This window comes from Molothrus ater, chromosome Z, assembly GCF_012460135.2.
Source record: "Molothrus ater isolate BHLD 08-10-18 breed brown headed cowbird chromosome Z, BPBGC_Mater_1.1, whole genome shotgun sequence".
Classification (NCBI taxonomy): Eukaryota; Metazoa; Chordata; class Aves; order Passeriformes; family Icteridae; genus Molothrus; species Molothrus ater.
The window spans coordinates 20,927,090-21,215,447 of NC_050511.2; the positions used below are offsets into that span (position 1 = coordinate 20,927,090).

The 288,358-nt window shown below is 37.6% G+C and overlaps 8 protein-coding genes across 27 annotated transcripts in view; 5 read left to right on the forward strand and 3 right to left on the reverse strand.

Annotated features, from left to right (window-relative positions):
- Window positions 1-22,597: 22,597 nt before the first annotated feature.
- CENPK (centromere protein K) lies at window positions 22,598-44,977 on the reverse strand. Of its 7 annotated transcripts, XM_036403899.2 has the most exons (11): window positions 44,946-44,977; window positions 44,382-44,574; window positions 42,094-42,192; window positions 41,077-41,133; window positions 37,969-38,041; window positions 33,769-33,815; window positions 30,891-30,973; window positions 30,684-30,782; window positions 30,268-30,409; window positions 26,722-26,775; window positions 22,598-23,817 (listed from the first exon to the last, which is right to left on the reverse strand). In XM_036403899.2, exons 2-11 carry the CDS (start codon window positions 44,427-44,429, stop codon window positions 23,659-23,661), a joined length of 861 nt encoding a protein of 286 aa, XP_036259792.1. In that variant the 5' UTR covers window positions 44,430-44,574; window positions 44,946-44,977; the 3' UTR covers window positions 22,598-23,658. The 7 variants fall into 7 exon arrangements, with proteins under 7 accessions (XP_036259792.1, XP_036259793.1, XP_054373974.1 ...); XM_036403900.2 differs by lacking the exon at window positions 44,382-44,574 and having other exon boundaries at window positions 44,946-44,969; XM_054517999.1 differs by lacking the exon at window positions 44,946-44,977 and having other exon boundaries at window positions 44,382-44,582.
- A 48-nt stretch (window positions 44,978-45,025) lies between these two features.
- On the forward strand, window positions 45,026-58,039 carry PPWD1 (peptidylprolyl isomerase domain and WD repeat containing 1). Its single transcript, XM_036403684.2, has 11 exons — window positions 45,026-45,173; window positions 46,598-46,700; window positions 47,357-47,457; window positions 48,670-48,790; window positions 50,624-51,071; window positions 51,667-51,857; window positions 52,342-52,531; window positions 53,526-53,707; window positions 55,885-55,966; window positions 56,544-56,726; window positions 57,671-58,039. The coding sequence occupies exons 1-11, from the start codon at window positions 45,026-45,028 to the stop codon at window positions 57,812-57,814; spliced, it is 1,893 nt and encodes a 630-aa protein (XP_036259577.1). The 3' UTR covers window positions 57,815-58,039.
- Window positions 58,040-60,860: 2,821 nt separating this feature from the next.
- On the reverse strand, window positions 60,861-83,694 carry TRIM23 (tripartite motif containing 23). 2 transcript variants are annotated; one of them, XM_036403088.2, is made up of 11 exons: window positions 83,579-83,694; window positions 82,746-82,908; window positions 74,807-74,928; window positions 73,680-73,958; window positions 72,880-73,062; window positions 72,134-72,349; window positions 71,004-71,138; window positions 66,047-66,176; window positions 65,821-65,931; window positions 64,291-64,415; window positions 60,861-63,946 (listed from the first exon to the last, which is right to left on the reverse strand). In XM_036403088.2, exons 1-11 carry the CDS (start codon window positions 83,666-83,668, stop codon window positions 63,767-63,769), a joined length of 1,734 nt encoding a protein of 577 aa, XP_036258981.1. In that variant the 5' UTR covers window positions 83,669-83,694; the 3' UTR covers window positions 60,861-63,766. The 2 variants fall into 2 exon arrangements, with proteins under 2 accessions (XP_036258981.1, XP_036258982.1); XM_036403089.2 differs by lacking the exon at window positions 73,680-73,958 and having other exon boundaries at window positions 83,579-83,693.
- A 226-nt stretch (window positions 83,695-83,920) lies between these two features.
- Window positions 83,921-115,863, forward strand: TRAPPC13 (trafficking protein particle complex subunit 13). Of its 4 annotated transcripts, none has more exons than XM_036402824.2 (13): window positions 83,921-84,030; window positions 90,413-90,481; window positions 91,357-91,456; window positions 92,019-92,103; window positions 93,393-93,520; window positions 93,649-93,721; window positions 96,890-96,934; window positions 99,329-99,346; window positions 101,467-101,600; window positions 102,727-102,925; window positions 106,185-106,285; window positions 106,938-107,088; window positions 107,181-115,863. In XM_036402824.2, exons 1-13 carry the CDS (start codon window positions 83,985-83,987, stop codon window positions 107,283-107,285), a joined length of 1,254 nt encoding a protein of 417 aa, XP_036258717.1. In that variant the 5' UTR covers window positions 83,921-83,984; the 3' UTR covers window positions 107,286-115,863. The 4 variants fall into 4 exon arrangements, with proteins under 4 accessions (XP_036258717.1, XP_036258718.1, XP_036258719.1 ...); XM_036402825.2 differs by having other exon boundaries at window positions 106,941-107,088; XM_036402826.2 differs by lacking the exon at window positions 99,329-99,346.
- SHLD3 (shieldin complex subunit 3) lies at window positions 86,106-88,769 on the forward strand. The gene has a single exon (XM_036402828.1). The coding sequence runs from the start codon at window positions 86,299-86,301 to the stop codon at window positions 87,046-87,048; it is 750 nt and encodes a 249-aa protein (XP_036258721.1). The 5' UTR covers window positions 86,106-86,298; the 3' UTR covers window positions 87,049-88,769.
- On the reverse strand, window positions 108,684-133,255 carry SGTB (small glutamine rich tetratricopeptide repeat co-chaperone beta). The gene is given in 13 exon segments (XM_036402823.2): window positions 108,684-112,069; window positions 113,539-113,622; window positions 113,882-113,919; window positions 115,955-116,017; window positions 116,104-116,242; window positions 119,213-119,317; window positions 121,634-121,733; window positions 125,395-125,464; window positions 125,888-125,991; window positions 131,056-131,178; window positions 132,917-133,067; window positions 133,069-133,119; window positions 133,122-133,255. Coding segments are annotated over 13 exon segments (1,266 nt in total). The 5' UTR covers window positions 133,248-133,255; the 3' UTR covers window positions 108,684-111,957.
- On the forward strand, window positions 133,196-169,482 carry NLN (neurolysin). Of its 5 annotated transcripts, XM_036402822.2 has the most exons (14): window positions 135,576-135,628; window positions 136,402-136,474; window positions 144,482-144,738; window positions 146,997-147,145; window positions 150,343-150,450; window positions 152,638-152,740; window positions 153,422-153,582; window positions 154,823-154,958; window positions 156,984-157,350; window positions 158,741-158,942; window positions 162,718-162,904; window positions 163,931-164,059; window positions 164,544-164,680; window positions 168,949-169,482. In XM_036402822.2, exons 2-14 carry the CDS (start codon window positions 136,446-136,448, stop codon window positions 169,081-169,083), a joined length of 2,100 nt encoding a protein of 699 aa, XP_036258715.1. In that variant the 5' UTR covers window positions 135,576-135,628; window positions 136,402-136,445; the 3' UTR covers window positions 169,084-169,482. The 5 variants fall into 5 exon arrangements, with proteins under 5 accessions (XP_036258714.1, XP_036258711.1, XP_036258710.1 ...); XM_036402821.2 differs by lacking the exons at window positions 135,576-135,628; window positions 136,402-136,474 and adding an exon at window positions 133,196-133,277; XM_036402818.2 differs by lacking the exon at window positions 136,402-136,474 and having other exon boundaries at window positions 134,687-135,628; window positions 150,343-150,441.
- A 39,296-nt stretch (window positions 169,483-208,778) lies between these two features.
- Window positions 208,779-288,358, forward strand: part of ERBIN (erbb2 interacting protein) — a 121,313-nt gene continuing 41,733 nt past the window's right edge. For 2 of the 6 annotated variants that reach the window (XM_054517806.1, XM_036402605.2), the window contains exons 1-8: window positions 209,329-209,506; window positions 228,969-229,080; window positions 250,810-250,866; window positions 260,979-261,068; window positions 263,248-263,445; window positions 266,310-266,427; window positions 283,186-283,264; window positions 283,980-284,069. In XM_054517806.1, coding sequence (XP_054373781.1) covers window positions 260,994-261,068; window positions 263,248-263,445; window positions 266,310-266,427; window positions 283,186-283,264; window positions 283,980-284,069 — 560 coding nt within the window. In that variant the 5' untranslated portion in view covers window positions 209,329-209,506; window positions 228,969-229,080; window positions 250,810-250,866; window positions 260,979-260,993. Of the gene's footprint in view, window positions 209,050-209,328; window positions 209,507-228,968; window positions 229,081-250,809; window positions 250,867-260,978; window positions 261,069-263,247; window positions 263,446-266,309; window positions 266,428-283,185; window positions 283,265-283,979; window positions 284,070-288,358 lie in introns of those variants that run through there. The other 4 variants (XM_036402601.2, XM_036402606.2, XM_054517807.1 and 1 more) reach the window with 3 other exon arrangements.

A 288,358-nucleotide genomic window follows, 5' to 3' on the forward strand; every position in this document is an offset into this window, starting at 1 on the left:
AAAAGAAAAAAAGAGTTACCATTAACCTTGAAAAGCAGATTCATACAGCCTATGATGCACTTATTAACTTCATGTTATTTTTATGAATTCTTACACCTATTTAGTGTTTCTCATAGCTCAAATATTGTGTTCAGACTTGTTCCATCTATAACCACTGCTACACACTCATTTATTTCAACTGTTAATAACACATCCCAATATACTAGTAGATAAAGGAAGAACCTGGAAAGGAATCCAGAGTAGTTATCTGATCTTTCTGAAGCATGTATTTTGTTACTACTAGGGCCAGGGTTCTGCTTATGCAGGCAGAATTCACATTCACTTAGATAGGAATGCTGCGTGTTAGAATACTAAAGAACAAATTTCAGTATCTAAAGCTATTCATCATACACATTCTAATATATCAAATATTTGTTGTCAGGTTTGTTTTTTTTTTTTTCATTTACAACACTATTGCAATTTAGTCTTTATTTTACTAGAGCTACAGCTCTAGGTGCAGCCAGAGATTAAATGGAAGATCCGTGCAGTCAACTAACAATCCAGTACCATGGGATACCAAACTATGTGTTGTATCAGCTGATACTCATCAGTCCACTTAAACACTCTCAGCACACCTGTGCACAAACTCTGCTGAAGCAGACAATGGAGAAACAGAACACCTAAGAAGGGGAGCTTGTTTAAAAACCAATTTCCACAAGCATACAGAGTCACTTATACATCCACCAGATAAATCTGCCTTTCTAAAATTCTGGGAATGATTTACAACATTCATTCAGACATGTAATAGAGCTGGAGCTAATGGATTATTTATGAAGGCTTTATAAAGAGCTGTAACATAAAAAATTAAGAAAAATCATCACCCAAATCCTATTTACCAACATTGCAATGAATATTTAGATAACATCTTAGCCAGTTTCAAACCCATCTAATTGCTGATGGGCAAATGAGGTTAATCTGACCTTTTAAAAATATTTGAAGGCAGCACACAGGGTTTATTCAGGTTTGTAAAGAGACTAAAAGATACTTTGCAAACATGTTTTGTGCTTAGTAGTATTTTTTTCCTTGGGAAGCATAAACACTTTGTGATGCCATTTACATGTGGCAAGGCCTCAAAGCACATTAATAAAAAAGTTCTCTGCTTGCATTGCTATGTAAAACCTTTATTTCCGAGCTAATATTTAGTTACATTTCTTAGAATTTTAGAATTCTTAGAATTTTGCAAGTTTTGAAGATACGTAATTAACCCATAATTAATACTCTTTCAACTACATTAGTACAATAAATAATGTGCCTTATTTCTAATCTGAGAATGTACAGTTTCAAATTCTTGTCGCTGAATCTTGCTTTATCCCCGTTTGCCAATGAGCTGGTTTCTTTTCCTTGTGTGCACAGTTATAATCTGATACAAGCATCTCTGGACACTTCCTGATAAGCAGCTCAACCTATTTGGTTTATCTCATTCTGTATAATCCAGTTTCCAGATGACTGAATACTTCTGCAGTTTTTCTCTGAATCGCTTCCAATTTGCCAGCATCCCTTTTTATCTGCAGGCACTGGAACTGGGAACTGTAGTCCAGTAATGGCTTGTTACCACCATATATAGAGGTAATATTGTCTTACAGCTTCTACTTAGCCAAAATATCCTAACAGGGAGCTCATGTTCAGACTGTTAGGCTGATAAAAAATTTATCCTAAAATTAGGATCTCCTGAAACTGCAGTACCTAAGGAGCTAGATAGCTCAGAATACTGGACATAAATTAACAGTACCCATTATTTAGTATCATTATTTATTATTTACCCACCAATGGCCCACATGATGGATCATAACCATATGTTAGCCAACAGTATCAAACAGTCACTCATGTCTAGTGTTCTTGCAGAGGTCTCTGAAGTGGTCTCCCTCATTTCAAGCTTCACACAAGACCAATCTCCTTTCATATCAAGCATTCTGAAAGTTTCAGCAGAATTTTTTACCTCTTCTTCATAAATATTTATTGCCAGCTTGACCACGGATACAGGCTGACCATATAAAGCTATATTAATGTTTCCAATTAAAGAGTGGTAATGGATGTGAATGATAAAGCACTCAGGTAACTTCAAGATAAAATACTCTAAGTATGACGTTTGGTAGGAACATCAAAGTCTGGACTCTATGCCCTTTTTGTTTTATTTGCACCTTCTTTGGCAGCCTATTTTCATGGCAGCCTGTAGATTGTTAACATGCAAGATTTGGTCAATACTAAGCTTACAACAAGAAACTTCTAGTGTATCATGTGGTGAACTACACATTCACCCACTGGTTAACATAGGTGTGGCTCCGTGCCCTCAAGCACCACCTAAAACCACAGATCCCATCTAACTATAAGAGCTCTGCCAAACAGGAAAGGAATAGTACAAGATGTTTTCTGATGACAATGATGAAACAGCTGCATGGCACTAGCATTTCTGTGAAGGCACAGGTAACCATGGAAGTCCTGTCAGTGGTGTCATGAGGTTCCCACCCAGTGACACTCAGTGAGGAAAAAAAAGGTCACAGTTATTGTGAGGTGGAAGTCCTATGTGAGGTGTCTGAGGGAGCTGGGGGTGTTTAACCTGGAGAAAAGGTGGCTCAGGGATGACCTTATAATTCTTTACAACTGAAAGCATAGCCAGGTGGGGGTCAGTCTCTTCTCCCAAGCAACAAGTGACAGGAGAAAACACAGCCTCAAGCTGTAGCAGGGTTAGTTTAGGTTGGACATAAGGAATAGTATCTTCACGGAAAGGGTGATTAGACACTGGAACAGGGTGCTCAGAAAGGTGGTGGTCACAGTCCCTGGAGGTGTTTACGGAAAGCCTGGATGGCACTGGTTTAGTGCCATGGTCTAGTTGACAGGGTAGTGTTCGGTCATAGGTTGGACTCAATGACCTTAGAAGTCCTCTTCAACCTATATGATTCCATGATAAAGTGGACTGTGAAGAGGCGACTAGCCAAACTGCTCAGAGCAGCCACTATGGGAGCCTCCATCTAAACAAATGCCTTGGGCAACTAAGGCATCACTTAACCTGAAGGTAGCTCAAGATTTACGACAGGGCAGCATGTGAGACCGATGTCCCAGGACAACCGGCACACCAGGGGCGTCCACCGCAGAACCGAGGGGTTCCGGCGCGCTCGGCGGCAGCAGCGCCAAGCTTTCCCGTTAGCGGCCGCGGTGCCAGAAAACCCACGGCACCGCACCGCACCGCCGGACCGCACCGCACCGCAGCTCCCGCACCGCAGCTACGCTTCGGGGCGGGGTCGAAGAGAGCGACGACTGGGAAAGGGACCCGCCGGCGCGGCGGGCGGGACAGGGGGCTGTCCTCCAGGCCCCCGCCCCGGCGGCTCTGCCCCCGCCGCCTTCCCGCCCTCAGTGGCCGGGCCGAGCGGGCGGCGGGAGCCCGCGGTGAGGCGCGGGCAGGGGCGGCCGTGCGCCCGCCCGGCACTACGAGTGGTTGCTAAGGAAATGGGGAGGGCGGCGGGAGGGGACGGGCATCAATCACACAAATTCAATTACAGGTATCGCGGCTGGCCGTGAAAAACTTCGCAGGGCTTCAAAAGCCGGGGATTAGCCGTGCCCCCGGGAGCTTCCCCGGGCGAGAACTGCGACGCGCAGACCGCGCCGGGAAGAGCTCGGTGAAAAAGAAGGGGGGGGCCGGGAGTGGCGGGGAGAGGGACACGTACAAAGGGAAAAGATCGAACCCTCCACCCCGGGAATTAACCAGAAGCCGAGGCGTGAGGAGTAAAATTACTGCTGTGCGGGCCTCCGGTACTACGGGGCCGCCACCGTATGACCCCCCCCGCCAGCCCCCAGGCTCCCCGCCGGCCGTGCCGAGGGGGCAGCTGTCACTGCATCTACCGAAAAAGCAACACCCAGCCCCCCAAAACGAAAAGTCAACAGGCTAGGAAAATACATGGCTACACACACAGTTAAACACGTACACACATGCACATTATCTGTACACGTCTGCACACACAGAGAGTTAAAAACACTGGTACTGAAGAAAATTGGAAGTCACCAGACACACATCCCTCAAAAAAAAATTCAGAAGGAAAAAACAAAAAAAATCGTCCTCCCTAGAGAGGCTGAAGGGGAGAGTCTGGTTGCTGTGGTGGAGTTGATCCTAAAGTTAACTTTCAGCAGCCCATTTCCAGACAGCAGCGCTGAATCTATTTGGATAAAACGCGTGTGACCCAGACACTTGGCGTTTGGCCCAAACGCGTTGCACCGGCAGCCCAAATAAAAACAAGAGTCTTGACTCTCTCCCTCTCTCTCCCTTCTCTCTTGTACAACAATGAAAGAAAGTAGCGAAGACAAAATACGCACACACATCGCCGGGGAGCGAGAGCCCACTTACCTCCTCCCACCAAACAAAGTCCCTTTGAACCCTGGGCGACTGCGGAGACAGACATACACCGACAAACACGAGTCCGCGGGGTTAAGAGTCTGGCAAATCCCAAGCGGCTCGAAGTAAATCAAAACCACACGCTTCCATCTTCCTGATGAGCCCAGCGAGAGCCCGACATCCCCGCCAGCATCGCTGCGGGACGGCGGCCGCTCCGACCCTCCAAGCCCCGGTACAAAGTGTGCACTTGTCTGACCGCGGCAGCGGACACGGCACGGCCGAGAGCGGGGCGTCCTCGACTCAGCAGCAATCCAGAATAGCCCTGGGTTGTCGCTGGGGTATGGGGGCTGCTTTGGTTTTCATCTGTTGTTTGGTTTTGGTTTGGTTTTGTTTTTCTTTTTCTGCTTCTACCAACGACTGAGTATTCAAAGTATAAGAAATTTTTTTAAAAGTGCACTATTCGAGATGGTACTTCATCAATCATCTCTCTTATCGGTTGAAAAATCCTCGCACCCCCTTCCCCCATCTCAAGGTTTCTCTCTGAAATTACTCCAAATGCACCTCGCCTAATGCAATATAAATCTCCCCCCGCTCCCCAAAGCCCTGCACGCACCATTATTCGGGACACGAGAAAAGCAAAAAGTTTCATTGAATAGCGTGAAATCTTCCTTACCGTTTTCATCTTCAATTTCTGATATAAAGTAAGTTTCAAACAATAGAGATTGCACAGGACGATTCCCGTATTCCTCTCTGCTTTTCCCCTCTGTGCAAGCAACCATCAGGGTTCTATTCTCCAACAGAATAGAATTCTCTAGCCTTCCTAAAGGGGTTTTTAGAAAACGGGTTGGCTTGGCAGGAGGAAGGATGCCATCAATTCACCGAAGCTATCACCCTGCACATTTTGTCTTTCCAACAAAAAAGGGGGGGAGAGGAGGAAGGAGGGAAAAACAGGCTTATATTGGGGTGGGGGTGGGTGCCCTCCTCTTGAGCAGCCTCCTCTGTGCAAAATACCATGTGAATATCATCTGAGTTGGGGGGGGAGGGGGGACCGGGAGACAGAAAGGGGGGAAAGAGAGGGGGAGCAGAGGGGAGGCAGGCAGAGCAGGAAGGACTCAGGAAAGTTTGGTTGAAGTAGCCCCAGACCTCCTCTGGCTGCCGGCGCCGGGCCAAGCCGAGCGCGGCGGCAGCGGGGGAGCCTTGGCAGCCTCGCCCGGGGGACGGCGCGGGGCCCGCTGACGTCAGCCTGCAGATGTGCCCCGCACCGCCGCGCATGCGCGCCCGTCACGTGGCGGCGGGGGGGCAGGGGCGCAGCCGGGGGCGCGGGCGGGGCGGCGGGACCCTCGCGCGGAGCCGCCTGAGGGGAGCCCGGCCCGGCCCGGCCCGCCCGGGGGAGCGCCCCCGCAGCCTCGGGGTGCCTGCGGCAGGCGCCGGGCACGGGCGCTGCCGGTGGGCGGCGAGCTGGGGCGACCCCCTGCTGCCATGGCCCTGCTACCGTCGCGCTGCTCGTCCCGCTGCTCGTCCCGCGCCCCGTTAGAGGCGTTAATAAAAGGAAAGCTCTTAAACGCCATCCCCAGCGGAGCGGAGGCGGTGTCTGAAGCCCGCGCGGCCAGCGGCAGCCGGGCCAGCGTCGCGCCGAGGCCGGGGGTCCCGGGCCTGCTCGCACAGGGCTTTCAGTTTCATTTGCGGCGGGGGTCGGTGTCGCCTCCCCGCCCGGCAGGGCAGGAGGGTGCGCATGGAGCGGGCAGCTGACGGCCTGCGAACCGCCCTTGCTCCGGGAAGCCAGCGCTGCCGGAGAGAGGGTCACACGGAGAGAGTGGGCTGCAACTCCCACTCGCCCTCTAAGTTAATTTCCGATTGCTGAAAAAAGAGAAAAAGGGGGAGAAAAAATACATCCTTCCTAAACCTAGGTTCTAAGGTTTCAAGCTTCTGCTAACTGTATTTCCCAAACGGTGCGAGTGCGGGTTTTCCTCCCCAGCCGGAGGTAGTAGGTGTAATTGCAACTTCTGGTGAATCTCTAATAACTGGCTGGACTGTGAAATGATTGCAGAGAAAAGTCCAAGAGCACAGCTACTCCGGGACTCCTCCGAGCATCGAAACAGCAGGATCGGCCTGCAAAGTCAAGCAGTCAGCAGGAGTCTGATGGTCAGCAGGGGCTGGCTTTGTGCCCTGAGAGATGGTGAAATCAGAGCCGTGGCTGGCATTCATCGTTTCAAATAAACTCTACACAATTACATTTGAACATGAAGCAATACTATAGGTAAATTACATTTTGTATACAAGTATGTGAAAATTCTTTTAACTGCAGCTCTAACAAAATAAGCACAACGTCCTAAATAGTTAGTCATCTTTGTCACTATTCATTCTGAAACAGCACAGTGAACACTTACTTGAGAGATCCTTTTACCGTCGCCGGGCAAATTAATGTAACAGTGGTTAGGGGAGGGGAGTAGTAGAATGTATCCCTGCATTGAAAACCGGAGCTATGAAATCAATGCTCTTTGGAAATAGGGGCATTCGGAAAGAAACGCTTTATTCTGGAAATGCATCTCCAACCTGCTCCCCCCGGGTTAATTGCTCATACGGAGAGCGCCATCCTGCGTCGGCGAGCGGGGGGAGCGCCCGGGGCGTGCAGGGATGCTGGCTGCGCCCGGGGAGGCAGTTCCGCCCTTCTTCCTCCTCATCCTGTACGTGCGGGAGCAGCTGCCCTTTGATGGGTGCATCTGGGTACATCCACTTCATTAAAACAGCTATTTCCAACGTTGAGAAGAGTATTTTTTGTTAGCATTCCACAGTTCCTTCTCCTGCAGCAAATCATTGTATGCGATGTCCGCATGGAAAAGCCGCAGGGCACGACCTGCTCAGATGTAGCCAGGTGTACCTGAGTCACATCACCTGTCCATGGGCAGGCATTGTAACAGGTTCTGCTCAACCTTTTCTGCAAACTCAGTGGTTCGTACAGAGAACTGGGACAGTCTATCCCATTGAAAGGACAGACCGTGAAGAAACTTTTTTTTACACATTCTTCATCAGAACCAAATAACCTTTTGAACAGACAGACACGCATCACAGCCAATTGCCTCATGGCTATGGTATCCTCGGGGGATTTGGGAGACCTGCCTTCAAATCAGACCCTGCCTGAATCAGACTCAGGAATGTTCACGTTGCTGTCTGACGGCTGAGCTGGGGACTATTCTGGTGTTAAAGACTGGCCTCTTCGTGGTTGGATCTGCTCCATTGTGTATAGCTGAATAAATACTCATCAAGCTAAAAAGAAAGACAGCTTATCACTGTCTGGTTAGGGTCCTCACATGGATTCAGCTCCCTGCTCTAAATCCAGCAAAGCAAGGAAGAGATATATGGACTTCACAAAACCCAGCTGCTTGCTCAGACCAACAAGTTATTTATTCCCCGTTCCAGACAACTACATTTTCTTGCCTAAGCCCACTGGTGTATATATACCAGTCAAAACTGGTCTATTACCAGGAAAAGCTTTGGCTCATCTTTAAAAATTCCTGTCTGTGATTAGAATTTCTGACAGAACTACCATTGTAGTTTGACTTAACTGCTTTGCTTTATTGTATAAAACAATATTTCAGAGTGAACCTCATTCAGATAAAAATAGTGAGCCCATTTGGTGACTTTTTTTAGTGTCCTCGCCCCAAATATTATCCATATATATACATTTTTATGAACTGCAACTTTTTAGAAAAGAAACTTACACAGGAAGTCTTACACAGATTCTTAGTATAAATTTTTCTTTGCTGCAATTAGAAGTGCTTCTATGAGCAATAGTAATTTTACTCTGAATTCTAGTACTATGTATAAACCATTTGGGCAACTGGCAACTCTCAGGAGCTCTGGCAGGATTAGAAACTTACTGAGCACAAAGCATATTACTCTATGTCTTAACCAGTTTCTTAGTGTTTGCGGACCATGGACGTAAGTAGCTAAAGCAGTCTTGGCTTCAGGCCTTTGAATCCTTTAAGATGTTAGCCAATAACTTTTAAGATTGGGAAGCACTCTCTTTTGTTTAAAGAAATATTCATATTGAACTTGAATTTAGAATTGTGAGATGTATTTGGAGGTATTTGGGGTTAATTCCAGAAATCTTGCTTTTTACTGAAATACATATAGAAGACAAAGCAAGAAGTTACTAGTTTTTCTGTAATATGAGCTTTTTATTACCTAAACATTTGGATGTATATGCTTGAAAGTGTGTTTGTTTTGGTTTGGTGGGTTTTTTCCAAATAGTTTTACCTGATCAGTGAAGACCTGAAGACTGTAACCTATCTTACTTAGAAATATCCAAGCAGGGTTTGTGGAGAGAATAAACCTGTTTAAGAATTATATATAATCATGTTATAAATCACATAAATACTGTAAAATTTAAATTTAAAATACTTCAATTGACCATAGAGTTGAAAAAACAGTAATGATGAACTGTTGTATTGCTATACTAATAGCAATAGCAATATACAAATTGAACATTTGTATGTGCTATACTTTCTGTGCTTGTACAGAGAAAAGTGCATAAGGGCTTCTTCATTTTTAGTCCCCTGAAATAAAAGATTCTAGGGGTACTTAAAGGTAATGGTGCTATTGGGATCCAGTGTCTTTCACTGACTTTTCCTTGTAAATAGTCCGAATTCAGACTGCTTACAAATCTCACCTTCCCCTGCAGGAGATCTAACAGCATCTCTAGAAACGACCCCAGGCTATGTATGTTCAATTGTGCCTGGTACATTGCATTTCAGAGGGAGAATGCATATCAAAGTGTACTTTCAGTTGGAAAATGCATCCCTTTTGAGTTGAGCTCTTCTTGATGACCCTCTAAAACAAAATTCACAGTGATGCATTTGGCTTCAAGTAGGGCTTTGAGGCTACTTCTGCCCAGCAAAGCAATATTGCCAGGAATGTCTTCATTTAAATAAGAAGAGCCTTGCCAAACACAGCACCCCCACAAGCAGCTCTGTGTGTTGTACTGATGTGGGGCTTATATACTCACACAAGCCCCTTTATGTCTCCAAGACCCTGTGAAACTGACTACCCAATTATTTTAGTTTTAGATTTAGAAATAAAACTAGAAAACTTAATGGTGAGCTTGACATCCTCCATAATGTCCAGGCCAGTTTCGTCCCTGGTAAACGCAGATGAGGCAGAGAGAGAGAGATCAGAGAATATGAAGGCAGTGAGAGTAACACCCCAAACTTGCTCAAAACTTGGGAGGGATGGACAGTGAGAAGGGTATATCTATTAAACCTGAGATAAGGAATCTTAGACTCATCAAATTGATTGGGGAAATGCTATAGCAGAATGGATGACCTCAAATTTTGCAGGCAAATAAGATGAAACAGATGCTATCCTCATTAAAATTAACATAGAAGATAAAGAATGCGAATCCAATAAAGTTCCACACAAGAACAGGAACAATAGTAAACAGAAAAAAATAGATAAAGCAGATGAGGGAGTTGGGGTTTTTTCTGAGTTTTTCCTGCTTTGTCTATTTCCAACTTTCCAAGTCAAGAGAGAGATACCAGAAAGATTAGGTCAGTAGGCATGTTTAAAGGGAGCATTTCCCAGCTATATGTATTATAGTTTTTCTGTGTATTCTCATTTTGCTATTTTTCTATTTCCAGAGAAAGTTGTTCTTAAGATCTGAACAATCTGTGAGACTTAGAGAGAGCAAAGCTGAGACAAATTATACAATATGTGGAAAATGTGTATGTGGAAAATCTCTATGAAAAAAATTGGCAAATGGTATTCCTCAAAGATTAGTGTACACAGAAACATATAAAAGCTGTGCAGAAAATCTTAGGAAATACATAAGAATTCAGTTATTTTGGTTTTAGAATGAAAAATCTGGAATTAACTCACAGGAAAACCTGGCTATTAACGTGCAACATTTTGCAGTCTGGCACTCAGCTCCAGGAATGACACTCCTAGTGCAGAATTAGACATCTTGGTCTCTGGTGCCTGAGTGACTTGTTTAGTTTCTGAATTGAAGGAGAGCGCTGATGAGCATCACAAACTGCTCATTTAGTATCTGCTGAACCATGTGGTGATTCCCCTTTTCTTGATATGCTTCATATAAAAATGTGGACACATACACCAATGTCAGAGATGGTAAAACTGGATCATGAAATGAGCACAGATTTATTTTGAATGGAAAAATTTTGGACTTTCCATATTCCTGGACTGTATAGGTGGAAAAGATTTATTAAAGATTCTGGAGCATACTGTGCATACTGGTTTGGACACAGCTTACAACTTTGTCTAATTTAGGTGGTTTTCTGGCATTCTTTCTATCATACTGTCTTGCAATAGTTTATAAATGGAAATATCTTTCATACATTCTGTTAAGACAATGGCTTGAGAAAAAAATTGAAAAAAATCCCAGTACTCACTTCTTCCCTTGAAACTTTTCTGTGTCACTCCAAAATGCAAAAACTTATTTTGAATACTGTAAGGTATTATGTTAATGTGGTTAGTAAATGTGTTTCTTTCCTCTTACCTCACAAGTAATTTCATTTTTCATTTTTACAGGATTATTACAGCACCAACATCTCGTGTTTATGGAAAATAGTGTTCTGCTTTGAAGGAGTTTATTAAAGCCTCTTCAAAAAGTCTGGCATTTCCCTTTTGTGACTTATTTAGGATTGGCTGGTTTTGCATAAGCTGGTCTGTGCAGTAGTAAGTGCTCTGACCCTCATCTATGTGTCTAACCTGGAAGTGATTAGACACTGGAGATTGGTGAGTAGAAAGGAGAACTGCCATATATGCTTGTCCCATTTTTTGTCTAGATAACTCAAGTTATCTCCTTGTAGGTGTTCTTGGACTCAAAATCCAGGGCCAGATGAATCTTTTGGTAGGACCCAGCAGTTGGTCTTACTTTCAAAGCAATCCTCAACTCCTTCAGTACGGGTGTAAGAGCAATAGCGTAAAACCACCTAGCACTTCCCACTAGTTCCCGCTGCAATCCACTGGCATTCACACACAGAGAAAAGAATCCACTGTGCTGTTGACTTTCATACTGGAGCAGCTCAGGAGTGTGCATATATTGTATTTAGCTGCTCTGCTGTGACACCAGTGATCTCCCATGAGAGAACAGCTATAAAAAGTAGTTGTAGAAAAGGACAGTTACTGGTCCTCCAGTAATGACCACAGCTATTTGTCAAATGAACCTCTCAAAGACCTCTGACATTTATATGAAGCTTGAGAGAAAGAGCAAATACCACGATGCTTGAGATTTATTTAACACCTTCATAGTAATTAGTGCTATAATTTTGTTATTCCTCTAAGTATTCTTGAAGTACACTCAGTGTTGCATAATTTCTCTTTGCTATTTGGTAAAAGGATACAGCTACAGTCTAAATATAAAACTAAAAGACTTGAAATAAAAGATCCAAGGTCACAATGTAAGTTTTTCAGCATCAAAAGTATCTCTTTCACATTTACTGAAAACTCAGCTGTACATTAAAATCACAAATAAAATTTTATTTCTAAGGAGTCAAAAGATTATCTTTCTTAGCTATGGGTTTATATTCTGGGCACAATCTGTGAAGTGAAATATGAACTGGGTTTGGCATACTTCTTTTCCTGCTAGAGCCATCGGGGGATTATTAACATCAATATGCAAATTATACTGCAAAAGGATAATATTTAATTTTTCTCAAAAGTTTTCAAGATGCCTAATATTGTGATTAAAGTGATTTGTAGAGTCTATGCTATCAGTTTGGTATTTTAACATGAAATAACCATAAAACCATTCAGAGATATGAAAATGATGGTGTGGGACTGTTCAAAGATGCTTGGGGGCAAAGGAAGAGCAACTTGATCCTGTGTTTGTACATACACATACTTACATGATTAATCCAAATTAAAAGAGGCCTCATCCTCTATGTGGTCATCACTGCAAACTCTGGAATGGATTCACATGGTTCTTGCATCAACCTTCTGAGTTCTTGGAAGATTAGCTTCTTCTAACTTCAGTTTTTCTTTTATTCAAAACAAAACAAACAAACAAACAAAAAATCTACCAACACCCCCTCTCTGTATTTCCACCATGCCTGAAACTCAATCAATGGTAATAACTTCTCTGTATTATTTTTGTAAACTTTCAAATTTATATTATATCAGGAGATATCTCAGCCATAAAAGTACTCAAATAAAATGGAGTAACAGCTAAAGAAATCTACGAGTGTGGAGAAAATTCTGCACGTTTATTTTTAGCTCATTGCATCCACAGTTGCATCTCCACAATTTCACTCACAGATTATGTTATCTGACAATAAATAGAATAAACTTCTGTGTTAATTATTGCAAGAACAGTTTTCTGCATAGATTTAATTATACACTTTACACAACTCTTCCCAGACTGATCTTCTGTATAAAGTTTGGCTATTTCGCCAACTTAACATTGTATTTACAAAAAAATTCAGGTAAACACATAAAGAGCACAAATACAGAGATATCCCACCTGCAGCTGTGTATCTATGATGAATTTTTTCCTGCTGTCTTTAAAAGCAGATCTTAAAGTTTGCCTATTTCCCATGCCAACTAGTGTTTGAGTAGTGCAGAAATGAAAGTTTAGTTTGTGCTTTACCAGATATCATTGGTGTTTCGTAGCAGATCAAGGGAGGTGTAATTAAGCTTTTTTTTTCATAATTCAAGGATCTGCATAACTCAGTTTAAATTCATGCAAGAACCCATCTTCACTACAGGTGGTACAAATTTTAAGGCCAAAGTATCTTTTGATAAATTTACAAAAATGTTGTATAATTTGTAAAAATATATTTTACAGCTATTTTCTCCAGTGCAGGGCTGCTTATTCCCTTAACAATGGCTCATACTTCTTCTGAAGTATTATTTTTAAGCATCACCTGTGGGTATAGCCTGTCCTTTCTATATAAAGTCTAGACACAGGATGTTTCTATTTCTTATCCACCAAAGCTGTCCCTGGGCCATTCTCTTTCTCTGTCCCCAGATAGTATATCTGACTTTCAGAGGTGAGAATTGGGATTCTCTCTGAATAGGCTTGGGGGAGGGTAAAGGGGTAACCTTTGCTCTTGCTTTGCCCCAGAATCTCGGCTTTGCACATGAATGAATACTTTTCTATTGGGATCTTTCTTTTGGGGGATGAAACAAAAGAAAGAATACCAGGGATTTCACTTTGTGCACTGTCTCTGCAAAGGTTTTCTCTGAGACTTCATGAAAAAAAGAAATTCAGAAGCTTGAAATGCCCATGTAAAAATTTTGAACAAACAGGTTTTCAGCCCAACATTCATCATACTGTGCTCTACATTAAATCAAAAAATAATTTCCAAACGAAAATTACTTACTAGCTACATGGTTTCTTACCAAAGATGGATGTAATGTGCGTTAGTGTAATTCTTTTGAAGTACAACCATAGTTTTGAATATTAAAAGTTATCTGTTGGTTGCTGCTCTCTAAGAAGGATGGAACCAGGTGGGGGGTGGGGTTTTTTGTTGTTTTGGGTTTGTTTTTGTTGTAGTCTTGTTTGTTTGGTTGGTTGGTTTTGGGTTTTTTTTTTCAAATCAAGAATTTGGGGAATTGACTGAACTATGATGTGCAGAAAAGAATACTTTTGTCTTGAGAACAGGACTCTGGATGACTAAATGAACATTGTGTTAAGTATAATTAGATACTATGATTGTTTTAATCAAAAAAATCCTCCTTGTGCTTGTGCTATAAACATGACATATGCCCTAGTAAATGTGCCTGGATGCATGCATTGCTACTGAAGTGTCTTCTGCCCCCTGCTAACATTTAGGCCTCTAAGCCTCAGAAGCTCCTCCAATTTTTTCATTACATATTTTACGTGAAAGACAGGAATTAATCTTGTATGACTCAATATGGAGAAGCTGTAGAAAAGGGATACCATTTTGTTTGTATTTTCTTGGCTATAAAGTATTTAATACTATACTTATGAAATCTTACAGTATTCTCAGGTGAGCCAGTGACACTGTTCAGCAATACCAACAATAAACAGCCATCAGCTGTGGGATCAGCAATATATCATGGCTATTCTCATTCTGGCTCTCTCTCTGATCCTGGTTGAGGAGAAGGTGAATTCTTCCCCAGACCTCTGAGACATATTAAGAATATGAATGGTAAATACGTGCATTACTAGTGGTACGTGTATCTAATCCCGCTCTCAACTTGTTAAAAAACTTTGCACACACAAAAAATCACTTTGCTGTAGATGAGCTGGCAAGATCTTGTGGGCTTAATGACTTCAATATAATAAACTCATATATTAAAAGAATTATACTATTTTAATCAGGTCTACTTACACAGATTTAAATATAGATTTTTTTAGTGAAATGATATATAGGTAAAAATGTAATCTGTACTGATGCTGGTATTGGAAAGGTAAGCAAGGCTACTGTTTAATTATTTTATTTTCTATAAAATAGTGCTTTGCTATATTAAAAAACCCACTAAACCTGATCCTATTTTATGGCTAAAGCACTGTCTTAAAATTCAGATTCCTAGCCTTTCTCATCTTTGTTTTTGGACAGGCTTTTTCCAAAACATTCAGATGGTTTGATAGTAGTGAATTTCTAAGCAGTATGTATTTGCAATTGAGAAGTTCTTAAATTAGAGCTGAGAATGGGGAAAGGGCTCTCCTCTTGCTGCTTATGCATTAAGATTCAGCTTTTTTGACAGGTACACAGGACTTTGAGATCTAGATTACCCAAATTATTTTTTTAACCCAAATTATTTTTTTTTAACACAGTCAAATTTAACTTGAACTAATTAACTGTGTGGTTGGATACTGCTTTTTACCCATTTTGGAAAATATAACAGTAATTAAAAGCAATTACCTTTTAAAATACAGGAAGGGTGTGTGATGTACTTCTTATCCATCTTTATTCCTGTTATTTTACTAAATTAGACATACCTGACTGTCTTTTTCATAATACTGGTAACAAGATCAGAATCTCTGTACAAATATTACTACTTAGTCAGAATAGGTAATTTTTATTTCCCAACTTCACACTTGGTCATCAGGCAATCATCCCACATCAAGCAGCATAATATTTTAAACCTCTGAGCTATAAAGTCATAAACTAGCCAGCTGGAAGCAAAATAGGTTTCCCCTTACCCATTGCCAATGCTTCTGGACTCAACCAATTCCCTGAAGAAAAATGACTATATACTTGGCACAGAGCAGCTGCTAAATTTAAATTCCTCCTGCCTCTATATACTAAGTTTTCTATCTGATTAAACACCAAACTCCTATGATTTGGCCAGCTTTTATTCAGAAAGGGATCATAGCCATAAATAAATTTACCGAAAATGATTCTTTGCTTTTCTTTCCTTCATAGGACTAAAAAGAAGTTTCAGTGAAATAGAAAAAGTGGCAGATGCAACCAACCTAACATCATGCCATCAAGAAAAATTTTGGCTGTTACCTGTACCACTCCACATCTGATTGCACTGCTTCATTTCTCTTATGAATTACAGGTGTCTGTAGCAGTGTGCATATTTAACCAGCAAATCTGAACTGAATGCAATTTTTATAGAAAGGTTTGGAAGAGGAAAGTAGTCTGACTAGTCACTTTTATTAAATGAAAACAATTTTATTGAGGGCCTCAGCTATTTCTGGGACTACATAAGATCCATCCAATATCTTATGAAAGAACATTGTACCTTTCTCTTGTGATTCTTTAAAGTGCCACTAAAATTAGGAAATATTGTCTGTGTGATTCAGTAGACATTTATTTAACCCACATGTTTAAGATTTCTCTGAGATCCACACTCCAGAGAAAATTTAGAGTTGCAGGAATGGTATCTTTATCTCAGATTATGTTATAAACTAGCCATGCGTGTTGCAAGCCTGATGGAAACTGGATAGCAGGTGAATAAATATCAGTAACTTTGGCGGAAGAAATCAATACTAAAATGCAACTCTTATAGAAGCAGAAGTATATTTCTCTGATATTGTACACAATGAGTTCTTACTCTATTAATTACTGTATGTGGAATACACGGACTGAGATTTTAACATCATAGAAACATAATTAAAAAAAAAATAATCTACTAAAAGATATGGAAGTGCTTCTGTGTATTGAGTAACATATAAAAACAGTATCATGCTATTTGTATTTCATTGTGTATCACCATGCCAAAAAGGAGAAAACAACTTTCTAAAAATGATCACATCCTGTCTTATCCTTTGTTGATTTTTATTAAAAAAATAGTGAATATAATAAAAAACAATCTACTTTAATATCTACTTGTCATATATAACATTAATAAATAATTGTGATTATTACTTACTGTTTAAGTTTAGTTGAAAAAACCTCCATAAAAAATAAAATCAAATTTGAACTCTTTTACTGTTCTCAGGAAATCAAAGGATTGCCTTAGCTATGCAAAAAGCAGGCATAGATCTCTGAAACAAAATTATTTTGTGGGAAAATATATCACTCTCATTAATATATTAAAAATATTCTCTTTGGTCTGAATAAGCTGAGTTTTGTCTTACAGGCACCTGTGTAGTTTGCTGATAATTTGCCAAACACCCATATCTGAAAATGTTTTTTCCTATAGCCTAATCCCTGTCATACATATGCATGTTCACTGGAAAGCCTCACATTCATATTATTAATTTTTGCTTCTTGAGTTCTGAACTGCAACCACATGTCAGTTGTTGGAGATGGTAACACATCAACTTGAGTTCAATTATTTCAGTGTCTATTTTTTTCCTAGGCACTCTTGCTTTTTAGAATTGGCACTGGGTTTGTGTTCTCTTGAGGAATTATGTGCATGTTGGCAACCATCCAGATTTTATTTTTTTAATAGAAGCAGCTTGAAAACAACCTTGCTAAAATGTTGCAAAGATAACTTTGTTCAGCAGTTCTGATAATGCTTCTTTGATGCTGCAGTAGTACAGTGGGATGGTTTCATCCCTGGTATAGCCCCACAGACAGTCTTATCTCCAGTGGAAAAGAACTTCAGCAGGAATTAATTTGTCTTGAGAAAAATAACTCTCTCTTGATTTAAGGTGAAGGCATACATCTAATTCCTGGTAGTTCTACATGGAGTTAACTGATTTGGTTTAGGACGTTTTTGGCACAGTATAGGAGATTTCTTCTTTAAGCTCAATTCCTATTGTACATCATTCTGGGGCTCTGTCTGTCCTCCCCCAGTTTATTTTGGTTTATGTGGCTTGGCTTTCTGAGAAGTGCTGCTTCTCTCACAGTAACTCACAGTTGATGTAGTGATGTAATATTTCATGAAATTAATATCTGTGTTACATTATAAAATTTGAATGCTGCTGCAGCTACACTCCTCTTGATGTAGAGCAGACACTGTTTGACTAACAGTCAAGACACAGTTGTTGTTCTCAGCTTCAGTGTTCTTGAACTGTAAACCATACATGAGAGCTTGCTTTCTTAGTTAATCATCTCTTAAATTAGCAGTCCAGAGACTTGAAAATGTTTTTTAAATCAGCTTTGTTGTTACTGCCCACATCAGTTCTAGCTGTAAAGGGAAATTTACATTCAAATTTGTGTTGTTCTTAGCAGAATTCTGCTGGGACCTTCACATATGCAATTATGGTATTATTTTTATACTTTTGCCAGTTCTTCAATATTTTGTCTTCCCAAATAATAGATTACATGCAATGTTGCCAGAACCCTGTCATATACAAGGAACTTTGATCCAGTTACAGAATTTTTGTCAAGCTTGCACTCAGTCAAAGAATGTATTGACTGTGCAGCCTTAGCCTTCATAAGCAAAAAGCATTAAAACTAAACTCCTGTTTGCAATCAGGGCTTCTCCTGCATTTAGAGCCATCTGGCAACTACCTGATAAAGTCTAGGTGAATTTTTAATTTGCAAAACAGGTAGGAGAACTATTTGAATAGACTAACTAACTTTAAATTCAGCTCAGCTGAAGAGTTTCACCTCTCCATTATGAAACACACATTTGCTCCCTTTCTGTTAAGCAGCTTAATTCACATCAACCCAGTCTTTGGATTCTTCTTTTAAATGCAACAAAACATTCATCTTGTTTTCTAGTGTTGCAGTTCACTTTTGTAGAACTAGAAGTAACATGTTCCCAAATCTAACAATACTTTCATTGCAATGAGTTGGACAAAACAAAACCTTTTAAAAGTTCAATAGACACAAATTCAGAAAGAATTATACTGAAATAGAAGCATGCTGCCCATTCAAATAAAAACTTACACATCACTGCAACTGGTTAAACATACAGAGTAGCATTGTAAGCTTGTTCTTTTACAAAATTTAATTTAAACTGATAACTGTAAGAGTTTTATAGTCAGTGTAAATAGTAAAAAAATTAATCAGTCTGTTAAATAAAAGCAATAGAAGTAGCAAAGAATAACCTTTATGACAGTTGTCAGCTTTGAGCATTGTAATTTGTTTCTGTGGATAAGTTGGTGTTCTAGTAAAGATGTGTTTAGATCATGTCACCAAGAATAATTGCTTGCCTCATCACCAATCAAAATGGCCCAGTGTTCTATTAAAGGAAATCAAACACAACCACTGTATAATCTTAAGGAAACTTGACCAAACAATTGTCAAGGAAATGAATGGACTAGTTATTTATCAAGTAAACTGAAACACTAACGCTGTTTAGTTTGTATTTTAAGTTTTTCTGCTTGAAACTATCTCAAGTAACTAATTTAATGCAAGCTAAATTAAAACTAGAATAGGAATACCACCAAAATTACATTTGTCTTGGCTAGCTATAATCAAAAGCTCATTTGCAAGCACCTGCAAAAGCATCTGTTGCCAAATAGAGAAGGCAATATTATGTTTCATTTGACACAATAAATTTTCTGAAGTACAGAATTTGAAACGTTTGCAGAACAAAGAACTTCTTGTAACCATGACTGATTATAATTATGAGTAGTTCGGCACTGCTGAGGTACCTTGGAATGCTCATTGTTTAACCTGGAAACAATCTACTAAAACATGGTGTATTACCTGACAATATGCACAAAATAAAGAGTCTCATTGTCTTAATCACTAGAATGTCTTGCTTGGAAATAAGTAGAAGTATTGTGATCAAACTATTTTGTGCTAAAACAGTTTGAAGCAAAATAAATAAATAAGCAAATAAAGTAAAAATGCAACAAGAACAAAATTACCTCCCCTGGAAAAAAACCAAAAAACAAACAAACAAACAAACAAACAAACAAACAAAAACCAAACAAAAAACCCCAGAAAACCAAAGACCCAACTCACCCAAAACAGCAAATAAAAAAAAACAAAACCAAAACAAACACAAACAGGAAATCCCCACAACCCTCTCTCCCAAAAACCATACACCAAACCAACAACAAAAAAACCAACCAACCAACAAACCAACCAACCAACCAACCAAACAAAAAACACAAAAACCCACCCCAGAGTAAATCCAGTAAACTAAACTGAAACACTGAAACCAATAACTTTCTCTCAGAAAATACATGGACTGGCTATCTCTTGTGAATATGTAACTATAGAAGATGACTTCAAGATTTAAACAGCTACAAGACTGCTATCACATGCTTTCATTGGGCTTTTTTTAAAAAAGCTTCAAATACAATCTAGGTACAGAAAATATAGCATCATTTTACCAAAATACTAACAAACATTCAGGAATTCAATATAGGCTTACTTTTCCAAGGTTATCTGTCTGTAACTAGCTACAGCAGTCTTCATTAGTATCACCTGCACTCTCAAACCCCAAACAAATCTCATGTATATTTCTGCCAAAACTTTGCATCCAGAAACTTTTATGCCAAACTCTCAAAATCAGATTTTTTTTTCAATGCAGCAAAATGCAGATAAATATAGCATTTGCATTTAATGCCACAATCAAAAGTTGAAAATCTGCAGAACAATTTAGTTATTTCACTAGAAAATCACATCAGTAAGTTTGACCCAACAGTCCTTTGCAGAGTTTGTGAAGGCAGGTGTGGTCTGCTCTTCCTTAACCTCTTAATACTATGAGGAAGAAGGTCTTCCTGTTGCTATATCAATTTCCTCGTAATAAGAAGTTTGCTGTACTGATGTATTCCAAAAAGCAAGAAGAGATGGGGGCTCTGCACAGCATGCACATTCCAGAAGAATCGTTACTATATAATGAGTCATTTTTTTCCTCTTCATGTAAATGCACGTCTGATGTCTAGACTACATCAAATCTGAGTGGCAAGTAATGCTTCCATGGGGTGAGATTTTCTACTGAAACAGTCACAGAGGAAAGCACCAGTCCCCAAGGTTTGGCCTCTGATTCAGCAGGTGACTGCTGGTCCGTGAATTATGCCTTGACACAGTTGTGACTGACATCTTACTCTTAACCATACCAAAACCACCAGCTCTATACTGGGAGAATATGGCATGTGGTAGATGGAGAAGCTGCCTGCTTATCTGGTGCAGAGGCAGAGCTGTGAGAGGCAGTGCCAATATTCCAGAGATATGGGCCTAATCAAACAGACCCAGCCAAGTACAATACTTCCATACTGAGCAATGACTGAAACCAAAGACATCTGTCCTTTTGCAGGTTGTTATCACGACATCTGTCTTGACCTGCATGGGTTAACACACAGATTTATGTTTACCTGATTCTCTCTAGACAGGCATGACTGAGTAGGGAACCGCTGGTCAACTAAAGGGAAAGAAGCAAAGGCACAGGCAGACTGGCATTGATCTTCCTATTTGCACCCGGGATATCACTGGCCTTCTTGGCCAAAAGGACACACTGCCAGCTCATAGATCAGTTTGTCATCTTACTCAGGCTTGGTAGCTCCAAATGTTCATTTAACATGCTGGCTATTTTTTTACATTACCTTTGTAGAGTTAAAGATTGACAGTACGCTAAACAATTTCACGGAACGCACATGGAGTCACAATATTAGCATTTAATAGAGGTGTTAATTCCAAACAAGCATCTGTTACTTAGACATGCAAGAAGACAAAAAATGAAGAAATTATCCTACTCTTTCGACATACGCCCCAACGTTCCTGATTGTTGAAAGTACTGATGAAAGAGCTTACTCCTAGCTTTTTTTCATAAGGAAGATCTGTTCTTCATCACTGCTCTGATTTGCTTCAATTTACTTGTCAAGATTTTTCTAAGAGCTACAGCTTTCGGCTAGCTCTGTTTCAGTCTAAACCAGCTTCTCTTAAAAACTGGCAATGCATTTTAGGCCATGAGAGAAAAGGGATTATCTCTTTCTACAGCTTTTCTTCTGCTGTACTGATTCAATCCCTCCTTAGGAAAAAGCTTTACACTGAACCTTTGGGTTCTGAGCATATCCAGGGCCTAAGCAGAAAGGCTTCAGAGAATGCTGAAGATACTGTGGAGCCGCAGGAGGATCTCAGGGAATATCTATGTGTATCTCCTCAGGGTCCAATAATTAGTAGGATAGAGATTTCTGAACCTGCTGACTGCCAATTTTCTTACATAATCACAAATCTGAATTCAGTAATGGTTTTTTGCAAGTTCATATATAATCTTACAACATATTTTATGGCAGTGAGTTCAATAATTGAATGTAAAGCTTTATGTGAAGTACTTTCATTTAAATCTGTTCTGGTATTTTACTTGGATGAGATTTGATTTTGGTATGAAGAATAAAAAAATGAATATTGCATCTTCTTTAGAGCACTTGTTTATAGACTGTCCTATCTCCTCAATTCTTTGGTTTGGGTTTGGATTTGGGAAGTGGGTGGTATGGGTTGGTATTCTTCTTCTTTTTAAACACAAGAGGCTACTGAGTGTTAAACATTTCTTCTTCTACTTATAATGTCAAGACAGAAGCAGTCATCCAGTGTCAATGAAGTATTTGAGCAGTGTTAATAAATAAGGTGAAAGGATAGCAGAATACAAAGCATTTAAGCACAAAGAAAGGAAAAAACCCTAAAGAGATGCTATAAATGTAAACAAAAAAATGTAGTTATTCAAATTCTTAATTAAAAATACTGTAAGGTAAATGTGTATAGATTACTCAGACTCTAGAGCTCATAAGAAAAGATAAACCACAACAGAAGGGTAGTTACACAAGCAATATGAACCAAAAAGAAGTCAATGCTCATGCACAACACCACGCACCACATTCTATACTCACGCTTAATCACCAGTTAGAAGGTTAATATGAACAGCATTCACTCAAAACTACACAAGATGATTTTTTTTGCTTAACTTTTAATTGGTCTAAAAAGCGCAATTATACTGGAACTTAGATTGGTCCCCCTTACCTCTCCCGTGTATCCTTACATCATCTTTACAAGTCATCACACCAAATCACATGAACACCATTCTAAAAACCATCACACAAAGACATTCTGTGATAGTATACAACTCTTTATTTTTCCATCAATTAAAAAAATCACCCAAGCTCCTCCCTCAATAAACTAAAATCTGGTTAATAAAAGATAGTTTAGTCACTACAGATAAGCAAGAGTAGAATTTTGTACTCAATACAATAAAATAAAAATGGCTACAAAAAAGACTGAGATTGCAAAGAATGCCAGCATTGAGTCAGAAGATAACTCTCAACTGACATAACGTAGAAGCTGTAGAGATCAACACAACAGAGATCCATTAAAAGCCTTGATAAGCTAGGTCTAAAAACATGAAGACAGATACTGTAAGGCAATATAGTATAACACAAAGTAGGCCATTTGGGAAGCGTGCAGTGAAAGGCATAGACTCAACATCTGCTGCACCTTGCACAGAAAGATGTGTCAGCTTTCCTACATGCTTATTGTCGGGCCAGTAAAATTGTTTGCAAGGGCTCTGAGAAACAAACAAGGCATAACACATTCTTGAGAGGATACCTCTCTGTTAGTTCCAAATGTTTGCAAGGCCATGTACAGGAGTGGTCTTATTCTGAATTTTGCCTCTACAGAATACAAGAAAATACTAAAGGAAATAGAGACAACTTCAGGCAATCTAAGAAATCTAATCTATAGAAGTAATGTATAAAGTATGGTTTTTAAAGTAAAAAGGACTGTTAAACATATTTGTCTATTACATGAATTGGCATCTTACAGAAGCAGTGATAAAAACCTTCCATAATGCAAATCTTGATATAACACTGAAGGCCAACTGTAAGCAGTTAAAATAGATTATTATTTTTGCTTTTTCTATGTTTTATGCTCTTAAATATCCATTTTAATATAAAAGAAAAAAATCATCCAACAAGAAGTGATGTTTGATACTAAGAAAGCTTAGTAGGAAACCTAAGTATGTCCTAGCCCTGAATTAAGAGACTGGTGTTGTTTTGTTTTCAAGTGCACATGTAGGTCACACTATTTGTGATAAGCTTGGAGGCGCATTCTGTTTGGATCCTCTGGATGTCTCAGGGCCATTCCACATCGCAGCAGCAGCTCAATATAAGGTGGCCAAAATGACTCATTAATTGTTATATAAGGTTCATGTGGTGTGGTCAATAATGTGTTCATCAGCATCTGGAAGACCAAAAGGATAGATTTAGGAAATTAACAAACCAGCTAGATTTTATCTCCTTTAACCAAATTTTTACAAATTACTGTGATGTAGGCAATAGAAGATAAAAAGGACTATACAGAAGAAATATGAGACCTGTACAAAGTAGAAGTAAAGCAAAGGACTTCCAATTAGCTACATAACATCTTTTTTGACATAAAAATTAGAACCAGAATCCTCTTTTATTCCAGAATAAATGTAGATTAAATGCTGTATCTAGATACAGAATTAGTTAATGGAGTTAAAAACAAAATCAGTTTTGTCATTCTGTTTCCGTTCATATTCATGCCCTCACGATATTGCTCATGGAGACTACTGCACACATTACAGATTAAATAACCTTACCCATCCCAGGGTGCTCTTTCTATTTAACCTAGATATTTAATCTTTCTTCTCAGAGCTTTTGAATGTTATACTGTCCCAATTTCAGTAAGTACAAAATATTTTTTGCCCTTTAGTGCTAAAGTCAAATTCAAAATACTTGCTACCAGATTTTATATTTTTGCATCCAGTGCTGCTAATAAAAGACCCAAATGAACGACTACTCTTTTTTTTCAGAACATTCTGAAGAATTGTTCCAGTTAATATATTTTGTACTTCCAATTATGAGAATTTACTCCAAATGCATTATTCTAGACAAATTTTTACTTGTTTTTTTCTGACATCTGATACTCCAAAATAGCCTTCATGGCTGTAATAACTTATGTGTACCTCAGAAAACATTTTTCACATTTAACAGGTCTCGGGTTGGCTGTTGATGTTCTCTGCCCCGAGATGCGTAGGATGTCTCTGCTTCAGCCCGCGCAACTGAAGAATGAGTCTGGACTCTTCACTTTTCGGTCTTGAGGTTGTTTATTAAATTCTTATCTATAAAATTTTCTTTCTGCCCAGCCAAGATCTGCTCAGCAAGGCAGCCACAAGCACTCTGACCACCCCGAGGCGGTACTGTCTTTTTATACTACAAACTACGTATATCATATTTGCTCTTAATTCCCAATACCTATCACCTATGTTAGACAGTGCACTTCTACTCTAAACCAATCCCAAAGAGCCAACATCACTGCAGAAAATGGAGAACAAGAAGAAGAAAGAAGAAGGACCAGACACACCCTGATTCCTCCATCTTGTCCCCATAACCCCCATACCAAAAATCCTAAAATCTACATTTTCACCCTGTGAATATTTTATTATTACACTATTCAAACCTGTGTGACTTTCACGTCCTCATACAAAGCTGGTAACTTGCTCCAAGGGTCAAAATTAAACCCCCAGGTGCCCTGGGCTAAATGCCAGGGTCTCCGAGCCCCCTGACGGGGTCCTCGGCAACTCTGGACATCCAGAGGGATGTACTGAGTTCCAACAAACAGGGACTTGAAGCTAGAACAACACGAGTCAACAAAGAAAAACCTTCCTATACTACTGAATACAAAGATAAGGGACATTGGCAATTTAGGTCACAATGTTGAAATTCAAAATGAATTTTTGAATTTTTCAAATAGTGTGTTCTTCCAAACATGAATATGTTCCCATTTTTAGGAGATTAACAATATCAGAAAAATATGAAGAGCAATTTTAAAGCATTAAAAGAACTTGAAAATTCTTTTTCCACAAGGGCTGTGGCCACTCTGAATTCTGATCTGTTTTCAAGCTCTGCCTAATTTGGCATTAAAAGGTATGCTGAGATATTTGAAGCATGTAAAATGATTTTGATGATAAAAGCCCAAAGCCTGGGCTTTAAACGGTAGTACACAGTGATTAGATAATAGCATCTTAATACCAGCAAGTTTTTATACATCACATTTTGCATCAAGAAAAAAAATTTTCCCCAGGGACACCTTACATATAGAACTTAGAACTGTCTAAGGAGGGGGAACAGAAAATTTCACTTCATATGCTACATTTAAGACAAGAAGAAAAATTATGCTTCGCAGTTCACATTCATAAACTGCACTGTAATTAAAAATTTGCACTAAGCAATGCTTCTATACTTATAAAATCAATCAGAAATGCATGAATCGGATGAACTGATTTCCTTGTATGAGTTAATAATCCAGTTAATGCACAAGACTATTGGTCCTGCTGAGGCTACATATTTAGTCCTTCTGTTAATGTATATTTCAGAAATATTTTTCTTGAAACAGTATAAAATAGAGCATGAAATGGACCTTTTTGTTTTGTTAAACACAGTATTTGTCTCTCCCAACATGAGCCACTAAGGCACATAAAACGTCTTTGAACCAAGTATTGTAAAATCAAGAAATAAGAGACAGCCATTCTCCAGTCTAAGCTGAACCAGTTAATTATTGCCACACCTCTTGTGATAGTGTGGGGTTTACTTTGATAGGAATTAAAATAGAAAACTGACCTATATTCACAGAATGGTTTGGGTTGGAATGTACTTTAATGATCATCTCATTCCAAGCACCCGCCATGGGCAGGTGCACCTTGCACTAGATCAGATTGCTCCAAGCCCCATCCAACCCAGCCTTGAACACTGCCAGGGATGGAGTATCCACAGCTTCTCTGGACAGCCTGTTCCACTGCCTCACCACCCTCACAGTAAAGAATTTATTCTTGAAAGCTAATCTAAATATCTATTCTTGTAATTTAAAACTATTCCCCCATGCAAAAAGTTGCTCTGCATCTTTTTATAAGCCCCCTTTTAGAACCAGAAGGCCACAATGAGGTCTCCCTGCACTCTTCTTGTAGACACAACATTCTTAATCATTCTAGGTTAACTGTCTTAACTAAATACCACATACTGTTATTTATATTAGTAATAAACACTTTATCATCATCATCATCACCATCATTACACCTGAATATTTAAAAATTCCTCAAATCTCTACATAGTGAAAACATCTTACCTCTAAAATTTCTTGCAATGTTATCAGTTCTACAACTGGCTCTGCCAAAGAGTTCTGGAAAGATAAACATCCCCCAGCCAAATTAACAAAACCCCAAACCAGTTAAGAAAAATTTTAATTGACAAAGTAAAATAATTACACAATTATTTGATTGCATAGTACACAAAAGATGAAAACTTTTAGTTAGACTTAGTCCTGAGAGAAATAGAGGTAGCATTTAAATCTACCAGTTCAAAATCCTACACTTCAAATGTAACATTTTTTGAATTATCAAGAGAGATTTATCTAAAGTGATCATAATGTTTTCATCTGTGTTTACATTTTAATAAAACCAAGTACATCAAATTTATAATGTAGTACAGAACATTCTGTGAACAAATTTGTTGGAGGAAAAAATATTTTTCATGAGCTTTAAATAAATGTTTATAATAGAAATTTCACACAACTCAAGACTTAATTTCATAGTGCCTCAATATTTTTTTCATAATTTGACAATGAATACTTACTTGCTTTGAATTCAACTAAAACATTTATCTTACCAAGGCTGAGAAATAGAATAATTAAAAATTTTGGTGGAATAAAAGGCAATGATAAAATATCACTAAAAGATCACTTCTTTTCCTTTGTAGCAAGCAAATCAAGCCATTTGTCTATAGAGATTCCTTTGGCAGCAATGTCAATGGATCTGCTTGTACTGTTGCAGGGTAAACCTGATTCTTTAATTTTCCAGTTTTATTCTTTTTCCCCATGCACTTCAGTTTCAACAAAATAAAAGGAGATAATATTCCACTAACTTTCTCAGCATTGCTGTTGAATGCATGAATTTAAGACCTAAGATATTACCAGCTGTGCAGCACCTTAGACAAGCTTCACTTCTGGAACAGAGGAAGAATACAAGCAAGAAAGAAGAATATTCTGAAAGGCAAGTTCTGGATCCTTTTTCCCAGTCACAGTTTGTAATAGTCTCACCTGCAGAAGTTTCACTTTCCAGGGAGAGCCTGCTCCATGGAAGCTCTGCAAATCCTGGTGTTATGACCCAATAACATCTATCTATATGCCCTTATCTTGATATTTGGCTGAGGAAATAGAATCGACATTACCTATCAGCAAAAAGCTCCTTAGAGCAAACAGGAAGGTACTTCACAACCTTTGCTGATATATTTCCCTGGTCAAGATTATAACTAATACAATTAAGTACCACTAATCACTTAATGCTTATAAAGTCATTAAGCAGGATGCTCAGCATTTCATTATTTAGCCTGAAAGGCACCTTCTTCACCCTTCCGATCAGACAGATTTGCATAAAGAATATTCCTCAGCCTCTGATTTTTCACATTATTATCTTGAAAAAAATAAAGTAGATTTTTATCCTAGATTTAAAATGCAAGACCATCGTTACTACAGTCACTACCTATATTAAAGGTGTTGGGCCATGGCAATGGAAGCCAACATGAGCTGTTATGATGCAGTCTTCACTCCCATTCTCACTCCCAATCCCACATGCATGTCGCCAGGTGAAAGGAGGGTGGAACCAGACCAGTGAGGCTTGGAGCAGTTCAAACTATACTGCAGCCATGTCCTACAGACATCAACCCTGCACATTTGCCCTCACACAGAACCACTGTGAACACAACATGCTTCCACAAAGTGAAGCAAAATTGCTGATGTGCAGAGTTTGGTGCTGCTAGACTGCTGAACCAAGCTGATAGGAGAAGTGAATAAAGTGTTCTCATGAACAAACGTAGCAGCTAATTTCATTGCTAATTCATTTCAGTGATTACAATTTGTATTTCTTACACTCAATAAATGTAGGCAAAAATGGCTTGCTGTCCTGCCTTCCCAGTCAATTACTTAGATGCAGATTAAGAGGTACCTGTAGTTAAGCCAAGTGATCCAAGTGAGTCAAAAGGTATAGAAAAGCTATGAATTCACAAAGAATGAAAAGAAAGAAAAAGACTGTCAGAAAACAGACTCTGTTTAAGAGTTCAGAAATGTATAAATAAAATTTAAGCTAAGAAAAGATAAAACCTTGTGTTGAAATTAATCAAAGTAGTTTTTTTGTTTAAGTAAAGTGATAGGTAACAGCTAACATGGCTTCACTATAGACCATTTACACCCAACAAATTTGGTGGCCTTCTACAAGAGTTACAGTATTTGTGGAAAAGGAAGAACAACTGATGGCATCTACTTGGACTTTTGCAAATCATTTGACACTGTCCTACATGCAACTGTTTCTAAAATGGAGAGAGTTATACCAAAATATGTCACATTTACTAACAACAGGAAAGGAAAGCATTGGTATGAAGAAAAACTAAGATTCAACAAAATAAGATATTTGAATAATACTTTGAAAATAAACACCATGTCTTGACAAATCCACTGGTATTTTTATATGCAAAATATGTGCTTATGTGCAAAACATTTTTTTTTAATTAAAAGATCAGGATTCATTAGCTGCAAATTACAGACAGAAAAAGACAAGGGTGTACTTTGTTGCTTTGGTTATGGGTGTGAGCTAGTAGTTTTATTTATAATATTGTTTCTTAGCAGGTTGTAAAAAAGATGAATCCAAGTGAAAACAAACATAGACAATGGTTATTACTAGGATAAGCTAGAGAATTGAAAAATATTATCTTGCAGGAGAACATAAAGGTGTTGCTAGTTCAATTAGCAAAACAAAGAAAGAGAGGATATGAGATTGCTGCTGTAAATATATCAGGAGGAATAAACACAAGAAGGAAAAAGAGCTATTCTGGGGTGCTAGAAGAAAAAACACAGGAGAAACAGTAGTAAAAAAAATTATTTGTTCTAAAATGGAACTCAATTATAATATTGAAGAAATTATATTATGTAGTTACCCGAAATAACAGGGAACTGGATTAAAGAAATAATTTCAACTTCTGTAATGTTAAGTGTTCCTGAAATCAAAATCAAACCCTGCATTTTTTCATAGCTTTTTTTTATCTATCAAATACTAATGGTAATAGTTTTATTTTTACTGCACACTTTGAATTTATTATGCAAAATACTCCCTGGCTGCCTATTCTCCCTGAGGTCTTACGATAATTTTTGACCCAGTTTGTCTGAACAAAATCTGATGGTTAACGTTCCAAACTACTCTGTAATTATAAACACTTTTCCTTATTGTTCCAAAAACATTGTTAGACAATTAAAATTTGCTTTGCCAAGGAAAATAGGAATCTACTTGCCCAGTCAAGTAAAAAAAAAAAAAGAGTCAATTTGGACTGAACCCCACACCATTTCCAAATGTGGCATAGCTTGCAGTTCAGTAAGAAATACAATATATTCCTATGCATTTCATTGGGTAAGGGATATATGCATTAAGAAAAGAAAATACCCAGCTGGAAACAGCCTTAAACAATATAAAACAACCTGAAAAATATAAATTAAACCTAGAGGATCAGCTGTAAAAATTATGCTTATTTCAAAATACAACTGCAGGTTCAATGCTAGTGACTTCAGATACTGCATCTAATTAAATATAAACTCAACATTTCAAATTTAATAGGTAAAGAAAAGTCTTACCTTTTCTTTAATATTTTCATCTTCCTCTGGAGGGGGAAAATGTTCATCCAGGAATTCACCCAAAGCACTCAGGAGTTCTTCCTTATAGGTCTTTAATTTCAGTACTTTATTTTTCAGTTCATTGAGTTCTCTAGTTTTCAAACTAACAGTAAAAACATAGCAACAAAACAAGGGATCAAATCGAGTAACTAAAAAGTCCCTCCTAAGTAAAAAAACCCCTTATTATCTATTGTTAGAAATTCATTGTCTCTAATCAAAGGATATAGTAGCATTACTTTCATGTTTCAAATATGGATTACTGAGCAATTATTTGATCCATTAAATAAAACAAAGAATAAATTTTAAGAGTTTACTTGCTCATTTGCTCCTGTTGATATTTAAATTCTTGAATTTGTAACTCAAAAATGTAGAAATACCTTTTTGTGGAAGGATGTTCAACTTCGGTATTTGCCTCATCTTCCATTTTATTAAGAGTCTCTAGCGTCTGTTTCTGTTCCTCATACCACTGCTGTTCTCTTTGAAACATGAAAGGTAGGAAATGGCACAACAGATAAATAGTTTCCCTGGACAGTCAAAAAAAGAAGAAAGCTTACAGCATTCCAAAGTTCAAATTACTGTATTACCTTTTCAGATCTTCTTCCAGTTGTTCATTCTTTAACTGAACTGTTGACAGCACCATTTCAAGATCATTTTTTACTTTCTGCAACTATAAAAGAATAGAAATTAAACTGTTTGCAGGTAGCCCAGACAGTAGTATTTGTTCTATGTAAGACTACATTTGTAAATCTGATAAAGAGGAACAAAATCATCTGCAATTCCTTAATAAACATTAAAATCCAGTTTAAAATGCAGAAGCTATTCAAAACATCACTGTGACCAGTTGCTCATTGTCTTCTTGAAACTCACAGAGCTTAACAAAATACTTAATTTTACCTGAAGTACACACATGAACTGCTCAGCTGATGAATGGCTGAGGAGAAAACATCTACAGCACCAGGGCTCTATTGTCTAAACTATTGCAGCTGCTGGCAAGAATGAATCCATGCTACTTGCACCACATAAAATGTACAGAAAATGAAGATGCATCAAAGAAAGACTAACTGCATCCATTAATTAAATGATCCTCAGTGCTATGACACATCTGGGACAGGAAAAACAGAGAAATAAAACGACTGCAGTCAGAAGCTATAGGCATTGCTGAATGTAGGGAACAGTGGACTCTCAGTGGGCCGGGTCTTCCATTATAGAAATCACAGAATACGTAAGGTTGTGTTGAGGAACACATTCAGTGCAGGTGGCTCAGGGTGCAGCTGCAGCAGAGCTGCAGGTTGAGCTCTGGGCTGAGCTCTGGCAAGAGCCCCAGGCAAGAGGCCATGAACTGCCAACTCTGGACAACAGGGGCCTGGGGGCCTGTGGCCCTGCCAGGGGAGGGGACATTGAGACATGGCAGAAGCTGATGACACCTGGACTTTTCTGTGTTTACACTGTGAGGGCATAAAAGCCTTTTGGCTTTGAGGGTATTAAATTCCTTTTTTCTGGGTCCTTCCTCAGAGGCACCCAGCTCAAGCTGTTATTCTGTTATTATGCCATGATTAAATTATTTTAAGGATCAGGATGTGTGAACCTAAGGTAAGAAGGAAACCTAGGATTGAGCGGGTAAGGACACCTGATCTGTGTGAGTGTGGGTAGCTGTGAATGGGCTTAGTGACTGACACCACAGCTCCTGGACTGTTGGATGGGGAAGTTTCTTTAACCATTGTGACAGGCCACAGTGGGTCACGTGGACCAACCTCCCTGGTCAGGCAGGGGTCATCCAAGAGCACATGGCACGGGTTGCATCCAGACAGGTCTTGACAAACTCCAGCAAGGGAGACTACACAATCTCTCTGGGCAATCTCTTCCAGTGCACAGTAAAGAAGCTCTTCCTTGTGTTCTTGTGCATCCCATGGCCTCTTGTCCTACTGCTTGGCATCAATGAGAAGAGTCTGGCTCCATTCTCTTCAGACACTTGTATAAATTTATGAGATCCCCTGTTTTAGAGCACTATGGTCGTGTACAAAATAATGTTTCTTATATAAGCCTATGATTTGGATGTATTTTTTCTGCTTCCATACAAAATAAGAGCACCTAGGAATTTAGCTCAAAGAAATACACATTCTGAAAATATGCTACAGAAACAAATATGCTCGATATATATAACATCTGGAAAAAACGCTGTAATCCTCAAATATCAGATCAACATGCCAATCAAAGTGTGTAACCTAACAACTTTTTGATAGTGACTCTTAACAGCAGTCAGATTTGCTGTTGTGAGTGATACTAGAAGGCATTAGACCCTTGAATTCTCAAGTCACATAGCATTCCTATGTCCCATCAATATAGTATAATGTTACCCACAAGACATTATTGATTTGCTCTTTCTTCCAATGGAGGAACTCAACAAAATATTTGCAAATTATTGCCACAGAACTCAATGTCCAAGATAACTGACTCTTCCAAACACATAACATTACATCATTTTCTATTAAGTACGAAATGCAATATATTATAACATTTTGTTTAAAAAAACACACACAAATATCTTAAAGGCAGGTGTCTTTTCAGTGGTACAAAGTGATAACAACAAGGAGCAAGAGGCCCAAACTCAAATACAGGAATTTCCGTCTGAAAATTAGGAAAAACTGCTTTACTGGAGGGTGACTGAGCACTGAAACAGGCTGCCCAGAGAGGCTGTGGAGAGTCCTTCTTCAAAGATATTCAAAAGCCACCTCGACACAATCCTGTGAGGCACTTAGGGGCAGGGTTTAGTGGTGGATTTGGATTGTTGGACTCGATCATCTTAGAGGCCTTTTCCAATCTAAACTATCCTATGATTCTATCTCCAGAGGTCCCTTCTAACTCCAGCCATTCTGTGACAAATTAGCAATTAAAATTCAGCCACAGATCAACTTGAAAACAGAATTCTGAGTGGATCTTCTTGCCCTTGAGCAATGTTAACTGAAAGTAATCTTGAAAAGTACAGTGTGTAGGCTTCAGGTCTAGAAATGGACCCTGCTGCACAATGTTACAGATGATGATGAAGTCTGCAAGGCATGGTCATCAGTCAAGATTTGTCTCCTGGTGGCATCCAGCGCCACCAGGATTCCAATCTTAAGTGAGGCCTTGGAGCATTAATGTAGCAGGGATGTCGATTGTCACATCATTTTCATTGCATGCAGATAAGTTTGCTGAGCTACTGTGATTAGATGGTGTCTCCAGAGGCAAAATACTGTTTATTGTACACTACTAAGTGACTTGTGCAATAAGTCAGTTTAAAACCTCACTCATCACAACTAGGAAATTTTACTAGTTATACTAGAGGGGGAAAGAAAGCATCAGAACAACATAAATGGCTGAAGGAAAATACACAGCATTTTAGCAGTCCACCCTAGGAACAGTCATAGGAAAATGCAGCAATTGCATGTATTGGTTTTTTTCCCAACAAAATTTTATTAAACTTACCTCTTCTTTTCCCAATTCTAACAGTACATCTGGATTGGTAGAAATTACTGAAAAATAAAATTAATTGTTTATTTTTTCCATTGGATGATAAAGATTTATTTATACTGAAAAGCAGAGTGGCTAGAGAGAAATTTGTGTAACTTCTGAAAAACAGTTTGGCTCTCAGCAGCAGTTTAACCACATGCTGTGGTGTCCTGCCGGGTTAACCTACTATCACTATTCAGCAAATTAAATTAGACTGAAAAAAGTGCAGTGTTAATGCTTGTGTGTTATTTTTATACCTGAACTGGCTCCAAATACATTGGTGAGGGTGCATGATGAATAAACAGCGTATGTCTATACATATCAAGACAATCAAGCCTGATTTTTTCAGCAGAAGGCATTCCATTAACATTACAAATGTGGGCAATCAAATTCTTCCAGTCCTCCAATTCCTTGTTAAATAGCCTCCTAAATGCTTGATCAGGACTATAGAACCTAGTTTTATAACTTCAGAAGCATGTCACCATCCTTACTGTTCACAAAAACAGTAGGGAGATGAATGGCCCAGAAGGCCAATACCCTAACTCAAAACACTGAGCGACAGCAATACCTAAGTGAATCCAAAGTACAATTCAAGAAGATGAAAATTTTTCTCCAGAATGCTTCTACAAAATGCAGTGATTTATGACTCATGCATTTTCAGAATGAAAAGTTAAATTCTTGTTTTTTACAGCATTCAACAGACTCCAATCAATTCTCAGATCCATGTCAACTTGCAGCTTCTGCATAAACATATGACTTTTTTGAACTATTTCAATACATTAACAGGAGAAATGAAAGCTATTCTAACAGATTAAAATCTTTATAGGCAGATTTTTTGGTGCAAGTTTGGGCTTGAAATCTCCAATCTTACAAATAATTACTTAAATAAAAATTCCTTAATCAAAAAGGAAATCCTAAACCCTCTCATGACAGCATTAAACATCTCCTAAATACACACAGTCTATTTAATAAATTCAGAAAAGCACTTTCTTTGGTAATGCTATAGTACTTACCTCAAAAATTTTAAGGAGCTTTAGATTAGTAGTTTTAAAAGCACTGTTTGTTCTGAGATGAAAATCAGAAAAACTACTGAAGCATCAAAAAATGCATTAAATTAAATTCTTCAATAAAACTCCTTTTAGTCAAAAAAAATTGGAAAATTACTGTTTCTAAATCTTGACACAAAATTTAAGTACTCTGCTTCCACTCAAACTTAAGAGCTGCAGGAGACATTGGTCTGTTCTTTATTGGAGTAAGATTTCTTTATTTACATGAATCTACTACCTACATGTGATAAAATTAATTGGTGAGCTTTTATTCACATTCACTAGTACATCTGAAAAAAACCCATAGAATTCTTCCTCCTGCTACTTCCTGCTGACATGATCTTTATAAGCCTTCCCTTACCAAATATTACCAATTTTTGCAACTGCCTCATAACGCTTCTTTATTTCTAGACACCTGATCCTGAGTTCATGCTTGCCATTCACTGTTCATACTGTGTGAGTATCAGAATAGAAGGCCCTGTGTTCCTGGGAAAGAAATCACTAGCCATAATTTAGTGAAGGAACAATGCAGATCTAAAACACTGGGACAACACATTTATGCCAGCTGCTGCTGTAAATTCACTGCTTGCTCAATCCACATCAATTAAATCTTTTTCAGTTTTGTTGAATCACTACACTTGCAAAAAAATCAAATGTCAGAGAGAATTGCCTAGTGATAAACAGTACAATTACTAAGAAAAATACTACCAGATGCTAGGAATGTAAAAGCAACTACTATGCACATGTTTATACAGAAACTCATATTAAAATAAAACAAAAAGGTATTTGGCAGAATACTGCTATTTTGCAAAGAAAAACAGAATTTATGCAGAGACCACAACTGTTTGAAATGGTTTAAAATATGGTTGCTTTCACTTCCTGATTTTGCAAAGGTAAAAGTTAAATTTTATTTTTATAAGCCAAAAGCTTTTTTAGAAGTTTTAATTCAGCTGATTTAGCAGATCTAGAGCTACATAAATAATACCAGAAATTGAGAAAGAAAAAGACACTAAAGCAAAAGCTTTGCAAAAATAAAATTTGCATCGTGAATTCAAGTCTGCTTGCCAATATTGTGCTCAAAAAATGTAGAACTGCCAAACTATAACCTCTGAAAATAAGGTTTAAGACTGAAATGCTGACAGGTCCTCATTTACAGGAAATGAACTGGCCACTATTAAAAGCTAAAACCAAAGTTACAAGATGGCCTGACATTCATGCTCTATTAATAAATTGTATTAAATCAGTATTTCTGCTATTTTTATTTAGATATAATCAGATAATGTTTTCAATTAAGTAATTCCTCCTTCAAAACAAATTGTAGGTAGAAAGAAGGCAAGACAGAGAAATAAGAAAAGGGGACTCCTCATTTCCATCCATACAAGCACCATAACTCTATTCAAATTCTTAGCAGGATTTTTTCTTCCACTGGAAAGGGAGCCAAAAAAGGCAGAGATTTGGTTGTAAAGTATTAATTATAGACAATTCTCTATTAAAAAAATAGGATTTCTAATAAGAAATATTATCATCTGGGAAGAAGAAAGCATGGTTGAACAAAGTAAGTCAGCAAGCCAAAAAAATAGGCCAAGGATATTTTTAAGCCAATAGCTTGAAGTTTAATATACATATTTTAGTACGGAAATCTAACAGCCTCAGGTATTTTACCCAGATAAAAACTAAGTTCTTTCAATTAATTTGCTTTAAGCCAGCAACTTATTCATGAACAGCAGCCAGTAACCAGTATGTTCCAAATTCATTCAATGACATGCCTTTGGTCTACATACCTCAGTAGCACTGGAGGCTGACAGTTCTTGGAGTGAGGCTTAAAACACTGAACTATGAATTTATTCTAATACAGCAACAGTATCTGTTTATACAAAAAAAAAATCCCAGCTTCTCTTATTTAGTGATGAGATGCAGCAAATACATAGACTTTGAAAAAAGTTGGAGAACTGCCTCTGATGTTGATCTGAAAAGGCATTTCCATTTGGCTAAATGACAAAACATTGGAAATCACCACATGCTGTCTATAACACATTCCTATAATTTTGCAAATACTATAAAACCAAGCTTTACTGGCATAAAAATATTCAATTGAGTCAATATATTAATTTAAAGATTAACTAGAAGTTTTACTTGTTTGACAGGTGCTAACAGGTCCTTGACAGGAGACATAACCATGAGTACTACCAGAATATTAATGATAGTGTAGTGTGAACTGTTTTAGTAATGTCCATATGGGACATCTGAAAACAAAGATTACTTTACTCACACTTAGATCCTGAATGCTTTTATTTCCAGTGTCTGGCCACATCAGCCTTGCAAGAGGGTAAAATTTATCAGCAGTGGTGCTTATGTACAAAGAGAACTTTGAAGAACTGAGGAATTGATACCTTTTGACTGATAATGCCTAACAAACATAAGAACTACCACTAGTCTCAGTGGTTTGTGCTTCTCAGAATCAGTAAGTGTTCTGGATTCCTGCATTTTTTTAAAATTCTAGTTGCTCTTACCACTTTATCTTGAAATCTCCTAACCCTGTTAAATCAAAATAGGTATTTCACTACAGTGTAAAGGGCTTAGCACTAAAGGTCTATTTCAAAGTTTCAACTGTCACATCATAACACTACACACGTTTAATCAGAAAAACAATCAGAAGATGTATGGTTAATGTATCAGCTTCTTAAAAGACAAAATTATTTGCCAAAATATTTCTGTTCTAAAAACGAAATACAAATAAAAGATAGAGAAAAAACAATCACTCAGAAAACAATATGAAGGAGGGTAACAGGATAATTAACTTTTTTTATTTGGTTAGGAGATCTGCTAATTGTTGTTTTTCCATTTAATTGACTGATAAATTGTGATATGAATCATGCACTTATTTGTCCAGAATCATAGGATTAAGTTATAGTGGAATTCACTTTTAATTTCAAGTTGACTTAGAACTAAAGTGCAAAAATAATGAAGAAATGAAACATACATGCTACTTTTTAAAGTAGCATTATTTTAATTTTTAAGTAGTTATGGAATGAAAATAAAATCAGCAGACATTCAATACACTCATGGCCTAGATGAAAGAAACTTTGCAGTAGGTTATATAAACATTCTTTACAAGAAAACAGTTACTTACCTTCAGGATTTCTTGCTTGCCACCGACGAAAATCTACTGTTAAAGCTTTCCACTGTAGCATTAACAAGGAAAGCTGTGTAACAAGAAAAGAAGGATCTCTTGAAGTGTGTTGAGTTGCATTGGCATAAAATGAGGTGGAACAGGATAGAAATCGAATTGTTAAGTTAATACAGCAGAAAACAAATGAGCATCTATTACAATAGAACACTAGTTTCTTCAAAATATTCTACAGTAATTCACGGGGATCATGGAATGTTTCTATTATTTTTTCAAAAGGGGGAAATGAGAAGGAGTCAGAACTGGCAGAGTTGTGAAGGCCCTACAGAGGAAGGTTCATACAGATAAAGAAATACTTTCTAATGTCATTTCTGATCCACCCTTTGCATATCTTTAAACCATTCCCACATATAATATCAGTAGATATCAGGGAGAAGATATCAGCATCTCCATCTCCACTTCCCTGAGGAAGATGTAGAAAGTAATCAGAAAAAACCCCTCAGCTCCTTCTCTACAAAGTAGAGAAGCCCAGAGTCCTCAGCAGTTCCTCACAGGACATGCCTTCCAGCCTCTCACCAGCTTTGTTGCCCTCCTCTGGATGCACTCAAGGGACCTTCACAACCTTCTCAAACTGTGGGGCGCAGAACTTCACTGAGCACTGCAGGTGAGGCTGCACAGCCCTGAACACAGGGACAATCCCTTCTCCTGGGGCTGGCAGTATCACACTCGAGGCTCCCGGGATGCCGTTTGCCCTCCGGGCTCTGTTCCCTCTCCTGGGGCTGGCAGTGCCACCCTCCAGGCTCCCGGGATGCCGTTTGCCCTCCGGGCTGCCAGGGCACCCTGTGGGCTCTGTCCCCTCTCCTGGGGCTGGCAGTGCCACCCTCCAGGCTCCCGGGATGCCGTTTGCCCTCCGGGCTGCCAGGGCACCCTGTGGGCTCGCCCTGAGCCGCTGTCAGGCAGCGCCCTCAGAGCCCTTCCTGCAGGGCTGCCCAACAGCCACTCCTTTCCTGCTGGCTTGCTGACATTAGATGTCATGCCACTGAGGATTGCCCAATGTTCTAAGCTAGCTCAATCCCTCTGCAAGGCCTCTGGTCCCTCCAGAGTGCCAACCATCATCCCGTTTGGAGTCATCAGCCATTCCAGTCCTTCATCCAGATCACTGATAAACACGTAGAACAGAGCTGAGCTCCACCCTGAGGAACACCACTGGTGGCTGGTCACTAGCCAGATACAGCCCCAGTCACTGCACCCCACTGAGCTCTCTGTTTCAACAGGTCTTTACCCAGCACACTGTGAACCTGCTCATCCCACAGCTGCACAGTCCCCAAGGATACTGTAAGGGATAGCACAACAATGACATTTAACAAGAAAAAATTACATATGCACTGATTAGGGAAAAGTCCAAACAAGTATTGAAGTTACATCCCCTTCTCCTCCCATTTTGTTGCCTATGTTGGTCATTTATTGGTTGCATTTTTCAAACTTAGTAAGAGAAAATCTGTCCTGATCTTGATTCCTGAGGCTTCAGTTATATTTCCTCTCCCCTGTAAAGATGAAGAGGCGAGTGATGAACAGCTAAGCTGGCCAGATAGGATTAAACCCACCACAGGGAACTGGCAGGTGAAGTGGTAAAGCCACTATCCATCACATTTGAAAAGTCATGGCAGTCTGGTGAAGATCCCACCAACTGGAAAAGGAGACACACAACCCATATTATTAAGATGACAAAACCAAAAATCTGTAAAGTACAGATTGATCAGTCTCACCTCTGTGCCCAGCAAGACCAATGAGCAGATCCTCCTTGAAATTACGCTAAGATATGTGGAAAATTAAGAGGCAACTGTTGTTAAGCAACATGAATTTAAAGGCAAATCTCACCTGACAAATTGGGTGGCTTCCTATAACAGGATTAGGGCATTGGTGCATAAGGGAAGAGCTACTGATGTCATCTATTTGGGAGCTGTGCAAAGCATTTGACACGGTTTGGAACAACATGCTTGTCACTAAACTCTTGAGACACAGATGTGACAGACTGCTCAGTGGGTAAGGAATTGGCTGGATGGTGACACTCAGGTACAGTCAACAGTTCAGCATTCAGGTGAAGATCCACGATGAGGGGCATTCCATAGGCCCTGTTTCTGAGACAGGCACTATAAACATCTTTGTCAGGGACGTGGACAGTGGGATCAAGGGCACCCTCAGCAAGTCAGTGACAGCACCAGGCTGTGTGGGACAATTGACACACTGCCAGGAAGGTATGGCATCCAGAGGGACTTGGACAGGCTTGAGAGCTACACTAGTATGAAACTTCTGAAGTTTAACAAGACCAAGCACAAGGTCCTATGCCTGGGTCAGGGCAACCAACCCCCAGTATCAATATAGGCTGAGTGAGAGCAGCCCTGCCAAGAAAGATCTGGGAATCCTGGTGGATGAGAAGTTGGACACATGCACTTGCAGTCCAGAAACCAAATCACAACCCTGCATCAAATACAGCATGGCCAACAGGTAGGTGAAGGTAGGGGACTCTGCCCCTCCACTCTGCTCTGGTGAGACCCCACCTTGAGTGCTGCCTCCAGCTCTGGGGTTCCTAACATAAGAAGGATGTGAACTTGCTCAAGTTAAGTCTGGAGGAGAACCACAAATATGATTGGAGGGGCTGGAATACCTCTCCTATAAAGATAGGTGAGGGGAGTTGAGTTTGTTCAGCCTGGAGAAGGCTCCAGGGAAACACTATAGGACCTTCCAGTACCTGAATGGGGCCTAAAAGAAAGAAGAGAGACTGTTTACAAGTGCATGTAGTGATAGGGTATGGGGAAATGGCCTTAAGATGATAGAGGGCAGGTTTAGATTAGATACTGGGAATAAATTCTTTATTGTGTAAGCACAGAGACACTGGAACTGGTTGCCCAGAGAAGCTGCAGATGCCCCATCCCTAAAAGGGTTCCAGGCCAGGCTGGAAGAGGCTTAAAGCAACCTAATTTAGTTGAAGGCGTCTCTGCCTATGCCTGGGTTAGAACTAGATGATCTTTAAGGGCCTTTCTAAGCCAGGCTATTCTCTGATTCTACGGTCTTAGCAGAAAATGAAATATTTTTAAAAACTCACTGTCTTACCTTGGCATCTGGTGGTAGCAGTGTCTCTGTTCCTAGAAGCATTAGCTTGCTCTGACACTTGGTAGAAACAAAAATAAATAAAACACAAAGAAAGTTGTTTACTCTTCTCTTTTGTAAGAACAAAATGCAATTCTTAGAAATTTAAAAACAACTTTTTAAATATAGAAATAAATGAATTTTAACTTGGATCCTTCCACATCCCCTATACCCTAACCCAGAAGAGCAAATTAAGAAAAGCTTTGAAATCACAGCACAGTAAAGTAGAACTTAATTAACTCTGAAGGAGAGAAGTAGCAGCTAAAGAAAGATGTATTCTTTGAGTGAAAAGACAAGTTATGAGTGAAAAGTTTATATGGGGAAAGGCATTGAACAGATGAAGAAGATGAGAAACTGAGAAGAGAGTCATGGACAAGGCTGAACAGTATTCCCTAAGAACTGACAGAAGTTTATCTTTTCTGGGAATCCAGAAAATAAAAATAACCACCCCATAACTGTTATTTGTTAACATATTGTGCTATGTACAAGAGAGAAGTTTTAACCATGACAATGTAACTGTGAGTTTGCAAGGGAGTAAGCATAGGGAGGCATCACTGTCCTCTGCTGCCTCTCTCTCCTCTAAGATCCAAAGGACGTGTGAAATGGAATCCCATCTTTTGTGAGGCTGAAGAGAGAAGGGTCTCTGTATGCTGGTACTACCACAACACAAATAAATTGTTTCATTTTCCATAATTTTAATATACACTCCCACACTAAATAAATAGTAACAACAGCACATTGACTCTACAAAGCATTCTCCACCCCTCCAAGCACTTCTACATTTGACCTTTCTGAAGATACTATTTCCTTTTTTTTTCTGGTTTTTTTTCTGTTTGTGATTTTTTGCTTGTGTGCGTTTTTTGGTTGGTTGCATGGTTTGGTTTTATGTTTCTTTGGAGAGGGTGGGGCAAGCATGTGGTGAATAAAATAATTCTGAAAAAGCTCTATAATAAACCTCATCTATCATTTATATTTGCATACCTCTTCCATCTGCTTCCAAATACTCTCACATTCATCCAAGAGTTCTTCCCTGGCTTCGACAGGACCAGCTGTGTTACTTATTTCTGATAAACATTCAGCCTATTAACAAGCAAAGAGAACAGTTATCATGTAGATCTACAATAACTGATTACTTAATCATCCTTGCCATTTCAGATCAACTATGCAACAGAATAAACTCCCTTAATCCAAAGCTTTTAGCTAACTCCTCCATAGTTTTAGAAAGCACCCAGCCATTAAGTAAAATCTGCTAACTATATAACTAAGTAGAATCAGTGTCTAAGAAGACACTAATAATTTACTTTTAAAATTGAATGACAAAATCCTAAATTTTCATAACTGCTTTGATTATTTGCAATGGCTTCTTTATTTTCCAACAACTTTATTGTAGAAATAATAAGAGTTACAAAGCTAACATCTACATGTTACATCTACAAAGCCACACTCTACCTCCATTTATCTGCAATATTTATTATACATTTTATATATATGTTTATATGTTTATTTTTAAGCACTTCTGTTCTGTCAATAAACCTGTAATCTATTTCTCTTTCATTTGAATTCAGAATATTTTTGATTAACAAATTTAGCACCCTCAAAGTTAATAGAGAAACAAACAAAAGAACCTGAAAGAACGTACAGACAACAAAGGAAAGAGAGCACCTGGGGAGCCAAAATAAAAATCAACCCAAGTTAAATTAAAAACTTTGAGAAACTGCTGGGTCAGAAAGAAACAGCTGGAATTAATTTATGAATTTGTATGTTTCTCACTTAAGAGATACCTGAATGACAGCAGCAATTAACAGGGGAAAAATAAGAAGGACTGAATTTTTTTTCCCAGGGAAAACAATCAACAGGCTAGATATACCAAATGCAGGAAGCCTTTAAAAATACCTTAATGGGTCACTAGACCCACCAAACACATAGAGATTAAACAGAAAGGTTAAAAATAGATAGTGATCTAGAGAAGAATTACACTTTTCTACTTCTGATTGAAGCATAAATTACTAACTAAATCTTTTGTTCTTTTTCAGTACAAAAACATAGCATCAGAGAAAATTATTATTATTCTTTAAAAGGAGTGAAATATTCTACTAGTACTTGCAAAGTTCAAGCACCTCATAGCAAAGTGGATGAGGAAAGAGAATCAGAACATCTCACTGAATGCTGGAATTACACTAGAGAACTCATACATAGCCAATACTTCTACTAAGTCTTCCTGGCAAATTTCTTGCATTTAAAACAGAGCTCTACAAAATCTAGGTTACCATGATCTTATAAGAACTAGTGAGCATAGATTTTGGAAAGGAAGATCATTATCTTCTTAAGAGTCTTGGAATGGCTCCATAATATAAAACAGAACCAGTTCCCATAATTTATTAAGACGTCTGAAATGCCTCCAGCAAAGACTGCCCAGAAGGAAGAAACTAAGAAAGAAACTAAGCAGTTTTTTCTCAGACAAAAAAAAAAAAAGACAAAGGGAGTTTGGGAGGATAGTGGGGAGACAGAAGCATAAAAGGGAGAAAAAGAATCCCATGCTTTGGAAACTCAAAAGGGGTCATGGGGTGGGATAAAAACCTATTCCGCCCATATCCCCTGCATTACTATAATTCATCACTATTAAAGCATTATATGGAATAATAATGCTTTCTCTTCTCTGAAGAGAAAGACAAAAAACCTCCATCACACAAAAATTATGAAATTATTCTATGATAACTTTAAATTTCTGGGTCAATTTCATACAACATTTCAAAATGTGCATATTGTGAAACATGACAGGGCTCTCACAAGCCAAACTGACTTGCCGTCCTTAATGCTGTGCTCTTATCTACCTTACACAGTACACACAATGAAATGTCACTTTCAGATCTTATTTTCTCGTAGCTTGCAGTTTTCCCCAGTTCAGTATGGTTAAATTACATTTCTATTTCCACACCATACCTGAAAACTGAAAGATTTTTAGGCATTAATACTAATGTCTTCCATTTTCAACAAGTTATTCCTTCTTACTTTGTTTTAGGACTATATAATTAGGTAAGAAATACACACATGTCCAAGTGTAGGCTCTATGCTAGCCAAGGCTTTACAAAAAAATCACAGGATGGGTCAGGTTGGAAGGGACCACAGGGGGTCATCTGGTCCAACCTCCCGTTTTAAGCAGGGTCATCCCAGAGGACACGGCACAGGATTGTGTCCAGATGGTGCTCGAGTATCTCCAGTGACGGAGACTCCACAACCGCTCTGGGCAATCTGTTCCAGTGCATGGTCACCTGCACGGTAAAGTTCTTCCTCATGTTCAGGTGAAACTTCTTGTGCATCAGCTTCTGCCCATTGCCTCTCGTCCTATTGCTGGGCACAGCAGAGCAGAACCTGCATCCATTCTCTTGGCACTGTCCCTTTCATACCCGTACACACACATGAAGAAGGCGAAATGCGTCCCGTGACCCAGCACACAACGACCAGCTGCGGGCAGACGGCGAGGGAGGGGAGAGGAAAGCGACAGAAGGTTTGTGAAAGAGATACGAAGGCGCCTTAGGAAGCAAAATATCGGTGGGGTACAAACAACATCGCAAAAGAGGTGAGACGGGAAGCCCCCACCGCCAACCCCCGCAGCACAACGGCGGCAGGACGTTAGGCGGGACATCCCAGCACACAGCCCAGGGATGAACCTCGCCCCTTCCCAGCCGGGAAGACAGCACCCTCCCTGCAAAGCAGCCCCGCGCCCCCAGCAGCCGAGACCGCCTCCCGGCGCCGAGATGTCGGGGCGCCGGGGTGCCCCTGAGCGCCGCGGGCCGCCCGGGGCTCGCCCGCCCCCCACTCCCGCCCGTTACTACCATGGCCGCTTCCCGCCGTCCGAACCGCGCCGTGCACGTCACTTGCATAGCGCCCGGCGCGGGGCAGTGACGTCAGCGCCATGGCGTCCTCTGAGCCGGAGCGCAAGCGAAAGCCACCTGAGGTGGAGGCGGGCGCCGGGGATTCGGCGGCAGCGGACGAGGAGGATGAGGAGGAACGCTGGGTCGGGCCGCTCCCGGGGGAGGCCGCGCAGGCGAAGAAAAGGAGAGGTAAGGGGAGGAGTGAAGCTCTGCCCCCTCTGCGGTCGGGGCGGTGGGATCGCCTCCAGGCCACGCCGGGCGGGAATAGCCACGGGGTGAGGGCAGCTGTCGGGAGCCGGCTCCTGAAGCTGTGTCTCGTATGTAAAATGAGCACACTGGGGGAAACCTTCAGATGCGGAATTACTGGGCGGGGGTGCCTGGTGCTGAGAAACTTGTGGCCGTTCAGCCTGCAGAAGAGGAAGTTACGTGGAGACCTCATAGCAACCTTCCAGTACCTGAAGGGACTTAGAAGGAAGCTGGAGATGGACTCTTCGACAGGAACTGCAGTGATAGCATCAAGACTAGTTGGTGCAAACTGAAAAAAGGAAAATTCAGGTTAGCTATAAGAAAAAAATTCTTTACTGTGAGGTACTGGCACAGGTTGCCCAGTGATTTTTTTGGGTGCTCCAACCCTGGCAGTGTTCAAAACCAGGCTGAATAAGGCTTGGAGCAGCTTCGTCTAGTAGGAGGGGGCTTGGGACTAGATCGTATTTAAGGCTAATTCTAGCCCCTTAACATTCTATGACTCTAAGACCTTTGCTTCCTCTGGAGAACACCTTAAGGCTAAGAGCCCTGCTGCTGTGCAGGCTGAAGCTGTGCTGTTTATTGTTGTAGAGTTAATCCGTCTTTCCGATCACCACCCTAAGCTGCAGCAGCAGGAGAAGCCTCTAGGCTGTGTTTTGGCATGTGGTGTTGATGTGTGCAGCAGCTTCCAGCTCTCTGGGTATCACTTAAAGTTTTCTTTAAGTAAAAAAAACAATGATCATCAGATGAAAACATGAAAGTTCGGTAAAAAATACCGTTGCACAGGTGTTAACATGTAGGATCTAAAGATCAGAAACAAAACTCAAAATCAGATTATTTTAGGTTAGCCAATTAAACAATGAAATAGGTGGATACCAGCACTTAAAATTTAGACTACAGGACCTATGTGGGATCACAAATCTTGTAAAAATACAAGATATTTTTATGTTGATTAAAACAGGGATACGTGTGGTTTTAGAATGAAATGAGGTTCAGATGACCTTCTGTTTTCTGGCAGTAATTTAAAAGCTGTTGTTTGATGTTGTTTCCTTTTGAAACAGTAAAACAGTTACTGTAACAGTTGCTTTAAGAGGGAGGAGCAATATGAGTTAAAGCAGCATATGAGTGGCTTTAGTCCACAGAAAATGTCTAGGTCTGAGTGCAAAGCCAGACCTAAAAGTCCTTTAATTATGTTTGCACAAAATCCTGCATGTTTTGACTAAACATGAATAAGCAATAAAAGAATAAGGAAAAGAGAACAAAATGTAGACTAAACATGAGTAACCAATAAAAGGATAAGTAAAAGAGAATGAAATGTAGATGTAACTTAGTGAAAAAAAAATCCTGACTTTTCTTTCCATTCTGTGTAGTTCTTGAATTCGAACACGTTTATCTTGAAAATCTTCCGTCAGCTTCAATGTATGAACGCAGTTACATGCACAGAGATGTTATTACACACGTGGCATGTACAAAGTAAGTATTTTTGTTCTCCATTGTATTTCTTTGTCTGGGGTGTATTTTTGTGTAGGCTAAAACGTTTTCACTGTAGAAGTTTTATAACAGAAAGTTACAGTGTCCTGAGGTAGTTTTTTAAAGGATGGTGGGTTTTTTTAAAAAAATAAGTTATATCTTGCTTACCTAGAAGCAAGAAACAATTTTTTTATAGGCTAAAGGAAGGTCTTAAAATCCTTGTTAAAATATGCGGGAAATACAGGAGTAAGTAATAACTTACTCCCTCTGAAAAAATACCGTTCGCCAGAATTGCAGAGATCACACACACACACACATTGTAACTACCATGAAACCAGACTTAAAGTAGGAGTTATATTTATATATTCAAAAAGGTTAGTGTTATATTTTGTTTCAGTTTGACTTCTCATAGATTAATCCAGAATGCACTAAAATACCTGTTTTGTTTTTCCAGGAGTACCTGTTTTGTTTTTCCAGGAGTACTCAATAAATTACTGTGACAGTCTATCTGAATAGTACCCATTCAGACAGACAGTCACAGTAATTTATTGAGATTTCATTCTCTGCACAGTGTTAATTCTAGTGAAAATTACTGACCAGTGGGAAGGTGCATAGTGTGTGCATTTGTTTTCTTTATTTTATTTCTTTTCTAATTGTAGGACAGATTTTATCATAACAGCCAGTCATGATGGACATGTAAAATTCTGGAAGAAAATAGAAGAAGGGATTGAGTTTGTTAAGCACTTCCGAAGTCACTTGGGTGAGAAGTTGCTCTTTCTTATCTAAAGGACTTTACTTTTTCCTCTCCCTTTCTCTTTGTTGTTTGAAGAGAGAGTGCAAATAGAGAGAGATTCTGGGGTTCCTTTAGTGCAGTCAGAGATTAAATGATATCTACCAATATTCCTTTTATTCCTCTGTTCCATTACATTTTGCTCCCAAGCTGTAGCAGGGATAGGATGAAAATGAAACATGAAAAATGAAGCCTCTGCATTGCCTTGTGCCTGATTGTGGGAGAATATCTGGGACATAAGTGAACAAGATATACAAAAATGTTCATAAAATCCAGAGAAGTTTAAAAATATGTTGCTTTAAATAAGGATACCTCAGTCTTTTTTGCCCCTTGCAGTGTGGAAAAAAAGCAGTTATTTTCATCTGGAATACTGTAACTGTAGAGTAAATTCTGCCTTATTGTTGTAATTATCAGAAGAATTGCAATTAAGAGAAACTTTAACCCAATTTTCTGAGCTAATAAGTACACAAAGGTTTTCAACACTATGCTAAGCACTAAATAGGCTGGACAGAAAATTATATTCTCAACAGTATTAGAAACTATGATATGCCTGAAGCAAAAAGATGCAGTTTGATAGGCAGAATGTTACAGTAAGAAAAATATTTAATAATAGGCAGTAAAAGCATGGTTTCCTTTTAGAGTGACAAGAAATACTAAAGTCTGGTTTTGATGTTAACTATCGACTTCTTATTATATATAGAAGCAAAAGGTGTGAACAAAACCTACCATGTGAAAAATCAGCATTGTGAGAACTTTGTTGAGAAGGCTCAGTTGCAGAGGAGTTTTGAGTATCATGGGTGCAATAATCTGTAGAGTTCTGCTGCTTTTACCCTGTTGAGAGATGCCAGCTGAGGAGCACATGATATTTACCCCATCATAATGTTCCCAATTTTCTAAAATCAACATTTTAAACTAAACTTACTGCCATTATAATATTTTACTATGTTTTTCGTAAATTGCTGATTATCACATACCTGAGTCTAAATACTGATAGGCCCTCAAGTGTTGTTTTGTGAATTTTATTTTTTTAGATATCTAATTGAATTCAGGTAGAGTTTTAAATGGAAAAGGTGACAAAACAGTTGGGAAACAGGTTTAAGCCTCTGTAGGTTTTCCCTATGTAATACTAGAATGAAGGATGTCCTTTCCTATTTTTTAATAGTATCTTAAATTAATTCACAGGTGTTATTGAGAGTATTGCTGTTAGTTCAGAGGGGGCATTATTCTGTTCTGTTGGAGATGACAAAGCGATGAAGGTGTTTGATGTAGTCAACTTTGACATGATTAACATGCTGAAGCTTGGGTAAGTTACTTATTTCTCAGAAGTGTTCTTTTGAGATTATCAGTGGGGGTTGTTTTGCTAAGAGATAAGTCAGTAATTTGGGGTTCTTGAGTTCTTCCCTTTCCTCCATGCCTCAGTCATATGAAGTTGAGTAAACCTGCATCTGAAATGAATCCAATGGCTGGAAACTGCCTGACTGAATAGAAAAAATTACTACTGCAGCACTTGCAGAGAGGAGTAGAAAAGGAGCTTCCTCAGTGTTACGTATTATGCACAAAGATGTGGGGTTTCTTCAAATATTTAGCTAGGCATAATTTCTTTCTGTTGTTTGGCACTGAGTTTAAAAATTACAGTCTATTAGTAGTTCCATTAGGGAAGGGATTTGGCCTGCCTGTATTGTCTCATTTGTTGTCATAGGGATACAATTTCGTTTTTCTGCTAGAAGCAATATTGTTTTTTTCTTTAGTCTTATAGTTACACAATATGTACCTAAAGGATCTGGGAGAAACAGGAATGGATGTTACTGGAATTATAGCAATACTGGAGAAAAACAAGTCCCACACCATGATGTATTGCTTAGTTTTGAAACTGAATAGAAGTATAAAGTCAGGGAAAGAAGCTTTTACAAAGAACATGTAATAAAAGCATATGCTATCTGCTTTGTTTGTTACAGTTTTAGTGTCATCCTCCAGATAATGTACTTCACCTGTAGGAACTGATTCTCTCTTCTCTGTTCTGGAAAAATTCCAGTTAGGCTTAAGCTTTTTGGTTTTGCTGTTATTTTTGACGTAGTCCTGCACTGTTATTACAAAATTTGTAAAATTATAGAAAAAAGAAAATTATATTCAAAAAAGCGCTCCTATTCTTCAGAGCTTTCCAGTTCTATAACTAATCTATAGACCATGGCTCTCTGCAAATCTTTAGTTCTCTGCTTTATGCTTCCATCTGTCATCTGGAAAACGTTGCCTATTTCTGCAGAGGCTTCATATTTATTTGATCCTGTTCTTCCTAGTGAATTTGAGACAAAGTATTTGTTTTTCTTTACAGACAGAAATTGAAAATCCAAATTACTGGTGTCTTGTCATAGTGTCAGAATATCATCAGTCCATCAGCATCCGTTAGTTCAGTTTGTGAAAGGATACTAAACGTGTTTCCTCTGGAGATTGTATAATTGTTTTGACGTTTGCAATTTAGTTTGAGTTCTAGTTTTCAGAATCTTTGCTTACAGACTTTAAAACAGACATAACTTATATTATTGACTATATCTCTGACTTATCTGATTTGTAGATTTTTGCAAGTTGCAAATGAGTTCCTTCTTAAATGCACTCACAACCCTTATTGAATATAGGGGGATTGTCTTACTTTGGTTTGTATCACTTCTTGGAGATTTTGTGGGTTTGTGTTTTTTTTTCTGGCAAGATCTAGTTAAACTTTTGCAAAAGTGTATGGCAGGGGCGCAGTTGTCTTCAATACTACTGAGTCATTACTCACTTAAAAGATGGAGGAGGAATGGTATTGACTTACATATATTAATGCCATTTGGGCTTTTTATCTGAATTTCTGTCCAAATTAATCCTTTTTACCCACTTTCTACTTGGACTATCACAGCCTCTTTACAAAACAATATGGAAGGAACAGAAATTGGTAGTCTTCCGCTGAATGGTATTTCTTGGTAAAACTTGCCTGTAACATGCTGCATATTAGCAAGATATGTATTAGCAAAACTAGTAAATGAAGTTTAAAATTTGCTTCTGGTGTTTGATTTCAAGTTTACAGCATAATTTGACTCTTACATAATTAAAACCATTCCTACTTTATTTTAAATTTTTTTTTTCTTTCTGCTCTTTGTTGCAGCTACCACCCTGGCCAGTGTGAATGGGTATATTGCCCTGGAGATGCTATATCTTCTGTTGCAACATCTGAGAAAAGCACAGGGAAAATATTCATATATGATGGACGAGGAAATAACCAGCCACTTCACGTTTTTGATAAACTCCACATGTCCCCTCTTACTCAGATACGCCTGAACCCTGTCTACAAAGCAGTTGTGTCTTCGGACAAGTCCGGAATGATCGAGTACTGGACCGGTACTCCTCATGAATATAAATTTCCCAAGAATGTGAACTGGGAGTATAAAACGGATACTGATCTATATGAATTTGCTAAATGCAAGGCTTACCCATCCAGTATAAGTTTTTCACCTGATGGCAAGAAAATGGCCACTCTTGGGTCTGACAGAAAAGTTAGAATTTTTCGTTTTCTGACGGGAAAGCTCATGAGAGTCTTTGATGAATCTCTGAGTGTGAGTTTTGTCTTATTTCTCCTTCTTGAAATGTTTTCTCTATTTACGTGCATTTGTTTGCCAGCACATTCACCTAAGCTATAATTTATTTCTAAAGGCAAGCTTCCTTCCCATATTTTTCTTGCAAAAAAGGCCTTCTCTCACCAAGAGGTGTTCTCTTGCTTGTCTCTTAGATTGCTTTGCCCCAAAATGAATTCTTACTGGTTATGTTACGTACATACTGAAACAGAGTTGTTGATTTTCCTTTCTGTTTTCATGCTGCTAGATTACACTTAACTATAAAGCAATTGTGGAAGATGGTGGAAAAAGCCCATTGGAAGTGACAACATGATAATGAATTAAATTTTTCATCTTCTAAGGAATTTGATAGACAACTGCACACTTTCACATGCTTAAGCCTAGTCCTACAACATGCCTGTTGTATCAGTAAAATAAAGAGAGTATTCCTTGTATTTATCTAAATCATTCAGTTACATTTGAATGGAGTAATCTCACTTGAATTCAGTATTTTCTAATCATGTGAATCAGTGTTTTACTGGAAAAAAAGTTTAAAATATGTTATTATAGTAGTGCTGAGTTGTTTTTTTTTTTGTAGATGTTTACTGAACTTCAACAGATGAGACAACAACTGCCTGACATGGAGTTTGGGCGGCGTATGGCAGTTGAGCGTGAGCTGGAGAAAGTGGATGCAGTAAGATTAATTAATATAATTTTTGATGAAACTGGACACTTCGTTCTCTATGGAACTATGTTAGGCATTAAGGTCATAAATGTAGAGACTAACAGGTAAGTTCCAGTGACACACATAGAGATAAACTTCTGTTTTAAAGTCTTTATTCAGTCAAATTTAGAGTGTATGTAAAACTTGATATGACTATGGAGGTGTCTAATCTTTTTTTGTTGTTATTTGAGAGCCTTACCTTACACTGTAAGGCTCCCATTCTTTGTAAGGAGCCATTGGAGATTACAGCTTAGACAGATAGCAAGCACATGTATTAAAAATGTGTAATTAATTAATCTCTGTCTAACTAGATGGGATAACATAAATGTAAAGTAAAGGTGGATCATTTAGTTGGGATTTTTGTTGCATAAGGAGGCTGACTGGTAAATTAAGATACCAAATTTAAATAGGGAAATATCATAAAAATTATTAGTAAATAATTATTTTGAGAGGATTTTGAAGTTTTGCTCTGAATCTAACAGTCAGAAAGAAGATATTTTCTGACTGTGAGCAGCTGAACATTACACCTCTTTACATCTTGTATTTCAGGTGTATTCGTATCTTGGGAAAACAAGAGAACATCAGAATGATGCAACTAGCTTTGTTCCAAGGAGTAGCAAAGAAACATCGTGCAGCGATCACTATAGAGATGAAGGCATCTGAAAATCCTGTTCTCCAGAATATTCAGGCAGATCCAACAGTAATCTGCACAGCTTTTAAAAAAAACAGGTTTTACATGGTGTGTGGCGTTTCTATTTAAATAGCTCCATTCTTGTATTGATTTCTATACGCTATTTTTTGTTTTTCTCTTTGCACCTTTCTAGTGGTTTCTGTAGTTGTAAATTCAGCTTTTACAAAGGAGTCTCTTTATATTGCAAGTATATTTAGAATTTTTATCTTGAACTATCTGTACATTAACTAGAAACAGCTGTGATTTTTTCATAAATTTTTATTCCCCCCAGAAGATGATATCCTTTTGTTCTTGTTGAAGAACCTAAGTAAGAGCACTTAAAAAACTAACCAGATTTTATAAAGAAACAATAAGCAACTGTATGCATAAAAAAATATAATAGAAAAAAATTTCAGACGAGAATCAGGACTTGGTAACACTAAGGACACTATAAGCAACCAAGAAAGGAGTCATCTTCCTGTTCACAGTTGGGTTTTTAGGTGAGATGGAACCAAACAAACAATTTCAGAGTGGTTAGTAGCTGATTTGAGAGGTCATAGCCATAGAGGTTAGAGTTTGGACTGTCTGTTATGCCTTAAATTTGCTGGGTCTCTATAGCTTTATATTAATGCAGTATTGGAATAGGATGATTTATTTTAACTTTGTAGTGCAACTGCAAAGCACAGCTAATCCTTTTGGCATAAAACCTGCCAATTTCGTTTTAGTATAGCAAAACAGCCTGGTATTCTCCACCTCATTTTAAAGAAAAGATGCTGAACTAGTGCAGACTCTTGTTGTAAAGGGAAAAGTTTAAAGATAACAGATTATTAAAAGTTATTTGGATTTGCATGTAGTTTTACTGGAATTTGTGACTGTGGAAATGCTGGCAACATAACACAGCAGTCCAAGGATAGACTGTTTATGAATTATCTTTGTACATTTCAAATTGAATTGGGTGTTCAGCAGGTTGAATAATGACATTGACGTGTTGGGTGCAGGGCACTGTGTATTTTAAGAGGAAAAAAGAAAAAAGCAGTTAACCTTCTTTTCTTTTATGCTTCAGTTTACTAAACGTGAACCAGAAGACACGAAGAGTGCAGATTCTGACAGAGATGTATTTAATGAGAAACCTTCTAAAGAAGAGGTCATGGCAGCCACTCAGGCAGAAGGTCCCAAAAGAGTGTCAGACAGTGCCATCATCCACACAAGCATGGGAGATATTCATATCAAGCTTTTTCCTGTTGAGTATGTATTTTCTGGGTTTTTTGGTTTTGTTGCTTTCTTCTGTCCCTTGTGGTTGCAGTGTCCAAGACTTATCTCATGCTAGAAAGAATTATTTATTTTCTTTCCCTTTTTCTACTGTTTTTGTTTCCTGACAGTTTCTTAATATGCTAAGGGAGGAATGTGACTCTTAACAAACAAAAATAAAGTAGGGTAAAAATAGTCTGGGGCACAGGAGTTTTTGGAATTGTATTTGGGTTTATTTAGTTATTGATTCAGGGAGGGTTTTCCTTTCTTAACTTTTGTTCTTGAACAGATAATGATACTCTTCTGTGTAAGCTCTGTATTGTAAGGCAGTGCTGTTTGCATAGATCTTGAAAAAGAAAGATGATGTTGGCAGCAGCAGCAGATTTGGCAGCAGGTCTGTCCGAGCCAGAAAAATAGTAGTTTCAACTTCTGAATGTGGCCAGTGTACTACACTTTGTTATTGCAGCTCCTTTAAAAGCCATTTTTAAAAGCCATATTTATACCAGCATATAATACTAGTGTTGTGTATATCCAAAACCAGGCATAGAATTGAAAAGTTTTTTGCGTAACAATTGCTAAAATCAGTATGTCCTTTTCTCTCCTTCGTGATGCAAAAATTGCAAATATTCTGTTATTTAACAGGAAATTTATATAATATATCGCTATACATAGAAACCTTAATTATGTTGATGTACTCCATGCTTCTCCAAAAATATCTTCATCTTTGGTCTTAAGCACAGGTAGGTCAACCTCAATTCTACCCTCTAGGGCTACCAGACTTTTACTGCAGTCTTCACCAGTGTTTCCTTGCATCTGGCTCTAGTTTCTGGAATTTATAATTATAGCATATAGGTTGTAGTAATGGTACAGCTCTTGTCAGCAAGTGACAGGTCAAGCTACATTAATTCTTTTTTAAAATTGTCATACTAATGTGTCATATTTGCATGCACAGTATTGCAAGGTGCTTCACTGCAATGTTCTATATGCAGTTTTAAATAGAGCATTACTAGGGTTGGTTCGTCCATTGTTAGGTTTGTCCTTTCTTATTGTAGTATTTTCTCCCAGCTGAGCTTTAAATTAAAATCTCTTTGGTGTGATTAAAACTTTAAAGAAGAGCATATAGAATATGGCTCTGCACATCTTTGAATTCTTCGGTCATTTCATTGTGAAATAAAGTTGTGAATGACTCTGTACTGCTCAGCAAGAGCTGGGACTATAATCTAGTCTGTTCCATTAGTTATGACATTGGTGCTCTTTTTCACAAGATAGCTTGGAGTGTCACTAAAACCCAAGCTAATACTCATTTTCACAGTTAGACTAGAGTAACTCTACAGCTGTGGACTCAACTTGGCCATTTTCTCCATATTGGGAGTGCAGATAGAAAACTAGGGAACCTATAGTCAGTGGTGCCTTGAACTAGGCCTTCAGGAGACAGATTTGGTTTCTGGCTCTCATGGTTTAACCCCAGCCAGCAACTAAGCCCCCCAGAACCACTTGCTCATATCTCCCTTGGTGGAATGGGAGAGCACTGGAAGAGTAAGAGTGAAAACACTTGTGAGTTGAGGTACAGACAGTTTAATAGGGAAAGCAAAAGGCATGCACCCAAGCAAAGCAAAATAGGGAACCTGGACAGGCAGATGTTCTACTATCTCCAAGAAAACAGGTCTCCCTCACATGGAGTGGGTACTTCAGAAGGCAAATCACCATTACTCTGCATGTCCCCTGCTTTTTCCCTCAGCTTTTATGTGCTGAACATAATGCCATATGTGCAATGGAGCATCCCTGTGGTCGGCTGGGTTCAGCTGTCTCAGCTAGGTCTCTTCTCAACTCCTACAGCTCCAGCCTTCTCACTGGCAGAGTGGGATTAGGAGCAGAAAAGGCCTCAACAGTGCATAAGCCCTGCTCAGCAACAGCTAAAACATCCCTGTGCTATCAACACAGCTGCTGCCTTTCTGTGTAATCACACAGCTTTGTAATTCTCAAGCTTTTTGCTTTCAGCTCTTTTTAAGCTTAGGTTTGAGGAGTTGGAGATTTGTTTTTTCCTTAGTTGGCTAAATCCCTTCCTACAGAATCCTGAAACATTGCACAGCACAAGGGGGTCTTAGTCCCAGCTGAAATCTTTATGGCTCTGTCACCAGACAAATATTATTGTGTTTTCTGTTACATGATTTTAGGTGCCCTAAAACAGTGGAAAACTTCTGTGTGCACAGCAGGAATGGTTACTACAATGGACACATAATTCACCGTATCATCAAGGTAACTTGTAACATGTTAATTTTTTGTTAATTTACGTAATGTACTCTGGTGGTCAGTCCTCTGTTAACACTTCCATTTCCCTTTCGCACACAGGGTTGTTGGAGTACGTTTAGAATTCCTTATAATTCTGAACAGCTCTGATGTTCTAAACAGCTTTAGCACTTACTAAAGTTGTAGTAGCTGTTCTGCAACTGATAAGGTAGCAGAAAACTGAAAATTGAAAGATGAATCCTGCTATCCTGCTTGAATTAAAACTTTGCTTCATGTCAGAAGACCTTTCTTGTAAGGCTTTTTATTTCTGTCACACCAGAATCAAGTGACAGAGCCTAAGAATTTGCAAAAGGTAGAGACAGTCAGATTTCTGTCCTTCATTGGCAGGCATAGTGAGTAACCTTGCTTTTTCTCAAGTACTTGTTAGACACTTAAAAAAGCCTTAAATGCATTCTCCCTTTCACACAACATTTTAACACATTTTGTGGATATGTTTGAAGTAAGTTTGAAAAAATGTCACCTAGTATGTAACACCTATGGTTATGTATTCTATGCAGTAATGTGATAACTTATAATTTCTGTGCAGGGTTTCATGATTCAAACTGGTGACCCAACTGGTACAGGAATGGGAGGTGAAAGTATTTGGGGAGGAGAATTTGAAGACGAGTTTCATTCAACTTTACGACATGACAGACCATATACACTCAGCATGGCTAATGCAGGACCAAATACCAATGGATCCCAGTTTTTTATAACAGTAGTCCCTACTGTAAGTAATACTAAAAGCTCAATTTAAGGCCTGAGAGGCTACCTAGATAGTAAAAAATCAACTTTTTTCTCATGAAAAAAGGAGGACATTAGTATTTACTTTACAAATAAATGATACACATGATGTGTAGTGTATAGGTGTCACTGAAACTGTCACTTACAAGATAGAAATACTTTTCCATCACTTGTGATCAAGAGGCCTTTTGCCTTTAAGTGGAGTGAGGGTGGTATAAAATTCCTAGGCATGTTTGCAATTATGTATTACTAGAGTATCTTATGTTAATAATAGTGGTTTAAACTTGATGGAAATCTAGGTATTGCTTAGATTGTTTGGGGTTTGGATATGGTGCCAGGATGTCTCTCTAATGGTGTCTGATTGTAGCTCTACCAGGAAGCCAGTGTTCAGGTTTAAAAATTTCATTTGATCTGTGTATAAATTCAGAGCCAACAATAAAAATTTTGATATGTGAATCTAAGATATAGAAACCAAATCCTTAAGAGTAACGCTTATAAAAACTGCATTCTTATAGCACTTCAAAGTACCATAGTTCTGAGGTTTATTAAATTGTATGAGGGCCTATATTCAAATTGGGCATACTGTCTGAGTATTGAATTGGGTAGTATTCTGTACTGGCACTTAAAATTCCTCTGTGAAAATAACATGAAACAGAGAGACTGAAACATTTCTGTGAACTGAGAATGCACTTTAAAATGAACTATACAATACTACTGCACTGGTAGAACATGACTGCTGTAGTACTTTAAGAAAGCAGTGTTAGCTGCATTCTAGTATTTCCTTGCATGCTAATATTTACAGGGTGTTAGGTTCCATAGTCTGGACATACAAAATGTGTCCATGTACACTTTATTTTTGGTTTGGTACCTAACCTACATGCTGCTTTCTATTTTAATATGCTTTTCTTTTTCTCCTGTGCTTTCAAACAGCCGTGGCTCGACAACAAGCACAGTGTGTTTGGACGGGTGACTAAAGGAATGGAAGTTGTTCAGAGAATCTCAAATGTCAAAGTCAATCCCAAAACTGACAAACCCTATGAGGATATCAGCATCATTAATATAACAGTGAAGTAAGGCAGGCATTGAAGGTTCCAGCTTAAGCAGAAAAAAAACTGAGCATGCGGGATCCAGAGAGAGACCTAGGAAGAACAAACATTTTTGATAGTTCCTAGATTTGGCAAATACCAGGATAGAGCAATTACCAGTTCTACTATTTTTAATGTACCTAAAGTGCCGTAATTCAGTATTTCTGGTAAATTTGTATTTTAAAGTAAAAACATCTACATGTTTCTTACAAAGCTTACTGTCTTTCTTGCATCTCTTCTATGCAAAATTAAAGATAAAAACTCCCACCATGTCCCAGGACAGTGCTTGTAACTTTTTCATGTTTATTTGCATCTTTCCTATTTAATTAATCTGTATCATGGTACTGAAATCTTTGAAAAAGGGAAAGTTGAATACTAAGTTGAGTATACTTCTCAATCCTTTATACGTGTATCAAAAATTTGATTAAGTTACTGTACTGTTGGCTATGAAAAGCAAACAATGTAACCTACCTCTATTCTTTAAAAATAGTTGTGTACACGTCTCTCCCCAAGAGCAATTACCAACTCTTAAAATGCCAGTGTCTATAGTCCTTTGCTATTTGTTTGGTTTTTCCAGTGATTTTTTTTCTTTAATGTTTGCTTTCTCTTTATTTTAGCCTAGCCAATCTTTTTTTCTGGCTTCATTTTTAGCCAACATCCTACAACCATTACTGCTTCTACTTAAATACTTAATTTATTTTAAACTGAACTAAACTTTGCATCAGCTGTTTCTGATGGAGTTATAGAACAAAATCAAGGCATCATTAAGGCTGAAAAAACCTGGTAAGGTCAGTAAGTCAAACATTAACCCAGCAACATCACCATCTTTACCATTAAACCATGTCCCCAGGTATGACATCCACATGTTTTTTGAACACTTCCAGGAATGGTGACTCCACCACTTCAGTGGTTCAGTGGGTGCTCTATTCCAATACCTGACTCAATTTCAGTGATGAAATTTTTCCTAATATTCAATGGTAATCTGAGGCCATTTCCTCTTGTCCTGTCATTAGTTAGCTGGGAAAAGAGGCCAACACCCACCTGGCTACATCTTCCTTTTAAGCAGTTGTAGAGATTGATAAGGTCTCCCCTGAGCCTCCTTTGCTTCTCAGCTGCTCCTCACAGGACATGTCCTCCAGACCCTTCACCAGCACCTCAATGTCCCTTCTGAATTGAGAGGCTCAGAACAGCACAGGATTCAGGGTGTGGCCTCAGCAGTGCCCAGCACAGGGGGCCAATCCCTGCCTTGGCCCTGCTGGCCGCAGCATTGCTGATCCAGGCCAGGATGCCATTGGCCTTCTTGGCCACCTGGGCACAGCCTGGCTCATGTTCAGCTGCTGTCACCAGCACCCCCGTCCTTTCCAGCCACTCTGCCCCAGCCTGTGGCACCTTCTTGTAGATAGGTATTACATTTGCCAATTTGTAGTCACCTCCCCCATCAACCAGGACTGTTGGTAAATGATTTGAAGTGTCTTCTTGGTGCCTTAAAATTATTTAAGGCTCTTCCAACCAGTTTCATCAGTAATCTTGGTGGATCCCATCTGGTCCCACAGACTTGAAGCTAAGTGGTCTACAAGTACTAGCCATTTCTTTGTGAATTATGAGTACTTCATTTTGCTCCTCATCCCTGTCTTCCACTCCAGGGGACTTGATACTCTGAGGATAACTGGGCTTACTGTTAAAAACTGAAACAAAAAAAGCATTAAGCTTTTGCTTTATCCTTTGTTACTGTTTCCTTCTGCATACAGTAAGGATGGAGATTCTCAGTGGCCATTTTGTTGCTGATGTATTTGCAAAAACATTTTTGATGTCTTTTTCACCAGTATTCAGGTCAAGTTCTAGCCGGGCTTTGGCCCTTCTGATTTTCTCCCTGCATAACCTCATGGCACCCTTGTAGTCCTGATCAGTTACCTGTCCTTTCTTCCAGAGGTTATAAAATTTTTCTCTGCCTGTTCTAACTGGAGCTCTCTGTTGAGCCAGGCTGACGTCCCTTCTCACCAACTCATCTTTCAGCACCTGGGTAGACCCTGCTCCTGCACCTCTTGCTAGGATTTCCTTCTGCCTTCCTGGACTCTTCCTTAAGGACTACCTCCAACAGGACTCTCTCAATTAGTTTCCCAAAGAGGCCCTAGTCTGCCCTCTGACAGTCCAAGGTGGCAGAGCTGCTGACCCGTATCCTTACTTCTCCAAGAATGGAAACCTCCTTTTGTGATCACTTTGCCCAAGACAGCCTCCAAACATCACTCATGAATTTTTCTCTGTTCACAAACAGTAGGCTCACACTGAAAGCTGAGACAACTTCTCAAGCTGTAGTGAAAGTGGTTCAACAGGGTCCTGTTACTATGCTGCTTAGTTAAATGTACTCTATAAACAGTAAAATTGAACATGGCAGTTTATGTTCACCTAACACCACTGCACTCATAAAAGACTTGGGAGTTTACAGTTATGGTAACTTCATTTATGAATCGAGATATGATGCATAATAACCAAATATATTTCCACAAAAGTTGCTGCTACCATCGTGTCGCAGACATCTTTTTGTGAAAATCTTTTCTTAGGATTTTCTCTCTTCTGAGAAGCTGAGGCCTCAGAAACAAAATGTAAACAATGGTTATCTGCTGTTGTGGAATGCATCAGGTGTGTCTGGCCATTTTGAATGTTTACAATTAATGGCCAACCACAGGCCAGATAGCTTGGACTCTCTGTCCGAGCCAGCTGCCTTTGTTATCATTCTTTTCTATTTTATTCTTAGCTAGCCTTCTGAGAGACAAAACCTGTCCTTCTATTTCTTTGTAGTATAGTTATAATGTAATATATATATCATAAAATAATAAATCAAGCCTTCTGAACATGGAGTCAACATTCTCATCTCTTCCCTCATCCAAGAACCCCTGTGAACACTGTCACACCATCAGGAAGTTTATCTTTAGTGAGTTACACAATCAGTAAGAAATATTCCATAGGAAGTTAAATGTAGTGCACCTCTATTCTCAGAGGACCTTAAAAAACAAAACAAAAAGGCAAGTTTATGAAAATTAGTTCTCAAGGTTTTACATCTTTTATTGAAAAGAAATTATTTTCTGAGCAATGCAAATTGCAGCAGTTCACAAATTTCTTCTACTAAAAGAGCTCTTTCTTTAAAGAAATCTTTACATAAGATCCACATCTACTCAACACTCTCGAACCAGACCCTCATAGTCCACTGTAATTTTGAAGATAGAATACAGAAACAGTGATAAAACATGACTGTTCAGTTAGCACAGACATACTATTTTTGAAATGAGGTTCTTTAAAGAAAGCTACAACACAGTCACTGGATGTTGCATTTACTCAATTTCAAAATTACATCAAGATCCTTTGAAAAGTTAATTCAGTCTTTCTAAACAGTTAGAAATGCTTTAGTGAGTTCTAGTTCAAGAAATATTCCAATTACATATTCCATAAGTCAGTACACTAAAAACTAAAGTTCAGTAAAAGTGATGAAACAAGCTTAAATTTATAACTAAAGCCATTTATATGTTGTATTAATGTTTAATACGAATAAACCTCTTAGTGTACTCTACACTGAAGAGTTCACAGACATATGCAACACTTTCACATTTACTTCAAGTCATCTTAAATAAATTCAATTTAAAAACACTTTCATGGTAGCATTCCCTGTGTCACAAGCAATCACTTGTACTTGAAAATATGCATGAGTGAGAATTTTTCCTCTCCCCTCAAATTTAATGTTACATAAAATACCAACTAGTCACCTTGAACATTTTGAATTAGAACTATACTGAGCAGCATGTGTAACTGAAGTCTAAGGCAGCTAAAATGAAACTAAATCAGGATTCCTCTAAAGAATGCATGTCTTCTGTAAAAATATTACAGGAAAAGATATCTACCATATTTAGTAGAACTTGTTCATATTTCAAAAAGAGCTGTGAAGGGACAGTCAGCCCTAACTAGGTCAGGGGTTGCTCTACAGCAGAGGCTAAGCAGATGTTCAAATCACAGCCACCAACTGTGTACTGTGCAAGAAGTTACAGGCTGGGAAGGAAGAACAATTTTAAGTTTGGTATGTGCAAAAACCCCACTTTTCACTCCATTATAAACTGTTTCCAATTTTATCAGGTTGTCTTAATAAAGACTAAATACTCTGTCTCAGTACCTGTACATGTGTAGGCATTGAAGACCACTTCACAAACATTAAACTACTTTAAAGCTTAGTGTTCCTTCAGGTATTATTCACGTCATTAGACTTGCTGAATCTGAAGCTGCATTTAACATAATTTACCTGAAATTTAAGTAAGAAGAATACTACAAGTGTCGTAATAAGGAAGTAGTTACATTAACTGCTTCCTCTAGAAGAAAAGTGCAAATGTACTAAATTATTCGTTTACACATTCTTGGCTTTACCTAAGGTATGTAGCAGGAAAACAACATAAAATTCCTAATAATACAATGAAAGCAAAGCCACAGACAATGGGATACACTTTCTTTACTAGGTGAGGTTCAGAGCTCTCACACGTAAACACTTTTCAGCATGGTAAAAATATCTCCATGTCTGTGAAACAACACTGTTCACTTGCACTACCTAGTTCTCCTGATTTACCTCTACTCCAGTAAGAAAAGTTACGATACAGAATTTTGATCTACTGCTCAGAGTCGTTGTAGCTTCTTTACCAACATGAAGAGAGTCCATGGCATAGCTGCTTCAACTGGCAGTGGCCATGGACTGAGAGAAAAGGGAAGAAGATTCTGGTGTGCATACCAGACAGATAAAATTGTTCACAAAGTTGCATGTCCAGCAGAAAAAAGGTAACACTGGGTCATTGCAACCTTCTCTAAATTTAAACAGCACTACACTCATATTTCATGGGTTCATGAATGAGTAATCTTCAAAAATAGAGGCATTGGTGACAATTTCATGTAGAAGATAGAGTAAAAACTGAAAATCTAATTATGGAAGTTTTATATCATATTTTACCATCTACCATTCTAAAGACTTACAATTAATGTTCACTGATTTTACATTGTGCTATTGAATATTTTAAGGCCACTCCCTTATTCTGGAATCATGACTTCTATATAAAAGCACATAGCTGGACTGACATTACACCACTGTACTTCTTTAAGAAGTTGTTTTTTTAAAATTTATTTTGACTTCTTCAGGAATAAACTTAATCTCTAAAGGCAGATTATGTCCCCAAGTATGCACAAAACACTTTCACCTCAGTATCACCATAGTATGTCCATAAATAATTCAGTGTGAAAAACCCAACTAACCCCTGCCTCCAAGATATAAAACAAGTGGCTAAGTAATGCCAAAGCCCCTTAGCTCTGCAACACTTTTCTCCAATTCTGAATTTTCGTTGTGCAGTTATGCTGCCTTCCTGTAACAAACAGGAGGTTAATAAATAATAAGGGAAACATTTTCTTTACATGGTGTAGCTGCATGTAAGTTTCAATGCCACCTTTGTATTTATGGATTCTTTTGATATTAAAGAGTAGCACCACTTATCTCTAACTAATAGAGCTGGCTATTCTAATAAACTTGAGATGGATGTTAGAATAGCTTCAGGGAAAGTATTTCTAAACTACTCAGAATTCTTATAATACTAATTAACTACTGTAACCACACTATATCTATTACATGAAATCCAATGCATATTTTATCAGGGAAAAAAATTAAATCTTAACAGTATCTCAAAAAGTAATTTCAATGCATCCTTGTAACACTCTTCCATTATCCACTAAATGTAAGTGTATCAACTTTCAAAATCACTATAATGACACGAGTTTACTGAACCAATTATCCAAGGGTTATATTTTTTTGTAACCATCAAATTAAATGAAGTCCCCTCTTCAGGGAGCAGACCTGGTGCCAACACCCTAAATCGTGCAAACAAAACAAAACCATAAACTACAACATTAAATTGCAGCTGATGTCAAGTTAAGCCACATCCAGGACACCAGCAGCCACTAGCTGCCTTGAAAGCCAGTCCAATCCTTCATAAAGTCCTGTACCACTTCGGGCATCACAACCCTGAATATACCAGCTACGGCCACAGCAGAGTTTGTGGAGACTCAACAGTTCTGTGATTTCTTCCACTGGAAGAGCACCTGCTACATCCTGCAAGAGAATCAAAGACTCAATTATTCATCTGTATTATATGTGAAGCTATTTCATTGGCTTAGACTGAAGCAACAGATGACATAACAACTCCTCAAACACAAAAGACAAATCAAACAGTTAAGCATTTACTACTTGCTATCATAAAAAAAACCCCGATTGACCAATCTACTAAGCACGCTTAGCACCAACACTTACTTGACCAGCATTACACATTACATATAAGGAAAATATCTCCATTTTATCTTTCCACATTAGCACTCTCTACCCACAGCAGAGGGTTCAGAAGGTTGGAATTGGATGGACAAGCTGAGGAAAAGAGAGTAAAACCAAATCACAAGTACCTGTTTATTAGCAAAGATCAAGAGCAAGGCATCCCGCAATTCCTTCTCTGTTAATAATTTTGCAAGTTCACTGTATGCTTCACTGACCCTGTCTCTGTGACTGCTATCAACAACAAACACCACCGCTATGAAAGAAGAAGAGAAATGTTTTACACACATTCACAAACAAACTGCAAAATTAACCTTCAACTTACACCATTCCTTTTTCTAGAAGCTTTCTATGTGAAGTTCCTCAGTACACAACTTCAATTTTAAATCCAGGATGACTGAGAAATTCCTTAAATATTTCTGTATTTTAAACAGAAGTCTAGAATTCATCCTTAAACAGTGAAAAAATCTCTAATTTTTTTCCCTAGTCTAATATAAAGGCCATGATATTTTAACTACTTAGGTCTAAAACCAGATTTACTATGCGTGGATTAAGTATCTCAGTTTAAACCATTTCTTGATCCCTTTATACTCCATTAACTCCCATATGGCTGTCTCAGTTTCCTTTAATGGACTGTAATATTCACAGGTTCGGCCAAATCAGCACAGCTTGCTTCAACTACAGACTACACAATCCAAAAAAGATGGTCAAGGACCCGACATAGCAGCATTAGATTTTACTATCCACTAGAGAGTAACTAAGATGCCAGAAAGACTGGGGAGTCAAAGGGGCAAAGCTAGAGGACAGAATTTAAAATCAAGGGGTTTCGATAAGAAAAACCCCAACACCAAAACTAAAAATAACCTACTGCAGATATGTACTAGGGTAACTGCTTGTCTTTCTCTCCAACATGCAGTTCCAAGGCAGGCATGATTCCATGCTAATTCACAGAGTATGTTTTAAGAGGACAACAGCAATCTCAAAATACAACTTTTAAAAGTTTGAAAATATGAGTAATTTAAAATGTTAAAGTTTGCATTTAAGGCTGAAATAAGGCACAAAGCAGAGCACATGAGCTGGCGTTTGTAATTCCTAAGTATTTTAGATAATTGTGAATGAATCAATCAAGAGGAACTTCTGTCTGAACTGGGAAAAACCTATGGACGATTTACAAAACAATAACACAAATTTTTAAGTTCATCAGTGCTTTCAGACTCAATAATCTAGTCTATAATCAGATACTACACTGCAATAGCAAGTCAGAACTTGGTAGAATTTTTTAAGCTGCTATCTAAAGGCTTCTAAAAGCTGAGTATTTTCAAGTGCTATTTATATTCCATACCTGGCAAGTACTGCTTCTCACTATGCAGACTTTGGGACGCTGTACCTTGTCTGTTGTCAGCTAGAACCAATTTAATAGAGGTTCTAATTTTGTTTGGCTCCATGAACTGTCTGATGGATTTATGGAGAATGTACCTTTATCATCCAGTAGACACTCTGACATACTGGATTAAAATTTATTAGCTCATGAATCTAACAGCTGGACATTGCATTAGATGAACAACTTTCTACTGTCATAAATTATTTCTATTAATAATCTGTCTGGCTTTGAAACACAAGCTAGAAGACAAAATACATTTTAAGAGCTGTATCAGTATTACCTTGCGTATTGAGATAATAATGTTTCCACAAAGGCCTCAATTTGTGCTTTCCTCCTACATCCCATATAGTAAACTTTAAATTCTTGTATTCTACTGTTTCAACGTTAAAACCTGGAATAAAAATATATGTTTTACAGTCCTGCTCTGTATGAACATAAAATAACCAAAATTAGTAGATAAATCAAACATTCAGAAAAGTAATTAAATTTAAATTGTAGCTACTAACCTATGGTTGGAATTGGCTGCATGAATTCATCTTGCTTTAACTTAAACAAAATAGTTGTTTTGCCAGCTCCATCTAATCCTAAAGTAACAACCCGAATTTCCATTTTTGGTCCAATATGTACCCTGTTGTCCTGGAAGAAACAGAATATTATGTCTTAATAGCAACAGCAAATTTTGGAAGTTCAATCTAGAAAACCCTTATGTTTAAAACATGTATTTTGTCACCATTCCTAAAGTGACTAAATGGATGGTCTCCAAAAGTACAATGCATGAGCACTCCCAGCAATAATAGAAATAAATAGAAACAAAAATATCCAATAATAGAAACAAAAATATCCAATAATGTCTATAGTGAACCTGTAATTTTTACCTGATCTGAGTTACAATGTATCTTTTAGAAAGCCAGTTTCATGACAGTATGTCTGTATTTGATAAAATTTCAAATTCTTTCATTATTCTTGGCTGAGACCATGTGAAAAAAATTTTTATGGCAATTAATTAGAGTTCTCTAACCAGGAAACTCCTTTTTTTCCCCACTTTATTAATGCCTCCACCTAGAGAACTACTTCCTTGCTGGAGGTTCCATAGCTTTACCTCTTCACCCTAAGCCTCTTCCAATCCTTTGCAACAACAACAACATTACTAGCACTAAGCAGTAATCTGAAATAGTGGAGAAAAGCAAACAAAATCCCCCAGGTCTTGCTTGGAGACAAGAAATGAGAATCAACTTCCCTATCTGTAGTTTACAGCAAGCTATTGTCGAGTATTGAAGGAGATGACACTGACAACATGATCAAATGGCAAAGCATAAATTCTAAAATAAACACATTGGCTGAGATTAGTATATATTTCTGAAACACATTTTGAAGTACTTAGAACTGCTATCTTGATGAAACACCAGGGTTTCAATCACCAGAACTATGTAGCAGTCTATTTGTTTTCTTGCAAAATCCAGACAGCACTGTGCCTACTCCACACCGCCTCTCATTTCTTCTCACAGAAGAAATACTACTGAGTGCAAAAATGCTACATCATCTCTTGGTAAAAGACCAACAGGTTGACAGTGTTGCAGGACATTTAAACATCTATATCACATGATGTGTGATGTCTAACTATTTATCTTTCCATATACACATAAATACAGACAGAGGATCCATTATGTATCTGGATATATTGTCATCATGACAAGCAACTGTTTTCTCCCTTCTGTCATCAGAGAAGTAGCATACTTTCAGAATAATCAATACAATTCAATGACCTTATGCTATCACAATCCTGGAAGAGAATAAAAATACCTTGAGAAACTGCTTCCTAAAAAAAAAAATTAAATATAATTATGCAATTACCACAATGCAAAAGTCAGCAACATCATGACTATAAGTGTAAAAGCCAGATCAAAGGTTCATCTAATCAAATATTCTCTCTGAATCTAGGCAACGGTGGACATAAAATAAGAAAATAAGAAAATAAAAAATAAGAATTAAGGAAGGTACATAGTGATGATAACTGTCCTAAATAACTTCCCTGTGCTTAAAAGCTTGCAGCTCATGAATTTCCTAAGCCAACTGTGAAGTTTCTTCAATCAGCAGATCTTGATGCATTATTGACCTGTGAAATTGTCTGCTTGCTGCTTGAAACCTAAATGGGCCCAGATGGTCCTTATCATAGAACTCCACAGACTACCTTTTCAGTATGAAATAAATAAACTACTTTATTTGAATCTGTGAAATGAACTTGGATAAGCTCAGCAGGTTCAGTACTACTATTACACAAGGCATATGCTCCACAACCAAAAGACTATTTGAGATTTGGAAAATAAAACATTGAGACTTAACTGCTTTTTAATAAATTTTTGTCTAAGTTCTAGATATTTGGAGTCAGAGCTGAAATTCAGTGACAACACTGCAACACAACATGATTATCAGAATGGGTTATCTCATTCTGGAAGAGAAGAACTTGTGGGCAGATTTTTGACAAGGTTCAGAGAAAGAAAGAACAAAAAGAAGTATGCAGAAGGGTCTGAAGAGTCTAAAAAATGCCATGTCTCCAGCACTCTTTTCACACTCAAAACTTTAGTTCTGATTTTATCCAGAGTTTCTGGCAGTGGATCTCCCCAATTCTTCTCTGCACCCAAAAGGAAGAAGGAAAAGCAGCAGCTCTGTATAGAGCTGCTCAGTTCACAGGTTTCTTGCAGGAGGCAGTACCCTGGCTATGGGCAGAGCTTGCTGACAGTGAGCCAGTCCTCTCACAGCACCACCAGATGTACTGGTCACCTGACAGCTCCCATGGCTGGAGGGCAGAGGCAGTACCACTTAAATCACCAGGGAAATGAAGGAGATGAGTGAGGCTGTCAAACTTAGCCATCCTGCTGCAGTTTGCCTTCTCCAAGGTTTGGAATGAAAACAGGCTGTTCTCAGCATGTTTGTATTCTCTCAGAAGGAATCAAAATGTGATGGATGCCAAATTTCCAGTTTTTGCACAAGTAGTTCTGTCACTTCAAAAAACATTGCAAGCAAAGTTGCTATTTGGAAAACTGTGTGTAGCATCTGCAATATGAGTCAGTAATAATGGGCTATTCACGATCACAGCTAGAAACTGACATGAAAGAAGTCTCTCATTGTCAATTGTATCAGCACCTTTAACTAAAATGTTGCTTAAAAAATGACAAATAAACTCCCCTTGTGTCTGTATTTCTGGCAGGTGCATAACTTGATGGCATACTTAAAAACAGGTAACCTTAGACTTCTGTTTAAGTAAAACTTGTTTTCTTAAATCTTAGTGCAGAAGAAAAATCCCCAACTATGATCTCTTCACTTTTTTATCCTTGACCTCTTTCAAGAAATTTGATGAGACAAAAGCCTTCCGTACAGGTTTCATTAATGGTATCTTAAGGTGCTTTCTCTCTGAGAGAACACTTCCTTCTCAGATTGTCTTGATGTTGGTAAAGGTTAGCTGCCCATAGTTAGTTTAACATCATAACGAGAATTTATCTGTCAATCTCAGGCACTGCTTCCTTAATAGTTTTCTCTCTCTGCAGCATGCACATATACTTATTCATGATGACCAAATGCATTTCTTATATATAATGTTCTACTACCACTGCACTCATTTAACAGAAAACTATCTTTAAATAAGGATCGTGATCCTGGACAAGGAGAATTCTCCAAATCCTCCCTTCAGAGCTTTGTATCTGGCATTTCCCTAGCTGGTTTAGAAATAGGAAATGGCACTATGCCTGTTTTCTTGTGTCATCAGTGAAACAAAATATAGGTAAAACTTACTCATTTTCAAGAATGAAAAGGACTTCTCCCTCCCCTCCTCAAACCTCCACAACTTTCATTTGATATTAAATGTTCCTCTGATCTGGTACTGTCTGAATGGATGCAGCCTTCAGTGTATGCCAGCTCACGAGGGAGACCTTTCCAGTAATATAGTAACAGTTTACAGTTTTTTGTCTGAAGATTTTATTTCTGCCTGGTATCTGTTGCCAGGTCCAGATATGTACAACAAGCCTCACTGCAAGTCACGATAGTGGCCATCAGCGTAACAGTAATCTAAAAACACATTATTAAGAAAGAGAACATTAAGCTTTATCAGATGTGAGGAAACAAAAAGTAAGAGGCTGCAGGAATTACTTTCACCTTATTTTTTCACGGCTGTTTTTGTGAAAAATTACACTTGCTTTAGCACCTTTGAAATTCAGAAATTAACCTTCAGAAGACTTCATAGAAATACAAATTGTTACAAGATAAAACCAAGTCTTCTGGGTCCCCCAAGCCTATTTTAGGCCTCCTGTAACACCTTAGCTATCCTATCATTCTCTTTCCAAACGCTCAGAAATTAACAACCAAAATTTTCCAAGTCTGACATAAAGCTCTGAAAGCCAAAGTTTTCAAACATTCAAAATGCCCCTCTGACTCGTTATTCTTCATCTGTGAATTGTGATTACTGCTTCATTCATGGAATAATGAGGGTTTGCAGAAGAGGTTTCCTTGGCCCTACGAGCTCTGATCTCTGCTAAATAGGAAAGAGGCAGACGTGAAAATGCTGCATTGACACGGAAATTCAAATATACTGAGGTTACAAAATCAATGATTTTGAAGAAATTTAATTTCCTAAGTCTGCAAGAACTGACCTAGAATCTCTATGAAACATTCTCTATCTCTATGGAAACATTCGTTTCCTTACAGTAAATGTTTCAACAGCTACAGTTAAACTCTCATTTTTGTCTCAGCCACAATAGATCCTCTTCCTCTTTCACCCATTCAGAACTAAAAAAACCCCATACATCAAAGTACTTGTTCCGTGAGTTTCAAACTTATTTACTTTCCTATGAGGAAAGCATTATAAATAATAAATACCATATAAATACACCAAATAGAAGTAACATTATCAAACTTTGAACAATTTCATCCCCTTCAATGAAAGTGGTACTGAAATTATATTGAAGCAATAAAACCCAAACCTACTTAGAAGATTAATCATGTATAAGCTAAGCTATGAGTGAATACCAAGCAACTGTAAAACAAATGGCTGTTTAATAAACTGAAAGAAATACATTTTTTAACATTATAAACTGAAAGTTATAATAGTAGTATTCAATTTAAAATAGGTGAGCAATCTCCAGGAAATAATCAAAGAAAGATGTTTCTAGAACTCCCAAATGCTATCCAACTTCTTTAAAAGAAAACAGCTCATGTTCAAACAAAGTTACTGATATGGTCAATGACGAAAGAACATTTCCCACCCTTATTACAGCAGCACAGTGGTTTGTTGCTCAAATACCAGATTGCATTCATCATGTGATAAGACAATGTGGCTCTAACTGATACTGAATTGCCTCAACTTGTTGCAACAAATACAGCATAATAACGTACATCAATTATTCCTGCGTTATTTTACATTAGATTTGGGACTTCATAAAGTGGATAACTGTACTTCCATGAGATTAAGAATACCTTTGTAAAAGTGACAGGTATGCTAGCCTCCAGCTGTACGTGATCTGCAAGTTCTGTAAACTGCTGCTGCTGTTTCTGTAATGTCTCTAGCAATCTTGTAATTTCCTGTTTGGCCAACACTACTCTGCAGTCGTCCTAAACAGACGAAGAAAACAAAAGCATGCCTTTCTTTTAGTAATTTACGTAAAAATACCCCAAATACAATATAAATATCATTCCTAGAAAGAAGGCTTTTTAAATAGAAATACACTACTTCAAGAAATTAACATTCACAAAATAGATTTATTTAAAATTGCAACACAAATATGAATATCTTAACAGTTTTCCTTAACACTAATAGATACTAAGTTGTTCTGCAGGTTTATTAAAAAACTAACAAACTTTCTTTATGAGCCACCTAGGAGTAATACAAATTATAAGAAACAATAATATCAATGTAACATATAAAGAACATTTATATTTTTCATGTATCATTTAAACAGATGGAACAGAGCAACTGTTTTGCAACATATGGCAACACACTTAATAGGAAAATATTAGCATCCCCCCCTCTTAGGATTCAGAACATTTGTACAGTTAAACCTGACTACACAAACAAACAAAAGCTCTAAACAAATCTGGAAAAAAGAAGTACAAATAACACATTCACAAATTAGCTTCTCACACTCAGTTTACTATTTGCTATGCATACTATTTACTTTTTCCTATCATTACACTGAATTAATAAGAGACCAATGAGAAATTCACATACAGCCACTTTCTTCATACATTTAAGATGTTGCATTACCAATGTTACAAGTGTAACTGTAAAATCTTTCCAATACATTCTGTAGGGGTTTTTTTGCTTCAGTCTTGTCTTGCCTTCCCACTAACCTCACAAATATCAGAAAGTACTCCAGAAAAATCATGCCACAGGGTTTCCAGTAACTGGAGGACTCTACACTTTTGGACTGACTATCTTTGGCTAATACTCCCTTGTAACGAGTACTTATATCTCATGTTAGACCATGACTGATTTAATCTTATAAGAAAATAATGCAGAATACCATCCCATCTCTTTTTTTATAGTCTAAAATTAATTTGTACTTCCATGTATTTTGCCATATGCTACAGCTCACTTGCCAACCTACCTGTTGCAAAGTCTTTTCACAGTGAAGGCAAGCTGTTGAAACCTGTGACAGGAGAATGGTCATATCTTCTTGCTGTTGCCTAAGCCAAATCAACTTCTCTCTCACATGAGCATCAACAACACTAAGAGCCATTTCTTCCTGACGACAAAGGGTTTCATGAAGATCAGAAAAATAGGCTCTGACACATGAGCGAGCATTCTCTGCAGTTCCTGGTACCTAGAGTGTTGCAGCAAGGAGATCCAACAGTTTAAGGACACCAGTTGATTCCAGACGCAAATTTTAAATTTTATTCTAGATTCTAATTTATTTTCACTTCTGCCTGGCTACATCACAGTTCATATCCCAGTTAGGGCTGATAAGACTTCCTGAATAATACCAAAACACTTCTAGAAGTTACTCCTATAATCACATAGCTCATTTGCATGTATAAACACCTCACTAAAAATGACCAGGGAAAAAAGCCTCAATAGTACTATACCACCTGAGAACATACACAGTCTGTACACTAGGAGTCAAACAACTTTTTCCACTGCCTCCACATTTCCATATAGACTAAAAACATAGTAACACCAAGTTCCCATCTATCTGCTGACCTAAGCCTCAATACTGATGTGCTAGATAGAAGACCTTAAAATCTTGCCCTTTAAAACCTATGCATAATTTTCAAAGAAAGTCTTTATCCAGTTATTGCAGAAAAGCCAATAATCTGTGCATGTCGGGGAAATAAAAAATTTTTAAAAGCATACATGTTCAGTATGGGCCATTCCAACTCCATCTTCAACAATTTGTTCTCCTCCTTCTATATGCTGAACAATTCCAACTAATTTTCTGGAATAATCAGAGATTTCTTCTGTGAAAGTTCTTATACAGTGAGCCATGTCTAAAATGGATGCACGAATCTGGTTTGCTTCTGGTTCCAAGACAGAATGCTATTAATTAAAAGCAACATATTAAACATCAATCATAATTATCTTCCTTAATAATCTTTTATATTTTACTACATATTTCATATACATGTGCAAGTATATGGGCATATATTTTACACATACATATAGTACAGCCACATAAGAACTGAAAACTATGTCCCAATTTAAAAAAACAGTCAGGACTTACAGATTATGCTGAAATTAGCTCATACATCTAGCCATTACACAAGTAAACAGAAACTTGCCTGTTTATCATAATTTATTATAAAAAAAGAATAGTTAGATTGCACCAGTGATGTGATGTGTATGTAGTGTCTGCATTATGAAAACAGCTTTCTAAATGATGGCCTAATATCATGAAAACTTCAGAAAAGCAGCAGATAAAGGGACTGTCTTTTTTCACATTTATATATATATTCACATTAGTAACTCATTGAGTTCTTAGATTTTTTTTCCTTTATTTTACCATGGCAACTGTCTGACACAAAGGGAAAACTAAAGAATGGGATGAACACATCAAGAATCTATCCTCCTTTCTTGACAATCTTTTGTACTTTATTTGGATAAATAATTATGCAAGCCACCCCCTGGCATGACTAGAAATTAACTACTAGCAGTACCTTATGACCTTGATGCTTCCCATATTCTTTGCAGACACAACACATGAGAGGACTCGCCTGACAGCCTTCTTCTAAACAAACAAACTCAATGGCATGCACTTGGTGTTGGGAGCACATCGTCTTCTCATGAGGCTTATCAGCAAGAGGTACACGCCTGTGCTTTGCCAGAGTCTTAGTAGAATGAGTAAGCTGGGAGCAGTCTGCACACAGGTGAGTGGCACACACAGTGCAATACACAGACGCAACATGGGCTTCATCCTCATCGCAACGAATGATACTCTAACAATGAAAACCAGGCAAAACTCAAGTGGTTAACATTTAATCCCAAAAATGGAGGAAAAAGCAGAAGACTTGTAAACAATACAGTCTTTGTTTAAAAGTTATACACTAATAAATATTTGGACTACTTTGAAACTTGATTATAAGTTTTCAATAACCTTTTTGAAAACCTAAGTTTAAAGTGTTCAGTAATTTTATAAATCCAAGCTTCAGTGCAAGTTGTAAAGGTTTGGAGGAGGAAATAAATCTGGCTCTGGGAATTTCCTCCAAAGCAGTTATTACACACCAGAAAATTACTTACAGAAAAACAAAACATCAACAGTCAAGCACTTAGGAAAGTTATCTACATCTAGAATGGTATTGCAAGATATGTTGCACACCAGCTGATAATAGTGAAATGATAAAAGCAGCTACTTTTGGTAATGAAGTACTACATGATATAATAAAATTACTATAAAAGGCAACTATTGACAATAGCTGAAGTATTTAGGAAGAATTCTTGAGGAGTTTCAGAAAACTGTGCTTATATGACTAAAACTAATATATCAAAATGAGTAACCTTTTCTAAAAACCCTAAAGACATAAAAAGGGGGTGAAATAGTATGCATGTTTATTAATACCAGTTTATTTTCTGCTTTAGTCAAGTACAACTAGCATTTAATTATAAACAATTAATTGAAGCCTTAATACTAGATACTGGAAGAAAAGAACAGTATTATTGGTGAAAACACATTTGGCAAAGAACTGATTTTCAATCTTTTTCCTATTTAGAGATAACTTCTAGCAAATGAAACTTTTTTTTGTTTGTTTGTTTTGTTTTTTGGGTTTTTCGTTTTAAAACTCAGTACCTCTCCAGACAGACCAATGCCTTCTTCAGCTGTCCCATACTGCCCAGCAGGTCCATTCTGCAACCGTTCCAAGAGTTCCAACAAAGCAAAGTTCTTTTTCAATCCCCAGACACCAGAATCTCCTATTTTTGATGAAGAAGTAAACAAAGGAGAGGAGAGGAAGAAAAATCTCAAGCACATATAATTTTGAGAAATTCCACAAACCACAGCTGAGATTCGGACAAATATTAAGAGCATATCAACTACATTAATATTAACCAAGTGAGATACAGCTATCAGTTTTTCTGCAAGCTCATTCCATCTTCTTCCTTCCTTTGATCATTGAGCTATTTAATATTTACGCAGATCCTCCCTATCAAAAGATGCCAAGATTATTAAAAATTTAGAGAAACTTAGTAAAAATACTTGTAAAATAATCTGCAATAGCTAACAAGAATACAAAGAACACACAAACACTGTGCATTATAAAAATTATTGTTTTCAGAGGTATAGTGAACATTTCTACCCTACTAATGGAAGCCATGAAGAATTCCCTACTGAGAAACCTTATTCCCTGTATCACAAGATGCAGCACCAATTGCAGATCTCATGCCAGCAAAATCTAAGTAAGAGTTAAAACAATATTCAGAAACAAAACTCAAGGTGCTACACTATTTGATAAAATGGAAGATCACTCATACTCCCTATAGCAAAGCAGAAACCCATGTCTACTCCTGCATGATCCTTATTTTGTAGAAATTAATATGAAGCAATGAGATGAGAAGCAAAATCAGAACAGCATCCCAATAACTGCTGCTAAATGATAACCATATTGGCCACATAGCATATGAGAATCCTAGCAGTTGCTTCTTCAAGGAATTGCCATCCCTTGACTCTTTTCCAGTGTAACTGTCATAAATTTAATGACATTTTCTCTGCTGCAAGGAAAAGGTGGCTCATGAGATCAAGCATCATCTTTGAGCCCTGGATCATTACTTTTTGACCATAACAAAACCACAAAATTGTTGACGTTGGGAGGGTCCTCTTCATCACTTTGCCTAGGTCACCTAGAGCTGGGTACCCAGGACCACACCCAGGCATCTTCTGAAAACCTCCAAGGAGGGAGATGCTATCACCTCTCTGGGCAACATGTGGCAGAGCCTGGTTCCTCTTACAGTCAAAATTGTTTCCTTATATGCAGACAAAACTTCTGCATTTCAGTTTGTGCACATGACACATCAGCTATCTACATGAACTCAAGGAAACAGTATTCCATGTGTTTCCCCAGAGAGTCCAGACTACTTGAATTGTCCAGTTGTTTCATGTTGTTTCCTAACTCGTAAAGTATGCTGCCCTGTGGCAGTCTCGTATGTGCCCTTCATCCTTCTGGAATTCTGTGTCATCTCATTGATCTTTTACAGACATTAAGTTTTACTTCTTCAATATGGACATTTATCAAACACTCCATAGACTGTGATTTATCATTAGAATGAGTGCAGTTCTAAATGACCAGACAGACAACAACTACACAGTTATGAGAAATATCCAGCTGGTAACCACACTGCTTAATGTAGCTTCGACTTCAACTTCATGCAACTTTTTTCCCTAGTCCATCTTTCTCAGAGACTATAGACGGTAATACTCTATTTCAAATTTGGTCACTGAGAATTTACGTGCCTCACAGATTAAAGGCAATAAATGGATGATACTGTTTTCCTATAGCAATAAATGGGAGCATCTTTAACTATTTTATGCTCCAACACTCTCAATGGGTATAAACAACACTGATAACCTGTTTTAAAAAAATATGTTTACCAGTAAAGACCATGCATTTGCTGCTTGCAGAAATGGGCCTATGGAAGCACTAGTCAGTAACTAGTGCTATCTAACTGAAGTTAGATATAAAGCCAGGTGCTTTAAAAAGTCTGTTCTTTTAAAGTCAGGGACCTCTGCATTTATCAGTTCCATGGTGGAAGCCGTCTCTGCTCCAGAGAGGCACTACATTGCCAATACCCAATCTAAGATCAGTGCGCTCCACAAAATAAGCTGCAAACAAACAAACAAAATATTCTGACTTTTATTTATCACAGATCTTGAAGGAGTTTACAGAAGGTATGTTCTGTCCCTCCAAAATTACACTAAGCACCAGCAAAGTCATCTGCTTTGATGTATTCTGACCTCAGAGCTTAGTAATTTTTTAGGTTGAGCACTCCTAGCAAGATCACTGTTTTTTCCGTAACACAGAACGAGTCACCTCTTATTACCAGCAGAAGAAATACAGAGCACTATATATATACTTTTAGAATTTAATTTACATCAAAACAGTTTCTAAACAGTCTGGATTTGCTAAATAGGTATCTAGACAGACTACCTCTCAGAAAACAAAGCACTGGAAAGTGGCTATGTGGTTCCCTTCTAGGGTGTTTAGCGCTTTCCCACAGCAAACTAACTGTGCACAACCTTCAGCTTCTACAGCATACAAAATAGTCACATTAACAGCACAGCAATATATTGGCTGATACTAACATGCACCTTCTATTTTCAGATTAGCCACTAATCCAGATAGCCATTAATAGCCCAGTATAAATGGATGTACATGTACCAAAAGGATAAACCTACTTAAGTAAGAGATTATAGCTCCTAGTCTTTAAGCAAACATTGTCTTAGCCTTTAGGCAAACACTGGGTAAGGCTGCAAGAGGAACAAGCTACTCAATCATTACAGTTTCCTACAAAAGTCTTTTCTTTCACAGGTTTTAGTGTTTATAACAAAAACCCTAGAAATCGAGAAGTACTCTTCTCAGTTTACAACATTGTATGTGACTTAATCATGTTAGTTCTGTTCCATGTCTAGCAGTGAAGAGAAAGTCAAAATGAAACTAATTTACTGAATTGTTACCAAGAAGATCAGAAAAGATAAGTGAGTAGCTATTATGTAGTTGGGTTTTTTTGTCCATAACTCTAAGATGTCATGAGAAACAAAGATGCATCGCTCTTCCATTCTTTCTATTATGTATCATGGGATTTGATAATACGAGTACAAGCAATTGTATAACATGTCCATCTCGGCACAGCTAAAAAACAAGCGAACCTTACATGCTAACTTTAAATTTACTGACACAGAATTTATAACCAGCAAGCATCCTATAAAACATAGAATCATGGAATAATCTTGAGTTGGAAGAGACCCACAAGGATCACCAAGTCCAACTCCTGGCCCTGTACAGGCCATTCCCAATGACCACACTGTTTGCCTAAGAGTATCCTCCAAACATTTCCTGAACCCTGGCAGACGTGGTGCTGTGACCCTGAGGAGCCTATTCCAGTGCCCAGCCACCCTCTGGGTGAGGAACCTTTTTCTAATACCTAACCTAAACCCCCCTGACACAACTTGAGGCCATTCCCTCAGTCCTGTCACTGCTCACCACACAGCAGATTATCAGTGCCTGCCCCTCCTCTTCCTCTCAGGAGGAAGTTGTGACTGCAATGGTGTCTCCCCTCAGTCCCCTCCAGGCTGAACAGACCAAGTGACCTCAGCCACTCCTCATCCTGCTTCCCCTCAGTGCCCTTCACCCCTCCATGCCCTCGCTGGACCCTCTCCAGTACTGTCCTTCTTACACTGGAGCACCCAGAGCCGCCCCCAGCACTGGAGGTGAGGCTGCCCCAGTGCAGAGCAGAGCAGGACAATCCCCTCCCTTGCCTGGCTGGTGATGCTGTCCCTGATGCCCCACAGGACACGGGTGGCCCTCCTGGCTGCCAGGGCACTGCTGGCTCATGTTCAGCTTGACATCAGCTTGCCCAGGGCTCCTTTCCATGGCACTGCTCTCCAGACTCTCATTCCCCAGTCTGTCTGTACATTCAGTGTTGCCCCACATCCCGTGCATAACGTGGCACCTTCCCCTTACTCTTGAACTTCATGTGGCTGGTGACTGCCCAGCCCTCTCTGCAGGGCCTCCCAGCCAGAGCCAACAGCTCCTCCCAGTTTTGTATTATCTGTGAACTTTGTATTCCTCCCAGCCCAGCACCCAATCTTTTCTGAAGATGTTGAAGAGCACAGATCCTAAGGTGGAGCCCCATGGAACCCCCACCTAGTAATGAGGCACCACTCTGATGTCACCCATTCACTGCAACCCCTTGAGCCTGACCCATGAACCAGCTGCTCTCCCAGCACATGATGTGCTTGCTTATCCAGCTGTGTGCTGGACATCTTGTCCAGCAGGACACTGTGAGAGACAGCACCAAAACTTTACTGAAATACAAAAAGACCACAACTGGCTTCCCCTGGTCCACTAGGTGGATTACGTTGTCATAAGCATGCATTCTCTTAAAAAAGTCACGTCTCATTTTGCTGGTATCTATCATAAAGTTTACATATTTACACAAATGGGACTTTGCTCTTTTTTATTTTAAATCTACATACAAAAATTTTAGGTACCTGACCTACACATTCTCAACACAACTGACCAAGTGTTTATTTCCTATTTGAAATCATTAAACCATGAGTTCTGTAAATACATCCATTTACTCTTCTTGGACTTCACCTCAAATTGTGCTTTGATCACAAATGTGAGAGTCTAGTGATCTCATCCTTGTGCCTACAAAGAATGTTTGTGTCCATTAGAAAAATCATTACGCATTCTGTCATCTCAGAAGAAGAAGATGACATGAATAGCAGGAAATGTGTCAGCCACGAATGAGAAAATGACAGACCAAAGATATTAGGACTGACTCCAGCTAACTATACAAACGTCAATTTCAGAAGCATGAAGCTTGACTGCAAAAGTACTATAAATAATGAAAGGGATAAAGGAGCAACTTTTTGTCTAAATGTTTAAATGCATTTTCTTGCACAGCATTTTTAAGCTTCAGCTTGGCACTCAAACACTAGCAAAGTCATGTGTAAATCTAAGCAAGACCATGTAATCAGATGGATTACATGAAGGATGCCATCACCTGCATATCTCTGTGAACAAGTTTTAATGATAGAAAATAATTTCAGCTCTGCAGTAATGGTAGATAGAGAGAATCTCCAAAGTGCATTTTTACTAAAAATACCCTGGTCTGTATATTAATTAAAAAAAAACTAGAACCCAACAGAAACAAACAAACAAACAAAAAACCCCAACAAACAAACAAACAAACAAAAAACCCCAACAAACAAACAAACAAACCCACCAGCCAAAAATAACCAGTGAGAGACAGGAAGCGAGAAAACAATTTGCAAGAAATTATTTTCCTTTTCTCCCAGATCAACATACTTTAAGGAAAATCTTTGAGAGGAGCCTCTTTTTCTACAGACACCATTTATTGGATTTTCCCCTATATAAACTATCTGAATCAACACTCTCCAGAATATATGATTTCAAAAGTTTGAAAATCAAACTAACTTTTCCATTGCACCTTTTTGGTTGAAAAAAATGTTAATCCAGTTGAAGACAACACTTCACATACCTCCAGCATGTACATACTCATTCAAAATTTTCCATTAGAAGATTAAATCACAGGGAACTTCATTAAAGAATTCTTTAAAAACCCAACAAAAATCAATGTTTTATCTATTCTGCAATGCAGAATGGTTTGGTCAAGCTTTAGTATTATTTGTTCATTACAAAATGTTTTCTCTTGTAACAGGATTCTGTGAACTACTAGAAAATTTTGCTAAGCATGCAAACAACGTTTCAATTTTCAGTTGCAGAATACATATTTCCAATAATCCTGATTCATGAAGTACTTCTAACCCTGCCTTCACATACAGTTATATATAGAAAGAGACAGCTCTGTATATTTAAACTGAGTCCAGTTAAAAAAAAATACAAAAAAGTATCTACCCATATACAGATCCCCCAGTACTAATTTCAAAAAGCTCCCAACATTACCTAGGAAAACTTGGATGAATATAGTATTAAGTGGTTTAGTAATAAGAGCAATGGAAAAAAAGTACCATAGGTTACTTTAGACCAACTAAAAGTCTCCATAAAATCCATAGTTACTGATTAAGAAACTGTGCTCAGCACACATAGCTTTATGTCCTAATTTTACAGCTTTTCTTTCAACACAATTTTCTCTTGGCAGTGGTCCTTAGACACTAAACAGCTCTCTGAGACTAGAAAACATTATTTCATTAAATTCATTAAATTGTAGAATTGCTATAGGGTGAACATGGAACTTGCTTTCTCATATCCTCAAACAGAGGGGAGGGAAGTATGAAAAGTTCCTCTGGGCCCTGAATTGTCCCTCCCTGCTCCTAAGCTCTAGAAAAAAACAGAACTACAAGTGCAGCAAATTTAACCAATACCAGCAACTACTAGGTGATTAGAGAAAGGTAGCAAATGTATAGATGTCTCAAAGAAGGGCCATGAGCTGCACTACACAAAACTTCCTAGTTTTATATCCTATAACCAGTAATATGTCTCAATGGTGTTGGATATGGAAAGAATAAAGTGCCTATGAACTCCCCCTCCCTCAGATCACCAGGTAAAACTTTTATTCACAGAAGTATTTTTATTTTCAAGCTGTTTGGCTAAGATTTTCTACCCATTACTTTTGTGAGCAACTGTTGATCACAGTGCATCCTTCTTCTTTGTAGTGTTAAACAGCAGGATGCAACTCTATTTATCAACTCTTCAATATATAGGGATCCCAAAGCTTTTCATCCTTCTTCCTAACTGTAGGGGACTTGGAGATTTAATAACACAACATTTCATAAAAAACTCGTCAGAAGGATTAAAAAAAATCTGTAAATGCTTTTGTAAAGCTTTATTTTCATCAAACATGAAACACACCGAAAAAATATGATAGGATCCTTTCAGATGCCTGGGAAAAATTGCATAATAGAAACTAAGAAGCAACAAGTTCCCCATCACAAGAGAAAAAGCAGTGGTCTTGGACAAAAATGTTTCATAACAACAGGACCAAGTGTTGTGCTCTAAGATTCTCCCTCTAAAAGCATAGTTTAAGAAATCTTGTGCAGCTGCATAGTCATATATAAGAAGCCAAACAAACCATTCCTCTTAAGCACTCTACTAGACTGGGAATCATTCATGATTCTCACACTTTACCATTTCCCTCGCCCAAAAACAAACCCCTCCTTCATACAAGTCTGATTATTTCTTTTCCTGATTTCTATCTTCACAAAAACATTCTGCAGAGTGCCTTAATATTCCTAGCAGATTCTTGTACTTCACAGCCAAGTGAATTTGATACTTAAACATTTCTTTCATGGTTTACAAGATCAGAGATGTCCTTTTCTAAAGATTCTCCTTTCAATAGGCTCCTTTTTCCTCCAGTGCTATTCAAAACTGCTGGAGCCAGTTCTATTAACAAGTTCTTTTTGTTACATCTTACTCTGATAACTTGTCTTCTCTATAACCCCATGTGGACTAGGTAATTCTTATTCTGAAGAAATTATATGCACGTGTCATCTTTTGCCTAAAGTAAACTTTCACTGTAAGAAAAAAAATCTTTATCTTATCCTTTCAAATACCATGTGCAGACATTGTTAGAGTAGGGGAATTCCGGATGATAGCCTGCCACTACCAATAATGCATGTATAGAAGTCATTAACATTGTAAAAACCAGGTTTGTTATCACTGATCCTTCCCTCTATATCATTTCATCATGAATTCAGGGAAATGTTAGACAAAAATTTACCTATTCAATTACATGGGTTTAGTGTTTAGGACAATAGGAAACTAATACTCATACTTCAGGAACCCTTACACAGAACCATTAAACAGAGTAGTTCCTTTGTAAATAGGTATACAAGAAGATGTCCAGGTATAAATCGTGCAAGCCCAAGTTCAAGAACATAAATGCAAAATATTTTCTTTCTTTTCCTTACTACACATTCATTACTTGGAAATACCATCACTAAGTGGAGCACTAAGAATCTATGTAAAGCACTATCTTCTAGATATCTGTGACTGCAATGTTTCAAGAATGTAAAACTTCTATTTTCTTACCTAGTTCAGTAACTTGTCGATCAAAAGGACAACGAACTGCTCTGCCATGAAGGGGAAGCCGGGTAAGACAGTCATGGCAGACAGTATGGCCGCACAAAAGCAGCCGGGGAACTTTGTCCCCTTGCAGAGAAAATACATCTTCACAGACCCCACACTCAAGAACCTGTAAGTTAAAAAAGACCATTTTTGGTTTTAAGCTAATTAATAAGCAAAACTTCACACAGAAAGTTGTACAACAATTTATGTTACAGATGTTCATGCAATCACAGTAATTAATGCAATAAGCTGAGTCAGTAATTTTGCTTTATATGCACACATATAACGATCATACTACCAATTTTTAAAAAGTAAATAAATAATTAGACACAAACAGAACATTTTAACTCGTCAGCCTCCTGCCTGACCATCACTAGTTCCTACCCGCTTCATTTAATACACTGCCACAAGACAAGCCTACTGGTCAAGAGGCACAAGCAGAAGAAACACCCTCGCAGGAAAAGGAAGCAGCCAGCAAGACCCTGCCAGAGCAGAGTGTTGACCGGTGGAGTTTCCCCTCGCTGCTGATGCTCATAAAGAGGTCAGTCACACCAAGTAAGCCAACTAGCAAGCTATAAACGCAGCACTGAGCTAGTGCGAGCAAACAGTTGTGGGCCGGAACATCTCAAGCTATAAACAAAAAGCACAACTGATGGTCACAGAGAAAGAAAAAAAAAAAAAAACACCAAAACCAGTCCATAAGCCCGGCACCCCAGGGTACCACAGGACTCCCGCGCCGTGTCCTGGGCGGGCACAGTCCGCCCCGCCACAGGAGCTGGGCCGAGCTACCACCTCACCTTCACCGCGGCGCCCGCCGGGCCGCGACCGCCACCGCCAGGCCCGCGGCCACTCTCCGGCCCGGCCTTGTTTACAGCCAGGGCCGCCATCTCGGGGAGGGCGGAGCGGAGCGGCCCCGCAGGAAGGAGCGGGGAACTGCCGCTACCTCAGGCACCACCCCGGCGGGCGCAGGCGCCGCCCTGCGGAACTGCAAAACTACAGAGATAGAAAAAACTACGACTCCCAGCGTGCCCCACAGGAGCCCTGGCAGGCGGAGGAGGCGGTCGTGCTGCACCCGGACCGTCCAGGGAACCCTGGGGGCTGTAGTCCCTTCCGCCGCGCTGCAGCCTGGGACGGCCGTGCCTGCTGCCGCCGCAGTGTGCGTGGCGCCTCCCGCTCCGCCAGCCATCCCGCGGGGTGAAGGCCATGGACGTCAACCAGCCCAAGCAGGAGCATTTGCTGGCTCTGAAAGGTACCAACAGCGCGGCCCCACCGGCCCGCCCGGGGTGGTGAAACTGCGTGTCTGATCCGCAGCCGAGGGTGGTTCTCCCCCCGGTTTAGAAGGAGGTGGAGCAGGGAGCGGCCCGGCGCTCGGGGGCCGCGGCGCTCGGTGCCCGAGGGCACAAGGCAGCGGTGAGGGCTGCTCTGCCGTGCCCGAGGGCACAAGGTAGTGCGGCTCTACCGTGCCGCTCTCACCGCAGGGTGTGCACCTGGCGTGAGGGGCTCAACGCGGCTGCCCGGCTGTGTCAGTGCTTTCCATAAGGCTTCAAAGAAAATGTCCAGCTATAATTTCCAGTTCTCCTGCTGCCTCTTGTTTGTTTTTCAGGACGAGAGGACACAGTGTTAAACCGGGTCAGGGGAGGCTTAGGCGGTGCGTTAGGAGGGATTCCTTCGCAGGAAGGGTGATCAGACACTGGCATGGGCTGCCCAGGGAGGTAGTGGAGTCACCGTCCCGGAAAGTATTCAAGGAACATGGACGTGGCACTTGATGCCGTGGTCTATTTGACAAGGTGGTGTTCGGTTTTACGCTGGATTCCATGATCTCAGATGTCTTTTCCAACACAGTTCATTCCCCTTTAGGATGCCTTTTGCCCTTTTCACCCTCTGCTTAATGTGCAATTATGAGACTTACCTCCTTGATTCAGGAATCACAGAGTGAAAATACAATTGTGTAGGTCACTTGCATGCCTCCAAAATTAATGTATAAATCAAGAGAGCCCTGTGAAGAATTTGATCATTTCTGAATCATAAATGCTGCTAGTTGTGTATATGCAATGGAGAGCTGGTTAGAATCTCACCTCTGCAAGCATTCTAGATCAGTGAGACTGCCTAGGTGGATAAAGTAGTGCAGGTATGAGTGATTTCAGAGACCATCTTCTCGTTTTAAAACTCTCCTGGACAAAGTTTTTAATGGTGTCTCCATGTGCTGGTAAAATCTGTTAACCATAATTCAAAGCCCAACAAGCTCTTTTCACGTACATATACACACATGCAATAAGGGCAATAAACATGAGAACGTGAAACGTCAGCAGCTCTCAAATGCGTTTTGATAGTAATTAATTCAAAGTAAAAAGCTTTATGGTGGATCATTTTGATTTTATAGGAAACCAGTGCTATCCTTAGTTTTGTATTGAGTTTTATCCAGGTTGTAGTTTTTGTAGAAATGGGGAAAGTATGGGGATTTATCTGCATTGTGGCTGTATTAAACAAAATCTTGACAGTGGCAATCCTAGATTTTGTTATTTTAATATCATGTATGTTACTGCTTTCCATTAGGGAGTGTGAAATGATTGCAAAATTTTTGTGGGTGCAAGGGGAAAGGGGAAGAAGGATAGGAAATAGGAGAGCAACACTGTGCATGTTTTACTTAGGTTTCATAATAGTGTAGTTCTCCCTTCACCATGCTTCTGAATTTAATATAATCTTTGTATGGAAGTATAAAGCCTTTGACAACTTAATAAGTTGCTTATTAAGCAAAAGTCTAATAAATTAAGAAATTATCGGTTCCTTAAGAATTAAAGCATAGTTGCATGTAATGCTTGGAAGCTTTGAGGCTAAAAATGTGTAGTTCTGATACAAAATGGAACCAGGCACCTTTAATTTGCCTAGAACACTTCCCTTTTAACTTTTCACTTTAAAAATTACTGTATCAGTAGGCTCTATTTTGGGAAGGGTTTCTGTAACATATGTGTTTTCTAGTTACTTTATGTGCCTCGGCTAAAAGTGCTGATATAGAGGAGTAAAACACTTTAAAAAATTGTCAGCTAAATTTGAGAAAATAGGCAGAAGTAATTGTGTGTCTTTTAATATGCATCCTGACGATATAACCAGAATAGTGATGGATGGCAAGTATGAGATGGTGACAGTAAAAGAGTTCTCTTGGAAAAGGACTGTTTAGAGTAAGCAGTGTGCATGTGGATAATATTTAGTGTACTGAAGTTACACTGGTAATGATGGAATACAGCCACTAATGTTCAGCCTAGATAAAATAAATTGTTCTGATATATATCTCATGTATTTTTACTACCTATTTCTTTCTTGAAAAATATCCTAGCAACATTTGTCTTAATATGGTAGTATCTCATTGTTTTATAATACTTCTGCTTTAGGTCCTGTTTTCCACTGATCTATGCATCATGAGGCAAGGAAATTCTTGTAAATAAGATATTTCAGTCTAGATACAAGAATCATTATCAAGAGACTGTTTTCCTAAGAATCACTGGATTCCTACTGTTCAAGCATGGAAGTGGTCTTGCACTATCGACCACATCAGAGAGATCTAATAAAATTGCAGAAATTTGCAGAAGCAGCAGTGAAGGAGTTTCCCATTCGCCAATTACCAAGATTTGCACCCTGGTTTCCAAATGATTTACGCAGACTTCCCCTCAAACCAAAAAAGCAGGCACCTGTTATTTCTTGTGAGGAAGTGGAAGAATTGAAACAGCTTTCTACACCTTCAGAATATGTTACAGGATCTCCTGACTATGACTGCACAAAAAATCTCTTTGAGTTTCACTCTGTCATGAAACATGGTCCAACTTTAATCCAAGCACAGGCTGTTCACAGACCAATTAACTTGGACTGTCAAGGAGAACCACCACCTAACGGAAAACAGAAATTGAAAAGGTCTTGGAGTGTCTCTCTCCCTAGAGCTAAACTCAGAGAAAAGATTCATCCTTTATCTCAAGAATTGCAGAATAATTTGGAAAGACTAAAGCTGCATGCATTTTGTAGAGCCAAGTGGACAATTGAACAGTCTCTTTGTAAAAATCAGAATTTGGAGGACATATGGGTACAATTGAATAGACTCATTAAACAGAATGAATTGCCATCTTGCAATGCTACTATCCAAAGATCTGTGGGACAGATATGGATTTTCTGTGATATATTATACTGTGAATATGTTAGAAATATTCTCAGGGAAAAGCTTAGCCTTACAGATAAAATGAATTTGCTTGTACATAAATATGGAATTATATTTAGTTTATAACTTCAGATGCAATTTAATAATAACATTACTGTCAGAAATACTAAAGTTTTTAAACACTTTAGAATATGTAGACCTTAGAACAACTGATAAATTAACAGTAAGAAAACTACTTATGTTACTTTGCTATGATTTTCTAACTGTGATGATATATTTCTTTAACTTTGTTTTGCCTCAAGACTTAGACTTCTGTTAAGATTAGTAAGTTTCTGTTTGGCTTAGTACTGTGTTTTATAGCTTTTCTCTACCTTGGTGGTCTAAAGGAAAAAATTAAAGTAAGAATTCCAGACTATTCCAAGCCATATCAGATAATAAAATTAATGCTTTCAATTAAGCAAAGTATGTCCTCTCTGCTTCATTGGAATTAGGAGAAGGAAAGATGTTTTTAAGTGTGTTGTAATAATTGCTATAATAGCTGTAAGTGACATTAAGATTTTCAAGATCTGATTATCTCCTGAAAGTAGTCTGTGAGTTTTTTTAATGATGGCGTATCCCTCCCATGAAATACAAACTTACTTTATGTGGGATATATGCACTGTCTTAGTAATGTTTGCTATATTTTCACAGAAGTATTAATGATAGCTTCAGTGGAAGCTGTGGGCTGAAAAATAACTAACAACTTAATAATTGCTGCTTTATGCCTTTGATAATTTCTTTTCCTGATGTTTCTGTTTTTTTGTCTCTAATTATATTTGGGAACAAGAAAACACTAGTTTCCAGGTAAAAGTGAGGAAATTAAGAAATGAGACATCTATCTGAAACCTCTTTTGTCTTTGAGAATTTGAATACCTTTTATGGTCATAAAAGGCAGAGTTCAGGATGACTTTTTATCTTCTAAAAGAATGAAGTGTTCCAAGGTCGTGCTGTCCCTGCTCAGTTGAAACTTTGGAGGGTCAGTAGAGAAATTAAACTGGGATCAATATGACTGCAAGGTTATGCATTTGAACTCCTACTAATTCTAGATAGTTTTGATGTAGCTGGAGGTCAAGGTCTGTAGCATCTGGAAAAGGAGGAAAACAGCATTTGTAGATTATTAGATTATCATTATTGCCGCTCACACCAAAGTATGTATAAGCATAACAGGGATCCCTCTGTAAAAAAAAAAAATTAATCCCTTCAGATTTAACATTCTTATAACATCCTGGTGTTGGATAACTATATTTTATTATAGGCATTACAATTTTTTAAGATAAAAATTTCTCCATTTGAGTCCCTGACATGTATTTTTAAACTTTGACTGAATTTTAAGACATTTATATATGTCTTATATTTATTTTTGAGATGTTTGTGACATTTAATATGACTGCTTAGCAAAACTGATGCAAAATTCTCTCTAGACTGCATTTTAACTGCAGTATTGAGGGTTGTTATTAGGTTTAAAGCCTATATAGTCAATTTTTTTGCTGGCATTATATTTCTGAGCTCAACATTAATAGTAACTAAACTTCTTTGTGCATCAGCATTTTTGAAGATAAAATGAAATAAAATGCAGTGTGATTTGAGTTCTATTTAATGTATTTTGTATCTAGGATCTTGGAAGAGATGATACATTTTCTAACAATAATTTAGTACTTCTAATAAATGTGATAATATATCTAGTTTGTTTTGACTTCATTCTGTGATGTATTTATTTATTTTCTGAAACATGACTTAACTTTTTCTTTAGAAACAGCAAATACTAGTTATACAGGCATAGTGTGAATTTGAATAAAATTTGATAATGCAAATAATACAGTCTCACTAGATTTATTTGATATACTGACAAAAGTGCTGAACAAACATTTTACTAAACAGAAGGAGAGGTTGTTGTCACTGTAGGTGCCAGCTTTGTGCGGCTTTGGGTTGCCTCGTATGTGAATAATGGCAGATGCGCCGCTACCTGTGAGCACCTCACCTGGTAACTGAGGTCTTGTAAGAGTGAACACCATGTTTGATTGCTCTGCAGAATTACTGCAGTCTTGGTGAGCACCAGGATACAAGCTGAAATCCAGGCTCTCATTTTGTTCGCTTTGAGGAATGCTTAATTCATAAGCATGTGTAATTCAGTATCTTTTCTTTGTCATTTTCAATGTTGAATGTGGTTCATTATTTACTCTATTTTATATATCCTGGGTTTTGTTTAATATACCTCGTGGTTCTAAGCCTTCAAAGGTCACCATAACAAAGAGAATGTATTCTCTCTTTTTTCATGTGAAAAGTGAGAATAGTTTTTGTCAATGCTAATTTGCATAGGTCTGCTGTATGGTAGCATAAGTTCTTATGAACCAATACGACTCACTGTACCCAAATGTCTGTCAAAGTAATTGAATACTTTCTGCCCCTGGGAACAGTGAATGCTGTCTGGATACAATAGCTGTACAAAAGTACAATAAAAATAACCCACCATAATTGTGTCAGTGCAAAGGTATTGATTAATTTGTTGCAATCAAGAGAAATCCTTTTGGTTTACTTTTTAGTTTTAGTTGGTGTTATGTTTGTTAAGTTTCAAAGAAAAAAGCCCTAATGGTTTTTACATATTCAGATTAATACAAGATTACAAACACTCAATTTTGTTTTATATGAATGCCTTCATGATAAGCTATATATAAGTTTAGGGCCTTTGGTTAATTTGAAGAGGGAGAAATTTGTTTAAGTAGTAGCACCTTAAATCTGTCATTTAAGTGAAAATAATGTAATTTTGAGTGTGAGTTAAAATAGCATTTGAAAACACCACTTACTTGAGTAGCGGTTTTTTAATAGGAAAATATTAATGATTTTGATTTTGTCAGTGTCAATAAAATAGCTTTGTTATATTTTCATGAGGTTTTTGTGCTGGTTTTACTGGTTTGAGGTTAAAGTTTGTGACTTAGAGAAAAAGCAGGGTATAAATAATGTAGGCTTTTAGTATTGTAACTCTACCTTGTGAAAGTGTTATAGGATAAGATGTAAATGCAATTTCTAAGACTGGTGTTTGACTGAAAGGGTCTGTACGAGTCGTCATGTCCCATTCTAGGGCAACAAGGATCACAGGAACAGGCACTTAAGCTGGAAAAGTCTACAAACAAATGAAACGGACACACTTCTGAAGACCACAAAGCACTTAATGCTGTAGCAAGTGTAAGACTTCTAGCATATCAAATTGAAAGCAGTAAATGAGTAGGTTAGTTCACCAGGATAAAAAGCAGGAAGAAGCAATGGTATTCTTGGATTTTAGAATAGCAGGGAGGTTTTTTTGTATTGTGAAAGGCCATGTGATCCTTTTTCAGTCTGGGACTTATTTGGTGGTAGTGATTTGTTGGGTGGTTTTGGTTTTTCTTGTGGAAGTTGAAAAACAAAATTAAAAATAGTTTGATTGACCAATTTTTTTGGCTTTTTTTTATTCTTGCAGTGATGAGGCTAACCAAACCTACCTTGTTCACTAATATTCCAGTGACTTGTGAAGAAAGAGATTTGCCCGGTAAGTCTTTTCTACTGACTGATTATTATGTATGTTTTACCAAGTTTAAGCAGTGTGACCATCTAACACTTGGAGGAGTCATGACCTCCCATAAACTCTTACCTGAAACAGCAATATACTTAAGATTTGGTAATAGCTAAGGGAAAGTACCAAGGTGCACTCTATAGCTCTTGACTTGTATCTCTGAAAGATTGGTGATGATACTCAAACAAACACATGACCTCAAAGTCTGAGCAATTGATATACACAGTGAGATGCATTTTTGTGAGAGAAATGTGTAAGTGGAGAAAGTTTGGCATTACTATATATATTTTTTTAATTTAAAGAAAAGGCCCTGATAGTTAGAACCAATACATGAATGTTCTGTGGAAAAACAATCTTGCAAGAATCACTGGTTTTGAGTTGCATTATGCTTGGTGTGCTGTCATGAATTGGAAATCCCTGGGTTGTCTCCCAGAAATAGTTGAAGTCTTGAAGTCAAGTATAAGAGAGTCAAAGGAAAGATTCAAGAAGGAGGGTTGTGTAGAAATAAAAAAGCAAGCAGGGGAAGAAAGTAAGTGAGGTTGATTACTTCTGTTATGTAATGTGGTTTAGATGGAATTTCTTTCAAAATTCAGTATTAATTTGAGCAATGAATTGTGCACCTCAGTGCGTATATACTGAGTAAGTTATTGTTATTGGACACAAGTGTCTTGAAGTTAAGTTATAACTTGCAGGCTTATGGATATATATTTCATCCCTAAATAAGTTTATTGTAAAAGAAATGTATCTAAAATAAACTACATCTGAGTAAGTGATTACGTGCCTAACTTAAATGTAGACAAAACTTTGGACTTAGCAAATATTTAATTAATAGGAACTTGATATTTTTACAGGTAATCTATTTAACCAGCTCATGAAAGATGACCCTTCTACTGTAAAGGGGGCTGAAACTTTGATGTTAGGAGAAATGCTGACTTTGCCTCAAAATTTTGGGTAAGAATAAATTATTCTAACTGTAATATGCAAGGTTTAGGATTAATTTGGTTTAGGATTCATACTTCTCTTTCTCTTTGAATAACATTGTTCTGCAACAAGATGTTCAGTCATTTCAAAAAGTAATATGTGGCTTGATTTATAAATATATATGTGTATTCTGCCTGATGTTTCTTGTCTGTAGCCTGACTAATATGCATTGAAAGTTGAAAGAGATTTGCAACTGTGCGTAAATTTGTAAGATAATTCACTACTATAAATCATGTGTTATACTTACAGAGTTTACTACTGTGATTTTTGTGGATACTGAAATCCGTCTTATTATTCCTGTTAGGCTTTTAGCTAGAAAAAATTCTGATTTGTTTGTTCTCTTTTAAAACTGTTTGTCTTAGAAGGATGATTTCAGAAGTATGAGTACGCAAATGCCAGTTGTATTCTGCAGTTTGATCTGGCAAATGTGTATGTGTGTGAACTTAAAAATGTTTCAGTGAAATGTTCTGTTTTTTAATAACTGTTACTAAAAATATTTCCATTTTTTTCTTTTTTTTTGCCTGAAATACAGGAATATATTTCTGGGAGAGACATTTTCCAGTTATATTAGTGTGCACAATGATAGCAATCAAGTTGTCAAGGACATACTTGTGAAGGTAAGTGAAGAAAAATCCACTTATAAAATATTTATAAAAAATAAAACACAATTACTATATTCTCTGACAATATATTGTATGTTTAATGCTAATACGTAGACTTTAGGAAATATATGTCTCTTTTTCCAATCTGGAAAATATACCTGGAAATTGGAAAGAGTAAGAATAGAATTATTATAATTATAATAGAATTATAATTCTCTAATTGCATAAAAATAGCAATTATTATAGAATTCTTCAAAGATTAAAATGGAAAACTAGGATTGTGTCAAAAAATGGATTTATTACAGAGTCATAGCGTTTAGGTTGGAAAAAACCTCTGAGGTCACCAAGTGGAAGTGTTAACCCAGCATTGCCAAGTCCACTGCTAAACTGTGTCCCTAAGTTCCACATCTGCACAGTCCCCTGGAGGGATGGTGGCTCAACCACTTCTCTAGGCAGCCTGTTCAATGCTTGACAACCCTTTTCATGAAGACATTGTTCCTGCTATCCAATCTAAACCTCCCCTGGTGCAACTTGAGGCCATTTCCTCTTGCTCCAATTGTTTGTTACTTCTGAGAAGAAACCACACCTGGCTATAGTCTTCTTTCATGTAGTTGCAGAGAGCAGTAAAGTCCCTCTCCTGAGCCTTTTTCTCCTGGCTAAACACCCCCACCTCCATTGACCTTCTTTGGACATACACCCTTCTATTTAAAACTTCTCTGAACAATAGGTGTAGCAAAACTTCCACAGCTAAAAAATGGAGTTACATTCACTTACCTTCACTTTCAATGAGATCTTCAATTCTCTGTGAAGCATACACTGATCGGTATATTGTATTAATTATTTTCTAGAGAGTTGGGGTTTTGTGTTTACTGAAAAATAAAGCAGAGTAAAAATTACAGAAGTCATTGTGTAACTCAATGTAGAAAGTAAATAGAGATTTTTTAAGCTGTATGGTAAAGGACTGGACTATTTATATGTTTTACAGCTTGTCTTTAGCTTTGTAAGTACCTCATCATCTTAATATATGTCCCAGAAGGTGTCTGAGTCAAGAATATCACAGAATATTCTGAGTTGGAAGGGACCCACAAGGATGAGTAAGTCCAAGTCTTAAGTCAGTAGCCCACCCAAGGATCGAACCCACAGCCTTGGTGTTGTTCTTGGTGTTGAGCTCTTACAATATCTGTGAAAGCATGTAGGGTACAAAATGCTCAGTAAGACCTAGTACTTTATAACCTAAGTTACTTTTCTTTAACACAAGTTAAACAGATGTAGTTCTAACTGATGCTTTGTTTTTCCATTCCCAGGCTGATCTTCAGACAAGTTCTCAGCGTTTGAATCTTTCAGCTTCTAGTGCTGCAGTGGCAGAACTTAAACCTGACTGTTGCATTGATGACGTGATCCATCATGAAGTAAAGGAGATAGGGACACACATGTAAAATTTTAAATTTTTCTATTATTAAATGAGCTTAAATGAAACTGGAGTACATGCATGCTATTCTGCTTTTGATACAGCACAAGATTTAAAGTAACACAGCTTTTTTTTAAATTTGTTTTTTTCAGCTTAGTTTGTGCAGTAAGTTATACTACGCAGACTGGAGAGAAGATGTACTTCAGAAAGTTCTTCAAATTTCAGGTATTTCGTGAAGCATTTTATTCTACTTTTATAAGTGTGTGAGTCTAGAAGACACATTTTAAAACATTTGATACTTCATAAGCACTTTTATGTACCAAAAATCTGTTCCCTTTTAAAAGTGAACCATTAAGAGCCACTGCTTCAAACTTCACACAAACTGGTCTTTTCCAATTACCACACAGTAATAATCTCAGAACTAATAAATATTACATCTAATAATTTTTACTAATTTACTGAGAAAAAGATGTACTCTTAAGAAGTCCCTTTTTATAGCAGACAGTTCCATGACTATTTTTAAACAGAACAAGTATTGGTCATTCTGGCTTTGATACATGCAATCATTGAGCTTGTATTGTAAAATTCTGTTTTTTCTTTTGATGTGTGTAACCTTATTAAACTGGAATTAAATAGTTTGGTTTTTAGAGGAATTTACGTAAAGAAGTCTATTGTGTTATATCTAATACTGGCAGAATTTAAACCTGTTCTTCCATCAGACAAATATCAAGACTTGCGGTAAGAGTGAGGAAAGGAAGAAACTAATCTGTGGGCTGGTTCTGGCAAGAGAGAGACTGTTTAATGTGTATTTCATGGATGTTTAATTTTTTAGAGAAATATATTGAGACTTGGATATTGGCAGACTAATCTTCATGGAATGGAGGATTACATGACATGCTTGACTGAATACATTTTTAGATACTCTGACAGAGCATCTGCTAATACAGGAGCAGTATATAGTTTCATCCTAAACCTATTTCAGGAGAGGTTTGGGTTGGATACTAGGAGAAGGTTCTTAACCCAGAGGGCTGTTGGACACCAGAACAGTCTCCCTAGGGAAGTGGTCACAGTGCAAAGCCTGACAGTTTTCATGAAGCATTTGGACAAAGCTGTCAGGCACATATTCCTGGAGGTTGGACTTGATGTCCTTGTGGTTATCTTCCGACTCAGGATATTCTGTGATACTATGGGGTGATTACATTTCACTATTTTCTAGTATTTATCTAAATATTTCAGAAAAAAATAATGTCAGTCTTTAGAAGGTTAAGAAAGAACACTTGAGTGCTGTTAGTAATCATGGGCCTTGAAATGCCAGGTATTGATTAATCAAAGGTGTATCCTGACAATCCTAGAGAAGATGGTTCCATAGAAATTTTTGTGTTGCCCTCCCTCTGAAACTAGCATCTCTAGAGTTTCTTTGTCTTTATTGAAGTTAATTTTCATCTTTGTGTGCTTTGTCATGCTTTCCTTATAACACTACTTCCCTTTCCATTTCTCCATTCTTTTCCTTTGTTGAGTGTTCTGTTTCTCTCTCCCCTCTAGGCTTTCTATGATTGCATACACATGCATGTGCAAACTTCAGATCTCATCTTTTCTCTGTTCCCTAATGTTCTTCTTGTCAGAACTTCATACAAGATTTGTTTCCTTTAGATTTTGTATTCAAACTTATTTGTGCAGATTTTTGGGGATTCTGCATGCATGTATAATTGCCATGGTTTTTAACTGAACTCAGCACAGGCAACTTAATTGTCAGAACATTTGTAGCTAGCTGTCAAATGTGAAGCCCTCCATTCAAAGATTGAAGCATAAGTATACATACACTTCCTTATAAATACTCTAATTCATTATGAGAAAAGCATTGCACTGAGAATTTTGGCTGTTAGTTTTTAAATTTGACATAGAGACATCAGTAGGAAACCTGAGAATGAACAAAAAGGAGTGTTACAGAAAACTGAACTGTGTCTTTACAACGAAAATTCATGGCTGCTAGTGATGGAGATGTCAGTAGCTATTTTATAATAAAAGAATACTCTTTTACAGATTCTCACACTTTTCAGTTACATTTTCCAGCATCTTTTAAGCTGAACTGGTGTTACTTGGTTTGAATCAGCTTCTTTTTTAAACCAATATATGTAGTTTTATACTGATTGATAGTGCCGTTCTGTTCCAAAGCTTTCTCTGAGTAATTAACAGCATTATGTTTTCATGGAGAAGGAATGATTCCTTCTAGGATTGGGTGGTTTTGAACCTCACAATAATTTTTTGTATTTTACTGGAATGCCAATTGAAATTTACTGCAATAAATGGAAAGACTGTTTATCAGAGAGAGAGAAAAAATTCAGCATGTTGGGAAATTTATAAGCTCACTGAAGAAATATACTTGACAGGAAAAATCGTCTTTCAACAAAGACCTAAATTAAATTTTTTTATTCATTTTTTTGACTAGAGAAAGATAATAATGAATACTTGGAAGATTTGAACTTTATGCATTTTAAAATGATGAAGTGTCTGTGAAGACTTTTTGATCTTGAATTCTTCAGTGCTAAAAATTTTTTTGACAACTTGGAACATTAGAGGTCTCTCAGGATGCAGTGATATGCAAACAAAAAAAGTTTCCCTTTGTAATGGGAAACAAGTGTCTTCAGAAACAGAATTTAAATTTCTTACAAGTATGATAGAAGATTATTTCTTTCAGTTATATCACTTTATATATGCTTCGTATTTGAATGTGTGAACTGCAGTAGCTTTATCCACAAAATTCAAGCATTAAGAACCAACACGATATAATCATATTTTATATCATTGAGTTTTTGTCTTTTACTGATTGAATCTCATGAGATGAGTATTATTTATTATTTTATATATTATTATTTTCTTTAATTTCTTGAAACTGTTGCATTTTCAAGGAGGAAGTGAAGGCTAAGAAAGCTAAACAAATGGATAGTTCTCTGCTTTGTTTATGTTTAGAGAAGCCCTCAGTAACTTTTGTTACAAAACTCTGAAAGACTTGTAAATGTCAGATAGTTCTTGATCACAGTTGAAAGCAAATGCAGGACCTAGGATGGATATAGTGTTATTTTAAACACGCAGATCTACTTAGAGCACTGGATTTGGGCAGTTTTGTAAGAGGCCAGTGCTTGGGTGGAGAATTACTTGTTTTCAGTATGAGGAGACTGCTTAGTAGGAAAGCAGTCAAGTGTGCATAAATAAGAAGCAGCTAGGATATACTCTTGAGCTGATTCTGTCATATATTCTGTCATGCACCTGCTATGTGTAAGATCAAAAAGAAAAATAACCCTTTTTAGTAAGAGACCCTGGTACTTCAAAAGAGTCTATGCCAAAGTTGTCTGAAAAACCAATTGTCAATCTGTCTTTTTTTTCCATTTCATTCAGGTTCTTAAACCACTAGATGTGAAAACCAAGTTCTACAATGCAGAGGTGAGAACTGTGTGTATTCAAGTTTGTTTAGGCTTGCTGGGTTTGTTACTTAGATTATATTCAAAGAGCTTTGTAAGTACACCTTTCTGAGAAAATTGATCAGTTCTGATGGAAAAACAGTCATAGATATATATTGCATAGTTTAAAAATAGATAGGCTTTTGATGAAGGGCAAAAGAGATGTCAGGATCTTAATGTAATTGACTAACAATTTTGCATATATTCCAGTTTCTCGTGGACTCAAATACTTTCAGTTATTGCTTGTATGTTTAGGCCAATAGAGTACTTACTGTAAGGGAGATTAATTGTTCTTAAAGGAGATGACAATTTATCAGAGTGGGGAAAATTTAAATTTAAATTACTTACATTTAGATCTTCCCTATGTAACTATGACCCTTCAGTTCAGTAATTTAAGTTTTAGGCTTGTGGCAGTTACACACAGTGCTTCTAAACTCAATGACCTTATAGATGTCTTGCGTATTTATTTGGACATATGTACATGTCTGCCTTTGTCTCTTTATGGGAAGAATTCGGTACGTGTCTTTAGGCCACAGGTTTCAAACTATACATTGACCAGGTGTGTGGTACCTGAGCAGGATTGGAGCATAAACACATAGCACTGGCTGAGCCCTTTATAGAGCTGCTATTTTCTATAAGTGAGAATGTCTGGAAATTTCTTCTGCTGTAATTTAAGAAGAAAAACAATTCTAAGAAATGAAGTAGTTTCTCTGGGAGCAAAATATATCTCTTATTTAGTGTGTGGATTATATTATTATTTCAGCTGTAAAATATGTGGTAGGGAAAAGGGGGACCAATATTTTAGATGGTGCTGTCTCTTTATACTTCATGTGTAAAGTTTGTGATGAAGCACCTCTCTAAGGTAATTCTGGGCAAACTTTTTACATAGATAATTTTTTTTAATGGTTTTCATAGTAGTTATACTGACCAGTCTTGATAAGGGTCTTATTTATCTCTTAATTAACTACCAATTCTTCATGGTAAAAATCTATGAGAAGCTTTGGTGTTTGAGCTGGTACATGTGGGTTTGGGTTTTGGAGGTTTTTTTTTTTGTGTTTTTTATTTTCCACTGTGGAGTTTTTAAGAGGCTCTTTGATACCTTTTGTTCTTCTTGGTTATGAATTTATGCAACTGCCATTACCATCTTACCCATTCAATTTATTGAAAAAAATGTTAAAAATTATTTTGGATGATAATAAATGAGCAATTTCCATTTGCCAGCAAACTGGTATAGTAGCACTCCTGTCTAATTTCTGAAAGTATATAAAGTGTTGCTATGTCTTGTTACCATGGAACTCAATTAACTTCAAAATACCTAGAAATAAGTCTATGGTTAGCTGTTGTGTGTGATGCTATGTTGCTGTGAAAGCACCAAGAAATTCATCCTGACTATTGTCCTTGAGAGCAGGGGAGAAAAAAATGGTACGTGTCAGTTATTAGTTAACTAAAGATCTCTAAAGGTTGACTAACCAGTTAAACTTATTTTATCATTAAGATTACGGATGTGATGCTGTCTATTAATAATGTCTGTTACTAAAATTTATTTCTATTAATAGTCTAATGATAATCCGTAATTTAATTTCTTCTAAGACAAGGAATGATGCTGAACCTTAATCTTCTTGCTTATTGCTTATATTGCAGTAGCACCCAAATGGAGTTGATCACTGAAATTTATACACAGAACACATGCCCTGTTGCCCTAACCTGCTGCAATCCTGGGATTGAATTACTCTCTCAGTGACTTTAATGTGCCTTGAAAAAAGGCACTATAAAAGGTTCTGTTCCTGCAGGCATGCACAGGGAGGTAGACAGCAAAGTTTGCAATTGAAGTTGGGTTTTTGGATTGATGAATATTCTAAAAAGAGTTTTTCTAGATATTATGCCAAATTTTGTTATAACTTGCAACATAGTGGCTTTTCTAAGACACATTACTGCATTATTTTTGAGACATTATATATGAGGATACTTAAAATTATCTATAAGGTGACAAGGACTGTTTTTCCATTTCATGTACAACCCATTGCATGGATTGAAATTCAGGACAAACTTTAAACTTACTCAAAAAACTAACTCTCTTTTTTTTGAGTCAGTTTATTCTACCATATCTTGTCTGTGACTTGTGTGCCTTAAGCTCTACTTTGGATTGGTTCTGAAGCAAAGCTAGTAAATCATGTAACCATACTAGCTATAAGTTATTAGAAATGTAGTTGTCATCTTTGTTTGCATCCATTTTTATTTGTTTCTGTCTTACTAATGCTATCTTGTTTAAATGGTGCAAAAAAATGCAGAAATGCATTTTGTTTGGAAGTTAGCCTCCTTTTTCTTTAACATTTAACCCTAATTTCTCTAATGTGTTCTTTTTTTATTTTCCCATTAGAGTGACCTCAGTTCTGTGGTAATTTTTATTTATTTTTTTATAAATATGTATGCTTTTTTAATTGCTTAACTATCTCTGTGCTTGTTATTGACATTCTTTACAAACATAATGGAAAAGCAATGTTTGTTCTGCGTGTCATAAAGGGATGTGTTCTTGTCTTTATATGTGCAGCTAATCATTTAAATGGTTAGCTCTTTCTTTAATACCCATTGTTGAAACTAGAACTTGATATCTACAGATTCTTGTGGGGGTTGTCCAATAACATACCTCAAGAAAATTTTATTATATATATTATTTGAAAAAAGAATTTATTTCCTTCTAAAATTTTTCTGGTTTTGACCCATGGAAATGTAGGTTTCACTACAGCACTGCTTGTGTAAGCTGTGAGAAAACGTTTCACATCTTGTTGGTGGAGACAGTGGGTTTGAGGAGAGAGCAGCAGTTGGATGTTCTTCCTTCCTTTGCCTAGTTGGAACTGCACTTCACAATTTTAACTGCATGTAACAGTTGATTGAGTTACTATGTTACTTCTGCAGTCTGATTTCACTTTAAGGCGTGCCTTGTCCTAAAATAAACTGCATATTTTGACAAGTTTTTTTTTTTTAAAATATGTAATACTAAACCAAATTAGGAATAACACAAAACTAACTTGCTTTTTCATTATGCTGCTTGTTTTTTCTTTTCTCTTTCAAATTAGCTTTTTTAAACTTCTGCCTATGGTTGCTGTTTTGAAAACTACTAAAATTTGGGTAAATGGAAACATTGAGCAATGGATTTATGGGATATAAATGGTATCAAATCAAGTGGCAGTCAGGCAGTAGTGAGACTGAGAGCCATGTTTTAGTTCGGGTTATTTCCGGTTCCTAGAAGGATTAAGTGTCTCTGTAACCTGTTGAGGTTGCACAGTTTTCATTACTGTATAGATGCTGCTTTGTATTTAATGTGTTTATAACACAATATAGAAAGTTACACAACCATTCTGTATTTCTCCTTCTAACACAATTTTTTGAGACTAAACATATTTTGGCATTTTTGTCACACTTTTATTTTGTAATTTTCAAGCAGGACTCCATTTGTATAAAGAATAATTTACACTGATCAAGAAGAAACTCTTAAGTTTTGTTCCACCTTCCTCACAAAGTGCTTTCTTAAAATTTATCATAACAAAATACTCAAACTGCTTCAATCTGAATCTGTAGAATAAATGTATTTTAGTTGGAAGGGACCTAGAAGAATCACTTAATCCAATGGCCTGAATCAGTGACTGTTGTAAATGCAAATTTGGTATCCCCCTTTTTTTAACTGGCACTTCTTTAATTGTGGTTTTCACTTTTCTGGGGACTCATATCTCTAATAGACTGAGTCTTCCATTATTATTATATCCTGAGATTTTTAGACATGGAAAATGACTTCACTGGTCTGCAATTCCACAAAAGAAGTGAGGCAAAAGTTTCTCTAGTCCCATGGTTTTTCACCTTCAGAAATTTAACAGTCTATAGCTTTCATTTTTGTACTAGAATTTGTCCTTCGATACCACATTAGCTTCAGATGTTCTGAAGGTAGAGCACCAGTTAAATTGTTGGATGCATACTATATTGATAACCTTTGGCATGATGCAGCTGAGTGAGAGAAGGGGCTGGATTTTGCATTTTAGCTAGAATGCTAGTATTTAATAATAAAAGCTCAGAGCATGTACCAGAACTATTTTACTTCAGTTAAAGAAAAACACACACATTTACTTTAATTTTTTTGTACTGCTTGATGCACTAGTGATCTGGCTTGGCATGTTCTTGTGCACTGCAATTCCTTACTATTTATTCCATTTTTTTAATAATTTGGATAAAAGCTTGAGTTGCTATTAAGTTGGTGAAAGTCTTGGGAAGTGGTGATTTAATGCATTACAAATAAGCAATAGCTAGAACACAGCAAAATTATCCCACATCCATTGTTTGGCAAGATATCTGTTGACTAACACTTTTGCTCCTATTGTTACTGGGATTAAGGTTTTTTCTTGCATTAATTGATTTGATTTGCAGGCATGAACTAAACATGTGTGACTTTTTTAACAATAGGACTGCCTACTCTTTTTAATAACACTAATCATATTTTCATTAACTCGAACTTTTGATTTTTTTCAGACAGATGAAGTCTTTCTGGAAGCTCAAATTCAGAATATCACTACCTCTCCAATGTTTATGGAGAAGGTTTCTTTAGAGCCATCTATGATGTACAATGTTGCAGAACTGAACACAGTTAACACAGCAGGGGAAAGGTATGTTTACATTCAGGACATTTGACTTTGAAATGCTTCATATTAATATTTCAAGAGATACAGGTATTAGTCATTTGTCTGTAATAGGAGGATTGTATGTCTTTGCTTGCATAAAAAGATCAAAATCCTATCCTGTGCTCTGGAAAATTTGTTACCCTTTTTTTTGTATATCAACTATTCTTAAAAATCTATAATTCTACCTAATAAAGAAATATCCAGCCTAATGCTCAAATAATTTGTAACAATGATGACATAACATGAAAACATACTATTATTTCAGTATCTCCTATGTAAAATTTAACTCAGATCTGGTTTTGACCTGACCTTTGTGTACATGCTTAGCCTTACAGGACTCATCTGACTAATCCTTGCTTCCTGAACAGTGAACTGCTTATTGTTTTCAGTTGTTCTAATCATGATATATCAAGACACCACTCAGGGTGGATCAGTGGTACACCCTCATGTAGTCATAGAGTATAAAAATTTTTCATGCTGAAATAAAATAAATTTAATTTCATTAAACACCTAGTACCATAATAACTGACTACAGTGGATATAAGATCTTGTGACGTTAACTTTGGCTGTTTGTGCTTTGCAGTTGCTTGGGTTTTTTGGAGGTGATGGTTGAGTGCTTCAGCAGTAGGGGCTGAAGTGAAAATTCTATCGTCTTCTTCTTGCCTGTTGAAGGATTCACCTGCAGCATAATGAAGCTTTGTTTTACCAAGTGTTTGCATCCACTGTAATGGTTTTTCTCCTGAACAGGAATCTTAGTTTCATGACATTGAGATTTACTGTGAGGGAAACAAATAGCAGAAGAAAAATGACCAGCATTTTTGTTTAAATGCTAAGATGGCAGATAATTAATTATAATGTAGCAGAGAGAAGTTCTGTGCTATTCCTCTCTCTGGCTGAGAAGAACAGGTTATTTTATTTCTCCATGGTCCTTGGTGCTACACATTTTCTAGAGATCTTTTCTGTTGTGAAAACGAAAAATATTCTATGTGTTTTACCATTATCAAACTATGCATACACAATAAAACCTGGGGGGGGGATGGGGGAAAAAAGTTGGGTTCTCAATCTTCAGAATATCTGTTTAAATTAAGACCTATTGTTTTTTTCATTTCAGTGAGTCTACTTTTGGTGCAAGGACTTACTTACAACCTATGGATACACGTCAATACTTATACTGTCTAAAACCAAAGCAAGAATTTGCAGAGAAAGCTGGAGTAATAAAAGGTGTAACAGTGATTGGTAAATTAGACATTGTATGGAAAACTAATCTGGGTGAACGAGGAAGGCTACAAACTAGCCAGCTCCAAAGAATGGTAAGTTTAACTTCAGTATTAATTTTACTCAACATTCATTTTTAAGGAAACTCAATGAATGAACAATTTTAGTAGTGACTTGGAAAAGGGCAAGCTGCTTACTTTCTGATCCTCATTTTTTATTCACACTTTTCTGTATGTATTAGAGAGTTATTTCATATATTTCTTCAGTGAAGTGTGGATAAGTTAATGGAGGGAGAACTTTAATTGTCAGATTCCAGTAACCAGTGTTGCAAATTACATTTGCTAGAGTAAAATTAACTGCTTGGATACCATTTGGCAACAAACTGACAGAAGAACCTCTTTAAATGTGCCAACTCTTGATATGGAAGTTGCTCCCACGTTCATACAGATATTGTAGCTTGGAGTAACATTTTTTTATGGATAATGTTATGTATCTTTCATAGTCACAGTTTTTATTGAGTCTGTCCTATTCTAGTTGATTTATAAATTGTTCTTGAATTTTGACTTGTAATTACTATCTTACTTAAGTCAGCTCCACAGCCATCTAATGCTTAAACCTGGTTTGTATCTTCTCACTTGAGGATGGTGAGAGAGATACAGAAGGGTAGTTAAAAAAAACTTTGACAGTTGAATCTCAATCTAAGTTTACAGTCTTTACCCCAGTCCCCAGCTGCTAATACATTGAGCAGTTCTGTGGGCAAGTCACACTGATTTGGAACTAGGCAAGGAAAACTTAGATCCTGGAAATTCACAAGAAAGTCACTGAAAAGTAACTAAGTCTTGATTTTTAATTGAGGTGTTGAATGTGTTGAGGTGTTTAATTGAGGTGTTGAACCCATGAAATTAGAAACTGCCCTTTTCCTTAAACTTAGTTCCTCTTGTTACTTTGAAACTTGTTGCTTATTTTTAACAATAAATGTTTTCATTTTCAATTGACCTTTTCTCTCATTTCTTTTCCCTCCCTAAATCAATATTGTCTCACTCTGCTGTTGTCATTGTATTGCAAATCTTCTATACCTTCTCAGTGATTTCTCACGGGCAGCTCCTTGCTGCACTGACACCTTCTTCTTCACAGTACAACCAACAAACTCCATCTCTCTTCACAGCACACTCAACAAACTCCAACTCTCTCCTCAACCAGCTAACCCACTCTCTTGTAGCACTCGTCTTCTTATTGGACACAGCTGTGGCCTATTAAGGGCAGGCCTGTTCCTAATCTTTGGTGATTAGTACAGCTGCAACTCCTCAGGGGTGAGATTGCCTTCTGCACTATTCTCTTACATTCTATCCCTCCACACTCTGCCTCTCTTTTATTTGAACCTTTGAGAATTGCATATGATGCACACACTTCAACACTCCAGGATTAGTTTTGGTCATACATCATTTTGTACCTTGTGATTAACAGAAAAACACTATTTTGTGAACTTTAGACAACATCTGTCTTTAAAAAAGCAGCAGGTAGTTGGTTTTTTTCCCTTTTGAGTTGCAGTATAACTCCCTCTTTTCTCCCCTCATTTTGTAAGTGCTATCAGATTATTTAATTTCTAGACCTCACCCTTAATCATTTCCTCTTAATCCATTTGCCAGCACTATAACCATTGTTTCCCACCCAGGCCCAGAATTTTACCTCTACTATTAGCTATTTACCTAAGTGTTGTGGTTTGGAATGGGAGGAAAATTTAGGGAAGTGACCTAGTTACAGGTCAGATCAGAAATACAGAAATACTTTGAAACAAGTACCACATACCACAATTTGTACATTTGGTTGTTTTCTTCATTGGGTTTTTTGAGAGTGTTGGTTTTTTTGTTTGTTTGTTTGTTTGAATGCGGCTTGGTGTTGGAATTCCCAACTACAGTCTCTTTGGAGACAATGAACCAGGCAGGTGTCTACAACATGCCAAAAGGTGCTCCACATGCTCACAGGCATTCAGTACAGGACCACACTAGAACCAGTCTGAAGTTAAAGAGCATCATTCTTGAGTAGCACAAGTGGGAAATTGTGTAGTTGATTCCATAATCTGAGCAATTACCTCAGTTCTGGATAAAACCTGTTACTCCTCTTATTGTTACTTCAATGCCTTCGTCTCTAATTATCAGTTCTTGGACGTATCTCATTTTTGAGTTCAACCGATATGGTGTGGTATAGGTCTCATCTACTCTGATGCTGTTTTGATTTGGTCAGTTGATGCTAAGTTTATTCTCTAAAATACTGTTTTTATTGTAGGTTTGTGTTTGTTGGTTTTTTTCCTAATGTACCTCTGGTAAAAGAAGAGCCTAATGTTAATGGAAAACTACCTGTTGTTTAGCATCATGCGTATAATTGTTCCAGTCAATTCTCCATTCACCTAATACAGCTGAATATATCTGCTTTTTTCCAGTGCTGAATAATTACTTCTCTTTCATTCAAGGTTCCAAGTGCATATTGCTTGACTAATCGAAGTCCCCATTGGTTTGACATCCCTTTGCTTACTCTAATGTCCAGTTTAATATGCTTTCTAAAATGTCATCTGTCATTAGTCTGTAGCAAACTTGATGTGACTAAAACCCGTTCCCAGCTGGTCAATCACTGACTTTCTGGACTGCTTTGGAAATATCTTTCAATCACACTGTAAATATAACTACCACATTCCTTTATTAGCAGAATTGAAACATGTACAATAACTAAGCCTTGGAAGGCAGGACAAATTTTCCCCCTATTTTTCCCTCATTATCTATCATTTGTGGGGATTGAAAAATCTAAGCATGCTTTGTGAATCAGCCCTGGTTGGTACTAAGTTATTTACTATAAGTTTATTGATAGACCATATGAGATGTGTTTGGTTCATGGATAATTGACAAGTGTTCATATTGTGTGACTTTCTAACTGATGACAATTAATTATTTTGGCAGAGGCAGAGAGGACTGAAATAGCAGTTTCTCTTGTTTCTTAGGATAGAATAGTGGTAGGGAAGGTTTACTGGTGATGTCTGCACAGATCAGGTATCTGCCTAACAGAGGCCTTAGATTAAAGCTGATATTCTCAGGAACTGTACATGGCTATTCAAATTTTAAGGATTTAAACTCTCCTGAAAATGTAATATTAAAGATCATCCTTATCTGATGAATTGTTAAACCTGTGAAGAAGGTGTTCATCAGTTGGACAGCTGTTCTGATTTCCATACTAATCAAAAGCACAGTTGATCTTCTTTCTGCAGGTTTGTCTTATTCCACGCTTCTTCTAGGAAATGAATCCTTCAGTAAAAACTTCAATTTCCCTGTCCAATACCTGAGAATATACATTCTTGTTCCTTCCCAGGCTCCTGGTTATGGTGATGTAAGGCTTTCATTGGAGACAATACCAGATACTGTAAATTTGGAAGAACCTTTTGACATTACATGTAAAATAACAAATTGCAGGTAACAATGTCATGTGATTCTCCTACTTTTTCCTGAGTGGGTGAGTTGTGGCTGGTTTTGTTTTATGTTTCCATACTTCGTCCTGAAACTACTTAAACCTGGTCTTTACTATGATTTGTGGCAACACAAAACTACTTTGAAACACAGAGACTAAAAAAAACTTCAAGGAAACAACTAAAAAATCTTATATCATGATCTGTTAATATGGTACTGAAATGGGAGATTGCAGAATTTTGGCTGAGAAATTCCATGCATCTGTTCGCAATATTATTTATGATTGTACCTCATACTTCCATCACAACTCATTGTAGGGTTGCAAGAATGACATTTAAATGAAATAATTCTAAATAGAAATTGAGCCCAGAGACTAAAGCATGTATCTGTCCTGCAGCTACTTCTCATGAAAAGCTTGTAGTCCATCCAATTATTGTGTTATCCAGTATTGCTAAACCCATAAGAGGATGCTTGTGTCAAAGAGAGCTGCCTGCAGCTGAATTACTGTGCATCACAATAAATACTGCTTGCCACCTTATAATTATTTATGAATCTTGATTAGTAGTAACATGAATAATAATCAAGCTTTTAGATGTCTTCAGTCTTTGAATGCTTAAAAAAGCCCACAGGTTTATTCCTGTTTTTCAATTTTCTCTAGCAGCGAAAGGACTATGGATCTGGTTTTAGAAATGTGCAATACTAATTCCATCCACTGGTGTGGAGTTTCAGGAAGGCAACTTGGAAAGCTGCACCCAAGTTCATCCCTCCATCTTGCCCTTACATTGTTGTCTTCAGTGCAGGGATTGCAGGTAAGTTATTAGCACAGTTTTGTTGTAAAATAGCTGGTTTATAATATTAACAGTTCTTTCTAATAACTCTTATAAATATTTTCCCCTTCTAGAGTGTCTCTGGCCTAAGACTTACAGACACATTTTTGAAGAGAACATACGAGTATGATGATATTGCACAAGTCTGTGTAGTTTCTTCAGAAATCAAGCAAAGCTGAGGGAAAAAAGATCTGTAATTTTACTGGGGTTTTTTTTGACCAACTTCTTGATGTTTTTGCAGTCAACTGTTCTAAAATGAGTACAAACAAAATCAAATCCCTATATAGCTGTAAATGTGATAATGATTATTTAATTTCTCTGAGCATTTCTTCAATGTTTTCAAATCTTTTAAAACATGCATATGCATTTTATGTACTAAAAATAAAACCTTTGAAAAAAGTGTAGTTCTAGCAAATTATATTGCATTTACATCATCTCAGGACGGGGGGATGAGATTGATAAAAAGACTAGGATTTTGTGCTTATTTTTCTTAATTTTTTTTAAGTATTTAAACCCTTTTAAAATCATGGCTCTGACAAGACTACTTCAGTTCAAAAGAATTGACCTTTTACAGACAAGTTCCTGGAATCCAAATCCAAAAAAAAATAATATGGGGTATCTGGCATGGCAATGTATCTGCATGGTACATGTATAGCCATAGGAGATAAAACCTGATAAAGGCATGAGATGAGAGAAATGCAGCTGGCACTGTTAGAGGCACTTGGAGCTAGGAATTGGAGTATAAGCCTAAGACTGTGTTGGTTGTGGCTCACTCTTTGAAGAGGAAGCAATACAGCAAATCTATCCCAATTATCTGCTGTCATGAGCAGAGTTGTGCATCCCTCCAATACAAGACATGCTGTCAACAGGCATGTTATCTTCCAATTAGTAGTGAACTGAAAACTAAAATAGTAGAACTCAGGTATTTTTTATTGTTAAAATAAGGTGGTGACAATTATTCTTTCCATCCCAGAGGCAATTAAATAAATTTTCACCAAAAAAAAACAAAACCCAAAAAAAAAAACCAAAAAAAAAAAACCAACAAAAAAAAAACCACCCTGCATTGCCCTCTTAGATCAAGTTCTCTAAAGCATATACAGGAAGAAGTTTTGGGCCTGGTCAAGCACTATAATGTCCTTTTCCCTAACTTTGTTTTGACAAAAACTGGAAATATTTTTGACTGAAATATCTGTGGTTACCCAGAGGTAGTCATTTAGCAGATAAAATGGTGACTCTCTTTCCTAGTTTAACACTAGGAGGACTAGTGTTAAAGACTCTAATCAGCAGCTTGTATTTCTCAGCTACCATGTTGGCACTTAGCAACTTTATAGTTAGTTTTGACACTCTTTTACTTAAGGCTTCCCATGTATAAAATCTTAAGAGTAGTATTCAGTGTTAAAATATTGGATAAATTGAGGACCAGCTTTGTATATTGAGGGACTAAGTCCATACAGGAAAGAATAAATTAGAAATGTATCCTGCCTATGTGATAAAATCCAACCAACATGAACAGGTATATAAAGAATGCAATTTACCTGTTACTTGAGATACATAAAAAAAAGAGAAAACCACAACTATACACACAAAAAGGTATATAACTTTATTCATAATATATCTTTGAGTTAAACTACACAAATTGAAGGAGATGTAACCATATGGCAGTAAGAGGTAGGAGAGATACAGAAATAGTAGACAAGTTGCATTATGCCAGTATGACTTTCTGTTGCCATAAAACAATCTACTCAAAGTTACAGAGCTAGTACTATCTTAGTATGCATGAGTGATTTTACTTTGCACTTGTTACAAAACCAAGAGTGCAACTGAAACAATTTCTAAGCTGAATATTTCATTAAATGTCTTTATGATCATAGTTAGAAGAATATGCTCCCATGCAAGCAGGTTACAGGAGTTCACAACTGATTGCAAAATACTTTCTTCTCTCTACACTGATGGAACAGTAATGATACAAAACCAATTAGGTATAAATACGGATTTGCTTAGTTGAATGACAAATTGCAATTGATCTTAAATTAAAGCAATATTTACAGGGATTGTGGTTTTCCACTTTATCTAGCAGGATGAAAAATTTTAGCGCAAGATACAGTGCAGTTACTACACGGGAAAAGCTTCCTTCCACACCCTGTGATTAAGACATGGTGCATGACTGAAACAGTCTAGGCAATTCAAAGAAAAGCAGATTTTAGCATAAATGATCTTTCTGTTCATGGTTTCAGTGGAAAAGCATGTAATGACAGCTCCTGTTACTGGTTTCACTGTTTTTTGTTTAGGCTATAAAGCCCTTTCTGTTAATACATAACAAACAGAGAGTGTTTACTAGTAAAGTATTGTGCCAGTCAGTTGTAGCACATTCCTGAAGGCTTAGCTAATGCTGTTAACATTTTAATATATACTCTGGTATTTATCTGAAGTAAAACCTAAACACAACAGTATTATAGCATGTGAAGTGAAAGTTACAACTCCATGAAGATGACTTCAAGAGTAGTTTTCAGGTAACTAACCAATGCTTCATTCCATTTAACCTTGGGGATTGTTCTCCCATAAATCCAATAAGCTATGGAACTTGTACTTAACAGTAAAAGTACACAATTTCTTCTGCCCTCTTTGGATCTTAACATACTTTGTAGTTCTTAAGGAACTCTCATGACATTCTTGACACTATTTCAAAGCAGAAAAGTAACTGCATGAGGATTGCTCTTGCAAAGTGAGAATAATTTGAGTTTCTACAGAGATATTGGCAGAGCTGCCCACTCCACCATGGATTTTATATTCCCCCTATCAAAGTTAGTGAAACACTCTTTGGGCAGTTGAAGATATGAAAGAGAATTAAAAGCAACTGTGAAGTTTAACATACTAGGTAAAAAACGCTTCTCTCCTGACACAACACAGTATTCCAAGTAATACCTGTACACTTTTTTTAGCCCACCCAGAGCCTTCATAAAACTTCCTTCTAAACAGTATTCCTGTCCTACTCAGTGTAATTGAACTTAAGTAAGTTTCCTTGAATGAATAATATTCAGGATCTGAACTACCCCTGACAAAAGATCGCTTTAGGGATTCTCTTTCATGTCATCAGATGTTGAGTCAGAAGCTGTTACTTGAAAATGTACTTAATGTAAAGCTTAAGTATCTCTACAACCTGGAGAAAACAGCTACACCAACTTAAAGAGAGAATTTTCAAAAGCATTTTAATGCTGTACATAGGCAAGCTATTCAATAAAGTATGAAATGTCTTAAGATTGTTTATGTATTAAGCTTTACCTCTTTAGTCAACAGATGGTAATATGGATATCCTAGATTTGTGTTTTCTCCAATTCCTTTCATTTCTCCTTGGATCAGCATTTTTCTCTCTGGTTTACTAGGGTAAGATTCATACCATAGATGTACAATGACAATTTGTTAGAATCAAGTTTATTACTTACCCCCAGATTTTGCATTTGCTTCTGCTGGAGGAGCTCTTTTATGAGCACAAGATCAATTGGATATAAAGTCTAAGGCTGAGGAGTTTGTGTGTATTTCTCCATTTGGGAGTCTGTTGTTATTCCTCCAGACTAACTGGCCGTGAGAGATCACTTTGCCTAAAAATTCAAAGCAGGCTCCTCAAATTAGTTTAAATATAGGAAGAGGAACGTGTGTTGAGAAGGTCCCTGGGCTAAGAACAAGTGTACTTTGTATCACAAAGCAGTGTGAACAGTAAACAGAGTAAAAAAGGTTAATATACTAGACATACAGAAGAGCAGCAGTCTTGCAAGAGTAATATTAACTGAGCAAGAAACAAATACTATAGAGTTGAAAAATCTTTAACTTGACTATATAGCCATCATTTTAGATAGGTATGTGTAATTAAAAAAAATCCCCAATTGTTTAAGCCAGTGATTTATCACACAAGAATAGAAAAAAATCCTTCTAAGGCAGTTCTTTTTTAAAATTTTCAGTACTAGTTATTTGTACAGTCACAGGCTCAGTTTTAGCTCATTACAGTTAAGAATTTTAAGTTTCTATTAAATACTGCATACATACGGAATGTAATACAGCTTGCCATGCCTAGGAACATAGTGCCATAATTGTGACCTCCAGGGCTGCCATCATGATGAGGGTACATGGCAGTAGAAAACGCAACAACTTTTCTTTCCTTTCCCAAGCAAAGTTCCATTTTGATTTCTGTGCATTATCCTGCCCAGAAATATTGTCTTCTCTTTCTCCACAAAGTGTGCTACTCCTTCATATGCAGTCACCTCCCTCTCTTCTGCCCAATGAAAAGTTGAAATGTATTTCCTGTTACTCATGAAACCCCCTCCACAGGATTAAGGAAACAGACTTCTCAAGCATGAATTTTAAGTACTCTCTATATCAACACTACTTAATGCTCATTATAAAAGGGCACATCAGATGGGCCTATTGTATCAGTATTTCAGTATTTCAATACTGTTTAAAGGAGTACAGCCATCGTGATTCTCAGCATACTAACTAACACATCTTTTACACTATCATTTTAGAAGTAGCTATTAGGCAAGATCAGTGCCCTACAAAACTCCTCCCCACTCAGCAGCCCCGGAGGTCAATCTGATGCACATACTGAAATGACTTGGACTTGGGGATTTTGATAAACCACCTATTCAGTGTATTGATTTTCAGAGAAGTAACTATACATAAACACTATGTCCCAAGTTATGCGCAAGAGATCTGTTTATCAGATTTATTCTTGTTTGCAAACACACACAAAGAATTTTCTGTCTTCTATTCAAGCAGAAGAGTTACAATGGTGCTTTTGCTACTAACTATGGTATGCGTTTTGGGGTTATACATCATTCCAATTCATATGACTTGTTGAAGTCAGGAATGTTCTTCAGTGCTGCCACTCAAATATCGGCTCCGGATATGATTTCTCAGTTGCTCTATGAGCTCAGGATTCTGCTGCTGTATCTGCTGTGCAAACTGCTGCCCCCTGTGTTGAACAGTTTTAAGTGAGCTCAGCAAGTGAAAGCAGCATTTGTAAGAAAACAGGATATCACAATACAGCTGAAAGGTGCATTACATTAAAATTAAGATTAAAGATACCTTGATTTCCAGTTTAAGGTATTTGCAGTCTTATGAATTTATCTGGTTGAAGTGTCCCCAAACAGGATCATTGTCATAAATTTATTTTCATTCTTTAGTACTATTACTTCTACTTGATCACATGGAGGAGAAAAGTATCACCTTACAAAATATATTGCCTTTTATGGTAAAATAACACATCTGCTACAGTGATTTATTACCTTCTTTTTGACAGGATCCACTTTAACTGTTTAAAGTAACAACTCTTAGAGTTGGCATGCAACCTTATGTTAATGGTTCCAGAAATACAGTATGCAGCTGCTGACTTGTACTTGTGAACGCAATGTCATTAATTGAAAGCAAGCATACTATCAAATTTTTGTATCTTTCATGACTGAAGTAATAACAGATATATCTATAACAGTTGTAGCTTAAGAATTAAATTAATAGAAGAAACTATTCCATGTATAACAGAAGCATAACACTTGTTTACTAATAAAAAAATAATAAGTAAAAAATATGATTTCACAAAAGCCTAGCTTGTCGTCTCTATTCTGCATTTTGTGCGAGTAGCAAACTATCAAGACTCCTTCAAACTACACTGCAGGTTGAAGGAAAGACACATTTTTATAGATGTCTGCATAGTCCACAGTTTTTATGAAAACAGCCCTAAATTTTTGCAGCAAGACATTTCTATGTGTGATGTAAATCATAAATTACTTTTGCCCTGAAGAGGTGAAACTTAAAAATAGTTTGGAATTGGCTAGAATGCTGAAATAAAGTAAAATTGTATGCCCTATTGGAGATCTTGGGATATAAGCAAATGGCAGGTTTTTTTGCAGACCCTTCCAGATGGATATCATCATTATAGTATAAAAACCTTGCGTCCTGAGTTTTATAAAGTATTCTTCATTATCCTGAGTTTCCTGAAATATTCCTCATCTAAATGAAGGGATGCCAGCGCAGAAATTGGTTTGACTTGTGCTAAGTAAATCTGTAGCTTTCCTAAATAGTATCTGAGATATTAGGTAGTTATCCACACAATTTAAAAGCACAAGTAGGAGTACTTAAAAGATTTAAAGGAATTTAGTAAGTGGCATTAGAAAATGCCACTTACTAAATATGAGAGTATGAGAACATATGAGAACCAGAAAGTGAAGCTGAGCACACAGCAGTTCAGTGATTCCAGTTGATGGCAATGTATGGAGGAAACAAATGCAGTCCTGGAAAATAAATCTTACAGTTCCTGGTTTTAATAACAATCAGTGGGAACAGACCACAGTATAATTCCCTTGACCCTGCTCCTTTTTAAATAGATGTTGCACAGTTACCCTGCTACAAATGTGACAGTTAAAAAACCATGCAGTTCTTACTTACGCGTGGATCAGGCTGGACAAATCCGAAAGGCCACCAACCCCAGCAGCAGGGCCACCAATGGCATTTGACATCATCCCTGACATCCTGGAACAGTTAGCACAGAGTTTGCATTGAGTTGTGCAGGGACCTTTACTGTAAGCAATAAGCCCCACTTATTTTTTTAATTGCTAAGAGGAACTAAGTTGCAAGGAGAAGAAGCTACACTTTTACAGTAAGCAAAATAAAATTACGTTTTCAATAATATATCTACATTTCAAAAATATAGCTGTAAGTACTATGCATCTTTTATTAATTCAAACATCTTAAGACATTTGTTTTAATGATAACCCAATTTAATACTTACAGTTGTTGAATTTGAGGATTTTGCATTAAGCTTGCTGCCTAGAATAGACAACATACAGCTGAAATTATAAAACATTTACTACTTGGCTGTCACTGAGAAAATCATGCAGAAGAAACCCACATGCTCTGTTCTGTTTTATTACAAAATTAAGTTTACATGCAGAGTAAAAAAAATCACTACAGCAACATATTTCATGGATGAAGCTGATACAATTTGTTATGTGTTAAAGAAAAAATAGTGGTTATAGATTCAGACATGAAAAATATGACAAGCCATTTAACATAAAAAACCCAGCCCCAGAAAACTAAACAAACAAATGAAACATTGAAGAATTGCAAGGACAAATGTTTTCAACTGGACTTTTTGGACAAAAGTCTGTATTTTGTTGCTTCTCAGCCTGGATAAAATAATTTTGTAACTACTATTAGTACCAGGCCTTAACAGTTAAGATTATGGCCACAAAATATTTCAGACCAAATTGGAGTGTGGACTTACTTTGTAGTATGGTTTTGTGGTAACATATATCTTCTCTGGTAACTGTGTATCTTCTTATTTTGTAGTAAGCATGAGGCTATTTAAATTTCTCATTCATTAGATACCTCTAAAATTATACTGCTTTTACCATAGTGTAAGGGTGTCTGTGGACTGATACTATAGAAAAAAACGTGATTTTTCAATGTTAGTAATGTTATTCCTACAGAAATCAGTGTCTGTATGAATGCACCACCAGTAAACAAAACACAGTATGTGCTTCTTAACTGTCCTATTAAAGATATTACAAAAATCAGATATATCCAATATTCATTTTATTGATCAATATATCAATATATATAGATAACTCAAAAGTAAATAAACTTTTTTCTCTAGTTAATAGTTAGATATAAAATGGATAAAATGTCACATGCAGGTCAATTCTAAGCTCAATATAGGGTTAGTTTCTTCCATCAGTAATAAGCCTTATCTAGTTTAGAAGCCAAAAACTGAGGCTAATACCAATTTTCTCAAGGTCAGAGAGTGAGGCAATTTTTTCACCTTAATAAAAAAAATCCAAGTAACTACACCTTGGGAAAATAACTCATTCATTCCTAAATAAATGCTCTGTGTCCTATCTAGTTCACCAGGCATCTTCTGGAAACAATGTAAAAGATTCTTTCCCCAAAGCCAGCTCCATACATCATTGATTTCAAACAGACAGAGGTTGTTTTAAGTACATCGTGTGGCTAGTGAAGTAGTACACATAGATGCAGTGCTATTTAATCATGAACGCCATCAGAGAACTTGCTCCCTCTTTCCTTGCCTACTGTCTCTATTATTTGGACCATGTTACCAAACCAGATATATGGATCTCTTTTGAATGCAGTGCACTTCCACACAAAAGCACTGGCTGAAATGTGCTGTTCCATTGAAGCTACCAGAGTGCTTGTAAAGTTTTAGCTGTTTTCTTAAAGGAAGTAAGTTTGGGGGTTGTTTTTTATGGGGTTTTCTTCATTTATTTTTCTCAAAATTCCATTCCAGAGAGTTAATTAATTCTGTTTTGTTAAGAAAGCTATATGGGAAAAAAGACAACTCTGAGGGAGAAGTACACAATTTGTTATTGTACTGAACGTAAGAAGAATGCAGTATATGCTATTTATATTCATTTTTTTTAAGTCTTAAGGTTACTAGGGATAATTTGAAAGAGTAAGAAGAGAAAGGTCCCTTGGATAGTTCTCCCAAACAAGAGTTACTTTAGTCCTTGTATCATTGTTAACTGTTCCGTGGAGAATTGAAGAAATTTTTATCATGTTGTTGACAAGAGCTTTCTGTCATAGCATACATAAAAACAGCATAGCTAACCTATATGTGTTTTTTTCTATAAGTAATAGAATCAACTGGAAATAAGACAGGCTTTATTGGAGATACTTGCTTCACTCCTTGTTTTGTGTGTAAAATGATGTAGAAAAGTTTAAATTTAGTGTAATAAAACCATTGCTATAATAATACTGATTAAAATTGCTTGTATTATTGAACAACAGTTGTTCTTAAAAGTTCAGTTTTTAAAACGGGATAATGCAAACCTTGAGATATACTCACCATACTAATGAAGGCAGGATTGTTTATCAAACTTGCCATGTCAAAACTCAGTCCAGTTCCAGTCTACAAACAAATTGCAATTGAAGCTAAGTTTCCTACAAAATCCCAGTTTAAACTATTGTAAATAAATAGATACAGAGTAAACTTACAGGACTGGACACATCTCTTAGTTTCTGTTCTGCTATTTTCAAATTCGACTTGTAAGAGTCATTCTCTGGATCAAGATCCAGTGCTTTTTGATAACTGGTAACTGCTTCTTCATATTTATTCACAGAGGTCAGAGCCAACCTAGTATGAAATGAAGAAATTCTGGTTAGAACATAAATGATCGTCAAAAGCTAATGATATATTTTCTGTTCTAAGTAAAATAGTATCTCACAAGTGATTTTTAGCTTGACCATTTTTAATTAAAACAGGTACTACTGCTTAGTGTTAACACTTTTTTTTTAGAGAAGGGGATCTCTCAAGAACACATTTTGCGTTGTCTGTTTCATATATATGCGAGTTTCATTAAAAACTCTTTGGTATCATCAAGTGACTTAGTCACTTTAAGACCAGAAGCTGTATCTGGCATCTGTGCCTTTTTGCATAAGCTTCAAGTGTTTTTTTTCCAGTTCTTTTGACCTAAGAGATTATTTAGAAACTTACATGGGTAGGTAGGGCAAAGATACTCTTAATATGAGTTATGCAATGTTAAGAAACTAGACCTACAAATGCATTGTTTATTTTTATATATATTAAAACCCCATACTTTTAATATAGCAATTACTGTATTAAATATTTGAATAGAGAAGATGTTTCATGATTATAGTGTTGTCTTTATATGTTTATATAAAATTATTTTTATTATTAACATTTTCATTATCTTAAAATACTGGACCTACAAGTTTCAGCATTTTTGTCTCAGGATCAATGTAAAGGTTCTCCTTTTGGATCTTGTACTTCAACATCTTGACAAATAAGTTATACAGCATAGTAGTAATATATGTAAAATGCTGAAAGAAACCTTATTTAATGTTTTGAAAAAGACTCTGCTCCAGCAGCTAATGAGAGCACAGGATAGACTTACTACTTTTAAGTGGTTTCAAATTTGGTTAGCCACTATGCTTAAAATATCATCTTTCTTTGAACTACTATTCCAGAAGTCCATCTGGCTGCAGTTTCAATTCTATCTGCCATTGTATTTTCAATTTATACTGACCAAAAACCTAATCTGATCTTTTCCACATTTTGTAGAAGATTTGTGTAACCCACATTCAGATATTTAGTACTTCAGTTCACCTTCTGATGCTGAACTACACAGCCTGGTTTGATAAGCCTGTGCTTATGCCCACTAACAGACCTTGGTCTTTCATCTCATGCAAACAAGTTCAGTGTTTTAGATATATCCGTGATTGTCATGGCTCTCAGTAAGAGTATAAAACTCCAGGAATTTCCCATATAGCTCCTGGAGGAATCCACAAAGTATTAGTTTTGTCTCTCTTAACTCATTTACCCCCATAAAACACAGTCTCTCCCTTTTGGCCCATTAACTTGCTAAAATAGTTTCTGCCCAGACAAGAAATGCAATTCATTATTTCTGTGATGCAATAGTGCTTCTTACAGAAAAAGTATTTAACAGAGAAAGTTTCTTGGAGCATAGTACAAGTCAGAACAGCAGACAATTTCTTTCCTCACGCCTCCTACCCAGACAAGTGGTCTTTCAGGATCAGGCTGGAAATACCACCTTTAACTGACATTCCCACTTTAAAATGTCTCCCATCTCTGAATATTTGTGGCATTTCTGCATCTTTCTGTGACATATAAAGAATTTCTGTAAGATTCTGAGAAAAACTGATATGTCTCCATAATGCCATCAGAGAGCACATCTTTTTCATAAGGACTTTGTTGAGAAGGTGTTTTCTACACTGGGGCCATGGGGGTGGGATTTTCACTTATTACTAAACAAGCACAGTTTCCTCAATCAGCCTGTGCCAAATGTTTACTCATCTGCTGCGTTAAGCAATGGCTTGTAGCTCAAAATATGTCCTCTATTAAAACAACCAGACAATAAAATAAAGAGAAGCTTGATTGTCTGAGGATGGTCCCACTTTCAGTGTGTATCAAAGAAACACTGGTCTTACACCCAAAACTCTAAAATAATCTCCAGTTAAATCAGCCTGTAGCATCTCTCTGTATCAGTGAAATCAAGGGAGCTTGGATGGTGCTATATGAAGAAACAATCTGAGGAGAGTTAAATAAAACAAAACCAATTCAACCTAAAATTTTGAAATCAATTCATCATTTCAAAAGCTCCTTGGTCTAGGTTGGTATTAGTAAAATCACCTGTATTATGGAAAGTTTTTTAGTGATAGAATTCCACCATATTTTATCTTAAAATAAATGTCCCCTGTGTGGTTTTGTCCCAAGCCAACAAGAATTATCATAGACAATTTCAGGGCATGGTTCAAAATTTAATACAGACCAATGCAGTTTAGCAATAGGTTGTTTGAATGTGGCCACTCCATACTGCAAAGTAAATTTTATTAACATGGACATAAGCCATTTTGGGCCAACTGACTCAACAAACAATCCCAAGCATTTTTTAATTTACTGGTATAAATATAACCTCAAAAGACATAATGCAGCATTAAGTCCACTACTACAATGTGCTTGATTATTGAAAATGTAAAGCTAGACATCTTGAAAGAATGGCTCTTCACTCAAACCAACAGCCTGTTAGAGCATTCCTGACATTGTTTTCAGTTAACACTTAAAACCACCCTCAAGAGGCTATGCAGCTAATCTCTCAGACATTGCTGAGAAAATCTGCCAAAGAGACATAGCTTATTCTTGCTAAAATAGCTTCTTCCAAAGAACTATTGAAAAGAAAAACCTGCTAGTGTGAAGCCCCAACGCTATTCTCTAACAGCATCATTAACAGATTCAGTGTACCAACAGCAGAATTTTGATTCCTTTTAACTAGTTAGGAGGTAGGAAAAAACTATCATTACTTCCTAAACTAAATCCAGCAAGCTGAGGAATTGAAAGATAAAAACTGCAAACTGATGGAATCTGATGAAAATACTGCTATCAACCACATAGAAAAAGAGCTGACAGTCTGATAGGGTCACCTTCAGAAAATTGTTATACTTAAACAACAACAATGCTCTGTAAGTGAATTACAGTGAATTCTGTAAGTGTCTCCACATATTTCAGAAAATCTATGGTAATGTACACGTGGGTCTTCAGTTTTTACTCAGATTTCTATTAGCTTACCCCATTCTTCCATATGCTTTGCTGTACTTTGGATCTATTGCTATGGCACTCTCACAGTCCTTTATAGCTTCTCTGAAGTTGTTGAGCTTACTTAGAGCAGCAGCCCTAAGAGAAAGATGGTAAGGAAATGAAGCTTTGTCAGAAAAAACCCAACCAACCAAAAAACACACAAAAAACCAAAACCAAACCAAACCAAAGAAACCCAACACAAAACAACCAAAGCCCAAGCCTAGATATTCACACATTTCTGACTTATTTAATCTGACTTTCCATTCGCTATTTTGGCTATGCTTAACTTTCTTTAATGAAGTAGGACAAGCAAATGTTATGAGTTAAGTATGTGCCTAAGCGCATTGCTGGACTATGGTTTTGGAGAACATGTACTCACCTCGGAGGACACAAAGGACAAATAATTCTAAGGAACTGTCTAAGATCTAGGATATGACTACGCACAGAATAAATCATAAAACCTATTACAAGAAGTGAAACAGTCAAGTAGTAGTTTATATAAAATCACTGTTAAGGAGAAATATTTTATGTAATTGGCATTTTCCAGAAGTATAGTTTGACAGCCATTCAAAGGAATACTGTGATTTTTCCCTGCTCAGGATTTTATAATTCATCTCAATAACCTCTGCATTACTAAATTACAGTTACATCTCTATATTGGAGAAATATTAAATGTTGCAGGTATTAATACAATAAGATTAAAGACTTGATCAAATTAAAAAGGACACATTAAATGAAATTAATGTGACACAATTAAAATGAAACACACTAATAATCAAAACTTCACCAGTTTGAAAGGTTACAAACCACTCTCATTTATTTTTCCTAGGTTAAAAAATTATAGTAAAAATTAAAATATTTTCATTGCATAAAGAATATCAATTTGTTATTAAGAATCTTTGTCCTGTGATTAGCTCCAAATTGCTTGGGTTTTTCTGACTTTGATTAAAATGTCTTCTGAATGGGACTACTTATCTGCTTTTGGGCTGTTAAGCAGTAGTGCAACTCCACAGAGGCCAGTGAAGATTTATATATAAAAGGTGGGGGCAATGCTTGTTCTCACATGTGTTTGAACAGAAAACATTTTTCCATGTTCACAAGAAGATTTACATGGCCAGTTAAAATTTTGAGGGCATATCAGTCCACTCTTTTTTGCACTGCTGTGGATAAAAAGCAATCCCACTGAATGCAGCATGTCCCCATGACTCCCTAACAAGCTTAAGAATAAGGTATATACTTATTGAAATACTTTTATCATCCACAAAACTCCAAACAACTCCTGTTTTCTTTTAAATCATTACATACAATACTGTACTGACTGACATTGAAATTCATTTTGGTTCTCACAAATGTGGTATGTGATGATGCAACACAAAAATTATTTCTGCTCTTGCTAATTAAAACTTTGACATTTAAGCCTGTACTGAGGAAACTTCCAGTGATTTCAGGAAGCTTTTGAATCTGGTCTGATATTTCCATTTTGTACATAAAGTGACTCATGTGATCAGTTTTCACAAGGAATGTAGATGATTTACACTTTTGAACTGCCATCCTAAATATGTAAAATGTTAGCAAACTGCATAATTTCCTTTCTCTTTAAACTTGCCTTTAAACACTGAATCTCTCATTTCTATTTATCACAAACTAAACTCCAGAGCAATGGATGCAGAGCTTCAAAAATAGCACAATCCAGTGGGTACAGTGCCACAAGGCCAGATTTACAGCACTTAAGTTAATATATCCTATATCCTTAAATTAATAGTGGAGGCACTCTAGAGGTGGGCTCATTCCAGTAGGGCCTAAAGTCGGGGCTGCCTTTGCTCTTTGGCTGCTCTTCCAAGCAGTGTTCCGCAAGAGCAGACAGCTGTGACTGGGTTACCATGCCCTTCCAAGCTTACCTGCTGCCAAATCACTATGTCTTCTTCATTCATGACGGTAAAGAACAGATTAGATAAGAAAACTGTAACAGCAGCATTGTTATTTTTCAACAGGTCTCACATGAAAATACTATTTACAAAATGCTTGAAATCTCCAAAATGGTATTCCTGCATTGATGATTTTTTTTTTGTCAGTGGTAGCTAGTACTCAAGGAGACAGAGAGAGCAGCTGAATCACTAGAACACTAGAGAAAAAGGCTTTTACTACTCTCAGCAGGCTAGAAAGCACAACCTACGTTATGATTTAATATAGACAACCTGACACACACAATACCTTATCTGAAGAGTTGTAGGTAATTTTAAAGCCCATTTTAACTGATACAGACATGCTGAATGAGCCCATTTTTACCCTAATTTTACAAATCCAGCAATAGATTTCTAAATAGGGGTTTCTAGCCTTTGACCTCCTTCACAATTTATTTTTACAGTAACGTTAACAAAGTCCAGGAATGAAAGGTGTGTATCATGGGTTTACCTGTTGCAGTAATAGACTGCATTGTTTGGATCCAGTTCTATAGCCCTAGTGTAACAATCCACTGCAGCACCATAATTTTCTTCCTTCATATGATTATTACCTGAAATGAATTATAAAAAGCTCTTAAGTAATTAGATGAGACAGTATGTAGTTAGATGAGACAGCTCTGTATGAAAGAAACAGAGCAGCTACATTTTAGCATCTACAGAAGTGAGTTATGACTGCACTTTTTTGAGATACATCCTTTTAAACAGAAAAGTCACAGAATAATGCAAATAAAAACATCTACTATGTCTGTGAAGTTTACTATGTACATTGCAGTACAACACAGAAACCTTCCTCTTTTCATTTTGGTATTTCAGACTTTCCAGCTAGTTTCTGCTGTTAAGGAAAGACCACTTCACTGAGAAGTGTAATTGTAATTGCAGTTTCCTCTCTAGTAAACTATCTTTGCAAGCCCAATATGCTATGTTAATTTTTTAATCTCATTTTCTTATATGTCCCAACAACTTGCTAGTAAGTATCTAAGTAACACCACCAAAAAAATCAAACTAAGCACATAAGCCCCATTTTTGTGACACTAAATAATTAACTCATTAAGATAATGAAAATTATGTATAGTGTAAGCAATCCAAAAGGATTCAGAAGTAAAGTTTCTCACCAAGGGAGCTTAGAACTTCTACTTTGTAGCAAAGTTTCACATTTCATGTACTTTAAGTCCAGTGGAAAAAAACCCAGAAACGTTTATGTAACTTCTTTATGGACAGAAAAATCTGGACTAAGGTCTTTCAAAGCAAAAGACACGTTACACATTCTTTTGTCCCCAACACAAGGCAATCCTGGTAGTTTCTCTCTTTCTTGATGATACAGCAGTAAAAATCCCTAGTTCAGTGCCCTAAGTTGTCTGTGGTTTTGCTACAATCAATTTTTGGCCAGCTAGATCCTACAGAAGCCTTGATTTCCTAGAAATGTCAAGAAATGGTCAGGAAAAATATAGATTCCACTGACTTCTTGTATTTCAGCCAAATATTTAAACCTTCTCCTAAAATAAACAAGTCAAGGGATAGGTCAATAAGTTACTACTGATGTAGGTAACTGCGTAAGCAAAGGCTAGAAAAGTTCAGTCAGTGCAACAGTTTATCTCTGAGAGAAAGCAAGACTGTGGAGCAAGTCCTCAGTGCTTGCACTAACTGCAGCAACTGTACTTGCATTTATTCGTGAACACAAAGAGCTTTGTGAACAAAACCAGATTTAAGTAACCAGATTTAAGTATCATCAAAGTAGTACAAAATCACATCCTCCAATATTGCTACATTAGACTGTAATTATAGTAAGCGGTCCCTTCCAGTGAGAATTCAAACAAACTGTACTTGCGTGTATACCTTCAAAATACATGCAGAATGTAACAACATCTTTCTTGTTTCTGGAGGCCCACTGTTTATGCAGCTCTCCTTTGTTCTGAGGTAAAGATCTGTACACTAAATTATGTTTTCAGACAAAAAACCTTGCAAGTCAGCTGCACTCAGCAAGATTGCAGCAGTTAGTGTTCCTTTAAAACAAAAATGCCATCAATGTCTATCAGCATTAGAATTTCTGATACTGGTCTGAATATGACCCAGCGTACAAGGTTAAGTTGGAGATAGTATCAGTGCATACCCTTCTTGTTATCTCTCTCTCCAGCTGCAACCTTGATACAGGAAAACAGAAAAATAGCTAGATCTACTAATTCTGCTGAGATAAGGAAAAGCAGCTGTATTTTTCTATTTTAATGTTATACAAAATCCTTAGGACAAAAAAATTACACGAAGGGTTATACTTCTGAATGTGTGTCCTCTATACTGTAAATACTACCTATTGTTATAATTATGCTGTGGTAATAAAACACAGATCTTCTTACAATCAGGCCACCATTACATTATACAAACCTGCACATAATCTGTGCTCTTACACATCTTACACTAAACTGAAGTGTCAAATGATATACAAGGTTAGGCATCTAAATTCAAGTATTAAGTAGTCTGGAGTATATATTACTTCCTGGTTACCAAGAAAGAAAATTTAGCTCCCTGATTTTGTTTTGCCATTCATTAGTGAAAATCTACAAAGATTAGGGCTGGTTTGAAACCAGAGGAGCAGGCTGGTGGCCACAAAGGTGAGGCAAGTTGTTCGTTCCATTGTTGAGGGTATACAGATAGAAATGAGAAAAATCACAGTTATAGAATTATAATATTATATAAGATACACATCAAGTAGAGTTGTCCAGGTTATCTAATTTATTTCCTAACTCAGGCTAGAAAATACTCATAACTGAAAAGCACGATAGCAGTGATAGATAATATGTGTGTGAATATGCGTAGGATCAAAACAACAGAGAAAGCAGGACACAAAGTTTTAATTTTATTATGGGAAATTACCAGAGGCATTTCAAGCAGTTCAAAACTGCTTACTAATGCCCCTGACAGATGACACTCTAATCGGTACTTTGTTACCAAGTTTAGACCCTTCTAGTTTTTTTCAGCAGAGCTGTGGAATTACTTTGGTAAAACCACACAAAGACTAATACATAGTACACACTGATTTCATTTCCTCAGTCTATTTCACAGACCCTTGTGGACTGAAAGATAGCAAGACTGATATCACAGATTTAAAAGAGATGTAACACCCACACCTGCAAAGTGCTGACTATTCCTAGGGTTCAATAACCATACTGAAACCAAGAGGTAGTCTTCACTTTCCATGAATTGGTAGTAACAGCAAAACAAAAAGCCAGCATGCACAGCAGGTAGGTTACAACTTACTAACACATTTTCACTTGTGACCTAACCATGTTTGAGCACTCATTCTCAGAATTAAAAAGCTAATGAGCAACTCCAACAATTAGGAAAACTTATTTCAGAGCCAGTAGTGAACTGCATTTATGATTACATATGGCCAGTTTTAAGGTAAGAGAGACATGGAATTCATTTTGAAAAACAACAGGACTTCTTCCACATTATTACAGAAATTTTGAGAGGATTATATCTGCCTTGCAGTTAGAAGTTTACTTGTTTTTCCTATAAAACTCAGCTACCTGAAAATCTAACAGGTCACAAACAATGTGATTCATAAAGCATCAATCCATAATAATTCATAATAGTGCTACGTGCTTTTTATAATTTCTCTCCCCTTCTTTCTGAGGGGAAATAATATGGATGCCTCCTTGGGTGGCATTAGTGACTTCTATGCTACAGCTGGTTTTCCTCACAGAACAGCAATAAGAGCTGCCAGAGGGAAAATAAACAACTGGCTTGTCTGCAATTTTTATAAAGCACACAAATAATTTCACATATGTGAAATATTAACCCTAGCAAGTTCAAAAGAACTTTTCCATTGGCTTCTGTTGGGTCAGTTTTTAACCAATGTTTGACATGACATACCCATTTCAATAAGAGAAGAAACTTGTATTACAATTCCATGCACAAACAGCCAAACAATAGCTGTTCATTCTTAAAGTTTCTGCTACCTAGGAATATTTCTAACTATATGTTATCCCATAGATTTTAAGCAACCTCCAGAGCCAGGAAGAGAATAAACATTATTTCCTTTGCTCCTGGATGGAACAAATTACCTAGCCCTCTTAGGGCGTAGCAGTCACCAGAGAATCTATAAGCTGAAGTTTTTTGTAGGGTTTGTGGTACCCAGCTGCTATACTATCACTACCCACAATAATGCAAAAATATAATAAGAGCATAAGTAAATTTATTTCTGTTTTTATTACAAACCTTCATCCTTCAGTTGGTCAGCCTTTACAACACCTTCTGGTAAAGAACGTGAGAGAGGCAGCATGTCATTCTGTATGGGAAAAAAACCAAGATTTTTTCCTTTAATATATAAGCCCTGATTTTATAAAACTTTTAGAAATAAGTGAGAAACATCTGCAAACTATGAATAACCTTAGGCACATCAGGCATTTATCTCTGGGAATTGCAAAATGCTTAAATAAAGAATAAAAAAATTCAAGTGAGAATGAGGCATCCACTCTTTAGTAATTCTCTAAATGGAATTTTCCATGTCTAGCTGAAATTAATTCCTCCCACTGCCCCCAAAGATTCACATTATCCTAGCTTTTATGGAAATGTAGTTTTTTTCATATTTTCCTTAAGTTTTCACATCATTTTGACCTATACAGAGCTTTAATATTGTTGTATTCATATACAATATGAAACCTTAGCACATACTAGAAGAGTAACACTAGAATCTAAATTAAATTCTTACCTTTTGAATAGAATTTGTGAACATTTCTATCAAATGCTGTGAGGATGCAAGATGAGTATCTTCCAGGGTAATCTTAAACACAGTCTCCAGACACTGAATTGCAACTTATAGGAAAAAAAATTAATAACATAGGTCACCAGTTTCTCAATATAAGCATAATTTCACTAATTTATTTATAAAGCTGTGACTCACTTCCTTATTCAACTAGTAAAAGTAGCTCCTTGGAACATAAAAAAAAATAAAGAGAGGCTACCTGATCTCCACAGAATGAAAAAGATCTAAGATATACACAATCCACATATAGTTTGGTCATTATATTTAAACCAATTTAAAGTTTAATTTTAATTCTTTCACTCTTTTAAAGTTTTTTTTAAATATTTTTTGCCAGCTAGATCCTACGTAATATATATAATGTAAAATATAATGATTTAAGAAGAGCACCACAACTCATAACACGACTAGAAATGTCCATGTGTCACACACCCCACCTCAAAGCACACAACTGGCATATATTTGTGTGACATGACAGCTAGAAGAAAATGGTTCATCTTTACTGTACAGAATAAAGGCAAGATACTTATTAGTCTCATCTTTTTTTGGAGAAAAGTATATTTATTTGAAGATACTTTATTAATCAAATGTTGCATTAATCACAAAACTTTGTCCTATAAAAAAAATATCTGCAATACCCTTTCACATGTTCTGTGTGTAAGGATTAGCCTGCAATAATGTAAATACACTCACCTAAAAATGAAAACTTAAAAATGTAGAGCCATATCCCTAGCTGAAGTTTTAAATATGCTCATAGTTTTAGACAAAAGAAGATTAGTGGCAATTACTATACACAATTCTCTCTATATACATACATATATATATGTACATAAACACAGTTAAACTATTGCAAATTATGTAATTATTTTCCTTATAATCTTAAGAACCTAGTACAGTGTTTTTATTAACATATATCATCTAAATGTTTTAGACTGAAAACTGAGGAGGAACAAAGAAGGGTCTTTGTAAAGCCTAGCTTCAACAGAAAAATGGGTGTTTTAATACATATTAGGGATAATCACGAGTATCTGAATTCAAATTAAGTATCAGTAAAAGCAGATTCTTAGTATTTAAACTTACCCTCAATCCAATGTTAACATAATAAATATAATTTTAATTATGTTTTGCATTATGATGAAACTGAACACTGATCCAAAATTAGAAAAGTAAAATTACTGAACATTAAAAACTACAAGGCCAATTTTTATCTTCTATGTCAAAGCCGCCAGGAAGGGGTTGGAGGGGAGGGGGAAGAGATTTGTAAAACAGGTAGTAAAACCTGGAAGATGTAATTTTTTTAGAAAATTATACAATAGAAATTTCTTACAAACAGTATGGCATGACACAAAGTTAAAGTTGATAGCATGTAACAATTGAATACACTGCTAAATATGCATTATACAAATTGGTCCTATAATCTATAAATCAATTGACCAGGTCCTAAATCACCCAGTAAGAGCACTGAGGGATTCAGGTTAAGCTCATTTGTCTCCTGCTACATGAAAAACTTAATTCTTGTAAACACAGATTATGAATTTTGAAATATATATAAACCTTTAATAGTACTTTCTATTACCAGACTGATTATAAAATCAGTGAAACACATATAATTTTTCCTTATATGGCTTAATAGGATGCCACTTACAATAGTTTCTTACCAATTTTCCCTGCCAGTTTTTTTTACTGAAAGGCACTCCCTTTTTTTAATGCCTCTCCTCATTTGTAATTTTGCATAAATTTAAAATACAACCCAATCCCTTACCTTTCTTAAAGCATTAAATCTATGACACCAAATCTCTATGATATAGAAGAGTTTCACAAAATGCAGCAGTGCACATTATGTGTAAACAAAATTACTCTCACTACAGTATTATTACTACTCAGCATTTTCATCAAATAATTAGTTGGTGCTGTAAATTCCCATATTTCTCCTTCAAGTGGAAAATGGAACTTATAATCCTTCTGTCTATCACTTATAGTATATGTGATATATATAGATATAATAAAATTAGGACCTCTTACAGGATGAATCAATAGATTAGAATAACCACTGGCTAAATGCAAGCCAACAACAGAAACCCACACAGAAAGAAACATTGCTAAACAGAAACATTTTCAAATCAGAAAATATAGTAAGTTGTGACAAGGTCTGTAACTACCCTGTTTTAACACTATACAAAAACACAACTCCAGTAAAGTCAAAGGACTGGAAACCTGGTTTTTGCCTAAAAAGTTTTTCAGAAGGCCAGACTGCCAGCACCTTGATATCCCATTTATTGAGGCACTGTCAAATTCCACAAGCTCGATATTATCAGGGAGAGACTTGATGCACCACGTGAGCTATTCACCTGAGATTTTTCCTTTGTCTGATATCCAAGGCCAAAGTTATCTGTTCTCCCAGTTAGCTCTACCATCATCCACCGAGGTGGCTGAAGCTTGAAGTGACCACCTGGCAAACCACTTCCCTGCTGAACAGCTGGGGCTCACACAAACACCCACTATCTGACAATACCAGCACTGGGCTATGCTGGAACCCAGTGCCACAGAGCTCCAGGACTTCTGCTGTCCAAATACAAGTCTGCATCACCAAGCAACATGAAGGCCAACACAGCCTGCATCACAGCCAACTTGCAGGCTGAATAATGAGCATTATCTGGGCTGCTAAGGCCCCATTAGTACTTGCTGTCATCTTGCCTCATCTTACACATCACCTTACCCATGTCAAGTATTACATGCATCCACTGCCTTCCTGTTTTGGAAACAGTGCCCTACAGAAAATAGTTGTGGTATATCAATCACAGAAGTAAGAAGAAAATCACCGCCATGGGTATGTTGTAGAGAGTTTTTGCTTTAATTCCACAGAAATAGGTACTATAGAAAAGAAAAAAGAAAGGGAGAACGAGATAAAAACCCCCACCCGGTAAAGAAGAAAGAGAAATAACTGCAATTTAAACAGAGTCTAAAATATAACTTGGAAGAAGGGAAGTTTCTAGTTCATACAAAAGAGTTGAGCACTAACCACCGGGGATCTGTATCACTGCTGGAGATGCTAGGGGAATATAGTTCTCTGGTATACCTTCCAATTACTCTGCTTTCTCAAAATAAGGCATTTTTATTCATCAAGCAAGTACAAAATTCCTAAAGGAAATTCACACTCTCATTGACATTTCTGTAGAATTCAAACATGCAGTATGCAGGTTATCATTGAGTATGAATACATCCTAGACTTGTATTTTATAAAGGCTCAATTTTTTTTTGTGATGTTCTATCTCTTTTTTTTTGGTTGTTTTATGGAGAGTGGGAACTGTTTGAATTACTTCTTGGCACAGTCACTTAATCATACAGTGTTTTGTCTTTTCACAGACACCAACTAGGTACATAAGGTACCAACAAAAATTATCAGTCAATTCTCTTCATCCCTTATGTCTCCACGTAACATTAAATACTTCAGTGAGTAAGACTCGGCTATTGCTACTGTACATGCACTAAAGATATTTTGCACAACTAAAATGAGTCTATTTTTCAGAATGCCTGCCTCTTATCCTCTAACACATAGCATATGGTACCATGCTTGTGGCAGAGCACAAACCTAAAAATAGGATTTCAGATCTATATTAAAATGGTAACTTTTGCCTTGGCTTTTAAGCACAACTGAGGTTTTGTAATATCTTTTATTTAGAAAAGTGAATCTTAAAATTGATTCTTTCATAAACACATTGGCTAAGGCTGCTCTAAGACATGTTATCAGGTAAATTTTCAACCATTACCCAATTTTTACCAGTTTCATTATAAAAGCAAAAGTATATCTCTTCATTTCTATTATATATGACTTCCAAAAACATTTTTTTCTTTTATCAAATGAACATCATCATAATCTGACACAGGTCAAATTTTTTGATGGCTGCTGCTTTTCAAATGTACAAAATGCTCCAGATTCTGACATAAAACCAAATCTTTTGGCTTTTATTCCTTTGGGACTATCCTTTGAATATAATGACACAAAGCTTTCTTTCTTGTTTACTTTAGTGAACAACTACACTGGACAACCAACAGATAATAGAAAGAAGCACACTCCAGGTTTATCTTTTAATTTACACAGGATTTGCTTTGCATCTCAGCAAAGTCTCTCCATGCCTAAGATTTCACAGAAATCAGTGATCAACTGCACTGCTGGTCGTAGACTTCTCTCTCCAAATTCCTCCTCTGGCTGACAGACACAAGCAAAGACTGCTTGAAACAGTAGAGAGATCTTTTTAAAAGATGCTATGAAAAACTTACTGCAGTATTAAGACTTAAATCTTCTCTCAATTCCACATTCTGATACCACCTGACATGAAGTCTCCAGTAATTAGGGAAAAGGAATAAGAGCAGTATGAAGGAGAACATCAAATACTACAAGGTTACAAAGACCTAATGAGCATCTGTCAATAGAGAAATATAGAGAGAATATGTCTACAGATAAATGAACTTGGGTGTATAGTAGAAGCTACATCCTACTGAAAATATCCACTACCACATACTCTTTGGAGCCAATACTCAAGTGAAAAAGAAAAGCAAAGCATTTATCTTATTTTCTTAGGATGTCTTTTTCCTCATAAATAACACAGAATCCTTGAAAGTAGGAAACAGTTCTTCTCATAAACCAAAACCAATATAGTAATTGTTTTACTTCCTCTGTAACCAGCAGAGCTACTAACAGAAATGAAATGAAGAAAGAACGCAAACATAAAAGAGAGAATGAAGCAGCAGAAATTTGTGGTACACATACACAAGTCATTACCATTGTCTGCATTATAGCACTGCTTAACTTAGAATCATAGAATTGTTCAGATTGGGAAAGACGTCTGCAACTGTAAAGTACCTGTTGCTCAAATTAAGGCACTACACATTTGTAGCTTTATAATACGTTATAAATGAGAGATGTCTTACAATTAATAATCTCAGAAACATTAGGATCACAATCTCATTTGCATATAATTTTTGGTTTTTATATACAAAAAACAAAATTTTTTTTGTTATTATACATAAAGGAATTTAACATCTGTGCAGGCACTGTATACATACACACACACACATATATATAAATAAAAACACATGAAAGTACATTTGTTGCTTACCTTCCAAGCTTTCTTGTTCATCTGGAGTGAAAGTATCCATCTGACTCTGTTCTCTCAAGAAATGGATGACTGCATAAACCAAGCGCTTGACTGATGACATGTTGGAATTGTTTTCTGTTATGTCTTAAAAACAACAGAATCTCTTATTTTAGAAAATTAATCCCTACAGTATTCCAACCTCCTAGTAACCTCAGTAAGAAGTACACACAATACATAAAACCCAATCCTTCACCAGAAAGCCCAATAACATGATGTGTTGAAAAAAGTGGTGAATTTGCATGGGTTAGGGAAAACTGCTACAATCACGTAGTCTAACTATCAGCAGAAATGCACATATTTCCTCCAGTTCATTCCTAGAAGAAAAGTTCACCAAGGCTAAAATAACTTAGCAACTTATTTTTCATTTATAGGTTTTTTTAATGGTTTGCATTTTATTTACATATATACTTGCAAGTAGGACCATATGCTAAAGTCAAAACCAATAAAGTCACTGTGATAAATGTAATGACATAAAGAAACACACTCCAGTAGAAATTGTTTTATGATATGACTTGGTGTTACCCTTTGATAAAAGATATTCTATGGTCTGATATGGTGTTATCCTTTGATAAAAGAAGTTCTACAGTGTGACATGCACAGTATTATCCCTTCAGTGTAAGATGTTCTATGGTGTGACACAGTGTTATCCTTTCATAAAAGGTGTTCTCTGGTGTCACATGCTATTATTCTTTCATAAAAGGTGTTCTTTGATGTGACATGGTGTTATCCTTTCATAAAAGGTGTTCTCCAGTGTGACACACTATTATCCTTTAATAAAAGGTGTTCTATGGTGTGGCATGGTATTATCCTTTCATAAAAGGTGTTCTATGGTGTGACACGCTATTATTCTTTCATAAAAGGTGTTCTATGGTGTGACACGCTATTATTCTTTCATAAAAGGTGTTCTATGGTGTGACATGCTATTATTCTTTCATAAAAGGTGTTCTATGGTGTGACATGGTGTCATCCTTTCATAAAAGGTGTTCTATGGTGTGACATGGTGTCATCCTTTCATAAAAGGTGTTCCATGGTGTGACACGCTATTATTCTTTCATAAAAGGTGTTCTATGGTGTGACATGGTGTTATCCTTTCACAAAAGGTGTTCTATGGTGTGACATGGTGCTCTGAGCAGTTTATTGTCACTTTGGACAAAGAAATGGAACATGGTGACCTCAGTGCATACTTGTGATTAGTGACACTACTGGCTCAGTCTGATTTCCATTCAGCATCATCTGGGAGTTATATAACTCGGAGGACAATTTTAGTCACAACTTTTCAAGTTATTTTTCCTTAAACCATTTTGATTTAAAAGGACAGTCTTATCCAGTTTTCCAAGCAAAGCAGGTTTAAAATATAGCATTAAATGAATGGCAAGATCAGCACCTGCTCTTCCTACCTTATTTTCTCTACAGCCCGCGACCAAATCGGTGTGCGGTCAAACCCACACCAGGCAAATTCGCGTCGAGACGGGGAAAGCCGGGAAGACCACCGGCCGGGAATGCACAGACGCGAGCGCTGGGGTCCCCTATCCGCCCCCATGAGGGACAGCGCGGGTCCCACCGGCCGGGCCGCGCTCCCTCCCCACGCCCACCTCCCGGTCCCTCCCAGGCTCGGGTCCGCTCTCTCGGGCCCCAAGGACAACTCTGCACCACCCGCGGCGCGGGCCCCTCCCGACACCGCACGGACCGCGGCCGCACCGCCCGGGGCCCGACCCGCCCCACCGGCCCCGAGCTCCACGGACCGGGGGCTGCGCGGACGCGGCTCCCAGCCTTCCCACCCCCGAGGAGCTGCGCTCGCCGAAGGGACGGGCATCGCCCTTACCGTGCGAGATGCGGCGAGTCCGCGCTGCCTCTGGCTACGAAACACCAGGGACGCAGAGGCGTGAGGAGGCGGCGGAAGCGGATGCGCAGGACCGCGGCGGAGCGGCGCTGAGCACTACGCCCGCGGGCGGCGGGAAGGCGGTGAGAGTGCGGTGCGGCGCGGCGCGGCAGCGGGCACGGGAGCAAAACCGCTTCTTCTTCTTCTTCCTCCTCCTCCTCCTGTCCTGCCTCCTCCTCTTCTCTGCAGCCCGTCCTGCCTCCTCCGGTCTTTTCTCCTCCTTCTTTACTCCTCCTCCCTCTCCGCTGCCACCGCCCCCCGCGCCGCCCCCCATGCTGTCGCTGTGCGCGGGCGCGGCTCGCAGGTAGGCGCGCGGGCAGGTGGCGGGGCCGCGGTGGCCGGGCCGGGAGCCGTGTCCGGTGCGGGGGGGGGTGCGGGGGGGGGGGTGGGGGAGGATCCGCGGTGTGGGGGAGGGCGGGGGGGGGGCAGCAGGGGCCGCCCGGCCCGGCTGGAAGCTGGGTCAGCCCGGAGCCGCTCCACGGCTGGCAGGAGGTTCTCGCTCCTCGCTCGAGGAGCCAGGCCTGAGCCCCGGGCCGAGGTGGAGCTGCCGCGGGAGTGCGGGGCGCGCTCCGAGGGGCCAGGCAGACAGTGGGGCAGGAAACCTGACTGCCTGTGGGGCTTATTGCCTCAGCTCCTGGTGCCATTCCCGCAGCCTGCCCTCCCTGCCGCGGGCTCCCTTATGCCCAGCTTCAAGGTGGGCAGGGTGGGCGCGGCGAGGCGAGGTCTCCTCTTGGTACTCTTTGCAGAGAGTCAGAATCACTGCATGAGAAATCAGACAGAACACAATGGATTGAGGGATGCGGCTGTAGCAGCGGGGCTCTGCAGCAGGGTGTACGTGAAGCAAGACCGGCTCACAGTGTGCTCATAGTAGCTTTATAAAAAGGTGTGTCGCTACTACACATTGTAGGACAGGTGAATCAGGTACCAAGGTACCGTCAAAAGGCTTTAAAATAGGAGATTACTTATTTTCTTTATAATGAACACTAGCTCTAAACCCCAGAAAACCGGTGTGAAAGAAGGCTTGTAGTCAATTCTAGGCAGACTAGACAAATTAACATAATTGCTTTTATTTTGGCCTCTCAGTTTTTCTAAAGGACTGCATTTGATAGGAAGCACTGAAATAGTTGGAGGGTACATTGTGGTAAAGAGAATGGAGCTGAATTTCAGCATGAAATGGAAAAGATGGTTGCCTCACATGGTCTTTTGAGAAATGATAGTCATGTGCTTACTGCACAAAGTGTACAGTTTTTGTCCTATTTCACAGCCTTTGTTAATTTCAAATTAGGATTGAGGGGTGTTAGATAGAAAATAGGTTTCAGAATATTTTCTTTTCTTTCCTGCTCCTGCTGTTGTTGAAAATCAAGTGATTTATTTTCTGGTGCTAAATAAAGTGCACATCTATTTTCTTTTCCTAATTTACATTTACATTCCTTTTTTTTTACCGTCATTTTCACTCTTTTCCTTGACTGTCTTTGTCTAACAGATTTTTCCATCAAAAAGAACACAAGAAGGGTTTTTTAATTTTTTTATACAAAAGGTTTATCTTTGGTTGCAGTTTACAGCTGGACAATGAAGATACCTCCTTCTTAAGTAAAAATCAGTAAAATGGGGAATGGTTGCTGCACTTCATTAATTGTGATTTTTTTTTCTCAAGTCTTCATTTCAGTGTGCCCAAATAATTGTTTCATGAAAGACAGTATTCTTGAGTGTGTCATAGTGACCTCTCAACTTTCAAAAGTTAAGGAGCTTGTCACAGAAATCTTGAATAGGTTCTGTCCTAACTTCTATTTTTCCTGAGGGCATCTTGACACGACATAAAAATGACCATTCTTAGCAAGTGTCAAGTACTGTGCCTTATATTAAATAAAATGATGTTAGGGTTTGATTCTTTTGGTTAAAATAGGCAGCTTTGCAGAAGGAGGCTTTTTCCAATTAATTTTTTTCCCGTTCAGATTCAAAAGATTTAAAGATGTACATTTAATGTGATAAAATACATGGGGAAAAAAACTGGCTAGATAATTAAGCATTGAAGTCTGATTAATTTATGAGGATACTCCTATATATGAAAAAAAGAAAAGAAAACACACTGATTTAAGTAATTTTATTGTTCTAAAAAATTCTTGAATTCATGAGTTCTGGGGTGTTTCTTTGAAAATCTTCAAAATTGGGTTTTGAGTATGAAAATCCATGTACATGAGTGAGACAGGTACCAACATACTGCACTATGTACACAATATAATGAAAGAAAGTGGAAAGAAACTGTGAACACTGTCCTTTCTCTTGCTGAGGAAGAAAACCAGCAAGAAACTGAGGTTGGGAAAAGGCAGAAGGAGGAATGACACTGCAGGACAAAGAAATGGGAAGAACTTCTATAATAATTTTCCTATTTCATACTTACAACAATAATATATCTGTTTCTTTCATTGAAGTATCAGGTCCAACACCTCAGAAATGGCAAAGGCCAGACAAGACATTTGGGACGTTTTTTGCCTTTCCCTGTGATCTGTGGACTGCACAAACTCTCCTGTGTATTGCAGCAGCAATTTTTCCTGTGGTCAAAAGCAACAGCTACCACCTTTCTAACCACAGCAGGCTTCTGAAGAGCAGTTTGTCTATTAGATGGAATTTGCAGAATAAAATTATTTCCTGGACTGGGTGAGACAAAACTGTTGAGCTGGCAAGCATTTGTGAACTTTATTTGACCCATGGAGCACCAGTTAGACCATGCTAAACAATGTTGTTAATGTATTTTGAGGACATACCTGTTCTGTCATTCTCACTATAAAGCAAGAAAAGCCTGGCTTGGAAAGATTTCTTTAGAATAGTTTGGGTTACTTGGAAAGTCTAACCACTGTTCAGCAGGAGTCAGGATAAGGTACCTTAGAAAACATGTAAAATAATATGTACATCTAGTATTATCTTTTCAGAACAGTCTAGGAATTAGGGACTTCTAGCAAAAAACTGTTTTTTTCATATGATCTTGTATAAAAATCTGTCCAGGAATACCTTTTTATATTGAAACTGCCTCCTAAAACTCTTGCTGGTTATGTTGAAAGTTACAGGTTAAAAATTGATCCTTGTTCATTCTATCCATCCTCTTTATGATCATTTAGATCTTTGGAATATTTCTTCAGTTGTGCTTTATTCTGTGATTTTTTTTTCCCACTCCAAAGAATCTCAGTCTAGTTAGTATTTGTACTTTGAGTGGAGTCCATTGCTCAATGCAGCTGATTGTTTCTAAGCCTTCATTATTTCTAAGTCATCATGACTTGGTAGAACAGAAAAAGGTTTTAGCAAGTGGGAGAACAGAAGATGAGAGAGTTTAACTGTTCAGATGATCAGAAATGCATGTATTATGCATGTAGCATGAATTTCTGCACTTTGTTCTATTCCATCTCTACTAAATCCTATCATTTCTTTCTTTGCAGCTGCTTCTTTGTTGTTGTTTCTGTTGAACTGTTTTGTCTCCAGAATGATTAGATGTCTCACAACTCCTCCTGTGTATGTAAAGTCAGAAGTGTATGACATTTATTAAGATTAAAATTCACTTTGTGTTAGTGGTTTTAAACTTTTCTGTGTTGTGACATTCTTTTTCATCTCTTTGTGGCTGCCTTTAGTACACTGTATTGTCATGGGTAAATAATCATTAGTAAATTTTGTGACTTTATTAATCCCAGCTTTTTGTAGATTATGTATAAAGACATGAAAGAATACAGAGCCCTGCATGGAACCTTCCAGGCTTCGACAGGTCACACAGTTCCATTCAGAAAAATAAGCAGCCATTTTTACCAGCCTAATTTTTATAACAATTTACCTGCAAGAGGACCTACCTTCTCATCCCACAACAACATAGTTTCTTTAGGACCTTTTGGTCAATGATCTGTAGAAATAAAATAGATGATATTAACTGAACTATAGATTTTTGAGTCTGAATTTTTCTCTGAAGAGGAGACTCTTTTTTGGTAAATGTCTGTGTTTAGAGAAGGTGAGGTGAGTATGGTGGTGGTTTTACTTGTTTCTGAGCAAAATATTACTGGGCACTTGTGTTTTTCGTACCATCTCTAACAGACACTTTTTATTTCTTCAGTGGAAAGTTAAATAAGCAAAGTTCTTTGCCATATTAATTGTGGTGAAACAATATTTCACATGACCTGTAACCAGCCTGTGAAGCACAGTGTTACTAAATCACTTTTCACTCAAAAGCCAGAGAAGAAAGCAGGCTCCATTTTCTTCCTAATTTGTGGTGTTGAGCAAGCTGTTTGGGATTTTGGAAGCACTGAAGTGAACATGGCATGTTCATAATGCACTGTCTGCCCAAGGAGATAGGAAGACTGATTTAAGGTGGTAAGCAAGTAAGGCACAGTAGGTCATTATCTGCTGTGAAGACACAGTTTTTTGACTTACTAGAGATGGCAAGGGAACATTTCTCATTGCTTTGACTGTATGAGACAAGATTAGTGAGAAGCCAAAGCATATTTCCATGGAAGGGGCTGTACTGATTAGCACTGGCTATCAATCAGAGAAAGCGTTTGCAAACTCCCAGTATTTTTCTCTGTCCTGCAGCACCAGCTCTTTTACAGATAGAGTCAACAAGCTGTTTCTCATGCGTTAACTAGTTGCATTCAACTACTGAGCTATCCTGGGAATGTGTTGTTTGCACTAAACAGCCTGCACTTGCTGTTTATGGCTCTCATGATGGAAATACACGTTTATGCAGAAGCATCTGAGAGAGCTGTAGGACCTTAAAAGCAATTTTTTTCCCACTGTGTTTCCACAGTTGACCTGACAGTAGAACCAAACAATAAGACAACCTCAGTTAATGCCTTGTGCCTCAGACTCAGTATAGTACAATTACTGTGTGCAAGTGTTGGTAAGAATATTCTTTCCTGAGATCCTGCAAGCGAGTTACTTTGGTGGAGGTTTGCTGTGACACGCAATGGATACAGTTCACAGAATGCTGTGGAACCTAAATTAGTAGTACTAGTAATTTGTGGTTTGGTTTTTAGGGTATGTTGGGGTTTTTTTATTTGGTTCATTGGTTGTTGGGTTTTGTTCTGTTTTTTTCCCTAAAACCATGGATACCATAATTTTAGAGATCAGGCACTGCAGAAACCATACCCTAGCATTTCTGTGTGTTCTACTGCAGACTACTGTGTGGAAATCACCTCCATATATGAAAGCAAATCAGACCAGTTTCCAAATTCCTTTTGTTTAAAGACTGTTGGAGGAAACGGGGAGAAGAAATAAGTAAGTTGTGTCATGTTTGAGTACACTGGTTTAGTTCTTACTTAAGGTCTGGGCTTTTTGTTAGCTGCCATAGAGCACCTTTTCAGTTAGTTTTCTGATGTTAATTCTGTTGGAAAACCAGTAAACATTTGTCAGATAGTAAAGTCATGAGCACTGAGGGTAATGAATGTATTAATAAAGGTTTTTAAAGGTTTGTATGACTTGTAGGTTTTTTTGACTTGCTCATTTAGACTGGAAGGGCTAAAAGTACAGTTAATGTTGACTGTACAGTGAACTCAGGCGCAGAGAATTTCTTTTTTCTGAAAGGTGTGGCAAAATTAAGGTTTAGTGTCAAAAGCTGCTAGGTTTTCTGTTTCTTCAAATGCAGCTTTAAAAATCAGTTTCTAATGGCCATTATGGGACTTAAAATTAGGAAGTACTAAACATGCTATCGTTTTGCTACAGTAAGATCTGTCTGTGCCAAACACAGTTATGACACAGAGCCAAATACTTTTCCAAGGAAAATGGCCCAGGAATTCAAGGCATGTATTCACTGTTGCATATACTGTTAAGAGCCAGACAGATGAGAGGACTGAGAAGTGAAATGGAAAAAGGACTTCATATGTGTTTGTCTGGCAGGAAGAAGTGATATATTGAAGGGTTTTAGTTTCATTCCTTTGGCTTAGCTGAAATAATGTTGCCCTGTGATTAACTTTGAGCCATGTAACTCTGCTGGTTCTGTCTTGGATTTTTTTTTTCCCGTTGTTGTTTTACCCTGTACCACCCAGTTATCTTATTTTGGTTGATTTTGTCATTGCTTTTCTATAAGGTACACAGTCAACACAGTCAGTTCTTGTCTATAGTTGTGCATCAGAACTTAAAGTAATATGAAAGTATATTTTAAATTCAAGCAAAAACTAAGGATCTCTAAATAATATTAATATTTTAGCCTGTTAAATTTTCATAAAGCTCATCCTGTGAAACAGACCAATGGTACTGTACGTTTTATTAGATGCTGTTGAATTGACATTCGGTTTTGAAATCCTTTTTAATTTCATTTAATTTTTTTTTAAATTCCATTTCATGTGAGGCTTGACTGTTAAAAAGTTTACTTAAACCATGCCTGTCTGCTGTCATTTCTATATATTTGGTACCATTTGACTCTGACTTCCAGAGAAATACTGATGTATGGCATGGTACTCAAGTAGCAAATAGCTTGTCCTGAGGCAAACTGTCAGGTTTTTTTATTGCCTATTATTAGTAGGGCGTGTCTAGTTTTTTGTTTTTCATTTTGGTGAGGCCGCTAGGTGGAGTCAGAACCTTGAGCCCCTGTGGGTATTGATTTGCAGGTATCTAGTGGGTACAGTCTTCAGACACACAGTGCTGCTTTCCAGCATGCAGCACTGCTTCTCCTGCAGCCTGGAAGACCAGGAAGTGTTGTTTAGCTAAGATATGCTGTTTCAAAGAATAGAAAGACCAAAATGTTTCTCTCGAATTTGAACTCCATCATTTTTCATACTGTATGTTGCTGATTGAAATAGTTGTTTATGGCATTAGTTGTGATTTGCAAATCCGATCTTACTCATATCCATAGGAATGTCCTCTGAAGGTCCAGCAAGAAAGACTTAATTGTATTTATTTGTATTAGAATATTTAAGAACTTGATGACTAAATAATCTGAATTTGCTCTCTCTCTCTCACACACACACACAGTCCTCTGTCTTTCTCTCTTTTTGAAATCTTGGTTCTCACTTCACTTTCTGATGCTGTTATTCTCTTTTGTCAGGAGACAATACAGTTTTCCATTCTGCATGAATCCAATGTACCCTGATTTTTGTGTGGCTACATGGAACTGTCAAATGTATTTGCGAGTACAATAAATTGGTCTGTATCTATTTTTCCCAAAAATACGTTAGTTCATTTACTTCACTCTGTAAAATTATACTTGTCATTGTAACTAATACTGTTCAAGTGAAGATTAATTTGAAAACTGAAAGTGCCATTAAAAAGTCTTTGATGGAATTAAAACTATCATTTTGTAATCAGACTTAAATGGGATAGCAGGCTTAAATTTTGACTATATTATATAATGATTCTCAGTAGTAGGAGCATCTTAGCTTTTGTCTGTATTTTCTAAAGCTGGTGCTGTGTCTCCCTGCTGCTTCTTCACAGATTGTGGCTTTCTTGTTTTATTTTAACAGTGTTAATGGAACATGCTAACAAAAGGCTGCTTGACACACATTTCAGTCACAGAAAATTTTTCTAAGCAAAACCAGGCTTACATAAATGTTTAAGATATTGCACAAGTTAAAAATAAGTCTGTAAATTCAATTGCATTGTTTGTCTTTGCAGCAGTGATGGTGGCCACTGTATTGCTGTAATGGAGTATTATAAAGGTTCTTCTCCTTTGTAAAATCAAATCAAATTTCTATTGTCCAGAAGCAGCAAGTAATCAAATTGTAGATTTTTTGGTGGAAGAAATAACCTGGCATTCTGCAATTATTGCAGCCTGCGATTTAGAAGCTTTGCTTTCTTCTTTAAAAACCTTTTTTAGAAGTAGCTACTAAGTTTTTAAGTGTTATTCAACTTATTCTGCTTTTGGTAGAAAATACCATTCTTAGTGCTGAGATTGGCAGATTAGCTGGTTTCACAAATTATGTTTTCACCATAATTTGTGAAAACAGCTGTGTCTGTAATAATCTTTGTTATAACTGAAAGTCCAAATGAAGCCTTTGTTCTGCTGTTCTCCTAAATGGATGAAGCACTGCACAAATGCATAAAATATTTCAGTCAGCCCTGTATGTCATTCCATTGGCATTATTAGATGCCATGGGGATCACCCCAGAAAAAAGCCAGTGCAAGTTGTCAATAGAGGCCAGTTAGATATTTACTACAAAAATGCAATATAAATAAAGTTGTGTTAATTTTGAAGGACCTGGAATGCAGGAACTGGAAGGGCATTTGGGGTGATCAAATGTAGTCCCATGCTACCTTAGGTAACCAAGTAACCTAATACATTTTATAAGCCAGTCAAGCACCATGTTATAAATAGACTTGCTGGGACTTACTGGACATCTCTTTCAGAGTCTCACTGCTCTGATGCTTATATATGTCTGTTGCAATTCCAGCTTTCATGTATTCCTGACCAATTTAGTCTAATTTGTTCTTATGCCTGTATTGCCTCTTTGCATCAATAGCTCTTTTTACTTTAGGACATTAAAGTGGTATGCTTAATGACAGCAATCATCTTGAGACTCTCTTTGCTAGACTAAATTCATGATTTTGTAAGTGTTTCTGGCAGTAGTGAAAATTTAGGTTGCTGCTGACACTTTTTACTTTACTGACATTTTGTTTAGGCCAACACAGCTGTTTTGAAGTCACTCATCAAAAGGGCAATTACCTGGCAAAAAGCTGTCACCCCTGGATGTTTTTGGTCCACTTTATTTTTCACTTATATGCTGTCCTGAATATTTTCTAAGTATGACTGTAGCCAACAGTTGTGCTGACGCCATTGATGGAGTGAAGTACAGAGGCAGAAATGAGCAACAGAGGAAGGAACACTGACAGAAATGTCTTAAGGCAGTGCTGTTGCTGGATGTGAGCCTTAACCCAGGCTTGTTCTCTAGTGTTCTGCTCTACACCAGAGAAAACTGAGTGTGATAGCTGAAACAGCTTGAACCAAACAGTTCAGGCATTAGCAACAGCCTATGCAAGGCAACATCTTTCCATCTAATTTAAACGGAATCAACTTTTGATTGCTCAGTGCAAGCAGTAGTTGGGCGTTCTGTAATGTTGGTGCTGTTTACCAAAAGCAAGTCTAAAATAATATTTGTACCTGCTTGGTTCAGTGTTTGAAGAAAACTCTTCTCTGTTGCATCTGGTTCTTAGAATTATTAATAGAACTTATATTCCAGTTATATATCTGGGAAGTTAAAGGTTCCCTCAGTGATACAATTTCATTTTTTAATCTACATAAATGCCTGCATCTTCCTATCAACAGAACAAACAAGGTTTCAGCATTTCAAAACTGGGCAGTCCTGTGTTTTCCTGTTTCTAACAGGTAGTGAACAACTTGCTGGTATTTATGCCAATAATTTTTACAGCTCTCAAATTTATAGGTATATGTCTTAATTAAGCTAACCAATATACTAAGAAAATCGGGTGGCATCTTTTTTCAGTATTTAAAAATAGTGTTCTCTGGTAATCTGAGACCCTACATTCCAGTTCATGAACTTCAGTTCAGTCCAACTTTAATTATTAATAAATCTTATTGCACACACTGAAATTGATGTAATATGTTGGTGCTGTGACTGTTTTAGTGTTTGCAGATATGCAGTTGGTCAGAGGCAGGGCTGTATTGTCTAAATTTCTAGGTGAAGATACTGAATGACTGAAAGCAATAGGTTCTCTTTAAAAATAATATCTGCTTAGTATCCTTCACTTTAGCATACTTTTTGTTACTCAGGCTGTTGTTTTCCTTTGACTCCACTTTACTTTTATTTTGACTTCAGTGTGAAACACTGTGTAGTCTTCCTCGTGTTCTTGGGTGTGGGTGGTGTGGGGTAGAGTTCAGAGCCATGAGTCTATTTCTGAGGAGCTTCCCTTTACCTCCCAAGAGGTTTTACCAGACCTTTGTAGCAATGTGTATACAGGGCAGTCCACTGAGAATCTGTTTGTGACTTAATGAAGTACTGTTCTTTAATGGATTTGTAGATTCAGGGTAGATTTCAGTAGATTTTGGGGATGGGAAACGAACGCATTCTGAGAATCTTATTACTTAAGCTTTTGCTTTCATGACAGCAGCTTAATTTATCCTAAACTTTTATCTGAAAGTCAAAGTTTCAGTAGTCCAGTGGAGAAGTTACTAAAGCCCTAGTGCCAAAACTCAATTGATATCAGAGAAGAAGAACAGAGGTGGAACAAACGTTCTTTATTCACACTTCATTTTCAAAGTGAAATTGTCAATAATCTGGACACAGATCTTCCTGTATGCCACTAAAGGGAAAAATAAACAACTTATCTACATTGGAATGGAAAGATCTGAAGAATCTGTAGTAATAAGGAAAATAAAGTTTCAACATAAAGCATAGGTAGAAATGTTGTCTTTTGTTTTTGTCTTGCATCAAATAATTTTGGTTAGGCTATTTCTGGAGAAATTCTGTTATAGAATTGTAAGACTTTTGACAAAAAGTTTTGCCTTCCTTCAAACAGAAGACCTGCATGCAGCCTTCTCAGTTTGTTGGCATTTCATTCTTCTGCTTTGTTATGCCTTCAGGCTAAAATTGGCTGTCTTTTATGCATGTTCCCTGCATTGTATGTCAAAAACTCTCTGTGCACTTTTGCACAGATTTTACAATAAAATCAATACAGGTACAAAGGGTAGTGTTAAGAGAAAAGGTTACTTAATGTAAAACAGTGTGAAGAAAACATCCCTTTATTAGCAAGATCTCTGTGTATTTCTTTAGTTATTGTTGAAAATTTTAAGTTGTCATTATTACCATAACAACCTGTGATTTTTTTTTTTTAATTATGTAGCTGAAATAGGAAGACAGATAGTAAGTCTCTGACAGTCATGGATCCTCCTGGTAGTATGATAGTAAAAAATGTAGCAAGTTTGACTACTTGAATGCAAGCTTGATTTTAAAGAAGCTGAAATACAGTTGATTAGAACTATAGTTGATAGATTATTAATACATAAATCATAGTAAAGGAATGTACCTCTTCTGGTAAAAGAGTGAAACTGTCTATTTAAAATCCAACACAATTGAAGGAATAAATTTGCAGATGAGTAGCAACTAGGTTTCCTCCCATGCTGATTATGTCGAGAAATCCTGCATAAATATAAAATTATTTGCTATTATGAATACAATCAAGTGATGTTTTTATGTCTTATTTTGTGCAACTTTGCAGTTATTGTTCTTTGTCATCTACAAATCACTATGTGGGTTTTATTCTTTACTTCAAAAATGTTGGTACTATCTATTTCTGTAGAGTTCCAGTAACTGCAGTGCTGTTTTCCTTAGAAGATTGAGTCATAATTTAATCTGTATGGTTTTGTCAATACCAAATTTTTTGTCCCTGTTTGCACTTAGTCATACTCTAAATAAAAAAGATAGAAGACAGATTTATTTTAAAATTGGACTTAATTGATAAAGATAACAGCTCTAAAAAGGACTTTGTTCCTCCTTCTAAAGATATTCTGATGCTGGTTTTGTAATGTTTACTGTAAAGTGTCTCTTGAACTGGAATCTTGCTATGTAAAGATAATTTTTATACTTTCAGGTCCATTGGGCCACGGCTTGTGTTGAGAATGACATTAGGAGCAGAAATTACTAGCCAGCTCAAGGCTTCTTCATACATAGCAGCAGGACGAAACCTTTTGAGATGGGACCTGTCACCAGAGGAAATTAGAACAAGAACAGAAGAGCTTATCAGGAAGACAAAACATGTATATGACAGCATTGGGATGCTTGAAATTGAAGAAGTAACACATGAAAATACCATACGGGCTTTGGCAGATATAGAAGTGGAATATGCAGGTTAGCATGTGTTTTCTATATTTCTTTGCATAAGGCATTCCATCTGCACATAAGGAAGCACTGAGAAAAAATAGTTGTTGCTTCCAATTTTGATCCCTGCTGTTCTTGTGTGGAATGTGTAGAGGCCTCTCAAGAGTCCATAATCTTTCAGGACCTCCCAGAGGCCTGCATTAGTCACCTGTTTTGGTTTTACATGTAAAGCGCCACACAGTTACATTTCCAGCCCTGTGCAGCTGCCAGGGGACACTGCAGCAGTGAGGGCTGCAGTGTCTGTGGTATGTGTCGTGCATTACACGTGGTAAGCAGTGCTTTTTTCAGACACTGCAGATCTGACACAAGCAAGTTGAATGGAGTAATGGAAACGTTGATAAACTGCTAGGGGAGAAAATGTGATGATGAGGAAATTTTGAATGTGCTATTGAAAGAAGACTTCTTTACTTGGCTCACATTTAAATTGTGGCCTCTGAGGTCTTGAAGAATCCAGGGAGATATTGGTCATACAGTCACATCTAGATTAGTCTGAATGAATTATCAAGCCATACCAATATGTGGGTGGGTTTTAATGGTCAAGCACAGGTCATTCCATTAATTTGGTAATAATTGTCAAAGGAGATAAGTAGAATACAAACTGCATATTGCATATCTTCATTGAGAAAGACCTTTCAGGTGGTGGCTGCATTATTTATAAAACAGTGAGTGTAATAGATGTCAAATTCTTTTAATACTCTAAAAAAATGTACATTAGCCACACAGGTGCTAGAAACAGCCACCTTGGCTGGGAGCAAAATCTTTGACTAGCAAAAAAGCACAGTTGGCGTCTCAAATGATTATACTGTAATATTAGTCTGGATTTCACATTAATTTAAATTGCACATACAGTGAATTGGCTGGAATTTATTCTGGCATACTCAGAAAGACAGTAATTTTCAAAAAAAAGCCTGCTGCCAGCTTCAGTGTTAGTTATACCAAAATACCAATTTGGTATAATTATTGTAAATCTTTTCACCACAGAGATTTACAGAAGGAAAATCTGTGTTTGACTCAGAAAACATTGGTCATCAGCTTTTCAGCACAGCCACCAAGACTTGATGGAAGTTGCACGTTTTTCACTACGTACTATTGCAATAGTGGGTCACATTTAAGCTTTTAATGCTAATCTTCAAAGCTGTATATGAAATTATCATGACCTGCTGTGAAACAGCCCATGGCATCTGAGAGGGATGTGTTACCACAGCAAGACTTCCAAAAGAAACTTGGAATTTAAGATCCGTGTGTTCTTTTCACATAAAAACCTACCTCAGTAACTACAGCTCATTATCCAAAAAGACAGAGATGACAATAGACTTTAAATTATACTTGGAAGCTGCCAAAACTCAGTTTATAGTTTTGAAACATCTTTGCATAAGGGCAGGAGGCAAAGGGGCAAGTTTCCTGTGAACTTCAAGAAGAATCACATGCCCATGGTTGCATTTCTGACTCTGTCTCGGAGATTGATAAAATGACTGCATATCACATAAAATTACAAAGCTTTAAATCAACCTAATATGTTGTTACTCTAAAATCTACTTTTTGAAAGGTAGATGGTAGAGACATTGTAATTTGATTTTTAATTAAGAGATTCATTTGTATTTTAGGATTTCTATTCAATGTCATTGTAAGATGTAATATTCCCTTAATAGCAAGGATTTACTTAATCTCAAAAGTATATTCTAAAAAAGTAGTATTACTCAGCTTCCAATCTCTAGAAGTTCAGAATGCACAGACAGCATCTTCCCTGTTTGCCATGTTATTTCTTCTTAAACACAGAAGAGTGCAGTACATGGGGATTTGACACTGTGCTCATAACAATGTAAAAATAACTTCAGGACAGATGGGCATATTTGAAACATCCAGAGCTTCTGACTTTAAATGCTAACATGGAAGCATCTGTGTCAGCTATGAAACGTCAGTCTTCACTTACATGACTTTTGGAAGATGAAGCCTTTCTAATGTTTTTATATACCATTCAGCTGATTTTGTAGAAGATGATGAGATAATTAGACTTGGGGTTTATAAATCTTCTGTAAAATATTTATGTGTTATAATGGGGTGTGGTTTTGTCCTTCCTTTATATTACATGTAATCACTTTATTTGCTATATGTGTCAGATTGCTTTGGATACTTTTATCTTATGTCTTTTATAAATGACAGAAGAGGGAAAGCTCCTTATCCTGAAAGCATGTCTATCCTTCTGTGTTCATTGCCTCTTATTTAAACAGTGGAAAGAAGCATGTTGGATTTTCCCCAGCACGTCTCCCCTGACAAAGAGATACGTTTAGCAAGTACAGAAGCTGACAAAAAACTGTCAAATTTTGATGTGGAGATGAGCATGAGAGAAGACGTGTTTCAGAAGATTGTTTATTTACAGGTAAATAACAATATGTCTGCATAAGTTGTGACATTTATCTAAATTTATCTAAAATTATTTGGCATACACAATGCTTTTCAAAATAACTTTATGTTTCTTCTGTGTCTGTGCCACTAAAATCTTTCCAGTGGGACACTGCTGTACATCAGAAAACACTGTATCGTGCTGTTCCTACTCTTTGCCTCTCATATCTAGATCTGTGTATCTTTCTCTCTCCATTGCAATGCTTGCTCTCCAATGCAAAGCTTTGACTTTTGTCTAGTCTTCCAAAAAACTTATACAAGGAATCTAAACTAAAAGAGGCAAACCTATTAGGAAAAAATTTTTTTGTTATCTACTGGCTGAGCTTGTTCCAAGAGGGAGGGAAGAAAAGAGGGAGTACAGCACTTACATTATCTTATATTGCTTTTGAATTTGTGTCCAAAATTCTGCTTTATTAAAAAAGTTGAGAATTTTAAATTTAAAAGTTGTTTTAAGTTATGTAGGTTAATGAGAACAGATTATGTAGGTTAATGAGAACAGATTATGTAGGTTATGAGAACAGGTATTGACCTCTGAAATTACCTCTTTTGATCAGCTAGTTATAGACAATTATATTCTATCCTCTTCTTCATCTGTTTCTTCAGCCTCAAAATAAAACTATGTTAAAACATGCATTTGGTGTTGAACCAGCTTCTGTCCTTTTTGTGTTTCTATTTAGCTTCTCTTTTAATTGATCACCTATAGGTATCTCATATTCTTTGTTTGTACTGCTTATTTTGTAGCTCAAAGAAAGAATATTTGGTTATATCAGAAAGAATATTTGATTTTGTTCCAATGTGTCTTGTGATGTTTCGTAATAATTTTCTTATAAGTGTAATGGATAATGCAAGGATGCTATCCTAATGTGATAACAAAAAAATATATATTTTTCTATGTTTTATATATGATTTTTTCCTCTCAACACCACTGATTTTTAATATTCTTGTAACACTCATAAAATACTGGAGCCCTGTTTCTTGGAGTCACCATTTTTGTTTTTTTCAGGCTTGAGCGGGAATTAGAATAGTACTTGCAGAGCCATACTAAATTGCCTTCCGTTACCATTCCCTTCTTTTGCTGTGTTTTCCAGGGAAATTTTCAAGTGTTCTCCTTGAGCTGGATATTCTTGCTACATATTTGTGGAAGTATATAATAACCTATTCTGAGTATGTTCTGTGGTGTGTTGGCAGATGGTGCCTTGTGTTGATTTTTTTCTCTTCTGTATTTTATGTTGATTTTTTCTTCTTCCCCTCTCTGTTGCTAGTAATTAAATGGCTTGATTTGTATGTAATATCTACTGTGATTTTCCCCACCCTCCACTGGAGAATGCGCAGATACACTGATGACTAACCTAACATATCTGTGTATCTCTCTATTTTTAATTTACAGTACTGTCTGACAGTAGGTAGTGAAAACTGATTGCTGTTACTCACTACTATTACTCTCTTAATTTTTTTTTTCTCATTTGGTGTTTTCTTATTTCACTTTCCCTTGCAGCAGTCTTTGACCTTTATAACAGTTAGAATTTTTGCTTAAGTCTCCGTTTAAGTTTTTTAGAAATTTTTCTTAACTGCAGCATGCAAACATGTTTTAACATTAGTTTGCCAGAGATGCAACTTCTGAGTATATATCCACTTCTAATAACTGTTAAACTAGTAAGAGTTTTGCTCTCAAGCAAACATGAAATTTCCAGGAGTGCCAGACTGGTCAAATACTTGTATTTCCAAATCATAAAGTTATTGTAAATTTTTGCTAAATTTCTAACACCTCCTCCTGTTAGAAACTCTCAGTTAAAAAGTCAGGCTCCAAGAACATGAATAAAGAACTTCCACAAACAGAATTCAGATTTCGGCTGAAATTATTCACCAATTCAAAAAAGCAGTAAACAATTGGATTAAATCAGGCTTTTCATGGCCTCACTGGTGATTTAATAATTCAGGTAGATTAATTTATTTTCATGATCTTTCAGGGGGCCAGATTATATTGGGGTGAGGAGAATGAGGGGCCCTCACACTTCCATGTTATTTATAACACAACATACTAAGAGATGAGCAAATCTGCTTGACCACAGTGACTTTCAGAATGCTTTAGCTCCCCTTAACGGGGACTAAAGTTTTCTAAGTTAACAACAGTACTCCTTCTAAATTATGCTTAATTTAAGAGCTGTTGGTGGAGGAAAATGATTGAGGTTTTTACATTTAATTCAAGAAACTATTAAAATAATATAGTTACTTTCTTTTCCCCATACATTAGGGGGGGAAATTTCTTCATAAAATTACGCTTTTGAATATGCTCCATATTTTATTCTTTGAAAAACTTGTATTTTGAGATTTGAAACTTGGAATAAAGGTGAATTTGGTAGTGAAACTATAGTTTTAAATTTTGTAACACCTAACGTGCACATGCTGACTAGTAGAGGCATGCTTAAGAATGTTGCCAGTCTGCTCCACCCACATGCCCTCAGGGGAGCCTGATGTAAAGAGCTGCTTCAGGTTTTGTTTGTGAAATTCTAAGTAGGCTTTGTTTCTTACTCTGTCTGAAGGTTTCTTCCTGGAATAAATTAGCAAGGTTCTCCAAAACCACTATGAAATGGTATATAAAATCCTCAACTATGACAATTCTGAAAGTTCTGAGAGTTCCAAAATTTCATGTGTGCAGTACTTTCAAGATGATGGTCCTTGTTCGTCCCTTCCAACTCAGAATTTTCTGTGATACTGTTTTATTTTTGTCACTGAAGCTTGGTTCTGGAGAAGACAAATATGCTCAAATTTTATGCCATCTGATGTCCCAAAGTGACACTTCTAATCTTTTGGGGTTTTTCTTCAATCCTCAGACTTTTAGGGTACAGTGTTATAGTACTGATTTTCTTCAACTATGTAAATGAAAAATATCTCTACAGAAGAAGCTTAAGTGCACTATACTGTAAACTGAAAGGGCTTACCATTATGACAGCATGTAAATGTGCTGAGACACTTGGTAAAATAATATTATTTTTAAAGCATTCTATATTAATACAAGAATATTATTGTGTAAGGTAACTGTTTTGTTGGAGTTCTTCACATTAAAATCCAGGATGTTCCCTTTTTTAATATGACCGTGTTCTCAAGAGCAACTCTGTTGAAACCCTTCTAATGCTTGAATATTATAAATTCAATTATTTTATACTGTCATTTCAGCAAACCTGTGATCTTGAAAATGTGAAGCCTGAAACAAAGCGATATCTAGAGAAATCTGTTCAAGTGGGGAGAAGAAACGGACTCCATCTTCCTAAAGAAGTGCGGAAAGTAAATATGGACTATTTTTTTATAAAATAATATTACCAACAGTTGAAGGGATGAGTTTATGGTTAGTTAGGTGTACTAAGCATATATTTGAACTTCATGCTTTTGGATCTGCTGAATTACTGCTCTAATCTTAACTCTTCTTACTTCCAGATACTTACATCCTTTAAACTTCAATCACTTGAAGGTTTTTAAACTAATTTGATAGACATCCATGATACACAGTAGATAGAGGTGGTCTGCATCACTTCATAGCCTTGAGACTAAAAGAAGCCTCGCTGAAAAAGTTGTGTTATATATTACGATTTTAGAAAGTGCCTAAACTAGATTCCTAGGGAAGATAACTCTCAAAAAGGCTACTAGTGAGTCTACACTTCTATTCAAAAGTATGTATAACTGTGGCAATCACTCAGCTACACTAGTTTCAGTTAACCGATGTTGTAAAATGTGTCTAAGATTTTAGACCTGAAAAAAAATCAAAATAGCTTAGAGGAGAAAACAACCCACTCTGTGAATTTTTTTTCATTAAGGGAGAAGTGACTTAGAAAGCAATTGTCAGACAGTCAGGAAGTAAAATTGTCAGTATCTGAGATGCTGTGGCATCCCACCCTTAATGGCAGGGGAGCACCCAAGATTCATACAGATGCTTGTGGCTGAAAGGAACAACAAAATCAGAGGGTCTGCAAAAGCTTACAAACTTTGATTAGTAAATTATATACTTGGCATGGAAATTGGCACATTAGTCCCTGACCTAGCATAGGAGTGGGTTTTGGATAAAAGGGATAGAGTGAAGGGGAAAAGACAGTGAGATAAATTAGTTGAAGAGGGGAAGAGAGAAAGAAGAAAGGGAGTGAGATTCATGCCTCCAGCATCAATACAGCTGCCTGGGTGTCCAGAGTCCTAGGGGCACTGCCTGGGCCTCGATGGGGGTACTGTTTCATAGACAAGCTTTTCTTGCCCTGGAGAAAAGTTTTGCACTTTCTATGTAAATTAGTTGTCATGCACAATCTGTTCTTTACACTGTGCTGGAAATGGGTTCAGAGGGCTTTGGGTCTTTGGTGGTCTTGTTCCCCCCATAGAATCTGTGCCTGCTTCTCCACCTCATTTCTCTGTGCTGTACTGAACTGTGCTTATCTCCAGGAGGTAGATCAAAGACCTTTGTCCCAGAGGAGTGCTGTCCTACCTCTGTGTGGCCCCTTGTCCAGTCACATCTTGTTCTTTCTCACAGCATGTTATTGCCAACAGTCCTTGGCTGCTGTTACCTAAAGTCCTTGGTTGGTGCCACAGCCACCCTGCTATTGGTGTTTCAGACATACACACTAGCTCTTATCTTTTGGGATTCTACAGATGCCAGCATAGTTATCTTCAAATTCTGAGTGATATTTCTGACTATATTATGACCTTTATTTCTGACTGTTGAATAGACTTAACCCTTTGTAGAAAATAATCAATCTTCATCCACATCCTTCTGCTAGTGAGAGTAGTTTGAAGTGTATTTTCACATAACTGATGCCTCAAAAGGTATTTTGAAATTCCTCGGGGAACAATAGTTGAAATACATTTAGTTTTTTATTTGGTGTGCATTCTCTTACTTGTAACTACTATGTTTATTTGAACTTGACAATAACATGTAGAAACTTGCTATGAGATATATTAGAAAATGTTTCAGAAGTAGGACTATCAGGGTTTTGCAACAGGTTTTAGAATGGCTTTGTCTTGTGAGAGCAGCTGCTTTTTTCTGTCATACCATACCTGTACAATTCCAAAACAGTGTTTTTGAGTAAGTTGCATGCTTTTTAACTCCCTTCATTCTCATTGATCTCAGTGGATATTTTTACACATAAAATTGTAATTTAGCTGTTCAAATAAAAGAAAATATTTTAATTTTGGCACATGAAACTGTTTAGTGAATCTGTTTAATCTTTTTAGTCCTCTCTAAGCTCAGTTTAAAATGTTGAAGGGATAGCCCTTGGTCACAATATTGCTCAGGACTGAAAGAAACATAAAAAGAAGACTGACAGGGTGTGAAGTATGATGCTACCTGCAATGTATTATTTGCTCAGTCCTGGTATTTATTGTTGGTTAGTAAAGAGTCTATCTGAAAAAAATGAAATGTTATTCATGTGGAAGATAAAAATTGCCAGCTTTGATTTTTGTTTTTCCACTAAGTTCACTTTATACCCAATACAGGAAATAAAGACAATGAAGAAAAAAATGAATGAGCTGTGTATAGACTTCAACAAAAACCTGAATGAGGAAAACACATTTCTTGTATTTTCTAAGGAAGAACTTGGTGAGTAGGGTTTGCTGTTACTGTTTTTTCAACCTTCCAGTTTTACTGGAGTAACTGATTTTTGCCCCATGCATGATGGTTAGATCAAGTGAAATTCTGACTGTTTCTCAGTCTTTTCTGTTTCCTTTTTAGTCCTCCAGAATCAATTCAGAGTTATCTTTTGCAGGTGTTCCTGATGTCTTCATATATTTGTGCTTCCTGAGGTTTTTGCCTTGCATCAAGGTCCTGCTTCCTTTAGCATGACTTTACTCTGTTCCTTTTCTCAATTATCATCAAGCAATCACCTGTGTAATTATTGGAAAAGCTTTTTTAGTCCTGTAATAAATTTTAACTAATTCAGTAATTTAAAGCAAACTAGAGATTTCATGTGACAGAGAATTTGGGGATTCATTATCTAAAGGCATCACATAAAATATGCTCTAATAACAGAGATTTTTTTAATGGTATTCAGTTTTTATCTGGTGGCCTTACGTGTATTTCTCATTTGCTCTCAAGTGTTTCCAAATTTTGCTTTGCTTGGTGGAATTTGTAAAAGTTTTAGCAAATTGTAAAAAGGAGGCATATTTCTGTGGAGATTTCTGATCTCAAGGTGGATTGCAGCAAAACAAATGGCAACAGTCTCACATAAACGGGGGAGTAGATAATTTTGGTAAATATCATTTATTAAATTGTGTTCTATAGATGGCCTTCCTGATGACTTTATCAACAGTTTAGAGAAGACTGAGAAAGACAAATATAAAGTTACCTTAAAGTATCCCCACTATTTTCCGGTTATGAAGAAGTGCTGCGTTTCAGAAACCAGGAGAAAAATGGAATCTGCCTTTAATTCAAGATGCAAAGAGGTATGTTGTGTACTGGCTGTTCTACAGTGCAGTGACAGAGTTGAAAAATCGAGCTAGACATTCAAATGTTCAGTTTGAGCTTTGCACATTGTAGAGTATTTTGAAATCAAAACTTACCAGCATGATCTTTAACAGTGCCTTGCTCCACTTTATTCTGATATCCTTCTGAGACCTTAGAAGTTGACAGTCTGCCTCTGTGTGCATATCTTAATGTTCAAGTGGTTCTGTTAAAAGAAGTGGGATCTTGATTTTCTGTGAAATTTCCCTACAGTGTTCTGCAGATGCTTATGGACACTTCCCTCACAGAAAAGGATGTCTGATTGTGACTTCTGTAGTCCTTTGACATTTTTCAGAATAGAGAGGGGTTATTTAAGCACAGGTTTTAATTATAAATACAGATGGTCAAATGTGAAATCAACAGATTGCATATGTGCACAACTAGACAGGTACAAAATTTTAAAAGCCTTGAAAGATAGAGGATATGTCATTCAGACAATTGTACCAACCATGCATTAGAGAGCAATAGCAGAGTTGAGATTTTGTGCTTGAAATACTTGGAAATGTGATGAGTACAAGATAAAATGGCATCAGGAACTGACCACTTTGCAAGTCAACATGCATAAAGAGATTTCTTGATAAAACTGTGTGATAATCTTTGAATCTAGTGTTTAATTTTTTTTCCTCCAACAAATCTCACTTTTCCAGAGCTGAAGGTTTACATATGTTTTCAGATTGTTGAGGATTCTTTAAGACATTTAAGTCAAGTTCTGGGGTTTTCTGTTTCAGATCTTTCTCTGACTACTGTTATTAGAGTGGAAAAAGAGGAAAATTTGCAAACCAGCTTTGGATGTTGGCACAATAATTAGCAATCTGTCTTCATCACTAACAAGCAATTAAGCCTGCTGCCAGCAATTTCCTTATTGTCTTTCACATGTAAATGATTGATAAAGGAAATAAGCTCTTCACAACCTGAAAGAAAATGGTGTATATTTTGATCAAATAAAAAAGATAAGTTGTAATAATAAGGAGAGTAATGAATCAGGTCGACTAGGAAACCAGCTACCTGCAAACACCAAGAAGAAGTATTCCAAGAATCTTAGGTTATATTATATTTTAAATCTGAAAGTGTTTCATTTGAAATATTTTCTATTTCTTAGGATTACAGATATTATTGAGGTAATTGTTTGTTAACATGTGTTTTCTGATTTCATTTTACAAATTTGCCTACTTTCTTTTTTAGGAGAACACAAAAATTCTGCAGCAGTTGCTTCCACTAAGGGCAAAAGTAGCAGAGCTTCTTGGTTACAACACACATGCCAACTTTGTCCTGGAGGTAAACACTGCCAAGACCACAGATAACGTAGCAACCTTCTTAGGTTTGTTCACATTTATAAGCAATACTTTTATATTTAATGTAGTAATATGTCCCCTCAGCCAAGATGAATTTAAATACATAACTGGGTCACAGCACCCATGACATTTAGCCAGAAAAGGAACTCTGCTGCCTCTGTTCTGGCATATATATTTTTTAGATTATAGCTATACAAATGAAATTATTCCAAATCCGGAAGCACAAGGCAAATTGTGAGATTATTAAGGTTTAATCACTTGCTTATATTGGCTGTCACAAATTCTTTGTGACAGCCAGCATAAGCAAGTGATTAAACCTTTCTCTGCCCCAAAATGCAGTTACCCTAATTTAGAACCAGAGTAAAATGAGCAGCTTAAGCAATTTTATCAGTTCAAAAGGCTGCATCAGAACTGCATCTTTTCATTCCCAATTTTTTGTGAATCAGTAGCCTTGGTGTCTTTTTGGTGTATGACATGGTGCAACTTCCAGGAGCTGAATTAAAAAATTATATCTGGATTGAAGGATTAAATCTGGAATTCAAAAGCCCTGTAATGGAATTTGATCTGAAAATAGAGGTATCTTGAAAATTTTAAACACAGCTGTTTATGAATGAATTTAGAGTCCTCCTGTCATTGTCAGTGCACTCTTGGATGTAGAGTTAACCTCTGCTCTCTGGTAGCTCCATTGAATATGTGTTCCTTTATTACTGTGTCCTAACACAACTTAGGAGTGTATATTGATGTATCATACAAGTAACCCCCCGAAGGAAATTAGCACAAAAATGAGGTATGTTTGCTGGTAGCAGGGTGTTTATGCTTCAGTAAAGAGGTTCAAATGCTCCTCTTTCTAAACCCATAATTCTGTTGCATTTCTCCTAAATGCTCAATTATCAGATCAGAGCTATATTTGGCAATACCAGTTTTCAGTATACTTGACAATTAACAAATACTTTGTTTTGATTTTTTATTACATGTTAGGGGTTTTAAGTGTACTTGAAGTATTTTAGACTTTCTTTGTCCATTATATTATTGTAATACTGTGTTTTTTCATTTATTTTGAAGCTGACACACATAAGTTAGCATATCATGCGTCATGGTAATTCTCACAGAGGGAGAACATGCATCAAATTAATTGTCACTTTTTATTTGGTTCTTTTGATATATCCTCAGCTACCAGCATGACATTGTGTTTTGCTCTACTTTATTCCTATCTAATCATGTTTTAAATCAAGTGTTCATAAGCTGATTTTAGATCTAGGAAGAAGAGCATTCTCTCCTATGACATATTCTGAATTTAGCACAGTACAAGCTGCAAACAGTATTTCAATCATGCAAATGCATTTAGTGTGTTACAGCCTTCCTAGAAACAGAAGTGGCAATTCCCAAATTTTACACTGTAGATATCAACAATGAACATTGCTTTCTTAATGAAGAAAAAAGTTTCTGATAAACCAGAAATATTTACAAGAGAATAAGTTCAGAATGTACTGTATGGAAGTGTCAGTAAGCTTAAATATTTTATATTAAATATGTCTGCTGCCAAGGAAAGTATATTGGAAATAATTTGAATCATAGACTTTAATATCCAGAAGCTTTGCTAGTGTAGAATCCAGACATCATATAGGCAAGAATTCTTGGGTCTCTTGGATCTTTTACAGAATTTTAGCTAGAAGTATTGAATTTTGTGTTGCACTTCCTTCCAGTAACTAACAAGAGTTCTAGTCTTTGGCTGTTGCTGAAGAAATGTATGAGGAATACTGAGATTACATGACATAAAATCAAAGCATTCAAACATAAGTATTTAGTGTTACTTTTTGTTTATGATGTCTTGGAAAAAGTCTAAATTCAACTAACCCTTCACACCACTCTTTGGCCTACATGGAATCTACTGTATCATTTATAGCATTTAGGACAAGAAAGCAGATGTTGCTTGTTGTTGGTGAATGAATGGGGAACACCCACTTCTGGAGTATGTGCTTGAAGTGTAGAGTGCATTTTATAGGAATAGATAAGGAACATGGAAGTTGACTCTAAGCCAATCTTTCTTTCAGATGATTTGAGTAAAAAGCTAAAGCCTTTGGCTGAGGAAGAAAGACAATTCATTCTAGAACTGAAGAAGGAGGAATGTAAAGAAAGAAACTTTGATTATGATGGAAGAATCAATGCATGGGATCTTCATTATTATATGAGCAAAACTGAAGAGCTGAAGTACTCCATAGATCAGGAAAAACTGAAGGAATACTTCCCAATTGAGGCTGTTACAGAAGGCTTACTGAATATTTACCAGAAGCTGCTGGGACTTGAATTTGAGCAAATAGAAAGTGCTCATGTTTGGCACGACAGTGTTACTCTTTATACAGTAAAGGATAAATCAACAGGAGAAATGCTAGGGCAGTTCTATTTGGATCTTTACCCCAGGTAATGACTTAGTGTTTTGCTTACATGTTTAAAATGGAATTTATCTAAATGGGTTGCTGCTTGTCTAATTAAAATTTAATGCATTTGGAAGTAAATATTTGTTCCACTGACAAGATTAATATCGTGTTTATTAAGTTGTCCTCTGGACTGTATTCAGATTTTTTTACACTTTTTTTTTTTAAGTACTTCCATATTTCTTCCATAAATTCATTTTTATGAAGCATTGCTACTTCATTCACATTTTTGGTAGTATTGCTCTCTAGTCAGTTGTCCATAATTTTTTGCATCTATGAACTTTTCTCCTTCCTAGCTTACTACTGGGTTTTAGTTTTCTAAACTGGAGGTAAAATTCCTGTTTAAGTGTTACTGCAGTTTGTTGCTCAGATCAATTATATTTCTGTCTGCTAAGGTTCCTAGTTTCTCCTAGTTCCTCTTTACACTTTATGTGTATTTTCTACCCTGTTGTCCAGATATCTGAATCAAATAGATCAATACCAAGAATAGGTTGGCGTTGAGCACACATTCAGATTTACTTCCATGTTGATCTCTGTAGCTCTCCAGCTGTCTTTGTAGCTATTTACAGTATCATCTGTGTTTTCTCAAAGATTAGGAGACTCAACTGGTTTGACAGGATTTATTCTGGGCTAGTCCTTTTTGGCTACTTGTCACTACTTTTTTTTTTTTGCTTTGGTGTAGGGTTTTTTAGATTAGTATTTATCATGTGATAAATTTGCTGACAATCTTTTTAATGTAAGTTGATTTAATGTTTTCTGGCCTAAGAAAATTAGGCTACTCAATATATATAGTAGTAAATAAATTTTTCTTTTTAGGGTAACATACCTATCTCCTTCACCTGTTTGCCTGCTTCCACCTTTATGTATATCATGCGAATTGCTGAGGGAATGTGTCAATAAGACTCCTCTGACTTAATCTGAGTAGTTAACTGAATAGTTTAGGGCAAAATTTTCAAAATAATTTTTCTTTAAACTCTGGCATCACAGTGAAAGTGCTGTTTACTGTATTCTTTTACCTCCTATAATAAAAAAAATTGCATCAGTGAACAGAATCTAGTTCTTCCTGTTGCAGTAGCAGTTTAAAACACAACTGGCATCTGAAGTATATATACTTTCAGCTTTTCAGTTAAAAACAGGTTCTTTTAAATGCTGCTGGAAATCTTGAAATGTTGTGATTTCAGTATGAGAGTAGAAGGGGCTTTTTTCCTCTTATGCTCTTAAGTTATTGAGTCTTAGAAGTCATGAGAACATGTACATTTTTGTGTAAAACTTTGTGTAGAGAAACTGACTGATTGTCCCTGTTCTTGAACAGGCTTCACCATTTGGTGAGCAGGTTTGTGGTTTGAAGATATTATCTGATGTATTTTCTTACACAGAGAGGGAAAGTATGGGCATGCAGCCTGCTTTGGTCTACAACCCGGCTGTCTTCTCTCTGACGGCAGCAGATTGATGTCTGTAGCTGCTCTGGTCACCAACTTCACAAAGCCAGTGTCGGATCGACCATCATTGCTGCGACACGATGAAGTAAAGACTTACTTCCATGAATTTGGTCATGTAATGCATCAGATATGTGCACAGGTTAGTGATGTTTCTACCCCAGTGTAAGACTTATTTCTTTCTCAACTGTCTCAAAGCAAGGTATAGTTCTGTTTTGATGGTTTCTATTTTAGTAAAGCACATATGCAGAGTTCTGGTTATTTTTTTGAAAAAATAGAAATAGGTTGGTTTTAGTTTTAATATTTTTTTCAAACTGAAGCAATAAATACACCTTTTTACAAAAAACATTTTTGTAGGAACATGTACTTTTGCATCTGCATTATGCAGGAGTCCATTCATCACAGGTACAGGTACAGTGAAGATGTTAAGTCATGGCTTTGTTCAGATGGCCTTTTATTACTTCTAGTTTTGTAGATGTATGGCATTAGAAACCAAGTATTAGAAATAAAACAATGCTGCTATACCTAGGAATGAAAATAATTTCTGAAGCTAGTTGACCTGCAGCATTTTGGCATCTAGTACTGTTGAGATCTATCTCTCTTGACATCACAAGCATAAAACAGGTCTTGCCTAAGCTATTTTATTTTTTCCTATCTGACAGGTTAGGTTTATTGCAGTGACCAGAAATAACTGAAGGTAGTTTCAGATTTTCCATCAAGGTACCAATAAAGTTTTAAAATTTCTATTTTCATTTTTACTTACATGTAAAATTGATACTGCCAAATGATAGATTTATTATTCACCTAGTGAAAATTTTATATTTCAGAAAGAGATGAGATTCAGTATTCACACACCAAAAAATTGACATAGTTAATTACAAAATCAGATTTTCTGTAGCATTTCTTTCATCTTCTGTATAAACAAATACAAAATAATAAAGTCAAGGAAAATTTACCTATATTAGATTTTAATTCTTGACCATGATCCTAGAGACTGGGACTGCAGAATAAAGAATAATGTCATCACAGAAATCCATATATTAAATCCAGAGTTAATAATTGCTTAGATATTTTTTAATAATCTTAAAGGTAGAAATATTATTTTATCAACCCTTTGATAGGTGTTTCTGATATCAAAAACTGAGGAATAAAACCTAGGCAATATAGAAGATGTTTATAAGTGTAACACATTTGGCATTGGTTTATAAACAGTACAAAACTGACAACATTTTGACTACCAGTGAGGTTGTGCCTCAGTGTTTTGGAGTCCTTTCACGGCAGCCAAAGCCAACAATTCCAATGCGTATGTACTTGAGTTGCTCTAGAATTTCACACAGATCAGAGGCCTGCTTTCCATTTGTCTCTCACACTGCTCTGGTGTTTTCTGTGTGCCCAGCTGCCATGCTCACTTCTCCTCTATTGTATGTAAATAGCTATTTGCATATGTGCAAACTTGCTAGTCCTACAGAAGAACATCCTGTCGTCTGGAATTTGTGTGTACAAAGCACTGTCTTCTTTCATATGATGATTTGTTTAAGCATGTTAAGATTTTGCAGTTAAATGCTACGCAAGGAGGAGACTGGGAAGGATTTGTGAGCTGCTGGTAAAGGTCTGATTATGTAATATACTGGAAAACTGAGTTATGCTGTTGGAGAGTTGGATCGGGGCAGGGAGGGAATTTGTTGGTGTTCAGGGAGTGCTCTTGAAGTAACTTGTACCAAATGTCTTGATGTTTTTTGTTAGTGTAGGGCACTTGGGTATGGGTAAATGAAGATATCTGAAGGCCATTTGCTTTTTGCTCTAGCCACTTCTTTCATTATTTCTTCCCTGAAGCTGGTGTTTCCTAGCTTTTCTTCAGAGCTGCTATTCAGCAAGGACAGTAAAAAGGGCCAGCCTCCAACTATGGATTTGTGCAGCCTGCAAGAGTAGAGGAAAGTTTTACTCCTTTTGTGTTGTTCTTCAGAAGACATAAGAGGAAGACGCATGTATGTGACACAAATGTCAGTTCAAGGTTATGTCCTGTATTACACATATTTTTTTTGGTAACCCTGCAAGAAACTAAGTTTAAAAACCTATAATCCTGTAAGGATCTATTTTCCAGCAGAGGATGGACTGTAAGAATATCAACAGCTCTTAGAGAGGACAACAGAGAATTCTTTTTCTTCTAGTGCTTAAAATGTTTTGTTAGTATGTTGATGAGAATGAAAATAAATAAAATTGGGCTGGCAAGAGGAGATAGACTTATTACAAGACAAGGGTGGGGTGATGATAGGAAGGCTCTGCAGAGGGATCTGGGCAGGCTGGATCATGGCTGAGGCCAATGGTGTGAGGTTCAACAAGGCCCAGTGCTGGATCCTGCCCTGGGGTCACAACAACCCCAGGCAGCTCCACAGGCTGGGGCAGAGTGGCTGGAAAGGACCTGGGGGTGCTGGTGAGAGCAGCTGAACATGAGCCAGGCTGTGCCCAGGTGGCCAAGAAGGCCAATGGCATCCTGGCCTGGATCAGCAATGCTGTGGCCAGCAGGGCCAGGGCAGGGATTGTCCCCCTGTGCTGGGCACTGCTGAGGCCACACCTCCAGTGCTGGGTCCAGCTCTGGGCCCTCACTGCAGGAAAGGCACTGAGGGGCTGGAGAGAGTGCAGAGAAGGGCAATGGAGCTGGGGCAGGGTCTGGGGCACAAGTGCTGTGAGGAGCAGCTGAGGGAGCTGGGGGTGTTTATCCTGGAGAAAAGGAGACTCAGGGGGACCTTATTGCTTTTTACAACTGCCTGAAAAGAGTCTGTAGCCAGGTGGGGGCCAGCTTCTTCGCCCAGGCAATCAATGACAGGACAACAGGAAATGGCTCAAGTTGCACCTGGATAGGTTTAGATTGGATATTAGTAAAATTTTTTTTCTCTGAAAGAGTTGTAAATCTTTGAAATGGTTTGCCCAGGGAAATGGTGGATTGATTCAAAAAATGTGTGGATATGGTACTTGAGGACATAGGTTAACAGCCTAATGTTGAACAGGGTGGTGATACTGGGTTGGTGGCTGTACTTGATAATCTTAAAAGTATTTTCCAACCTTTATGATGCTGTGATTCTATGAAATTAAATAATTTCTGAGTATTTGAACAACTGTCTTTCAGAGGTGACTTCTTAGATATATTTGGATTTAGAGTATATTTTAGTGAAGATTCTTAAATGTACAAACTTTTCTTCAAAATAGGTATTGGAGGAGCTTCTTAAACATGAAGTTATTGCTGATACTAAAATTAAAAAAAGTTCCGGTCTGTTTGGCTTTCAGAAGAAAGATTCTTTTATCAAAGTGTCAGATTTGAAAACTTTTCATGGATAAGGTTGCTACGATTTATTTATGTCAGTCTATCAATTACTGGCTAAAAAAGTTGTTCTGTATGTTAACCACATATATTACAAATGAGGACAAATAGGGCAAAGCTTAATAGAATAAGTTGGTTAAGTAAAGTCTGTGAGTCAATGTGGTAGACTGCAATACAAAAAACTTGCTAAAGTGCGTAGTTGGAGTTTATTATTTTACTTTGGAGTAATACAACAAAAATCTATAATAATTTAGAAATTACATCATTGTCACAGGACAGCATGAAAACATTTGTATTGCTGTCATAACCTTAAAGGTAAAAATCAATAATACTAAAAAAATTGGAGTACTGTTCTGTACCAGTAGATAATTCACTATATAACTACTGAGTACTTCTTGATAATAACCTTATGTCTGATTTTTTACCTCCTTTCTTTAAATTTCATTATTATTATTATTATTATTATTATTATTATTATTATTATGTTCAAACAATTCCTTTTCCTGTGATTTAAACTGAAATCTTGACATCTGAAATACTATATTCTGCTAAAAATCTCAGCTTCTATTTTAATTTAATTAAATGGCTTTTTTTTTCCTAGACTGATTTTGCAAGGTTTAGTGGAACTAATGTAGAAACAGACTTTGTGGAGGTACCTTCACAAATGTTTGAAAACTGGGTGTGGGAAAAAGAGCCACTACAACAGATGTCAAGACACTATAAAGATGCAACCCACGTTGGAGACACTCTCCTGGAGAAACTTGCTGCCTCTAGACTTGCTAATACAGGTATATCTGCATTTTCTCCCCAAAGTACATGTATAAAAGTATGAAATTTAAAAAGCTGACAAACATAAGAAGCCTATTAAATTTCTTCTGTGTTTACACTTAAACTGCCTTTTTGTGTTTATTTGTGTGGGAACCCCACTAAAAAAGGCTACAATGACAGGTAGAATTCTTTACAGGAACAGCAGCAGCTCTGATTTTCCAGGCCAGCTCCAGAACTAAAGTATCCTTCCTATCCGTGTAAATTTTAACCTGTAAGCTTTTTTTGTTTAAAACTGGTGCTGTGTGTAGTAGGTGGAGGAGGGTAGTCTGGTGTAGTCAGGTGTGGCTTTTGTGGTTTTTTAATCTTAAATGTAGTCCAGAACAGGCACTGTGCAAGACATAGTATAGCTACATGTATTGTCTACATTTGATTTGCATGCAACACTTAACAGATATGAAAGTTACTTGCAAATTTGCTGAACAGACATAACATATCCCAGACAGCATTGTTGTAGACCTTATACATATCTCCAAACTGAGACTGTAATCACACGTCATTACCTATCATGTCATTATTATTCTGTCACTCTCACCTCTTTATTCTTGTAATCAGATCTTCCAATTTATGCTATCAATTCATCCTTAAGCTACTCCTGTTTATTTCGTACTGCTTTCCTATCCCGAACAAGAAGTCTTTGTCCTTGTGGCTTGCACAGACTCTAGCTGCATAAGCATTTTGTCTGAGTAAAGGGTCATATCTTGTAGTTTCTTAAAAACAGTTTAAATTAAAATTTGCTTTTAAAATATCTGCTTTATTTTATTTTTAATCTATGAGGAAAGTAATAATCAAAAGAGGGGGCTTAGCATGATAATTCCTTTTTTAAAACTATGCTTCCCAACTCTTTGTAAGTGGAGTAATTCAGATGGAAATTATATAACTCAAAAATTCGAATAATTCAGTATGCATGTTTAGGTCTTTGAAGGAGAGATGAAAATGAAACCCCACCTATTTTGATGCTGGTTAATTAAATGTTTTTACCCGATTAGGCCTTCTGACCCTCCGTCAGATTGTTTTGAGCAAAGTTGACCAGGCACTGCATACAAAGCTGTCTGTTGACCCAGCAGATGAATATGCTAAATTCTGTATGGAGATTCTAGGAATTCCTGCCACCCCAGGTATGTAAGTATGAAGCTTTTATACAGCATGCCCAAATGGTTCAATTTAACATGCCTTTCTTTCTCAGTAATGCTCAGCATACAAAAACCAGGACTGTTCATGGAATAATATACTTTATAAAGCTGAAATAATTATTTTTAAATTTAGGATGATCTTAGTGACCTCTTCTGAAGGAAGATTCTGAAGTTAAATATAAAATTTAGCGTTTTGCAGGATGTATTTTAGAGTGACATGATGTGAATTCCACTTTGGATGTTCTGTCACATCTGTATTGGATGTACAAGTAGCCTAAAATGGGAAACTGAGTTTCCTTTGTTATCAACAGACTATGTTCAATAATTTGAGGCATACTCAGACCCTTTATGCTAAAAGTTTCAAAGTAGTTGATATAAATTCCTTATTAATTTATTTTTGAAGTACTGTATGCATCAAAGAAATAACTGAATTTGATTTCAATAACTTGATGTTAATCTACTTTTCAAGGAACAAACATGCCGGCTACTTTTGGACATTTGGCAGGTGGTTATGATGGTCAATACTATGGATACCTGTGGAGTGAAGTTTTTTCCATGGATATCTTTTATAGCTGCTTTAAGCAAGAAGGAATAATGAATCCAAAGGTAGGTGATGAATACTTTTTGATAAACTCTTCTGTTGCACTTTGTCTCTGAAACCACATTTATTGCCATCACGACCCCTAAGTATAATATCTCAAGTACTACTACTGTACCTGTCGAGTTCAGATCAACAAAAAAAGTGTAAAAGTAACTTTAGGAAAACCTTTATAAAATTTCCAAGAGCACTTGAATTTTAATGCAATTCTTACATCACCATATATTTAATACTGTAGTACTTTTGAGATATTGTGTTGCCTTGTCTAATGCCTTCCTCTGATTGAAAAAAACATTCCTCCATTGCAAGAGCAGATGCATATTCATCTGCTGTGAAACCTGTATGATAGTGGTGCTCTGATTCTTTTAAATTTCCATTACATTCTGTGTACCTGAATTATATGGTCCTTTTATGTAGTTATTATTTAGAAAACTGAATTTATTTTGAGCTTTCTCTGTCACAATACAGAGTAATGTGAAAGTTGTTTCATCTTCACTTTAAATCCCAGGTTCATTTTGAAGTCCAAATCATTAACAGGTTCTAGATTTACTGGGTCTTTTTTCCCTAGAGTAATTCTCCAGCCTCTTCCGCCTCCAGCAGAGAAAAAGGGTAATTAGTGATGTGGTTAGTAGTCCTGCCAATTCTAGCGATGTTTTTCAGAGATTATAGTATTAGACTTGAGTGGAGGTGCTGCAGATGAGATAGGTGAGTTCTGCCATTTTGGGTTTCCTGATCTTCTTAACTGTGTTCTTGATTCAGCTGCCAGCACTAGTTCTTCCTTTTGATAGAAATACACAAGAGAGAAGTAAAGGAAAGAGTAGAAAATGCATGGCTGTCCTTTTTCTCCCCTGGAATTTGCCTTCTTTCCTCCCTGTACTTATCACAGCAACCAGAACTTCTAGAACTGTCCATCCCTCTAGAGGATGGAGACAGTAAACAAGATTAGATTTCGATCTGGACAAAGAGAGGAGTTGAAAGAGAATCATGCGGACGGGGTAAGACTGTGAAACTGAGGCAGTGGTTAGGCCAACAAAACCCAAAAGCGGTTTTATGAAGAAAAACAGCCAACTTCACAGTTTGAGAGAAGAAGTGACATAGGGTTTGGAGGTTAAGATTGACCTTGAAGGGATAGGGATTCATGACAGGTACATATGAGAATAAATATACCTGCTTATTCATTGGGAATATAGCCAGTCATAAATAAGAACAGTAGAGAAGAAGTGTAAAGTTAAATGAGTAAATAAAGTAAACTTTAATGGAATGTTGTTCATATCGATCTTAAAAATGGTATTTCAGGAGGGATCAGACTTGCTGGCTCTTATAACTGCTAGCATTTGGGAAAGATGGTTAAGGGTGCTGGTGCCAAACTTGTGGAACTTTGTGTCAGTTTTTTGTTCTGACATGTCCATATCCCTCCAGTGCCATTGCACTTTTATTCCATCAGTTTTACTCTCTAGTCTCAAAAGTCTGATTTAAGTGACTGTATAGTGAAAATCCTAAGCTATGGTTTGGCAAAATGGCTCTGTTACCTTTACTTCTCCTGACGGATGTCTTTTATTCTGATTTTTTGGTGAAAATTTTTGTTTCTTTGTCTGTATATGGGAGCCTTTGAAAATAAATTAATTACACTAAACATGACTATTTTTGTGGAACAGCTGAAAGACAGCTAGTGCCTCTTTTATTGTGAGGCCTGTTATCCAGGCTAAAAAATGAGGCAGAAAGATGATTATGTGTGTCACTTGCTCTCTGGCATATGTGCACACAAACACTTTGTGTGAATGCTGATATAACTTCACGGATAGCTGTGGAGATTTTTTTCTCTCCCTCTTCAATTTTATCTTTTCAAATTAGTTATCTTTTAACCCAAATAAGTGTGATAGCATCCCACAGGATGGGACAAACAATTTTTTATAAACAAATGCTAGATACCAGTATGTTTTTTGTACTTCATTATATCTAGATTTAGACTAGTCTTCTGAACAGCTGAAAAGGAAAATGGTTACAGTATTATGACTAGGCCTTATAGAACTTTGGCTTACTTCTTCCTTTTTTAATTAAACCTCTCCTTCTGTTTTGAGCAACAGTTATAAAACTTAATTTCAGAGATTGAATGTATTAAAATCCTTCCACAAACAATTAACTCTAACTTTATTAGTAGCCAACCTCCTCAATTCTTGCACATTATCTGAACTAACCTCTGGTCTCCCTAGAGCTAATCAGTATTCTGGCTCTGAAGAGGTAACAGCGAAGACTCAAGTCTACTCAAAAATATTTGTAAAATATAAGGAACAATATATTCATTTGCTGCTGATGTTCAGCAAACTAACAATTGTGAAATGTGAACAACGCGTCAGTGATTTTTTTAACTTATTTTTATTTTATTTTAGATTTTTCCAGCTGTAATTCAGACAATGCAAATGGTAGCTCAATTAAGTCATGGAAGCCCATCACTTAAAAACACCTTCGCTTGTTTTTACAGTACAGTCATGTCTTGATTTGAAAGACAGGTGTCCACCAAGGAAGGCAGGAACCTCCCTTGGAATGGAGAATAGGACACCCTTCCCTCCAAATTATTGTAAATTTGAAAATAAGGTGCTTTCAGGCAAAGATATGGAAAAGGAATAACAGTTCTTTACTGCTATGTCTGTGTATAACAAGGCAAACAAGCTATAACAGCAAACAAACCAGAACACCCGAGGAAGTCACCTCCTGGCGCTTTATCCCATTTCCCCTTGGTGCAGTTCCAGTCACAGCCAGCAGGGGCGCTGCTGGCTCCGGGCCGAGCAGGGCAGTGCTGTGATTCCCCCGCGCCTGCAGGGGGCGCTGTGGCGCGAGCTCAGGGACCACGCGGGGATGGCGGCTCGGCCCAGACAGGGAGTCATGAGCGGCAGCTGGTCACGATTACCAGGCTCCTGTGCAGAGGTGGCCCATACGGGGACACCCCACATGCTGGCTCTGGACCCCCCACCAAATGGCCGAGATACGAAAAAAATAATTAAACAGACTTGCAGTGCAGGAAAACTGCAGCAGACAGGGATCTCTGAGTTCAGCATGCAGGAGTGGCTGTGGCAGCACGAGGTGGGCAGAGGGTCTGGCAGGAGCCAGTCCTAATATTTCAGCTCCAAGTGGTCAGGCAGCAGGGAAAAAGCAAACAGCGCCCTTCTCCCACAAACCGGGAAACCAGACTGACCAGAAGCCCAGCCCCAAACCTCCAGGTCCCCTCACCTTTTCTCTGTGTTGACAGATCTAACCGCCTCCAGCCAGGGCCATTCCAATGGATTGTTGTGACCCACAGCTACATCTTTTGTTTTCTTAAGTATTGGTAGTTATTGTTTCCTAGCAACATATGGGACAAAACTCCATGAGAGGAAGAAACAAAAGGAAAAATCCTAACCCCCAAGAAGTCATGAGGAAGCAATGCCTTCTTGTTGAATTGTGGGAGAAGTGTATATGTATACACTGCTTAAAAGGAAGAACATTGTCTTCTTTAATATCAGAAGCATTTGGGAAATGAGCATGCAAAATAACATTTTCTCATTCGTAGTCACATCTCAGAAGCCCAGAATTCTTCAGATATATACATTCCTTAAAATACAACTTCTTGTTAAGAAACTCCTCATTACTTGTTTTCTCAGAAACTTCATTAATTTTTTTAAAGGAATCCATTTTTTCTGAAGTAATAATATTTCTTCTTTAAATTAAAATCTGAGTTAAGCTTCATTTTCTCTAATATACTATAATAGTTGTATTAGATGTGTTTGTTTGTATGATATGTACAACTGTGTATATTACTTGGGTGCGAGTGCCATGCCATTCCACAATGCTATGGCCTATCTCATCTCTGAAGTATCTTCTGTGTTATCCAAACAAAGATTAAAGAAAGAGAAATCATCGTTTAGAGAAAGGATGTTGGGTTCCCTCTTATTGTCTATCAGTCATGGGGTAATCCTTCACTGAAGATTTTAAGGAGGTTGTGTTTTTGTTATGCTTTATAGAATGTCTTCAAATAAGTTGTGATTATAGCTTCAAAACCAGTGTAAAACCACAAGAAAAATAATTTCGTTAGAACTGGTCAAATTTCTGCTCTCTTGAGTTCTTCCAGCAGATCTAAATTATACTTGTGACATATCCTGGTATATCCTAATTTGATATTAGGAAAATCTGGAAGGAGGAAAGTTGTTTTATCATGAATAGATTTTTAAATATGCAACAAATACAGAAAAGGGGGCAGTGGGCAAAATAAGAAGTACTAACATTCTGCTTTACTTTCTGTCAGGCTGGGATGAAATACAGAAACCACATTTTGAAACCTGGAGGATCTTTGGATGGAATGGATATGCTACAAAATTTCTTGGAGCGTAAACCAAGCCAGAGAGCTTTCCTATTGAGTAAGGGATTACGTGTTCAGTGAAGCTATGATTCTTTGGTAATGGCATAAAGTATGGAATCAGCTGGAAATATCAGTGTATTTCACATTTTAACTATGTATCATTCTAGGGAAACTAGGTCATTTTTTGATGATTTTTTAAATTGTATAAATAAAAATGTAACTTTTAAAACAGAACTTTATAGGACTACAAAATTCAACATCGGGGAAAAAAATTCTGAGATGTGCAAAAGCTGAGGAAATTGGATGGTAATTTTTAAATTTTTTTATGAAATAGTATTAATTAATACTGATCAATATGAGGAGTTAATGCCATGTTTTTCTTTTAAGAGACGCATTTATATTATGTCTTGTGAATTAATTTTAAAACTGAAGGGGATAAAAATAATATAACCAGCAATAAAGGAAACAGATTCATTCTTATTCTCTATTCTCTTTTGTATTGATGGTTCACCAGTGTCTCTGATGGATAGGAAGTGTGTTTGATTTTGTCATTGTTTGAATTCAGTCCAGCTGCCTGACAAGTTTCAAGACTGACAACCTCCCCCAGATACCTGTACAGCCGAGATGTTTGTGTGGTACTGTTAGACCTAATTCTGATGCATGTTAAATTTTTGTACCATTTATATACTTACGAAGTATAACTAAAAAGGAAAAAATCAGCCAAAATCAGTGACTTTTTCAGTTATTCCAACAGTCTTTCTGTTGATAACCACAAATCAGGTATTTTCCAAATTATATCAACACAGGCATTGAAATATTGTACTTGAGCAATTATAATGGCTTCAGTTGGCTTCTTAAGTATTTTGAGATACAAATAAGGAAGGAAGGAAATAAGATATCCCTGATGGGAATGATAAAAGACAGTTCAAAGTTTTCCTGTTCCTTTCCAGTGTGGCATGCAAGAGATGCTACAAAAAAGTGCAATAGATTTAATGATTTCAGCTGTGAGAGTGTGAAAGTAATCAAGGAATTATTCTGCAGTTTTTCTGCAAAATCAGGAAAAAGTAGTCTTACAAGCCAACTCTACACCATCCAAATAAAGCTGCTAATCCAAGTGCACTTTTCTTGTCTTAGGTATCTTACTGTGGTTGTACTATTACGGCATGATATAAACAGCTTCTAAATTTTATTTTCTAGACAATACATTTTTGACATTTAAACCACAGTTGTGAACATGGTAGGAGTCTATAGTTATTGTTCAACAATGAGACAAGAAAATGTGCCTGGTCAACTCAAAAGACTTGTTTCAGCAAAAGAAAGCATAAAATTCACTTTGGGTCAAAGCTGTCAATTTGTTTTAGGGGGAAAAAACTAAAATTGGGATTGTTCTCAGAATTTGTGAGTGTTTCTCAACGTGAGAAACTTTATTTTTTGCCCTTTTTTTCTTTTAAAGCATTGAAACTAGGGAGTTAAAATGAGCTTAATTAGTTTCTGGAATAGAAAATCTGAATGGACTTACCTTTGAACTGCACCAGTTAGATGTGAGGAATCATAACTATTTGTAGCCAAAACAGATTAACTCTATAGTCTGACCAGACCACACAATTAAGTCAAATCTAACTGTTATAGTCAGTTACAATTTTAGGCCACAGTCTGCTGGCCCATGAAAAGGCAATGCATCGATCACGTGTATGAGAACATCTTGAACAGTGATCAGTATGGCCAGAATGGAAAGCTGAGAAAACTGGTGGATACAAGATTATCCCAAAACCTATGAATTTTGACTAGATTTATCTCCCTTACATTATTTTGCTTACAGTATTTTGCCATCTTTTTATACATGTTTAAAATTCTGGTGATCCTGTCTTATTAGTATGGTTTTTTTTCTTTCACACTGTAATGATAGCTCCAAAGAATGAAAACATTGTAAAAAACATACTAAGTGATACTTTCTCCAAATGAATCTGCAAATCTAAGCAATAGAACCTTTATTATGAAAAAGACACAGTTTTCATTTTACAGTTGGTAGGCAGATTTCCACATGAGGGAGACCTTTCTCTGCATAAATCAGCAGTCTTGGATCAAGGTAGATAATTGTAAGTACAGTAATTACAGCCAAAAATACGTGGTGATAAAAAGTCATGTGATTTAAAAGTTAGATTTAGAACAGTACTGATGGTAAATTATGACAATTTAATTGACTTTTTAATTTTCTTACTCTTTTAGTCTGTGTGCTTGTGTGTTGTACAGTGTTGAATAGCCAAGATACTGAAGTGCAGGAGAATGTCTGCTATTACTCGTGTGTGGAAATGCCTGCATGATTGTACAGTTATGTTAGCAGCAAAAGGATATCCATGTGTGTAGGGAGGAAAAAACTAAACCATATTGTAACCACAAATGAAAGTGTTATGTTCTATATCTGTTCCCAAAGAATAGGATTTACTGTAATTTGTTTTTGTAGAAGCCAGTTCCTTCATCAGGCAGTAATTAAGTCAGATCAGCCTATGGCTAAACACTACACTCAACATAGAAGACTAATGGGTATGTTCTGATGTGCTTATGAAAATCTTAATGTGGTAACATATCAAACTTGTCTGCTAAGTTTTATATTGGCTTCCTGGAGCCCTCTGAATTAAATTGGGTTTGGATTAAATGTCTTTTTTTCTTCCAACTAAAACTTATTCTATGATTCTATGATTCTGTGAAATTGATGTTCACATTTTTATTCTAAATACCTGATGTTGGAAAGGAAAAGTAACCTGGTTTCTGTTTCTGCACCTGTCTATAACAGGTAGAAAACTTTGTAAAGGAAAAACTTTATCTGACACTATTCTAAGGCTATGACATAGAGGACCCCAATAAAACAGGGAACGCTTCTGCTTTGCAAACATGAGTTGATGACCTTGACACTGCCAGAAACAATCACAAATATGAAATCATGCCAAAATCATGCCATAGGTAGCTGACAAAGCCTAGCCTATTCTAGAGCTGCTAGACCTAGGCTTCCCCTGAATTAAATTTCAAAACCATGAAAGTCTGAGTTTATTCCAGCCCAACTCTAAGTATTCACTATAATAAATGAGGAAGTAATTTGTAGTTTTTGTCTGTAACAAACAGATGGCTTTTAAAGTTAGAATTGTATCTTAAAATTTCACTGTGTTAAGGATTATTATTTTCTTGTATTAGAAATTCAAACTGAACTTTGGCTTCACAACAAAGGCTTCTCAGGAAAGGGTAATATCAGAGACTCAGGAGAGAGTGCCTATTATCCACTGAGCAATTGGATAACAGGCAATGGCTTTCAGTTTCTGTTGCTTCATTGTAAAAGAATGGCTTGAGCATGTGGCTGGGTTACAAGATGGCTAAGTGATGGCCTCAGCAGCTGCTATTGCCTACTTGTCTGACAGAGGTCCAACTTTCTGGATTGCCTGTAAGTCACATGGTAATTTTTACATAAATGGTAAAAACAGTCTGAGTAAGAGGTTTAAACTTTGCTCTGTGAGATGTGGTGGCTATTAGTTATTATGCTTCTCTCTGAAAAAATGAAATTGTATCCAAATACCTCTGGAGGTAGTGCAGGGTAGTTGAGTTAAATGGAGATTCCTGAAGGGATTTTCTGGAAGCATAAGAGCTGTTTGCATGATAAGTGATCTACTGATAGGGGTTAGAGAGGCTAAATATCAGCTGGTTATGTGGTACCCAAGTCAGTGAAAAAGGAAGGAAAGCAGTTAGGTGGAAGGATGAGATTGGAGAATGATGTTTTGACAATAGTTGTAGAAGGGTTGAAGTGGATGTAAGAGGCAGATAACAGGAAGAAGACTAACTTGATGTATAGTGATTTGTAAAAGGCTGTTTAAATGTTTTTCACTGTTTTATGAATTAGAAACAAGACATGCTTTTCCAGGAATAAATTTCTGTTCTTACTTGCAAGCCAAAGAACATGAGACTATGCACTGGCTTGTTACTTGAGAACTTGACTTCTTCCTGACATCTGGAGATTAATTTTTTTTTCACCACTATTTTCTTCATTAATATATTTTAAATAATAGATTCTCGTGGTGGAAGGAAAGAAGTTTTTGGGGAAGTTCAGTTTGTGGGGCATGTGCCAGAAATCCTGTATGGCTAATCATCACTGGCCTGTGTAAAAAGTGTATATGATGCTGAAGATGCAGTCCCAAACAGCAGTCAATCTATTTTAGACCTCATTCGAATAGATAGAGACAAATTAAGTAAATGAATTGGAAGTAAGTGGTTGCCTAGAAACCAAGAATCATGACCTAATTTTGTTCAATATTGATTAACAGAGAATGGACTCAACCAATACTTGCTTGCTTTATACTACTGATAAATTGAAAAGGTTAAAAATCTCTGAGTTAAGAAAACCAAGGAGTAAAACTATTGGGAAAAAAAAAGTGAATGAAAAGTTGTATGTCTTTGAGATTCAATTGGCCAAAATCCCACAGTTTCACAACTTAAAAATCTTTGTGAAAAATTCTAAGAACCAATCTGCTCACCAGTAAAAACAGCATTTAAAAATAAACAAAACAGAAGTGTGTGGTCAGAAGTAGGAAATAGTTATAAAATGAGGAATTGTCAAGTGTTAAAAATTATAAAGAAAGCCAAGACTGTCAAGGCAAAGAAAAATGGATTAAAGCATTATAGCAAATAATATGTATAACTTAATGTGTTAAGAACAAATACCAGTTGAGTTACAGACCCTTCAGTGGATGGAAATGCTAATATGGCAGATGACAACCAAGACAGTTTTAAATTCAGTTCCTCTTCTGCATTTACAAAGAAGTGAGTGATGTAATCATGTCATGTGAGAACAATGGGGTACTTTCCTGTCTATTAAATGAGGAGCATATTAAGCAATACCTATGAAGAATAATCATTGTGGCATGAGTAGAGTTGTATAATTTGTCCCCTACCAAACAAATAAGAATTAATGGTGAGGACATTTTTCCCAGTGCTGTGAATTTTGGGATAATTAGGCATATGTCATTGTCCTAAAACACTGCTAATGAGTTCTAGTCTTAAAAACCAAATAGGTGACTATTGGTCACATAGCTTGAAATCCAACTTCAGTGAAACAGCAGGAAGCATAAATATTTTTCTGTCATTGAAGAGCTAACAGTGAATATAACTTATAGAGTGCAAATGATTTTATGGAAAACAAGATTTTTCAGACAAGCCTGATGTAATCATTCATGACCATTACAAGCCTGTTGAGGGCGATTGTAGAGATTTATGTATTTGATTTAGCTCTTCATATTTTCATTTAAAATACCACTATATGATATGAATAGAGGATTTATAAAATGGATTAGGAACAGCTAACTGTTGGGAGTACTTGTTGGCATAGAATTACCACTGAACAGAGTACAGTGGTCTAAGTGCTTCAGGCATCACACAGGAATATAAAAATATAAAACAATAATACAAATAATCACTGGTGATAGAATTTGTAAGGAATTGACCAAAAAAAGCAGTCACGATGAATTGTTTAGATTATTTGAAAACTTCTGGCATTCTGATGTACCATGGGTAAAGGAAGGTGTAGCATGCCTGTAGCAACTAAAATGTAGGTTAAAACTAAAGCTTGGAGGACTGTATTCTGTAAATTCTTTACTTCTGAAAGTATCTAGAGGCTAATTACAGTAGCCACTTCAATCAGAATTGTTAGGAGACTTTAGCAATAAATGGTTAGGCAACCTCATGATGGATGAGCATGAAAATACTGTGTAGAAGCAAGTTACGTCTGTATACCATAGCAGTAAAATGGACACAGCGATTGCACAAAATTTTGGTGGCCTGATTTTTAACTGGGGCTAGTAAGCCTTGTTATTCCAAATAAACACAGATGGTTCTAGATGTAGAATAAAGTTAAGCTGTGGAACTCCTTGCCAAGGATATTGTAGAGGTTCAAAACGAGTTCAAAATAAAAGTCAACACAATCCAGTCTTAGAAGAGAAACCCAGTGGAGGGTGTTTAAAAAAATAAAACCTTTTTCATCTTAGGAAAGACCTTGCAAAGTAGGGGGTGGAAATAAGAATATCCAAGATTTTACATGTATTGCAGCCCTATTCACATTTCTTTTAGGCATCTGCTTTTAGCTGCTGCTGGAGATAGGATACTGTTTCAAAGCAACCTGCTGCTTGATCTAGTATGAAGGCTGGAGAAGGAGCAAGAGGTGACTTTTAGTATCTAGGTATCATCATAACATACTAAAGACTCCTTAGTTGGAGAATGTCAGCCAGAAGCTGAGGCCAGTCATTTCAAAGAGAAAACAACTGCATTTTTAACAGTGAAGACAAGTACCAACTTTGTGAGTAGTTTGTCCCAATAGTTAGTCCATTCTTAATGTCATCAAATCAAGACAAGTGAAACCTCTTCTAGGAGGTACACGTTCACCAAACACAATGATTTAGATTCACTATAACTGGGTGAAGCAGAATGGCTTGTAATATACAAATCAGATTGATTTCATTTTTCCTTTTAAAATGTTACAATTCCATAAACCATATCTTAGCAAAAACAATTGTTGCATGTTTTTGCAGGGAAGAAGTGTAAAACTACCCAAGGTAATTCAATGTCAAAGACTTATTGCCTTCTAAACCACTAATGGAAAGTAAAAGCAAGTGGAAAAAGTACTTCTAAATTAAGCAAACATTTTAACTTGAAATAGCTTTCTTTAGCTGCATGATTGTGGGGTATCCAGACTTTTACAAGAAAAATTAGCAGACAGATGCTTTTCTACATGACAGAAGATAAACTCATCCTTTGATTTCATGTTGAAGAAGGCCATATTTTTCTCGGTAGAAGGCAGAAACTGAGTAGTACTCAAAGTTGTTGTTACAAATAGGATTTTTGAGTAGCCAAAGTTAGCTTTTCTTCATTGTGTTGTCCCCCTTGAACTTCCAGATTCCAGTTAGGTTGACTTCTTTTTTGCAGAGCTGATATCTTCTGATTGCTCTCACTGTCAGGCCCAAAATATATCCTCTCTCTTACCTCTCCACTGAAGTGTTGCTGTCCTTGGGAATTTTGTCAACACATTATCTGAGATGTATACTTTAAGCTTGGGAGAAGCACTTACAAATACAAAGAAATACAAAGAACGGAGCAATTTCTGTTTCTCCCTTTATTAAATTCTTTATTTGTTAAGAACCACTCATGGTCCAATATTCAAGATAAATTACTACCAAAATCTGACAAAAGATCAGAAATTTAGTCAGATTTTACAGCCACGTACTGTATAACATGTTACAAGTATTGTTAGTCACAAAAGGTTTTTGCAACTACTTTATTATATAAACATGAAAGAGATTTGGCCTAAAGCATTAATGAGAAATGTCTCAAAGCACATATTGTGTTTTAAGAGCACGCACTGAGAAGAATACATTTGTATTCCTTGGTAAATTTTTTAAAGTGTGGGTTTGTATTTTAAGCTTAGTCAAGAAGTAAGACTCATCCTATTGAAAATTCAGTATTAAGACCAATAGAGATAACAGGGCTTAAATGAGCTATTTGTAAAATATTAATTAATATAGTGCAATTAAACTTAATAGCATTAATAGCATTTTTCTCTTACATTTAAATTTTATTTTTATACAAAAATGTTCACATTCTCTACAGATAAGAAAAATCATCAGAAGTTGAGGGGTGTTATAATAAGCTGTCTGTATACATGCTCACATTATGAATGTGTTTTTGCCAAAGTATGTTTATGTCTTATCTATTTCTACAGCAAGCATGATAAACCCTGGATAAGCCCAACCATAGGCCTTTTCACCATTTCTAATGGAACTTAATGCACAAGGGAAAGATTCAAGAGGTGTGAATCTGCACAGAAAAAAAACCACCTCTGAAGATAATCACACTTCCTGGCAAATCAGCTTCTTTTTTCCTTCCTTTTGTTTTCTCTATGCACCTTGCTCTGCTGGAGACATGCAGGAGTACCCTTTAACCTGAAGAAGGACCTTTTGGCCCAGGATGGCTTTTTAGGACTTAACTACTTTAGTCCTTGGTAAAAGTGTGGATTAAGTTTGACATGGCTGGCTTTCCTTTCACTCTTATTCCTTAGGAATTACATTGGGTTTGCTTGACTTCTTCTACAAATTGCTTAAATCACAAGTTAGCCCTTCTCTCATGCCATCAGGAACCCAGTGTGATCAGTTCTCTGTAGAGCTGTACCCAGAAACCTGTATGCCTTGAAGACAAGAGAAGTTAGATAGAAATAGATGGATTCAGTTTAGTCTGAATAGAAAGATAACATGATATCTGGGTTGGCATGCAGTTAATAGGTCTTTTCGGAGAAAACTTAAGGTGGGGGGTGTGATACTTAGGTAACATAAATTTAGTGTACAAGGGTAAGCTTGATGTGGTAAAAAAATTATATGTGAGAAAAGTGGTTGTTCCCTCAAAGATGTGTGAAAAGGAAATTCAGGACCCCTTATGAGAGGTATGATGTGTAAAGAAAAAAAGAAACAAACAGCCAAACCCCACCTTAAGTTTTACAGAAAACTAATGGTGATCACTGAGAAAACAGAGAATTGGCTAATGTATTTCAAGGCTTATCTAGGTTCACAGGAAAAGGGTTTTTCATTACAGGGAAAAACCCAGTTAGTTTAATCACATAACTGTCTCTCAAGGACTTTCTCCTGGACAGAAGGAGATATACTACGAAACCATTCATAGATTTCAAGGCAGAAAAGTCAGTTTCAAGTGGAAGATCCTACCTGAGTTCTTTTAAAAGCATCTCTAAAGCCTGAGCATTGTAAATTTTCAAATTGTAACAAGTGCCCTGGCTGGAATGGCAGATGTTATATTTGCTAATCATATATTATCTTCTTAATGGGTAAATACCCACTGAGAAGTACAAGGGCATTGTCAGGGTGTGCAGTGGTTTGGTTTAAATGGCAGAAGCAAGCCTTCTTCAGGTACATAAACAGCCAGCAGAAACAGAAAAAAATAGTGGTCTGCTATTAAACAGAAAAGGTGAATCAGTCACTAACAGCTCAGAAAAGGTAGAGGTTCTCAACAGTTTCTTCACCTCTGTGCTTACCAGCACGGCTGGGCCCCAGGTGTTGGGAACAAAAACCCAGGCTGATGCCAACACAGATCTGCTGTCAGTGAAGGCAGAGTTGCTGTGTGAGCTGTTGCTGGAGCTTGACCCATATGACTCGAGGGGCTTTGATGATATCCCCCCAAGGGGTCAAGACTGGATCATGTCATTGTGAGGCCACTCTCCATAATCTTTGGGAAGTCATGTAGATCAAGGAATGTTGCAGGAGACTGGAAGAAGGCTCATGTCATCCCCACCTACAAGAAGAGCTTAAAGAAGGACCCAGGAAACTATGGAGACATCCATTTTACTTCAGCCCCTGGGAAGGTTAAAGAATGAATCCTCCTGGGGCCTATCACATGTCAGGTGAAGCACATGACTGGGAGAAGCCAGCATGGATTCCACAAAGGCAAATTGTGCTTAAAAAACCCGGTTACCTTCTATGACACAGTAACTTTAATTGCTGTTGGGGGAGTGTTGGGCACTGTTTGCCTGGATTTCTCCAAGGCTCTCAGTAGTGCTTCCCACAGCCTCCTTCTGCAGCTGTTGTGTTATGGCCTACACAAGGGGTCCTAGGGTGGGTGGGGACCTGGCTGACCCAGGGCAGTGGTCAATCACTTCTCTCCAAACTGACAGCCTGGCACAAGGGGTGTTCCTAGGGATTGATACTGGGCCCAGCACTGTTTATTTTTCAGAGTGATCTAGAAGATGGGATCAAGTGTATCCTGGTGCAGTTTTCCAATACTAATATACTGGTTGAGGAAGCAGATGCTTGTGAAGGGAGAGCCACCTGCAGAAAGACCTGGATAAGTTGGAACAGTGGGCTAATGAAAACATTGTGAAGTTCAATGAGGACAAGTTTTGCACCTGGAAAAGCAAAACCTTAGTCCAGGAGTGCAGCACAGCCAGGGATCCACCCAGCTTGGGAGCAGCTCTGTGGGAAGGAGCCTGGTGCTCCTGGTGGACTCAGCTCCATCTGAGTGCCCAGTGTGTTCCTGCAGCACAGAAAGGGAGCAGATCCTGGGTGGCTCCAACAAGGGCCTCACCAGCAGAGATGAAGTCCTTATCCCACCCCACACAGTGCTTGTCAGGCCACACCTGCAATTCTGTGTCCAGTTTTGGCTCCTGGTGCACAACATGGATGTGGATAGGCTGGAGAGGCCCCACGAAGGCAATCACAGGACTGGGAAGCCTGGCATGTGAGGAATGGCTGAGGGAACTGGGTTTGTTCAGCCTTGAGGGCCTTGAAAGATCCTATGTTCCAGTGTTTAAGGGGTGGCTACAGAGAAGATGGAAGTTTACAAGGAATCACATGGGAAGGAGGAGGGGGTATGGGTAGAAGTTACTAGAATGTGGAGACATTCCAATTGGACAAAACAGGAAAATTTTTGTAAATTATAACAATTGGCAGTTGGAATATCTCCTCAGGGAAGTGTGTATTCTGCAACTTTGGATGCTTTTAAGATCCACCTGGACACAGTGCTGAGTCATCTTGTCCAGATCACGTTTTTGCAAAAAAATGTTGGACCAGGTGATCCTTGGTGTCCCTCTTCCAGTCTGGTATTCTATGATTCTTAAATATCTTGAAATAACTGACAAGGATCCGAGACATAGATTGTTTCTGTAGCAGAAGGGATGCAATTTCTTCTTGATTTGGAATAGGCGACAGGGTAGATTTGTGTTTTCAGGATTTTTTGCTTTTGACATTCCAAACCTGAAGCAGAGACTGTAACTGTCTCAAAACAAAAAGAAGAAAAGAGACAAATCAAGCTGCTTTGACTGCTTTCTGGGCTGGAGAAACCTCAGAGAGTAGAAATTCTGCTTGCCTGATACATGTATTTCATTAATTTGAGCTCAGTTCTCAAACTCAGCACATTGCTTAGGAAGTTGCACGGGTGTGATTCTTAGACCAGTGTAGAATGCTTTTCCAAATAAATCCCCGATATGTATGTTAGAGTCGCATGTGTTTAGTTATCAACAAAATTCCTACAATAATAAAATTATTATTGAAAAATTTATATTACTGTTGCTATACTAGTGTTGCTAGTATAGTTGTTACAACTGCAATAAAAATGATGCTTCTCTAGATTACTTACTCAGGATAAGAAAGTTGTTTCAGTTGCTGGTATAATTTCCCTGTGCAACTTTAATTAAAATAGAAAGTGGCATCGGAAGTATAAAAATACTGCTGACTTCATTAAAAAGAACTTTCAGTTTGTGCAGAAGTGCTGTATTAGGAACATAGAATTCAACATAAAATATTAATTCAGACATCAGCAGAATTGGAAATTGCAGAAGCAAAACTTCAGATGCAAGAGAATAAATCTCTCAATCATTCTCACTGCTGAATCTCACTAAGAATTTTATCCCATAGCTTAGCAGCTAACTTGTATGATGTTACCTAATTTTGTGGTATTTTATATTGGCTTTTTGTCTTCTGATATGTGCTAGCTATCCTCAGAAGAGAGATTTTGGCTAAGGAAGTAATTCCATTTGTTTTATAAAACAAAAAATTATTTATGAAATATTGCTGTATGTCATAAAATTAAAAAACAACACGTTATCTTAGAAAATAAGATACTTAATTTTCTTTCACATACTTGTGAAGGCACAAGAGGGACAAGCTGCACTTCCACAGTTCTGGTTTATTTTACTGTAGCCTGAGCAGGTTAGCCACTGTTATTATAGGCTGCCCAACTTCAGCTCTGTGGTTGTGGCCTGAAGGGAACTCTTGCTTAGGATAAAATGCATGTTTGCAATTGAGCCTACCCTAAGCTGTGGGAGGTGCAAGCATTTCAGGAGGATTTCAGAGATTTTCAGCTATATAGCTGCAGCAAGTTTTTGATCAAACTGCATGTTATTAGAGCTCTATGATCACGGTAAATGAATCTTCATGAGAACAGCTGAAAGGACATTTCAAAACAAAATTTTTCTATGTTTCAGTCTTACTCTAATGCATGCATATCAGAATTCTTTATTAATTTAAATAATATGTATAATACTTTGCTTTGTTTTCAGAGCCAACCAAAATAATTCGGCTAAAATTCTCCACACCAAAATCAGCTTGGGGAATATATACAGCATGGAGAGCTTCAGCTTAAACTGTTACAGTTTGGCAAATTTAAAAGGAATTGCAACAGGTTATTATAATAGGAGGTTTTGGACAACCTAAATTGCAGACAGGTCTACAAGCCCAAACTATAGCTTGTATATAGAAAGTAACTTCTAAGTATAAGGTGAGAGTTCATAAAAGTAGGTAAGAATTTCTTGGAATCATTTATCAAACTTGATGTGGGTTAAAATGTTTTAATATTTTTAATTAGAGCTTTGGATTTCAATAGCATGATTTTTTTTTCACTGAAATATTAATGTAGATTTTTTTTTTAAATTGAGATTCTTACAAACATATTCCTTTATATAAAAGTAACATATTTTCTTACAGAATTGTCAGATTTAGACTTCAGTTTTACTCTATCATGCATAAGATGTGTTTTCAGATGGCTTTTAGATGGAAATTAATTTTTAGCAGGGATACAGGTCTGTTAAAAGCCAGTGGAGCTTTGTTAAGTGAGCTGTCTGGTCAGCTTGCATTAACAGAATAAGTGAACTCTGACATTCACCAAATATTTAAATGTCTCCTACAGTAACTTCTTGTAAAACTTTAAAAAGAGAAAATATCCACATGTAAGGGATAGATTTATTTCAGCCATCCTATTATTTAATCAATATGTGTTGTACCCACTCTGTGTTCTCATTTAGACCTGAAATCTCATACTGTGGGAAGAGTTGTAAGAGAAAAGCAAGGTGGTTATTTCAAACAATGGTGTATTCAAAGATTGGCATCAAAGCCAGAATTGTCAGTTACTGGTGAGAACTACTGACAAGGCTGCTGATGCAAGTGGAATGGGCTAGATATCCATGTGGCTGCTTCTCTGTGCCTAACACTTGGAGATGTGGATAAAAGGATGTCAGGCTGACATGCAAATGTAGATGTCACAGACTAAGAAAGGAGCAAAGGGCAGGAGAGTAACTTGCCAAATGACAGCATGTATATGCTTCATTGGAAGATGTGTTGAAACTAAAAGCAAGATGACACTTGTGTGGGTAGTAATTGTAGGTGTAAATAAGGTGACTGTAATCTTCAACTTCAGCATTAATTCTTCCTTGATAATGAAATCTGGCATCATGATATTTTAACTTTTGAAAGGGGAAACATGAAAAAATAACACCAAGAGAATGAACTACAGTAAATGAGATATTGGTAAGAGAACTGTGTGTTTATAAACAGGATGTAACGAACAGATTGAAATTTAAAATATTTATTGCTGTGGGATGATGGGGGAAGGGAATACAACTTGATTGAAACACTTGTTTTGTTTCCAGATATATAATAAGATCTTTAATCTTATTTATGCTAGTGTAATGTAATACATCAAAAAACCTTCTCCAGTTTTTCCAGGGACACTGAGCCATAGCAGCTGTGGGTTGTCCAGTGTGATAAAAGAAAGGTAGAAATAGTTCTGTTCCTGCTGCCAAAAATCTTACTGAGATTTATTGATGGAATTTGTGTGCCAAGAATGCCATGCCAAGTGCTCAGCTGGAGGAAAGCAAGTAGCCTCACTTGAGTTTTTCTGTAGAATGGTTTTCCAGGTTGATCACAGCAAATAGAAATAAATTAATTCTGAAATATGGGGTTGGTTTTTTTTTTTGGAGTTCCTTAGTAAGTTTGTTCCTCTTTTACATGTTTATTTAATAGATGCATATTTTTAATTTCTTCTGTGGTTCTTCCTGTTTCATAGGATAGATAGTTACACTGTTAATTAAAGCAAAGTAAGGTCTTTGTATGCTTTACTTGATGCATGTAATCATGAATTTTCAAGCACACTTTTATTCTAGAACAAGCTCCATGACTTAGTTGTCTAGTTTTATGTTATAAGGAGACCTATAGTTTAGTAGTGTCTTTTCAAAAATCAGATTTTGGTTAGCCTGTCACTTGGGACTGTGTTTTAGTACCACCTATACTATATAGATAATTTATTTCAGACAGAGATGCTAAAATTATGAATAGTTATACTTCTGTTTTGCCATTGCATTACAAAGTATCACTAAAACTATGATACTACCTTGCTTCAGAAATATGGAAATGCTAATAAGCAATTATGAAAGATTGCTGTTAGCTGCTCACAGTATAAATATTTCTTCATGATACTGACATGTGAGTGCCTGTAAAAGATGAGTGTTGTGCTCTGCTTTTCAGAGTGAACGCACAAAGATGTCCCAGATATATCTGAAGAGCCAGCTCACTTTTTCAGTGTAAGCAATAGTAATAGCCTTCCAGTCTGTCACACTATGTGCGTGTATTGGTCCTGTGATTTGAGAAATTACCCTTGCAGTTTTTCCTGTTGGTTTGGCTGAATGCTTTGTTTGGAGTGAGGCAGGTGCCAGAGGCATGATCCTACTTCCATTTTAGTTAGTAATAATTTTACTACAGAAACTGAGGCTGGATAAGGCCTTTTGTGTGAAAAAATTCAGTCCTGTTAAGTAGCTTCTTATCCTATAGTTAAGAAAACAGCTCATAAAGATGCTGCATATCAGAAGTTATGTATAAATACAGGCTTTAATAATATGCAAGCCAGACATGCAAATCTAAATTTTTTTCAAATCTGCATGAGAACATTTTAATCTGTGAGCTCAGATTTGCTATGCCTTCAACATCTCTGTCACAAAAGAAGGTAGTGTGTCCTGAACAGAATGCAATGCAAATACTAGTGCACTTCCCAGTGTGTTAAATGGAATGTTTAATGGCAGTTTGGGCAGTCCTGCAGCACTGTGCCATGTTGACAGTCCTAATACAGGCGCAGATCCAATAGGGAAAAGAAAGAAGGTGGTCATGTAATTGAAGACTATATCATAAAGCACTGTCACCAATGGGTGTAATTATGGTTGAACATAATTATGCACCTCCTAACCTTATGTACCTTAATTATAGCACCTCCTAACTCTGCATACTTGCCTTAAAACTCAGTCTGGTGTAACTGTGCTGGACCACAGAACGCACCATAGTTGTATCTGCTGTGACCCTCTTACAGCTAAAGACAGTAACTTGACTAATGCAAGCATCAGTGGGTTTTCTCTATCTATGTAACATTTAAAGCTAGTTAGTGAAGAAATCTGGCAATAGACTGTGAAGAAAGTAAAGCTGTTACTGAGGGCTTTGGCTGCTTTGTTTTTCTGGGGAATGAGAACTATTTGGGAGGGCTCTGGGTAGCAGCTGGAGAGCCTAGGAATTTTGGAAGCATCTTGGAGTGTCTGGAGCAGACAGCATGATTTTGGAAAATCTCCAAACTGTGTGTTGGAGCAAAACACAGTGCGTAGAAGCCACAGTACCTCCTGACACACAGTCACATGGCATGACAGTTCCCTCCACATAGGTGATCTTCACCACTCTTGCCTCTATCTACATCTCTTTCTGGGAAAAAGCTTTAGTCTTCTCTGAAATGAGCCATGATAAAATGTGTGTCTTTCACATGCACAAATGTCTCAAGGGTGCTCTATTGTAAGGAAGCTGTCCAGCCAGTTAGGTCTATGTAGTCATGGGGAAAGCAGAGAAGGGTTCCACCCACAGCAATGTTTTGCCCTTAGTGGAAGAACTTGGCCTAACTTCACACTCATTTGAAAGCATTTAACAGCAGTAGGCAGGGAGATGGACTATGACAAATGCATCTGGATGATAGAATCTTTTGTCTCAGTGGTATTTTGTTGAAGAATAACAGCAACTTTGGATCTCAGTGTCTTTACAAAAAACTCCTGCACTGAATAAGTAGGAGAAAATAACTTGACATCTTAAAAGGTCCTGAAAATCCAGATGCATGAGAAACAGCTGTACAACACACAGCTTAAAGCAACGCACTTCCCCCCACCCTGTACTCCTCTATATTTAGCCAACAAAGTGAAAGTTCACTGTGCTACCTTACATCAATGATGGGGATTGGAGAGACAAAGACGCTTTATTTGCTCTGCTGTGTAGTGACTGGACTGTGTGATAATGCCTGAGTAACAAGACATTCAAAGGGAACAGACCAGGGGGTATGAACGCACTAACAAGTAGGACTTGCACAAAAGACATCCCCAGGGACACAGCTTCATTTCACAGGTTCTGCCTGGAGCTTGGCTCTGCTGCCCAGCCCTACCCAAAGGCAGCCTGGAAGAACAGTATGGGATGAACAGAGGTAATTAGTATTTTTTTTTTTTAATAGCAAATATGTGTTTAGAGATTTTCAATATCCACTAGTGAGCCAATAAATCTACAAAATTGTTCTTAGTATCTTTCCCTTGCTTTCTTCAGGGTGTTCATCAGTTCCTTTTGAAAGTTTTTTCTGCTAAATAACCACAGCCAAAACTTTCAGGCTGTACCCAGCCAAATGTTAATGTTTTTAGAAGTAGTAATAATTATGCAAGGAGTAACTTCACTGCTCACTGACGGTGAGTTCTGTATTCAACCTGAATACAGGCAGGCTATTGTGGAAGAAGTGAAGAAGCCTAAAATTGTACCAAATTCCAAAATTCCCTTCTGACCCTCCATAGTTAAAAACATTGCTGGAAACACTGAGAGACCTTTGAAGGCTTTTGCCATTTTGTAGAAATCGTTGCGGAACACAGTGTACTAACTGATGTTCTCTCTGTCTGGATAAAAGATTCATACATAGGGACTGGGTAGCACTGCTCTGATGAGCTTTTCTTTGTCTAGGTATTTCATTCAGACAGTTGCAGTGTAATAAGAAACACTGTACTTCAATTTCTCCACAAGTTTTCTTCCTCTCTGTGATCTCAAATTTTGTTTCTATAATGATTTCTGTCCCTCCCCCTCTTCTGCAAATTTCATCGAGCCATCTCTGGGAGCTTCTCTTCACTTTAGTACCCTTTCTTTTGACACTGAATTAATTAAGGATGAAACTGGAACAGTGACTCATAGCAAAGAAGCAGAGTTCCTTATTAGTAATAAGCAAAGAAGGCCACAGGAACCCACTGCTTCCCGGCTCCAACAATGCCTTCCTTTTGTGTGTCATTCCCACATTGATCATGTTAACTGATGCCTCTTTAGACACTAATTGTTATATTGATGAGCCTGAATTGAATGATTTCACTATTTAGGAGCTTTTGGGGATGCAGTCTCCAAAAAGGTGAAAGTGCTAATTATATTGGTAATTACTTTAAAGCTCTAATCCTACTTCTGCCAGTGTCCATTCCCATGGTAACAGTAGCAGGTACAGCAGCATTCAGCCGAGCAGCACTCAGAGCTCTTGGCTATGTCAGCAGTGGCTGAGGTTGGAAAGACTATACAAATTGTGCATACAGATGTTCTAAGATTCCATAGATTTCTTTGCCATAGACCTAACTTAAAATACCAAAAAAAGCTATGCCAAAATTTAGTTTTTTCTTTATGAGCTATATTGGCTTTTTAAAATCTTTGCTTTTACCCTTAGGTGAGCTGGCAGGTCTTCCAGAGGCTGGTCTGCAGCCAGAGTCCTCAGGGGAAATTCTGTCTGACTCAGCAATTGTCTTTTTTCCTGCAGCCTCCTGGGCTGAGAACAACAGCTTTGCCACTTCCTGACTCTTGGGTCTTGTCTACTAGGCAAATTTTGAGAATTCCCACCAGTGTTTTGAGCATGTCTGAAGTTGTAAATGGACTGTATTTAGAATGGTTTGTATCACTGACTTAACATTCAATATTAAACTTACTTAGGCTGCCATGACCTACAGGAACTTCCTAGATACTTAAGCTTTTACTGTGTAATTGTGATGTTTCTCTGAATGTTGTAAATGCAAATTATTAAAATTTTCTTTATGAAGTAGCACAGATTCCAGGCTGTGGTAGTTGGCAATTCACTGTGCTCAGCAAAGCCAAGCATGACATTTCTGTGCCCTGGAGTGAAAGTTCTGAAGTGATCTGGGTGGAGGGGTGAGCAAGAGAAAATCATAAAGTATCTTAATTTTTGCCTCAGTGAGCTTCAGAACTCAAAATCAGCTCCAACAAAAGAACTTCAACAGTGCACTTTAACAACTCACTTCAAGAGAGAGTGTTTGGTTTTACAGACAGGTTCCTCCACAAAGTGTTTTAAATTACATCATAATTCAATAAGGAATGTAGAGATTCTGAAGTACAAATTCCTTTTCAGTGATCCTGGAAGTATTAATAGCCAGAATTTTTTTTTCCTGGTATTAGTATTGGTAAACTTTAAAAGAAAATGTCACCTAATACATTTCTTTTTATTTTAGCTAAATAAAGTTTATTTAATTCTGCAATTCATACTAAATTTCACTTTTGAGCAAATCTGCTGTTTACAGTGAGATTATACCTATTCTGTTTACTTAAATAAGAACAATAGGGACATCAGAGATACTGATATATGGTGCCTTAAGATCTAAGGAGGAACCGGCTGATCATACATTTTGAAGATCGGGGCACTTAATTTATCCAAGTATAGTACCTTAGATATTTGCATTTGTTTTAGTTACTTCCTTTTATTCTTGACATAGCTTTTATGACACAGGATCAGTTTTCTAGTTTACATACCTGAAGTAAATGAGAGTTAATATTTGGACATGTTTTATCGTCCCTGATTTCAAGCAAGGAAAGACTAATTTAAGTTCATAGACATATATACTTGTAAGTTATACTGTTCTCTACTTGGCAAGGGCCTTAATGTGCTAGCAAAAGAAAAAATTCCAAGTAATGGGTCTACCTGAGGAAGGGAAAGGGAAGAGAAAAAGAAAAGGAAAGGAAAAGTTGCTTTTTAGAAAAAAGGTTTTTCATGGCTAGCAAACTTGAGAGTGGGGGGAGGAAAAAGAATTGTTGACAATTACTTTCATAGTGCTGCTGTTATTTTACTGACAAGCGTCATGGTTAGTAAATCACAATAAGTCCCTGTATTGGGGTGGTAGACATGGTGTGGCTGGGTTCACAGTTGGACTCTATAAACCTTAGCATTTCTATGTTTTCCTTCAATCCTTCTACTTACACAAACAAACCATGTTATTGAGTATCAGAGTCTGATAGAGTGTTTACACAAAGGCAACAGTGTGAGACATCTTGTGCCATCCTCTTGTCCTCATTTGGCTTATGATTATTTTAGATGTCCTCATATCTGGGGTTAAAGGCCCATCAAGTTTCTCTTGTGTTTTCTGTGTGGTTGCACATTAGCTACAAATTGCCTTGCCATATGCAATGTGTCTGTCTGACAAATATTCCAGCTCCATAGGAGTTGGAACAAAGCAGAAGAGGTATCTCATTTGCTTCTCTCTATCATCATGCTTTACAGACAATTTCTAGGAAGAGAAACCTGGGAAAACCTATTCTTTATAATCTCCTCTGCCTCTGAACAGACAGGTATGGAGCCTGATGTCCTGTCTCCCAAAAAACTCAAGAGTCCTCTGCAGCTGTAAAACAAGCAGGCTAAATGAGAGCATATGATGTTGTTTTGCTTCCTGGCAGAGAGATGGCTATCATCCTGATTTTCCTATAGAGAAATTTAGTAGGTGGACTGGGGATAGAATGCTCCTAAATGTGTACAAGTGAAATAGCAGAATAAAGGATGTTTACTCTAATCGGTTTACACAGAAGTAACAATGATCTGAAACTGCAAAACTGAAAGAAAAGCTGTTCTGAATATCCCATAGCATACTCTGCTCATTTTCAATTGCCTTCTGCAGAGCAGGCAAACAACTGGCATCAGAGGATGGAGAATCTAACACAGCAAGTCCGCAGATGGCTGGGTCAGAGAAAAGGACACTTCATCTGGTTTTTTGGATACTTAAAATTTACATGCAGAATATCTAATAATGACTACTTCATTCCAAGTGCTATTTGTATTTGACAGTAAAACTCTTATGAAGCAGAACTAGAAGAGACAGAAGGGAAAAAGGAGGGAGAACAGAGAGGATTGTGTGAACAGCAAATATGGATGTGCTTTAGTGGAGAGAAAAACCTGGAGAGGGTGGGAGAAGGTAAACCTGTGCCATTTGCAAATGGCTCAGACTGGTGCTTTGGAGAACCATTTCTATATGTTGGCGCTCATGTTTAAGTCCACTTTGCAGAAACAAAATTATAAATTCTCTCTATTAGAGAGAATCACATCACGCTCCAGTCATGCTGCAGGCTGTTTCCCATTGAAACATGCTTTCCATGTTTGGATTTGTCTTCATTTGTACCTTCAGTAATGAGGCCTTGGGCTGTGCTGTGCTGACAACAAAGCCATTCACCTGGGCTGCTCCTGACCTTGAGTTTGTCCCCATATGCTTTTATTTATTCCCTTCACCTGTCCTTGGCTATGTGGCTTTTTGCACTTTTTGGAGGAAGCTGTGTAACCACCTGTTCTTATTGGCAGACTAAATTGGCAAAATGTTTCTCAAAGGCCTGAGGCTGACTTACAGGGAAGAAAACAACCAAACACAAAGCATATTGTGCCCTTCACCACCCCTGAGCAATGAAGGAAGTAAAAGCATTGGAAGCTTTTGTGAGGCAGGTGGCATGCCAAAGTCCACGCAGCGGCTGTGCCGACCCTGGGCGTTTTGATGCCTAAAGAAAACACGCATGCTGTTCTTCAGGGAAGCTATTACCATAGTGCTCAGATGTCACAAGTCTGCAAGAGTAGAAACTTATCCGGTTTATCAAGCTGAGCTACCTTTTAAATTGATTTATCTCTTCTTGTTCCCCTGCCAGGTCTAAGCAGTTTGTGGTTTGCCTGGGGCCTTCAGCAGCAAGGAGAGGAGAGGAATGGCATGGCAGCTCTGCTGCTGGCCAGCAGTGTGGGGGACTCACTGCTCAGCTGTCTGAAGCAGAAGGTTCAGCTGTTTTGGTCCCCGTGCTGCCAGTCATGCTCTGCTGGTCACTGCCACCAGAGAGCCCTGCGGGCTGAGCACCGCTGCAGCCCTGTGCTGGGTGACCCAGCTGCATCTGTCAGCCACGTTTCCTGCGGCAGCTTAGCAGATATTGACACACCAACAACAGTTCAGTGACTGTGACAGGTCCCTCCCACACTGCAGCACCTATGATTTGTATTAAAATGGCATACCAAGTGCTGCAAATTCTAAATAAGGGAGGTTCCCTCTCCCAGGCTGTATACCATTCAAGGCTGGAAGGATTGCTGCACTCCTGCTACCCGTGGTCCGTGGCAGACCAGGATAAAATGCAGAGCTCCTAAATCCTAGATTAGTGAATTAACAAGATTATCCTTTCACTCTGAAAACAAGATTGAGAGAGAGATTTTGGTAATACCCAAAACTATTTACATTAAATTGCCTGGAACTGTAAAACATTTAGATTTTATGCTTAAGGAAAAAACCAACCTACCCACAACTCTGTTGGTAGAGTGTAAAAGTCCCACCTTGATCACACAGATCATGTTAGTTACAAGGCTGTTTGAAAGTTATACTACTGACATGTCTTTGGTTTTTTAATAGGTCCTGTGACATTATGAATGCCTTCATAATGAAAATAACTTGTTCCATGAAAGAGCAGATGTCCTAGTACTTAAATACATGCTGCTGCCATGCCAAAGTCTTTTGCTTAATGGCATTAGAAGCAGCAGTTTGTCCTGATCAACAGTTCTGCTAACATTGTAGATGCCACGGAGAGCCAGAACAGGTGGATCTCCCATAAAAAAAGAGTTTTTATGGTCCAGATTTTGTACAAAGTGCTGGGTGTATACAGTTCCGCAGAGCAACTTCCAGCACTGGGTACTTAGGCTTCCCTCCCCCTTCCTAGTACAAATTCTTTTATGACATTTATGATATGTTTATATGAAGAACTGTGTTACGCCCAAGCAATATAGCTGTAGCCAGACCAAAGCAATGAATTGTCTAAGGGAAAGAAAAAGCCACAGACAAATCTTAAATTTAAAGTGTATCTTTGGCACAGAAATCTCTAAATCCAAAGGTGCCTTCAGCTGATCTCTCACACTTTCCCTAGCTTCTCTTCTATTCCATTTTCTTCACAGATTTTCCAATAAACCAGTTCCCTTCTTTACAATATTGCTACCTGCAGCCTCTCTGTTTTTTGGGGTCTGCTGAGGATGAAGAAACAGAGTGCCCCTCTGTGACCATTTTCTTGCAGGTATAAGAACATTGAAGCAGATAAATCCTGTGCATGTCTGTGAGTGGTATGAGGATGCCCCCAGGCCAGGCTGAGTGGGGCCTTGAGCAACCTGATCCAGTGGGTGGCATCTCTACCCACAGCAGGGGAGTTGGAGCTAGATAATCTTTAAGATCCCTCCCTACACAAGCCAATTGATCATACTATATTAGGGCCTGGCCTCCATGGGCCTCCTTCCCACACACTTTGGTCAAACCATGGCAGCACTTCAGTGCAAAGACAGAGGTGTCAGGACATCCAGACTGCTCCTCTCCTCATGGCAGAACGTGGTGGATAGTCACTGTTAGCATCACACAGCATCATGCCCTCCTGGTTGCCTGCTGTGCGTGTGGGGGATGTATATACCCATCAAGAGACTACTTATGTACCCTATATGGAGGCAAAAGCTATGTCCAGCCATGTTCCCTGTCACATGGGTGGGTGTGCACTCAGCATTTGATGGGAGTTGTGAAGTTTCATCATGTCTTCTTTATATTCAGTACATACCATGGAAGGAGCTTTATCCATGTCTCCCTTCACTGTTCCTCTTAAAAGGCTCCCTTGTCCTGAGCTGGTGTCAGAGTGCTTTATTTCAACTCCAAACACCAATTTTTGAGTACAATTTATGAGGGCTGTGCCCAGGTGCTCGTGGGACTGCCTAGCACAGTCTTGGGGAGAGAGAGGAGAAAAGATGTGTTTGCTTGAAACTTGTGTGTTAGGAATATGAGCGGTGGAGAAATTACCATTAAAATGCTTGCAGAACTGGATCTGTTCTCCCATCTGTATTTATCACAACAAGAAAGACTATATGTACTATCCAGTATAATAATAATAATAATAATAATAATAACAAAACCAGCAAAAATAACAATAATACATCTTAGCCCAATTCCATGATACTTTATTGCTTTATCATTTAGTTTATTAGTATTATCTGCATTTCCAGCAAAACTAAGGCAGGCCATGATAATGGGGGAAAGCAGAGCTGTACCAATGGCCAAAGGCCAACTCCCATATTACCATATTCCCAAAGCAAGGAATGTCCACTTTTCCACTGAAATCCATTTTTAGTTGTTTAAATACACATTTTTATTGCATTATTCCATTATTTTTTTCTGAGGTTTATGATTTGTATGAAATCCACCATAAATCGGAAATATGCAGTATCTAGACTGTGTTAGGAATGTCCATGCTCCAGGAAAGAATTTTATAGATTTAGAAATCAGCAGTTTAGAAATTGCATGGTCTGGCTCCAGCAGAGCAGGTGCAGGACATCAGCCTTCCCCTCGAGCTGTTTCACACCGCTGCCACTGCCACTGCCTGTTGGCCAACAAGGAGAGTAAATGTCACTTGTGTGCTGTGCTGCAGCCCATGCCTTTATCAGGGCCAAAGTGCAAGCCTTACAGCCTGGGTCAGGAGCAGGCAGCATATTCCTGTTGCTTTCCCTACCCTGCAAGGCTGGGGGCCTGACTGCAGTGGCACTGGGTCGGCGCTGCTGGGACCCTGCTCCCACTGCATCACAGGAGCCCTGTTTGCCCAGGGTACCCACAGCTGTCTTCTTCCAGATCCAGGGTCAAGAGGCTCCTCTTGCTATCACAGTGCTCTGTGTCTGAGGTGTGTCTGTGCTTGAGGATTGGAAAAGCTTCTCTTTTTTTTTCCCTACAGGGTGTTTTTGTTTTGAAAACTAAATCTGCAGAGAAAAGAGAACACAGATTCTGCTACTGGAGCCAAGTCTTCATGCCAAATTTTGTGATATAGCATATACACCTTCAAAATGTCACCTTATTTTGCTCATTAAAGAATTATTTGCATGGGGAGGCTTTGATTCTGCATGAGTGGATAAACTGTTGTCATGAAATTTCTTTCTTTCTTTAACAAACTACTGTTCTATATGGAGTTGACACTGAATCTTAAATTGCCCTACATACTCATCTGACAATTCTGTATTGTGTTTTGGCCTAAACATGCCTTAATGTCACTTTCTTCTTTTACTATCATTTCACTTGTTAAATTCTTTTGCCTGGAAAATGCCACATGAACACTGGGGAGAAACACCTCAGTTATTTAAAAAATAAAAGTAATCTGAAGTGGAAGATTTTTAGAGCTGAACACTTATGCCAGGACCAAATTTCATCAAGAATTCAAAAAGATACTATTTTTAACTATCAAATTGAAATTAGTTAATATACATTTTTGAAACTACTAGCACATGGATATACCAGCAGTTTTTCCAATAAAGATTGTTTAGCAACTGAAGTTAACAAGCAACAGAGTAGGCTAATTACAAATAAGGAGAATCCTAAAAATATATATTTACCATCTTAACTTTGCAAGACTTGCATCCTTCTGAGTATTTTAGAACAACAAAACTTCAGTGGAGCTCAGGGTTCCATGAACTCAACAAAGAATCTTACAGCCACTTCAGACCATTTTAATAGAATATTTAAACTGCTCTGCTTATTTGATTTGCTGTTTGCTTATTGAATGCTCATTTTTTGTGCACCCCTTTCATAAGGTCTTCTTCTCCTCTAAAGTTACAAAATACACTAGTGACATGTGTAATATGGTTACAATAGGTGATCCTGAGTGTTCATCATTGTCCTTTTCTGGATCTCTGTGGCCTCTGCAATTTTTTTCTGCACAGCTCAGTGTAGTATCATTGGTGGAGGCAGTGGTGGAAACAATTTAATCCCACTTAGCAGTTGATCAAGCAGAAGAATGGTTTAGAAAGAAAAACAATTATCTATGTTGATAGACAGGAATAAAAGTAATGGTGTCTGTCTGCTTTAGTGCTGCAGTCCTTCTTGAACTGAAGCTAGGAGAAGTACCAAACCATTGATACATATTTTCCCAGCAAATAAATATTAGAAATTATTTTTAATGAAATAATGAGTTTTCACTTTTTTAATGAAGCTGAAGGACCAATAAAAACACTATTGTATCTCTTTTAAATCTGCAATAATGCCACAGCATAAGAGTGCTATTTCTTAGGGCATTTTCTAAAAGTGATGCATGAATTAATACCGTACAGGCATCAGATTTGGAACAGAATTGAGGCTGTTTATTGTAATCACAAAACCTGCTTTCCTGTGTCCTAAAATTGTTTTTTTTTTTTTTAAATCAGCCAAGATTTCTGATTACTTATAATTACAAAAAAAAACCCAACCAAACAAAAAACCCTAAGTCCCAACTAAACAAAAAAACTCCTTAGTTGTTCTGCTTGCTTTCTTCAGCTGACCAAAAAATGAATTTTTGTTCTTATATTACCTAAGTTGTATTAGCATAGATGCTGTAGAATTGTATTTTAGTCAATGTGAAAGAATTGTCTTTGAATTTCTTAAGTAAAATACTGCTTAAATGGTAGATGCATTCAGAAAAAATATTTTACTGGACAAAATAGTACTGGATCTTGGGTAAAAAAATTAAAAACAAATTGAATGGAATTAAGTAATGTCATGGTTTGACACTGGCCAAACACCAGGCATCCATGAGAGTTATTCGTTTACTTTCTCTGGCTACAGCTGGGCAGAGGATAGGGAAAAAATATAAACAAAGGGCTCATGAGTTGAGATAAGGATTGGGAGAAAAACACTCTGAGGGCAAAACAGGTTCAAATGTAAAGATGTAAAGTATATTTATTATTAACAGAGAAAGAGGAGGATAATGAGAAGTAAAACAAGCCTTTAAAACACCTTTCTCCCCCCAGCCTCTCCCTCCTTGCCAGCGACAGTGCAGGGAAGCAGGGCATGGGGATTTGGTCAGTTCATCACTGGAGATCACCTTCTGTTCACTCAGGAAGAGGAGGCTTTCCTCTGCCATGCTGTGGGATCCCTCCCATGGGCAAACAGTCTTCCCAAAAACTGGTGTGGTGTGGGTCACTCACCCACAGGGTGCAGTCCTCTAAGGATAGGCTGCTCTACTTTGGAAGCAAGGGCTCTCTGTCTCTACCTCTGGAAGCAGGGGCCCTCTCCCTCCATTCAGGTCTCCAACAGGATCACAGCCCCCTCCGGCATTCACCCGCTTCAGCATGAGCACTCTTCCTATTTTTCCCTCATGCCCTTCAAGCATTACAGGGGAACAGCCTGTTTCACCATGGTCCTCACTTGCAGAGGAATCTTGGCTCCAGTGCCTGGAGCACCTCCTCCCCCTCCTTCTCCACTGACCTTGGTGTCACCATGTTCTTTTCCCTCACATGTTCTCACCTCCTCCTCTTCTCTATCTAGAAGAAAAACTGCTGCTCATAGGTACCATTGCAAACAAGTTGCACAAATTCAGATTCCTGCAGGATCCCACAGTGCTGAGAAGTTGATCTCATCTAGGTTCCATGCTGGGGAGTCGTTCACCATGTTTGTGCCATCAGCCACGTGGCGGCCAGCACCACGTGAGCAGTGGTGGCTGCCGCAGGCGGCGCCGGCGCTGTTTGACGCCTCACCTCCTGCGGGGTGCTGGAAGGGGAAGCTGCTGCTGCCCCTGCCCTCTCTGCCCGCAGCACGGCTGGCCAGGGGCAGGGGCCAGGCAAGGGGAAGCCATGGGCTGCACCAAAATGGCAGCAGCTGCAGCAGTGCATTGCTATATGCTGCACTGGGGATGGTCCCCAGCAGAGGTGCCTCGCCACACCTGGACAAAAACTGCACCTGCACTGCTTTGATTTTCTTCTTAAATGTCATCATAGAGGTGTTACCAACCTCTCTAATTGGGCCTGCAGCACATCCATCCATTTATCTTCAGAGCCATCAGAGACTGGCTCCGCTAGACATGGTGGGACCTTCTGGCAGCTTCTCATAGAAGCCGCCCCTGTAGCCCCACTTTGCTGCTACCAAAAAAATGAGGCCATGCCAAATCAACACAATTAATTAATTGCCTCTACTTCTTTTGTATATCAATTAGCAGCCCTAACATCTGAATGATTAACCTGTATTTTACAGTCAAAATGCATGGCACAGAAGATCTCTTAGCAAATGTAATTATACTTTCACCATATTGTGCTTAGCTTTAATACACTGAAAAAGCACATTCCTTTGCTCTTGCAGTCTAAACAAAATCAGTGCCTTGTCATCTAAATCAGTGCCTTGTGATCTGATCAATTTTCAATAAAAGATCTAAGCAAGACTCTTTTTTCAACTGGTAATAGAATTTAGAGATTCTTATTCTTTATTGCATGGACACCTATTACAGTAATTCTTAACTTAGTTTGAGGTGTAAGTCAGCAGAAAATTCCCAGCACTAACCAGTGCTGCTCAGAGTCTCAGGATCCTCAGAAGCACTGTTTAAATGAGAAAACCCAACATACTTTTTCCAAAAAAAAAAAATCTTAATTCTGGAAAATACAAGATAAAATAATTTAAATTTCATGCTGCATATATAAAATTTAAGTTAATGTTAGTTTAAGGCATGCTGATTTTGAGTTTTCTGGTTGAAAACTAATGTGATATTCATAATAGGGCTTTTATTTTGCAACTGAAAACATTTTTGACTGAGATTTTGGAAAATATGAGCATCTTCTAATGATTTTACATTGGCCAGAGAATGGGCTACTCTGTCACTTTTCCCATATGAAGCTATCTACATTGGAGAGTTAGTTATTTCTTAATGAATCTGCTATTTTTAGAACTTTTTTCAAGAACATTTTTAAGAGAAAGAAATCTAGACTTACATTTAAAGTCTGCCTTCAGTCTTTTTCTGTTGTATTTGCTGCGCTGGTAGCTTTTAAACTTCTGCCTTTGCCTCTCTTCCCCTGCGCTGTCAAACTGCTGCAGAGCACTAACAATTTTCTATGATCACTTGACATGTGTAAAACTGTCTTTCCCTTTTTGTAAAGTAAGATCTTGTATTGTAGATGAACAGAACATTGACCTCACACAACAGTGTCATTAGAAACGCTGTATTTGTACTCAAACTAGTTTTCATTCTGTATCTAGATAGAAGGTCTGTCTTGTGTTGTTCCCTGTGGGATATCCCATCTGGAAAATAATGGTATGTATTGCAGAAAATAAAAGGATGAGGACAGGATATTTTTAAGTGGGGTTAAATCAAGCTCATTTTATCACCGCTGTGGTTATGTTATATTATGTTATGTTTTGTAACTGAAATCTGAAATCTACACAAAAATACCTGGGTGTGGAAGAGAGAAACAGCAAAGAATTTCTGTGAGTTATTACTCCCCAAACAGCATAAGGAATTAATTTTAACCTAGGTTTCTGTAATGTAAATTGCCATCAATGGAAATGGGAAGCTTAGAAGACAACTATAAACTGTTCCATGTAATTTTTAACTGCAGTGTGACTTGTCCACTCTTTTAATATTTTTATCAGCAAAGTTTAACGAGTAGTGGTGAATGTCAAAGCAGAGAATTCATAAAAGATGGATTTTGCAATGATGTTGTCTATATAGCAGCCTTCTTCAAAAAGATATTGTTCTTTAAAAATTGTCAGCTTCAATATATATGAAAATGTTTCCTAAAAACAAAACAGACAAAAGAAACCACAAACAAACAAAAAAAATCAACAAAAATACAGTATTTGCACAGTATTTTTTTCTTAAAACATCTAGTGAATAGATCTCTCTCTATAAATAAAATAATTTCTCTGTTAAAATTTATGTGATTTAGTCAGCAAAGATCACATGAACTGAAACTCAGTCTTTTATGATTCAGAAGTCAGTAAAGGAAAATGAAAGAAGTGTACAAAACATTCAAAATTATATACATATACTTACAAAATGTCTAATACTTCAGTTATATAAAGGGCTGCCAGTTACATGGAAAAAAAATTGTGTGCAATATGATTCATTTGGATGCCTCAACATATTTAACACCTGACTAATTAATTTCAAGCATTAGAAAACAACTAAAATATATCCCAGTTTAATTTTTTAACCTGAGCATTGGGTGAATAGTATATCTGAGTATATCTCATTAAGTACAAGCAAAATATCCTTTATTTAGATGAACCGCGTTTACTGTCCTGTTGTACTGCCACAGTGGATTTTTCCTACATCTGTGATGAGAATCATCAAGTGGCATAAATTAGCAGAGTCTTAGGGCCTTCTTTGTAACTGTACTTACTGTAACACATCCAGCTCACGCCAGAGGAAGCATTTAGGAATCTTACTTCCCCTAAAATAAATGGAATTAAATGCCAAAATACATTTACTGGCTCTAGGTTCTAGCCTTTTGTTCAAAAGTCTGTAATTCATTTCAGTCTCTAATCCTCAAATGGCTGTAAACAACCACAAGGCTCTAGTAGAGCATTGTAAGGCCAAAAACAGAAAAGTACTGAAATCAAATTTAAATTCTTTGCCAGAAGTTCCAGAGACCTGATGTTATGTATTTATTGATTTCATTAAGTGGAGTATGATATTTGTGTAGGTCTGCAGTTTTCTTTTTGGAATGGTGTGCTGGGCCAAAAGTGGTTATTTTATTACCTACCACTTCTGTCCTCTCCTTATCCTTCCCTCCTCATTGTCCTTCCACTTACTAGTCTCCCTCTTCTTCATAGTCATCTTCAACACAGACTTAATGACTTTTCCCACTCCTTTGGTTGTCCTTACCTCATTTTCCATCAGACTATAATTTCTGCTCTTCAATAAAGCCCTAGGAGAAAAAAGCAAGTTATCCTGAAGAGAGAGACAGATGACGAAACAGCTGCAGAAGGGGTGGTGTGATTATTGCACTGTAGTGAGAAAGCATGGACATGGCAGCCTTATGCCTAACATGGTGTTCATCCATCTGTTCTACTTGATAATGTTTATTTTCATTTATATCCTTAATTTCTTCACAGTTGTACATTAACTTGAGAGTACATACTAACTGCTCACATCCATTTCCTCTGTAGTGACCAACAGGTATTACTTTTTAAGTATTATTCCTCATGTTTCTCAATGTCAGCAGCTTCTCCCTACACTGTAGCCTTCTTGGTAGAATCTGTACTTACTTTTCTTTCCTAAAGGATCACTCCTACAGTTTTCAGAGTGCTGATTCTTCCATTACAAAAACCCCTAACATCTGCATCTCCAGAAGCCTATATGCGCAGGCAGCATAATTGAAATTTGCCAGGACTTTAATCTGCTTCACACACAAGAAAATAAAACAACTATTGGGACACCTGCATGATATTTGGATGTGGTAAAACTGGCCTCTTCTCCACTCATTCCACAGTGGTCTGCCGGGACTGACTGATCTATTCCCAAGATAGCACTCTTCTTCAGGGGAGACCAAAACACCTCTGTTTATCACTCTGCTTTTCACCGTTCAAAGGCTGGTCGTTCCCTGAATGACAGCTGAACAACTTCATTCAGCTCCAGGAAGGTCTTCAGTATTCATTAGCAGCTAATCAATCTCCTTTTTATTGCAGTCCCCTAAATAGGAAAGAGAATGCAGCACTGATGCAGCACTGGCTCTGGGTGATTTCCCTCTTCATGCAATCATTGTGGAAAGAAAGGATTCATAGGACGTTTTCTATATGTAGTTGAACAGAAGCAGTCTAATCTCTAGAAGCACAGTCACTGCTTTTAGTGTTGGAATAAGGGACAAGACAGCTATACAATAATAATTTTGGCATCTTAAATTCAGTTTTGCAGTGAAGCTTGGTTATTTATAATTTCAGTAGCTAACAGTGAAGAAGAGGCTCATACCTCTTCTTTTATTGGTGAGGGATGATGGCAGAGATCTTTGAGATGTTTGCTGCACTACTGAGATTTTCAGGACTTTTCCCTTCTAAGATCAAGCAGTTGAGAAGGAGGGGAGGAAGGACAAAATGTGTATTGTGGGGGAGGAGAGCAAGGGAGAGAAAGGAGTGTTTTCCACTGAACATCTGAGAGCGACTATTGCATTTGCTGAGACATCATTGTTTTTAACTAGCTCTTGAAACTTCTAGTATGGTCACTGTTTGGAATGTACAAATGAAGGAAACTGAGCAGTTAGTGAAAGGAGATCTGCAGACTGCAGCTGGTTGTTAGGAGCAGAGTAGTTTTAAATGCCTACAAATAACACTGCAAGTCATACTCCCTCAGCTGCTACCTCTTCCATAGCTTTTCACATTAATGGCATATTAACCAGGCAAAACAAGATTTACTGGCTGATGTTCCCTGCTCAGGATTGCCAGCACAAGTCGTCCATAAAATGGGCAAATTGAACACTTGCTCTGCTCTCTTTGCATGTATCCAGCCAAGACATTTAGTCACTCAGACAAAATGGTCCTAGATTTTATCTGAGCCTTGTTGACATGTCACATCACGTATCAGCCTTGGAGTCCTCACTGTGTACACTGGCATCAGCACTGCCTACAGCAAACTGACTTTGGTACATCTTTCCATGACAAAACTAGCCAGGCTTCTCCTAATGTATGCAGCTAAATGAAGGATTGCTGGTAATCTATTTTTGTTCTTGGAAGTAGATTATGATTTTATTTGGCATGGCAATAGAAGAGCAGGGCAAGTGCTGTGAGCTGCCTATGGCAGCCAGACATTGTGGTCTTCAAGGTCTAAGGTCCTTCCACTGTAGGAAGAGGCTGTTTGTTGTGAGAGTCTGTAAGTGCCCTCTGAAACACTTTATGTGATTTCTGCTGAACAAGGAGATGAAAATGGCTTGCTGTGCTGTGTTATGAGCCTGTACTGTCGTAATGACGAAGTGAAGTTCGGGGACAAGTAGGGCCTTTCTTAAGTTTCCTAATCATTCCAGCAAATTCTCAGCTTAGCAAAGGCAGGAAGGCAGTTGCTCAGGAAAACATTATGCATGCCTCATTTAATAAGCTCCAGATGGATAGGTAGGCTTTACCTTATCTCAACAGTGAGTACATACTAAAATTGTATCACATGGAATTAAGGTGTTTCAATGTACACAGCGTTAGTGTACTTTTCTGATTCATTGTAAACAAGCCCTTAGGTAATGGATCTGGAGACAGGAGCAGCATCTTATTTCGATTAGCAATATTAGTGAAGGCAATAGGCTTGCTTCTATGAAAAATATCTCTGCATTTGAAAAAGCAGATCCTTATATTTTAAATCTCTGTGACAGTAGCATGCATCTTAAATTACCTGACTTTCTGGCATATTACTTACTTTTCCTGGACATATGTGTGATTCACATACTTTTGTGTCTATATATTTTTATTGACATTTATCGCCTTAAAATGAAAGAGGAATTAAATCTATGTCATAAGTGTGTCACACTGTAAGGATGAATGTTTGCACTTTGATATTTGTGCACATAAGTATGCATATACATATGTGTATATATGTACATGAGACATTGATTTATATACATGTACGTCTCATATAATATTTCAGATTTAGGCTTTTGTGGATCAATTGTGTGTGTTTGTATGTATGGGTATACACAAAACTCTTACTTGTTTTATGATTATATTAACACATAAAGACATGGCTGAACTAGAGGCAAAATAGTTTATATAGTAAAAATAGATATGTGATGGAAAAGAACACAACCACACACTGGAAATTTCCCATTTTTTCAAAGTATGACAAGAAAATGTCTGCATAGTTCTAAAATGCTGAACAGCCCGACAAGAACAGTGCCATTAACATTTGAATGTCTTAAAAAGCAATTTATGAATATTCACATCTTAGAGGATTTCTCTCCCAAAGGTCTCTTGGTTGTGCAAGGGCTTAATTCAAGATGGTTTCTGTCAAAGATAAAGAAAGAACTTGAAACTGGAACAATTGTTTTTCTTATTTAATACAATTTTGACACACCTAAATGGGTGGTTTTCAGATGAAGGTGCCTACTACTCATAAAGAACTGTGGAAATCATAGGAGAGAGCAACCAAAGCTTGAAAATATTTTAAAATGTATCCCTCGTACTAGTAATGGCATCATGTTCACGAACTACTCATGAGAAAGTATTTTAAAAGACTGTGCCACTAAACCTTACCTAAACTTCTCCACAGGTTTTCATTGCTAAATTAAGAATTTATTGCCTTTTGTGTAGTAGAAAACGACCATCACCTTTCTATATAACATGGCTGGCAAAAAGTGACAATACAAGGTACCTTGCAGAGGAATCCACAAATCAACAAACTTCAGAAAATTAGCCACTATACACTATACAGATGCACTAGAAAAAAAGTCTCAGAACTGCCTTGCAAGGAGCAGGCCTTGCATTTGAATTAATCTCCCAAATACCACTTATCAATCTAATAATGCAAAATGGGAAGACAGCATTGATTAAATATTCCTGTCTATTGCATAGTAGTCAATGCTGGTGTATATGTTCAAAAATCCTTTAGATAATTACAGCATTTACACTTCCTTGAAGACTTCTCTCCCACATCTGTTTTTAAACAACAGGTCCAGTGTTAAACTTAAAATCCAAAGCAGACCTCCCCTGTACTAACAAACACTCATTAGAATGAAACTTTGCTGACACAGCCTGAATAAACTTCATGAATACTGACAAATTTAACATGATTTATATCAGTGACCAAAAGAATTAATGGAAATTAATTATTTTGGGTTTTCTTCATACTCTTTAAAATGTGATATATTACACTAAGTATGACACATTCTCATGAGAATTACATGCATAGAACTCATCAACTGTTATTCACTACACTGAACTGGCACAGGTAAAACACAGCAAAGGGTAGGAGAATAATTATTTCATTAAAAAAATAATCCATCTCTTGCACAGATTGGGTACTAACAAGGGACCTCCAAGTCATGTTTAAAAAATAATCCTGGAAACTACATTCTTCATGGAGACAGTAGCAACGTTATTTTTAAAGCTGACAGTTCTTGCTGGTTCGTCCTCTATACATTCATGTTAGCAGCTGTTTTCTCACCAGTGGTTTAATTGATTAAAATAATTTTATATCCTAAAACCAGTTCATCCCACTTGTATTTAGTTTGGGTTTTCCTCCTTCTTAGTTCTCATTAATAATGTCACTCAAGTCAAAACCTTTTTCTCCATTCCTATCAGTTGATCTAATTAAAGGTATCACCTTTTCTACAAACTTTGTGTAATTTAGATCCCACAGTGTCAAAATTCATTGAAGGTCTGTCTCACCTGAGCTGTGTGCGGGTTTAATCTGATGTATGCTGTTTTATCACAGCAGTTAGAGATATGTTCTTGGAAATGGGTTGAGTTGATGCTGTCATGATAGTCAGATGTATATTCTGCTACATTGCTGATAGCATAGTTAATCAGAAGCTACGCCCTTTCACTTTAGTTCAAGAAAGTAAAATACTTTTAATATTTTTTTCTAAAAATAGAAATAATTACACCTCTAGAATAAAGTGTGTTTCTCAAAGTACTTGGTAAAGCCAAGCTCTCTGTTGAGCACTTTTGCTTTTTTGTAGGAATAGAAATGAGTTAACAGACAATGTTTTCACTTTTGTGGCCTGGAAAGAGATTATTTCCTTACTGATGTGGAATAATGCTCTAGAATATACCTGCCATGTAAAAATGTATAAAAATATTCTTTGATGGAGGAAAACAGTAGATGAAACCTGTGAATTAAAACATAAAAAATTATTGTTTACGTCTACCATGCCTTAGAACGTAGGACAGATATAACTGAAAAAAATACCTATTTGAGATTTAAAAAATACTCTGAAACCATTCTTGTCAAAGGAAAATTAAAAAGATCTATAATGTTTCTATAAGGTTTTCAGTGATACTAGTGATATTAGTGATAAAGTGCAATTTTAAATATTTTGTTTGTTCAAAGGGAAAGGGTTATAATATTTATAAAAGAAGAACATTTTAGTACTTAGAATTATATCATCTCTATTGATTGTGTGAGGAGGAAAAAGGCAAAACAAAAGTAAAAAAGGGGAACTGCAGACTTCATAAAGAAGAAAAATGGGGAAGACAAAATTATTCTTTTTTAATTGAACTTAAAATTGAATTTCATATGTAATGAAAGAAATCTGCATTTGCTCTAACAGATTCTGAAAAAAGTAATTCTTTTTCCCAAAATGAAAAATCTTTTATCATGAACTATATTTTGCAGATGGAAGGCAAAAGGATTTTTTAAACTCTCCTAAAAATGGTCCATGGTGGCTTTTCTAGAAATCAAAAACTCTTTTCTTAAAGTACAATCTGTCAGTTTCGCTGGCCTAGAGACAGAATAGTTCATCTCACTGGACTTTTTGCATGTCCTTCCTTAAAAAGGATTTACCTTGTGATTCTAAATATAGTAGTCCATAAGAAATTCAATTTGAAATATCATTGAACCAACATTGTAGCCAAGAATTCACACATTGTTAGCATTTATTTTTACATTATTGACATTATTCACGGAAAAAGACATGGGAAAGGTAAAAAATGTATGTGTGCATACACACAACATTGTGCTAAAGACTAAGAGATTTGTATTGTCAGCATTAATTGTCAAAATAGAGGTAAGCCATAAAATGTAAAATAAATGCAATTCATCTTACAATTAGAGAAATCTGGTTTTATTTAATGCTTGTGTGATGATGGGTCCTATAGAGCTAGCATAATTGACTTTCCATAGAAAAGTATTCCCAGATCTGATTAGAAGTTGGTACAGCATTCTTTTTGGATTTTTATTTGGACACAAACAACCTCAACAGCATTAATTGCTACCCTTCTAGGATCCAAGAACTTAGCAAAGGCAATCCAAAACTACCATCAGGGCATAGGCAATGTACTGAGCACATGGGTTATTTTAGGCAACTTCGCAGTTGGCTTTTTCTGCCAACTTTGTGTATAACTCTTTGTCTTAAACTAGTCAGCAGAAGATTTTTGGTAATGATCTACAGATGTCAGTGTCCTCACATAGTCTGGCTTCATTTTCATTCCTTTCTCTTTGTATTCACCAGAACAAGATTTATGTGGTGGCATCAGCTGTCAAAACAGACCCTTAGGCTAAGAGGCTGCAGTATAGCTTAAAATCAGTGTTAAGGAGACTGTCCAGGAGCAAAGCAGTCCAAATCAGGAAAGGGTAAAAGAACCTTAACACGACCTTTTTGTCTTTTCTCCTCCACATGAAATGCTCCTCCATGTCCCAAGTGTTCCTCAGAATTCACCAGCTCTCCCATGCTAACCAAGGAAGATAAATACAAGCAAAAAGTTACAATATAATGGTTAAAAATAACTCTAAAACATTCCTAACAATGTCTAGAACACAGAATATAAAAAATAGGTTCTGGTGTTACCAAGGTTTTCTCTTGGTACTTGCATAATAATTAATCACTTTGATTTTACTGTTTGAGAAACAAAGAAACCAAATACAGAGAAAACTTATTTGTATGGTGTATTTAGACAGTGTATATTTGGGATTGTACTGAATAGAAGTTGTTTACTTAGTTTATCTTCAAATATGGTAGATACTCGTGATGCATTTAGAAGTTATAGCAACACACTTCTAAGACTTAATTGCCACTGAATTATGACAGTTTTGTGTTAATTTCACCAGTATAAATTCATCCAGTTGTCAACCACATAAATTCAGAAAATGCTACAGTAAGGTATTTCGGCAAATTTAAATTATGGGATACTTAAAATAAACTTCAATATATACTTGTTAGAGAAAAAATTACTTATTGCCTCTTTGTGTCATTCAGGTGGATATTACTTCCACTAATTATTATTTAATATTTGTATTGCAATCATGCCCAGAAGTTCCACTTCAAATCAATTTGAAATCCACCATTCAAGTCACTACCTGAGCATTTAATAAGCAGAAGTGCTTACCCCAGAGGCCTTTCAATCTATTTCCTGGAAAAGTGGAAACATGCAATCATAATGAACAACAGTAGTAAGAATAGGGAAAAGCAGCAATTAAACCCTGTCACTCAGAAGAAACTATGTAGTAATTGTTCAGACCACTTAACTCCTGAGAGACAAACATACAGGTGACTGTTTCACCAAATGTTCTTTTGATTTAGGTGCATATTGTTGCAGTATTTACTAGTGTTCCTATTCAAATATAAAAATAGAAATTAAAATGAGAGGAGTTTGGGCTTGATGTCCCACGTTAAAGGGTATATAAAGGATTTGTTTAAACGTTCAGTGGGATCAGATGCATAGTCTTACTTGAGACTCATTATGTAACTCTGTATTTTGTCCTTTGTGCACCTAATCTGTAATTATTTGGTAACTGGGATACCATCTCTGGGAATTAATATTGCTGGGGACCTCTGCTGGAGCTGTAATCTAAATACTGTCTTGATATTTATAGCACATTCAGATCCCTAGAATAACTTCTGGTATTTTCTTAATTTGTATAGATAGTTATATCTTGTCTGTGCAAAATGTCTTCAGTAGTTATGCTCCAGCTAGCTGTAGTTTTAGCAGACTTTGGATAGGCTTTTATTGTGATAGCTAAAATTGTAACTGAAACAGCATCTTACATTGCAACTTATGTTAACAACTATGGGGGATTCACCACCTGAGCAACAGCTACTATAATATATATACTATATACTACTTCTCACACCCATCTATTACTCTGCTGCATACTCTGCTGGGAAATTTGCAGTATACATTTCCAAAAAATATTTTCACATTAAAAAGTTGTGATAATTCACATAGGAAAGTGCCTCGAAGAGTTCATGATGGAGGGCATCAGTTGCAGAGAGCTAATCACATTAATTATGATATGTTATGTGATTTATGACATGAATGATCAATCATTTGCAAGAGATTTAAAAAAAAATAGTAATTTTATTATAGACACAGTGTAGGGCACCAATGCAGGGCACTGTAGTGAGAAATTCTAAAGCTGTCGTCAGTGGGGGTAAAGTTCTCTTGCTTGGCCTTAGTCCAAAGCTGACTCATTTGAAGAAATTGGCTTTTCCGAACAAGAAGAAATAGAAGCGATTTAATGTTTTGGGCAATATCTATATATACACATACAATTCTCTTTTTTATAAACTCTGATGACTACATTTGATTTAGTTTAATTATTTAAATTTAGGCAGAGATGTAGTCCCCAAAGTAGAGCTGAATGTTCTGCGAAGACGGAGAAAAGTAAAGAAACAGTAAGTGAATATTATTATCCTAGTAGCAATGCATGCTTCTTTTTTGAATCTGGATACAAGCTGGATATTTGAACATACAATTCCCATATACAGGCAAGAAGTTTAAAATTAATAACACTATTGTTAAACAGAGTGGACTTTTATAAAAATTTGATCATCTCTATGTTTTGTTGAGAAATATTAAACCCTTCATGCAAAACCCTATAAGAAAATAGATAAAGCAAGCAATGATCCTCAACAGGAAGTATCAATGTGAGTTACTGTCAAGGACTGGTAGGGGTATAAAGGACTTTTCTCATCTAGTTGTACGTTAAAATCAGGGACAGGTCAATAGGAACATGACATACCATTTTACCTTAGTGTTCAATGGCACTTCTTAGCATTTTGCCAATTTCTCAGTAAACAGATTATCATCACAAAACACTGTTCCATTTTAGTTGGTAGCAGTCCCAGTAGAGTAGCCAGGGATTAAATTAGCGTGAAAACAAAACTACCTCTTTCCTTAGATATGGTCTCTGCTGAGCACAATTAAGGAGCATAAGGTGAGCAGCATGTACAATTCCACCCTGCTGTCAGCTTCATGTGCTGTTATGGCTGAGCACAACTCCAGGCTCCAGAACTGTTAAAATGGCATATTGCATACACAATAGGTTATCAAATACCCATTTCAAACAATCCAGGAAATTAAACAGAAACTCAGTGTTTCTGTTTGGATCACAACTGTACTACTGCAATCCAAACCCAACCGATACCAAAGCCGTGTGACCTATGCACTGCCGGCTTTTCAAGCATGTATTTGTACATGACTCTGTCAGTCAACACGCATTTTCAGTACCATTGTATTGTACTGACAGTGTTGAAATACTTGGAAGTACAGCAATGTTCCAGGGTTTACGTGAAACATTGTGACAATATGTGCGGCATTATTTTAATTGTTGTTGTTTGCATCCAAGTTTAACGTAGCACACCCAAACACCAAAGCGTGGGTGGACGCTGTCAGTTTTTCCCTTGGGTGTGTTCGTTCCCTCAGACCCTTGGTAGCTCCGAGTCAGGCAGCACAAGGTGCGGGAGCAGGGGTGGGATGGCCACGAAGGCGCAAAGGCAGCACCTGACGGCGTGAGCCGGCGCCTCAGCGCTTTCTACAGAGGGTGTGCAACCATTAAATAACGAAGCTGAGCTGTTAACGAGGAAACTTCTGTCATTCAGGACTGAATTTGCCCGTAGCTTGCCTACAGAAGACAAACTAGGACAGGCCCCACGCCGGGCAGCAGCGGGAGGAGCCACTCCGCAGCGGCGAGACACAGCCCCCGCCCGGCGCCCCTCCCGCCGGCCCGCGCCCACCCCAGACCCGCGCCGGCGCCCCCCGCCCCGCCCCGCCTCGCTCTGCCCCTGCACAACCCGCCCCCGCCGGGCCCCATTGGCCGCTTCGCCCGTCCCTCACAGATTTCCCCCAGCTCGGCCCCCCGCCCGGCGCTGTCCGCCCGTCCCTCCTCCCACCCGGCACAGCCAGTGTGGGCGCGCCCGCCGCGCCTGCCTGCTCCTGCTGCTGCTCCCGTTCCCGCCCGCCCGCCTCCGCCTCCGCCAGGTCTCGGCCGGGGCTCTGCTCCCGCTCCGCCCCCCGTGCCGCTGCAGTGCCTCCCCCGTCTGGCCAGCGGTGCGCGGCGCCGGCAGCAGCAGGGGCGCGGCGGCTTCGCCCGCGGCCACCTCCCCTTTCCCCCGCCGCGTGTCTGCCCGCGACGTTCATTCCCCCTTCCCACAGCTCCGCCGCCTCCCCTGGCCCCCCGCTGCCGAGGCCGGGGAGGGGGGTGGGAGGCTGAAACCGCGGGAGAAGGGGGAAGTGGGCGAGAGGAGGCGGGGAGCGAGGGCGGCGGCGGCGGCGGGCAGGTGAGGCAGGCGGCCATGCCGCTTCTCTTCAGCCCTTGGCGGTGGCGGCCGCGCTCCGGCAGCGCGACCACGGGTGCGCAGCCGGGGGGCACCGGCGGTGCCCATCGCGCCGGGGGGCGGGCAGACGGGCGAGGGGCGGCGGCGGGCGGGCCGGCCCAGGCCAGGCCGGGCCGCACTGGGTGGCGGGGGGCGCTGCGGTGTCGCCGCCGGGCGGGGCCGGCGCGACGTGGGGCCGGCCGCGGGGCAGAGCTCGGCGGGGGCCGGGAGGAGCCCGGCTGCTCTGGTGCCCTCTCCCCGTGCACACGAACTCCCTCGTCCTCGGCGAAAGCTGCTAACGTTCCTTCTCCTACTCTCCCCGCCCTCTCCCTCCCTGAAGAAGAAAACTCGATTGGATTTAACTTGGGGTCGGAAGAAACTCCTGCCTGCTGGATCTGGTTTAGACGCCCCGACAGCTAAGGTAAATAGGGAAGGCTTGGGATCAGCAGCAGCAAAAACAGCAGAAAAATCCTTCCTCTGGGAAGGGGGTGGAGAAAAAAGCAAGGAGTTCAGGCTTCGTTTTATATCCTGTTTTTGGCCTTTATATTTTGTCTCTCTTTTCCGCCTTGGCCTGCACAGTTTAACTGCTCATTGTATTTCTCCCCGTCTCGCCTGAACGTGTGAACCGAGGCGCTGGTTTCATGGAGGCAGGGAAAGAGTCTGTGAGACCGAAAGTTTTTAATCTCATCGGACACAGAAGTTTCTTTGTTCGGTCCGAGAAGGCACTGAGCTGAAGCTGCTCGACTGCGTAACTGCTTCTTCAGCTCCCTCCCTTCCAAAACGTTTGGTAACCCTGCAAGTACAATTAACTTATCGGGAAATGAGAAAGTCATAAAGGAGGTAATATATTTTATTTAATCGCAAGCTCTTGAGGCTTCGTGCTTATGTCTGCCTTGTTTTCTGGAATATCGGTTAGTGTCTGGCCGGACTTCTTCAGGATTGCTCTTAAGTTTCTTTATAAAAATATGCCCCCCTGGTCATCTGTAAATGTCGCAGTTTTTCCACCTTCGATTGCTACAGTCACCCGTCTTCTTCCCCTTTACCCTCTCTGTTCTCAAAGCGACGAGGTGGACTGCTTGTTTTTCACCGTGTATAGCAGAGGTCTGTCCTGCATTTTGATCCTGGCAAAGTTCATCTTAAGAACCTTCATTTAAAACAAAATACAGAGCAATACCAAAGCAGATAGGTAGTTATCTGACTTTTTAAAGTGCATGCAATTGAAGCTGTTAATGCAGCCTTGTTTGGTTTTGGTGACCACTTTCCCCTTTCTAATTTTTGAAAGAACTCCTTTTCGAAGCTGTTGAAGGGCAAATTAAATGTGAAGTTTTAGTGTAGGATTTTGTACCTCTAGTGCTTGTTACACCAACTAACTAGATGGAAGTTTATTTCTCATGCATCAAAGAGACAATTATAGGTTAGTTCTTTTGTGAAGGCAAGGAGTTTCTCATATTGTGAATGTTTAGAACGAGGTCGAAGCCATAACTCTGGAATGTTTGTTCCTGTTTGTGAAACTCACAAGCAACATGTTGGTCAGATAGGATGTGTATGCTTCAGTCTTGCCAATGTGTGACATGTATTGGTATTTGGGAGTCTTGGACAAAGTAATTTCTGTGCAAAATTTTTAACACTCCTACACAGGTAGATCTTTAACATCGTGGAGTAATTTAGTGATTTAAGAAAAAATAATCCAGCTAGATCTGTTTGATATACTGTAAGGAAAAATGTTAACATATAAATGCCTAAAGCATGTTCAGTGGCTGATAACAAATAAATGATTTGACTTGCAATATATAGACTTACCTTTCCAAGCAGCAGTAAGGGTTATTCTTAGGCATCAGAAAGATCTGGACAAAATAAATGGCAGTGAACTTTGCTTTCCTTATGTGGCTGATGCTTGGCAGAAAGTCTGAATAGAGTAATCCTTATACAAAGAACCATCCCTTTCCAGAGCAGTGTTTCAGTCCCAACAATGACTTGAGATTCTTGAGGGGAGGGTGAGGAGTTGTAGCCGTGCATGACAAATTTAGTTGTAAACCAGTATGTTCATAATCAAGGCAATTTTGTTTCTTTTCAGGCCTTTTGTGTCTCTCATGATGCACTTGATATTTTTCAATGCCATGTAGAAGAATAGTTCCTTGTACTGGAGGCACAACTTTTTACGCTAGTGTTTTGTCACCATGGTAGCTATGGATAAGGTCCTTTTTTAATGATGAAAGTGTAATTCAGTACTGCTTACAGCTCATGGTTATATCACTGAATGCCATTATGTCATTAACATAGTTTGGGAGTAACATGAAGGGATGTGTTCTTTCTTCAGATCAACAATCACAACTAAAAATCAGTCTGACATTGGTATTTTTATTATGAACAAAATTATTTAACGTTACACATGGTAGCTCATGTGCTTGAAACAGCACTTTTATAGCTGTGTGTTGATGGCTTGGGGAAATGTTCTTTTGACCTGACTGGTTCTTATTCATGAATTAAATTAAGCTTGAGTAAACATCCCTAATTTTAAGAAGGTATGCTTGCAATCAAAGAGGTAGAAGTTGCAGTATATAGCATACTATGGAATGTGATTATCATTAGATGATTATTATATTAGTCAAATATGAATATATCTGTCTTATGCATAGGCTGCATAGTAGACAATGCTTAGTGTAAACACAAAGCTCTGTAGGGTATCAATTTGCACATCATGTTCCTATAGAATGGATAAAGGGTCTCTGGGGAGAAAATACTAAGGATAGTTTCTTAGTGTATTAAGTTGGTGGTCTCAGAAAACTGTTATGATTTGTTCTCGGTGGAATTTGTTGAGAGTCTTTAGTCCCAGTCATTAAGAGCCATGCTTGGAAGATCAAAGCTAAGGAAGGCTTGCACATGTGTAACATACATTATACCTCACATGTTAGCAGTAGGTCCTAGAAATAGAAGGGGATGGGAGCAAATTTGTCAGCTGGGCTTTCCGGTAGGGCTGTAATGAATCACTGTCTGTCTGCTCTGCGTTCTTGTTTTGTTTTTGTCCTTCCTGCTCCTAAGCAAAAAGGAAAATCCTTTTGGGAAAATGTTATGTAAAGATCAAATAGTTGGTATGTCATATCTTCAGCAGATTCTCCCTATAGAATAACCTGATCTACTGAAGAAGTGCCTGACATTTAATCCACGTAGAGGAATTAGAAATCTAACCTTTTCCAAATGAGTTACTAGTGAAGTTGGCGGAAGAGTTACTCATACGGACATCAAAATAGTAGACAGTATTCCTATGTGAGCATGCAAATGTTCGTGGTGACATTTGAAATAGAATAGTTAAATGAAGATCATCTAGAAAATAAAGATTTCTAAACATTGCTATTTTACCTTGTCAGTTTTTGAGTAAGTGCACCAATGTGTCAAAAGACACTTTTCATATCAGAATGAAAACATTGAAGATAGTTTGAGTAGTAAATAGTCTGTATTTAACCATTGGTAACGGGACTTTTTTTAGGATCTTTTTAGTTGTGAAAAGGTTACTTCACTGAAATACATCTTTCACATTAAACTAAAAATACAGTGTTTGGATGTTGAGTTAAATTTTAAAAATGTAAGGTTTCAAAATAAGGATGCTGATTTAGGAGAGATTTAATGTATCTCCCATCTAATTAAAATCGAGAAAATTGTTATGCTGGAATCAATAGTTTTTTCTTTTATAGTAATCTCACGATAATTAGGCTTTTTCTGCTGGCTTGCCTTCATTGTTGCCAGATGAAAAATCGTTTGCACCTGGTGGGCTAATACAATGCTTATTCTTCAAAAACCGCTGGCCTATGGAACTGCACAATACATATTGTTTAGGAAGAAAGCAACTAACCCAGTTGTGCCAACTTTTACCAATTCCCAAGCAGTCAGATATGACTTTGGGGTTGATGACCACCAGGGACCACCAAAGAGACTCCCAGGACAGAAAGACACATGTGGAAAGGGGAGGGAAAAATATGTTAATGATTTTGGGGAAATGGTTATCATATGTATGTTTATTCCAGGAAATCAATGAATATGTACGTAAAATATAGTATATAAACAGGAGGTTTTTCTCAGCATGCATGGTATTTTGGAGGAGATATCCTCTTGTGCATCCAGCCACATAAAGAATGCCTGCTTCTTAATACTGCCTTGGTGGTAAGGAGTTTCTTATTTTTACTGATTTTTGGTAACAGTTTTGATGACCCAGATGGGACCTAGTCCTGAATTTCAGTGGATACAAAGGAACATCATCAAAGTCATCTTTTTTTAAGATACTTGTTTCTCTGATGCTTGAATTTCAGTACAGGTGTTTGAGTTATTACTCTTTGTACTTTCTGTAAAGGGGATTCAGAAGCATGATATTTCAACACTAGGCTGCAATTCCACCTTCAAAAATGCATTGTAACTTCTCATAATTGAGAAATAAAACTGAACAAACCTCTTCCTTTGGTCTAAATGAAGCCAAACTGAAGTGTACTTGTGTTGGAGAACACCAGCATTGCAGCTGTCCTGCCTAGGGTAAAAAGTTAAAGTTAAAAGTGTAAGTAGATTAGGTTTTTTTCTGTTCTTGGAAGGAATTTGTAGATACTTGACACTAAGTGATCGTGTAGGAACAAAGAGTGATGATTAAGCAGAGTCTGAGGGCAATCTGAACAGTCTTGGCTGCTGTAGAGATCCTGGCAGTTGTAATAATGTCAGAAGGTAACTGAGCCTCATAAGGCTCAATTTTATTAGATAAGATGGTTTGTATAGGTTGGGATGTAATTGTCTTGCTGTGAGCTTGTAGTGCTCAAGGGCTACTTCTTGTGTCAGTTGTCTGCAGCCAGCTTTAGGAATGAAAAAAGCTCAGAGATGGTTTGAAGTATTAGTAAAACTCACAAATACTTGAAGTGAAACATCTATAATTTAGGTCTTAATTTGGAATGGGTGATATTTTCCTGCAAAGTGGCCAGGGCTCTATTCTCCTTGCTGGGGAAAGCTCCAATCCCAATAAATAAATAAATTCAAAATATTTGAAGTTCTGGTGTTGCGTTAAAGATACATGCAGAAAGACAGTCTTGTTTGTTTGAAGTAATGTGCTTTGGGTTTCACTGCTGTGTTTAGAGTCTTCTCACCAGTTTACCGCTTTCAGTTGGCATGAGTAGTTCCTGTAGCAACTGCATAAGGGGTTCCATCTCCGCAGACAGTTATGGAAGAGAAGTTTCATGTTCTTCCTTTGTCCCATGATATGGGGTATGTGATTAGTACGTTTGCAGAAATTATTTCTTCTGCATTCTTTGCCTTCCTTGTCATTTTTCAATACATACCGTCTAAAACTTCCAAGTTTTAAGAAACAGAGGAGAGGGCATAGGTGCTTTGAGCTATATCAGTGCATCCACAGAAACATCTGAAATGCAGTGCCAGGTGATTGAATATCATTCACAGGCTTGGTCATCTAGAATGACTGTAGAAATCATTGTAAGTGTTTGAATGGTGGAAAGTGTTTCCAGGCTTGTCTAGAAGACTTCTGATAGACTGCTAAGGTTTGAGAGCTGCTGCTTTTTCCCTATGTGGCTGTTGTCTTCCTGGCATTTACTCTATCAGAGAGGAGAAGTCATAATTTAGAAGATCAATCGATTTGTCAATTTGATCAAGTTACTGCAGGTCTTTTGTCTTACAGGTAACCCTGAAGATAACATGAATTTTTATATTTGAAACTGGGTATCCAAGAACATTTATTATTGGGAATCATAGGGTTTTTTTGTCTGTGGAAAGATGTTGCTTAAAAATCTGCATGTGCTTATGCGCTCTCATGGTGCAATGAAACAACAAAAAAGCTTGGCTGCAGTGGTATTTACAAGACTGAGGCCTGTATTTTCAGTAAAATTAGACTGAAAAGTGTGTCAGCATAGCAGTCTAAATCATTAGTGACTTAAATGCTTTGTAAATGCTTGCTTTCCCTGCTTATGCTACTGAGTATGATATTTAGATGTTTCGTGTACTTAGGTTCCGCTTTGGCATTTGAGATGGGTCTACTTGAAGGAGGACCAGTGAACGTGCAGACAGCAGATAATGTTCACTGGTCTCCTGTTGCTGGTATGTTAGCTTGCTGTGGCGTGTTAGTCTGTGGTGGCCTGGAATGTGAGGCTGGTAGTTAGCTCCTTTTAGGAGAACATACTCATTTTGGGTTACTTCTGGTCACAAAATCATATGTGGCGCTAACCCTGGAGCTTTGTTGGTTATTTAATTTCTGAACTGCTCTATATTTTTGGGGGATTGGTAGTAAAATTCATCACTGAGGGGGAAAATTCAAAAGTTCACTTCTTCCTGGTTCATACCTATTCAGTCTTTTTACTATGTCTGCTTTGCTGTAGTAAACTCATACAGGGTGATTTATCCCAAGTAATTAATGAGTTCTTTAAACATCTTGGAGGAGTTATAGGCAAAGGGAATTGAGTGTGCAACGCTGTAGAAAACAGTGTTTGGAACAAGCCTACAATTTTACTTACTACTTTTTTCAGATCACTGTTGTTCACCTATGGGTGCTGGGAAACTGTTAAAAACAAAGTAACAAATATTAAGGACGCCAAGTAAGAAGAGGTGAAAAAGGATGTAATTAAATTACTGTTTAACCATCTTCTCAGAATTCGACAAGGAGGGAGAATCAGTTGGAATTCAGAATTTGTCAATCCATCTGTCTCTGATCCTGATGGATAAGATGGGAAACATTGATATGAGAGGGAAAAAAAACCTTCAGAGGTTTACTATTTAGTATAATATTATTTCTCTATAGTGCATCTTACTTGTGTTTTTTAAGAGAGTTTTGTTTTCCTGAGCGTGGGATTTCTGTGGCTATTAGACAATCCTCTTCTTCCAGTGTATTACTATTGATTTATATGTTAAGGCTTTTGGTCTGGTACCAGGTATTTTATCTTACTAAATGAAAATTTAAGTAATAAAAGTACTAGAAAAGCAAGATATACTTAAATTTGATTTTAATAGACTTGAGGTTAATTTACTCTTCCTTTTTATTTATCTGAGTGAGTTTATCAATTTTTCAGGGAGCATTTATTTTGTTTTGCCTTACTGAAGCAAAGCAGAAGAAATGCTGAGGATCCTAGCATTTTTCTGTGGTTTTGCAATGCTGTTCTTACAAGAAAAAGACAATAAAGCAGGCAAACATTTCTGTGGGATTTTTCTGTGGGAAGTTGTGGGATCTGTTGGAGATGTATTGTCAACATATCAAATATCCTGTAGTCTTTCATGATATCAGTTACTGAATTGGTTTTGCAGCAGCGGGTGGTGGTGATGTGTCAAGGGAAAGATTATGGCCTTGTCAATGGAGCAGGTTAGAAGAAAGTGTTACAGAGTGGGAGAGAAATGTATTGTTAATCAATATTTTTCTCTTTCTTAGTTTGCTTCTCCTGTTACATAAACTAACCAATGAAGAACCAACAAATTGTTCCTTACCCGTTTACAAAAACTCTTGTCTGTGGAGTGAATCCCTGCTTATTTCCACCAAATTTAAATATATGTTTGCTCAGTTTAGATTTGTAGCTCACACATCCTTCCACAGGTGTTAAATTTCTAGATTTTAAATTTCAGCTTCAGAGCATGAAATATTTGCCGAGGAATAACTTTCCCTCAAACTCATTTCCGCCAGTTTTGTATTAATTTGGTTTTAATCTTTGAGAAGTCTGAAGGACGCATTGGACAGTTCAAATTAATTGAAGTCATAGCTATGAAATTCTCTAGAATTTCTGCATTGTGCTCTTCAGTCACTTTTTCCTATTCTGAGAAAAGAGGGTGACATGTTAATAGCAAATCAGCTTGGCAGTGTCCCACTTTTTACTTTGGTAGTGTCAAAGTAGTATTGTACCTCTATTTTTTTCTCATGCTGGAAAGCCCTGGGTGTCAGAAGTTAAGTAACACTGTAAGTTGGGTTATTATTAAATCAACTTTGAATTCAGTTTTGAGGCTATAATTAGCATTTTGATGAGAAAGAAGGCTCTTTTAATTTATCTTAAATCTCTTGTGAGGTGAAAAGCTTGTTTTTGACTTCCCGATAGTGAATTTATTATCCCTATTGAAAACAACACTTTAAGAGAAAGCGTACTTTTATATTTTAATTGTCTAAATTCTAAGTTATTAGTAAAAGTTTTATTTTAGGCACTCTTGTTCTTCCCTATCTAAAAAAGCAAAAATACTTTGAAGGCTATTCAAGAATAGCCTTCTACTTTTTTTTTGTATCAGTTACTTATGTGATCTGCAAAATGTCTGATAGAGTAAAATAAAAATAACATAACAGCTCTCTTTTCTTTAATCATCATCCATTCACTTAGAGGAACACAACACTAACTGAAGAAAAAAAAAAGGTACAAAAATACTAACTTAAATGTTTCATCACTGTGTTGGGAGTGAAACAAGATTATGAATTGGCAAAAATCAAACATGCATTGTGAGAGAAAAGCTGAGTAAATAGAGGACAAGAGTAATGGTGCTTATCCACATGGAAGATGTGAAGAGTGTTGTAGTTAGAAAGAACCCCAGCCAATGCAGACAGGAGTAGTTCTGTGATAACAAATTGGCATGTGTTGGGATCTATGTATTGGTTAAAATTAATGTAAAGAAAAACAATAGACAGAGGTAAGTGGCTTCAGGCGTTCCCTTGTATGTCCAGGACAATAAGTTGTAAAACTGCTGAGAATGATATTGACATAATATGTAGCATAATTATTGTATAAACTAGAGGGACAAGATGCTTAGAGTCTGGAAAATGCAACTTTTTTCTGTTTTGGTTTTTGAACCTTTGCTTTTTTAAAAAATAGTGGCTACTTCTTATTCTAGCCACTCCTCATTTTAGTGAAAAAGGTGTGATAAAGTAAAACTGTTTTTAAATCTGCATTATGAATAAAGGCTTCTGCTTTTACTACTCCATTTTATACTGAATATGTAAGAACAAAAACCAAACTGGCTTGATGAAGTGGACAACACTTAGAAGACAGAAAGAATTATAAAGACAGAGGAATTATAAAGTAAAATGGAAGTCCAGTTCTATATACAATTTCTCTTCAAGTAGTAGCTTGCATTAGTGCACTGTATAGTCTTATAGATGTTGGGTTGCATTTTTATTTGTAGTTTTTGGTATTTTTTTTTTTAAATCTGCCAGATTAAAAATGGGAAATGAATATACATACCCCCATGTACTTCCTTTGAACTCTGATCTATGAATGTGTTTCCATCTATCTTCCTGTTACCATAGATGGAATTATGTAACCTGTCGGGATTTGTTTTTCTGAGCAGTTACTAGCAAGAGGGTTTTGAGTGTGGTTCTTCCTTCCCCTCCTGTGTACCCAACATCTGCTTACTTTGTATCTCAAGTGTTCTGTGCCTGCTGTGTTATTCTGACCTCTGTTGTTTGATCCTTCCTAGCTTTAGGTAGGAATTCTGGGAATTACATTTTTGAGGGAGAGTGCATGTAAGGCAGGGCATCAGGGACTGGATTTTTTTTATGTGTAGACCCTACAGTTTAGTAAGCATTTAAATAATCAGTAACCTTCTGATAAGAAATAGTATCTTTTTAAAATTTATTTTTTCCTTTTTGGTTTCTGTGCTGACATGTTTTATGTTGCAGATCACCTGAATTTATCTGCAGGCAATTACATGCGGAGTCTGATTAATAGATGCGAACTTTTCTTTTATATTGAAATACTGCATATTTACAGCAGTGCAGCTTGCTTGTCAAAAACCTTTGGTGTCTGCTGCAGATGGCTGCATAAGTCTTAAGGAGTGGCTTCCTGGCTGCATTGTACATGAAGTGCCAAACACTGAGAGCAGTTTTGTTCTGGAATGCCAAAATACATTAAATCCATTCAGGAAGCAGCATATGTCAAACGAATAAAAATACCATAGTCATGTGAAACAGAATGTGGTAATTATGTTTTTCAAACCTATTTTATATCCTGAGTTAAGAGTTTAAAAAGAGCTTTTTGTATTGGGGATGGTATTAACTACCAATTGCTGACTTTCACTGTTAGCATTTTCACTGCTGTTTGTTTTCCCCATCCCCTATTTTTTCTGTGTTTTATATATGCCACAGCTGGAATTTGAAACCGGGAGTCTATCAATAAGAGTGAAGGAATAGGAAAACAATAATTATATTTTCCTCCTGGATATCTAGGCCTGTGCACAGTATGCAGGTTTTGGTGGGTGATTTGTTTTTTGGGTTTATTTGAGGTTTTGATTTTATTTTTTGGGTTTTTTTTTGTTGGTTGGTTGTTTGATTTTTCTAAGGCTAGTGGTGTATGTGTTCTTTACAGCACTGAGAGAAGTATATAATTGCTTGATAATGCAGGTAGAAGACCATGGTTGATAAAAAAAACCAGTGAAGGATTTTGCTGCTGTTCAGTGTCTTAATTCCAACAAGTTCTCAAGACAAGGAGTAAGAACATTTACAACAAATAGCTCCAAATATTGCAGAGTTTTATTATTATAAAGACAGACGCAAGCCCAAGGCCAAGCATTTTGTTGCTTATTATTCCATGTTGGCAAAGTAGGTAAGAATTCACTTCAATTTCTCCTAGTTAGAAGGCAAAGGTATTAAAAAGTGCATAGACAGAAAAATACATGTATATCAAAAAGCTGTAATTTCATCTGATTAGTTTCTAACTAGTACATGGCATAATTTTTACAGATCTGAAATAATTTAAAAGCCTCTTTAAGACAGAGGAATGAAGTATGTATATTTTTAAAGCAATTTTGCTTGTTCTTTCTGAATGTCATTTTTCCCCTGTTTTTTCTTTTTTGTTCAATCCCTATGATTAGAAGTGGAGTTAAAAATTAACTTCAGTAAATTAACTTACATAACATCCTAATTGCTGTTCAGTCTTGTGTAAGAAATGAGAGGTCCTTGAAAGAGAAGAGAGGGCAAATATTTTACTTCCATAGATGTGCAAGGCACAGATTTATTTGAAACAAGCATTTAATAATAAAGTAGCTTCTTATGAAGCAGCGTTTGTAGCAGAGGCCGTAACTGCTGTAGGGTTGGAAGCATGATACATTCATGTCTCTTGAGTTGAAAAAGGAGGTGCTGCTGTGTTTGCTTTCTGGTTTAAATTCTAGTCTCTGAGATTTTTAGTTGTCCAGTGGTAGTGGTGCCACCATTTAAAGATTTGCTTGTATGCTGAGAGATGAGACAAATTCTAGAGTTGCTTGTTTGTATCTTGGTTCAAGCCAGCTGGGTTATTGTTTGGTTCAAGCCAGCTGGGTTATTGTTTGCTTTTGCATTTATTCTGGCAGTCCAGCTGCCTTCCCTGATTGTGATGTGTGTTAGTCTGATTGGTCTCAGCCTTCTTTGGGATAGGTATGAGAAAGTTTATAGATGTATTTTCAGGTACACATGAGCTTTTCTCCTCCTCAGCCTTTGTTCTTCTTTGAAGTTTGGTGTTTATCTTCATTCTAGTCACCAAATTTTGTGTCTCATGAAGGAGTAGTGGTCCTGTTAGCCACAGAGAGGCCATACCTGTTCAAGCACAGTTAATTCCAGTGTTTCTGCTTGTCTCCTAGCTATCAGTGGCTACAGGAGTGGTCTGTAGCTATTGAATTGTAGGAAGTATCAGAAGTAGTAATACAAAGAAATGTTTTCCCAGGTATATGTGTTCCTTTTGTTCTTTAGTGCATCTGAAATGTACTTCAGGTGTATGGCAAGTGTCTATGGGTCTTCCTTGTGCCCTGCACCTTAGAACTATGTGTTAATTCTGTTGAGTCTGGCCTGGTTTGCTGACAATTTCAGTGTGAAATACCAAGCTGAATCTTACTTGCACTCTAGCCCATGTCATCACGAGTAGCAGGAATTGATTTTCAAACACACTTGGAAATTAATTCACAGACTTGTGTTCAAGTTGGACTTGCTACTATCATAGTGTTAATGCAGTTGTCCAGAAAGCATAAGCTTGAAACAAAATTTGGCTTTCCCCTTTTGGAATATGTAAACATTGCAGATTGCAGTGCACTTGCAAGAGTTGTAATGTATTGTCTTTTCTCATTCTTTAACCAACTCTAACTGTCATCAAAGCACTTGCCGTTTCTAGTTTTAATAGATGAATAATGCTATGGAATCTACAGGGTTTTTTTCCCCTCCTTGGCATTTATTCCAAATTTTTTTCCAAGATTTTCCTGTGCTGTTCATTGTAAATACCTATTTTATACCTCTCCATTAAACAGTTGAGTTATTTTATCTTTGGTTGTTTTGTTTCTTTTTGATATACTTTTAAACTTAATTTTAGTCTGTGATTTAATTAACATATATATATAACTGTTGTAACTTTTGAAAGCATATTGACTGTTACACTTTTGTTTCATTCTTTCTTGTTGTTTCTTCCTGAATATGTCCGTTCTCCTGAGGCTCTCTAAGACCTCGTTAATGTTGATTTGTGAGTAAGCCATCAGACAGCACCATGGAAGAATTCTGTTTAATGACAAAAACCTGTTTCTATTTCTTCTTATCAAGATTTACTGTTAAGACTGTTTTTGAAGCGCATGACGTGGGTGGGTCTAAGTTAATCCGTTGATAGGAGGGGCTGTAGAAGAGGAATTTAGATGAGAAACTTGGGTGCAGTGTAGAGACTGGTTTTATTCGTAGCAATGACTAGCCTTGCTTTACATCCAAGCATCTGAAGGCTATTAGAAAACGTCTTATTTTATGGACTTGAGTTAGGACAAATCACCTTTACCGTCAAGACTGGAAATAGGTTTCATTCTGCTCTAAGTTATGGGCATCATGGCCATACTGTCATGCCGCTTGAAAGTGGCAGCTTTCTGATACTCTAGGAAGCTTGAACTCTTGAACTGCATTTTAGGTATCTTCACTACATTTTAAGAACAGTAAGACACGTAAAAGATACATCTAGAGCAGTGGCACTGTTGTGTATATAAATATCAATTTTTGTAAATCTATTCAGTGTATCTATTTATTGTTTGAGTTGCAGGTTCATATAAATTGAAGATTTTTCTAAATGTTTTTTTAACCTTAATATTCAGCCAAAGTGAACAACCAAGACTTTCTCTCAATAGTGCTTCTTTGGAAAACACCTCCTTGTACTGGTCACTTTGGAATTTTTAAATAGTTTTTGTTTTGGTTAAAAGAAAGTGTATGTAAATTTTGAACTTACCATGTTGGGGATGATGGTCTATATACTTTTGTGTGCTTTATTCTCATTCTCTCAAGTCTCTTTTAAATTTAAAGCACTGCTTTGTGGGCAAGTATTTGACTTTGTTGCAAAAACATGCACAGCACTTGCTGAGCAAGTGTCTTGAAGTTCCGACCACATCCTGTGAATATTTCTTTCAGTTTTGTAGAGTAAAAAAGGTACTGGTACAGTCAGTGTCTGGACCAAACTGTTCACTGGATTCACTGAGTATCTGTGCTTCTTCTTGGTTGCCTGTAGATATTTATAATGGTTAATTTCTTTTTTTAATTCTTCCCTCCTGCTCCCTCCACTAAAACTGAAGCCAAGGTGGACTAAATTATAAATGTGACACACACGAATGAATTTTGCCATCAACATGTGGTATTGTGAGCATTAAAATATGCTTGCATATATTTTTTGATACATCTTTTTTGTACTAAAAAAAACCAAAACAGTAATAATGAAGTTATCACCCTTACTTTAAAGGAGTTTTAATTTATAAAGCCTGTGGCTAAATGTCTAGTCTTACATTCTGCTGCATCTGCTTTGCACACTTCCTCTTTGTTTCCAGTGTGCTTCTTTGCATCAGAAGGAAGACAAGGTATTGAAGGTGGAGACATAGTACCGAAGTTCAGTGAGTTGTTGAGCAAACTGATCTAAATGAAAAAAAAATTCTCCTCAGTGTCTTGCAGATTTAGGCTTTTTGGATCAGTTACTGATAAGACTTACAGTGTGATTAAGAAAACCCTAGCTTTAATAAAAGACAGGTGTGAGGGAAAAGCAGGGATTACTCTTGCTTCAGCAGGCTGTAGTTTGAATTTTGCATGATGGAGATTGACTTGCCTTTTGAGTTCCAGTTGCTAATTTGGAATAGTCTTCCACTTACCCACAATAAATATAAATGTTGCTATTCATCATCAGTGATTTGATACTTGATAATACATACATGAAAGTCAAAAGTGCAGTTAAAAACTGGGATACTTACCCAGTTACACCTTCTTTTCAGCAGATTTATAGTCTACCACCTCCCATCTCTCCTACTTTTTCTTGCCATAGGCAGATTGACTTCTAGACCTGAGACACTAGGCTGGATTTAATGTTTCTCTGTAAAAAGGTTTTTAATTGCTGCAGGAATGAGACTAACTATGGAAAAGGAGAAGAAACAGTGAAGACCTTTCCTCCTGAAAGCTATGTTTCAGAGCACTTGCTTTTGAGACTTATATATCTAGCCTCTTTAATTAGTTGGGATTTCTGGTGGCATTGTGTTTTTCATTATCTAGAGAAATCTCTTGATTGAAATTTGTAGATCAACAGTATTTGAATGTGGCATGCTATTGCTTCAGATTAGACCTCAAGGCTAGTGTGAGTGAAGAATGGACAGGTGATGGGCAGTTGGTATGATTAGTAAACAAGTTCATATGTTATATATTATGACAAAATGATGGACTTGGAAATGTCTGTCACTTAGAGTGTGCAATGCCTTTATGGTGTTTTACTTTTTCAATTTCAGATGGGCAGGATAGAAACACCTTTATTGAGGGATTGAATGTGCAAGATAATTTAGGAGGCAGAGGATGGAAGAAGAGAGGACATTTAGCTTCATCATTCTCAAATCTTCTAGGAAGATTGCTAGCTGGGTGTGGAGGTGCTGTGTGTCTGTAATGAGGAGCCATGTATAGTGGCCTTACTTGACTGTACTGCACTCATGAAATGCAGGTGACTTCCGTCTTCCCTCCTGTTTCTAGAAGGGCCAAGCCCCTGTATTAGAGAGGAGGTGGCACTTATGGTCATGAAGTGAACAGAAAAGCTGGTATTTGTGCTGTTACCCACTTTTTAAGACTGATACTCTGCTTATGTCTGCTTCTCTGGAGAGACTAGAGTGCAGTGGTTTGTTAAAGCACTAGTGAGTTTAAAACTTATTTCTTGTTATCTGAGTTTAAATTGCTCCCTTAGTAATGCACTTCTTAGAGTCATCACATGAGAAACGTTTAAATTGCATTGTGAGGACTTTTTCCTTCTCCAGGCACACCAGTGTTCGTAGCAATTACTTCTGATATCTTAGCTGTACCCTGCCTGCTTACTGGAATCCTAAGGCATCAAATGGATAGTTCTCAACACATCCTTAAGCAGTCAAGCTATTTCTAATGACAGCAGTTGTCTATTTACTTCTCCCGCTCTTTAATCTGTAAAACAGCACCTTACCTTCTGGTTGATTGATAAGTATTTGATGTAGCATTTCAGGGGAAACAGTGTTTGCTGTAAGATAATTTATTTTCTTGGGGTTCAAAGGTGGAAAAAAGCTTAGACTGTATTAACTCCCAAATTTTCTTGAACATTATAATTGGGAAGATAACTTATGTATTATATGGCTTTTTCTTTCAAATTGTGTAGTACAAGATTAGGCTGTGCAGGATTTGGAGATACTGAATTCTTCCTGAAGGTAGTTTCTGAATGATAATCTTCTGCATACTTGAGAGTAACTAGTATAATGATATTAATTTCTCTGGGACTGGAATTTTGAAAATGTGATGCAGAGGTTGGTAGTTTAATTTCCTTCCCACACCCCCCGATTAAAAATATACTAGGATTTTTTTCTTAAATGCTTTCATAGTTTAGTTAGTTATTAAGATACTGAAGTGTCTGTTGACCTTGCAAATGTAAATGGAAAAAAGTTGCACCTTTTTTTGTGTTTCCTTCACATGTTATTTAATTTTTGAGACTCTATCTGCAATAAGAATCTAGAGTGCGGTAAATTGAAATTGAATGTGAGGCCAAGTATATTTTTTTTGTACAGTTTCATGTTTGCATTAATCCCTCCCCCTCTAAGTGAATGTGTGACTGAAATATTATCAACTGCATTCACTTTTACTGTTTTTAGAGTTACCTTTCTCCTGCATTTTTTCCACTTGAAACACAAAGATTTTTTTTTCCTTTTTTTGATGCTGCAGTTTTGGGCTTTTGGGGGAGAGCCAGATGTTGAGGGACCAGCATTTAGTTTCAGTGCATCTGGCATATGATAAAATGCTGGGCAGAAAAGGTTTGTGAAAGATAACTATGTATTTTATACATTTGTTCTGCTGTATGGTTAGAAAGCAAGTTGAACACTGCTTTTTGTATGTGCCTGTATTTATATCTCTGTATCTTGAAATAAGCAGGGGTTGTGGGGGACAATATTTAAAGATTCATAAAAATTACTCATTCTCTCTCTGTGATCATCTGTTTTCTGATATCAGTCCTGACACTCAAATATTGAACTGTGAGTCTTGCATGCTGGAATAATAGCCAGTAGTGAAGCTGAGCTTAGTGAGGTTATTATGTATTGCTGGAGTGGGTTTCTTCCTACCCTTCTCCTTGAGTCATTGATCTAGAGAAGACCTTAGGATCCAATGTTGAATTTAAGTGTTAAGGTTGCATACAAATCAGTCAGCTACTCAACATCAAGTTCTTCAGCTCACAAAATATCTCTCTGATGCCCTCTCCTGCTAATCACCTGGCTTCTAATAACCAGATTCTTTTAGCACTTTTAATGATAGTAGTCAAGTGTGTTTAAGCATTTACTTTTGGTTTTTTAAAAGTAGAATCAATACATATCAAAAAAACTTCTTGTCATATAGGCTAATTTTTATATGTTACTGTAATTATATGCATCCTCTGTTTGTTCAACTTAATGGAAAAAATATACAAATTATTTACTTCCTTTCAGAAAGCAACTGAGGAGACTTTTTTTCAGTTCATGACCAACTGCATTAATGTAATTGCAAAAGTATTGATTTTATATATGCACTGCTAGTAATTATGCCCATATATTCATTAGTTCCTATTTTTCTTATTTGGCACTTTGGATTCAGCTAAACTTTTTTTCAGCTTGAAAAAAATCTGAATATCATTTTTAAATTTGTCATGGTAGATGAAGAAAATGTAGGGGAAGAATCCTGTGATACTAAATGATTTTTTTTTCTGATCATTGGGAAATCAAAATGTTAGATTTTATGCATACATCTACTGATCTGCAGTAGAAGTGACTTAATATCTCAACTAGTCTTTTTTACAGTATTAAAGATCTATTAGTAGAATATTTCTAAATGAATTTTGCTGCTTTAAGCTATCTTTTCCATTACTCACTGCTATCATTAGTTGCTGTTATATTGCAAATATAGTGGTGTGATGATGCTTCTTGGCTCTGTCTGAAAATGAAAGTAGTGTCCATTGCGGTGTTCCATCTGGAACTTTTTTCTAGTAAGTGATAGATACCCTTGGTATCTTAGCCAAAGTGATAGATACCCTTGGTTTATAATGTAATATTACCAGTTATTTTAGCATAGGCTCTAGGGTATGTTCTTGCAAACTCTGACGTACTTGATAGCAGTACTAACCACATCTAAATTTTCACAGGACTTGAATGAAATTTCATGTAGATAAGCAGACCCTGATCATTCATGTCATATATTGAAAAAAATGGAGTAACAGTAACAGGGGACTAGATACAGTAAAATGGAAAAAAAATTGTTCTGTTTATTGTTTTTTTTTTAAATGCAGCATGGTTTTCGCAAGTGTGATAGTGGAATAAAATCCAAGTTAATTCTTCTCGTAATTGTCTTTGCAGCCACAAAAGCTCCAACATATTGTCTGCAAGGGATGATTTAGGTATTCAACAGCACAAATCTGTCTAGTTCTGAGAAGTTCTGGCTGTTCATAACTGTTCTGAAATGGGTTTATAACTCAAATGTAATATGGGTCCCTCTTCCTATTGTGACCTACCCTTCAAGGTTTGAGTTGGATTGGCTTGTTGGTACTAATTAGGTAGTGTGTTTTAATTAAAAATTACAAGTCTCTGGTAATGAAAAAGCCAGAAGTGGACCATAGCCTTAGTTCTACTTTCTAAGTTACCCTGTTGTGTGGAATACTGGCATTAGGAGAAGTGTCAAAGGTCTTTCTTCTAATGATATGTGAAGTTCTTACTCTTCCTCAACTATTAACTTTTGGAGTCTACATCAGTACCAAGTGCTTGTATTATGGATTGCAGGTAGTCACAAGCTTGAATAGGTAAACTGGAAGAGACACCATATTCAACAATCCATTCTGTATCTATAAAGATGCCACTTACATCTCAAATTGAACTGAATCTTCTCTGGAAGATCACAAGACAAGACAGGGAAGTTAGTCAGCTCTCCTTAGTTAAGAGCTAAGAAAGCTGTTCCAGGCTTTACATCACAGACCACCAGTTCCTAAACACGGTGTGTATGAAGGGAGTTGCTGGCTAGATATAAACTTGATATAATGTGATACTTATGTTCGTATGTTCAGCCATGCAAGAATTTTATAGCTTATAGGTGGGAATGCATTCGGAAAAATTTAGAAGGAAAATTCAGAGCCACTGCTTTAAGGGACAGCAGCCCAATTTTTTTATTCCTGAGAAAGCCAGGAAAGTAGCAGTGCAGTCATTAACTGTGGCATCTTTCAGAGTTTGTAGTTGGGGTGTCCATGGCATCCTGGGGAGATGATAAAACCTATGTTTTGGAAAAGGTAGCTAAGATCTGTTGAACAGCTGTATTACTATGGATGCTTCATGGTTTGTTAAATCTCACAGTGTTCTGGCAGTGGCACAAACACTTGTTTTCTTGGCAATTCTGTCGCTGCTGTTTGTCATAAAAGTTTTAGGAATCACAAAACTCCAGGAATCATGAAACTCAGTTTTGTGACTGTGTATTAAGAACTAATCAGGATCTGATCTCCTGAAGAGTAACTTCTTTCAGGGAAGATTTCATTTATCAACATAGAAACCTAGATTTATTAGACCTTTTTCTTTTGGGTGACATGTGTTAGCTGTTTAAAAAACAGATGAAAAACCATTTTTCTGTATTTTGACACTGTATTTGAACTGTCTTCAACACATGTGACCAAGATGCATGTGTAACACACCATGGGTGTTAGATTTACTGCATTATTCTGGCTTACTAGCCAGGACCACATATTAAAACTTGGTATTCTCAACATTCAGAGTGTATGGCAGTATTCCACACAAGCCCACCAGGCAGAGTAAGCTTCTGAGAAAGAGACCCAACTACTTGTAAGCAACTGTCTCCACTCTTGCCAACAGCTGTGGCTGCAGACCTTCAGCAAAACATGACGTTAAGCTAAAAGAAAGGCAGCTGGCAGGTCCAGTTAAAATAATGGAAGCTTTTTAAAAGACTCATTTGTTGCAGTGAGTTTTATTTCCCCATGAGGGCTGTGGAAGCTTTTGTGTCTGTGTGGGTGGTATAGATTCTTTTTCAGAGAACATGATGGAGATTCACCAGAACTTTAAGAGGAAGTCATTCAGCCCAGGTCCTGCACATAAGTGCGTGTTGGTTTTGGTTTCATTTTATTAATCTGATAATTGACTCCATTCAAACAAATAACAGGGAGCTGTTCTGAGGTCTAGCTTGCTAGTAGTGTATATGATTCAGTTTTGGCTGCCATAGAAGGAGGAGACCATAATCAGTTTTACGTTTTCTGTGTTTTGACACACTGCTTTTTCTGATTGCATTATGTTCACATTTGACAAAAAACAAAAATTAATGTTGATAGAATGGTGGTTGTTGTGGTATTGCTGCTTCTGTGTTGTCTATGTTTGATTCTGGTGTAGAACAAAGTAAATGTGTGGATTTACTGCCGTAGTTTTGTGTAAGACTGCTTACACCCATCATTTTGAAAACACTTCTTAATTCTCTTTCACAGATCCATGTGGATGGTTTAATAAACTGTTCGGCGTCCTGGTGAATCTGTGGTCCCAGCTGAGAAGCTGATTCAGGCTCCTGGGGTGTAAATTAGCAGTGGTGGAGTGATTTGGGTAGGTGACTGTCCACGTATGTTAAAGGAGATAAGGGGAGCTGAATGTTTTGGCACACTTTTTGTTTCAGTTACACTCTTAAGTGTTCTATTAATATCTTCTCCCCCTCACATGTAAGAATGACAAATTTTTAACTGCTAAATTTGTATTACAGTAGCTTGTAGGGATGATGCATAAGAAATGTATATTGTTTGTTTTCTCTCAAGGGGTGCTGGAGGTATTCACTGTATTGGTACTGTCTCTTGCACTTGGGTCACAGAGCATGGTCCATTTGTACTTTAAAGTTGGTACAGCTCTGTGTGAGCACTTCTGTAGACTGACTTCCATTGCATCTGCTCTATTTTTCTGCATTATTTGCTTACTTTGAATTCATAACCCATTTTATGGTAATGTATTCAGGTAGCTTTGTGCAAAAATAAAATTAATTTCAAACAAGTATTTCTGCCCTGCATAAGCTAACGAGATGCTGTTGTTCTATCTAGAGAAAGGTTAGAATGATTTGGGTTGGGTTGGCTTTTTTGGGTTTTTTTTTTGCTTGTTTGTTTGTTTAGGATTTTTTTGTTTTGGTTTGGTTTTTTGTGTTGTTTTGGGGGAGTCAGCTTTTTTTTTTCAATTGCATGCATTATTTAATAGCAGATGCATATAGATGCTCAGAAATGGGTCATAGCACAATAGGGAAAAACTGACTAGAATGATATGGGGGTTTTTTTATTTTCCAATTTCTGTACCTAATTGAAGTGCCATAAAAGTCTTTGCTAGATTACAGTATATACTGGAATAGGATAATATACTGTCTTAGTCCTCATAAGGAATGTTGGGCAAATCCATTTTTTTTATTCTGCTCTCACGATCTTTTGCTCTGATTTGAGAATATAGTTAGAATGCACCCACAAATATGTGTAACTAACCACAGAAAATGTTTGACTTTTGAGAGAGGAAATATTTTTATGGCAAAAATAATGTTTTAAATGCTTAATAATTGCTGAAATTATGTGCTTGGAAGTAGAGATGTTGCAATACTTAAATTAGGTAAAACTGTGAAAAGACATTACCAGGTGTAGGAGCTTTTTACTTGGAAATGAGTTCATGGGGATAGAGTGGGTTTTAATGAAAAAAGTTAGATTTTGAGGAGCATATTCTGTTTTTGAGAAGAAAACCCTAAATATATATATATATATATATATAAAATACTTGATGTTCTGTGTGATGGCTTCACAATTATTTCTGTACATCCTTGTTTACAGAATTTTAAGAAGTGCAATTTTTTTCTGTTAAACTTGGGAGATTTCTTTCATAATTCTCTGACTAGAGAATGATATTGTGGAAAAAACTGTCACAAAAGAGAAACCATTTTATCATTTGAATAAGTTGGGACTGATAATAAGCTGCTACTGCCAAGTTAACCCCAAAGTGGAAGACTTCAGGCAGCAGTGCACAGCTTGGATTTAGAGGAGGTTCTTTCTTTTTTTATGCTACTAATATTGTTCAGTAACATTGAATATGTGTAAGATAATAGGCAAGTACACATATTTAAATGTTGCTAATAATTTTATGTTAAATTAGAACATTGTTTTATAATCCTAGTTTCATTGTGAATCTGCTTGTTTTTACTTGGAAACACTTCAGTATTACTTCACACTTCAGGTATGCTTAAATGTAGAGCTTGTTTCTTGCTTTGCAATAGTTTGCTCTTAAGTCTAGTCCCCTTTTCACTCCTAACAGTTGATTCATTAGCAGCTTTGATTAATGAGTCTTTACTGGGGGAAGAAAATATCTACCTGCTAAAAAGAACAGGATTGTGAAGCAAATGCTTTTTGATAAGCTTGTGGCTGCATACCTATCTTTAATAGCTGAATTGTAAAGCATGTTGTAATGAAAAATTTACTGTAGGCATTACAAAAGATCTAATAAGTGTTCTTCATGTTTTGTGATCATCTTGGATAGAGGCTTTTTAATGCCAATTTGGTATGTGTTCTCCAGCTTCTCAAAAGCTTTTTGTAACGAGTAGGTTTCTGGGAAAGTCGCTGTATTTGTCAAGCTGCTAAATTCATAGCACAATATTAAATGCTTAGGTCCAATATGAACATAATGTATCAACATGTATTTACAGGTACTGAAATATGACATGGAAATAGAAACCGTAAACAAGTTTTTACTTGAGAATAGTCGAAGTACATGAAAGAAACATAAGACTAAAAGTTGTCAGAGTTCTTTTATTTTTTTAACTATTTGTAATCGTCTGATAGGTGAATTTGACAAGGCTCTGAAATCTTCACTCTTACAGTGTATTGCAGCTTGTTTATTGATGTATTTGGAGATTGTTTGGTCTTCTGACAGTCCTTCATTTGAGGATGCAATTTTGAAGCTGTGTAATTACATTTAGTTAAGGAAATTCCTATTTCATTGTCTTGCTATCAAGACTTCCACCTGAATAAAGAAGGCTGCGTTGACTAAAAAGGATTCTCTGTATCCTATCCCTTCAGTATTCTTGTGACTTCTTTATTTTGGATGTGTTCCAAGATTCTTACATAAGCTCTGGTTTGCATATTTAATCTGTGAGTCCTCTTGACTTGCTGATTCATTTCTCCTTGTAGCAATAAATGCTGCCTTAATTCTCCCCCTTCCTAGTTATATTTGACAAGTTCTGGCGTGAAATGCCTGCTCCAACATATCTCAGGTGTTCCAGCTGTGAAGGTTAAACTAGTCAGCATGAGATATATTTTATCTTGGCAATGGACTTGGGGAACTCATTGTTCTGTGAGCCTGATGTTCCCTGTAGTGTAGGTGAGGTTATGGACAAGCTGTCTCAATAACTGAAATGATTTTCAGACCCATAGGCACTTCTATTAACATATTCTGGCCTGCTTTGTTGAATGTTTTTTTCATTTAGGACACCAAAAGAATAGTAGTTAGTTTGTCCCTTAAAATGTGAACATTGCTGAGAGTCTAAATAAGATTAGGTTATCATAGGGTTGACTTGTATGAACAAGCTTGCTGGCTGTCACATGGCCAGAATTGGGTATTGTAAGGAAAACATCCTGTCTCCATAGAGGCAACTTTGTTTAATTCTATGCAAAGGTTAGATGTTGAGGTACTAATGCTTGCATTACGTAAGCAGTTCTTGAATCTTGTTTGTCATTTAGTAGCTAGCAAATAAAAAACTTATTAAACAGTGTCATAAATGTGTGGTGGTGTCAGAGGGGAAGTGTGCGGAGAATTCTTCTAAAGTATTTAAATAGCATATCTGACTTCCTTTTCCTTCTCTCCTCTGCTTTTCCATCTGCATTATTCCATGGAGACAGAATCAAGCGCTAGTTAATGTAGGCAAGTTAACTTGCTTTCAATAGTTGTCTTTGAATCGCAGTGCCTATTTCTTCAGTTGAGATATTGCTTCTGTGTCATTCACAGACCTCTCTGACAATTTCTCTTTTCCTTTTGTTTCTTCTTTCCCCTGCTAACCCCAGGATATTTTTTTCTTAATGGTCCAGTTGAATACATTATAATATGAAAGTATATTTTCCTCCTAGTGGGAAGACATGATGGTGAAACAGAAATGCCTGATAGAATAGCTTAGTTTCAGTGATGTCATAAGCAGCTGTGGGTGGTTGTAATGGATGTGCCATAGTTTGTTTTTCTCCCAAAATACTTGTCTTAATATGAAGAATGGTATGAGTTTACAAATTTAATTGCACAAGCTTATATAAAAATTACAGTTTTCTTCTTGTGTCACTGCTGTGTCAGGGGCATCGTACAACAATGGTGTGGAGAGCTGTACAGATGGATGTTTTACAGAATTCCACATCAGGATGAGAAATACTGGATGTCACTAAATAAGACCAGGTAAATTTGAAGCTAGCCAATCTGCATCAAGTTCAGTCCAAAGAAGCCTTGTACACAGAAAGCAAAAAGAATGAGTTGCTTTAATTTGTAGGGAAGGAGTAGCATGGGATGTGCAATGTGTTTTGGAATGCTATACTGCCATGATGATATTATACTACAGATTACCTATCTGTGAAGACTTCTAGTCATCCAAGACAGACAGTCATTTTTGATTAAATGGCATAGTGTTTCTGCAGGTCCAAGTGGTCTTCTGACACTTCTGTTGATAAGTAAATGAAGACAAAGATGATAAGAGTGAGCTAGCTGACTAGGTAAGTGATGTAAAGGAGTGGGTTTTTCTGTTATGAATCGGCAGCTTCATTTTAGGGTGAAAAGAGATGACAGATTTTCCTCAAATAAAAATGACTTGAAGTAAACATAGTTACAGAGAAGAGGCAAGTAGAATATCTATTAAAGCATGTGCAGAAGTAAAAATACCTGATACAAATGCAAGATACTGGAAATACTGCTCATGAAAGACTGATGAATAATTCTAAGAACATTTATTAAGAAAAAAGTGTTGGGTACTCAGTTTGAAGGAGAAATGCTTATGGTTGATCTGCATAGTGTCACTGACCTATGGTAGAAAAAGTGATGTGTTTGATGGTTAAAATAGCTGCTGGCAATTTAGGAAGGGCAAAATGATGAAAAAGGACAATTCTATTTTGATGAGAACTGAAAAAAAATAACACTTATCAATTGGTTTTCTCTGTGGCCACAGCAGAAATAGCTTGCTATGGACTATAATATTGCAGTCACATACAGGATGACTAACTCCCTAAGTACAGGAAACTTAATTTTATGTGCAGGTGGTCTTGTACTACTAATACTAAATATTCATTTAAAAGATGATGGATGCAGTATTTTTAGAAGTAATTATAAAAGGACTTGGAGTAACACCTATTATTGAAAGGAGACAAATAACCAGTAGTGTATTTAAAACCTTGTTTTTGATCAAGTATAAATGACTGTGAATTGACTTTGATTGTACATAATAGATATGAAGTTTAATCAGCAGCATTTATTTGTTCCTTTTTATAAAGATCACTTGGAAGCCATTCAGTGAAATCATCTGTATAGAAATTCCTTTTCTACTCAGTTTTGAAGGGAAATCAGTTAAAGGATGTTTTACTAGATGCTTAGAAAACATTGAATCTAAAACAGGCTAATATAGTAGTGAGAAGTGTGCATCTGTTAATTAAATGGGGGAGGGGAAAAAGCCATAGCAGTGAATTGTGGGTTAGAAGCTTCAGAAAGTAAAGGATGAAGGGGGTCTACCTAAGATATCTAGCAGGCTAATATTAGGACCACTAAAGTGGATGAGAATGAGATAAAATATACCAAAATATACTTCTTTTTAATAAATTTAACAGATATGTTTAACTTGCTTGGCAGAATAAGAGACTTTTGTAATTAAGAAAGTTGAGAAGAACTTGATGATCAACAGACAAATGGTTCACATTATAAATTTTTTTGATCAACTAGGAAATTGTTTGACTGTAATCCTGTAATAAGTTAGGTTAATTCTGCCTTTATGGTAGAGGATTATTATTTTCTCTAGAATATCATGTCAAACTCTTGTTTTACTCTTGTAGTTTCCTTTCTCTACCCCTTGAACTAGTTGTGTAAGTGAGAAAGGAGCACTGCTTATCTTTTGCATTTAACTGCTGCTGTTTGAGGATAAAAATCTGCTTGATTTGACTCTCTGAGGGTAGGTGGAGAAACCCCTCTGGTCTTTTTTGCTAATACCAGGCCATGTAAAATTCAACCAAGAGAATGTTCTTGCTCAGTTTAAATGTTTATATGGCTTTTGCTTCAATCCTTCCTTACTTCTTGTGCTGAAAAGCAAAAAGTATTCCAGGGTTATTCTGAATCTCTATTCACAATTACAAATATTGTAACTTATTTTGGAATAATACCTCCCCTCGAATCCAGAGGTAAAACTTTCTGAAAGTTTAGATCTTTTGTTTCATGTAGGGCCATGTAGGTCTGTTTCATGTAGGGCCATGAAAATGTTGGGAGGGCTAAGGTACCTCTTCTGTGAAGACAGGCTGAGAGAGCTGGGGTTCTTCAGCCTGGAAAAGAGAAGGCTCCAGAGAAACCTTACAGGAGTTTTCAGTATCTGGAGGGTGCCTACAAGAAAGATGGAAAGGGACTTTTTGCAAGAGTGTGTGGTGATAGGACAAGGGGGAGTGGCTTTAAACTGAAAGAGGGTAGGTTTAAATTGGATGTTAGAAAGAAATTCTTTCCTGTGAGGATTGTGAGGCACTGAAACAGGTTGCCCAGAGGAGCTGGGAAGGACCCATCTCAGACTAGATCAGGCTTTGAGCAACCTGATCTAGTGGAAATTGCCTTTGCCTGTGGCAAAATGGTTGGAACTAATGATCTTTAAGGTCCCTTCAAGCACCAGCCATCCTATGATTCGGTAGCTGACCTAATTGGAGCACAAGGGGAAAAAAACCTACCTTCTTGCAGATATCAAGAAAATTGGTTGACTCCTGTCTCTCATGGTAGAATTGTGGGCTTATTTTTCTCCCTGAATAAAAAAATCAGGACTCAAAGTATTTCTTCTCTTGATTTTATGTTTTTTATTAAACTTAATTTGTTTTTTTTGCTCACTATGGAACAGTAAACAAACAGACCAGGTAGATATGTCTGCTTTAAATTTTATTTTTATATGTTTGTACCAGCATAGCTGTACTATTTGCTTTTTATGCATGTATTTGTATAGGTGTAACACATGTAGTGCATTTTCATTCACGATGGGTAAAATCAGTTATTTCCCAAAGCACTATGATTACCCTTTGTGTAATCTAAAGGAGTTTCAGTAAACTAACTGGAATTGCCTCTCATGATTCAACACAAGTGTAGGATAGACAACAGGTTGATTGTCCTTCAGAACAGGTTAGGGTGACTTAGCTCGATAGAGGAGCACATGATGTGGGGGATGGTGATGGTAAACACTATTTAGTTTGATGAGCAGTAGTATTTGCACAACAGCAGTCTGGTAGGTGTTGGGATTTTATTTATAAGCATTGTTGTGAATGCAAGAAATGAGGAAAATATGAAGGAATACACAGTGAATACATTTTATATACCTATGTGGGAATGTTGTCAAGAGTTGCTCTGAAAAATTGGTGAAGCTAGGTGTCTTGGTTTGAAAAGGAAGGCAGGAGTCTTCTTTGAAATGGAAAATGTGAACCCCCTTCCTCCAAATTATTATAATTTTGAAATTAAGGGGCTCTCAGCCGAAGATATGGGAATAGGAATAACAGTTCTTTACTAGGAAAACTAAAAAATACAAATGTAATAGTACAAACAAAAAAACCCCAAAACTACTGACAGAGCCAGAATACAGCCTGACACCCTGTGGGTCAGGGTGTTGGTAGCACTCCCATTCAATGATGGCTGCAGTCCTCCTGCAGTGCCAGGTGTGGTTCTGTTGGAGCAGCGATCCTGTAGAAGGGTGTAGTCTTCCTCTGAAGGTCCCGTGGTGGTGTAGATGGGTTTGGTCTTCCTCTGGGAATGCAGCGGAGAAGACAGCTCCTCCTCTGGGAATCCAGTGGGAAAAGACTGCCTGTGGTATTCCAAATCTCAGAATATATCCAGGTAGGAATGCTTGGCTCCTCCCCTGGGCAGAGCATCTCACAATGGGATGATGTAATTTTATCAGTCATGCAGTGACACTCAATGGCTCATCAACAGAAGATATCTTCCCAGAGGGAGGATTGGTTGTGGGAGAGATAAAAAAACCTGCCCAATTAACAGAGGATGACTGCCCAACCTCTAACAGATGGGAAATAGAATATCCCCAGACCATACTTTACAACACAGGAGACTAGATAGATGGTGGTAGAAGCTAATTTTATTGATTGAGGAGTTTCCCTTTCGATTTTGAATGAGAAAATAGTTTGAAAAATAAGAGAAATAAGCTGCTTATATCTTCAAAGGAAAAGGGGCAAAGTAGGAGTACTTAAACCAACAATATAGTTAAGCAGTGTCCTAGAAATTATTTTTGTAGTAAGTATAATTTTTGGGGGGTTAAGGTTTTGTTTTGGGTGTTTGGGGCTGGGGACAGATGTGACTACAGAGATTCAAAGGATGAAGAAGCAAGGAGAGTTGTGGGTCAGAGTAATGGACATGGTACTAGTGATTTCCAGAAGTAAGCAAAGGACGTGATAAAAACATTGTTGCTGATGGTTGAGTTTATGTTTGGTTTTATATGCATTGAATGTAAGTAGACCATCCCCAGCTGTGCTTATCATCTGGAAAATTCTTTAAGATGGAAGCATGTCAGGGATACTAGTATTAGAAAGGCTGGCGAAGCAACTTGAGGTATGAAAAAAAGCATATTGAAACAGAAGAAACAGCAGAAGAGTGGAGATGAATGTGCTGACCTACAGCAGAAGAAACCACAATGGAAAGATAAGGAAGCAAGAGAGGTGACTCTTTGGGGGCTCCCACTATTATTGAGGACTTTGTCACTGGAAGAGTCACCTGTAGACCTGTACTAGGTCTCTGAGAAGTCTTGGACTGATAGGAGATATTAGCAGTCCAACCCAGCTTTTCTTTTCCCTTTTTTATATTTTGATATTTCTCTTTTCCTTATTTTCCTTTTTATTCCCATACCTCTGAAACAGTCGAATTTTGACTTAGGCTCCTCATTTTCAAGCATGTGAACTGTCGTTTTCTTCACATGCATTGAAAGCAAACAGTAACCACAGGAGATAAAGATTTGGTATCTGTAGGCATTTTTACATCTAGCAAGATTTAAGTTTAAGGCTCATTAGTCTTAAACTAGTGAGTAGGTGTTAGATAAATTGGTTAACCTCTGTCTCTCAGTATTTGCTATTCCAGATTTAGATGCTGGTCTGCTAGTCTAATCAAAGCTGTTGAAAATGTTTGTTTCTTCTTAAATGAGGTGCTAATAACAGTACTGCTATCTAACTGCTGATGCTCATTCTGGTCTGTTTTTATGTGCCATATTGTTAATGTTTATTCTCTGCCCAGTCTCTTACTATTGTTAACACCAGAAAACATAAATTTCATGTGCATTAGTTTTTGGATTTCTGTAATTTTATGGGAAAACTGGACTATGTGCATGGTCACAGAGCATATACATTAAAACTGTTGAGTAATTTTGTCCATCATTTTAAGTCTAAGTTCTAAACTCTTAATGGTATTAAAATGAAAGCTGGTATCTAAAATGAAATAAGTCCATTAATCTCACTGTTGATTCTCAGTACTGAGGTTTTTTCCATACTAGAGAATATTCTAGTGCTTTTTCAACCGTTAACAGAGCTGACTGGCATGTTAGGAATCAACCTGTTGGAAAGGGTTGATTTTATTCCCTTTTTTAGTTACTGTGTCTTATTGCTAGGCAGAATATTGCATAGAGGTAATCTAATACAGTTTTTCTCCTACAAATTAGAATCCAGTAATCTGCACATAAACAGGTGACTTGCTTTATTGCTAGGAAATCTTTAAATACAGACTTAGTTGATTTGCCCAGATCTTGTACTAGCTTGTTGAAGATCTGGAATATCCAGAAAAATACTCATTTTAGATTAAACAGATGTTAGGTTGTTTTTAAAGCTCATATCTGATTGTTTTTGTCTTTACTCAGCACTGAGAATGGACTGGTATCTAGAAGCCAGAAACCCCTAAGAACCTCCATTGTTTGACTATCAGATCTAATAAGCATTTCACTTGTTACTGGAAGACCTTTTGAACTGGAATGGGCAACTACAGCAAAAAGGATTTTGGAAGATGTATGGATAATCTTCAAATGCATTTTAGGGCATGCATTTTGGTAGTGCTTCTATCAGTATATGATACTGCAGACTAAACACAAACAGCCATTTCTGTATGTGATGCTGTGTTGGTTTAAATTAAACTCAATAAAAAAGGGTAAGAACTGAGACAAAACAACCCTCACTGCAATCTCATTATTGGAGGGAATATAACAAACTCATATCCTGCTCCTTTCCAGAGACTGCCATCCACACATGATTTTTTTTTTTTAAGTAACAATTATGGGTTTGTTTTTTCAGATTGAGAAGCTATGTCTGCATTGGTTACTTCAAGTTCAGTCCGCATGGTTTGTTTTTTTATAGACAGGAACAACTAGGACTATTTTCCAATAAATTAAATTCAGCATATTAATTTCCTTAAATTATATTGTGAGCTGGGGATTAATTACCTTGCAGCTCTGCAATTTCAAATAACAGAAATTTTTAATTACCTTAATGAGCTGTTTGCCTTTTTGTTCAGGTAGTTTATGGGCCTGGATTTTTTTGTATGTTAGAGGAGGATTGATATCCTGTTATGTAGCAAAAATCCAGGGGGATTCTGTAGCTTCTTTTCATCTGTGAAACAAATCACCTGTAACAGTATTTGCAGAATTTAAATTAGCTGCAACAAAGGGGTTGGGCAGCTTTAAATTATATGATAAAAAGTTACAATTGTGCTCCATCATTGGTTCTCGGGCAGGTAGTGAGATCTGACAGCAAGCCAAGGCTTAGTGTTTAGAAATTGGCTCAAACCATGAGATTAGGCAGTAGCATTAATCTTTTAGAGAGTAATGTGATAATGTCACAGAGTTACAGATCATACCTCGGTGACAGATGATGCATGCCTGTGTGAAGTGTAGTAGGGTAAAAATACTAACTGGTTTGATGTTTTATATGTTTAGTCATAATCAGTAGCTGTTGTAGTTAGTTAAAAATTTAAAATCAATTCAAACAGGAAACACCAGCTTCCAGGAAGATGCCTGTTCAATTGTCCAGAGCTTACAAAAAAGTTTTGATACTGGACATTTGCCTTCAGGGTATATCCCTACTTCAGATCAGTGTGTTTTTAAAAATTCATCTCTGATTCTTCGTTGTTGCTGCTCGACTATTTATTTTTGTTTTCAATACAGAAATGTAATATTCCTCCTGGTATCTTTGTTACTGTTTATAGACAACACTGACTTTCAAGTTGGCGTGTGCAATAATTGACAGTTGAAGCTGTAATAAGTATCTGATGGTTCTTTTTTCTATTTAAATCCACTCAGACAAGCAATAACACACAAATATTTTTGTTTCACTTCACATGTTAAGAGCACAGCTGAAGTTAATTTCCTTCATGGCTATGAATATTTAGCAGCTTTGCAAGCATATTGTCAGATAGCTAATTGTATTTGTAATCCAACTGGCCAGTGATGTCTCCTAATTCAATTTTGTAAAGCAGTGATGAACAAAATAAATGCAGAAGGAAGTAAAAGGTTCACAATAGCATTTGTTAATTTGAAAGTTATGCCTCTACACTTGTGGGGGGAAATGACATCTAAAAATAGCTTTAAGTGTTGCTTAACTAGCCTGCTCACCTCTGCCCTGAAAGGAAAGAGAACTCAGGAATTAACATACCCTAATAATGACTTGGCTGGTAGTGTGAGATCTATAATTAAGTATACAATTATATACAACAGCAACTGTTTGCTGTTAGTTTCTTCTCTTTTTGAAGCAATTTAAATATGAAATCTCCATTATGATATAAAATTATGTTTCTGAAGGATGTGAAATGTAAAAGATTAATCCAATTCCTAATATCAATTTCATAACTATTAAGACAAATTAGGTTTTATTACTTCTAAGAATTCAGTATTTTATGCACAATTTGATAATTTCTAGTATAAAGCCTCAGCTGTTTAATGATTTAAACTGTGTTGTACTATCTCCTGGACCAGCCAGTAGCCATGAAAGGCTACAGGCACAAGATGAATTCAAACATTTGATGCCACAGACATTCTCAGAATTGGTAACATTTGTAGTCTGAATTCTGTCATGACCATCTGTATTTTATTGGTTTGAAACAGCTCTAGGGATTGGTTTTGTGCATAAGCTGTGTCATAACTGGCGGAGTATCTGCCTGTGTATCAAATGTCTGACTGTCTAGGTCTTAGATGGAGAGAAATATACAATCTTTATTGGTCTTACTATGGGGGTGTAAGCAGTAGTGGTTCATCTGCAGGGCTGAAAGCTATACTCAAAGTGTTGTCCAAGAGGACTTGAACCTTAGGTTGATTGTCCTTCAGGACAAGAATACACTGTCTGGGACAATCTTGGGTTCATTCAGATGGAGGACTTATCCTAGGATTTCTTTGATTAAGTTTGACATGTTTTTGGAGAATTGAGTGTACAGGTTTTTATTCCCTATGCTTTCTCTCAGGCTTGCACACACTTGCTTTAGTATCTAGATCACTTCTTTTTTCCTCATATTAAGTAGCTAACGTATTATCTGTTAATGATCCATCTACTTAAGGCAATATTTAGACAAGTGCTGTTTGCACACAGAAGTGTGAGTGTTGGCTGCCACCAGCATTTTGTACATGCCCATGATCTCTATAAGACTTGGTGCCATATTTCTGAAGTACTGCACAATAAAATTAGCTATGTCCCTTCCTTAAGTATTTCAAAATCTAATAAAAGATATGGGTGTGATGAAGTGGGGGAGGAAAAAGTGTTTATCTGATGAATGGCAGTAGGCAAAAAGAAATTAAGATCATGATAATAGCATAATACAAGTGAACCACCTACTTAATTTTGATCAAGTATGTCTTTCTAGAAACAGTGGTATACATTCTCTTGTTGTTTAGTGTGTATATATGACTGAGTTTTGTGGTTTTAGTTATAAATTTTACTACTGATTCAGTTGGGATATTCTGTTTTATGTATTCTTATTCTCTTAGTCACTTGTTTTCCAAATTTTCCACATTCCTCATCTTTCCCCTCATCAGTCTCTTGTTCTGCAGTGAAAAAAGGCTGAGTTTTGACCACATTTGCTGTGGCTAACAACAATAGCACTGAAAAAGCTTTGACCTTTCGGAGTGCTCACTGTCTGGGATCCATGTGCTGATGGGAAACTAAAGAATGAAGGGGTGCAGGGTGAAAAGGAACAGGGCCACATAGGAACATAGGGTGAGGGCACCAGATCTAAATTGTTTTCTCTTGGATTTGCAGCCTCTCTTGTTACACTGGGTACTTGTGTCACATTGTGGTGTTAATTGGCTTTCTGATGTCACAGAGATACATTCAGTTCTCTCAAAAGTTAATGTCTATTCTATAGTAGCAGTGGAAATCTTTGAAATGGCTGAAGCTTGTGTGAAAGTTGTAGCTTGAAAAAAAAATTGTTCTTTCTTTTTAATTCCTATATTAAACCAGTTGGATTCTTTTTGTTACCACTAACAACAAAGCTTCTTCAGGGTTAACTGGACCTCAATCTGTAGCTTGGCACATCTGCTCACTTTTAGTCACTGAGCTAGCACAACTGTCATTTTTAGAAAAATGGTTTGGTAAAGAATTGTGACGCTGCACAAGGTACAGGTTGTTGCTATTCTGAAATATGTTGGTCTTGTCCCTAAGAATGATTTGTGAGGACATGATAAGTGGTCTACAAAACCACCTCCGGTAGTTTTCTGGGTTTTTTTTTTTTTTTGTTAGTTTTTTATTAAGGTCAGCTACTGCTATATTGTATACTTCAAAGAGAAGAATCAAGTTGTTATGAAGAGATCACTATACTTGTTTATTTTGTATTAAGACAGGTCTATGTTAAATGAGTACAGTGTTTAAGGACACTGTGAATAGTAATGTTTTAAAGCCTTCATGAAATTCTTAATTTTTAGCATTAAGTTGGGAGTAGAAAACCAGTGTTGTTTCTGTGTTTTCATTTCTGTCTTGGTTTCTTGTTACTTGAGCTAATGTGATGGCATCAAGTAACAGAAACAGTAGACATTAGTAATGCCTTAACTAGAATGATTAGGAGCAGCATAAAGTAACAGTTTAATCCCCCTCACATTTACCAATCTGGAAAGCAACCTTCATTATAGATTTTAATAAATTGTAACTCTGAAAACCAAACTTACTTTCTTGTAAAGCAGAATATATTGATATAACTGTATTTGTTCTGCAAAAAGATTTACTTCATACCTTTTTTTTATAATGCAGGCTGGAACATTTTATATTATGCATTCATGTATGATTGAATCATTGTGATTATTCAGTTGCTTTAGTAAGAGTTGCAAAATGACTACCTAAGATAGTAATTACTTGACTAGACAATTTTGCCAGAGTGGAGGCATAGACACATGTACCACCACAGTTAACAAAAACCATTAAGTATCAGCTTTCTCCCCCGGAAATGCTTGCAAATAATCCAACTGATCTGCTTCCTTTTTTACAAACTGATATTGACCTTAACTCAAAAGTAGAGTTTGACTTTGTAGCATCTAATGTTGGCTTGCTCTGGTGTGGTAGACTGGGTGGTAGGTTGGACCACATGATCTGGAGAGATGCCTAAGAACCTCCATCATTCTGCAGTTTTCAGTGCTTGGGAAAGAAAGTAAAATAGTGCTATATGTTACTACTTCTCTGGAGAATAATGGGGTTTAAAGGCAATTACAAGTCACAATATGATTCTTACCTGTAACATCTATGCTTCCTCAGGGTGGATAGATCTACAACTCCTAGTAGATCTAACTGCTTATGTTTAATAACTACATGGTATTTTGTTCTTTACATTATTGAATAACTTTTCAGAGCATATGAGTTGAGGCTTATGCTTTGGGAAACAGGCATCTTGATTCATAAATGATTTCTTGCAGTTTGATGAGATCCAAAACTCCTCCAATCTGGTGCATGTGCATTATAGCATTTTTTCACTGATGAGATCAAATGCTGACATATTGGTAATTTCTGCACTATCTGCATTGCTATAAAAGGGAGTTTTGAACACCAGACGATTTTCCTAGGTCTAGGTATGTTTGTTTTATTGCAAAACCACAATTTGCACTCAGAATACTTAGACAAGGTTTTTGTAGCTATATCCACAGAGGAAATGTCTTTAAAAAAGTTGAGGTCACAGGTGCAGTCTTCATTTATGACTTGAAGACTCTTTTTTGACTAGCTTTCCCAAGAAAAAGTAGTCAACTACAAAATCCATCAGCTCTGATTTATTTGTGTATGCACAGGTATGAATGTGTTTCCTTAACTGTCTTGTGCAAAAGTGCCATTGTGATATGGAAAATAACAAAATTTCACTTTATTGCACTCTGGGCAGTCCATTAAGTTTTAAGATAATTAAAAAGACCTCTAATAGAACTGTAGATCTGGCAGAACAGTGAAACTCTTTAAATTAAGATATAAGTCATATAGCAAGTTAGCCAGTCCAGGGACCTGTCATAGTGCTTTTGCATTCCATATGTATGTAAGCATACCCTTAGCCCTTGGCAGAACACTTTTGAACTTCATGTCCCCTGCAGTACACCAGCAGGTTATTTTGGGGCATTCTGGAAGCAAATGTGAACCTTTGTGTGCCTGCTTAGAATGTGCTATCAGCTGTCCTCTTCGTGCATTAAAGGATCCTGGTTGTAAGCAGCTCTGACAGCAGTGGTACTAGGAGGTAACAAATCCTCAAGCAGGTCAGTCTCATGCTGCTTGAGGTAATGTTTTGTTATTAAAGTCTTGGACTTGACCACCCCAAATCAATAGAAAGATACTTCTGCTCCCTGAAACTTGCTGAATCTCTGTAAATGAGACAGTTCCATTTTTCTTTGCTTCACTCTAAATGTCTGTCTTTGTTTCAGATACTGAAACAACAAGAAACAGTGGGATAGGATGACAGCATCTGCTTCCAGGAAAAGCAAGATGAATTTGTTTTTTGAGAGTGTTCTCTGGATCCTTTGTGTCTCCTTGGTCCTTCTCTCTTATCCTTTCTTGTTCCCCTGTCTGGGAATCTGAGATGGACTACGCTGTCTGTGGTCTACAGGCCTTTCTACTTTGTGCAAAATATATTTAATTTCAAAAGATATACTGTCTAGAGATAAATATTTTCTCAGCTGTGTTTATCTTTTGTTTCCTCAATCAAAATCATATGTTGTTTTGTTTGTTCAAGCTAGCACACTGTAAGGTACACATTTCCCTCCAATGTGGCAGGTTGTGAATTAGAATATTGCGAGTAAACACTGACGGTAAAACTTACTTATTATCATTGCATATGAAATGATTATGCTCATCTTCATGTACTCCCCTGACACTTAAAAAAAAAGAAATCTGGTTATGGGTATCCTTTGGCAGGCAAAGTCTTCTTGTACTTGGTATCTTCAGTGATACCAATGGTGAAGACAGTTGCTCTTTCTCAGTCTTTGGAATGCTTCATCTTCCTCATCCCCATTTCAAAGGGCAAAAAGCCAACTGATCTCCTTGCCATAAAATTGTTCTTGGTTTACTAGACTGGTTTTAGTGGATCAGTATGGGATCTCTTTCTGTTTAATGTGAGTCTCTAGTATGGATGATTTTGATCAGTCTAAAGTCTCTTTAGCTAAATATACTTTCCTGATTAATATGAATGGATGGTTAAGGACAAGCACAGATAATCTGGATTCTGCAATACTTTCCTGGAACTATTTAAAGAAATATTTTGCTGGTTTTACTGTTTTCAGTATTTAAAATGGAGGATGGTTATTAAGGGGTAAAGGCTGCCTGAAATGCCTCTGAAGCAAACAGTTTTTAAGATATTATTTGTCACTATAGAGCGCAACACGGCGCAAAGCACCAGGACTCCATCAGAAGGCTGTATAGATCTATTTATTAAAGCAACATGTTGCCTTTATAATTTTACAAGATATTTACACTTGCTTAACAAACACATACACTGCCCATTGGTCATGAAAAAGAAACTCTCTCAAAACTCTCTCAATAGGTCAAAAGGAGCCATGTCACTCTGTGAGTCAACTAAAGTCCATATCTTTTGACTTTCTCTCTTTCTTCACGTTGTCATGGTGATAGCCTTGGTACTTTCCTTGAGAGAGATATGATGCTTTCCTTATCTTCAGGAAGCCTTCTCTGGCACACTTATTTCCAACCCTTGCTGAAATGAGGAGTGTGTTGCGGTTTACCCACCCTCTCTCTCTCTCTCTCTCTTGCTTCTTGCTCTCTCTTTCTCTCTCTCTTTTTCCTTTTTTTTTTTTTTTTTTTGGTTATTATTGTTGTTGTTTGGTTTTTATTTTGGGGGTTTGTTTGTTTGGTTTGTTTGGTTTGGTTTTTATTTTTGTTTCCTTAAACAGTTTGGGGAAAGTAAAAACTGCTTGGGCCTCAGTCATTGTACTGAAGTATAACCCTATATCCTGAAAGTTTGCTACATGTTCTGGGTACATCAGTATTCTTTTCAAATCGACCTCCAAAACCAAATGAAAGAATTCTGAGGATCTGAAGTGAACTGTAGCCCCATTATAGAAGGCAGCCGTATTTGTCCGACATGACTTCCCCTTAGTGAACACGTGGTGGGTGTCACAAATCACCTCCTTGTTTTCAGTGTGCCTTAACAGAGTTTTCAGGAGGGTCTGCTCAATGATCTTTATGAGCAGTGAGGTGAGACCTGACTGACTTGTAAATTCTATGGGTTTTTATTTTCCTTTAAAAAAATTGTGGTTATATGTCCTTTTCCCAGTCATTAGAAATTCCACAGCTTCTCAAGTAAGATAGGTAGTGGCTTACCTACTTCCTTTGTCAATTCCTTCAGGATCTGTGGATGCACCTCATTGGGTCCCATGGACTTGTGAACCTTCCTGTTCACTTAGATGGTCAAAAACCAGATCTTCTACAGCAGATAGTTAGTTCTTCATTCTTCCAGTCCCTGTCTTTGTTTCTGCAGCTCTGGTGAGGTGACTGGAGAACTTGCTGGTGAAGGCTGAGCCAAAAAAAGTAATTGAGTGCTTTGGCCTTCTCCATGTCACAGGTAACTAGTTCTCCCATTTCCTTTGGAGGGGAGCCACATTTTTATAGTCTTCCTTCTATCACCCATAGAAGGAAGAAAGAGAAATAATAGAAATCCTATAGAAATAGAAATAATAGAAATCCTATAGAATGCCTATAGAAATAATAGAAATCACCTTTCTTCTCTAAGGAAGGAACTGTAAAGATTATCGAGTTCACACCCTCCTTCTCTGGACACTTCCAAGGATGGGGCATCCACAACTTCTCTGTGCAGTCTGTTCCAGTGCTTCCTCACCCTCATGGTAAAGAATTTCTTGTACTGGACACAGTACTTCTGTGTGGTGTTACAAGGGCAGAGGATAGGGGCAGAATCACTTCCTTCCGCTGCTGTTTTGATACAGACCAGGATACAGTTGGCTTTCTGGGCTGTGGGCACACACGGTTGTCCAGCTTTTTATCCAGGAGAACCCTAAAGTCCTTCTTGACAGGGCTGCTCTCACTGAATTTGCCTCCCAGTCTGTGTTTATGTCTGGGATTGCCCCGACCCAAGTGCAGCACCTTGCATTTGGCCTTGTTGAACTTGGAGGTTCTCATGGATCTGCTTCTGAAGTTTGTATGATTCCTTCTGTATGGCAAAGAAGATATCTTGTGGAAGCTTTTCTAGTTGCCCTTGATGCCCCTGGCGAGATCTAATTTTACCAGTGCTTTAGTTTTCCTAACCTGATCCCTGACTGCTCAGCCAGTTTTTCACTATTTTTTTTTTGGCTGTCTGGCCTTGTTTTCACCCTATCTAGGTTAAAGCCAGTGGTAAGTTGGAAATTAAATACTTGGTGAAATGAGAAATACTTGTCCACTTAGTTGTGAGCAACCCCTGGAGTGCAGTGATTGGAATGGCTGCTCTGGGTCAGACTAGCAGTCCAGCTGGCAAGCATTTATAGTAGCATTTGGGTTTTAATCAAGAAAGAGTACAAATGGGGCATATACATAAAATAGCTCCCGCTCTTCATAAAACAGAGTGCTAGAGTTTTTTGGTTAGGGAAATGTATTGAGACTCAGTCTGATGTGATTGATATAGTTTCCTAGACTATGGTTAAATAAGATTTCATTAGGTATTTTTACCTTGAGAGAAAGTAACCGCTAGTCATCTGAAGCACCTGTTACCACTCCTGCAAAACAACTAAAAAAGTGGTGAACTGAACTAGCTGAGGTCTTTGTGATGTTGCACCCTTAGGGGGAAGGGAGCACCCAAGATTTGTAGATACTCATTGGTTGAAAGGAATGAGAAGTCAGATGATCCACAAAAGCTTATGGAGTGTTATTAGTAAATTACACACTTGGCTTGGAAATTGGTATGTTAGTACACTGGCCTCTAATATAAGCACATGACCCTGGATTTTGGATAAAGGGGTAGGGTGTAAGGGAAGAGAGAGAGATGAATTTAAGAGGGGGAGAAAGGAAGGAAAGAAGGAAAGAGATTACCAGTCCTGGCTGCAGCATCAATTCAGCTGATGGGATGTCCTGGGGCCACTTCCTCGGTTTAGATCAGGGTACCTATTAGTAGCTTTCCCTGCCCTGGGGATATGTCACATTTTCTATGCAAATTACTTACGACTCACAGTCCATTCTTCCAGGTCCTTGTGGAAATGGGTCAGAGGGCTTTGGGTCTTTGGTGGTCTTGTTCCCCCCATAGAGTCTGTGCCTGCTTCTCCACCTCATTTCTCTGTTTGTGCTGTACTGCACTGTGCTTATCTCCAGGAGGTAGATCAAAGACCTTTGTCCCAGAGGAGTGCTGTCCTACCTCTGTGTGGCCCCTTGTCCAGTCACATCTTGTTCTTTCTCACAGCATGTTATTGCCAACAGTCCTTGGCTGGTGCCACAGCCACCCTGCTACTGGTGTTTGAGACAAACACGTTAGTCCCTTGTCTCTAGATTTCTGCAGTTCTGGTGCATGGTTACTTTGAGCTCCTCCAAATATCCCACTTTATTTTCTTAGAGAGGTTGCAAACTGTGTGGTGATAGGAGGGTTTCTGCTATTGGAAACTCATTGATGCTTACAGCTGTAGCTACAGCACATCCTGAGCTGTCGTCTTTTGATTGAGGCTTAAGGTTATGTGACTCAGTGTCACAGTTTCAAGTGACATTACGTTTGCACTGAGTTCGTTGCTTTTGTTTGATTTTGTAACTGATGTCTCTTGTTCAGAGGCTTGTGCAGCTTCTAAATCATTATAAAGCAGCATGACATGAAATATCCAGGTAGCCTCATGTATTCTTCCCCTCATGCACACATTTGCTCTATTATTGCCTCTGGATGTTTGAGATCGGATGAGTTCCTTCTGCTTGGGTTGGAAGTCTGCAAACAGTTTAAATGGTAATGACTGCCTACCACTGGATTTTATTCTTTTAGGCATTTCTACAGATGCAGCCAAACAGGTGTCAGGAAATGATGCAAGAGTAATCCCTTTTTGTTTATTGTTTCTATGATGATTATAGGGCTAGCTATTTCTTTGATAATTATTCTACTGCGAATACTTTGCCTGCAGACTCTTGACCTTAAGTCTTTATCTTTCAGAGGCATAATCACCTGACTGTCTCTTTTTCAGATCCAGCTCTGCACTGTTGTGTTCTCTGGATGAATTCTGCTTATTCTAGCACAACTATTGCAGACCTGCATTTCTTCTGTTCGGGAGTTTGTGTACAGTGCCTCTGAAATAGCTTTTGTAAAGATCACAGTTTTGCAGTAGGAGCAAAGTGGTGTGGGAAAGGAAAGAAGCATGCAGCCATGGCAATTTAACTGACTCTTCTAAGAGCCCAAGTTTCAGAATCTGGTTTGATCATTGACGTCTTTCTTGATCTTTTTAATTGTCTTGAGTGGTTCTGCTCTGCATTTCTGAAGCTGGCTGAACTAATAGAATTTTTTTTTTCAGTAGGGTGCTTGAAAGGCTTATGGCTTTAATATTACTTTTATCCCTTGCTATTTGCATGTCTTGGATGCCCTTCTATTGAAAATAAATGTATAGATGTGTGCAGTGTAGTGTATTAGAGTTCATTTGGTATGAATCCAGAAGCTGACACCAGTGACTCCCAAAGGAGGAATAGGACATGTGATATGCAAAATTTGATTGTAGTGCAGTCCTTTTGTGGAAGTCCTGACTTCTGTGGGAGTTCATTGTCCTGTTTCTTACCCCAAAACAAGGAACTTGCTTTTCTCCTGGAAAAAGTTAATTTTAAATCTATTTCAGGATCTATTTATTTATTTCATGGTGGCCTAATTCTGCTTTTACTGGAAAGAAATGAAATATAATTCCATTTATAGGCAAATCCTTTGAATTTGAAGCTACTACCTGAGATCTTCACAACTTAAATCTCTTCTAGATACTGAGAATTTGACCGATTATACTCTGCTTGACTTAGCTTCTTATCTGCTCTACATAACTTTGTGTTTGGTTAGATGATCTGTCTGACCACAGTTAGCATTTAATGTCTCTGAAGATACGTTCTACTTCTGCCTTTGTTGGAAGCAAAATTAATCCTTCCCATCACTCCAGCCAACTAATTTTGTGTGTGTTCAGTCAAAAACACTGGATGCTTTCATTTGTTTTTAATTGTTCTATGCCAGTGAAGTTAGCATCCGATCTGTTATGCCTTATGTTGCAACTTCCTAAAAAATTCCTGAAGTTAACATGCAAAAATGTACTCTTCATCTTTGGTTAATTTTTGATGTATTTTTTCATGGAATTCTTCAGAACTGTGTGCAAGAGAAATCTGTGAAACATAATATTTTAATATAGTAACTATAAAAGGAGTAAAAATGAAACAACTTTGTAGACAGAGTGCGTTAAAATAAAAACAGAGTAAAAAACAATGTTTTGTACACACAAGAATGATCCCCTTTAAAAGAATACATGCAGTTTTACTGTCTTGGAAGTCTTTCAAGTACTCTGAAATACTCAAGCTGTTCATACACATGTAAAGCTTTTCTTTTAACAAAACCAAAACTCTGAAAGCCAAAAATATATCTAATACAATACAATAAAATATTAGTTTGTTCTTATCTAGTAGTGATAGGGTTTACTAAAATTTGTCCCTTTGTCTTAAACAGAATGTTGACTTTGAAAGCTCAGGGAAGAAGCAGCAGGGAGAAGAAAGTAACACAGTGGTAAGTACATTATTTTTCTTTCCTCTGGACCAACTGCCTAATGTGTAAAAATAGAGATCCTCTTATTTATTCATATTTTGTTATAAACGCCTTCAAAGCACTTGAGTTTTATTCTGCATCACATCTCATGTTACTTTTTTTAAGCTCTGAATATCTGTTGAAGACCCAAGTAAATTATATTTATTTACATGAAAGGGAAATATATGAAAAGGAAAATAATTCTGTTTTAAAGCTCAGTGTTCATTAAGTGGACACAAGCTTTTGGCTTGAGAACTTTAGAATACTGAGTTTTGTAATCTTCTTTTTCAGTTCTTAGAAATGATAAGCATATTTATTTGGAAAACTTGGACAAAAGGTACTTGAAAAAATGCTAGAAATTTTTGTTGCGCCTCCTACTGTCCTTTTTGGTTTGCTGCTCTAAAGCCTAGGCATACATCACATAATATACTTTGTCTCTTACTGGTGTGTTGACATTTTTTAGCTAGAGAGCATATATAAAAATGTGAAAAGTGTTAACAAGGCAAAGTTTGATTTGCTTTCAAAGCTCAATGGAAAAGCAACACATGTTCAGAATCAGCTTTTTTCTTTTTTATATGATGCCAATGCAGATGGCACTAACTTGCTTTTGCCTCCTACTGTAAGGGTTCGTAGAGGCAAGTATTTTCTATGAATAAAAAGAGTGCCCAATAGAGTATTTAGTTGTCAGAAGGTCTATATGAACTCCTGTAGAGGAACTGTTACTGCCTAGTCCCCCTTCTGCCCCAGAAAAAAAAACCCCAACAACATATGACAGCAGCTTCCATCTGCTCTGATTTTATTAATAGCACTGCTCAGATTGTGGAAATGCTAATAAATATTGACTCCCCAATTACTTTAATTTTGAGGCTATAAAATACTGGTTCAAAGGATAGAAAATCTTCTGCATATTTTATCTGGTATTTCTATAAACAGCATATGCTTTAGTAGAGAGAAGCATGTGCACATGCTTGTGTTTTCTAACCTTTTGTGTAGCCTACAATGCTGTAAGCTTTGTGTGCTTTGGCATTCTCCGCTGAGCTAATAATCCGTGCTGTTGCTGCACTGCCTCAGCTGTGCTTGCTGCACCATAAGGTTTGTTGCTTCTTATGGGCAAATGACTAGCACTGCCTTCTGCCTTCACTTCCATTGGGCTCATTCGTCTCTTTTGACTGTGGTGGTATAACTAGAGGAATTTAGACAGTATCTCTTCCTTTCTGCTGGAATAGATGTTGACTGCATGCGAAAAAATATTTTCTCATGCAATAGTAATCCCTCAAAAAACTAAACCTGAAGCATAAGCTGTCTATTATGGTTTTTTGGCTCTGCCAGAAGCTTCCCATCCTTTAGTCTGGTTGTTTTGTTTATTTAATTTTCATTGTTTTCTTTGTATAGAAAGTCAGGAATTTGTTTCCATGGATCTTTTTCATAGTAGCAGTGAAAGAAAATGAGGTTATTTGATGTAGAAATTAGTGGGTTCGGAAAGCAAAGCAGTTCTGAAGTAGCTTAGTTCCAGTTAGCTGTACCAAATAGCTGTGATTACTAGGTACATAGTAGCTATGATTATTTCAACTGCATATTTAAAAAAAAGGATGTGGCTGGTGAGGGATGGAGTGCACTTCAATATCCTGTTGGGATAAATATTTCATATTTCTGGCTATATGTTAACTTAAAAATGAGAAAAATTAAATCCAAACTGTGTCAGTTCAATAATGTTAAGGAATTTTAGCCATCTGAAAACATCAGTGTCATGCTTTTAAAGAAGCTTGGGTTGTTGTGTATTCCATGAAGATTTGTGGGACTGCTGCAATTTCCTTCAGACTTAAGTTTGCTGTTGTAAAAATCACTGCATTTATATGGTGCTTTTTTTTTTAAGTAAGGAAGAGAAGTGGATGACATTCAAATGCAGTAGTTTTAAAAATCAATTTATTCCTCCCTCTTAAGGTTTTCTTAGTAACACGACAAATACACACCCAAAGAATATGCAATCAAGTGAAACATCAGAAATGAAGCTCAGATCTAATGCTAATCTCAGCAGCGTTGTTAATGGTATCCAATTAGAAACCATTCTTTAGAGGAAGTGTTACATTGGCACTTACTTGGATAGATTTACTATCCAGATGGAAGTTATTTTCTAGGGCTGTCTCAGAAAAATAGCAAAAGAAAATGTGTGAGAACATACTTGCAGCTACTGGGCTGCAATTGTTTTATGACAGTGTGTGTGTTGCTGTATATTGTTAAGTAGTGTTATTATGAAAAAATATAAATGCTTTTAAAAAAAAGTAACAAGTACAGCTGCTTGGTTATCTGAACATTTTAAAATTTAATTTTTTCCAGTAAACTTAATTGTAATTTTTCTCTCTCCCTTTTTTTGTGAGGATATTGCTATGAAAGATCTTGCCTTAAATTCACAGAATCGCAGAAGGGTTACAGTTACAAGAAACCCCTGGAGATCATCTCCTCCAAGGCAGGGTCACCTAGAGCAGTTTAAAAAGGAGCAGGTCTATCTGGGTTTTGAATGTCTTCACAGAGGGAGAATCCATGACCTCCTTGGGCAGCCTGTTTTAGTGCTCTGCCACCTTCAACATAAAGAATTTCTTCCTCAACTTGAGGTGAAATTTCTTATGTTTTAGTTTATTGCCATTAGTTCTTGTCCAGTATGTGGGCACCACTGAGAAGTCCGGCACCATCCTCTTGGCACTCACCTCTGAGACATTTATATGCATTGATGAGATCCCCTCTCAGTCTTCTCTTCTCTAGACTAAACAGGCCCAGCTCTCTCAGTCTCTCCTCGTTAAGAGAGATGCTCCAGACCCCTCATCATCTTTGTGCCCCTTTGCTGGACCCTCTCCAGGAGCTCCTTGTCTCTCTGGTACTGAGGAGCCCAGAGCTGGACACAGCACTCCAGATGTGGCCTCACCAGGGCCCAGTAGAGGGGGAGGATCAGCTCCTTTGACCTGCTGGCCACGCTCTTCCCAGTGCAGCCCAGGATCCCACTGGGCCTCCTGGCCACAGGGCCACACTGCTGGCTCATTGTCACCTTGTGATCCACCAAGACTCCCAGGTCCTTCTCTGCACAGCTGCTCTTCAGTGGGGCAGCCCCAGCCTGTGCTGGTCCTTGGGGTTATTCCTCCCCAGCTGCAGGACCCTGCACTTGCCCTTGTTGAACCTCGTTAGGGTTCTCTCTGTCCAACTCTCCAGCCCACCAAGGCCCAGCCCAAAGGCAGCAGAGCCTTCAGGTGTATCAGCCATCCCCAGTTTGGATCATCAGCAAACCTGCTGAGGGTACCTTGGATCCCTTCACCCAGGCCAGTGATAAACAAGTTGAGTGAGACTGGGCCCAGTATTGATGCCTGGGGAACACCACTGACTACAGGCCTCCGACTGGATTCTGCTGCCCTGATCCTGACCCTCTGAGCTCTGCCATTCAGCCAGTCCTTGGTCCACCCCACTGTCCATTCATCTAAACCATGCTTCTGTGCTTACCTGTGAGGATGTTATGGGAGATGGTGTCCAAAGCCTTGCTGAAGTGGAGGCAGACAACAACCACTGCTCTCCCCTCACCTACCCATCCAGCCCTGCCATCACAGGAGGTTGTCAGATTGGTCAAGCATGATTTCCCCCTGGGAAATTCCTGCTGACTACTCCTGATGACCTTCTTTTCTTCTGCATTCTGGTGCTGACTTCCAGAATGTTCTGTTCCATCACCTTTCCAGGGATGGAGGTGAGGCTGACTGGCCAGTAGTTTCCAGGGTCCTTCATGCTATTTCTGAAGATGAGACTAACTTTGTCCTTTGTCCAGTCATTGGGCACCTCAGAGATGATGGGGAGTGGCTTAGCAACATCATCTTCTTGCTCCCTCAGCACCTGTGTGTACATCCCATCAAGGCCCATGGATTTTTGAATTTTAAGCCTGTCTAGTTAAAGCCTCAATTACCAGGGGTAGGTCTTCCTTTCTCCAGCCTTCCTCTCCTTGCCCCAAGGTCTGGGATTCCTGAGGGCTGGCCTCAGCAGTTAACACTGAAGGAAAGAATGCATTCAGTAATTCTGCCTTCTCTCTGTCTTCCTTCACTGGGACAACTATCTTATTCAGCAGTGACCCCACATTTTCCCTAGTGTTCCTTTTGCTGATGATCTACTTGTAGAAGCCTTGCTTGTTGTCCTTGATATTCTTCTACAGACTCAACTGGAAGTGGGTTTTGGCCTTCCTTGTCCCCTCCTTGCATTCTGTGACAATGTTTCCATCATCCTAACATGTGGCCTGTCCTTTTTTTCACATTCCATAAATTTCATTCTTCTATTTGAGATTTGTCAGAAACTCCCTGCTCATCCATAAAGGATTCCTGCCCCCTTTGCTTAATTTCTGGTTCATGGGAATGCACTGGTCTTGAGTGTGGAGGAAATACATGATGCTTGAATATTGACCAGCTTTCTTGGACCTCCTTCTTCTTTAGAGCCCTAACCCATGAGATTCTGCTAAGCAGGTCTTTGAAGAGGCTGAAGTTACCACTCTGGATGTTTAGGGCTCTAGTCCTGATTGCTGCTTTACCTCTCCTCTGTGCAGGATCTTGAGTTCCACCATCTCATGGTTGCTACAACCAAGGCGGCCCCCAACTTTCACGTTCTCAGTCCTTCTTGGCTTGTTTTACAAGGTCCAACAACACACCTTTCTTTGTTGGCTCTTCTACCATTTAGGTCAAAAAGTTACCATCAATGACCTGCAGGAACTTCTTGGATGTGTGCTGAGTCATGTTGTCTCTCTCCAAAAAATACTAGGGTTATTGAATTACAGATCTATACTCCCATATACATCTGATTTACTGATGTCTTGGTCTGGGCTTATAAGGATATTATTACTCCATTTCAGTTAGAGGCTGCACTTGAAATAGAATATTTTATTACATAGGTTATTTGCCAGAGATTTTCTTCTTCTCAGTTTAAAAATAATACTTTTGTTCTATTTTGACAGAATCATTCTGGTTTTGTCATTGTTAAACTTTTGCCATTATAAGGCCAAGTACTGCTGACTGCTTGATTGCAGAAAATAAATATACATAATTATTCTTAAGAGTTCTTTTGATGTGCTTAGGGTGGGTTTTACTTGTCAAAATTAACTCATGAGGTTTGTTTTAGTGTAGGCAGTTCAGATTAACTTTTCAGCTAAAAAGTATCTATCTGCTAGAACACATACCTAGTTAGAGATTCTTTATTCCAGTAAAACAGGAAAATGCTATTGTTGCATAAAGAAAATGTTACTGATACAGGTAACAGCATTGTAACTGTAACAAGTAAGATTTTATACTATGTTTTGATGAGAAGCTTCACATTCTAATTGTGTAAAGGATTTCTGACTATTTTAAATCAAAGCAAAATAGAAATGGTAAATTGAAATTTGTTAAGAATTTATTTATAGAATGGAAAAAAGAGATAATTTAAACAAATTTCTCCAGAATTCATACCTGACATTGCTTTTCTGGCAATTAACTGAAATTGTCTTGCTGCCCTGGCCCTTGGAGATGGTTTTGGATGGTTTGTTCTGGTTATTTTAATGTATAGACGCACTGAGAACTTGCAAATTAGTTAACCCCAAGAAAAACTTTGAACTTGGTATTTATTAAGTTAGGAGTGGAGAATGGCTGCGTTTGGTTACATTCTGGTATGCTGGATCAGTAAAAAAACCTGATTTCTGTGCTCTCTGTTCCCTTAGTTTTCTCAAAAAAATTTAGCAAGCATCCTTAATATGTTTTTATTTAACAATTGACCATTCACTGTATTTACTAACATGTTCTTCCTCCTGTTGTTACCATTCACTATTGTTGTTTCAAGGGTAATGGCTTTTATTTCTTTTTCTCTGAATGTTGTCTGTGAGTAAGCACAGCGTGTTTTTTGATGTTCCTTTCCTACATGAGAACACACAGCCATGGATGCAGATGAGCGCTGTTTTTGTGCCAGAACCGGGCAGCCTCAGATTATAGCTTCATATTAAAATGGTGAATGGTGTCCATTTTATCTCCACCCACTTGTTCTTTCTCCAGAGTGCAGTACTTTGGCTCATTTGTTTGTACTGGTATGTTTGCCAGTCTCATTCAGTGAAATGTATGACATAACCAGAGCAGTTTGGGGAATCTTTTTTTTTTTCCTAGAAGAGACAAAGAAATAGCTGGGATGAGAAGGGACGAAGGAGTGAAAATACCTGAAGCTGATATTGTCCCCTCATTGTCACCAAATGAGGCTTTACCCCCTGAACCAGAGAATGCCAGTGATCCTTAAAAAGGGAAAGCTTCTTCACAGTGCAGGCTGTCTTTGCATGTTTCAGGTCCTTGTCAGTGGCCATCAGGTTTGAGCTATCCTTTTGTATCCCAAAGATGACAAGCAAAAGGATTGAAGAGAAACACACTTTGAAGCTTGGGTGTGCAAAACAGTGGTTGCAGTTTGTTATTTTAAGACTTTCCTGCCCCAGAGGACTGGATTGATCTTAGGGGAAGTCTATACCAAGCCTTAATGCCACCCCCTACACACTTTTCCCCTCCCATCCCCATGATTTCCTGATGAGTAAGAGGTGCCAAGTACTTTGGGTTTAAAGAGTGAATAATGCTGTGCTCTGTTTACTGTAAAAACATAGGATGTTTTTTGTTCCATCTAGAAACAGCTATGTTGTTTATAGTTTTCCCAAATTCATGAGAATTAGTGCTGTTTTTAACTGGAAGACATTCAGGTAAACTGTGCTGTTACTTTTCACAATATAGCATCTCTCATCGAGAAACCACAAAGCCTGTGTTTTGGTGTCTTCTGTGGTGCTTTTTGCTGCTTTAGGCAGAGAAAAACCCTTGTGAGCTTTTTCATAATTCTTTGTTTTGACATGAAAATGTTGGGACTTCTGTCAGTTGGTCAATTAAACCTTTCTGTGTCTGTCAGGCAGCATGTTAGGTTATGTGCTCTCCAACACAATCTTTCCCTTTTCTGTGTTGACATGTGCTCAGCTCCATAATTCTGCACTAGTTTGTAGACAGTGAGGTGGACTAAAAAGTACTTCACTCTGTATTTTGGGTGCCTAGTTTGACTTGCCTTTCTGTATAGACATCTGATATCTGGTTTCATTTTCAATTGCTGCTGATGTAACATCCTTTTACAAGGCCTGGGAGGGGGAAGCAGTGCTTTCTTGACCATGAGTGATCCCATCCTGTTAGCATCAGACAGGAAATCTAAGGGACTAATTTCAAAATAGATTAACATAGATTGAGGACAAAATTACTGTGATCCTAAGCTCTACTTGAGGTTAAATTGCAAATGTCCCATGGGGTTCTGGCAGGTCTCCAGATACTGTTGGACTGCCAGGTACTTGGGTGAGGGCAGTATGCAGGGAATCATCAGAGTTAAAGGGGAGAGTGATGGTTCACTGAGTGATGCTAGTCTCTTCTGAATTAGAATTTAGTGTATACTCAAGCTTGCTGTTTATCTTGTTTTCTTTCATTGTCTTCAAACCAATGCTTTTCTTTTCAGCTTCATTTTACAGTAATTTACATGATTGAATTCTATTCAGTTTTACTGTTTATAGTTTATATTGGGTGTAGGTGGCAAGGATTTAGTAGTTGGGGTATGATGTCCCACCTGAAAGGGGAAGGGAGAACCCAATATTTGTAGATGCTTTTCAAAAGGAATAACTAAAATTAGAGAATCCACAAAAGCTTATGAAGTTTTGTTAGTTAGTTAAATATGGCGTACAAGTTGGTATGTTAGTCCTACACCTCCTAATGTAAATACACAGCAGTAGATTTTGGATAAAGGGGTAGGGTGAAAAGAAGGAGACAAAGAGACAAATTAAAGATGGATAGAGAGGGAGTAAGAGAGAGAGAAAGCCAGTACTGGCTCCAGTATTGATCCAGGCAATAGGGTGTCCAGGGAACACCCATGCACTTGGGCTTGGTTTTGGGTGCCTTTTTAATTGGTAAGCTTTCCCTGACCCGGAGAAAAGTTTTGGATTTTCAGTGTTAATTAGTTATCATGTGCTGTCTGTTTTTCCAGGTCCTTGTGGAAATGGGTTCAGAGGGCTTTGGGTCTTTGGTGGTCTTGTTCCCCCCATAGAGTCTGTGCCTACTTCTCCACCTCATTTCTCTGTGCTGTACTGAACTGTGCTTATCTCCAGGAGGTAGATCAAAGACCTTTGTCCCAGAGGAGTGCTGTCCTACCTCTGTGTGGCCCCTTGTCCAGTCACATCTTGTTCTTTCTCACAGCATGTTATTGCCAACAGTCCTTGGCTGCTGTTACCTAAAGTCCTTGGTTGGTGCCACAGCCACCCTGCTACTGGTGTTTGAGACAAACACATTAGCCCCTTATCTTCTGGTATCCTACAGGGGGTCTGCAGGTGTGACTTCACCACATGCAGAAGTTGCCCCCATGCTGGGTGGAACTAATTCCAGCTGTTTCCAAGATGGACCCGCTACTGGCCAGAGCTGAGTCAGTCAGCAATCTTGGCAGCACCTCTGTGATAACATGTTTAAGGAAGCATTAAAAACAACTGTACAGTATCCAGGCAAGAAAAGTGGGAATATGTGAGACAACCCTGTAGACACCAGAGCCAGTGAAGGAGGGGGCAAAGATGCTCCAGGCACTAGAACAGAGATTCCCCTGCAGACCATTGTCCAAGGTGGAGCAGATCACCTGCAGCCTGTGCTGAGTGATGTTTTTCCCTTCCTAGTCCTTCAAGAAGTGAAAAAAAAACAAAACGCAAAGCAACCCAAGAACTATATAAAGGTCATAATTTTCCTGTTGGCTATGAACACTGAACCTCAGGTAAACTTGTGTTTAAACTAACCTCTAATGATTTAGGGAACAAGAGGGTTTTATTTGTGTTTCAGGTTTTTCCTTTTTTTTCCTTCAAGATCTTTATTATATCTGCTTCATAAAGAACTGGACTTGTTAAGTGGTGGAGTAAAATAAGCCATCACAATCTTGTAGGTCTGCAAGACAATTTTACATTGTTGGATTTGGTGCTTCAGGTAGTCTGATGTTGTGGTATATTAGGAAATCAAGATTTTTCTGCCTGCTAGACTTGCCTGTTTTATGGGCAGGAAAAAATCACTTTGTGTCCCTTTGTGTCCCTTTTTACATTCTGTGTATTTACTCAAACTAAACATGGAGAAGTTCCTATTTGAGCAATGTAAGAAAAACACATGTGTGTGAAATTACATTTTCCTCTCTTTGATAGTTCTAACAGTGGATTCTCTTCTGTATTTTCTCATTCCTTTCATTCCTTACAATTTTTCTGCTTGGCAACCAACCACAAGATGAGTAGACAGGGACAGATAAGAAGTGTGTATGTCTGACTGTTCGTTTATAAAATATATATTGTAGAGGAGTGACTGTGGGGAATGCTTCCTGCCACTATCCTGACACACCCATTTCCTAGTATTGGCAGCCATCTCTGTTGTAGAACATGAGTGTTAAACAGTTCTTCCTGTATGTGTAGATAAGTAAAATTTGAACAAACATAAAATAATTTTGAAATAAATCACATTGCAGTTTCCTGCCTTCACTTAAATGAAACTTTCTTGGCTCATTCTGGGTTTTGAAGAGTTACCAGTTAATATATATATTAAATATATATCCAGGTTGGTCAGACCAGTGCTTTGGGGGGTGGTTGTTTATTTGATACTTCATATATGAGTTTTGACTGTTTTGGCTTAAGATGTGCAATGAGTTTAGGTACTTAAAGAGACATGGTAACTGAAGGAGATATAATCCAGCGCTGTGATATTGTCCAGGCATTCGTTTACTAATCTGTTTATGGTGCTGTGGATGCATGTGATCTTTTACCAGATCTTTCTTCCCCAATGCCTTCCAAAAGCTCAGAATCTCTCTTACAAAATAAAGGAATAAGTTAGGAAAACTATTTGTGTGTTGGTTTTTCATTGTTAGGCTTTATGAGTTTTGGTAGAGACATGGACAAGTAGGACTCCATGTGAAGAGAACAGTCACTGAAGAAGAGGGGGCAGTGTAATGAATGTGTTTTTAAGGGATTTGAATGGCGAGTAGTATCGTTTTTTGTTATTCATGTGAAGCATGTAGTAAAGTCTTAATATTCTGCTTTCAAAATATAGTTCTCAGAAGTTGAAATGGCTGGACAAAGTGAACTTATTGACGGCTGCAGCTGGTGGGATATAGGTGTGCCTTTCCCTGCCAGACTTCTGGTAATCAATTCACATGTACAATCTCTGCTTCCAATGCTTGTTTCCATGACGTATGTTCTTCTGTTTATGCTCCTGTTTAAAGAGACTACTGTTGATGCTTCTTTTGGAAGTATTGTGTTTTTCCACAGCTTTGCCATTCTCTGAACTACTAGCAAAATGAGACAAAATTTCTTTTTTGTCAAAGGCTTTTTGTTTTAAGATGTTGGCCAGGGAATTCAGCTTGTGTTTTCATGTGCAGCATCAGAGGCTTGGAGAAGGCATGGATAACTTTGATCTAGTGAGCACATCAGCTTCCATAGCATCCTTGGCATCTGTCTGTGGGTGGCTAGAGGATGTAATTCTTGAGTCTGTTCCTGTGAAAAAGGCAGGAGGAGGTTATGCTATCTGTTTTGCCGACTTTCCCATTCTGTGAAGATCCCCAGTGTGAAATTTGCAATCTCCAATCTCTTTGTATTGCAACACAGTTAAATATTTTTAAAAAAATTATTAGATCACTTTTTGTTTGAATGTGTCTTCAGTTTTATGTGAAATGCTGTGTTCTGATAATCAACGTTGTAACAAAATTCTAGCAACGTGGAAGCATTGTTTAAAAAAGAGGTTTTGACATTCCACTATTCTAATGAAAAGTTTTCTTCCATTTTTTTAAATGGATGTATGTAGAATCTGACTGTTCACAGCCTATGTGATAAATTCTACTACTGGTTAATGAAAACACTAAAGTGTAGCAGTCCCTTAATCTGTTGCCATATGAATTATACATACTGTAAAGTATTTGGAAAGCTAAGCTGCACATAGAGGAAAATCCAAGTGCATTACTTGTTTCTGTGTCTTAGTTAAAAAAGGAGTCTTGCTTGTGACTTTACATAGTGCTATGGGCATGGTGTTTTATGTTCTCCCTGGATTACTAACATACTGTCTGAAAGTTGAACTGCAGTCTGCTAAATGTGTCTGAAAGACTTTTTTGGCATTTGGAGGAGAAACTTTCCTGTCACTAGTCCAGAAGTTGAAATATAATTTCAGCAGTTCAAAAAAAAAGGGGGATAAAAAAGGCATATTTTCATTTGGAGTGTTGGCAGTTTGATTGAGAAAATAAATACTCAGTGCTGTTTTGGAGAAGTATGTATTTTTAGGCTAATTTCCTGAGGAAATGAAGCTGACATGATCATGTTGTTCGTCTGCATATGTTGGTCCTTCTTGAAAAATTGAGTCTGTCATCTAATTTCAGCCAAACTTAAAACCTGAGGTGACATTCTGAAGATTTTGTGAGAATCCATTGCTTATTAGAGAAAGAGACCTAAACTTGTGCTGTTGCTGAGGAGAAAAGAGGCAGGAACATTGCTGGTGTGTGCTGTAAGTGATTAGCGAGTCAGCACCATTTAGGTTTGCCTTCTCAGGCTGAATAGGGATAATGCAGAATAATGTACTCATGGAGAACAGAGGGAAGTGTTGTAGCAATGAGTTTAAAGAAAGAAAGGTACATTCCCAAAAGAAGAAAGGTACATTCCCATGAAGTTTCCTTGTTCCAGTGTGCACAGCAAGATGTGTTGAAGTTTTCCAAAGGGAGTGAAGTTGCAAGGAGAGGTTGTCTTGTTATCTTGGAAATCTGTCCGTTTAAACTGCAGAGAGAACAGTTGGTAGAAACTGGGGTTTTTTTATTGTATTCTGTCATTAAATGAGGGATTTGAAATTAAGGTATGTGAATTTACATGTACAAAAAAAAAAAAACTGATTAGATTTCCTATAGCTACATTTTAATTCTCTGCAGAGGGTGAATTTTATTGTGCTAAACAAAAAATATCCCACTGATCTTTGTAGAGGTGGGATAAGCTGTATTGTAAAGGCACAATTGACAGTTCAGAAATGCCCATTTCAAAGTTCTCTGATTCTCTGCAGTGTAGGATTGTGTTAGTTGGTGACAAGTCATAGGCTAAACTTTGGCTTAATCTTCTGGTATCTGCAGGTGTGTTAACCCCATTTAACGTCATTAGAGTTCTGTTGTATTCAAAAGAAAATAAGTCCATGCTTCTCACTGTGTCTCATGTATATAGAAATATATATGCAGGAACATATATATGCTACTTCTTTTCAGTATTTAGTGGTCAGTGGAAGTTTGAGAAACTGCACGTGGGTATTTCTGAGGTTGTCTTGGTTTTTAAATTGACCAATTTCCCTTTTACAGTGCCTGAAAATGACAACGAAGCGGAATTTGTTTTTGCGGCTGGTGCCATGCCGCTGTCTGCGTGGAGAGGAGGAAACTGTGACTACACTTGATTATTCTCACTGCAGCCTGGAACAGGTGCCTAAGGAGATTTTTACTTTTGAAAAGACCTTGGAAGAACTGTACTTAGATGCTAATCAGATTGAAGAGCTTCCAAAGGTATGTTGGATGATTTCGCTTTTAGGTACACTTATTATGTCTTTACTTTACCAGCATTGTAGAAGCTAATAGTGTCCAGCTTCAGCTTTTGGGCCATAGTTTGCCATGAAGCAGCCTTAGTAGACTGAAAGTTTATGCATTCCAGCTGGAGTACTTTATTGCATGAATTAGAATGAAATTGTTCAAGCAACAGATCCGGCTCAAGAGAGTTACAAAGCAGAAAAGACTGGCTAATAAATCTGTTTCTGTGCACTGTGAAGTAGGTAGCTACCACTTGCCTTGGTCTAGTCTACAGTTTAATTATCCATGTGATTAGAAAGATTGCTTGAACATTTGTCTTTTGTTCCTTTTTGGGTTTTGGTTTTATTTTCTTAACTGCAGGGACATGTGATAGCCTACACTTGCTTCAAGTTAATGTGTTTTTATATTAGAGTAAGTCATACTTAAAGCCATATTTCTGAGAAACTAAAGATTTTTTTCCAGCTGTTAAGTAATTTTGGTCATTATTTTTTGCTACCCTTTCAATTTGCAGAAGAAATCACCCCCACATATAAATTCAAATATGGCAAAGGACACAAGCAGAGAGATTAGAGGTAGTGAAGATGTAGTCAAAGGGATTTTTATTCATTTGACCAAAATTTTTATAATTGAACTTCCAAGCAGAACTTTAGGGGAAAGCCTATTTGAAATTATCGTAGCCATTATGGACCCAGAGTTTCAAGCTGTGTGTTCCTTTTCTATTTTATTTAGTCTTCCAACTCTGAAAAAGGCTTTTTATTAAGCCATTTCAAATATGAAGGGTGTGATACTTACCAGGCCCTCTCTAGTTTTCAGAAACCCTGTTGAGACATTCCCACTCTCACCTTTCCTCCTTGCCCCAGTAGTGTTTTGTGATCTCACCTTTGTATGCCACAACTGTTTTGAGGCTGCTTGTCAACCTTATGACCCATCAGTGTGGCTGTTGGATTTTTTTAATTGCTTTGAATCTTTTCAGAATTCCAGCTTATTTCAAACGTCAGTTCTTACAGTGAAGCTCCTTAATTTACCTGACTTGTGAGAGGCATAGTATGAGCAACCTGGAGGGGAGAAAGGTTGTGGTAGGGAAGGAATTGACTTTAAAAGAAATGTTGGTACATAGTCTTAGCTTCAAAATTGACTTGACACTTGAAATTGTTTCACCCTCCTTCATCCTGTATGCTAAATCACATCTGAAAAAGTACCCTTTTTTACTCCAGGAGCTACAGTGTGCATTTGAGCTGAAAAGCTCAAACTGTAACAGTTTTACTTCTCTCTCACTCTGATGTTTGGAAGAAATAAGAATTCTTTAGTAAAATAGTCTTTAATTATGTGGCTTCCTGCATTTACTACTAGTAATTATGAATATGTAAACACTGAAAAAGAGCAACAAAAGGAATAACTGCAAAGGCAACATCATCTTCCCTTTCCCTTCCATTTTCCTTTAGGGGATCTTGTAATTCCTGCTGTGTATGCCTTGACCTGAGTTATCAGAGAAATTTCTTATGATTCCAAGAGTTTAGATTATTGCTTTCCAGGGAAAGATTCTAAGTGTATACTCCTAAAATAAGGGAATGGCTCAAAAACACCTGAGCTCATCACCATATCCTAAGTGACTTGAAACTCTTCAAAGCCTTAATGAATGATAAATAAGTTCTAACAGACATATTTCTGAAGAGTTGGAAACAGCAGTAGATAACTTAAAGCTCATTCCTTTAACTGTCCATCTTGCTTTTGTTCTGGGGCGGTATGTACAAATTTTACAGAAATGGGGCGTTTTCAGTCTCTGGTTCAAATAGTGGCCTTGTAGTTGAGAGAGACAAAAAATTTTGGTCAAACTGAGCTCGTGGTATGATAGTGATTGGGATACATTTTTTTAGTCAATGAACCCTTCCTGGTATTTTATTATGTTTTCTCAGAATTCCAAAAGAGAAAATCACAAAGTCAATGAATGATCTTATCCAAAGCTGTAATGAAAGAAATACTCATCATAAATTTTTCAGATGAATCTTTTCAATTGCTTATTAGAGCTATTTATTTTATATTATGTGTAAGTTTTCTGCATATCTTCTGACGTTTTTTCTTTTTTCTTCTTCTTAAGATTATTTTCCCTACTTTGTCAATTTGTTAAGCTTTTGAGGAAGAATCTCTAGGTACCCTGCATTTAAGAAGAGATCTGGCTCTGAGCTATTTGTTAAAGATGGTAATGCATGTATACATAAGGGATTAGACAGTTATCTGTACCCCTAGCTTGAACTTTGACTAGTTTCAATTTTTTCACTAGTTCAATATTTTTTACTACTTTTCAATTCAAGTTTTTTTTTAACATTTTTTGATTTTTTTTTTTTTACTTAAGGTAGGAAGCACGAACAGGAAAAATATTGGGAGACATAACAAAATGAAATTTATACTTTTAGAGGAGGTGAATACCTACTGAAATCCTGTGTTCCAGAGTGATTTTAGTTCAAAAGATGTCTGTCAATTTTTTTCTTCTTGAATAAACTCTATTTACCTCTGGGTTGTCACATGGCAAGTCTATTATAGAAAATGTTTTGCAATGTTTTCAGGTCTATATGTAACTACAGGTTACAGTTTCTGAGATCCTGGAAGGCATTTGTAGGAAGGATTAAGCATAACTGCTGCCCTGTAACTATCTACAGTTTTTTGCTTTCTGATGTGTTGTAATGAGTAAATTTTCAATGAAACTATTTAAAAATTTTTGGTAGATAAAAACTCTAAATAGCTTGGTCTTCAGGCCATGAGGTCAGAAGTTTCAATGGATTAAATACAAAAACTGTATAGAGAAAACTGAGAGAAAATCATATTCACTTTTTCCTTTGTTTCAATAGCAACTGTTTAACTGTCAGTCTCTACACAAGCTGAGTTTGCCAGACAATGATCTAACCACATTGCCAGCATCCATTGCAAATCTCATTAATCTCAGGGAACTGGATGTCAGCAAGAATGGTAAGTCACTTTGCTTATTGTATTGAGGTAACTAAAAGGCAAATCACCATTGACTGTACAAAGACACTAGCAAAACTATAATTTCTAGAAGCTGCACAGCTAGTAATTTTAAAATTACTACTCTAAATCCCTGCTTACAATAAAAAGATGCTCTTTTATGATCTGGTTGTGATATTTTATTGTATCTCTTACATTGATTGGTTTGTAGACAACACTATCTGGCATTTTATATTCTCTCAAAATATATAAACTCAAATGTTAATTTTAGTAACTTTTGTCATCTGTCACTATACTGAAGAGAGTTTGTAAATTTTGTCAGATTTTATTAGTATTATTTATTTAATATGAAAATTTGTTTTGGTTTATTTTAATAAGCTCTTGGAATATGGTAGTATAGTAGGACTTGGCTTTCCTGTCCTGCTTTGGGGATGGTAACTTCTGTTGCATGGGGGAGTGTACATATGTGTCCATAGACATGACTTGGTTCACTTGCCTGACTTGTTAAAAATCTATCATTCTGTGAGAGTCAGACTTCTATAAGTTATGAAATTTTGTCAGCCAAGTATTGTATTCATGGCGTTTTACTGATGGTGGTGCTTTGGTAAGTTGGCAGATGTGTGCAACTGTGAGGAAATTGAAATAATGTTGTCATCAAACTTAGTTGTGTGACTTACTTGAGAGGGAAGTCATGCTAATTGAGGAGAATAGAATAGTTTTGTCTTACTAATTTAAAGTTAAGTAAAAGGATACCTCATTGAAATAATACTTGAATATAAGAATTACATAAATATTCCAAAGATTTTGTCATTCAATTTATTGGTTTATCTGGGCTGCTAAGTAATTATGACTCCACGAAGTTCTGCTTTATTAAGAAAGCATTCCTGTTGTTGAGGTGTTGGTATTTTCCTCAGTCGTTTGTTTTAGCCCACTCTGTACTTAAACTCTTACTCTATTATCTCTGCTTAATGAACACAGCATTTAGTGCAATAAATTGGCCTGGTTGCTACTGATTTGTTCCTGGTACAAGTGGATTAATAGTCTTAAAGAATGTTGGCCTTAAAACTGTCACAGTAGCACAGAAAAGAGAAAGAATAATCTTTTTGTCCTGTACTGAACAGTTGAAAGTATTAACTGTTTGCAACACAAGTTCTCAATGCAGAAGACTTAAAAGCAGCAAAAGGGAATTTGAGTGCTGCTGTTGGCAAATTCCATAGCTCATGTATATAAATAGGCAGCTGAAGCCAGGGACCTACTTGTCTGTCTAAAATGTCATGGCCCTGAACTAAGCCTACAGAGTTCGGTACTGAAAGAGCGCTTGTTCCTCTAAGGCATGAGATACACTGTCCCAGTAAACTATCAATCTCTGTTTTCTAGAGGTTGGGTTTTTTTTAACACCCTTCAGAGAAATGGCAGGGAGTACAAGCTTATTTAAGCTATTATCATGTGCCTGGTGTCAGACTTATCACAATTTGGATAGCTTCTCTGACTAGTGTTGCACATAAAAAATAGTTCTGAGGTCACAAGCTTGTTTGCTGGGGTCATCTTGTCTTCTGTAGTTCTAAAACCTCTATAAAATTAAAAGAACCAAATTAGAGTCCCTATTTGTTCCCGCTGGGTGAAGTAAGAAATAGTGGTCTTTATTCTGTAATAAATTTGGTATTATTTGAGATCTTGTTTGTTGGCATAAGTGCCTTTCCCTTTCTCTTCAGCTCTCCACTGTTTCAACCATGGAAAATTTTTCTCTTGACAACTGCAATCCTACTCTCCTCCCCTGTGTCTGTTTTTCTTTTTGTAAGAATTTACTGCTCACTTTCTCATTGTTCTGATGGGTGTCTCTAATAGAGCCAAATGGGAGGAGGTAATTTACTACTTTTCTAAGAATAGCAAAATTTATCAAAATCTGCAATTCTTCCTTTTTCTTTTTCTGTTATATCTCAAAATAATCGAATGTGGAAGCAGTGGACTTCTGTGGAAATAATTGCTTTCCTTTAGTTTATGAAAAAAAGTAGTGCAGATTAGGCCCAAAAAGTGCAGGATCATGAGAGATGCTGAATTCTAAAATAATTCAGTGGTTTTCAGATTCCTGTGGTTGTGGTGAGTGAATGGTGATAGTTCCTCTATTTTTCTTGAAGTATTGATGTACTATTGTTTCCTTCTGAGATGGATTGGGCTAAATCATGAAGTGCAGATGCCTTGACATGAAATATGCATTTATTTTTAAAGGTTGTATTTTTAGAAGGATAGTTAGACTTTAGTTTTCAAATACCCATATACATGAAATATGATAAGACCTTCACATAAAATAGTTGAGCTGTTTCTGGCATAGACATAATCAAATGTATTGACCAGAGTATTTAATTTTCTAAAGAGCTGATAGGAAAATGAAAAACTAAGCTTCAAATTTAAAATGTTTCCAAGTTACTTCATGAATTGCAGTCTGGTTTACAGAGTGAGACCAGTCATATGGGAGACCATCCAATTGTCCAAGTAGAATTATATGTATATATATATGTGTGCTTAATATTTGATGTTTAGATGAAGGATCAAAATCACAGAAATTGTTCAAGTTAGCAGATTCGTTACATGAAAGGTTTTAGTCCAAGATAGCAATGCTTTGATAGCATGGGAAAAGTCTTGCGCTTTCAATTTCTGGCTTAAATGTGTTTGGTTTCATGCACACAATATATAAAACTTTGTAACAGAGACACAGCAGATGTGCAAATGCTGATACTTAAGAATATTTAATAACATTTTATCAGAACAAGGATTCATCTAATCTAGCATCCTCCAGCAGTGACCAAAAGTAGAAGCACAGGGAAAATTTAGTAAAATACAGGAAGCCAGGAGACATGCATATTTCTCTGTATGCTCTCAGCATGCAGCTCCTTCTCTTATTGGGTCTCCCTGAGGCAGACAGGGTGTTTTTTTAATTTACAGATTTTCATTTGACTACTTCTCTTCTGTCAGTTTATCTACTGTTGGAAGTGATGTATGTTTTGAGATGTGCTGAGTTAGAATGCAAGCCTTTAAGGGTTGTGAGTCGAGGAGCATAGAGAAGTCTTTGTACCAGAGTGTGGTCTGGAATGTATTATCCTTGGCTGCTGAAGTGGTTGTGGCGCAAGTGTAGCTGAGAAAGACCAAATTGCTGCTATATGTGCAGCAAGCATAGACTAGAGTTAGTCTTAACTCTGCTTTAATTATTGGTGGTAGTCAATAAATTCTGTAGTCTTTTGGTAATGAGGATGTCTACTGTTCTTTTGTGGCATTTTAACTTGATTCCCAAGGCTACTGTGAACCCTTAATATCAGAAGTATTTTGTTGCTTCTTTCCAGATACACCTCAGCTTTGAAATTTCAACCTGAAGCCTTGTGATGGCCTAGTCACAAAGACGAAATCATACTTGAACAAATGGTTCAATAAATAAACTGCATTTCTATACCAGAAATTACATCCTGCACGATACAAAGCATTGAGAAATGCCTTTTCTCCCAGTCCACCTGACAGGTTACATCTTAAAGAGAAGTTGCAGCATACAGAATGTGACACCAGTGTAGAAAAATTAATTTTAATTAATATTTTATTTATGAGGCTAAAGGAAATCAAAACATTTTTAATCCTGTATGGTAAATATATTTATGTATTGACAGCTATACAGGAAAAAAACCCCACCTTCCAAAAAACCCCGCAACTCCACTCTTCACCCCCAAATCGTTGTCTTTTGGGATTAAACTTTAAGGAACAATCATTTCCTTGTGACTCTGGCATGCCAGCCTTAGCATGCATCTAGGGCAATGTGGAAGGCTGTCAAGGAAATATTTTTTGCTCTTCTTTGAAGAAGGGGAAGGAATTTGTATGCAATGTCTGATGGCGTATCTAAATGTACAGAAGAGTTAGCTTTACAGGTTACTCAAATCAAGTGTTTGAAAGGCTGAAACATAGGATGAGGTGACTGCCAGGAAAATCAGGCTTTCCTGGAAGCTTGGGAAATGCACTTGAAATTGCTTGTGTCTGTGGGTTAGTCTAGTGGGAAATAGTGAGGTGATCTACTTTTCCCTACATGCAGGTGGTGAAAGAAAAAGATTGAATTCTGAAATTCCATATTATTCAGGCCTTTGGAGGATTAAACAGCAAGATGAGAAAATTACTAGCAAGACCAAGAGTAACCTGGGGCTTTGGAAATAACAGTACCTTCAGTAGTCTCTTAGATATTTCTTTTTGATGTTACAACAAATTTACTCATGTCAATTTGTTAATCTGTATTACAAGGAATCTTCATGGTAAAATAGACAACGTAAACCTAAGAAAACACTCCTCTCCCCTCACCCCCCCGCCTCCAGGCATATCTGCCTATAAAGTTATTCCAGTAATTTTAAAGAATTTTGTTAACAGATGCAAATTTAGATCAAACATGTTTTCTTCAATGTTCTAAAGTAATCTGTTGATTTGGCAAACTGTCTTTGATATGCTCTGTGCCAGAAGTTGTGGAATTGGAGAATGAGAAATCAAGAAATTATCCAGTTTTGCGTTGCCCATCTGGTACGTTTAAGAATTTGGCTTTTCCAAGGGTTTGAGAATTGTTCATAGTAATAGAGGGAGATAGATCCAAGTTTCATTTTCTGCTGAAGAAGTAAGACAGGAAGATCCTGAATACAAAATAACTTGCTGTAAATTTGCTATTTCTCTGCTTATACTGACAGAGAGGAGGACAGGACCAGGGTTTTTAAATCATTCATGATAGTGAACTAAAAGATCATTGATTTCCTGCAGAGTTCTGAGTCTGTAGCTCTGTGATAGTGTATCACTGTATAGATGCTATAAATGTGCACTAAATGTAGGCAGCCCTTTTATTTAAAGTCTTTTTTCAAGTGTTTGTAGTACTTTCTCCTTAAATACATTGTCATATTGAAGGTACTGAAAAGAATCTGTCTATTCACAGTAAAATTATTTCTGTGTGTAAGAGGATATGAATTGAATGAAATTTCAATGCAGATAAGGTTTTGAATGTGAAATTTGAGTCTATGTATCTGAAATTCTGAAATAAGTTCATTAAAATGTCTTCTTGGATGCAAAAGAAATGTTTGTAACACAAGAAAAGGTATTGTAAAAGTAATTATAGGGTTTGTAGATATGGATTTACATGTAAAGACAGCATAGAATAGGATCGTAGACTAGAACGATTTGTGTTGGAAGGGACTTCAGAGATCATCTCATTTCAACTCCCTTGACAGAACCAGGGACATTTTTCGCTAGACCAGGTTGCTCAGAGTCCCATCCAACCCAACCATGAATACTTCCAGGGGAGGAAGCATCCACAGCTTCTCTGGGCAGCCAGTTTTCTCCAACCTGACAGTAAAGACTTTCTTCCTATCATCAAATCTAAATGTAGTCCCATCCATCCCATGTCCTGTCACTACTTGCTCTTGTAAAAGGTCCCTCTCCACCTTTCTTGTACGGCCCTTCAGGTACTGGAATGCTGTAATTAGGTCACCCTGAAGATGACCATAAAAATTTAGTAGAATTCTCTTCTTCTGGATCTTAACTACCTGTCCTAGATTCTTCTTCTAACTCCAGAACATCATATCTCTTTCTAAGGGTGGATTGGTAGCACAGGAACACTCTTTCTCCTGCTCTGAGCTGAGACATGAGTCTGTTCTCCCTTGCCTTGTGAATTAGCTGATCCTACTTGCTTGGGTTGGATGTTAACTTACCTTCAGGTTCTATGGAATATTAATCCCAGTATTTCCAGGTGGGATGTGCCTGGGCTTGTCTGACCCTTGCTGCTGGACCAAAGGCGGCAGCTGAGGTGTTTCACCTCAGAGACACCTTTGGCCGGCTGGATGCTGCAGCTGGGCACTCGGAACAAATCCAGGCAAAGTAGAAACTCAGTTTACCTCTGGTGGAAAAGGTTCAGGCGACAGTGAAGAGAAAAAGGAGAGGGTTCTGCCTTGGAGTTTTAATCCAGAGTTTTATTCCAGGATGACAGACCTCTGGATGTTGTAACAGCTCCAAATAGAATCCCAGCCGCATGGTCTCGTGTCCTTTTGAGCCCTGGGGACAGGGAGAGGGGAAGGGACAGGTAAAGACCAACCAGGTGGGAGGAGGGGAAGGCTCAAGGGATAAAGACACTTGGACAGGCCAATGAACCCAGACCTGAGGGGCATCTTTTGAACTTCTGCCAACCACACGATGCCCTTGCTGGAATGTTGAGATTGATGTACAGCTCTTAGCAGGAGGGCAAAAGGGAAAGGAAAGGTTGGCACACCTGAGGGGTTGGGATAGGTGAAACAGGAAATGGCATCACACTGCAACAAGGTTCCAAGGATTTAAGGGAGGGTCATCACCCTGCTAGCATCAATGGCCTGCTCAGATTCCCAGATGGTACCCTGGCTAGTGAGCGCTTTATGCAATGATGCTTGTCTGTCTGGGCACACTTGCATCCATGGCACTCAACTCTGTCTTTGGGTTCTAGCAGGGCTTCCACATTCTGGCATTCCCTGCGGCTGAGGGTTTGGATGGTTCTCTGAGACTTCAGGAGGTCTGTTCAGGTGTGGAAGCTGTGGCCTCTCTGTTTGGGTTTCATGCTCAGTACAGCAGTTGCAATGGGTAGACAGCAATTTTGTTGCCAAAAAAGCTGCATGTTGATGACTCCATAGGATGAAGTGGCTCCTTCTCTATGCCATTCCTCGTGGACTGTCATGGAGACCCCTGTGCCACTTCCTTCTAAAGCCACACGTCCTGTTCCCTGCACTCACTCGACCCATTTAAGTGTCTCATGATTGCTTGCCCCTAGCTACTCCTTTCTCCACTCCAGAACTGCTCTCTCTCATTTGCAAGAACTGCTGGGACTTGGCTGTTTCCTGGCAATCCTGATAGGTGTCTCAGCTGTTACTCAGTTTTCCCTGACCCCAGGAACCTCCTGTCCAGCTCAAACCTAGTGTTTAGTCCACCCAGAACTTACTGGAGCTGCTGGTGGTGTCATCACTGTCACTATGCACCTCGCCAGTTCAGCAAAGGAGAAATTTGTATCTTTGTGTTCTTTGAGTGACAGTTGTCATGTAATAGCAAAAAGTGACTGGATGTGCAGCACTGATTTTGCAGTCTAGGGTAGTAGAGGACAGGGCAGGGAAAAGCAAAACAGCTTCCTATGGTTACGTTTTGTGCTTCTCTGGGTACTTGACAGCATTCTATCCATGAATTAAACATGATGGAAAACCATGTAACCTTGGAAATTGTCCAAACCAGCATTATTGCCACAACTATTGTCAACAACTCTGCTAGTGTTTCACATACTGCAATTTTACCCTGCCCTGGCATGTTTTAGTTTACGTAAATTAGTGTGTCAGGCATGTCTTTAAGAAGTCTGACTGAATTACTCAAGAATTAGTGGCTATCCTTTTTTTCCACAGACAGGTATTGAGAAACCTGTCTTGCTACTCATATTCCTTCTCATTTACATTATGTAAGAGACACAGCTAGAACAGGCCTAGAGAGACCTTACTCTAAAAACTGTAGATCTTACAAATGGTTTGAGTAGGAATCCTTGGAAGACTCTTAAATATTTGCTGCACTGTTTTAGCTGTGCTAGGACATGTATATAAAAGCAATAAAAAATCTAAACCCACAAACCCCAAAACTGTAATGGAAAGGTGTTACTGCTGTCCTACAGATGAGACTTGCATCTCATGTAAACCTGAGATGCTGGTGGGTCTGAAACAAGCTGCAGCAAGCAAAGAATATGGAAAGGAGAATGAATGTTCAAAAAGTAAGGGTAGGTGGGTCAGTACTGTGCATTGAATTGTTTGGGTTCTAAAACACTGCTTACATCAAATAATGAAAAGTGCTCCTTTGCATTCAGAAGGTATGCAGCATTAAAGTAAAATACATAAATATGTGAATACATAATTATCTAAGAATATAGGCTGTGACTTTAAGTTTTCAGTTTACAATTTCAGGTTTTGCAAACAGATCTTTCATATTCTCTGGGATATTTGTGGCATATATTTTTTTAAAATATTTTACTGTGTTACATCCATATGGGCTTGAAAGACACTTGTAGCGGGGGCCTGAGGGGAAGAACAAAACAACAGTTTCTCTTTTTGTGGTGGAGCTGCTTGCCCAGAAGTTAGACCAGGATAAACAGACTAGGTGAGGGAAGAAAGTAGTTAATTTGTATTCATGCAAACTGAAACTATATGTTTGCCTGTGTGTTCTCTATATTTGGAAAGGTGCAGAGTGGAGTAAGTGCACAGCAGGCTGTAGTTTAATGTATTTTGCTCCAAGAGAGCTTTTTAGTGTGCCTGTTTTTTGGAGAGAGATTTTTCCCCTCACATTTTCTACAAACTGAGAGATCTAGCTGCAGACTCCTTTGGGAACATCACCTGTACAGCTTCTAGAGGTCTCACATGTGTTAGTAATTTTCTTGCTCTGTGCATTTTAGGTATTGAACCAAAATTTTTTTCTTGGTCCAATTTAAGCTTATTTTAAGTTTTTCTTTTTAAGAAGAGGTGTAACTCTCTATGAATACTACAAATCAGTAGATACTGCCACTTCTGTATAGTAGTGGTAGTTTCTATAATGGACATGCCTAGCTTTAGCATTTATTTCTGAATTAAGGTACGACCACGGTATGGGCTACAGAGCGAGCCCCCATCTGCATTAGGGCTGAAGCAGGAGCATACAGGGCTGTCAGTACTGATCCATTGCAGTAAAGGATTCTGCTAACAGTGGATCTGACTTGCCCAGTTTTCTATAGAGATGGAATTGCCAGTATTTGAGTGAAAAAAAATCTTTCCTGATGGAGAGAAAAAAATTGTCTCAGTTTTTTCTCCTGCTCTGCAAGTTACACTGGTCCTAGTGATACGAGAGGATTGTGCTGTGTAGAGGAGATGAGTATAACTCCAGATGGTGAGGGGGACCCCTGTTATACTTACCATCTTTAATCCAAGAGGAAGGACATTTGAGCACACTTGTTGTGACAGGCTATGAAAAAAAAATAAATAAATATTGCTCTCCAAGGAGTTAGAAATGAGGTGAAATTCTGTATTTCAGTCATGTTATGTGATCAAGAACTGAGGTTGATTGCCTCCAGATTTGTGTTTGTTGACCCAAAATCCCTGCATGACCTTTTTGGTATGTCCTTTGGGCATGTGCCACAGCTGGTCTTGGATCGTAAGTGAATACCACAAGGTTAGATAGTGAGGTTTTGCCAAGTAGAGTTCTGAATGATGAAAGCTTTCTGCTTTTGGCTTAATTCAGACAAGAATTTTAAATTCCTCTTTCTTACCTTACTGCCAAATGTTCTTAAACCATTCTTTCAGAGATTTTTTTGTTTGATTTGGTTTGTTTGTTGCATTTGTTTGTTTGTTTAAACTTTTGTTTGGTCTTTTTGTTTGTTGTTTTGGGGATTTGTTTTTGTGTTTTGTTTTGGGATTTTTTGGGGGGGATTGTGTGGTTTTTTTGGGGGTGGGTGGGGTTTTTTTTTGTTTGTTTGTTTTTTCCTTGTTGATTTTTTTTGTTTTGTTTGGGGGGGGTGGGGTGTTGTTGAGGGGGCATGATGTTGTTTTTGATAAAAACTGGCAGCGAGTTTAAAAGGGCTTGAAATCTGGGAAAACAGGGAGGAAAGAACAGTCAAGTAAATGCTAAAAGCTATTACATAAATCTAACTTCTGTGGTAAACTACACTACAAAAAGAACTTTGCTCCCAAATCAGTTTGGATCTGGTGGTTAAAGGTGATCTGCAAATTGTGTTTTCTCCTACTGTGCTCTGCAAATGTTCATGTCTATAGGCACAATGGTTTGTATTTTTTTGGAAAACAGTGAGTGTGATCTATAAACAAATTGAGCACTGAAATGCGTTGGGCATAGTGATTGTTACAATGTAAAATACAAAATTAATGATATGTTGAAGAACCTGTCCATATAATGCTTTTCAGTGGAAGTGGAATAAGGCTGCAACAGACCAGGTGAACTGTTGCACTGTCTTCTGTAATCCTTGGGTATCAGTGTACAGAGAAAGCAGTAAAAACCCCAAAAGAAAAACAGGATTTAGAAGGAATGTGGATCTCAATTTGCAGTACTCAACTAATGAGAGGCTTATGGAAGGATTGAGTTAGCTATCAAGTGGATTAATTAGCACAATGTTAAAAATGAGTGAAGGTGTATGTGGTCACAGAATCCCTTGAGATTTGCTGAGCTTCCTTAATGGGGAAAAAGATTCATCATATTGAGGACAGATGTAAAGCAGAAAAGCAAGCAACAATTCCTCTTATAATAGCACACTTTACAACCCCATTTTCCTCATATCTTTTTCACATGTCTCTCTGTCTTCTTATTTATTCTTCTTTCTACTTGCTTTTTGAATTTTTCTTGGTGGGAGAAATGAAACAATACTAATCCAACAATACCTGCATGTTTCTAGCATGCAGGAGGAGTATAGCTGAGGAAAAGGGAGTGGTCAGAACATTGTTATATAGCCAGTCAGTAAATGCAACTTCCTATCACATGGTAGAGAGTAGCAGTCTCCTGATTTTTTTCCCATAGTTTCTGAATGTGTATTACAAATATTAGGTATATTTCATGCTGTCATTCTCAATATTGAATGATGGCCATTTATCTGTACTGAAGTACTCAGTGAGGTTGCTTAAGATGGTATGTAGCATGATGAGTCTGACTTGAAGAAAAAGCAAAATTAAGTTCCCAGGCTCCCTTATTGTTAGGTTTCTCATATCAGTTGAATTTCTGTTATTAATTTGTTGTTAAAACTGTTGCTGTCTCTTGCCCAAGGCATAGTCAAATAGGGGACTACTGTAGTGTCCTCTGATTATGTATAAAGCATGCTGATTTAACATGTCTGTATTTGGATAGCTAATATTTTATTTGGCTGTTGTTTTGAGAGTAAGCTTAAATTGACATTCTCCCCTCTAGTAGATGTGCTATGTGTTTTGGTTTTTAGGTAGTTACTGCAAATTTAAGCGTTCTGTGCTTCCATGAGTTCATGACACAGACAGTGGAAATTAATATTATAAACACAAAGTTTAATGTGTTGGACAAGAGCAATCTTTCATCCAAGGACCAAGCCAAGGCCAGTAGTGAGACCATCTCTCAGAAAAACAAAGTTTAGAGAATCTCTCAGCGTGATTCAAACAGCAAAACTAAGGGCATAGGGTGAGTCTGAGACACAGCTTGGCCTCCAAGGAAGAGCTTAGCAGTGGTTTACTTTGATTAGTGTAAATGCTTATTTTAAAAAGGTAAATTTATATCCTTAGCAATAAAGAAGTTTTGATTTATTTTTCAGACACCAGAAGGCCACTTCCTACAAATCATCTGTAACTTCATTTCTGCAGGCACAGGGTATTGTCATGTTAGATGCTTTCCATGTATGGATATTTCTTTTGCTGAATGAGGTTTATTGCTACAACTGGAATTAAGATCATGTATATTTAAGTTTCTTGGAACTGTGTTTCTCTTTTTGCTAAGAGTAAATGACAGCAATAGATAAGGTATGGTTCTCTTCTGTCTATGGTAGCTTCCTAATCTTTCTTGGACTCGAAAATAACATTACTGCTTTACAGAAAGCAAACTTTATAATATTATAAATATTACCTTTTTAATTTTGATTTTGTACTGAGTAATGGAAATTAATTAAATTAGTATCCCATTGCCATCTTCTGCTTTGACTCCACTCACAGTCCCAATAAACTTCACATGGCTGAACTCATACACATGAACATGCACTCACACATGTGTATATATGTGTGTCTGTATATATGAAGCTGTATTTTGATTTACACCTGTGCATGTGCATAAACATGCATGTTACTCAGGAAGCGTCAGAAATGTTGGCCTGTTTTACCGCTGATGGTTCTGTTCTTCCTGGTCTTTTCTGCTTCTGAGTTTAGCAAGTTATTTCCCAAAAGTGTCCATGATACTTAGGTGTATTTGAACTCCTGGATTAACTGAATTTCATGGGTTTTTTTCTTGCCTTTCAGCTTTGAGTAACAGAGTACAATGAATCCAAAGTAATAATTTCAATGGCAGTATGACAAACAGGTTCCGGTCAATAAAGACCTAAAAGTCTGTTTTTAAAGAAATGGTGTCACTGCTTTAGTTGTATATATGGAGAAATCATCACAGTAGCTTTGCCACTCATTATCACCAATTGGTTACAGTTTGTATTTTGTCACTGCTTTACTTGTCTACTGCCATCTCTTAAGTCCTGATGTGTTGCAGCCTGAATTGCTGCTAGTAAAGTCCCAGGTAAAGAAGCAAAAAGGGCCTTTGCATAATATCCATAGATGTTTAATTCAGCCGTGCAGTGAGATGTTCAGGTCCCAGACAGACACACCTCCAGAGGGTCCTGCTCTCTCCCCCCAGGGGCCCCCGGGGCTGACCTTGGTCTCCGGGCTGTACAAAGGTGAGACACAATCGGGGAAAAGGGAGGGAGTGGCTCAGGCGCAACTATGTTCAGACATAGGAACAGGGGAAGGAGCCAATGGGGTGTAACTTAGGAGATGCCCCCCCCAGGGCCTCCACAATTCCCCAATTTTTATGTTATTAAGAAAGCTTTTCTGAAGGATCAACTGAATCAACACAAAATGACAAAAACAATCAAAAGCATCCATAAGACAATTTTCAAAATGCAAACAATTCTGGGTCCTTAATGTCCAAACAGATTTTCTGGAGTGTCTTAGAGCTGGCAGGAGGGATGTGGGGTTTTCTTAGCATGATTTATCAGGAAAGAGAGTCAGGAGATTTCTTCAGCAGAGGCTGTTTCTCTGTCTCCTGTGGTAAAGTGGTTGGATGTGATAGACTCTGCACAAGATAGTGTAGGTGATGTTGTGCCTGTTAGAAACTCCAAATAGAAATCATTACTTTAAGAAAATGATGGTTACTTTAGGGAAACTTTCCTTTCTTTCCCTCCTCATCAGGCTCCCTCTGGTATTATGAAGGAACTCTGGGGAAAGGGATTAGTGGAGGGAGACCGTGGAAGAGGGGAAAGGGTGGTTGGAATTTGTGGGAACATGAAAAGGGGTAATAGGACAATGGAAAGGAAAGGAGGAAGGTGGGAGGGAGGCAGGAAGGCCACAGGAATTGGGGTATAAGAAGAAGTGGAACTTATTGGACTGGAAGGTTCTTTCATTATCAGCCTGGGGTTTTGGATGCAGGACAGCTCGCCAGTGTTCTGTGCTCTTTTTGCTTTTAGGCTATTGCTGGGGCTAGGTGGTTGGTTGTTTTGGGTTCTATGTCCTTGATAGGTGTGTGGAGGACTTCTATGATGTGGATATATTTCGCATGTTTCCAGTTTGGTGCATGTTTACTACCTTGCACTGGAACTCCACCACGTCCTGTCACATCAGCTGCTTGGGGGCCTTTTCTTCCTTGTATTACATTAAATTCCACAATTTCTCCATCTCCTAGACTGTGGACGTATTTCTTGGGATTATTCTTTTTTATAGCAGTCTGATGAACACCTTTTTTGTTATCATTCCCAGGTTATGAAACGGTATTTGTTTTTTACTTTGAACCATTTCACTGTCCCCAAAATGTTCATGGCAAGGACTTTTTTACCTTTGCCAGTGGGTTTGTGTTGGTGTTTCTGGATGCGTTGCTGGCGTGCTGCCGTGCGAAGTGCGTTCCGCTCCTGGTGCTGGCGGCCACGCTGAGGCCTGGCCCTCTCTCAGGGGCTGTCTCAGCTGGTGCCTGCGGGTGCTGCCAGTGCGGGGCTGTCAGAGCAGTGACGGTGGGCAGGGGCCGCTGGTTTTGCTGCCCTGCCAGGACTGTGACTCTGAGCCATCCCCCAGCAGGGCTGTCCACCTGCCCCGCGACAGCGGTGTCCCAGGTCCACTGGTCTCACTCGCCTGCCCTTGGCCCCCGTGCAGCAGGCTGCTGTGGGGCGGGCTGGACAGTGAGTATTGACTGGCTCGCCCTGGCCTTGCTGAGCGCTGGCAGGGTGGCCACGGGCTTTCCATGGGGGGGAGAGCTGCAGCGGGTCACAGAGCGCTGGCACGCCGGCAGCCCTGTGCGAGGGGATACAGCTCTTGCCACCCCGGCCACATCTTGCTGTGCTGTGGCAACCGAGGTAAACACATCTGTTGGAGGAGGCGTGGGGAGCAGAGGGTGGAAGGGGAGACCCCACGGCCCCTGCCATGTGGTCTTCACCATCTTGGGCAGCAGGAGTACAGAGGGGAGAACCTGGGTGAGTTTTTCTTTGACAAGGGGAGGGGGTGCAGGGGCACGAAGAGGGGAACACGGAGGAGGGGTTTTCAGCTGGTTTTCATCCTCAAGATTCAGAACACATTTCATCATCATATTAAATAAAGGACGGAATTCTGTCTTCGTTTTTAACCTTTCCCAAAGTACTTCCAAGAACTCATTAGTTAGGACTAAGTTCCGTGAAATATAAGGAAAATGCTTAAATAACCACTGTACAAAATACTTCAACTCCTCCTCTGAAAAGCAATAATTTTCTTAAAGAAAAGACTTTTTAAGGTAGAGGTAAACTTCATGTTGTGCATGGGTGAGTGTTGTCTCCATCTTTGCCCAGTCTCTTCCCAACACCTGAGAGTACAAGGAGGAACCAAAATTTTAAACTCACCTCACTGGGGTAATAAAATTTTCAGGGTGGTCTAGTGCAGATGTTTTCCCAGGAGAAGAGGTCTCAGGCTAATCTGGAGGCCTCACGTTGGGCGACAACTGTGTTCTGGTCTCTCTGAGTGCCACTGAGGGAACCCTGGCCAGGCCCGAGATGGTGAACAGTGGTGGGGGGCACTCTCCTGTGCCCCAGGGGGGCGGAAGGCAGCTAGGCTGACTGCTTGCAGCAGAGGAGACGCTGGAACGACGGCAGAAGATGAAGGGTTTGACTCTTAGCAGAGGTTAGTCCAAGGTTTATTTCAGGAGCTCTGGGGAGCCCCTACAACTGCAGGGGCCTCCTGCTGAGAGGCCCGGGAGAGGTGCCAAGGTTACATTTAAAGGGAGGTGGAAATGTAAAGTAGACAACATATTATGAACCAATAAGAAAAATTAAGGTATGGATACTGGAAAATGGACATTTAGAACAGCATATGGGGTAACTCTTGGGGGGTTGACTCCTAGCCTCTGGCTAATCACTTGACATCCTGGACTGAAAGTTGTAGATGGAGGGGATGGGATGCTGAGTGACTGACAGAAAGCCAGGGTGGTGATTTGGGGATGATCTCAGCAAAGGAAACGGATTACACAGGTAGAGGGAGGGGGTGCAATCTGGGGGTAAACCATTTGGGAAAAATAAGGGGATACAAAGACAAAACCATTATAAAACATAAAAACACACTACAACTCTGATGTACCAGGTCAGTCTTGTTACTGCACAAATATAGAATCAAGCTTTAAGCTAACATCAAATATTCTGCAATTTCTTATGTAAGTAAAAATACTACATAACATTAGCTGCTAAGTAGTATTTTTACTTACATAAGAAATTCACCACATGTTCTCAGAACAGATACATGAAGTTTCACCTGCCAACCTGAATGAGAAGTGATGCTGCCCTTGTCTTTCTCTCTGCAGCTGGACTGTTAATGTTTTGTCAAGCAGCACAAAATTTCATGCTTTTGCTAATCTACAAAGAAGCATTCACAGAGTATAATTCCTTCTTAGTGGTCTTGTTCCCTGGTTTGCACTTTCCACATGCCGGATAAAGCACTCACAAATACAGTTACATGTGTTAACTCAGAGACAAAGAGCTATGGTTTGTTATCTGGGGGAAAAAAAAGTAATTTTCAAACTAGCTTTATTTATTAGCATATGGGTTTTTTTTTTGCTGCAAACAACAGTGTACTTAATCCAGGTAGAAAGATACAGTATGAATGGTTATTGTATTTAGGACAAATATATTTAAAATAAAGACACCTGTCCCAGGGTATAAGAACATGTTGCAAAAGCAACTGCAGTTGTGATAGCAGTTGGTTTATTTTCTTTTTTTTTAAATGGCATATATAGTAAAGATAGAGGTAAAGGTTTTGCATGGTAGAACAGTTCAGTACCGATTTCCTTCTGATGTGATGGATACATGTCATATTCAAGGCCTGCTTTATCAGTTTCTGACAAATAGAGATATGGCACATATGTGGAATGCAGCTCCGCTCTGGCATTTTCACAGATAATCTTGGAAAAAAAGGAAGTTGCTTATTGTTTTAATTTTCAAACATAAGTGTGCCTGGAGCATTTTTTGTCCTCCTCTCAAATGATCTAGAAGTTAACAGCAAGCATACATCACATTTTGGGATGGATATCTGTTCAGAACTGTGAAGCTGTAAAAATACTTAAAGATTTGAAGCCTTACCATTTCACCTGGATGTTATATAAGGCATTGATTTGATAAGCAGATTCCATTGAAAAATTCATGCTACCAGTGATTGCCTTTTTTAAAATAAATTATATTGGGACAGAGGTTCTTATCTTAAGTACATTCTAAAGCACAAATACTTCAATATTTGGCAATAACCAATGGGAATTTAGTGTACTGTGTGTTTGTAGCTTGTGAGCTTCCTGCTAACCTGAAACATGAAAAGCTTTAGGAATAGTATAGTAAAAAAAATATATTGTGTAGGAGTATTTCTTTAATGAAAACTGTATGTAAAATGAGACATCAGAAAAACAGTTCACTAGTTGCTAAATGAATCAAAGTTTTTACAGCTAGTGGTTTCATGTGCATAACTTTTATGGATGTGGTGGAATCTAATAATTAAAGGCTGTTTTTCCACCCCTTTCTGTATCTTGCAGGCATACAGGAGTTTCCAGAAAATATAAAAAACTGTAAAGTCTTGACAGTTGTCGAGGCAAGCGTAAATCCAATTTCAAAGTAAGTTTGTACATTTTTTGATGTTTTATATTTTGTGCAAATACTACTGAGTCTTGAATTTGCCCCAAGATATGTGCCAGCCCTTGGAGGCAAGAGCAGAGTTCCCTGAGAAATACCTTCATTAACCTTGTTGCACAGTGATCCAGTATAGCTATCTCATTAAAGTACTTTGCCAAAGTTAATAGGCTATGTGAACTATCCTTCATTATACTATGTAGCTTTGTCAGCTTGTTAAAATCCATCACTTCTCTGTGACTGTAGAGAAGTGTGCGAAGAATTTTCTTAATAACAAAAAAAAATTCTGGTTTAATATGCATTTCTGCTATAGTGGCAAAATTAATTTGCCAGAAATCTCCACTGCCAGAGATAAAACATATCTCTTCTGGGGGAAAGGGGGTTGTGTATTTTTAAATTTATCCTGTTGTTTCTAATTAATGCCTTCTTCTCATTACATGTCAGGAGATTACCAGTTTGTTGCACTACTGCATCTATTTGTAGTTCTTATTGCCTGTAAATGTTGTTCTCAATACTTAAAATAATTTTGAAACTCATCTTATAGAGAACAACTGTCAAGTGTGACTTTAAAGAAATCACCCCCTCAATTTTAATTTTATCAATATGTAGGACTTCAGTACTATACTGTTGCTTAAGAAAATATGACTTAATGCCCTGAAAATAATTGAAACTAAGGTACTATGTTATTTTACTTCTATAGGCTGCCAGATGGATTTTCTCAACTGTTAAACCTAACACAGCTGTACCTGAATGATGCTTTTCTTGAGTTTTTGCCAGCCAATTTTGGAAGGTAAGTTGAACATGAAACTTTATATCTACATTAGTTTTAAGTTTCTGCAGAGCAGTTTCTTCTGGTTCTGAAGCAAAGTGGGTACTGAAGAGAGGAAGAAGGGTACATTAGGAATTTGCAATACTTAAAGGGAAAAAAAGCCTTGAATCTGTATCAGCAGCTTTTAATTTTGAATTCTGAAGGACAGACAGAATGCTTATGAAGGCTGTAAAACTCATTTACATTCTTGTTTCTTTTCCAACACTAGTATGGTAAGTAAGGAATCCTTTTTGAAATTTATGTTGCTTGTCATGTAGTAATTGGAGTGAAGCAAATAATGACTACTGTAATTCCACTTGTCCTGGATGCACAAATTACTTCATGCACAACTATAACTCTCAAGTCTTTTTTTGTCAGGGATATTTCTGAAAAATCTGGCGTATTTATGGTGCATTCTGACAATGCAAAACTGTTACGTGTCATAGTTTTAGTACAAGATAAATACTAATCTGCTACCTCTGTAAAATAGATTAAATCTTGCGAGCAAAAGTGAAAAGGTAATACTCATAAAAGGAAAACTTCTAGATGAGCATAGGTTAAGCTGTCCTTATCACACTACTTTTAGCCATCTCTGCCGTTTTCCTCTCTCCATTCTTATTTTATACCCTTTTCTCCTAGATTGTCACTTTCCTGACCCATCCCATGTCCAGCAAGCATCTCTTTCAGAAAATACAGCAATTAGTTAAGCAATCGTGTTGCTCAGTGAAAAAATTGCCTTAGGCCATATAGTTATATTTGAGTCAGCACAGTTTGCAAGAGATTAGCAGAACCCCCAGATAGTGCTGCAGCAGTTGGGCAGATGAGGAGATGAGCAATGGAACATAAGCACAAGTGCTCTCCACTAGTGACCATTAATTTATTAGTCACCTGTGATCAGAGCTGTTGGCTTGCTCTTCTCTGTTACTAGTTAATGAATGACTAAAAGCACCAGATCTGCTACACATTCAGCTGTCAAAACATCTGCTTATGATGCACATGCATTATTGTCATGCTTTTTTTCTGATGCACACAGTTTGCTTTTCAGAAGGCTTCATTAAGGTTGAAGAATATCTGGAATATGCATAATCTTGTTGGAATTCTAATGATTGTCTATGCTTTTTTCTGTTCTGTTTTTTAATAGTCTAACCAAATGGCAAGATTTTCTTAATTAAAACATGCACTACAGATAAACTTGAAGGGTTGAGGTTGACACGGCTGATTGTTTAAGTAGTTAATCTTACACATAATACGCATTAAAAATTGTCATAATTTTTTGTCACTGTCAGCTTCTATAATGCTTAATGTTTAGTGAAATGGTAAAGTCATTAATTACTAATATCATAAGAATAAATCAGTTTCTGAAGACAACTTCAAAGCCAGTTCTCCATTGTAGTGTTTCTCTTGATAGTTATGAAGAATTCTGCCTTGTTTGTTCAAATCTAGTGATTTGCAGCATCCTTTTGTATACCTAGGAGAATGAATTTGAAGTATTCATGAATGTAAGTTTACCTGATGAAATACTTTTGCATAGAAAACATAGTGTTCTACAGGAAGACAATGTTTGGATCAAATAAAATGGAAAACAATGAAACATTAAAATGCCATTTCAAAGTAAGGTTCAGACCCCTCTGACATTGACTACTTCCATAAGTAATAAGACTGCTCTGCCATCCCACAATTTTCCATCTAGGTATAAGACTTTGCATTTTTCTAGTGCAAAGTCTTAACTTCCGCTTCAGAATATGGAAATACTTCTTTTATAAACAAAAGAAAAACTCTCCTAGAAGCTGTTGAAATATTTAATCTCATAAATTACAAGCCTTCAGTTTCTTCCAGTTTGGTGCATTAATTTTTTTTGTATACAGCCATATAGCTAGTACTTTTAATTGTTTAGGAATAGGTGAAGTAATTGAGTTCTGTTGCCTGCTGTTACTGGCAACTATTGTCAATAATATTGTCTCCTAAAAGCTAAGCCAACACATATTACAGCTAACAAGGTTTTTATGCTCTGTGTGTCAAGTTAGAAACCTTGTTTCTTACATCTCTTTCTCTCTGAGTGTTCATTGTTTCTACAGTTTAATTGCTGCCATTTCTCACAAATGTTGTCTCCCATTCTCTCACCTGCTGTATTTGTAGTATTCTCACATCCCTCAGTTTATTAGACTAAATAAAATTCTGCTTTCTTCTGGTGTGGTAGGTTTTCCTTTGTGTCTTGAGTATATTAATATATCTTGGAACAGGTTTCAGTTTTAATTCACCTTCTTTTTGACAGAGGATGATGACATCTATAGCTATATTTAGAATTTGAATTGAGATTTCTTCGTGGCTTGTACAGTGTCATGATTATCTTGTTGTTTCTCTTGGAAATGTCTGTGGTTGTGCTCCAGTGTTCCAATTATCCTTTTTGCAGCTGCCTAGTGTAATTTCCTACATGATTAACTGATGTGTTGGACAGTTCAGTTAGAAATGGCTGATACCTACAAGGAAATACTAAGTACTTGGCTTGGTGCAATGGTATCATGTCCTTTTTTCTCAATTTTTTTTAGTCCTTAAGGCTGTACAGGTTTTCCCCCCCTACAGTGTCTTACTAAATCACTGTATTGTCTGTGACATAAGCCAAGTTAAATAGTTTTCTGATCTTAGAAGATTTCTATTAAAAAATATTGAACAGGGTAGTACTAGAAAGGGTCTTTGAGCACCTCTATTACTACTAACCTAACACTCAGCCTGGTTAGGAAAAAACTTTTTATAATGGAAAACACTTTTATTATATCCATGCAGTGTTTTGTTGGATTTATCTCCATGCTTTATTCTCATCTTCAGAATTTTTGCTAAATATTTTCATAATTGTGAGGTCAAGATTACGCCATCTTTTCCCCGTTTTTTGTGAGAATTGTATATTGGCTGTCTTTCAATGATGTTAGTTTTGTCCAGCCTGTTAGGTTTCCTAAAAGTCACCAGACTTTTGATATGATGTGCCCGTTCCTTTGGAATTCTCAGGTGACAAAGTGGGGACTTTTCCTCCATTCCCAAATGGAAATTTGAATGCATTGGTATTGGCACAGATCGTGGCATTAGCCTTCATGCCAGTGCACAAATATTTGAGAATTATTATCCTTGCTTAAGAAAATTGTATATCTTTTATCTGAATACATAACATATATTTACATATAAATATGCAAATATATAAGCAGAAAATGCTTGAAACTCACTTCTTGCTCATTTGAGACAGGGTTTTAAAAGGGCAACATTTTTTAGTAATGGGTGTTTAAGATAAACAAGGATTTATCTTCAGTGTAATTCTAAAAATCTGGCAATAATGGGATATTGCTTCCAGAGCCTCTTTACTGGATGTTGCAATTAATTTACTTTATTTCTACTTTCTCAACAATTTGCCAGTAGTATCTGTAGTAGTAGATGGTTTTAGTAGTATCTACTGTGGGTTATTTTTTACGTAAGTGTACAGTGATAATAAAATATAGTTTTATATATATATATATATGTGTTTGTATGTATTTAGTTACATATATACATATGTATATATGTGTTTTGCAGAAACTTTCATAAATGCAGCCTTTAGCATGGATACTTTTTGTTCTGCTTTCCTTTGCATTTTAGTAACAATTTAAAATAAAATATTCTGCTTTAGGAAAACTGCAGAGGAGGTGTAAAGTAAGGAACATCTCTCAATGCAGTATTTTTATATTTCCAAGGAATTACTGCTTGTTGCACAGCAAGTTTCGAGTGTACCTGCTGTATGTTTTTTTTACATTTTTTACAGGTAGTATAGTTTATGAAATTAGATTTAAGAAGGATATTGATCTTCTTCTGGGAAATTGTTCATGTAGAGATTTTATTTTATTGAAAAGTTGTGTGGCATTTAAAATGCAGGCTAAGATGGTTATGATTAAAGAGCAATACTGAAAAAAAAAAATTAAGCTATTATACTTAGAATGTGTACTTCCAGTTGAATAATACCTGTTACAGCTTTGTGCATTGGTGATGTGCAGATAGGTCTGTGTTGATGGGTTTTTCAACTTCAGAAATTCAATATTTCTCTAGAAGTAGGACAGATCTTTTCCACAGAATGGCCCAGATAATAGACAATCTGCCACTATGAATTCCATTTTTCCTTTAGTATAGGTGAATTAGTTCTTTATTTCTTTGTCAAATAAAATGCCACTTCTTCAGGTGCCTTATTGCAATTCTTGCTCAGCTTGGATGGATGCTGGATGCTTAGCACCAGCAACTGAAAAAACAGCTAGACCTAG

What these genes read in the sequence shown, in the direction of transcription:
- SHLD3 (XM_036402828.1), top strand. Translation starts at nt 86,299, where the DNA reads ATGGAAGTGGTCTTGCACTATCGACCACATCAGAGAGATCTAATAAAA.
- NLN (XM_036402817.2), top strand. Translation starts at nt 135,309, where the DNA reads ATGACACTGCAGGACAAAGAAATGGGAAGAACTTCTATAATAATTTTC. An exon ending in TATAGAAGTGGAATATGCAG is followed by an intron (nt 144,739 to 146,996) that starts GTTAGCATGTGT and finishes TTATTTAAACAG; the next exon opens with TGGAAAGAAGCATGTTGGAT. An exon ending in ATTTTCTAAGGAAGAACTTG is followed by an intron (nt 152,741 to 153,421) that starts GTGAGTAGGGTT and finishes TGTGTTCTATAG; the next exon opens with ATGGCCTTCCTGATGACTTT.
- PPWD1 (XM_036403684.2), top strand. Translation starts at nt 45,026, where the DNA reads ATGGCGTCCTCTGAGCCGGAGCGCAAGCGAAAGCCACCTGAGGTGGAG. An exon ending in GCAGGCGAAGAAAAGGAGAG is followed by an intron (nt 45,174 to 46,597) that starts GTAAGGGGAGGA and finishes CATTCTGTGTAG; the next exon opens with TTCTTGAATTCGAACACGTT. An exon ending in ATTAACATGCTGAAGCTTGG is followed by an intron (nt 48,791 to 50,623) that starts GTAAGTTACTTA and finishes TCTTTGTTGCAG; the next exon opens with CTACCACCCTGGCCAGTGTG.
- TRIM23 (XM_036403088.2), bottom strand. Translation starts at nt 83,668, where the DNA reads ATGGCGGCCCTGGCTGTAAACAAGGCCGGGCCGGAGAGTGGCCGCGGG. An exon ending in CGGCGGGCGCCGCGGTGAAG is followed by an intron (nt 82,909 to 83,578) that starts GTGAGGTGGTAG and finishes TTTAACTTACAG; the next exon opens with GTTCTTGAGTGTGGGGTCTG. An exon ending in TGATCTTTGCTAATAAACAG is followed by an intron (nt 63,947 to 64,290) that starts GTACTTGTGATT and finishes ATTCTCTTGCAG; the next exon opens with GATGTAGCAGGTGCTCTTCC.
- TRAPPC13 (XM_036402824.2), top strand. Translation starts at nt 83,985, where the DNA reads ATGGACGTCAACCAGCCCAAGCAGGAGCATTTGCTGGCTCTGAAAG. An exon ending in GCATTTGCTGGCTCTGAAAG is followed by an intron (nt 84,031 to 90,412) that starts GTACCAACAGCG and finishes TTATTCTTGCAG; the next exon opens with TGATGAGGCTAACCAAACCT. An exon ending in TGAAGAAAGAGATTTGCCCG is followed by an intron (nt 90,482 to 91,356) that starts GTAAGTCTTTTC and finishes ATATTTTTACAG; the next exon opens with GTAATCTATTTAACCAGCTC.
- CENPK (XM_036403899.2), bottom strand. Translation starts at nt 44,429, where the DNA reads ATGCACAAGAAGTTTCACCTGAACATGAGGAAGAACTTTACCGTGCAG. An exon ending in GCAAGCAAGAAATCCTGAAG is followed by an intron (nt 33,816 to 37,968) that starts GTAAGTAACTGT and finishes TTTATTTTTCAG; the next exon opens with TAATTTCTACCAATCCAGAT. An exon ending in CATTGCAAGAAATTTTAGAG is followed by an intron (nt 23,818 to 26,721) that starts GTAAGATGTTTT and finishes TTGGTCTTCCAG; the next exon opens with ATGCTGATGAACACATTATT.